This window comes from Rhinolophus sinicus, chromosome X, assembly GCF_036562045.2.
Source record: "Rhinolophus sinicus isolate RSC01 chromosome X, ASM3656204v1, whole genome shotgun sequence".
Taxonomy (NCBI): domain Eukaryota; kingdom Metazoa; phylum Chordata; class Mammalia; order Chiroptera; family Rhinolophidae; genus Rhinolophus; species Rhinolophus sinicus.
This window is the reverse complement of record NC_133768.1, coordinates 67,313,726-67,602,083: the sequence shown is the minus strand read 5'-3', so window position 1 is coordinate 67,602,083 and position 288,358 is coordinate 67,313,726. Positions and strand designations below refer to the sequence as shown.

At 36.8% G+C, this 288,358-nt stretch overlaps 1 pseudogene; it reads right to left on the bottom strand.

Moving 5' to 3' along the window:
* Positions 1-93,298: 93,298 nt before the first annotated feature.
* Positions 93,299-95,484, bottom strand: LOC109437414 (SAFB-like transcription modulator; annotated as a pseudogene).
* Between the last annotated feature and the right edge of the window lie 192,874 nt (positions 95,485-288,358).

Here is a 288,358-nt window from a genome sequence, read left to right as displayed (position 1 = left end):
TGCCCCACCCTCTCTCACTTGTACTGCAATTTTTGAGCAGAAGAAAAATAAATTAAGAAAAATTTATAAGGGGAGGGACTGCTGCTGGCAGATGGTGAAAATAACTGTGTCAGGAGAGGGGATAAGTAGATTTAAGAGCAGTTCAATAGAAAAATCTTAGCACTTGGCATTTAACATTGCAAAAACATGTTGGCATCTTTTATTTCATTTTATTGTTAAAGCTCCTTTTAAAATAAGGATTCATATAATGTACGTATTTACTCTTCCTTTGATATCCTACAGAACAACTAGAATGTCTACAAATATAGTCTATTCATGCTCCATAAATTCTATGTACTAAATTTTCATTGTTTTCCTGACACATTTATTTAACTGTCCTCTTTCCCATAATTCACAGATCTTGTCACCTCTATTTCTTAAAATGCTTGAATCCAACCCCCCTTTCTCCTTTCATACTTCTAGTCCTAAATATATCTCGCTAGCTCAGGTTCCTCTACTGAGCTCTGAGCATATACATCCAGCTCTTTCTATGTTTCCACCTAATGTTTCAGAGGTCCTTTAAACGCATCCTATCCCTGCCAAAACTCACAGTGTTCTCCAAAGCTGAACCTCTTCCAGTGTTTCCAATCTCATCCATTTAGTGTAAGCCAGAAACTTTGACATCATCTCTGAATCCTTCCACTCTCACATTTCATAGCCAATCAATTACTGAGTCTTGCTAATTCTACTTTTACTATGCCTCAAATCTAATAATTTCTATCCATTTTTGGTGTCAGTTTTCTAATCCATATCTTCATAATCTTGTTTTTATTAGTTTCAGGTGTACAAAGCAATGTAATAGTTAGACATTTACACCCCTCTCAAAGTGATAAATCCCCCAATCTGTTACCCCTTTGACATCATATATAGCTGTTACTATACCATTGACTATATTCCTTATGCTGTACTCCACATCCTGTGGGGGGAATATATATATATATATATATATATATATATATATATATATATATATGTAAAATTATAGAATTATAGTTGATATTTAATATTATTTAACTTCAGCTTCAGGTGTACAGCACAGTAGTCAGGCATCTATACCATCCATGACGTGATCTCCCTGATAAGTCCAGTCTGGCACCTTACATAATCTTTACAGCATTATTGATTATATTTCTCATGCTGTACTTCATATCCCCGTGACTATATTGTGACTACTAATTTGTACTTTCTAATCCTTTCACTTTCTCCCCCATCCTTGCTCCTCTCCCATCTAGCAACCCTCAGTTTTCTTTTCCCTATATTTCTGAGTCTATTTCTGTTTTGTTTGTTCATTTACTCATAATCTTTTTTTTTGGACTACTGCCAAAGCTTTCTTACTGTAATTCCTGACTTCCCATCTTTCCTCCTTCCAATTGAAACCAGCATGGCTTTTCCAAAAGACAAATCTGATCATTTCACTCTCCTGCTTATATATCTTTGATGGCTCCCCATTGTCTTTGGCATGGGTTAAAGACCTGATTTCTGTCTCTTTTTCTGGTCGTTTTCTATTAAATCCTTCTACATATACTATGATCCAGTCACAGTTAATTGCTTTTTGCACTCCAAGTACACTATACATCTTCTCACTTTCATGCCTTCTTTCTTTCCTGGACTAGCTGAGCAACTTCTAAACCTTCAAGATTCAGCTCAATGGTCAGCTGCTCTGTGAAAGGGTCTGTGATTATCTTCTCCTCCTGAATGTCTTCCTAACCCCCACTCCCAACTTTAGGCATTTGTTCTTTCTTCTATAGCGGATTGTGCGTAATTGAATATAGTAATATCCCACAGCATTGGAATGTTTTATATACTATTTTGTTTACATTAGTGGGACACCTTTGAAAAGCAGAGATTAGTGTTTATTTTATATCCCCCCACTACTTAATAGGGTAGGTTTGTTGAATGAATGAAGAATGGATTAGTAACATGCTTTATCCTTTTAGCTACCTTTTCTCCTGATTTTCTAATTAATTTTTAGGCATTGGAATTTCTATTTTTCTTCTCCCAGAGGGTGTTAATCCCCAAGACCCTGATTATTTTAACTCTTTAATTCCCCTTCCTGTTAATAGGACTCTATGAAATATTTTACAATTATAACTTAACTACTTTTTATATATAAAGCTTAGCCAATAATCTCTAAGAATACCCCATGATGACAATTTAGCACATTCAAAGATCAAGTATTGCCATTTCCTCACCTATATGCTTTCTTTTAGATAGAGATTTTTCCTGCTATCCCAGAATTTGAACTCCCCGTTTGTTACTAGAACATTCCACAAAACTCTTCCTCAGACATTTCCTAAATTATGTGCTGCTGCTTTTTAATTTTTTTAATGTCCTCATGAATTCATCAGTTTTTGCTTTATGACTATGGGCCCTTTTTGATTATTCTTTTTTTTTTTAATTTATGGGGGTGACAATAGTCAACAAAACTACATGGGTTTCAAGTGTACAATTCTATAATACATCATCTATATATTGCATTATGTGTTCACCACCCAGAGTCAGTTCTCCTTCTATCACCATATATTTGATCCCTTTGACCCTCATCTACTAGCCCCCTCCCCTCTTACCCTCCGGTAACTACTAAACTGTTGTCTGTGTCTATGAGTTTTTGTTTCTTTATTTGTTTGTCTTGTTCCTTTGTTGCCTTCAGTTTTATATCACACATATGAGTGAAGTCATATGGTTCTTGACTTTTTCTGTCTGACTTATTTCACTTAGCATAATAATCTCAATATCATTCCATATTGTTGCAAATGGCAGTATTTGATCTTTTCTTATGGCGGAGTAGTATTCCATTGTGTACATATACAACATCTTCTTTATCCAATCATCTATCGAAGGACGCTTTGGTTGTTTACATGTCTTGAGCACCGAAAATAATGCTGCAATGGACATTGGAGTATGTATATATTTATAGATAAATGTTTTCTGATTTTTTGTGTATATACGCAGGAGAGGGATTGCTGGGTCATATGGTAATTCTATTCTTAATTTTTTGAGGAACTTCCATATTGTTTTTCATCGTGGCTGTACCCATTTACATTCCCACTAGCAGTGTATGAGGGTTCGTTTTTCTCCACAGCCTCCGCAACACTTGGTATTATTTGCCTTGTTGATGATAGCCATTCTACCATGAGGGAGGTGATATTTCATTGTGGTTTTGATTTGCATTTCCCTAATAGCTAGTGCAGTTGAACATTTTTTCATATATCTGTTGGCTGTTTGTATGTCTTGTTGGGAGAAGTTTCTGTTCATGTCCTTGGCCCACTTTTTAATTGGATTGTTTGTCTTTTTGTTGTTGAATTGTATCTGTTCCTTACGTATTTTGGATATCAGCCCCTTTTTGGAGGTGTTTGTAAATATCTTCTCCCATTTTGTTGGTTGCCTCTTTGTTTTGCTGATGGTTTCTTTTGCTGACCAGCTTTTTAGTTTACTTTTTGATTATTCTTTGTGTAAAACTTTCCTGATTTTACTTTTTTTATTTGTTTGTTTTAGATCTTGACTTTAGCTTCGATCTGTCACTTTCTTTATCGCATTCTTTTTTGCCTTCTCATGCCTCCCTAATTGGCCTTGACCTGCTTCAAAATCTGTTACTTCCCTTTTTCTGAGAGCTATTTTCCTTCCTGCCTATTGTTTTGCAGACCTGTGGGCTGGGTTCCATATACAGTGATGTTTATTTTTCCCTTTCACTTTGGTCTTCTGTTGTGCCACCCCCCCCAACACACACACACATAAATTTCTTCATGTGCTTTCCTCCTTTTCTCCTCTGTGTAACTTTATACAGTTTCTTATAATGCAATGAAAACCCATCACATTCCTCAACTGTCCGGATTGCTCATCTCTACTAATTGTGTCTGTTTGCCTTTGCTTTCTCCACTCCCCTTATTCCTCTCTCCATTTTTTATAAAAATGCCCTTCTTTATCCTGCACTTAGTGTCTGTTCGGTGTCAGGTTACCTTTCATTCCAAATCCTTTAAATAGACCTTATTTATTAAAACACTAGACATATGAGGTGTGATACGAGGTGTGTCTTTACTTCATCCTCCATTATGACAATGCTCCATGTCACACGTCACTTCTAGTACAGCAATTTCTGTCAAATAAAAACATCTTTTTAACTGACTCTGGGTGATGAACACACAATGGGATTTATAGATGATGTAATACAGAATTGTACACCTGAAATCTATGTAATTTTACTAACAATTGTCACCCCAATAAATTTAATTAAAAAACAAAACAAAACAAAAAAAAAAAAACAAACATCACAGTGTGTCTTCATCCACCTTATTCACTGGATCTGGCACCATGTGACTTCTGGCTCTTCCCCAAAGTCAGAATGACCATGAAAGAAAAACGTTTTGAATCAGTACAGGACATCGAGGCAACCATGACAGTGCAATTAAAGACACTCATGAAAGAGGACTTCCAGAACTGCTTAAGAAAATGGCAAGAATGATGGGATAAGTGTGTTTGAAGCAAGGAGGAGTATTTTGAGGGGGATTAATGGCAATGTGTCTTTTACTGTGATAATTTTTTAATTTAAATATTCACCATATCTTTCAATTATATCTCATATGATATAAGATTACAACAAATCAAAGGGATAAGAAATAGATTGTTTTGCAATGTTGAGAAAACTGGCTAAATAGTTGAAAAAAGTCTCACCTCACATGCACTAAAGTAAACTCTAATTAATTCATTAGCTAAATGTAAAAATTAGATCATAAATGGCTAGAATAAAATGTAAGTGAAGATTTAACTGATGACTAGTTAGAGAAGAACTTTCAAGGCATAAAAGCCATAAAGAAATCACCAAGTAAAAGTTTAATATATCTATGCATATGTTATACTTTCTGCACAACATAAAGCATGAAAGCAATACTATAATCAGAAAACAAGTTACAAAAATATTTATAATGAATATGACAAAATTAATTTTCATAATATATAATTGATGAATAATAATGTAACAACACTGATTGGCAAAACACATAAACAAGACAGTTCACAAAAAATCAATGTCAAATATAGTAATTAAAGAAATGTAACTTTTTAATATTTTGCATGAAATACAGGTGTAAATAAAGTGAGATAAATATTTTTATATGTTGTTAGTAGGAGTGCAAGCCACCTTTATGGAAAGCATTCCTTATCTATGTGTGTGTGTATACACATATGCACATATAACACGCAACATGAAGCGATAAAATGTTCACATCACAACATTTTGAGAAGGTGTGCTAAGAAAATACTGAACTATGTAGACAAAAAGACCACAGTGGTATTATTTATAATCATATGAAGTTGGATAATTAAATATCCCACAATAGGGAGACATTTATATACATCCAAAAATGGAATGCAGTGCAGTTATTAGTAGTCATAGTTTCAAAGAACATTCACTTCTTGGGAAGAAATTAATAATATAATGATAAGTAATAAACATGCAGATACATAGCTGCCTGTACAAAATTATACTAATCAAAAAATATATATTGTGCAAAAAAGTCAAGTACATACATCAAAGTGTTGATGACGATGAGATTATAGCTAATTTTAATTATAAAATATTTCCCAATAATTTTCAAAGTTTCTTATGGCCACATTTTACTTCTAAAATCAGATAAATAACAAGCATTATTTTATGAGAGGAAACACATGAAACTACCTACCTTCCTTTTGTGGACATGCTCTTGGATAGTTTGCATTGCTTTGAAATTTATAAATTAAATTAAAAAAAATATTAAAAGTGTTTTCTTCTATTCTCTTAGTTGTGATTTTGCCCTCAAATTTCTTATAAGGTCCTGATCCCTTTTTTCTAACATGTACTCTAAAATAAATTTATTTGCTGGTCTGAAGATCATACTCAACTAAGGATCTGAATTACAGCAAATATATCCCTTGGAAACATTCAAATTAAAATATTAATTGGAACACCCACCACTAATTTTCTGTATAACTCCTTTGGGAACTAAATTCAAAAGACAAACTCCTTTTGAACATATTCTGTTGTTCTTCATTCTTTTCAAAAGTCTTGCCTCCTTTCCTCATTCTCCCCATTCCTCTCCCCTCTCCATTCCCTTTCTTGGACATCTGCCGCCCCTTCCCTCCTTCACCCTTTCCTGCTTATCTATTTCCCTGGCTTCTGCTCTGCCCAATTATATTACTTTACTTCCTTCACTTACTCTTCTCCATTTATCTTTGTTTTATGCCTGTCTTATTTTCTCCTGCATGAATTCTTTTGATTTTCCAGTCACTTCCAGTTGACACCCTGGACATACTGTAGTGCTTATAGCCTGGCATAACCTTTCCTCTTTTTCCCCTATTAAGAAAAAAATCATTTTTGTAACTTGATCAGCATTGGCCTTTGGTTTGACAGTCATGTTGCTGATACATGTTCATTTCACTTTCTACTGTAACCTTTAGACCCTCTTGTGATTCCATTTTACATTGGTGCATTTGATTATTCTTTCCTTTGTGAGTCACATTACTTTCATGAATGCTTTATTGAGTCTTATTTTATTGATTTCTGTCCATTTAAAATTTTATCCTGCTTGTACTCTATTTTTATGCATATCCTGCAACGTGCAGGGGCACCTGCAGATTGTATGACTGTCGTTTTCCTTCTATTCTCTAAGTAGTAAATAAAAATATTGAATTGTATTGAACTCAAACTGGACCCCTAAGGAACCTCCCTGACACCTCCACCAAATGCAGTATCGAACTGTTAGCAACAACTCTGTACTCAATTTGTCTTAACTAGTTCTGTATCTAAACTATCCATCTTATTGCACTTTTACCTAATTTATCCTTTAAAAAAATTTGCTAGCCCAAGTCTCCACCAACTTTTTCTTTTATAATATACTAAAATTATCCTGGTGAAGGAAGGACTTAATTGCAATTTCACATAATTTGTTTTTTTTATTTTTATTTATTTTTATTTTATTAAATTTATTTGGGTGACAATTGTTAGTAACATTACATAGATTTCAGGTGTACAATTCTGTATTACCTCATCTATAAATCCCATTGTGTGTTCATCACCCAGAGTCAGTTCTCCTTCCATCACCATATATTCGATCCCCCTTACCCTCATCTCCCACCCCCACCCCCCCCCCTTACCCTCTGGCAACCACTAAACTATTGTCTGTGTCTATGAGTTTCTGTTTCTCATTTGTTTGTCTTGTTCTTTTGTTGTTTTTGGTTTATATACCACATATCAGTGAAATCACATGGTTCTCTGCTTTTCTGTCTGACTTGTTTCACTCAGCATTACTCTCTCAAGATCCATCCATGTTGTCACAAATGTTCCTATATCATCTTTTCTTACTGCGAATAGTATTCCATTGTGTATATATACCACAACTTCTTTATCCATTCATCTATCGAAGGACATTTTGGTTGTTTCCATGTCTTGGCCACCGTAAACAAAGCTGCAATGAACATTGGAGCACACGTGTCTTTATCTCTAAATGTTTTCAGATTTTTGGGTAGATACCCAGGAGAGGGATTGCTGGGTCATATGGCAATTCTATTTGTAATTTTTGAGGAACCTCCACACTGCCTTCCATAACGGCTGCACCAGTCTGCATTCCCACCAACAGTGTATGAGGGTTCCTTTTCTCCACAGCCTCTCCAACATTTGTTACTATTTGTCTTGTTGATGATAGCCATTCTGACTGGGGTGAGGTGATATCTCATTGTGGTTTTGATTTGCATTTCTCTGATGATTAGTGATGTTGAGCATTTTTCATATGTCTATTTGCCATTTGTATGTCCTCTTTGGAGAAATGTCTCTTCAAGTCCTCTGCCCATTTTTCAATTGGGTTGTTTGTTGTTGTTGTTGAGTTGCATGAGTTCCTTGTATATTCTGGATACTAGCCCCTTATCGGAGGCACTGTTTGCAAAAATCTTCTCCCATTCAGTTGGTGGCCTCTTTATTTTGTCAATGGTTTCTTTTGCTGTGCAGAAGCTTTTAAGTTTCATATAGTCCCATTCGTTTATTTTAGCTTTTACTTCCATTGCCTTTGGAGTCAAATTCATAAAATGCTCTTTGAACCCAAGGTCCATAAGTTTAGTACCTATGTTTTCTTCTATGCAGTTTATTGTGTCAGGTCTTATGCTTAAGTCTTTGATCCATTTTGAATTAACTTTGGTACATGGTGACAAATAGCAGTCCAGTTTCATTCTTTTGCACGTGGCTATCCAATTCTCCCAGCACCATTTATTGAAGAGGCTGTCTTTGCTCCATTGTATGTTTTTAGCTTCTTTGTCAAAAATTATCTGTCCATATTTATGTGGTTTTATTTCTGGGTTCTCAATTCTATTCCATTGGTCTATGTGTCTGTTTTTCTGCCAATACCATGCTGTTTTGATTATTGTAGCCCTGTAGTACAAGCCAAAGTCAGGAAGTGTGATACCTCCATTATTGTTCTTTTTCTTAAGATTGCTTTGGCTATTCGGGGTCTTTTGTGGTTCCAAACAAATCTGATGATTTTTGTTCTATTTCTTTAAAATATGCCTTTGGGATTTTGATGGGGATTGCATTGAATCTGTATATTGCTTTGGGTAATATGGCCATTTTAACTATGTTGATTCTTCCAATCCATGAGCACGGAATGTCTTTCCATTTCTTTGTGTCTTCTTCAATTTCTTTCAAAAATGTCTTATAGTTTTCAGCATATAGGTCTTTCACATCCTTGGTTAAGTTTATTCCTAGGTATTTTATTCTTTTTGCTGCAATTGCAAAAGGAATTGTTTTTTGTATTTCTTTTCTGAGATTTCATTGTTAGTATATAGGAAGGCAATGGACTTTTGTGCGTTGATTTTGTAGCCAGCAACTTTACTGTATTCGTTGATTGTTTCTAATAGCTTTTTGGTGGAGTCTTTAGGGTTTTCTATATATAGCATCATGTCATCTGCAAAGAGTGATAATTTAACTTCTTCATTCCCAATTTGGATGCCTTTTATTTCTTTCTCTTGCCTGATTGCTCTGGCAAGGACTTCCAACACTATGTTGAAAAGCAGAGGTGATAGGGGACATCCCTGTCGTGTTCCTGAACGTAGAGCAAAGGGCTTCAGTTTTCTCCATTAATTATGAGATTAGCAGAGGGCTTGTCATATATGGCCTTTATTATGTTAAGGTATTTTCCTTCTATACCCATTTTATTAAGTGTTTTAATCATAAATGGATGTTGTATCTTGTCAAATGCTTTTCTGCATCAATTGATATAATCATATGATTTTTGTCCTTTATTTTGTTTATGTGATGTATCACATTGATGGATTTCCGTATGTTGAACCATCCTTGTGCCCCAGGGATGAACCCCACTTGGTCGTGATGAATAATCTTTTTAATGCATTGTTGTATTCGATTTGCTAGAATTTTATTTAGGATTTTTACATCTGTATTCATCAGAGATATTGGTCTGTAGTTTTCTTTTTTGTGCTGTCCTTACCAGGTTTTGGTATCAGGGTAATGTTGGCCTCATAAAATGAGTTAGGGAGTACTGTCTCTTCTTCAATTTTTTGGAAGAGTTTGTGCAGGATTGGTATTAGATCCTCTTTGAAGGTTTGGTAGAATTCACTAGTGAAGCCATCTGGTCCCGGACTTTTGCTTTTGGGAAGGTTTTGGATGACTGATTCAATTTCGTTACTGGTGATCGGTCTGTTTAGATTTTCCAGTTCTTCATGGTTCAGCCTTGGAAGGCTATATGTTTCTAAGAACTTGTCCATTTCTTCTAGGTTGTTGAATTTGGTGGCATATAGTCCTTCATAGTATTCTTGGATGATCCTTTGTATTTCTGTGGTGTCCGTGATAACTTCCCCTTTTACGTTTCTGATTTTGTTAATCAGTGTCTTCTCTCTTTTTATCTTAGTAAGTCTAGCCAAGGGTTTGTCAATTTTGTTAATCTTTTCAAAGAACCAGCTCTTTGTCACATTACTTTTTCTATTGTCTTTTTGTTCTCCATTTCATTTCGTTCTGCTCTGAGTTTTATTATTTCCTTTCTGCTGCTGCCCTTGGGTTTCATTTATTCTTCTTTTTCTAGTTCCTTAAGGTATAACGTGAGGTTATTTATTTGGGATTTTTCTTGTTTCTTGAGATAGGCCTGTAATGAGATAAATTTCACTCTTAAAACTGCTTTTGTTGCATCCCCAAAATTTTGGTAGGATGTATTTTCATTGTCATTTGTTTCTATGTATCTTTTGATCTCTCCTCTAATTTCTTCTTTGACCCGGTCCTTTAAAATTATGTTGTTTAATCTCCATGTGTTTGGGTTTTTTCCAGCTTTCTTTTTGCGGTGATATCTAATTTCAAAGCCTTGTGATCAGAGAATATGCTTGGTATGATTTGAATCTTCTTAAATTTGCTGAGGTTAGTTTATGTCCCAATATATTGTCTATCCTTGAGAATGTTCCATGTACACTAGAAAAGAATGTATAGTCTGATGTTTTAGGATGAAGTGCTCTATAAATGTCAATTATGTCCATTTCATCTAATGTGTCATTTAGGGCTGCTATTTCATTATTTATTTTCTGTTTGGATGATCTATCCATAGCTGTCAATGATGTATTTAAGTCCCCTAGTATAATTGTGTTTTGGTCAATTTCTCCCTTTAGTTCTTTTAGTAGTTGCTTGGTATATTTTGGTGCTCCCTGATTGGGGGCATAAATATTGATGACTGTTATGTCTTCTTGTTTTATAGCCCCTTTACAATTAGGAAATGTACATCTTTGTCTCCTGTTACCTTTTTCACCCTGAAGTCTGTTTCATCTGATATCATTATGGCTACACGTGATTTTCTCTGGGTACAATTTGCTTGGAGTGTCAATTTCCACCCTTTCACTGTGACTCTATGCTTGTCCATGTGGCTGAGATGTGTCTCTTGGAGACAGCATATGGTTGGATTTAGTTTTTTGATCCAGTCTGCTACTCTGTGACTTTTTATAGGTGAGTTCAGTACACTTACATTTACAGTGATTATTGAAATGTGAGAATTTCCTGTCTTTCTATCTTTAGTTTTCTGGTAAGGCTGTGTCTCCATTGTTTCTTTGAATTTTTTTGTTGTCTATTATTTCTGTGTGGTGGTATTCTATGATGTTTCCCTCTGTTTCTTCTTTTATTACAGTATATATTTCAGTTCTAGATTTTTTTTCAGTGGTTACCCTTAAGTTTATGTAAAAGAAAGTTTGATATTTAGAGTATTCCATTTTCTTCAGCATGCCTACTTTCTCCATTCCCATATTCCGGTTCAGGCCTTTACTCTCCCCTTTTTATGTTTTGGTTGCCACAAATTGTCCCTGTTGATGGTGGTCGAATAGCCTCCTTTAGTATTTCTTGTAGTGCAGGTCGTGTATTAGAAAATTCCCTCAGCTTCTGTATGTCTGGAAAGGTCTTTATTCCTCCTTCATATCTAAAGGATATCTTTGCTGGATATATTATTCTTGGCTCATAATTTCTCTCTTTCAATAGTTTGAATATTTGGTTCCACTCCCTCCTGGCTTGTAGAGTTTCTGCTGAAAAATCTGATGATAATCTAATGGGCTTTCCTTTGTAGGTTACCCTCTTCTTTTCCGTGGCTGCCTTGAGGATTCTTTCTTTGTCATTGATTTTAGACAGCTTCAATACAATGTGCCTTGGAGAAGGCCTGTTGGGATTGAGGTAATTAGGTGTTCTATTTGCTTCTTGGATTCGAGGATCCAGTTCTGTCCACAAGTTTGGGAAGTTCTCATCGACAATTTGTTTGAATATATTCTCTGTTCCTTCTCTCTTTCTTCTCCTTCTGGTATGCCCATTATTCTTATATTGCTCTTTCTGATGGAGTCAGAAAGTTCTTGTAGAGTTCTTTCATTTCTTTTAAGTCTCAAGTCTCTTTCTTCTTCCATCTGTGTCATTTCCAGGTTTCTATCTTCGATGTCACTGATTCTTTCCTCCATCTGGTCAACTCTACTACCTAAGCTGGTTATTTCATTCTTAATTTCTTCTATTGAGTTCTTAATCTCCAGAAATTCTATTTGGTTCTTTTTTAAAATTTCAATCTCTTTGTTAAAATGTTCATGATGTTCTTTGATTGTGTTTCTGAGTTCATTAAACTGCCTTTCTGTGTTTTCTTGCATCTCATTGAGTTTTTTCAGAACAGCAATCTTGAATTCTCTGTCATTTAAGTCACATATTTCCATATCTTTAAGTTCCTTTTCTGGAGACTTTTCACTTTCTGTTTGTGCTGTCTTGTTGCCTTGGTTATTTATGGCAATTACTGATTTATTATTTCTCTTCCTAGATATCTACAGGTGTGGGTTCTGCAAAAGGTTGATAGAAAGATGTCTTTCTTTTGTTTTCCAGTACTTGTTGGTAGAATGTTTTATTTTCTCTCCGACTGCAGCGTTTTTTTCTCTCTCACACTGTTGTGCTGTTTTCTCTGCACTATTCCAGCTTCTCACAGAACGGGGGGAGGGGGGATTCCCTGGGAGACGAGCTTCTCCTCTTAATAATTCACCTGGGTCACAGGGTGCAGTGTCCGTGTGGGGATTCAGAGAGCTTTTGAATTTCCAAAGCTCTTCCTGCACCAGATTCAGAGCCCGTGTGTTTCAGCAGCTCTGTTTACTCTTGCAGGGATCCTCCCAGATAGGTGGGGACAGGGGTGGGGTCAATTGTGAGTGGTGGTTCAGAGCAATGGCAGGCACCACCACCACAGCAAGTCCTGCTTCCATGGCTACCTCACCTTTGCCAGAGCTAGTTGGGCTACAATTCCATGTTGTGGACCACATTTCTCAGAACTGCAGATATTCTGTTCTTTTGATCTGACACTGCTACTGTTCCGCTTCTATCACTGGGTTGGTGGGGCCTGGGCAAACTCTGGGAAGGTAGGGAGGGTGTGGCTAGTCTCAGTGCCTATGACTTGAGTTCTCTGCTTGGCCGTGAGTGTTTAAAGCACCGTTTTCAGCTTTCTTCCCTCAGTCTTTGCCTCAAGGTTTCTTCCGTGAGCTTGGGTTCTGTTGTGTTATATGCTGTCCCCTCAGCCCTGTGGGTCATAAACAGAGCCCTAGCAGTCCGAGTTCTTCCCTCTCCCACAGCTGCAGTTGTTCCGGGATGTAGCAAGGTGGGAGCACTGAGCTAGGTCTGCATCCTTAGCTTGCGCTTCCTCTGCACTTCTCCCTTCCCTCTTCTTCTGCTCGTGCAATTTGCCCACCTTTAGTTGAATTCAGTAGTGAGACTCTTCGTCTTGCCTGTCTGCTGTGCAGGGAGTCTTTTCTGGAGTTATAGTTTTTCAATGTGTTGTAAATTCCAGGGGAGATTTCCAGAGGTTCACCTCACGCTGCCATTTTGATGATGTCTCCCTATTAATTTTGATGAAGCTGTAAAATGCATTATTTTTTAACTTTCACTTTCTGATAATTTGTTGTTAGTATAGAGAAACACAACAGATTTTTGTGTATTGATTTTGTATCTTGCAGCACTACTGAATTTGTTTACCAGTTTTTTTATGGAGTAATTAGGGTTTCTATAGATATTATGTCATCTGCAAATAGTGATGGTTTTAATTCATCCTTTCTGATTTGGATGCCTGTTATTTATTTTTCTTGCCTAATTTCTTTGTCTAGGATTTCCAATACTATATTGAATGAAAGTGGCAAGAGTGGATATCCTTGTCTTGTTCCTCATCTTAGAGGAAAACCTTTTAGTTTTTCAACATTCTTCTTTTTTAATTTTTTATAGCAACATTTATTGCTATAAACTTGCTTCTTAGAACTGACCTTGTTGTATAATATAGGTTTGGGCATGTTTTGTTTTAATTTTTATTTGTTTCAAGATATTTCTTGATTTCTTTTTGATTTCTTCTTTGATGCAATGATTCTTCAAAAGTTTGTTATTTACTTTCATGTATTTGTAAAATTTTCTGTTTTCCTTTATTTATTGACTTCTAGTTTCATTCAATTGTGATTGGAAAAGGTACTTGGATTAATTTTACTAATTTAAAATTCGTTAAGACTTTTTTTATGACCTATTATGTGATCTATCCTGTAAAATGATCTGTGTGTGGTTGAGAAAAATATGTATTCTTCTTCTGTTGGGTGGAATGTTCCATATATGTCTGTTAGGGCTATTTGATTTATAGTGTTGTTTGAGCTCACTGTTTCCTTATTGATTTTCTGTCCATATGATCTATCCATTATTGGAAATGGGTATTGAAGTCTCTTACAATTATATTGCTGCCTTTTTCTCTCTTTAATTCTTTCAATGCTTGCTTTATATTTTTAGGTGTTCTGATGTTAGGTGTATATGTATTTACAATTGACATATCTTCATGATGAATTGAACATTTTATTATTATGTAATATTCTATGTATCTTGTGACAATTTTTGATTTAAAATCTATTTTGTCTGATATAAGTATAGCTACTCCTGTTCTCTTTTGATTTTCATTTGCATAGTGTATCTTTTTCTATCCCTTCACTTTCAGCTATGTGTGTTTTTAAATCTCAAGTGAATCCTTAGTAAGCAGCATATAGTTGGATATCACATTTAAAATTTATTCAGCCACTGTGTATGTTTTGAGTGGTCTATTTAATCATTTATATTCAAAGTAAATATTGATAGGTAAGGATTTACTATTGTCATTTTTTTAAATTGTGTTTTTTGGTTTTTTTTTGTAGTTCTTTTGTTCCTCTCTTCTTGTTTTACTGTCTTCTCTTGTTATTTGATGGTTTTTGTTGCTGTTGCTGTTGTGGTGTACTTTTGTTCTTTTCTCTTTATCTTTTATGTATTTACTATAATTTTTTCTTTGTGGTTACCATGGCACTTACATAATACTTTTTATAATCATAACAGTATTTTAAACTGATAACCTCAATCTTATACAAAAAAACTTTTCATATTTACTTTCTCCCCCATCCACCTTAAGTTAGTGACACCAGATTGTGAACTATGAAGTGGTCTCCCTAATAAGACAAGTGTATATCGGATACTTTATAAAGTCTTTACAACATTATTGATGATATTCCCCAAATTGTCTTTCATATCCCCATGGCAACCTTGAGGTTACCAATTGTGCTTTCTAATCCCCTTACCTTCTCCCTCTTCCCCTCCTCCCTCCCATCTAGCAACCCTCAGTTTTATTTCTATATCTCTAAGACTATTTCTGATTAGTTTGTTCATTTATTCTCTTTCGATTATACATATAAGAGATCATATAGTCTTTCTCCATCTGACTTATTTCACTTAGCATAATGTTCTCTAGGTCCATCCATATTGTTGCAAATGGTAAGATTTCATTCTTCTTTATGGCTAAGTAATAGTCCATTGTATAAATGTTGATTAAGTTTCTTAACCAGGGCATCTTCTCATGGACATTTCAGTTGTTTCTATGTCCTGGCTATTGTGAATAGCACTGCAATAAACATAGGGGTGCATAATTTTTTTTCAAATTAGTGTTTTGGTTTTCTCTGGGTTGATACCTAAGAGTGGAATTGCTGGGTCACAAGGTAGTTCCATTTTCAGTTTTTTGAGATACCTCCATATTGATTACCATAGTGGGCACACTGATCTGCTATCCCACCAGCAGTGCATGAGGAATCTATTTTCTCCACATCCTTGTCAGCACTTGTTGTTTGCTGATTTATTGATGCTAGCCATTCTGACTGGAGTGAGGTGGTATCTCATTGTGGTTTTATTTTCATTTCTCTAATGATTAGTGAGGTTGAGTATTTTTTCATATGTCTGCTTGCCACCTGTATGTCCTCTTAGGAAAAATGTCTCTTATTGTACTCTGCCCATTTTTTTTAATGGGGTTATTTTGTTTTTCAATGTTGAGTTTTTCACAAATTTTGGATATTAACCCCTTATCAGATGTATCATTGAAAAATATCTTCTCCATTTCAGTAGGATGCCTTTTTGTACTGTTGATGGTTTCCTTTGCAGTGGAAAACTTTTTAGTTTGATGTAATCCCATATGTTTATTTTTTTCTCTTACTTCCATTGCCTGACGGGAAAAAGCAGTAAAAATATTACTAAGGGTAATGTCTGCAAATTTACTTCCCATATTTTCTTCTAGGAGTTTTATGGTTTCAGATCTTATATTTAAGTTTTTAACCCATTTTGAATTTATTGTATATAGTGTAAGGAGGTGGTCCAACTTCATTTCTTTGCATGTGTCTGTCCATGTTTCCCAGTACCATTTATTGAACAGACTGTCTTTACCCCAATGTAAATTTTTGTTTCCATTGTCGTAGATTAAATGACCATATAGGCATGGACTTATTTTTGGGCTATCTGTTCTGTTCCATTGATCTATGTGCCTGTTTTTATGCCATTACCATGCTGTTTTCATTGCTATAGGCTTGTAGTATGATTTGATGTCAGGTATCATGATACCTCCCACTTTGTTCTTATTTCTCAAGATTCCCGTGGCTATTTGGGGTCTTTTATGGTTCCATATAAATTTTAAGATTATATCTTCTATTTCTGTGAAAAAAGTCCTTGATAGTTTGATAGGAATTGCATAGAATGTATATCTTGCCTTGGGCACTCTGGACATTTAAACTATATTAATTCTTCCTATCCATGAGCATGGTATGTGTTTCCATTGATTTGTATCTTTTTTAATTTCTCTTTTCAGTGTCTTATAGTTTTCCAAGTACAGGTCTTTTACTTCTTTTGTTAAATTTAGTCCTAATTATTTTATAGTTTTTGAAGCAATTGTAAATGGTACTGTTTTCTTAATTTCTCCTTCTGATAGTTTATTATTGGTGTAAATAAATGCAACTGATTTCTGAATATTAATTTTGTATCCTGCTACTTTACTAAATTCATTTATTAGTACTATTAGTTTTTTTGTGGAGTCTTTGGGGTTCTCTCTATATAGTATCATGTCATCTACATATAATCACAATTTTACTCCCTCCTTGCCAATTTGAATGCCTTTTATTTCTTTTTCTTGTCTGTTTGCTGTGCTTAGAACTTCCAGAACTATGTTGAATAAAAGTGGAGAAAGTGGGCAACCTTGTCTTTTTACTGATCTTAAGGGGAATGGTTTTAGCTTTTCCCCATTGAGTATGATGTTAGCTGTGGGTTTATCATATATGGCCTTTATTAGGTTGAGATATGGTCCCTCTATTCCCACTTTCTTAAGAGTTTTCATCATAAATGGATGCTGGATTTTGTCAAATGCTTCTTCTGCATCTATTGATACGACCATATAATTTTATTTTTCATTTTGCTTATGTGTTGTATCACATTACTTGATTTGTGGATATTGAACCTTGCATACCAGGAATGAATCCCACTTGATCATGGTGTATGATCTTTTTCATGTATTGTTGAATTCTGTTTGCTAATATTTTGTCGAGGATTTTTGCATCTATGTTCATTAGGGATATTGGCCTGTAGTTTTCTTTTTTTGTAATGTCTTTGTCTGATTTTGGGATCAGGGTGATAGTGGCCTTGTAAAAAGTGTTTGGGAGCCTTCCCTCCTTCTGGATTTTTTGGAATAGTTTGAGGAGAATAGGTGATAATTCTTTTTTGAATGTTTTGTAAAATTCACCTGTAAAGCCATCTGGTCCAGGGCTTTTGTTTGTTGGGAGCTTGTTGATTACTGATTCAATTTTCCTGCTAGCAATCAGTCGATTCAGATTTTCCATTTCTACTTGAGTTATCCTTAGATGTTTGTGTTCTTTTAGAAAACTTATTCATTTCTTCCAGATTGTCTAATTTGTTGGCGTACAGTTGCTCATAGTATTTTCTTAATTTTTTTTGTATTTCTGTGATGTCTGTTGTCACTTCTCCCTCTTTCATTTCTGCTTTTATTAATTTGGGTGCTCTCCTCTTTTTTTTTTTTTGACTAGTTTGGGTATAGGTTTGTCAATTTTGTTTCAAAAAACAAAGTTCTTGGTTTGTCGACTTTGTTTCAAAAAACAAAGCTCTTCTCAAAAACACCAGCTCTTGGTTTCAGTGATTTTTGTATTGTTTTTTGGTCTCTACTTCATTTATTTCTGCTCTGATCTTTATTATCTCCTTCCCTGCACTCCCTTTGGGGTGATTTTGCTGTTCTTTTCCCAGTTCCCTTAGGTTTAAGGATAAAGTGTTGATTTGAGATTTTTTTTTTTTTTTTTTTTTTTTTTTTTTTTTTTTTTTTTAGGTAGGCATGCATTGGTATGAATTTTCCCCTTAGGACTGCTTTTGCTGCATCCCATACATTTTGAGTTGTGTTTTCATTTTCATTTCTCTCGAGGTGTCTTTTGATTTCTTCCTAGTTCTCATTGTTGACCCATTCATTACTTAGTAACATATTATTCATCCTCCATGTATTTGTGTGTTTTCCAGTGTTTTTCTTGTAATTGATTTATAATTTCATAGCACTGTGGTCAGAGAAGATATTTGATATGATTTCAGTTTTATTAAATCTATTAAGACTTGTTTTGTGGCGTAACATATTGTCTATCTCAGAAAATGTTCCATGTGCATTTGAGAAGAATGTGTGTTCTGCAGCTCTGGGGTGAAGTGCTCTAAAAATATAAATTAAGTCCAACTGGTCCAACGTGTCATTTAAGGCGGCTGTTTCCATATTGATTTTCCATCTGGAGGACCTGGTCCTTGTTGTCAGTGGTGTGTTGAAGTCCCCTACTATGATAGTGTTACTGTTGATCTCTGCCTTTATGTCAGTCAATATCTGTTTTATACATTTACGTGCTCCTAATGTTGGGTGAATAGATGTTTACTAGGGTTATGTCTTCCTGCTGGATCGAATCCTTTTTTATTATGTAGTGCCCATCTTTGTCTTTTAATATATTCTTCATTTTAAAGTCTATTTTGTCAGGTATAAGTATTACTACTGCAGTTTTTTCTCATTTCCATTTGCATGAAATATCTTACTCCATCCCTTTACTTTCAGCCTGTGTGTTTCTTTTGATCTGAGGTGAGTCTCTTGTATACAGCATATGCAAGGGTCTTGTTTTCTTATCCACTCAGCCACCCTATGTCTTTTGATTGGAGCATTTAATCCATTTACAGTTAAAGTGATTATTGATAAGTACATAGTTATTGCCATTTTGTTATTTGTGTTTCTGATCTTAATTAGTTAGATTGTTTTCATCTTTCTTTTGCTTAAAGAAGCCCTTTTAACATCTCCTGCAATGCTGGCTTGGTGGTAATGGATTCCTTTAGCTTATTCTTTTCTGGGAAGCTCTTTATCGCTCCTTCAATTGTGAATGATAGCCTTGCTGGATAAAGCAATCTAGGTTGTAGGCCTTTGTTTTCCATCACTTTGAATACCTCCTGCCACTCCCTTCTGGCCTGCAAAGTTTCTGTAGAAAAGCCAACTGATTGTCTTATAGGAGCACCCTTGTAAGTAACTCGCTGTCTGTCTCTTGCTTCTTTTAGGATTCTCTCTTTTTGTTTGACCTTTGCCATTTTAACTATAATGTGTTTTCGTGTGGAACTTTTTGGGTTCATCTTGGTTGGAACTCTCTGCACTTCCTGAGCTTCTATGTCGGTTTCCTTCACCAGGTTAGGGAAATTTTCAGTCATTGTTGCTTCAAATATGTTCTTGATCCCTTGCTCCCTCTCTTCTCCTTCTGGTATTCCTATGATGCGCATGTTGTTCTGCTTGATGTCATTCCACAGGTCTCTTAAACTATTTTCATTGTTTTTTATTCTTTTTTCTTTTTGTTGTTCTGCTTGGGTGGTCTCTGCTATCTTGTCTTCTAAATCACTGATTTGATCCTGTGCTTCATCTAACCTGTTGGTAATTCCTTTGAGTGTGTTCTTTTTTCAGTTATTGTATTCTTTAGTTCTAACTGGTTGGTTTTTTTTTTTATGATTTCTCTATCCTTCTTTATGTTCCCACTAAATTCCTTAAACATATTCTTATTATCAGTGTTGTGAACTCTGTCTCTGATAGGTTGGTTACCTCTACTTCATTTGTTTCCAATTCTGGAGGTTTCTTCTGTTCTTTTATTTGGGACATGTTTCTTTCATTCCTCATTCTGGCTGACTCTCTGTGTTTACTTTGATGTATTAGGTAGATCCCCTAAGTCTTTCAGTCTTTGCAGGGTGGATTTATGTAATATGCGTCCTTTATATTTGAATTGCATGGTCTCGCCATTCTCCTGTGCATGTATTCCAGAGGTGTCCCTTGTGTTGTGTGTATTCTCCTGTTGAAGTTGAGCTTTAATTGCTTGTGGCTTGTCAGTAGGTGGGATGGACTTTAGGCTGACTAGCTGTGAGACTTGGCACACAGTGTATGAGCTGCTGTGTGAGGGTTGACCCCTCAGATGAGGGTTGGCACCTATGGGCTCTTGTGCCTATAGAGATTTCCCTCTGGGTGTGTCACTTGTAGGTCAAACCCAGTAATGCTCTAGTTTGGTCTGGAGTTGGCCTCTGGATGTGTTGATTCTTGTGCCTCTTGGGCTGGGCCCTGGTGCAGAATGATATCAGAACAAAACAAATAAACAATCACGACAACAACAACAAACAGATACCCTCACATGTAAAAACAACTGACATCCAACACTCAACACAAACAAAAATATCAAAAGTAAAAAACAAAACAAAATAAAACAAAACAAAAACAGCAACACCCCTGAAAATAATCAATACAGAAAAATGGAAAGAAGGAAGAATAATAGAGCAAGGAAAAGAGAAAAGAAAAAAAGAAAAGAAGAGAGAGAAAGGGGAATATATACATATACATACATACATACATATATATATATATATATATATATATATATATATATATTGAAAACAATAATAAAACAAAAAACAAAAACAAAACAACAAACAAACAAACAAAATAAAGTGCCAGTCTTTGCTTATGTCCACCAAACTATCTCTAGGTTGTCCTCTGCTGTACCAAAACTCCTCTGCATCTTCTGGAGGCAGAGCCAGCCACCTGGCACCCAGCTTGACCCTGTCAATGCAGTTCTAGATGGGTGGGGCTATTGGGTGTGTTTGGTAGTTTTTACAAAGTCAGTGCAGTTTCTGCTTTTGCCTGCACAAACTTGTGCTGAGAGCACCACAGCCAGTCATCGGGAGGTGGGCTTCTTGCCTGTGTGCAGGTCTACTGGGTCGTAGGGCACTTCTTCCATCACAGGGTATAGAAGGCGTGAGATTTCTGAGCTGCTGAAAGCCCAGAGCTGCCTCTGCCACCCACTGCTGACTCCTACATGTGTCTCAGCAGCTGTAATTGCCCTGCCAGTAGCCACCCAGAAAAGGTGGGGGCTGGGTAGGCAGGTACCTTGCCCACTTAGGAGGGTCACACTCTTCCTAGCCTCTTCCCTAGGTCACTGCTGCAAACCAGCTTTTTCTAATTCTTGAGGACTACAGCTCTTCTGTAATCTGACACTACTCCTCTGTTCAGGGACTAGCTTAAGACTTCAGAAGGGCGGGGTGTGGAAAAGCTGTGGGAGAGTGGGGGAAGGGCTTGGGTATGGAGTTTGCTTTCTTTCTGACCAAGAGAACCCAGCTACAGAGCTGAGGTTTCTGCCTTGAACGCTGGGCACCACCGTCCTCTATGCTGATCTCTCAGCAGGACTGTGGGGTGCAGGGAGAGAGCCTACAGCCTGGCTGTTGCCATCTCTGGTCTGCATCCTGGGGCTCTGCGTCTCTGCAGCCACATATGCAGGCTGGTCTCCACACCTCTCCCTTCCTTCTTCCCCTGCTCACCCAGTTTGCAAACCTTCAGGTAAGCCTTGTGTGAGTCTCTTAGCTGTTCTCTGTGATGAGCAGAAAATCCTTTGATGAGTTACAGATGTTCAATTTGTGGTAACTTCCAGGGGAGAACTCAAGAGGCCCACCTCCCTGCTGCTATTTCTATATCGAAAAATCTCTCCTTCATTTTTAAAGGACAGTTTTTTTGCTCGGTATAAAAGTCTTGGTTTGCAGTTCTTTTTTTCTATCAGCACTTTGAATATATCATACCCTTCTCCTCAGGCATGCAAGATTTCTGCTGAGAAATTCACTGATAGTCTTATGGATGGTTTATCCTTTGTATATCACAAGACACCTTTCTCTTTCTGCTCTAAAAATTCTCTTTTTATCTTTGAGTTGTGCCTGTTTAAATATAACGTTTCTCAATGTAGAACCCATAAGATTTAACCTTTTTTGGGTCTTATGCGCTTCGTAAATCTGGATATTCATCTCCCTCCCTAGATTTAGAAAATTTTCAGCCATTATTTTCTGAAATAAACTCTATGCTCCCTTTTCTTTCTCTCCTTCTTCTGAGACTCCCATCGTGTGTAATTTGGTTTTCCTGATGATTTGTCATATGTCTCACAGGCTTCCTTTACTCTTTTTCATTCCTTTTACTTTTTGTTCCTCTGACTGGATAGTTTCAAATGAATTGCCTTTGAGTTTGCTGATTCTTTCTTTGCGTGATTGAGTCTGATGTCAAAGCTCTCTACTGAATTTTCATTTCATTCTTTGTATTCCTCAGCTCTAAAATTTCTGTTTGGTTCTTTTTATGATTTCTATCTTTTTGTTGAACTATCATTTTGTTCATGTATTCTTTTCTTGATTCCTTTTAGTTGTCTCTCCGTGTTGTATTGTAGCTCACTTAGCTTTTTATGATAATTATCTTGAATTCCTTGTCCAGCAGTTCATAGATCTACATTCCTTATGGTTCATTGCCAAAACTTTATTTTGTTTCTTTGGTGGTATCATGCTTCCCTGATTTTTCATGATCCCTGAAGCCCAGAGTTGATGTTCATGCATTTGAAGAATAAGTCACCTTCCCAGACTTTACACACTGGCTTTAGCAGGGAAAACCTTTCACCAGTTAGCCAAGTGAGAGAGTGGGTGTTTTGGCTGCCATGATCTGTGGGATGATGGGACCACTTTTAAGCTCTGTGGGTTGGTTTTTGAAATCTGTACACTGACTTTTGTGGGACCCTCTCCACTTTTTTTGTTTTCAGTTACCTACAGGTGATCTAATCATGCCAATTCCCTTCAGTGTTATAGGTGTGGCATGATAGAAACAGTCCTCTCATATAGTAACCTGAAAAGCTGGGGATATTAGTTGCTCACTTTGCTCTCTCTTTCCACCATGGGAAAACTTCTAGGCTGAGGGGATCTCTCTTGCTGCACTGCTGTGCCAGCTTGAAGTAATGGGTGACTTTGGTAAAGTGCAAATACTCTTCTTACCCTTTCCAATATGTATTTTCTTGTTTCTGTGCTCCACTCCAGTGCTATAATCCTCACATGGATTCCAGAATGCCCAGGAAGGTATTTTTCATCCATGGATGATTGTTACATTGCTTTCTCTGTGGGGAAGTGCTGGAAACTTCTATTCTGCTATCTTGCTGACATCCTACTGTAACATTTTTTTTAAAGGATAAGAAACTTTTTAGGTACTGCTATGAAAAGATTTCCAAGATATGTTACTAATTAAAAAGTCAAAGTACAGAACAATAATTTACCATAAGGGTACAGGAGTGAGAGAGAAAAAAATATAAGGATTTTCTATTGGCCTGTGAATATATAACAAACTCTGGGGAAAAATGATAATACTGACTCACATTTAGGGGCATGTAAACTGGAAAGAGGAGCGACAGGGTTAGGAGGAAGACATTTATTTTTTTACTTTTTTATCGGTTGAATAATGTGTATCTAATAACAAACACTTTAACCAATCAAATAATTTTACAATCACACCATTTATGAATTAATACTTCAAAATGCCTTGTTTATATAGATATAAATGAATGAGGATTAAATGTGTTACGATTTAAGAATAAGTTATGTACTTATAATTTGAATGATTTACCATAGATCAATTTTGTTGCTTCCAACACTAATTCCCAAGCAAGTCTAGTTCTTTGGGACTTAGTTTTCTTGACAATAAAATAGAGAAAAGCTTGATAGGTACCTTAACTTATTAAAAATATTTTGAAATAATTATTTCAGAACCAACAAACTTTTTAATGTTACTAAATTATAGAAGATGCACCAAATTAAATGCTATATTATTTTAAATACAGATCATAGAGAAAAATTCCAGTTACATTTTTTGTATTTCTAAACTAAAAAAGAAAAGAAAGTTGAAACATTAAATAGAAACGAAATATAATAGGATTTACCTACCACAAGCTCAAACTGAAACAGAAACCAGATTTGATATTTTTTTAATGCAAAATATTTGCCTGGTATATGGTGGTAGATAGCAGTCTAGACTGATTCTTCTTCTTCTTCTTCTTTTTTTTTTTAGTCTGACTCTTCTTCACATGACTTTCCAATTCTCCCAGCACCATATTTTTGCCATTGTATGACTTTGGCTCTTTTGTCGAAAATTATCTGCCTATATGTGTGTGGGTTTATATCTGGGTTCTCAATTCTATTCCATTGGTCTTTGTGTCTGTTTTTCTGTGAATACCATGCTGTTTTGACTATTGTTACTTTGAAGCATAAATTGAAGTCAGGGATTGTGATACCTCTAGCCTTGTTCTTTTTCTTAGGATTGCTTTGAATACTCAGGGTTTTCTGTGATTCCATATAAATATGATGACTTTATGTTCTATTTCTTGAAAAACATGCCATTGAGATTTTGATGGGGACTGCATTAAATCTGTATATTGCTTTGGATAATGTGGCCACTTTAACTATGCTGATTCTTCCAATCCATGAACATGGAATAACTTTCCATTTCTTTAGGTCTTCTTCAGTTTCTTTTAATAATATCTTACAGTTTTCAGTGTAAAGGTCCTTCATATCCTTTGTTAAGTTTATTCCTAGGTATTTTATTATTATTGTTGCAATTGCAAAAGGAATTTTTTTCATTTCTTTTTCCTGAAATTTCATTGTTAGTATATAGGAATGCAACAGAATTTTTGTACATTGATTTTGTATCCTGTAAGTTTACTGTATTTGTTTACTGTTTCTAATATTTTTTTGGTGGAGTCTATAGGGTTTTTTATATAAAGAATCATGTAATCTGCAAAAAGCAAGAATTTAACTTCTCCATTCCCAATTTAGATGCCTTTTATTTCTTTCTCTTGCCTGATTGCTCTGGATAGCACCTCAAATACTATGATGAATAACATTAATGACTGGGAGTATGCCTGTTTTTTTCTTGATTTGAGAAGCAAAGCTTTTGGTTTTTCACCATTAAGTTTGATGTTAGCTGAGGGTTTGTCATATATGGCCTTTGTTATGTTGAAGTACATTCCTTCTATGCCCATTTTATTAAGTGTTTTAATCACAAGTGCATGTTGTATCTTGTCAAATGCTTTTTCTGCATTTATTGATATGATCATATGATTTTTATCTTTTATTTTGTTTCTGTGATGTATAATATTGATTGATTTGTGTATGCTGAATCATCCTTGAGCCCCTGGGATGAACTCCACTTGATCGTGATGTATAATCTTTTTAATGTAGTGTTGTATTCAATTTGCTAGTATTTTGTTTAGGATTTTTGCGTCTGTATTCATTAGAGATATTGGTCTGTAGTTTTCTTTTTTTGTGTTATCCTTACTAGGTTTTGGTATCAGAGTAATGTTGGCTTCATAAAATGAGTTAGGAAGTATTGCCACTTCTTCAATGTTTTTGGAAGAGTTCGAGGAGGATAGATATTAATTCCTCTTTGAATGTTTGGTAGAATTCACTAGTGAAGCTATCTGGTCTTGGACTTTAGCTTTTGGGGTGATTTTGAATGATTGTTTCAATTTCCTTACTGTTCACTGGTCTATTTAGATAGTTCAGTTCTTTGTGATTCAGTCTAGGAAGGTTATATATTTTGTAAGAGTTGTATATTTCTTCTAGGTTATTGAATTTGGTGGCATAGAGTCCTTCATAGTATTCTTGTATGATTCTTTGTACCTGTGGTAGCTGGCATAACTTCTCTTTTTTTCTGATTTTGTTTATTTGAGTCTTTTGTCTTTTTTCCATAGTAAGTATAGCCAAGGGGTTGATAAAAAAGAATCTTAAAAGCAGCAAGACAAAAATAATTACTTACCTACAAGCATGCTCCCGTAAGACTATCAGATGATTTCTCAACAGAATCTTTGTAGCCCAGAAGGAATTGGTATGAAATATTCAAACTAATGGCAAGAAAGGACCTACAACCAAGATTACTGTACCCAGCAAAGGTATCATTTAGAATCCAAGGAGAGATAAAAATCTTCCCAGATAAGTAAAAGCTAAAGAAGTTCATCAGCACCAAGCCAGTATTGCAAGGCATGTTAGGGAGACATCTTTTTATCACACACTAAAACAAATTTAAAAAAATATGACTAGGGAGACAACCAAGATGGTGTAGTAGGTAAACACTATGTTCACCTTCTCTCACTACCACATCAAAATTACAACTAATCTACAGAACAACCATAATTGATATTCACCTAAAATCAAGCTGAACTGAAGCCTTTCAACTAAGGACATGCAGAAGAAGCCACCTCAAACTGGAAGGAAGGTCAGAGATGCAGAACAGGCTGATCCCACACCTATGTGTGACCACGAAAGACTGGGATGGCGATTTCAGCTGTGGGGGTCACCCCCTCATTCCCTAGAGGAGCAAGAGATCTCAGCCCCACACCAGCTCTGTTCCAGTGTTAAGGAGAGAATTTCCCATAATTTTTGGTTGTGAAAGCCAGCAGAGATTGTGACTGAACAAGACTGAGTGAGGTTGCACTCATAGGCACTCCTCTTAAAGGGACTGTGAACAGACTTACCCTCCAATGGAATCACTCACTCTAAGCTCCAGCACTGGGGCAGCAGCTGGAGAGACGGCAGGGACATATGGTTGGGGAACTGTGTTGTCTGGCTTGGGACAGGGGCTGGAGAGGCGGCTTTCTCCTGAATGGTAGAGGCCATTGTTTCTTTGTTTAGCCCTCCTCCTTCCTGGTGTGTAAACACAGGCAGCTGCCATATCTGAGTCTCTGCTGTCCATATACCATGCCCTGGCAATTTGAGACCTGGCTCCGCCCAACTTTCAGGCACACCTAGGCTGCTTTCAGAGGCTTTTTCATGCAGACTTCCTGATTCGGCTCAAACTTCAGACTTTCCTAGGGTCTCTCAAATGTTCGTGGGACCCATACAAGCAGCATGAAGACTGGAACGTGCTGCTCCCACACAGGCTGGAGCATGTCCTGTACCTCTGGCTGAGCAGTCCTGAGTTTGCACTAGTGACAGCCAGCCTTGGTTCTTGGCTTAGCCTCTCCAGGCACTTCCAAGCACAGCACAGGTGACTGTGATCTGTGGATTTCTTTCTGACTCCCACTAGGTGGCCCCAGGTGGGGCATAGGCTGTTCCTGAAGTAGACCTATAGTAGGTCCCGCCAAGGTGGTCCTGGGGCAGTTGCCCCCAGTGGCTAGCTTCAAAACGAATTGGAGCATCACCCAGTTGTCTCCAAGTATGACACACCCAAGGGGTGGATTAGGCAGACACCAGAGTCCTGTTGAAGCAGATCCTGCTCTGTAGGGCCAGCCCCTGCACAACTACTCTTCCACTGTAGTCCAGGCCAGTCCTCACAAGCAGTGAGCCCAAGAGTCAGTCCCTCCCATTGATGTGTAATTATCAATGAATGCTCAATTACAAGAGGACACACACAACCTACACAAGGGACGCACCTGGAACATGTCGCTCAGGTGACCAGAAAGACTGTAGCACACCTACTACATAAGGCCACTCTCCTAAGACCAGAAGACACAGCAACCCTACCTAATACATAGAAACCAACACACGGAGGCAGCCAAAAGGGGGAGACAACAAAACATGTCCCAAATGAAAGAACAGAACAAAGCTCCAGAAAAAGAACTAAATTAAACAGACATAAGCAATCTATCAGATGCAGAGTTCCAAACAATGGTTATAAGAATGCTCGATGATCTCATAAAAATGGAGATGGTAACCATAAAAAAGAACCAGTCAGAAATAAAGGATACAATAATGGAAACGAAGGATATATTACAGGGAATTAACAGTAGATTAGATGAAGCGGAGGATCAAATCAATGATTTAGAAGATAAGGTAGCAGAAAACACCCAATCAGAACAGCAAAAAGTAAAAAGAATCCAAAAAATTGAGAGTTTAAGGGGCCTCTGGGATAACCACAAGCATACCAACATTCACATTATAGGGGTACCAGAAAGAGAACGGAGAGAGCAAGGAGTTGAAAACCTATTTGAAGAAACAATGACAGAAAACTTCCCTAACATGGTGAAGGAAATGGACATACAAGCCCAGGAAGCACAGAGTCCCAAACAAGATAAACCCAAAGAGGCCAACACTAAGATGCATCATAATTAAAATGTCAAAGGTTAAATACAAAGAGAGAATCTTAAAAGCAGCAAGAGAAAAGCAGTTAGGTACCTACAAGGGAGCCCCCATAAGATTGTCAGCTGATTTCTCAACAGAAACTTTTCAGGCAAGAAGGGAGTGGCAGGAAGTATTCCAAGAGATAAAAAGCAATGACATATAACCAAGATTACCAAGCAAAGCTATCATTTAGAATTGAAGAACAGATAAGGAGCTTTCCAGACAAGAAAAAGCTGAAGGAGTTCATCACCACCAAACCAGTATTACAAAGAATCTTAGAGGGACTTCTTTAAGACGGGAGGGGGGTTAAAGATGGGTGAAAGGGAAAGGGATTAAGAAGTGTAAATTGGTTGTTACACAGTAGTCATGGGGATGTAGGGTATAGCATAAGGAATATAGTCAATAATATTGTAATAACTAGGTATGGTGCCAGATAGGTAATACCATGTTTCCCTGAAAATAAGACCTAGCCAGGCAATCAGCTCTAATGCATCTTTTGGAGCAAAAATTAATATAAGACCCAGTATTGTATTATATTATATTATATTATATTATATTATATTATATTATATTATATTATATATTATATTATATTAAATTATATTGAGACCCAGTCTTATTTTACTATAATATAATACTGGGTCTTACATTAATTTTTACTCCAAAGGATGCATTAGAGCCGATTGTCTTGCTAGGTCTTATTTTTGGGGAAATACGCTAGATCTAGCAGCGTGATAGATGGGAACGGGGTTGGGGACAGTGTGAAAAGGTGAAGGCATTAAGGAATACAAATTCATACTTAATACAGTATGGGGAATATAATCAACAGTGTTGTAAACATCATGTAAGGTGCCAGATGGGCACTGCACTTATCAGGAGGACCGTGTCATAGACTGTAGATGCCTGACCAATGCACTATACACCAGAAGCTGAAGTAGAATAATATTGAATGTCAACTATAACTCAATACATAGGTATATATAGTCACAGGATGTGGAGTACAACATAGGGAAGATAATTGATGGCATTTTTACAGCTATATAAGATGTTGTAGGGGTAGTAGCTTGGGGGGTAGGTTATCACTTTATGAGGTGTTTCAATGTCTAACTATTATGTTGCTTTATACACCCAAAACTAATAAAAGATAAATTAAAAAAAAAGAAATAAAAGACATTTAAAAATTGTACTGGGAATTTAAATAATATGACTAATAAAATGGCAATAACTACATATCTATCAATAATTACTTTCAATGGAAATGGATTAAATGCTCCAATCAAAAGACATAGGAGGGCTGAATGGATAAGAAAACAAAACCCTTACATATGCTGCCTACAAGAGAGTCACTTCAGATTGAAAGATACCCAAAGAAAGTAAAGTGAAGGGAAAAAAAAAATTTCATGAAAATGGAAACAAACAAACAAACAAAAGCTTGGGTAGCAATCCTTATATCAGACAAAATAGACTTTAAAATAAAGGCTATAACAAGAGACAAAGAAGGATCCAGTAATCCCACTTCTGTGTATTTATGCAGAGAAATCCAAAATGCTACTTTGAGGGGACATGTGCACCCACATGTTCATTGCAGCATTGTTTACAATGGCCAAGATGTGGAGGCAGCCTGGGTGTGCATTGGTAGATGAATGGATAAAAAGGAGGTAACCATATATATATATATATATATATATATATATATATATATATATATATATATATATACACACACACACACACACACATACATACATATACATACATAAGGGACTATTGCTCAGCCCTGGAAAGGAATGGGTTCTTGCCATCTGCATCAGCATGTATGGACCTGGAGAGTATTTTGCTGAGTATAGTATATTAGACAGAGAAAGACAGATGCAATGTGATTTTGCTTGTATGTGGAATCTAAAAAACAAAATAAACAAACAAAAAAGAAACAAATTCATAGATACAGAGAACATTTTGATGGTTGCCAGATGGAATGGGGTTTGGGGTGTGGGTGAAAAAGGGGAAAGGATTAAGAAGTACAAATTGGTTGTTACAAAGTAGTCATGGAGATATAGGGTATAGCATAAGAAATATAGTCAGTAATATTGTAATAACTATGTGTGGTGTCAGATGGGTACTAGATTTATTGGAGTGATAGATGGGAGTGAGGTTGGGGGTCAGGATGGAAAAGATGAAGGGATTAAGAAGTACAAATTGGAAGTTACAAAATAGTCATGAAGATGTAAAACATAGGGAATATAGTCAATAATATGGTAATAATTATGTATACGGCCAAGACTAGTCAAGACTAGTCAGGGGGATCACTTCTTAAATTATATAAATGTCTAACCACTGTGCTGTACACCTGACATTAATATAAAATAATATTGAATGTAAAATGTAATTGAAAAATTAAAAGGGGGGGAAGGTGAATAAAAGGTCCAAATTTCCAGGTATAAAACAAATAATTCAGGGGGTGTAATGTACAGCATGGGGAATATAGTTGATAATAATATGCAAGTATGGTATGGTGTCATATGGTTGCTGGAATTATCATGGTAATCACTTCTTTGGGTATATAAATGATGAATAACTGTGTACACCTGAAACTAATATAATATTGTGTTAGCTATAGTTTAATAAAAATCTTAAAAATAATAATTTATGACTCTGCTCCTAACTATGACAAAGGTGCATGTAGTAAAGTAAATATTCCATTAAAAAAAAAAACCCTAGAAAAGCTAGATAAAATATAAACATGAATCTGTCTGAAAGCTTCAAAGTGCTTCCAAGTTAGGCAGGACTTGAGGGGACCAAGATCCCCTAGAGAAGAGAAACTTACTCTTATGCTACACAGAGCTTTAAATTAAGCTGATCAGAAAGCAGTTGAAGGGCTCAGTGAAGTTGTCATCTATATAGTAGTGGATACGGGTAGACAAAGTCACATTTCAATACCTTCAAAACAGGAGGACCTCTGGGAAATTCACAAGGCTCAATTGGGACCCCTTGAGAGAAGGACCCTAAGAATGACAGCAAAGCAGAAGTTTATAATGTCTGAAATGCAGCCTTGATTCAGCTCAGCTCATGTTTGGATTAAGATAATCATCTACTCTGGCTACTTCTCAGAACATAAAGTTTATCCCCTCTGGAAGAATATTACATTATACAAAACCTCTACAGTTGTTCATACATAATGTCTAGCATTCAATCAAATATGGATTTAACACAAGAATGGAAGCAGCTGAATGAAGGATTTGTGCACCAGGAGACAAAAATCATAAGAAACATCCAGGCTGAATCTTGGTGAGTAAAAAGAATGGAAAATACAGAAATTTGTAAGAAACATATAGTATATGACGAAAAGGTCTAATCTATATCTAATTGTCATCTCAGAGAAGGAAGAGAAAAAGAATTAGGCAGAAGCAATACTTAAAGAGGTAATGATCAAGAATTAAAAAAAAAAAATTATTGAAGGCATCAAACCAAAGCATTAAGAAGTGCTTCAAATTCTAAGCAGAAAACACAAAGGAATGTACATTTAGACATACCATAGTAAAACTATTGAAAATCTAAGAAAAATAAAATCTTAAAAGCAGCTAGAGAAAAAGAAAGGACCATTACTTTCAAATGAAAAATAAATCTGATAGTCAACTTCTCAATAGAATGATGGAAGCTAGAAGACAATGTATTACCTTAAAAGAACTGAATGAAAAACAAACAAACAAACAAACAAACAAAAACCCCAGAAAAATTAGCCTTCAAAATTGAAGGCAATGTGAAGACATTTCTAGAAAAAACAGATTTCGTAATCAGTATACTCACACCAAAAAAAAAAAGAAAAAAGAAAAGAAAAGAAAAGAAAAATCCCAAAGAGGTCATTCAGGTAAAAGGAAATGATCCTAGATCAGTACACAGTAATTTAAGAAAGAATAAAAAGCAACTGAATGATTCAACATATGGATAAATCTAAATTAATATTGGCTACATGAAACAATAATAGTACTTAATTTTGGAGTTTACATCTACATAGAATCAAAATAAATTATGGCAATAATATAAATGTGGTAGAAGTAATTGGAATTATATTATTATAAATATTAAAAGTATTATAAGGGCCCATCATTGTCTGAGAAGTGCCCAAATACTACATTATGTTAGAGTCTATATGATGTATGATATAATCTCTAGTGGAACTACTAAAAGAATAGTAAAAGTATATACAAATAGCAAACAATTAGAAGGTGAAATGGAACAATAAAAATATTTGATTGATTCAAAATAAGGCAAAGTGTAAGGGAGAACATCATAGTAAAGTTTGAACGAGTATAAGACAAATAGCAAGATTATAATTTAAATCCAAATATATTAATAATTACATTAATTGTTAAAGAACTAGACACTCTAATAAAAGAATAGTTGAGAAATCCCCATGCTTAATATGGGAAACTGTTAGCATTTATAATAATGGTCCACTGTAGCTGTAGGTGACCTCAGAGATGTGTCTAGGGTACATGAAGCAGAGCATCAACATTTGATATATTAGCAAGAGCACTTTTTGTTATACATACTCACATGTGCATCAAAAAAATGCATATGTGCAGCAAGGACATGAATAAGAATGTTTACAGCAGCAATATTCATGAGACAAAATTCTGCAAACCATGCCAATATCCATAAATAGTAGAGTGGATAAGTGAATTGTGGCATAGTCAAAGAATGAAATACTATATAACGATGAGCGTAAACTGCAGCTATACCTAACAATATAGTTAAATCTCTCAGCTATAGAAGAGTATATATGATTCATTTATATAAATTTGCGCAAAACTAATAAATTGGATTATAAGTCAGAATAGCAATTTGGGGAGGAGTAGTGTCTGGAGAGGGGACATCAGTCGGGGGATGCTGATAATGATCTATTTTTATCTCTGTAGTGGCTTTGCAAATGTGTTCATTTTGCTAAGAATTCAACCTTCTAGCTGTACTTTAATAATTTGTGAACTTTTCAGTATGTATATTACATTTTCATATGAAGTTATTAAAATAAGAATCATTCACATAGGAAGGGTAATATATGTAGGGAATTTCAACCATTCCTTTATGCTTTCAATAATTATTTATGGAGGAGCTGCTATAAACCAATCAGCACTATAGTATTAAGAAATAAGTGTAAATACTGATTTAGGCAGTTTTTATTTTAGTGACTTTTGCAAATAAATTCTCTGACCTTTATCTTCTATAAAAACAAGCAGGTTGCTTTTAAGTTTCATATAGTCCTATTCGTTTATTTTAGCTTTTACTTCCATTGCCTTTGGAGTCAAGTTCATAAAATGCTCTTTGAACCCAAGGTCCATAAGTTTAGTACCTATGTTTTCTTCTATGCAGTTTATTGTGTCAGGTCTTATGCTTAAGTCTTTGATCCATTTTGAATTAACTTTGGTACATGGTGACAAATAGCAGTCCAGTTTCATTCTTTTGCACGTGGCTATCCAATTCTCCCAGCACCATTTATTGAAGAGGCTGTCTTTGCTCCATTGTATGTTTTTAGCTTCTTTGTCAAAAATTATCTGTCCATATTTATGTGGTTTTATTTCTGGGTTCTCAATTCTATTCCATTGGTCTATGTGTCTGTTTTTCTGCCAATACCATGCTGTTTTGATTATTGTAGCCCTGTAGTACAAGCTGGAATACTATTCGGCAGTAAGAAAAGATGATATAGGAACATTTGTGACAACATGGATGGATCTTGAGAGAGTAATGCTGAGCGAAACAAGTCAGACAGAAAAAGCAGAGAACCATGTGATTTCACTGATATGTGGTATATAAACCAAGAACAACAAAAGAACAAGACAAACAAATGAGAAACAGAAACTCATAGACACAGACAATAGTTTAGTGGTTGCCAGAGGGTAACGGGGGCGGGGGGTGGGGGGTGGGAGATGAGGGTAAGGGGGATCGAATATATGGTGATGGAAAGAGAACTGACTCTGGGTGGTGAACACACAATGGGATTTATAGATGATGTAATACAGAATTGTACACCTGAAATCTATGTAATTTTACTAACAATTGTCACCCCAATAAATTTAATTAAAAAAACAACAACAACAAAAAAAAACAAACAAGCAGGTTGTTCTAGGGTCTGTTTCTGTTTTCAGATATTATGAGTAAGTAATATAATCAAGAATCTCTAATGGTAGTTTTGTTATACCATTAGCAACAGGTAAAAGTTATCTGCGTCCTCCACTACACAGACATTCTGGTCTTCACCCATTTTTCAAGGAAATAGGAAAAAAAGTCATCTGCAGTATCTTTACTCTTATTTCTGAAAAATTGACCAAATATCCTGAGCATCATTGACTCAAGGCTTGTCACTATTTTCATACTGCAGACACTATGTCTTCAAAGATATGCTCACTGAAAGGAATGCACTCAAAACATTTTATTCTTTTCACTTTGTGTAACTAAGAAACAAGTAAATGGATTTAATTCTACCTTTCAATGGGATTTAGCCTCTGGCCTAAGACCAAGAGCTATTAAATTTAATCCAAAATAGAAATTTATTATTTGGCTGTGAATTAAAAAGGTGAGAAAAATGGAACTGCCTTTAAAAATGACAGCTCTAGCATTTTCACGCATGATCCCGTACCTCATGATACTCATCTGTAGCCAGATCAAGCACAACAGCATGTGTTTTATACATTCAAAGTGGTGGTTCAATTAAGGAGGAGATATCTATAGGTCTGTGGTACCAGATGTCCACACAGGGAAAATAGTTGACTGCTTTCATAGGCCAGCCCCCTAGTAGAGTATGTAGGAGTAGAAGGTAATGTCATTGACATTGTAGTTCATGAGGAGGAGATGCCTGGTGTGCCTGGCCCCTAGGCTGGCCCTCCCTAGGGTGGAAGAGTGCCACTGATTCATCAGGGTAAAGTTAAAGAACTAGTTCTGAACTTGGACTTTTCTGCCCTGGGTCAACACTGAAAGGAAACCTTCCATCAGCAGCTCCCAGGCCTTCCACAGACAGCCCACACACAGGATGGGGAAGCCAATTCTCCCCTTGCAAAAAGACCAGGTCAATCTCAGGCCATATATGATTTGTGGTACCCTAAAACCTGTACCCCAACCCCAAAATACAACAGTTAGAAAAGAAACCCTTTAATCAATCTAGAGAAGAAATCTGAGGTCAAATTCAAGACATTAGCTCACAGTGGAAAAAGCAAGCCAATTACAGAAGCCAGGTTTTGAAACCAGGGTAGGAGTCCATGGAGCTAGACTGGGCATGAGGGCCCAAGAAGGAACTAAGTCTCAGCATACAGGCAAGATTCAGAGCAGTACTAAGAACACAGGTGTTCCTGTTCTGGAATATATTCCAGAGTGAGAGGTCAGACTATCATTTTAAGAATCTGGTGAGATCACTTAAGTAGGTTTTAAAGACAAATAAGAGGAGAGAATAATGAATTAGGAAATGCTTGCCTTTGTGGCGTTTTACTTATTTAAACTGTTTTTCTTGTTGGAGCAGATAAGATAGGGCACATGTACACTACTTCCTGCTGTGACACAAATCTTCATAGATACTGTCTTGTTTCTCTACACTAGTAAGTAGAGGCACTAACCTCTTTTGTTCTAGACTATCTTTACAAAGATGTTTGTATAGTTAAAAGCCTTAAAAATAGAGCTAGTGTATCCCTCTGGAACAAAGGTAAGATATACTTACCGCTAATTTTAAAAGATTTGGGTTCCCTAAGCTCAGGATTCCTCTCCTGTAACCAACCCACTGCATGTGCAAATATCACGTAGCCCTCCCTATATTGCCCCATGGTAATTGGGGCACAGGAAACTGGTGCAAGGAAATGTTGGTACTCTGATCACTACTACTGATGTGAGTAATAAAATCCTTTGTCTCTGACCCAGGAATTCTGTGTCTTTTAACAGCATACATGAAATGGTACCACCTTGTAAGTATGGTAAAATCTCAGACACTCACAGTTCTTGACAATTTCTAAGGGAAGGCTCTGTAGATGCCTGTAGTTGGGATCCATTTCACCCTGCTAGGCAAAAATAATAGCATGAACAACAATATTAAAAACAAAGGAAGCTACTGCTGTTTACCTGAAAATAAGACCTAGCTGGACAATTAGCTCTAATGCGTCTTTTGGAGAAAAAATTAATATAAGACCCAGTATTATACTATATTATATTGTATTATATTATATTATATTATATTATATTATATTATATTAATTATATTATATTATATTATATCATACCCAGTCTTATATCATAGTAAAATAAAACTGGGTTTTACATTAATTTTTGCTCCAAAGATGCATTAGAGATGATTGTCTGGCTAGGTCTTATTTTTGGGGAAACACAGTATATTTTTAACATTTATTATATGACTGATTGGTGGCTGTGATTTTTGCAGTGGTGGTTATTGCACAGATGTTCTCAACTGGTAAGTTGATTTATCTGATTATTGATTGTGTTATGTGAATAAGACAAGATAGAATCTTACAAATAATAGAAGAGACATTCAAATAACTACTTTGGAGGGCTTTGATAAAAATAACAACCAATAATTGAATAATTACTAATTGCCAGATTCTGCACTGATCATATTATATGTCACATCTCATTTGATCTTCACAGAAACTTCATGAGGTAGGTTCTATTATTGTTCCCATTTTCAAATTGTGGAAAATGGAACTTAGAGAGTTAAATGGCTAGTCCAATGTCATACAGTTGCTAAGTGGCAAATATCTAACAAATCTCAACTTTCTCAAAGTTGATATAACTCACTTATTAGCATTTAATACTCATGTTCAAATAATAGACTATTCTCATTTAAATTAGCACTTGTTTATTGCTGTACTTAAATTTTGCATTCAAAGCAAGTTCCTCAGTTTCCTTGCTCTAGTCCCATCCTTGGACATAATTACCATTTAATAAATATTTTTTTTACTGAAAAGATAAATGTATAAACAGCCTTGGCATATTGGTTGTGTTGGCTAATTCAATAAATAATTGCTACTGAATGAATGAATGAATGAATGGACATTGACTGAGTGTCAGACATTGAGATAGGCACTTTTTGTACTTTATCCAATCAGTTAGGCACTCACCTAAGCAACACACTATACAGGTACATTTTTTTAATGAAGGGGACATGATCAGGAATAACATGATTTATAAGTCAAGTTGATATCATGTACACCCTGATATGATGTAAATGAAAAACAGCACATCAGTTTTGTAGTATTCTTCCCCAAAATCCATAACTCCTGTCTAATCATGAGAAATTATCAGGCTGTAAAACTGACTATTTTACAACCTACCCTTCTTAGTACGCTTCAAAAGTGCCCATCATGAAACACAAGGAAAGACCCCCAAAATGCCACACACTGAAGGAAACTAAGGAGACATGATGACAAAATGAAATGTTAAATTCTGGATTGCATCCCAAACAGAAAAAGAACATTGGTTGGCAAATTGGTGAAATCCAAATAAAATCTACAGTTTAGTTAATATTAGTGTACCACTGTTAATATCCTAGTTTTGCTAAATTCACCACAGTTATGCAAGGTGTTAACATGAAGGGAAGCTGGGTGAAGGGTATATAAGAACTCTACTGTTTTTACCACTCTTCTGTAAATGTAAAATTATTTCAAAATAAAAAGTTAAAATAAGGAAGGGGAAGAGCAAAAGAGAATCATTTTGCTAGCAGTGAGGGATTCAGGAGAGAAACACAACGAGAGAGATGGAAGAGAGTATGAAACAACACACACACACACACACACACACACATATCACAGGTCTGTCTGGAGTTACTGTTTCTGGTTTACAAATTTCTTTCAAAACAGTCTTTTGGAGGCTAGGCCTGCTAAAGTTTCTTTTCCAAGCTTTATAACTACCTACATCATGTTTCTTCCTGTACTGTTTTAGTCAAAGACAAAATCAAATGAAAAAACAGACAACTAGATACAGTCCCAACAATCTCCCACTCCTGATGATTATCAAGATGCTCCACAATCTCTAGTTTTCGAATGTGCATACTGGCTTTCTGAGTTCTGAGAGGCATTAGATCTTCCTGAGAATCCTAAAGGTAATTGTCAGAAAAAGAGGCATAATAGAGACTCCCCCAATGAATTATATTTTGCTGTGTTTAAGACATTTTGGAAATTAAAGTTGTAAGAGGTAATGTTCTGAAGAAAACTAAAAGGTTGGCCTGTAGCTGACATTCCACAGTAGCTGTGTGGCCATCTGGTTTGGTTTTGAATCACCCATATTGATTTGCAGGAAAATGAAATACTGAAATCACCGCATAACTTTAAATTCCAAGTCCATGTCAGCTTTGCCAAGGGCTGCCCCATCTGTAGAAGGGAACAGCATGCAGGCAGCCTGGCACCAGCCAGACTCCAGCTGTAACATATTTGCCTATGCCTGTTATTGACGGTTCCCTTACCAAGCTTGTTTTGTTAAGTTAGCTTGCCTATAATGTCTCCTACGTCTTCCATGGCACAGGTCCTTCTTGAACAGGAATTTTTTACGTAAGTAACAGTCAAGACCACATCAATTCTTTCTGTCTCGCAATTTATTAACTAGTAACCAAAACTTCTAAAAGTCATTTCCAAAGCCTCAGCTTGCCTGCAGCTGTATGGGTGGCAGAATTATTTCCCACTGGCTTCCTCTTCACCTCTCATCTCCTTAGCATGTGTCATGCAGGGTCTCAGCTCCCATTCCCCGCACAAGAGCACAGGATATGGTGAAGCCAAAAAGGAACACCCACGGAGCCATGGATAGGGGGTTTGTACCACTACATTCTCGATGGCGGCTGGTCGAGCCACAAGAAGTAGGATCAAGATGATCCACAATCCACAGTCCGCTTGCTAATTGCACTTGCTAGCCATAGTCTGCCATCTGCTTCTCTGCCAACCAACCAACCAACCAACCAACCAACCAACCAACCAACCAACCTGCCCCCTAGAGTAGCCACGGCAGTTATACTGGTGGCCAGTGGCTAACTGGTGACAGCTGACGGCCAACTAATCGCAGCTGATGGCCATCTACTACCTGAGCCAACACCTTTCCATGTGAGGCCAAGAGCCTGGAAACTGCTCTCTGGGACTCTGTCCCCACAGCATGAATACCAAATATCAACTCAATTTCCAAAGTGATGGATTTTCAGTCTCCTCAGTTTTTGAAACGGTAGAGAGTGTCCCAACTTTCAGAGGCTCTGCATTTTGCATGGAGAGGCACTACTGTGCTTATTTAAAGTAAAGTGATTTGAATTGCCGCATGGAATGGAAACCTTTAAATTTTGTTATGAAAGACAGCAAGAAACTTTGTTCCTTTTATTGAGAGTCTTTTTCTTTTTCCCAGTAATTATAATAAATTTGTGACAAACTCTTCTTGCTGCTTTGTCCTACTTTAGAGCCCCTTCTTAATTTTTCCCACTTTTCACTGGAGACTTATAAAATACAAAAAGAAATCACCATGACCAAGCTCCCATCTCAACTCACTTTCTGGAAATACCAGTCTAGTGCTCACACAAACAGTAAATAGGCATCAAATGACTCAGATATGTAATAGATCAAGCTCAGTGCTGGGGATACTGGAACTTTAAAGGAATGAGGTATCCTTAAGAACTAACAAAGAAAAAGAACTACCAACTTGGCTTACAGTGCTTTGTTATGTATCCCCAAACAGGACAATTTACAGGCTGAGGCATCATTTGTCATTCTGACAGTGTACAGGTTAAAAGCCCTCAGAGAATACAATGCTGCATAGAAATACTTGAAGCCCAGACTTTAACTTAGTATGGAATTAACTCAAAAATATTTTGGAAGAGCCGGAAGACGTAGTAGCAAAGAACTTGGGTTTTATAGTCAGGCAGACCTGAGTTTTTGTCCTGGCTTTGACACTCACTAACTGTGTGATTATAGATATGTCAGTTAACATTTCTGAGCTTGTTTCCTCAATAGGGATAATCACTGTTCTCTACATCATGATGTTTGCTATAAAGCACAAGTGAAATAATCCATGTAAAGTATTTGGCATGCTGTCTGTCATCTGGTACAGCTCACAAATTGATTTTATTATTATTAACTTTTTAATTATTATTAACATTAGGATCATTTTTGTTATTTAACCAGTCTCAAAAATATACTTTAGCTATCGTGGCACAAATTTAGTAAAATAGATGATTTACACATGAGTTGTACTTTTCAGTTGGGACTATATCATAGAGAAGAAGAATGAACAAAGAAAAGTAATGTGAAGAACCATTATAACGTTACACATGCCAATTAATAGATCTCAATACACGTCCTGGCGTGACCACTTATTTACCAGCAGTATGACCTTGCACAAATTATTGAACCTCTCTGAGCCTCAGTTTTCTCACCTATAATATGAGAATAATAATATTCCTTCATGCAGTTTGTAAGATAATACTATATATGGAAGCCATCTGGCATTAAGCCCTATATATAATAGGCATGCAGTAATGTTAGTTCTACACCTTTCCCTACACTGTATCACCAGCCCAATCAAGTCTTTTCAACTCCCCTTTCGCCCTCTGATCCCCAGATGTAACAGTGACATTAGAATTTCATAGTTCAAGATTTCAATTTGTTATTTCATTGAGAACTATGCATAGATTATATATCTATAGTCTTGCATAGAATACACACACACAGACACACACATACACATACATATGTCCTTCAATCCAGGTGATTGACTATGTACAAGGTTCAAACTGGTTAGTTTTATTTCAGGAAGATCCTACCAACCTAGCCTGATCATCAAGAGTGCTAGAAATGAAAAGGTAAGTTATGTATATATAAAATTTTCCAGGTAAATTTGGGTTTTGATCTTACCTGGCCTCATTAACTAAAGAGAATTAGGATTAGTCAGTACTTGGATTGAAGATCACAGTAAACAGTAAAGATTTATTGAGTTGGAAGGCGATGACTTTCTCTTTGAGTCTCTTTGAAAATGTGAGTTAAGCTAACATTGTAGAATGATCCTATGAATGTTATTAAAGCCTAGAGCTTGCCTACAAGTCATAGAACCATCTTGACTCAATGAAGGTGGTGACACAGGAAGACCATAGAATAACAAATACTAATCACAGTAGGCTAGTAGAAGGTGGTTATTGCTCCTATTCTGCTTCTGTGCTTTTTTCTTTCCTTAGTATCTCATAGCTGAATTCATTGGTGACACATGTTGTAAATAAAAGCTCGTCCCAGTCCCTGAGACAACTCAGACTGAAGGGAGTATCAGTAGATTCAGTCTCACTATTTCAGTTTAGTTTGGGTTTAGATTACCCTCCTGGAGAGCTAGTGGCTCAGTAAAGATAGTCAAGGTTTCTGAATTTTCTCCTAAGTTGTTCTGCTATCAACCAACAATAAAAATCAGTAGTAGATATTAGTTATTTGTATGGATTCTAGAGCTAGACTGTCTGAGTTCAAATCCTAGCTCTGTCAAGTACTGGCCATGTAGCTTTGGGCAAAATATTTCACTTGTATGGTCTTCAGTTTCATCATCTATAAAATGGGGATAATGATAGTATCTAACTCATAAACTTCTTCAGAGGATTAAAGGTGAGAAGGCTTGTAAAGTTCTTGGTACTTAGCACATAATAAGCAGTTCAAGTTGATATTCATGTTTTCAAACAGCCTGAGACCCATTTCCTCAGGGAAATGTTTCTTCTTCTTTATTGATTTGTAGCTCTTCTTTACACCTTTTCCACAGACCCCTATGTTTATTTGATTCACTAAACTTTTGCCTAAGCTTCTACTTCAGCCATTACTCTGAATCCCTACTCAATAACCCAACCCAGTACCTCAGTCTTTTTCCAGGTTTGGGCAGACCTGGAGAGAAATATGAGATGATGGCCAATGAGCTACCTAACATTGGACCCTCCCATAACTATGCTTTACCAGACTAACCAGGTCCCCCAATGCCTACAGGTTTTCCAAATTGTGACTAAAATAAAATGTCTATCTCTGGAACATCTTGTCTAATCCACCTAGCTAGACCTCTGTAGCCACTACTTCTTCCCCTAGCTGCCCCTTAATGCTAGAAACTGACAAGTTGCCAAGTCTGGAGATACAAAGCAGTGTCTAAAAAAAATTCTTTCAGTTTTATATCTCACATATAAGTGAAATCATATGCTTCTCGACTTTTTCTGTCTGACTATTTCAATTAGCGTGATAATCTCAAGAAACAAACAAGGCAAAAAAACAAGCAAAAACTCAAAGATACAGACAATAGTTTAGTAGTGACCAGAAGGTAAGAGGAGGTGGTAGAAGTGGATCTAGGGGTCAAATATATGGTGATGGAAGTAGAACTGACTCTGGGTGGTGAACACACAATGCAATATATTGATGATGTATTATCGAATTGTACACTTGAAACCTAAATACTTTTACTAACCAATGCCACCCCAATAAATTTAATAAAAAAATTAAAAAAAATCTGTCCTCCCTATGGTAGCATTTCTACAAACAAACAGGCAAAAATCTGTTTCCCAAATGGATAATCCTATCTTATTTAGGTAGGGCTCCTGGATGATTGAACAACATCAAAAAGCAAATGGTGATCTTATTCCAGACAGACTACAAAAGTAAAAAGCACCACAGAAGGATTTGAAAAGATATTACAAATATGAAAAATAAAAAAAAATTATCTAATTTGATGAAGAATGAGAATAGGAAACAAAGGGCTTTCTTGGCTGAGTCTCCAATTTGAATAAGCCTATTGCAATAAATTTAAATGTCTTATGTAAATTGTGCATTTTTATTTGTAGAACTTTTTCTTTCCCAGGATCTCAAAGCACTTTGCAACTATTATTTACCCATCAGTATCTACCTGTGGTTTGACTATTATCGTTACCTCCTAGATGATGAAACAAGAACAGAGGAAGATTAAGAAACTTGCCCAAAGCCACATGGGAAAATCTGTGTTGTTGTTTTTGTGTTTGTAATAACGAGCAAATTAAAAGTGCAATATTTTTCTTTGTAATTCAGGGAAAAAAATCATTTTGTTAACAGTAGTCCCTAACCATAAGAAAAAAAAGTCTTTTTAACTTCCCTTAATGGAGATTTTTTTTTTTCAGATAGTACCTAATTATGGTAAATTGCTTTGTTCCCTGATTGTTACTGCAAGGCAGCTATAAACATTGTTATGTTGACTACTCAAGAGTGTATTGTTAATGGCCTTTATCATCAGATAATCTGGTAGTATAATCAATGTAACTAGGAGATACCTTGTGGAAACAACAGGCAAATCAACTATGAAACACAGACTTATAAGGGAGTGTTCAATGCTATTGTTTTATGTTTAGTATGAGAAGTAAAAATCCTCATTTCACAAAGAAGCAGAAAGAGATGTTAATGCTGTTTTAAAAGCCTAATTGCCAGAACCCCACATACCTTGCTGTATAATGTTGGACTGTCATCACATCAGCTTTGAAAATCCTCTCCACAGGATATGCAACACCGACATTTTTCCAGCATATATTTCACCAAAGGAGATCTTTATGCCTGCATCTTCTTGCAACCTGAATACCTTTAAAAGAGGGACAATTTTTTCACACCTTATCAGATGATAAACTAAAACATTGAAAGCAAAAGTGACTATTAGTTGTTCTTGACATTCCTGGTGCTTCTGTGGAGAATGAAATAATTAATTCACATTAATAGACTCTGGGAAAACAATAACTGGAGCAAAGACCTTCAAGCTTTTCTTGAAAATACTAGGATACAAGTCAAGGCTCTCAGTAGTTCTTGCTGGGAAGTAATTCCACTATAATTAATTGATTAAAGACAAACATCTACTTGATACATTAAAAACAAAGCAAGAACTGATGTGTGTGCATTCACACACACACACACACACACACACACAGACACACACATTCAAACACAAAAAAACAGGTATGTGCTTCATTAAAAAAAAAAAAAAAAAAAAAAAAAAAAAAAAGATTCTTCGTTATGTTACTTCTAGTATCGGCAAACTAGGTAAGAACCAGGCAAATCTTTTCTTCCTTTTTAAAAATAATTTTTATTAAATTTATTGGGGTGACACTGGTTAGTAAAAGTATAGGTTTCAAGTGTACAGTTCTGTAGTACATCATCTATATATTGTTTTGTGTGTTCACCACCCAGAATCAGTTCTTCTTCCGTCACCACATATTTGATCCCCTTTAACCTTTTCTACTACCCTCTCCCCACTTACCCACTGGTAACCATTAAACTATTGTCTGTGTCTATGAGGTTTCATTTATTTGTTTGTGTTGTTCGTTTATTGCTTTCTATTTTATACCCTAATACTGTGTTTCCCCAAAAAAAAGACCTAGCCAGACCATCCACTCTAATGTGTCTTTTGGAGTAAAAATTAATATAAGACCCGGTGTTATATTATGTTGTATGATATTATATTATATTATATTATATTATATTATATTATAGACCCAGTCTTATACTATATTAAAATAAGACTGCGTCTTATATTAATTTTTGCTCCAAAAGACATTTTAGACCTGATCGTCTGGCTAGGTCTTATTTTGGGGGAAACATAGTATGAGTGAAGTCATACGGTTCTTGACCTTTTCTGTCTGACTTATTTCACTTAGCCCCTTACAGAATGTGTTGTTTGCAAATATATTCTCATGTTTGATTGGTTACCTCTTTGTTTTGTTGATGATTTATTTTGCTGTGCAGAAGTTTTTTAGTTTGATATAGTCCCCTTAATTTATTTTTGCTTTTACTTCCCTTTCCTTTAAGGTCAAATTCAGAAAATTCTCTCTGAACCCAAGGTCCATAAGTTTAGTACCTATGCTTTCTTCTATACAATGTATTGTTTCAGGTTTTATGTTCATATACTAACAATAAAATTTCAGAAAAAGAAATAAAAAAAGCAATTCCTTTTGCAATTTCAACATAAATAATAAAACACTTAGGAATAAACAAAGGATGTGAAGGACATATACACTGAAAACTACAAGACATTATTAAAAGAAATTGAAGAAGACACAAAGAAATGATAACATATTCTATGCTCATGGATTGGAAGAATTAGTATATTTAAAATGGCCATATTATCCAAAACAATATACATATTTAATGGAAACTCCTTCAAAATCCTAATGGCATTTTTTCAAGAAATAAAAAAATCAAACTCACAAAAGACCCTGAATAGCCAAAGCATTCCTAAGAAAAAAGAACAAGGCTGGAAGTATCACACTCCCTGACTTCAATTTATACTACAAAGCAATATATATATATATGATGAAATATTACTTGGCCATAAGAAAAGATGAAATACTGCCATTTGTGACAACATGGATGGATCTTGAGATAACGCTAAGCAAAACAATTCAGACAGAAAAGATCAAGAACAATATGACTTCATTCATATGTGGGATATAAAACTGAAAACTGAAAGCACCAAACAAACAAGCACCAAACAAACAAGAAAACAAATAGAGAAACAATTCATTGACACAGACTAAAGTTTAGTGATTACCAGAAAGGTAAGGTGGAAGGTGGTGTTAGTAGAAGAGGGAAAAGAGGGTCAAATATATGCTGTTGAAGGGAGAACTGATTCTTGGTGGAGAACACACAATGGCCACTTATTTCTTTATAAATGTAAATATATAGATGATGTATTATAGAATTGTAAACTTGAAACCTATATAATTTTACTGTCCAATGTCACCTCAATACAATTAATAATAAACAAAAATTCTTCATCTTTAAAATTTGTCATTTTAATTATGATGTACCTTGGTGTGGGCCTCTTTTAGTTCATCATATTTGGGACTAACTGTGCTACCTGGGCTTGTATATCTATTTCTTTCACTATGTTAAGGAGTTTTTCCATCACATTTCTTCAAATATGCTTTCAATTCCTTGCTCTCTCTCTTCTCCTTCTGGTACCCTTATGATGCAAATGTTGGTATGCTTGATGTTGTCCCAGAGTCCCCTTAAACTATCCTTATTTCATTATTATTATTTTATCTTTTTGCTGTTCCAATTGGGTGTTTTCTAGTACATTATCTTCCAAATTGCTGATTCCATCCTGTGCTTCATGTAATCTGCTGATTCCCTCTAATGTACTCTTCATTTCAGTTACTGTATTCTTCATTTATGACTGTTTTTTTTTATGTTTTCTATCTCCATTTTTATGTTTCATATCTCTTTGTTGAAGTTCTCCCTGAGATCACTGAGCATTCTTATAACCAGTGTTTTGAACTTTGCATCTGGTAGATTGCTTGTCTCCATTTTGTTTAGTTCTTTTTCTGGAACTTTGTTCTGTTATTTCATCTTGAACATGTTTCTTTGTTTCCCCATTTTGCCTGCCTCTCTGTGTTTGTTTCTATGTTTTAGGTAGGGCTGCTATGTTTCCCAGTCTTAGTAGAGTGGCCTTACATAGTAGATATTGTGTGGGGCCCAGTGGCACAGTCTCCCTGATCACCTGATCTGGGTGCTCCAGGTATGTTCCTTGTGTGGGTTGTGTGTGCCCTCCTGTTGGAGTTGAGCCTTGATTCCTGTTTGAATATCAATGGGAGGGAATGACCCTCCAGCGTATTAGTTGTGAGGACTAGCTGTGACTATAGTGGAGGAGCTGTTATGCAGGGGCTGACTCTGTGGAGTAGGATTCACATTAGAAAAGCTCTGTTGCCTGTCCAGTCTGACCTTTGGGTTTGTCACCCTTGGAGGCAGCTGGGTGATGCTACAGTTCTGTCCAAAGCTGGTCACTAGGTGTGCCATCCCCAGGGCCTCCTGGAAGAGGACCTGCAGTAGGCCAAGTTCATTGGCAACATGTGCCCTACCCAGGGCCACCTGGCATGAATCACAAAGCAATCCGCAGGTGGCCATCACCCACAATGGGCTTAGAGGTGCCTCAAGAGACCAAGCCATGAATCAAGGCTGTCTGCTGCTAGTATGGGGCTTGGGGCTGCTCAGCAAAAGATACAGGAGATGCTGAAGCTAGATGCTGCTTGTTTGGGTTTTCTGAACCTTTGAAAGATTTTAGGATTGTCTGCAGCATACCATTTGTATGGAAAAGCCACTGGAAGTGGCTTGGGTGTGTCCACAAATTGGGGGGAGGGCAGGGTCTCATGGAATCACCAGGACAAGGCAGAAGAATGGTGCTAACTAGGCTCATGGAGACTTAGATATGGCATCTGCCTGTGTCTGCATGCTGAGATGAGGTAGGGCTCAACAAAGAAATCATGGGTGAAAGCTGCCCCTCCAGCCCCTTTCCTGAAGCCAGACAATTCAGTTCCTCCCCATATGTCCCTGGAGCCTTTTGAGCTTTTGCCCCAGTACTGGAGCTCCAAGTGAATGAGCCCAATAGCAGAAATTCTGTGCATGATCCATTTAAGATGATCACCTGGGACTCTAGCTGTACTCTGTCTCACCTATCACAGTCTCAGCTGATTTTCACAGCCAGAAGTTATGGGGACTTCTCTCTCTAGCACAGTAACCCTAAGCTGGAGAGTCTGGTGTGGGGCTGGGATCCCTTGCTCTTCTGGGGGTTCCTCCACAGCCAAGATATCCTTCCTAATTTTTAAAGGTCACAGGCAGGTGTGGGACCAGCGCATTCCAAGTCTCTGCTCCTCCTACCAGTCTAGAGGTGTCTTGTTCCCTATGTCCTTTGTTGTAGGACTTTGGTTCAGCTAGACTTCAGTCAATTCTTAATGATGGTTATTCTGTAGTTTAGTTGAAATTCTGATGTGGTAATGAGAGGAGGCAAACATAGCATTTACCTACTCCACCATCTTGAATGGAAATAACTTATTCTTTCTTAAAAAATTATTTTAATTAGTATATCAGAAGTCCACTGGGCTTTTGGAGGAGGTATATACACATATTTCTGTCATAACTGGACAATTTTATTACAATACTATTATTACTAACACTTTTTCATTCTTAGATTGTTGGGATAATGTCTTACCATCTCTAAATTATGACTTTTTAATTATTAGTTTTAGGTGTACAAAACAACATAGTGATTAGACATTTACACACATCACAAAGTGATAACCCACAAAATTCTGCTACCCATCTGATACCATACATAGCTATTACAATCCCCTTCACTATATTCCCTATGCTGTACTTTACATCATATATATATATATATATATATATATATATATATATATATATATATATATAATAGTTGACATTCAATATTATTTTATATTAGTTTCAGGTGTACAACATAGTGGTTAGGCATTTATACATTTTATGAAGTGATCCTGCCGATAAGTGTAGTACACATCTGACACTATATATAGTTTTTACAATATTATTGACTATATTCCCTGTACTGTATTTCACATCCCTGTGAGTATTTTGTAACTACCAATTTGTACTTACTAATCCCTTCACTTTACCTACCCACCCTCCTAACCCCCCTCCCATTTAGCGACCATCAGTTTGTTTTTTGTATCTATGAGTCTATTTCTGTTTTGTTTGGGAAATAACTTATTCTTAAATGACCACATTATTAATACTTAAATATGCAACATTACTATATCCTGTGATAAATATCTATTGAATAAGTATATAGAGAGGATTTGAGAGTGATATGACTTATTACAGATTTGTTATTTATGATGGAATTTTACCAAATATATGTTATGCAAAAGACAGGTATGTCTTTATGCTGAATAATGTACCCTAAGAGTCACAATTAGTCAATTAAAATATACATAATATATAAAAACCCCAAATTCTCTAACATTATCTCACTTGATTTACAAAATCTCTGATTAAATAATTCTGTGAATAGCGTTACATTATATACTTATTTTGATGCATGTCTAATAATTATTTTTGTTGAACACTGAGCAGTCTATAGATTTGTAATCATCACTTTTATTTTACTTCTTAAGATTTAAAATTTTTACATTTTGGCATATTTAGTATGTGCAAATGCTTTTATTAAAAAACGTAAGCAAGTAGGTAGAAGCAGCTGCTATGATTCAAAATTATAATCTTGCAAGTGTCTTTATTCTCTCTTAAAAACAAGGTCTTACTATCATAGGGGAGGGAGTTGAAGAAATTTAGTGAGTAATCTTTTGGTTGTAGGTAATACAAAGTCAACAAAAACCTAGCTTAAGCCAAAAAGATTTTATTGACTCATAACATTGGTGTTCAAAAGTGGATTCCAGCTTGAGATCCATCTGGAGCAAGGGGTTCATAAGATGTTGTCAAGGCTTGGCCTTTCTTTCCATTTAAAAAAATAAGTTTATCTTTGCATATTGTTTTTTGTTTTGTTTTGTGTTTGTTTGTTTGTTGTTGTTGTTGTTTTGCCAGGCCTTTTTTGTACAGTGGGAAATGGGGCTCCAAGGCTGCTCTGTCATATTTGATAATCCAAACAGAAGAGAACCCTTTTTATCTTGTCTCCATATCATACACAGGCATATCTTGGCGATATTGTGGGTTCAGTTCCAGACCACCACAATAAAGTATCACAATAATGTGAGTCATAATCTTTTTGCTGATGGATGGTTTTGCCTTAAATTTGTAAAAAAAACAACAACAATATTTGTGAAACACAATACAGTGAAGTGCAAGAAAACAAGGTATGCCTGTATCATAGAAAAACTGATTGACACAGTATGAGTCATATTCCCAACCACAGACTGATTATCTGTGAAGATATGGTATTATAAATGGGCTGAATTTTGTTCACATGAACATCTTTGTGGTCAGGGATGCAAATCGCTCTGATTGACAGTCCCAGCATGACTACATAAGGAAAGGAGGCTGCTTGGTACACTTTCATCCTCTAAAGTTGTCTGAAGACTGCTTCTTGAAGAACCTGGGAATATCTATGGGTCATATATCATCATGATAAGTCCGGAAAAGGAATTCGGAATGCTCTAGTGTCTTCTTTGTCCCTGTGCCTCTGTACATGGCTGCAGTTTGGTGGTTCTTAATGTGCTCAAGCTTTTGGGTTCAGTTCCCCCGCATTACCTGGCTCTGACATAAAAGCTTTTGCCTTAATATATTTTATAAATAAAGAAAACTTACTCAGTGAAAGAAGTCTCTCTCTCAGCTCATCCAGACACACTTGATATCAAAATTTCGTTTTGGTGTAATTGCCTATTATCAGCTTCCACTATTCTTTTCTCTTAGCATTTCATTCCAAGCATGTGCTCCCACTTATGTTTATTTACACTATCCAGATGATCATTCATGCTAGGGGACTGACTACTATTCAAATGGACAATGTGTAAAAACTTATTACTTTTGTTGTCAATGTTTTTTTGTTCTGTGTAGTTTTGTTCTGAATGTTTTTCCTTGATCATTTAGTTTCTACAAAATTCCTGGTTCCTGATGGTGTTAGAATTACACTCTGTCAACTATAGGTGGAATGGAGGGGGCGTGCTTCATATATAAAGAAGATATATATGACATCTTCTTTATCCTTTCATCCATTGATGGACTTTTTAGTTGTTTCCATATCTTGGATAGTAAATAGTGCTGCAATGGACATAGGGCTACATATATCTTTGTGAATGCGTGTTATCAAAATTTTCAAGTAAGTACTCAGAAGAGGGATTGCCCAGTCATATTGTAGCTCTATCCTTAATGTTTTGAGGACCCTCCATATTGTTTTCATTAGTGGCAGTACCAATTTACATTCCTGGCAACAGTGTATGAGGGTTCTCTTTTCTCCACATCCTCTCCAACACTTGTTTCCTGTCATTTTTATAATAGCCATTCTAACAGGTGTGAGGTCATATCTCATTTTGGCTTTGGTTTGCACTTCCCTAATAATTAATGATGTTGAACATCTTTTCATGTGCCTATTGGTCATCTGTATGTCTTCTCTGAAAATGTATATTTGGATACTCTGACCATTTTTGATCGAGTTGTTGGTTTTTCATTGTTGAGTTGTATCAGCAGAAGGCTGAATCTTAAAGACTACATGCACTCCAGAGATGGATCAGATACTAGGGTGTTAACTCAGAGAACTAACATTTATTGATTGCCTACAATCTAGTAGATGCCTTGCAATATTTCAAACTGTCATATGATTATGATAAGACATAATCACCCCCTCATTTTACAGAATGTGAGGCTCACACATGTGAAATCACCTATGTAAGACCATGAAATTATTCAAAGGTCAAACTAGTTTTCAATCTTTCTGGTAACTTTGACTCCAAAACCTGAGTTCTTTTCAAGGAAGCAAGGGATGAAGTAGAAGTTCAGACATGGAGGCAGGAGAATATGGTAACTTCTACCTTTCAGAGGAACTGAACTCCCCGAGGAACTGAGGATTATGGTGTTAATCAAAAGATGAGAATTAGTTTCAGGATTTCTATGATTAAATCTGTAGCAGAGGCATCAACTGAAGATAGCACTGGCACCAGGAACTGAAGGGACAGTCCACCAGGAAAAACTGAAGTTATAATGCCAAAGTGTCACACAGGGTGTCAGGCGGGGTCTCATCTCCCGCTCCCCACATAAGAACGCAGGACATGGTGAGGCCAAAAAGGAACACTCAAAGAGCCATAGATAGGGGAGTCATACCACTATAGTCTCGCTGGTGGCTGGGTTGGAGACACAGGAAGCAGGAGCCACACTATCGGCAACCTGCTGTCTGCTACTCTGCCAACCAACCAGCCCACAGGCGTAGCCACGACAGTTATATTAGTGGCTAATGGCTAACTGGTAACAGCGGATGGCCATCGAATAACCAAGCCAGTACCTTTCCACATGAGGTCGAGAGCCTGGAAACTGCACTCCTGGCTTTGGTCCCACACAAAGCTTTCAAACCTAAATGCCAAATTTAGAGACCAAAGGCGGGTTAAGGCCATGTTCAAAGCTTGTGTGGGGACAGAGCCCCAAAGAACAGTTTCCAGGCTCTCGGCCTCACATAGAAGAGTGCTGGCTCAGGTAGTAAATGGCCATCAACTGTGATTGCACGGCCATCAGCTGTGGCTAGTTGGCCATCAGCTGTAACCAGTGAGCCATTGGCCACTAATATAACTGCTCTGGCTACGGTAGCGGAAAAATGGGGGCTAGCAAGAAGATGGTGGCTGAGCCTGCAAGCGGCGCAGTGAGGCTTGAGAATTGTGTGGCTCTTGCTTCCTGTGTCTCCAACCCAGCTGCCAGCGAGAGTATAATGGTATGACTCCCCCATCTATGGCTCCGTGGGTGTTCCTTTTTGGCCTCACCATTGTCCTGCGTTCTTATGTGGGGAGCAGGAGCAGAGACCCCACCTGGAACCCTGCACGACAGCTTGACATAAGCAGGATGAATGGGAAGAGGTTCATAATGAGTATTGGCAATGGGGGCCAGGGGGAGAAGATGATTTCCAAAATTATTGCTATCAATTAAGTAGGTATTTGTGACTCATCATTAAGGAACAGCGTACTGTAAGTTTAAATACCCCAAATTAGATACCACAACAGCTAAAAGAGGCAAGAGTTCCTAGTGTATTCACCAAGGGAAAGGTAAAAAAAAAAGAAAAAAAGAAAAGAACAGGTGAATGTCTTGGAAAGTGGTGATTAAGGCTGTGTGGCACTAAGACTTGCAGAGCACTAATTAAAACCTGCCAAGTATTCTGTCCCCCAGGTCAAACCCTTTGAATGGGAGATGGGAAAGTGCTCAGCCAAGGCTTTGAAGTGGCTAGGAATCCAAGACAAAGAGTGACAAATAAGTCTAGTTCTCAAAATAGAAGTTGCTGCCACTAGTGGATGAACAGTTTTCCAGCTCGCACAATGTAAAAGGGATGGTTAATCCCCCTATTGTCTTTTTACCACACTCACAGATCAGAACTGCCATCAATCTCCTTACACCAAGCTCTGGCAACTCTTAAAAGGAATTTTCCCAGTGTTTTAGATCAGTGCTCTAATGGTCACAGCTCACAAGTCATGCCCTGATTCCTTCTGCACCTGGAAACTAAGGGTGAGGGCTGGTTTTCTGCTAGATCTAAAATGACTAATGCACACCTGCACGTTCTTTTGTTCTCACTGGAGAGATACATTTCACAAAACTGCTTGAACAAAATGTTGTCAAGAAATTTGGGCAACACTTCCTACCTACATGGGCCTTGTTTTCTTTAAGAGTGAAATTAGGTGACATTTTGCAGGGTCTTAGAATTAGTGTCTTTTTTATATCATGTTTCTTTCTTGCACTTAATTTAGTAGCTTTTACTGGGAAGACTAAATTAAGAATTACAGCTCCTTTTTGTCTGAATGAATCCAAGGAAGTATATCTGCTTTCTTTAGCTGTCATGCTAATTTTGGGAATTTGGACATGACTTGCTGATTATAATGCTATTTCTAGGAGGTGATTTTGAGGAAGTACCACTTTAATCCATGTACCTGCTAATCTGCTCAAACTAACACTCACCAATTGCTACGTCTTCACACACACAAAAAAAAAAAAAAAAAGAAAGAAAGAAAAGAAAGAAAAGAAAGAAAGAAAGAAAGAAAGAAAGAAAGGACCAGCTATAGCTAAAAGGTAAGTTAAAGTTCAGAGGAATGCCAGGTCTTTGGAGTGGAGTGAGTGGGAGAAGAAATGTAGGCTTTGGAAGAGAGTGAGTTCACAGTTTACATTCAAACACCTAATTCAGACTGTTAAGTATCAATCTTGGCACACAGTAGGTATCTAACAAATGTTCTCTCATGTTGCTGCAGCAGATTATGGATGCCAGTCAAGGAAGTAGAACTGGAGAAATTTAGTTTTAAGCCAAATGATAGGAGATAGATTATAATAAGGGATCAAAAAAAGAAAGAAAAAAAGACCGAGTCAGAATCAAAGCAGCAATGTAGGCTCCAAATATATAGAAAACAAACGGTCAGAATGAAAGTCTGGTTAGACGCCAGGTGAACAAGAAAGAACCAGGATATAATTAACTGAGAAATGATGCAGAATGTCCAAAGCTTATGTGGTTTCCAAAGCAATGGGTGATACAAGAAGTCTAGAAGCATGTGGCCCAAATATAGTCTCTGGAGATTACGGGGCAACTAAACTGAAAATGAAAAATAAAATAGGGCAGAAAGATCAGGCTTGAGATACCAAACCAGTAGTTGTAAACTGGTAGTAGTATTCTAGTTATGGACAGGTTTGGCTTGGTCTGTACAGTATTTTGAAAGGCAATGTAAGTAGGCAGTTGTTATACTTGGTTGCAGCATAAGATTGTTAGCACATATTGCCCTATATCAGGCCAGTTTCATGCATTTATTATTTTTGCCTGCTTTGTGTTAGACATTTCAGTTTACTATTCCTGATAGAAGCCATGTGCTTGTCACTTTACCTCCACATCCCTTCAGTTCAGCTATGGCCACTTTACTTCTACATCCCTTCAGCTATGGCCCTTTAGTCCCAACCTTCAGGAATGGATTTGCCCTAGTCTAGGACCAATGAGCCTATTTTTAATCAGAAGGGAATAGGGAGGTCTGGTCTAGTTCTGCCACACTTCAGTGGCACATAGACTGTGCTTCTTATCGAGTGCCAATTTTATTCCAACTGGGCTCTTTACTTATTCCTTGTAACTAAGCTCACTCCTTGTACTTCAGTTTCAGTACCTGGATCCTTGATTTGTTCACTGGTGTTGAAATCCTATATTGGCATCCTGTCTAGTATCCCATTTCTGTTCATTGATATGTGGCAGCAGCCCTTACTTTTGGAGTGAATTTATTTGTGAGTCTTTATCTAGGACTTCTAGTCTTTTTAAAGCCTTTGCTCTGCCACCTATCAATCATACATTCAAATGATCAAACCTAAGGAAATATAGAGCATGGCAGTTTATAATAAGTGTTATTCATAAAGTTATTAATGAACAACAGTAATATTTGTTGAAATACTGGATTATCAAATAAGCAGCTTTAAAAGGATGAAGAAAAATTTGAAAAATAAAATTAAGGATAGAGGAGAATGAAAATTACGTGTATGTGTGTATAAAGCATCCACCTGCACACACATCTGCACACCCAAAAAACAATTTTGACAAACTGAAAATGAAATGATTGAAAACTGGTACGGTAGTCATTGGTGTTTTTCTGCAAATAATTCTTGCTCCCCTCCCTGTCTGGACCCACTGTAGGATTATACTTCCTGGCTCCCTTGTGGTTTGGTGGAATCATATAATTAGCTTTGGCCAGTGGGTTGTGAGCAGAAATGACATACCTCATTTCAGGGCCAGAGGGCCAGAACATTTAATTTTCTGAGTGAAATGCTTCCTAGGTTTCTTTCCCTCTGCCTCTGTGACAGGAGATGTTCAAGATGGTGGCTGCTCTGTCAGTCTGAATCACTGAGAGATCCCTGAGTAACCACAATGAGAAGAGAACACTTCTACCACTACCTCCACCTCCAGCAACACATGATATAAATGTAGCATGAGCATGAAATACATATTTGTTGCTTTAAGCCACTGACATTTTAGCTTTTTTTTTTTACCACTACCACAGCATAACCTAACCTATTTTGACTGATATACCTAGCTTAGAGATCAGGCTCCTTCCTTTAAGTTCCTCAAAGAATAAGTCATATATTTATTGGTGATTAATAGCAGTCTGGTTTCGAAAGGAAAACTTATTTTTAATCAAAGTGAAGATTGCTGATTCAGAAGGATGCGCTCCACTAGCTTATCCTCAAATGCATGTGCCTGGCTTAGAAATTTCCAAGCCAGATACTGACCAAGATGATATAGCTCAGCTTGAAATCTCTATAAGAGCAAGGGTGTCAATAAGAAGGCTGCTTGCTGACCAAGTCTGCAGATTCCAGCAGCAACTTGATAGTTTGATTTATTCTGCAAAAATGGCCTTTAGGATTCAGTTTTAGGTCAAAATGAAAAATGCCAGGGGACAGTAGAAAAATTTATGATGATGTATTATTTGACTGTGAATAAGAAATATTTGAGATTAGATAAGAAGCCTAGCCCAAGAATATAGGGAAGAAAGCTTTCATGTCATTCTGCTCTCATCCTTTGCCCAAATTCTAATTAATATCTTTCTTTGATTTTATACTTTTATTTGTTTCATTTAAACTCAACCAGTGTTTTCATATAATCCATATATTATTAATTTTACTGACGTTTTCATCATTAAGTACTGTCATCTTAGAATAATCTCAAATTACTAAAAATTGAAATACTTTGTGGCTGTGATTTATTGTTTGATTGAAAATGTGTGTGCAGAATTCTGCTGAACTTATGATTAGGCATTTCATCTTGCTAAAATGTATGGGAAACCAACAGGGAGTCTGTTTAAAAGTACTTTTATTTTCTCCCTGTGAGTCAGACCCTGAACAAAAATTGAGATCTCATTTTTAAAAAATTATTTTTTGTTCTCATTTTAAAATAATAAATGATAATTATAAAAAATACAGACAAGAAAAAAATGAATAAAAATCCTTTTTGAGTTCATCACCAAGTGGAACTAGTGCTAATATTTTTATATACTTTTATAACTGCAGGATCATATTCTTTAGAAATTTGCCTTTCTAAATTTCATATATCATAGAAATTTTTCATATCTTTAGATAAACATTTACAATGTATTTTGTGGCCTTATTTCATCATATGGCTTCACAATAATTTATATTTCTGATCCCCCTATAATTGCACAAGTGAGTTGTTTCTAAATTTTCTGTATTATCAAATAAAGTAATTAGCAATTTTGCAGTTAATCTTTTTCCATTTTTGCACGTCTATAATATTTATTTAAGATATATTTCTAGAAGAGAAATTTCTGGAACAAAGAGTATATACATTGTTAAGGGTTTTGATACGTTTAGTAAGATTATAAAATTCCCTCTCTGTAATTTCCATTTTCTTCCAGCTTTGAATGAGTGCCTATTTCTCAGCAGCTTTACAGATACTAGATGTTGCCATTTAAAAATAGTTGCCAATTTGAAAGTCAAAATCCACCTATTTTACATTTTAAAGGTAACACTTTTTGAAATAGACTAAGACTCATTGTGTAGTGTGTTCCTAAATAGAGTTATACTATAAGGTCTGGACATGGTTAATTTCTTTCCTAACTCTCCATTTAAAATTTCCCACAGAGCTTTGTTTTATGCAATGTCATCCATCATAACTAGAGATGTGCTGCATACAATAACTCACCAATTATTCAAGTCCTGGTAAACTTGTAATATTTGCAATTTGTGTCTATTACACATATTTATCTATTTACTACACTTTCATCACCTGTAGGAAAACACCTATATTTGTCTAGGTGGCATCATTAGGGAGAGAAATAAGTTAGCTTTCACCTATTTGTATTCCTTTATCTTATTTATTGTGGCATGTGATTATTTGATTTGTGAAGTAACGATACCGAATGAGAAATCAGAATAGTGGCAAAGAAAATATTTTTAAACGAAAAACCTTATTTTTTTTTTTTTTTTAATTGTTTCACCAGTTAGAAAGGTAAAGTATTCAGAAGGGAAGAGTATGTCATCATAAAACTGAGTTAGATAATAGGCAATAAGGTATACAAAAGCATTTCCTAACCTCTTGGATAGAACTTTTAAAAATCTTCAAGAACCAATTACATAGAACAATATATCACTAGGTGTGCATTCTCTTTACTTGATTTGTGACTTTCCATAAATGGTAAATACATTGCTTGGTGGAAGTAGACATACACAGGGAACTCTCTAGCTTGGCATTTTCCGGCTTGCATTGGCTCAGCTGAGGTTCTTGGCTTCAGTTTTTCTACAGATCATTTCACTGGAAGAGGAAAAGGAAAAAGAAAGTCAACTTGTTTTCATGTCCCACCTCTAATAACATCTGGTGGGAAAACGCTGAAGCGCGAAGCTTCTTTCTCTATTTCTGCAGTGAAGAGAGGTCACAGGTTTCTGAAGAATGACTAATATATTAATATTGGGGATTTTATTCTCTCAGGCTGTCACATGGGACAGATAACTTTTTGGATGTTGATTTTACCCACCTACTATTTAGTACACCCATCCTTATCCGCACTTGTAGTTTAATAATTATTTACTAAGAGAAACAAAACTACTTTTCAAAGATAACATGGATCAAAAAAGGTATGATCCACTGTGCCAGCTCACTGAAATAAGATCAGGAATCATGCTCCTAGTAACAGCTCTAGTCACCTTTGATTTAGGATTTAATTCACATTTCAAAGACTGTCGCATATGTAATAAGAGAACCATAAACTGTTGAAATAATCAATTACTTTTCTTAGTGATTTCATTTTCTTCTTTTTTTGATTGTTCCATAATTTAGTTGTGATTTTTTCATTTTCTTCTTTAAGTAATGTTTTATGTAATTTTTGTAACAATCAATACAAAAAATTATTAGGATTGTCCAACTCTTGACTTCCAGCTGTGAATCATATTTTGTTCTTTTATTAGTGTGATGATTAAATTTATGAGTCAACTTGACTGGGCCATAGGGTTGCCAGATATTTGGTCATACATTATCCTGAGTATATCTGTGATGGTGGTTTTTTAGATGAGATTAACATTTGAATCAGTAGACTAAGTAAAGCAGATTACTCTTCCTAATGTGGGTGGGCCTCATCCAATCAGTTGAAGACCTGAATAAAACAAAAATGTTGCATAAGAGGTAACTCCCCCCGACCCCAACTGTTTAACCAGGAATATTGGTCTTTTCCTGTTGTTGGACGTGCACCAAAACATCAGCTTTTCTTGGATATCAAGCCTGCTAGATTTTGGACTGGAACTTATACCAATTGATCTTCTGTATCTCCAGCTTACTGACCCCCTTAGCCCCAGGAATCCCTGCAAACACCCAAATCCAAGGATGTTCAAGTTCTTCCCTATAAAAATGGTGTAGATCACTGCATATAATCAGCCCTCCACTTCTGCAAACTCCCAACCACAGATGTCAGTGGGAGAAATTTTAAATCATATACAAGTTTTTATTTTTATTTTTTTTCAGTGACAGCAGGTTCTTATGCTTAAGACAAACTGACTGAGCTTGCAAACCCTTTATTCAAAAAAAATTCCTTTCTCTTATCTAAACACTCGTGCTAAACATGTTACAAAAATAAATATGTGACATTGCATATCTGAAACCCTGGTGAAAAAAAAGGAAACGATACAGATATTTACTGAAAAAAAATTTCATATAAGTAGAACCACACAGTTTGAACTTGTGTTTTCCAAGGGTCAGCTATATATGGATATCTTAAGGATAAGATTATCTATCTATCTATCTATCTATCTATCTATCAATCATCTACTTTCTATTTATCTATCTATCTCAAAACCTTGGGTACATCATCAGTATCTTCATACATAACATTGTGCTGTTACCATCAGTAGTATATAAATGTTGTGATAAGGCTGACTTGCAGAGTGATGATTACAATAAAAGTCTTCCTATACCTTTTTTTGTAGAGACTAGGAAAATTATAGAAAAATTTATAGTTTTAGAGGAGTTTGAACATAGACTCACTTACTTTTTTCTTGTATTTTAATATCCCTAGGACATAGTTTACATATTATGCATTTTACATATTTATTCCATGCCTTGCACATATTAGATAATGAAGTGTTTGTTAACGGAATAGGTAATCTCAATTATATATTGTTACAAGCCTTGAGTCACAGTGGGTAGCGATTAGGGACTGTGTTAGTTGGGAGACACAATATGGCCTTATGAGTACAGGTCTTTTTTTGCTTGGGCCACCTGCTGGGAGTGAAGAAGTGCTGGTAGTTTGCATGTGATCCTACAGGAAACACTCTCTCAGAGGGTTATGCATCTGTTAAGAAGGTATGAGACTCTTATTGTAATTTTTAATAATCTCTGCTTCTCAGTACTAATTTCACAGAAGATCATGTCAGCACCTTTGTGTCTCTAAAATTGTATTATAAAATATAGGAATTGAGAAAATTACCAATATAGGAAATTTATTGGTTTGGGGGTGAGTTGAGGTAGGGTAAGGACTCAAACGGTAAGAATGTAAAGTATAAAATGTATTTATTATCTTCCTTTCGTTTGAATATCCTATCTTCTTAACCCTTTCGGATCCCTGAACCAAAATTCTGTAAGGAAAGAAATGAAGTCCCTTACAGAATGATGGCAACAAGGAATGAACTGGAACAGGGGACTTTAGCTCTAGCCTGATAATTTCAATCTGACCCAAGTCAGTAATGAAAGTTGCTTGATGCACTATGAGAAATTTGATTGTAGTCTAGGGCTAAACATAACGGGCAAATACATCTATCAGCACAACACATCAACACTAAGCAATCATATTTATGATCTCAAAAGAATTAAGGAGGCCACGAAGGCAAAATGCTTTCTCAAGGAAAACAGGTAGGTTTTTCTCTGTCCAGGCTGAGATTAAAATCCTCTGAGCCAAGGTTCTATTTTGACACGTTTAGTGCTAGTGCTGCAGAAGTCAAGTCATGGATTTTTAATTTGATTAAAAACTTAAGTGCCCTAAATTCTACTGCTTTAGGTTTGCATCATGCATCATTGAGTCATAAGAGGGGAACCATCTGTTTGAATTTGCAAGAAAGTATCAAACGTAGACTTCTTAACACAGCTCATCAAGACCCAGCAAAATCAGAGACACCAGCAGGTCAAATGGGTAATATTATGACCATCTCCAGATTCAGAAGGTGCCAAGAATGTCTTGTTATGAGGAAAGTCACCAGGTTGCTAATTATTATAGTGCATGTACTAAGGTCATAGGAGGGAAACTGAAGCATATATCGAACAAAGGTCTCCAGTTTAGATGTGATTAGGATTGGATACCAATTATAAATAAGCCATAATACAGATGGTGGGCCAAAGATAATGGTGAAGATATCACAGGACTTTTTTTCTCAAATCAATATGTAAACAAATATTGCAGCGTTTTCAGTGTGGAATGCAATGCAGCTGGCAAGGAGGAATTGATTAGTCTTTGCAAGAATTCTAATGAAGGAAACTCTAAGTTTCCCATATTCACTGATTAACCAGGGAGAGTGTGTGAGGGAGTATCTGCTTGCCCAAACTCTCAAATGCTCTATAGCACTGATTCTCAACCTTGACTGCATATTAAAATCATCTTGGGAGCTTTGAAAACAGAATTCCCTGCCTTGGCTAGCCCCACCCCAGCAATTTTGATTTAATGGTTCTAGGGTAAGGTCAAGGTACCTGTGGGGACAGAGTCCCAGAGAGCAGTTTCCAGGCTGTTGGCCTCACGTGGAAAGGTGCTGGCTCAGGTAGTAGATGGCCATCAACTGTGAGTAGTTGGCCAACAGCTGTTACCAGTTAGCCATTAGCCCCTGATATAACTGCCGTGGCTACACTGGGAGGTGGGTTGGTTGGCAGAGAAGCTGACGGCGGATTGCGCATCATGTGGAGCCTGCTTCCTGTATCTCCAACCCAGCCACCAGCGAGACTATAGTGGTATGAACCCCCCTATCCATGGCTGTGGGGACAGAGCCAGGAGTGCAGTTTCCAGGCTCTTGGCCTCACAAGGAAAGGTGCTGGCTCAGGTAGTAAATGGCTGTCGTGCGGGAGACCCCGCTCGCTGCGCCATGTGTCGTGCAGGGAGGCCTGCAGGGTCTCTGCTCCCGCTCCCCACTCAAGAACGCAGGATATGGTGAGGCCAAAAAGGAACACCCACGGAGCCATAGGTAGGGGAGTCATACTACTATATTCTCGCTGGCGGCTGGGTTGGAGAAACAGGAAACAGGAGCCACACAATTCTCAACCCTCATTGTGCCGCTTGCAGGCTCAGCCACCATCTTCTTGCTAGCCCCCATTTTTTTGCTAGCGCAGCCACAGCCAATGGCTCTCTGGTTACAGCTGACGGCCAACTAGCCACAGCTGATGGCCATCCAATCACAGTTGATGGCCATTTACTACCTGAGCCAGCACCTTTCCACGTGAGGCTGAGAGCCTGGAAACTGCTTTCTGGGGCTCTGTCCCCACAATGGCCATCAACTGTGATTGGATTGCCATCAGCTGTGGCTAGTTGGCCGTCAGCTGTAACCAGTGAGCAGTTGGCCTCTAATATAACTGCCGTGGCTACGCTAGCAGAAAAATGGGGGCTAGCAAGATGGTGGTGGCTGAGCTAGCAAGCAGCGGAGTGTGGATGGCAGATTGCAGAGAAGCGGATTGCTAGCAAGTGAGATTGTTTGGCAGAGATAAGTGGATGGCGGGTTACGGATAGTGTGGCTCCTGCCTCCCGTATCTCCACCCAGCCGCCAGCGAGAATACAGTGGTACGACTCCCCTATCTATGGCTCCGTGGGTGTTCCTTTTTGGCCTCACCATGTGCTGCGTTATTATGTGGGGAGCAGTACTAGAGACCCCGCAGGCCGCCCCACATGACACATGGCGCAGCGAGCAGGGTACGGTGCCGGCCAAAGCCCTCCTAAGAGCAGTGAAGCAGTTTGTGCTTATGAACACTCAGTCTCAGGAAGACCAGGAGGAGCAGCTCCCGGAGAGCTGGACCCCCGTGGAGGGGTGGGAAGACATGGATGGTTCTCCAACCAGCACAGGCCAGAGAAAGCGAAGGTTGTTGCGGCCCTTTGGGCTGGGAAGTGCTTGCTGAGGCCCTCACCCCCAGGTTGGGGAAGACTTGGAGCCCTCGCCCTGCAGAGAGGGCACACATTGTGAGGCTAATGCACAGCCCTGGTGAAGGACTGTGGACTATGGGGAATGGGCTCCATCCCTAATTTAATGGACCACTTAACTGTTTGCTTGGGAACATACCACCATGTAGTGGAACTGGCAGATGTTTGCTTTTGTGTCTTGACCAGCCGCCGTGGAGAATATGTGAGGAAGTCTGGTGGTCCCCAGAAAGTCTGGCTGTGCCCAGAAATACTCGTGGCACCCTGAGAAACCCTGGCTGTGCCGAGGAAGACTGGCTGTGCCCAGAGAGACTGGCGGTGCCCTGAGAGCCCTGGCTGTGTCCAGGAAGTCGGGCTGTATCCTGAGAGATTGGCAATGCCCTGAGAGGCTCTGGCTGTGCCCGGGGAGACTGGTGGTACCCTAAGAAGCCCAGGAAGTCTAGCTATGCCCAGAAAGACTGGTGGTGCCCCGAGAAACCCTGGCTATGCCCAGAGAGCCTGGCTGTGTCCAGGATATTGCATTCACCTCCAGGCTCCTCGCACAGGGCCCCTCATGGAAGATGCTTGTTGCGTAGATTGTGAGGTGAGACCCTGAAGGGGTGGAGTGTGGGGACAGAGCCAGGAGTGCAATTTCCAGGCTCTCGGCCTCATGTGGAAAGGTGCTGACTCAGGTAGTAAATGGCCATTAACTGTGATTGGATGGCCATCAGCTGTGGCTAGTTGGCCGTCAGCTGTAACCAGTGAGCCACTGGCCATTAATATAACTGCTGTGGCTACCCTAGCAGAAAATGGGGCCTAGCAAGAAGATGGTGGCTTAGCTAGCCAGCAGCAGAGTGAGGGTGGCAGATCATGTGGCTCCTGTTTCCTGTGTCTCCTACCCAGCCACCAGTGAGACTATAGTGGTATGACTCCCCTATCTATGGCTCCGTGGGTTTTCCTTTTTGGCCTCACCATATCCTGCATTCTTATGTGGGGAATAGGACCAGAGACCCTGCCTGCCACGCTGCATGACAATGGCTCTGTTGGTGTTCCTTTTTGGCCTCACTATATCCTGCATCCTTGTGCGGGGAGCGGGAGCTGAGAACTTGCATGACAGTATCCATGTGTGGGGACAGAGCCAGGCGTGCCATTTCCAGGCTCTCAGCCTCACATGGAAAGGTGCTGGCTCAGGTAGTAAATGGCCATCAACTGTGATTGGATGGCCACCAGCTGTGGCTAGTTGGCCGTCAGCTGTAACCAGTGAGCCATTGGCCACTAATATAACTGCTGTGGCTACACTAGCAGAAAATGGGGGCTACACTAGCAGAAAATGAGCTAGCAAGAGCGGATTGCAGTGAGCACAGCGGATTGCAGCTAGCAAGTGAGGTTGTTTGGCAGAGAGAAGTAGACGGCAGGTTGCGGATAGTTTGGCTCCTGTTTCCTGTGTCTCCAACCCACCTGCCAGCGAGACTATAGTGGTATGACTCCCCTATCTGTGGCTCCGTGTGTGTTCCTTTTTGGCCTCACCATATCCTGCGTTCTTATGTGGGGAGTGGGACCAGAGACCCCGCATGACACCATGTTAAAAAAAAATCCTCAGATGTTTTGTTTAAGCCAGATGTTTGAGAGTGAGACATACCATCTGTGTTACGTGTTAGTTCTCATAGGCCAAGTAGGTGGCACTCAAATGGTGAGATTTAAGTGCCCTAAAACTTTCCTCAGTCCCTTGGTATATTTCTGGCATCATCCCGGTGACACTGCCAAAAATTACTATGTTAGGATTTGTATATCTTAGCTAAAATGTAGATGTTTTCTGGGAGAGTTGATACATGTATACCTTATTTTGAATTCATTTAAAAGATTAATTAGCAAAGGGAGCATGCATTTTAACAGGGAAGCAGACATTCTAGAGCTTGGAGTGCTATCTAAGGATGGAATTTATGCCTAGTGTGACTAACCTTTCTTGTTTGTTAGGAATGAGGAGTTTCCTGGGATGTAGAACTTTCAGTTTTAAAACCAGAATTGTCCTGGGCAAACCAATATGAGTTGGTAACAATAGTCATGTTTGGAGCATCAAGACCTATGAGGGCTTTGGGCACCTGGTAGGAGTAAGGGACTCTAAGGAAGGGAGAAGAAAGCTGAATGAAGGGCCTATTTCACTTACTTTACCTTTATGCCTAGAAATGATATAACAACAGTGCAGAAGGATCATTTATTAGAACATTAAGTAGTGTGGATTGTTCATTTTTCTTATTTGCTAGAAGAAACATAATCAGTTATATGTTTTGTTCTCTGTGTTTTCTTCTTTCCTGTTTTTAGAAGGTAGTTAGACCGTTTTGTGTCTGGGTGTGGGGTGTAGTTTACATAGCCAAAGTTACCACAAACAAACCAGCAAACAAACAATAAAACTTCTTCAGACTTTTGGAAAGACTCAACTCATTGAAGAGCTTAATTGAAATAAGAAGTCCTGAGGTGAGATCTTTGAAAGTAGGTAGGAGGCAGCAGCAAGATAGTGAAAGAATAGACCTTGACACTAGGGAGGGGATGGTAGATTGAGGTATCAAGAAAACTGGAGAACTGACTCTGGGTGGTGAACACACAATGGGATTTATAGATGATGTAATACAGAATTGTACACCTGAAATCTATGTAACTTTACTAATAATTGTCACCACAATAAATTTTAATTAAAAAAAAGAAAAAAGAAAACTGGGGTGCTTGGGCTGTGTGTAGTGTGTGTGGAAGGCTGTGTGGTATACCTAGGAATGCCAAATATGAGGCCCATTATTTGATAACATATTTTTGTGGCCAGTAGTGTATAGAAGCTACTGAATTTCCTAACTTCAAAGAACCAGTGTGAACTTACCAGTGGTGACTGGTGTAAACCTACAGTCACACCCCTTCTCCAATGCTCTGCTCTATGTAAGAGTCTTGGGATACCCAATAATGGAGGATATTTAATTTACTTCTTGCCCAATAGGTTGGGGGCTCAGAGTATAATAAAAAAGTGACATTTCTAATATGTACAAAAGTGTCGAGAAAAATTAATACCCACTGCAATATTTGCTTTTGAAAATTTACTATGTGGCAGGTACTTTATTATATATATATATATATATATATATATATATATATATATATATATATATATAATTTTTACAATCTTTGAGGCATGTATATACACACATGCCTCATAGATTGTACATAACATGCATAAGCATATATACATAAACATATGTAATACATATTCACGTATAACATGCACATTTTACAGATGAGGATCAGAGAGGTAAAGTTGACTTATCACACAATTTGTAAAAAGTGGCAGAGCTGGGAATTTTAATCCATGGTTTTCCGAGTCCAAACCCTGTTCTCTTACCACTCATCATGTTACTTCTGTATTGGTTAGACAGAATAAAGGAAAAATAAAATACTGAAATACTTCTCTGGCTGTTTATTTCCTTTCTCTGAAGGAAAATATGTTAAGTACAGAATTAAGGAGCAAATGTGTTGACATGTTCTATGGGTTTGGCTTCACTTCCATAGATGACATTGTGAGTACTTTTAAAACCTAAGGCTTGAATTTAGTCTCTGGGATAGGCAGTTCTGTGACGGAGTTGGAGTTGTTTGCCACAGCTGTTCTGGGGTGTGTCAGTATATCTACCTAGAACAAGCTCAACTTTATTTCTACACACTTGTAAATGTGTTACTTATGGTTTCTGACCAGAATTCATCACCAAGTGATTTTTCTCTTGGCCAGTTTCCATTTATCATTCAACTGCAGCAAGAGAAAGGAGAGCAACTGTAGAAAGTGGCATATAGCCTGGTAATTACTTTGCTTTCATATCCTGAGAGCAATTTTTAGATAAGAAGCGCCTCTTTTGGCTTCCTAAGGTTACTGCATATACAGACAGTTCTTGACTTATGATTTTTTCTACTTCACGAAGGGGCAAAAGCCATACACATTCAATAGAAGCTGTACTTTGAATTTTGATCTTTTCCCATGCTAGTGATACTCTCGTGATGCTGGACACTGGCAGCAAGCTGCAGCTCCCAGTGAGCCATGCAACCATGAAGGGAAACAAGTGATACTCTACAGTGTACTGTGTTGCCAGCATTTTTTGAATATTGTGTGGAGTGTTTTTGCATCCTGTCATGTCTACAAAATGCCGAGCTGTGTCTCCTGCTTCTGATAATAATAAGGGAAAGGCAATTACTCTTAAAATGAAAGTCAAGATAATCGCCCAACTGTAAGCTAAAGCAAGTGTTCTGAGCACATTTAAGGTAGGTGAGGCTAGGCTATGATGTTTGGTAGATTAGGTATATTAAATACATTTTTGGCTTACGATATTTTCAACTTATGATGGACTTATCTGGATGTAACCCCATCATAAGTCGAGGAGCATCTCTAATTCTGACAGGGTTTAAGCAGAGAAAAAAAATAATGGAGACAATCCAGCATTAAGGCAAAAAAGCATTACGGATTTGAAAACAAGAACAAGGATGAAAGTGGATCTGGTAATGTACTTGCTATGGTATCATGTTTAATTTGAAGGAAAATTTGTTGACAATAATGTCATCAAAGGTATTATTAAGGATTAGATTTATCTTTAGTGGCCCCACAAAGGAAAATTAGGAGTCAGATAGACCCCAGTTTAATTCTGGCTCCAATACTTGATCTGAGACTTTAGGTAAGTTGCATGAACTCTTTAAGCTGTATTTTCCTCATCTTTAAATGAATATAACAATACATAACTCATGAGGCATAAATGAAACAATGTATGTAAAACAATTAGCACATTATCTGGCATGTAAAAATGGTGAATCAATGTTATCTGTCATCGTCATAATCATCATCACCATCATCATTTTTCTTCTGTACTAAGCACTTCACATTTGTTTTTTTAAAGAATCATACTATTTCCCCTTAGGTTTAAAAAAAATGCTTAAAAGCTGTGTTTACACAGCTGTACAATTCAATAAAACAGTTTAGTCAAACTAGTTTTTAGGCACAGCGTAAACATATTTCTATATGTTTACAGCATGTGAGAGCCTGATATTATTACAATTAAAATATTTCTCCTAATAACTTGTGAATAGGTTGGAAACAACAAGACAACCTTTCTTCTAGGCCCTTGGTTTAGCTTACCTTGCATTCTTGTCAAAACATGTTTTTGACTTTTAATTCTACCTTTTTTGTTTTGGTCTGTTGAAACCATGTATTACCACAACCAAAACATTTGTTCCTCATTTAATGTGTGCCAGGGATATAATAATGATATAGACATACTCATAGACTTTGCCTGAAGGCAGTTTTAGTCTAATAATCATGTCACTACAGTAGCAGAAGGTGACTTTCATGTGTACTTGACTATGTTTATCATCCACACAATGTGTCAAGGTAGGATTTGATCTCTCTCGCTCTCTTGCTCTCTCTCCCACCTTCCTTCTATCCCTCCCTCCCTCCCTCTCTCTCTCTCTCCCTCCATTTTATTTTCTTTCTCTATGTGAATTGAATGTATGCCAGCTTTGTTTTACCAGCTAAAAAGACAATGTCAGTTTTATATCCTACATATGAGTGAAGTCACATGGTTCTCGACTTTCTCTGTCTGACTTATTTCACTTAGCATGATAATCTCAAGATCCATCCATGTTGTCACAAATGTTCCTATATAATCTTTTCTTATGATCAAGGAAAATTCCATGTCACCCCAACAAATTTAATAAACATTTTTTAAAAAGGCAATGTCAGTGACCCATTCAGACCTTTTTTTTTTAAATCATGAAGGACTGTTAGATAGAGGATTAGATTTCTCTTTAGTGGCTCCAAAGAACCAAACTAGTATAGATGAGTGGGTATCAGCTGTAATTTAAAAACCAAAACCATTTGAAAGTTGAATGGGCTTCTCAGCTCTGGAAATGTTTAAATAAATGCTGAATAACCAGTGGTCTGGGTGCTTGTAGAGTTCATTCCTATAGTTATCAAGAGATCAACTTGGATGGTTGGTCTTTCTGATTTCTCTTAGCTCTGGGGTTCTATAATACATGGAAAATCTCTGATGGGTTAGATTTCTAGGCTGCTAACAAAATTTGTTTTTTCAATATTTCTCTCTTGGCATTCCAAAACATATATAGCTTGTTTGGCAGTTTAATCCCTTAAACTTATTCCAATATTTAAGTATAACTTGAATAGTTTCTTTTTTATTAAATTTATTAGGGTGACATTGGTTAATAAAACTATATAGGTTTCAAGTGTACAATTCTATCATACATCATGTATATATTGCATTATGTGTTCATCACTCAAAGTCAAATCTCCTTCTGTCACCATATATTTGACCCCCTTTACCCTCTTCTACTTTACATGAAGGGTACACATGAGTCTTTGATAATCTAATATTCTTTTGTTGTAAAAAAGAAATGTGTACAATGGACCTTAGCTCACAGTAAAAAGCAAAATAAGAAGTGTCTGCTTATATGTGCAAAGGACTTTCTTTTACCAAGGAACATATATTCATCTTTGTTCTTGCCAAGAAAAGGTATCAGCTCCCATCTCATTTCTCATGCTTCTACTTTCTTGAATTCTCCCAGTTTGAACTAGTGAATTATCCACCTGCAGGCTCAACTTTGTCCCAGTTTCCAGACAATCCCATTTGAAGCTGACAATCTTGAGGCTCTCTGTCCTGGTCTGACTCAGGACATAACATCCTAGCATTAATCTCTGGGCTCTTACGTTGTTCTTAAGTCACTCTGTATTAGTCTGTACTGTGTAGAGCAGTGGCCTATGTGACCTATAATTTGCTGTTATAGTGCTGACAACTGGGCTCTTGCATTGACTTGTGAGTTGTAGCTCTTCCTTCCTGTGTATACCAGTTTATAAATTTAAGCTTTGCTTTGGATTATGATCTAATGTTATGTTATAAGAAGTGGGTAGTATAACTTTTGTTTCTTCTGATATACTACTACTACTACTACTACTACTACTACTACTAATAATAATAATAGTGGTTATCATATCTTGGTGATTAATATGAAATAGCTTCACCATACTTTTAAAATCAAGATGAAAAATTGTGCAAAATTCAGAGCAGAGCAGTAAAAAACGTTTAGAGTGGGTTTTTGTTTCCATATGAGAACAAAAACTACTGGGATGGAAATTTTTGCTTTAAAGACAAGAAATAATTGAAATCTTATCTTCAATGATCATTATAGAAATATTTAATAATTTCTTTTATCATTCAGAGATTAAAAATGGAAAGGTAGTTAATATAAAAGCAGTAGAAATTTCTCTTGAACATAATTAAAACTTTTATGGTTATCAAAGTAGGGAAAACCCACTATGGTCAACCAAAGACTGTTGATTAGTCTCACTGGTTTAAAAATTGATTTAAGTTGGCTATAGACATTTGTCCAATTCAAAAAAAATAACCTTGTACAACTGGTTTTTAGCTACTGTGTAGACATAGCGAAAAAGAAAAGTGTGTGAAAAATTGCTATTAGAACTGAAATGATTTGCTGATTGACTCCAAAAAGAGACTAGATAACTGGTCCTGGAATGTTTTGTGCTCCAGATGCCTGTAGGGTGTAGAATATACCCTCTCAAGTTCATTGTGATTCTTAGATTCTCATCATTTTCTGAAATTTCAATTGAGAATGAAACTGTTTTGGATCAAGTAGATTTTTCCCCCTTTTTCCACCAGAATTGAAAATATGCATTGTTCATGATCTTTTTGATGAACAGGCTATTGTATGTTTTTATTTATCTCTTTTAATTAACATAGTTAAATATGAGTTATTGTAGTTTCATCAATAAATTAAAGTAGATCATAATGCAAAATCATCTATTCTATACAACCACTCATGTATTGTTTATAATGAGGGGGTAAAAAGGTTATCCAAGGAAGAAGGAAAAGGCTCAGTTTAGATTCTGGGTTCACAACACCTTATTCTCCAGGACTATATAGTAGCCATTTTCTCAGTACCCACCCTATATTAAATGGACATGACTTCAGACAGGCCAACCATCTCAGAGGAAATACTTTCTGAGATACTTTCTGTTAAAACTATAAATTTAATGTTCTGGAGAGAGATCAAAGATGGTGTAGTAGATAAACACTGTGCCTGCGTCCTTCTGTGAACACATTAAAATTACAAGTAAATTATAGAACAGTCAACCTGGAGAACCATCTGAAATCTAGCTGAACAGAAGACCTATAACTAAAATGAAAAGAAGAATTCACTTTGAGACTGGTAGGAGTGACAGAGATGCAGAACAAGCCCCAAAACTCCATGTGGTGGTTGAAAATCAGGAGGGATATCTTAGCCAAGGAGGTTTCCCCTGGAGGAGCAAGGGACCCCAGTGCCACACCAGGCTGCCCAGCCTAGAGGACTGGTGCTGGGAAAAGGAGCACCCACAACATCTGGCTGTGAAAAACAGTGGGAATTTGGACAATCCTGGTGGGAGGAAAGGATGCAAGAAACCCAGATAGCCTATTAAATGTCCTACATATAGACTCACTCACAGGCAGTAACCCAGGGCTCTGGCAAAGGTACAGTGATGGGTCTTCCTTCCTGTGCAGCTGGCAGGCAGGCACCATATTTCCTGTGTTGAGCTTTTCCAATGCCCATGGCCAAAATTGAATCTAAATTAGTCTGATGAGCTCCACTGGGACATCATCCCACCCAACTCCCCCAACACCAGAGGCACTTTCTTGGCAAGCAGCCAACCCTGCCTGCATTGCACTCTCTCTTGGAAAATTATCAGAGCCCAGCATGCCCCAAGCCGGTGGTGACTGGCCTCAGTGCTCTGAGATTTTTGCTGAGTAGCTCCAAGCTCAGTACTGGCACCAAACCAGAATTTAAATTAACCTGGTGATCATAATCCTTCCTGCTCTAGTGACTTCCTGAGACTGTGCTTCACCCAACTTGCATACTGCACAAGGAACTATAGTGGCTGAACCTTAAGGGAGCCAGCAGGTTGCAGCAGGCCTCCGGCTGTCCTGACTTTTTGGAGGGCTACCCCAGGGCTGGTACTGGTGGCAGCTATCTTTGGTTCAGAATGTGGCCTCTGCCACGCACCTCCAGGTTTAGCACAGGCAGCAAACAAACAGATGGCTTTGTACCTCCTACCAGGTAGCTCATGGCTAGTCACAGGCAGTGAGTGAACTGGGCCTGTAATGGAGCCTCTTCCAAGAGGCCCCAGAACCAACATATTTGGAAGTTGCCTTCATGGCACAGCAGAACACCACCAAATTAGCCCCACAAGTGGCAAAAAAGCATAGTCTCAACAGGCACCAGAGCTTACTGGGGCGAATCCCACTCAGGGCAGTAAGACCCCACACAGCAGCCCATAACCTGTGGATGAGGTCAAACTCCACAGTCAATCAGCCTTGGGGTCAATCCCATCCACTGACATGCCAAAGCAATCAAGGCAAAACTATAACAGGAGGACACACACAACCCACACAAGGGACACACCTGGACTACCCAGAGCAGGTGACAAGGGAAACTGCACCGCTTGGCCCCACAGGGCCCCTACTACATAAGGCCACCTGGCCAAGACTGGAATGCATAGCAGATCTACCTAATTAATAGAAACAAGCACACAGAGTCAGCCAAAATGAAGAAACAGAGAAATGCATCCCAAATGAAAGCATAGGAGAAAACTCCAGAAAAACAACTAAATGAAATGGAAGCAAGAAACCCAGTGTTCAAAACAGTGGTTATAAGGATGCACAAGGAACTTAGTGAGAGCTTCATCAAAGAGATAGCAAGCATAAAAAAGGACATAGAAACCTTTAAAAAAAGAACCAGTCAGAAGTGAAGAATACAATAACTGAAATGAAGAATAAATTAGAAGGAATGACTAGCATACTAGATGAAACAGAGGATTGAATCAATGATTTGGAAGACATGATAGCAGAAAACACCAAATTGCAACAACAACAACAAAAGAATCCAGAAAACTGAGGATAGTTTAACAGATGTCTGGGACAACATCAAGACTAATACTATTTGCATCATAGCGGGTACCAGAAGGAGAAGAGAGAAAGCAAGTGATGGAGAACCAATTTGTAAAAGAAAAAAAGTTTGAAAACTTTCTTAACCTGGTGAAGGAACTAGGCCTACAAGTCCAGGAAGGGCAGCGCCCCAAACAGGATGAACTGAATCAGGCCCACACCAAGACACATCATAATTAAAATGGCAAAGATTAAAGACAAAGAGAGAATGTTAAAAGCAATGAGAAAGGCAACTAGTAACTTATAAGGGAGCTCCCATAAGACTGTCAACTGATTTCTCAATAGACACTTTACAGGCCAGAAGGAATTGGCACAAAATATTCAATGTGATGAAAATCAAGGACCTACAACCAAGATTACTCTACCCAGCAAGGATATCATTTAAAATTGAATGGCAAAGAGCTTCCCAGACAAGAAAAGCTAAAGGAGTGCATCACCACCAAACTAGTATTACGAGCAATGTTAGAGGTACTTCTTTAAGATGGAAAAAATATGAATAATAAAATGGCAATACCTAGATATCTATCAACAATTACTTTCTATGGAAATGGATTAAACGCTCCAATCAAAAGATATAGGAGGGTGGAATGGAATGGAAAACAAAACCCTTACATGTGCTGCCTACAAGAGACTCACTTGAAATTGAAAGACACTCACAGACAGAAAGTAAAGCAATGGGAAAAAGATATTTAATGAAAATGGAAACAAACAAACAAACAAAAATCTGGGGTAGCAATATTATGAGACAAAATAAACTTTAAAACAAAGCCTATAAGAAGACGCAGACAATGAAGGACCCAGTAATCTCACTTCAGTATATTTATCTGAAGAAACCAAAATGTTATTTTGAGGGGACATGTGCATTCATATGTTCATTACAGCATCGTTTACAATGACCAAGATGTGGAGGCAACCTGGGTTTCTGTCTAAGGAAGAATAGATAAAGAGGAGGAGGTATATATATATATATATATATATATATATATATACAATGGAATACTGCTTGGACATGGAAGGGAATGGATACTTGCCATCTGTGGAAGCATGGGTTGACCTGGAGGGTATTGTGCTGAGTGGAGTGTTAGAGAGAGATGCAATGTGATTTCACTTACATTTGAGATCTAAAGAACAAAATTAACAAATAAAACAAACAAATTCATAGATACAGAAGACATTTTGATGGTTGAGAGATGGGGTGGGGGTTGGGAGTTGGGAGAAAAAAGGGGAAGGCACTAAGAAGTATAAATTGGTTGTTACGAAGTAGTTGTGGGGATGTAGGGTACAGCCTAAAGAATACAGTCAATAATATTGTAATAACTATGTATGGTGTCAGACTAATATGAGATTTGTTGGGGTGGTAGATGGGAGGAGGTTGGGGAGGCAGGGTGGAAAAGGTGAAGGGATTAAAAAGTACAAGTTGGTAGTTAAAAAATAATTGTGGGGATGTAAAGTAAAGCACAAGGAATATAGTCAATGATATGGTAATAATTATGTATAGTGCTGGGTGGGTACTAGACTACTCAGGGGATCACTTCTTAAATTATATAAATGTCTAACCACTATACTATACACTTGAAATTAACATAAAATAATATTGAATGTAAACTTTAATTGAAAAAATATAAATGAGGGAAGAAGGTGAAGGGGAATAAGAGGTACAAATTTCCAGGTATAAAACAAATAAGTCATGGGAATGTAATATACAGCATAGGGAATGTGGTCAATAAGATTGTCATAGCATAGTACTGTGCCAGATGGCTGCTGGGCTTATCATGGTGATCACTTCTTTAGTTATATAAATGTTGAATAACTATGGTGTACCCCTGAAACTAACATAATGTTGTATGTTACCTATATTTTTAATTAAAATCTTTTCACTGAGTATGATAATCTCAAGATCCATCCATGTTGTTGCAAATGGCACTATTTCAACTTTTCTTATCGCAGCATTGTCCATTGTGTAGATACACCAGTTCTTTATTAATCAATCATCTATCAAAGGACATTTTGTTTCCATGTCATGGCCACCATAAATAAAAAGAGTAACGGGGCAGAGACGGGGTAGATTAGGTTAACAGGGATCAAATATATGGTGGTACACGACCTGCAGTACAAGAAATACTAAAGGAGGCTATTCGACCACCATCAACAGGGACAATTTGTGGAAACCAAAACATAAAAACGGGGAGAGTAAAGGCCTGAACCGGAATATGGGAACGGAGAAAGTAAGCGTGCTGAAGAAAATGGAATACTCTAAATATCAAACTTTCTTTTACATAAACTTAAGGGTAACAACTCAAAAAAAAATCCGGAACTGAAATATATACTGTAATAATAGAAGAAACAGAGGGATACATCATAGAATTCCACCACACGGAAATAATAGACAACAACAAAAAGGGGAAGAAACAATGGAGACACAGCATTACTAGAAAACTAAAGATAGAATGACAGGAAATCCTCACATATCAATAATCACCCTAAATGTAAATGGACTGAACTCACCAATAAAAAGGCACAGAGTAGCAGATTGGATCAAAAACTAAACCCAACCATATGCTGTCTCCAAGAGACACATCTCAGCTACAAGGACAAGCATAGACTCAAAGTGAAAGGGTGGAAATTGACACTCCAAGCAAATGGTACCCAGAGAAAATCAGGTGTAGCCATAATGATATCAGATGAAACAGACTTCAAGGTGAAAAAGATAACAAGAGACAAAGATGGACATTTCATAATGGTGAAGGGACTGTACAACAAGAAGACATAACAGTCATCAATATTTATGCCCCCAATCAGGGAGCACGAAATACACCAAGCAACTACTAACAGAACTAAAGGGAGAAATTGACCAAAACACAATTATACTAGGGGACTTAAATACATCATTGACAGCTATGGATAGATCATCCAAACAGAAAATAAATAACGAAATAGCAGCCCTAAATGACACATTAGATGAAATGGACATAATTGACATTTATAGAGCACTTCATCCTAAAACATCAGACTATACATTCTTTTCTAGTGTACATGGAACATTCTCAAGGATAGACCATATATTGGGACATAAAATCAGTCTCAACAAATTTAAGAAGATTGAAATCATACCAAGCATATTCTCTGATCACAAGGCTTTGAAATTGGATATCAACTGCAAAAAGAAAGCAGGGGAAAAACACAAATACATGGAAATTAAACAACATACTTTTAAAGAACGACTGGGTCAAAGAAAAAGTTAGAGGAGAGATCAAAAGATACATAGAAACAAATGACAATGAAAATACGTCCTACCAAAATTTTTGGGATGCAGCGAAAGCAGTTTTAAGAGGGAAATTTATCTCATTACAGGCCTATCTCAAGAAACAAGAAATATCCCAAATAAATAACCTCATGTTACACCTTAAAGAACTAGAAAAAGAAGAACAAGTAAAACCCAAGGTCAGCAGAAGAAAGGAAATAACAAAAATTAGAGCAGAACTAAATGCAATAGAGAACAAAAAACAATAGAAAAAATTAATGTGACAAAGAGCTGATTCTTTGAAAAGATTAACAAAATTGACAAACCCTTGGCTAGACTTACTAAGATAAAAAGAGAGAAGACACTAATTAACAAAATCAGAAACGAAAAAGGGGAAGTTATCACGAACACCACAGAAATACAAATGATCATCGAAGAATACTATGAAGGACTGACTATATGCCACTGAATTCAATAACCTAGAAAAAATGGACAAGTTCTTAGAAACATGTAGCCTTCAAGGCTGAACCATGGAGAACTGGAAAATCTAAACAGACCGATCACCAGTAATGAAATTGAATCAGTCATCCAAAACCTTCCCAAAAGCAAAAGTCCGGGACCAGATGGCTTCACTAGTGAATTCTACCAAACCTTCAAAGAGGATCTAATACCAATTCTGCACAAACTCTTCCAAAAAATTGAAGAAGAGACAGTACTCCCTAACTCATTTTATGAGGCCAACATTACCCTGATACCAAAACCTGGTAAGGACAACACAAAAAAGAAAACTACAGACCAATATCTCTGATGAATACCGATGCAAAAATCCTAAACAAAATTCTAGCAAATCGAATACAACAATGCATTAAAAGATTATTCATCACGACCAAGTGGGGTTCATCCCGGGGCACAAGGATGGTTCAACATCCAAATCCATCAATGTGATACATCACATAAACAAAATAAAGGACAAAAATCATATGATTATATCAATTGATGCAGAAAAAGCATTTGACAAGATACAACATCCATTTATGATTAAAACACTTAATAAAATAGGTATAGAAGGAAAATACCTTAACATAATAAAGGCCATATATGACAAGCCCTCAGCTAATCTCATAATTAATGGTGAAAAACTGAAGCCCTTTGCTCTACGTTCAGGAACACGACAGGGCTGTCCCCTATCACCTCTGCTTTTCAACATAGTGTTGGAAGTCCTTGCCAGAGCAATCAGGCAAGAGAAAGAAATAAAAGGCATCCAAATTGGGAATGAAGAAGTTAAATTATCACTCTTTGCAGATGACATGATGCTATATATAGAAAACCCTAAAGACTCCACCAAAAAGCTATTAGAAACAATCAACGAATACAGTAAAGTTGCTGGCTACAAAATCAATGTACAAAAGTCCATTGCATTCCTATATACTAACAATGAAATCACAGAAAAAGAAATACAAAAAACAATTCCTTTTGCAATTGCAGCAAAAAGAATAAAATACCTAGGAATAAACTTAACCAAGGATGTGAAGGACCTATATGCTGAAAACTATAAGACATTTTTGAAAGAAATTGAAGAAGACACAAAGAAATGGAAAGACATTCCGTGCTCATGGATTGGAAGAATCAACATAGTTAAAATGGCCATATTACCCAAAGCAATATACAGATTCAATGCAATCCCCATCAAAATCCCAATGGCATATTTTAAAGAAATAGAACAGAAAATCATCAGATTTGTTTGGAACCACAAAAGACCCCGAATAGCCAAAGCAATCTTAAGAAAAAAGAACAATACTGGAGGTATCACACTTCCTGACTTTGGCTTGTACTACAGGGCTACAATAATCAAAACAGCATGGTATTGGCAGAAAAACAGACACATAGACCAATGGAATAGAATTGAGAACCCAGAAATAAAACCACATAAATATGGACAGATAATTTTTGACAAAGAAGCAGAAAACATACAATGGAGGAAAGACAGCCTCTTCAATAAATGGTGCTGGGAGAATTGGATAGCCACGTGCAAAAGAATGCAACTGGACTGCTGTATGTCACCATGTACCAAAATTAATTCAAAATGGATCAAAGACTTAAGCATAAGACCTGACAAAATAAAGTGCATAGAAGAAAACATAGGTACTAAACTTATGGCCTTGGGTTCAAAGAGCATTTTATGAATTTGACTCCAAAGGCAATGGAAGTAAAAGCTAAAATAAATGAATTGCACTATATCAAACTTAAAAGCTTCTGCTCAGCAAAAGAAACCATCGACAAAATAAAGAGGCCACCAACCGAATGGGAGAAGATTTTTGCAAACAGTGCCTCCGATAAGGGGCTAATATCCAAAATATACAAGGAACTCATGCAACTCAACAACAAAAAACAAACAACCCAATTGAAAAATGGGCAGAGGACCTGAAGAGACATTTCTCCAAAGAGGACATACAAATGGCAAATACACTTATGAAAAAATGCTCAACATCACTAATCATCAGAGAAATGCAAATAAAATCCACAATGAGATATCACCTCACCCCAGTCAGAATGGCTATCATCAACAAGACAAATAGTAACAAGTGTTGGACTGGCTGTGGAGAAAAAGAACTGTCATACACTGTTGGTGGGAAAGCAGATTGGTGCAGCTGTTATGGAATGCTGTGTGGAGGTTCCTCAAAAAATTACGAATAGAATTACCATATGAACCATCAATCCCTCTCCTGGGTACCTACCCAAAAAATCTGAAAACAGTTATCCATAAAGACACGTGTGCTCCAATGTTCATTGCAGCTTTGTTTATGGTGGCCAAGACATGGAAACAACCAAAATGTCCTTCGATAGATGAATGGATGAAGAAGTTGTGGTATATATACACAATGGAATACTATGCGGCAGTAAGAAAAGATGGTATATAAACATTTGTGACAACATGGATGGATCTTGAGAGTATGATGCTAAGCAAAATAAGTCAGACAGAAAAAGCAGAGAACCATATGATTTTACTGATATGTGGTATATAAACCAAAAACAACAAGAGAACAAGACAAACAAATGAGAAACAAAAACTCATAGACACAGACAATAGTTTAGTGGTTACTAGAGGGTAAGGGGGGTGGGGGTTGGAGATAAGGGTAAGGGAGATCAAATATATGGTGATGGGAGGAGAACTGACTCTGGGTGGTGAACACACAATGGGTTTTATAGATGATGTAATACAGAATTGTACACCTGAAATCTATGTAATTTTACTAACAACTGTCACCCCAATAAATTTTAAGAAAAAAGGTTTTAAAAAAAATGACAGACGGTAGTTGAATGGATAGGAAACCCTGACCTTATCTGCAAAAGACCCACCTCAGATCGAGAGGCACACAGAGACTGAAAGTAAAGGGTTGGAGAAAGATATTTCACCGATATGGAAATGACAAAGAAAGCTGGGGTAGCAATATATATATCAGACAAAATAGACTTTAAAATGAAGACTATAATAATAGACAAAGCAGGACATTATGTAATAATAAAGCGATCAATTGAACAAGAGGATATTACCCTAGTAAACATTTATGCATCCACAATAGGAGCATCTAAATACAGAGATTGCCAAAAAAATGTAGACACATTTTAAAAAAGGAAAACAAACGGTATTAAATTGTAATATTCAATATACACTCATAACAAAAGGTGAATACAAGTCACATTTGACTTCTGCAGTTACAAGAGGTGCTTAAAGTGGTTACCATCAGCATAATTTAATGCAGTTTTTTCATTTCCTAAAATATGTATACATTGTTTTGGTACCCTCTGTATGTATAATCAAATATTGACCAACAGAAAGTGGAGATCAACAGTAACGCAATCACAATAGGGGAACTTTAACACCCCAGTGACACTAATGAATATATCTTTCACAAAGAAAATGAACATGGAAACAGCAGCCTTAAATGATATACTAGAGCAGATGGATTTAATTGATAGTTTTAGAGCATTTTACCCCAAAGGAGCAGTATGTACATTCTTTTCAATTATATATGGCACATTTTCCAAGATAGACCACATGTTAGGCCACAGAACAATGGTTAGTAAAATTATATGTTTCAAGTGTACATTTCTGTAATATATCATCTGTATATTTCATTGTGTGTTTACCACCCAGAATCATTTCTCCTTCCATCACCACATAATTGATCCCATTTTCCCTCTTCTACCACCCCCTTTCCCCTTTGCTAACCACTAAACTGTTGTCTATATGTATGAGTTTTTGTTTCTTTGTTTATTTGTCTTGTTCCTTTGTTGCTTTCAGTTTTATATTCCACATATGAGTGAAGTCATGATTCTCAACTTTTTTTGTCTGACTTATATCGCTTAACATTATAATCTCAAGATCCATCCACATTGTTGCAAATGGCAGTACTTTGTCTTTTCGTACGGCCGAGTAATATTCCATTATATATATATATATATATATATATATGTATATATATATATATACACACACACACACACACACAGATATATATATATATATATATATATACATACATACATATATATGTGTGTGTATATATATGTATATATATACATATATATATACATATATATACATGTATACACACATATATATACCACATCTTCTTTATCCAATCATCTATGGAAGGATACTTTGGTTGTTTCCATGTCTTTGTCACCATAAATAATACTGCAATCAAAACAGCACAGTTTTGGCAAAAAACAGACACACAGACCAATGGAATAGAATTGAAACCACAGAAATAAACCCACGTATATGTGGGCAGATAATTTTCGACAAAGGAGCCAAAGACGTAAAATAGAGGAAAGAAACCCTCTTCAATAAATAGTCCTGAGAGAATTGGAAAGCCATGTGCAAAAGAATGAAATTAGACTGCTGTTTGTCACCATGTGCTAAAATTAACTCAAAAATGGATCACAGGCCTAAACATATGAGTAAGACCAGAAACAAACTGAATAGAAGAAAGCATGCGTACTAAATTTATGGACCTTGAGTTCAAAGAGGATTTTATGAATTTGACCTCAGAGGCAAGGGAAGTAAAAGCAAAAATAAATGAATGAATGAAATATTTTTAATTATCTAGCCCAAATAAATGGAAAAATAAGATACAGAAAAAAAATGTTAAAGTTTAAATTTCCAGTATTCTAAATCTCTTTCACTGTAGAATACACATATGTACCTATATATACAGGGTGCCAAAAGAGTATACACATTTTAAGAAAGGAAAAAACTATTAACATTTTAATATTCAATATATACCAATAACAAAAAATGAATATAAGTCACGTTTGATTTCTGCAATTACAAGAGATGCTCAAAGTGGTTACCATTAGCATCCAGATACTTCTGATTAGGTGAACTACTGCTTGAGCAACGTTGACCAAAATGTCCACTTGTATACATTTTTTTGGTATCTTGGTTATGATGATTATATATAAAGTTTTTTCAAGTAGACTTGCTTTTCCATATAGATCACTATATTGCTTACTGAATTTGTCATTGGGAGTGCATTGTAAAATATTGAATATAAGTCCATCTTGAACTCCCCAAGAACTTTGACTCTACTTCATAGAGCAGCCAGTTGATTTCTCCCTCAGCACACCAGGAAGGTTCTAGTGTTGCCCTCACGATAGTATCCCTTCTTCCCCTTTTCTCTCCATAATGTAGATTTGATGTCCTTGTAGATGTTTCAAGCAGTTATACTCCTTTGTGATTTCCATCTCGAGAATAAATGAAAATTTCAGCCATTCTCCAGGATCCTCATAGAGCATTCCAAGAAATGGGAATGAGTTGCACTTGACGCATAAGTCTAAATTTGTTTACATTTTGTTTAGTCTGATGACTCATAGCTTTGTGTCTAGATGTGCTGAAAGAGAGAGGAACATAAGTGAAAGACTTTTATATATTGCAGTAAAGATTCAATTCATCAAGATCCCTAACAGATTTTTTTTAAAACTTGATTTCATTGAAAAAGAAGCAAATAAGACAACAAGGTCTTATCAGTGATTTATTCTAATAACTTCCTTGGTGTGTCTTGAAGTCAGTATAAATTTGCTTTAGAGCCGTACACTTTTACTCACACTCCTGAACAATCATAATTAATAACCAGGATGCTGCTTTTGAGGCTCTGTAGATTGTCAATAAATAGATACTTTTTTAGTTTACTGTGTAAACCACTAAGATTCAATTATATTCCTATATTCTTTATTTAGTATGCCGTAAAAATGGTTGAATACACATTATAATTATGGTCAACAATAAAGGTTGAGATGAAAAAGGATTTCAATAATGAGAAGACCCCATCTCCTGAGCATTTAGTTAAGCTTCTATTAATTTAGATCCCTCACTGGTCTACTTATCCAGCTTGCTCCTCCATAGTGAATTCAATGAATAATTAGTTTTTCTGAACAAAATTGATAATCAACATGGTAACTGAGGTATAGGAACTGAGCCTGTCAACCCAGGACCCAAGTTCAAATCCAAATTTTGCTATTAGTCAGTTATGTGAGCTAGTTAATGAATTTCCCCAGGCCTCAGTTTTCTCATCTGTAAGTAAGAATGACAGTACTCAAGGTAAAAAGCCGTTGTAAAAGTTAAATGAGATAATCTAAAAGAAAATGCTTTGCAACTGTAAATCATCACATGCCATTTTGTTATTCACACAAGTGGTGTTTTAAAGTCTGGAGAATTGTGTTGATCTCATACTCTTCAGAGTATCCAAATTACCTTGGTGCCTGAACCTTTATTTTTCTGAATTGTTTTAAACCTTTATTTTTTAAAGCACGTGAATGCTCTGTGTCTACTCAAACTTCCGTTGAATATTGGTACCAATTTCCATAGGATTTGTATAGATAAGGAATAAATGAAAGTACAAGAATACTTTGGCATTTGGTAATGATTAACAAAAAGCCTAAATGATAATGTGTTTGTATGTGGCAAATCCTCACACTTCGTAAAACTGTCCTCTTGGCTAGGTATCCAGATACTACATATGATGGTTTAGTTCCAAAAAATCAAATTCCCTACATAGTTTATTTTATTATTTGTATTTATTTTTTGCTTTCTTTTGAGTACTAGGCCAGTCTGCCTGTTTTTAATTTATATTCTGTTCCTTTTTATAGTAAGTTCAATGGGTGTTTCACAGGGAAATTGGTTAATTTTTTGAGGAGCATAGAAACTCCCATTGTTCCCACCTACCAGTCCGTCTGCAAGAGAGCAAAACATTTTCATCTGAACACTATTAGCCCATTGGACAAAATTCAAAAAGAAGTAGCAAAGACATTTATTGCCCAAATAATTTTAAGCTAAGCAGGGCCAGACTATAGAGAATGTCCTGGATGGAATAATGCTATAATATTGCTTGCACACCAAGAAGTAAAATTGATCTTTAAGTGAGCTTTTATTTTGCTTTCTGTCTGCTATGATTTAAAGTTTACTTTCACATCATTTGTTTTCATTCTTTGCAAGTAATTTATGATATTAAACTGCCAGTTTTCTGCCATCATAGGGCTAACCTGTATAATTGAAATGTACTGATAATCCTGAAGCCTTTTTTTTTAGTTTATATCTTTAATCTTTTTCCTCTTAAATCCACTTGAAATAAAAAAGACAGAGTTTCTAGTAAGCAGCAAAATGTGGTGCTTATGCTTCCCTCCTTCCCTTTTCACCCTACATTGGAGATGTTAATGAACAAAGACATACCTAAAAGCCAGACAGTCAGGAGGAGGAGATGTGGAGGTCACAGATAATCTGGAAAATGAATAATCAGCACCTTGATAATGAGAAGTGACTACTCTCATTCTATGATTCTTCTTAAGTGACACAAAGATCTTCCATCCTGCCTGCTACTCCAGGGGTTTGATTTCCTCTCCTCCTTAGGTAAGGGAGTTACCTAAGAAACTAGGGAGTTACCTAAATTAGGAACTGCCTGCCGCCTTGTCTACAAATCACCCATAGAGGCATAGAATGATAGAGATGGAAGAAATGTCACAAGTTATCAAGCAACTTCTTACGTTTTGAAGATGAGCAATTGAAATCCAGAGAGATAGAGAGAAATGACTCCTCCAAGGTAACATAACTGGTTAATAGCAGAACTGGGACTAAAATCCAAGTTTTCTAACTCATCAATCTAGAGTTCATTCCATCAATCTCAATACTTAATTGTTCTAAAGTAGTCACAGATAAATTAGTTCTGTTGATTTCATCTCTTCATTTTCCATCTGGGATGGAAGATGCTGGACATTCTCTCCTAACTTTCTTCTACTATATTCAGTTCCCTTTTTTCTATCCTCAATGCCAATGATTCTGTCCAGGCTGTCATTTCTTGTGCAAACTCTTGTGTTTGTCTCACAGTGTACCTCCCTACCTTAAATCCCCTTATATTCCATTAACCACTTCACTATTATAGTGGGTGTTTTAAATAAAATCTAATGATGATCTTCTTCTGATTAAAATCATTCAGACTCACCATCACTTATTTCACTTACTACAGCATGAAGTACAAACAATCTTCATCGTGGTCTCATCCTTAAATATTTCTCTAGCTTCATCTTTCATTGCTCTTCTTAACCTCCCACCAACTCTTCAGTGTATGATAGTTGTTGTTTTTTTCTCATCCCAGGAAGTTTATTTATTTATTTATTTATTTATTTAAATTAAATTTATTGGGGTGACAATTGTTAGTAAAATTACATACATTTCAGGTGTACAATTCTGTATTACATCATCTATAAATCCCAGGGGATGGTGTATGATAGTTTTAAAATAGTACTCACAGTGTTCCTAAGGTGCTGCGTTGGTTCTTATTTCTGAAATTTTGCATATATTATTCCCTGAGTAACCTCTTCCTTTCTTCATCCACCTAGTAAAATGCTCGTGCTTCAGGATCCAGCTAAAGTGTTTCCTTTTAACAAATTCTTCTCCATCACTCCAGCAGAGTTAATTGCACCCTTTTTGTGACATCACTGTACTATTTACATACATTCATTATTGCACGTATGATACATAATTTTTTGTATTTCCTGTATTGTATTGTATTGTAAATGTCTTGAAAGAAAGAAACGTGTCTAATTCCCACTCCCTTCCTACTGTACACAGTGCCTGAATGTGGGGCTCAATAAATAAGTACTTGATGTGGCCATGCTCAATATACTTTGCAGGTCACAAAATGGCCAAACATTATCTCTCTCTCTTTTTCTTATTTTCTTTCTTTCTCTCCCTTTCTTTCTTTCTACTTATTTACTTATTTATGTTTATTAGTTTCAGGTGTACAAAAAACATAGTGATTAGACATTTATATACCTCCCAAAGTGATAACCCCAACAAGCTTATTACCCATCTGACACGTACTTAGTTCTTAGAATATTATCGACTATAGTTCCCATGCAGTGCTATATATCCACGTGACTATTTTTTACTTTAATAAATATTGAGGATCCATTTTTTATAAAGTTGGGCTCTGTAGTTCTGGTTAATATGACTATCATGTTCATTTTTAAAAATATCAATCAATCATACTTTTGAAAATCTTGCATAGGAGGCAGAAGATAATCTATTTGATTAGAAAGCACATTTTCAAGGTAAACCCACAACAGAAAACTGTCTGTGCAACATGTTGCTTTTTAATAAGGTAAATATATAAACATTAGAGCTGCCTTTTCAATTCTGAATACCTAAACTTTACATCACCATCAGGAGCAAATATAATTAGATATCTGAAATGTGAAAAATTCTAGTACATTAACACTGAAAACCTCAATACATAGTTTTTCTTGGCACATAATTGGCAAACACTAAGGGAATACAGTGTTGTTTATTTATACCATGAACCTAATGCAACCGGATGATATTCTGTGTTAACAGCTAAACAGATTATTTAAGAACTGATGCTTGGGTATTTTTGTTTGCTTGTTTGTTTTGATTTTTTTTTTTTGTCTGAAAGCTTACATGTTTGAAAAGTTACTAAGTATTGCCAATGTGGGGCCATTGCATATGGGCATAAATTTTTGTATGCACCACTGCTGCCTCTGCTTCTCTACTTCCTCTCCACCTCCTTCATCTTCTTTCAACATCGTTTGCCTTGTGAGTTCCATCAATTGCTGAAAGAACTGTGTGGCTCATGGTTATTTTAATGCTAATCTTGTGTATACAGCTGAGGTTCAGATTTGGGCATCACTCATCATGAATCTAGGAACTTACCTCTTTATGTTACAGAGGTTGCTGCATCTCTGGAGGTTTTTTTGCAGGGAAATTTAGAAATGAGTCAATATACCCATTTTGTCAGTGTCATAGCTTAAAGTACATCAATGAGGAATCAGTACCACCAAGTTTGTCCTCTATAGTTTAAAATGAATATGTAATCCAAAAATGACTCCTACCCACTTCATTAACTACTTGATGCAATCTTTATTTTTGGAGTGGTTCTAGCTACCGACGTTTAATGCTATCTTAGTGATAATTTCCTAGGCATTCATATATATCCTCAAGAGGTTAAAAATCCCAAGCATTATTTATTGGAAAAATGTAATAAAATTTTACCACATTACAGTGCCATGCCTAACGGATTTGTGACTCTCATACTAAGGGTTATGATATCTGTATATAAAATGAGAGGCTTATTTCACTTAGCATAATACCCTCTAGGTCCATCCATGTTGTCACAAATGGTAAATATGGCCGAGTATACACAATTCCATTGTGTGTATGGACCACATTTTCTTTATCCAGTCATCTGTTGATGGGCACTTAGGTTGCTCCCATATCTTGGCTATTATAAATAACACTGCAATAAGCATGACTTCACTTACACCAGGGGTGCCAAAAAAAAAAATATATATATATATATATATATACATGTGACTTGTATTCATCTCTTTTATCAGTATATATTGAGTAGTACAATTTTAACACAGCTTTTTCCTTTCTTAAAATGTGTATACATTATTTTGCCCCCTCTGTATGTGGAATCTGAGGAACAAAATAAATGAGCAAACAAAACTAAACAGACTCATAGATACAGAGAACATTTTGATGGTTGCCAGATGGGAGGGGGTTGGGGGGCTCGGTGAAAGAGGTTAAATGATTAAGAAGTACAAATTGGTAGTTACAAATATTAATGGGGATATAAAGTACAACTTAGGGAATATAGTCAATAATATTGTAATAACTATGTATGGTGCCAGATGGATACTAGACTTATCGAAGGGATCACTTTGCAAATTATGTAATTGTCTAACCACTATTGAATGTGAATTGTAATTAAAAAATAAAAAAATAAATTAAAAAATTGAAAACAATATAATATATATGTTAATGGTACATATCTGTATGAATGGTAGTGCTATTAAGTGAAATTCATTTTTATGTTCAGAATATATATATATATATATATATATATATATATATATATATATTCAATTAAGATGCTTATATATTCATTTTACTCATAAAGTTATGAATTTTAGATGCCCAAGGGGTAGATGCAATCACTCAGCATTGGGCCTTTGGTATTTTATCAGTCAAATCACAGCTTGGAGCAATTCAAGAACAGGTTAGAGAATAGTTCTAAGCTATAGTGCAAATGAGAAGTTCTTATTCCTCTAATTCCACAAGCCTAGTTCTGGTTGTTTAAGTGAACAGAGGGAATTTTTTTTTTTTTTTAAATTTACTTAGTTTTTTCTTCTTCTTAGAAATAAATGACCTTAGAAGTGAAGTAATGAATGGATGAATAAATGAATGAATGAATGATGATGATGATGATGATGATGACAAATCTTTTATCCAGTACCAGGGTGATAGAATAGCACAGAATGTGGGGCCATTTAGCATTAAAGGGGGTGAGAAATAAAGGTAATTAGATCCTTTTGGGGAAAAGGAAAGTAGCACCTAGCTATATTCAAGGCATGTTCTGAGCATAGTGAGGAAGTTGGTATAGTTTGACTTAAATTCTTCTTTGAACATTTTAATGTATTATTTCCATATTTTCCCTATTTCTTGTGTACCTGTCCTTGGGAAGACTTTTGGCTCCCTGAGAACTATATGTAGTGATCTTCTCTAGCACATATCATTGCAATACTATAGACTTTTCCAGATCATTTTCATCACCTATATGTCTTGGAATCCAACTTTTAGGGGTCTTGCTCTCTGATGGGTCTATTGTGATGCTTTAACCAATTAATAGCTGAATGGATAAATTCCTCTTTAAAAGTAATGTTTGCATTTCAATTAAGAACTTCCAAGCCTTAAACTTAAGGAAAAATTATAATGGTAAATATTTCAATAAATATGAGTAGCAGACAAATTCTGTGTCTTGGCACAACTGTGTGTATAAATATATGAAGAAAACATAGTTTCTACACTCCAAGTTTAATGGAGAAATAGATATGGAAGTAGATTTATAACAGTGTGGTTTGTAAATTGCTATAATAGAGAGATGGACACAGAGGAAAGAGAAAGCTAACTCTGATTGAAGAATTGGGGTAAACTTCATAGGGGAAGTGAAATCTAATCTACTCTAAAAAGTTGTTAGTCATTTCAGCTTAATTTTAAAAAAGTGATTCTGGCAACAGAGGAGCAATTGGAAGAGGCAAACATTAGAAACTATTTTAGTGCTCCAGAGGAGAGGTGATAATCAGGTTAACTAAGAAAATAGAAGGGAAGCAAAGGAGAGTTGACAACTTTCATTTTAAATTTTGTAACTAAAATCAACAGGACTTGATTAGTGATTTTTTTTTTGTATATTAAATATGATGAAGAAGGCAGTGAGTATGACAAGTTTTAGGTTTCTGGTTTAGGGGGTCTGTGTGAATGTAAGAGCTACTAAGTTAGAGTAAAATTATACTAGAAGAAAGGGCAGGTTTGAGGTGTAGGGCAGTAAGACATTAGCTTTTCCCTTCCTGTCAAAAGGATGAATAATTCAGGATGGCAATAGTTGGTGGGCACATGTATGTCAATTCTCCAGCTCTTTTCCAGTTAGGAGTTCGGGACAAACATCTCAATTTGGATAGCATTATCCATATTGTTCAGATCCCTGCATTTGCATTTTTCACTGTTATAATCAAGCTATATATTATAAAATTTTATTTTGTTAAAGTATAATTAACATACAATATTATATTAGTTTCAGGTATACAACATATTAATTCAACATTTACAGACCTTACAATGTAATCACCATGGTAAGTTTAGTAACTACCTGTCATCATACAGGGTTATTATGCTATTACTAGTTATTTCCTTGATGCTGTACATTAATCCTTGTGACTTACTAATTTTATAACTGGAAGTTTGTACCTCTTATTTCTGCTAACCTTTTTCACCCATCATTTACACCCCTCCTCTCTGGAAACCATAATTTTGTTCTCTGTATCTATGACTCTGGTTCTGTTTTGTTTGTTTATCTTGTTTTGTTTAGGTGCCACATATAAGTGAAATTATACAACATTTGTCTTTCTTATTCACTTAACAAGATACCCTCTAGGTCCATACATGTTGTTGCAAATGGCAAGATTTCATTATTTTTATGGCTGAGAAATATTCCATTATATATATATATATATATATATATATATATATATATATATATATATATATCTATATATATCTATCTATCTCACTTCTTTGTACATTCATCTGTTGATGAATACCTAAGTTGTTTCCATATGTTGGCTATTGTAAACAATGCTGCAATGGACATAGAGGCACATATATCTTTTCTAGTAAGTCTTTTTGCTTTCTTTGGATAAATGCTTGGAAGTGGAATTGCTGAGTTTTATGGTAGTTCTAGTTTAAATTTTTTTGAGGAATCTCCATACTGGTTTCTATAGTGGCTGCACTAATATACAATCCTGCCAACAGTGCACAAGCGTTCACTTTTCTCCACATTCTGGCCAACACTTTTATTTGTTGTCTTCTTGATAGGAGTCATTCTGACAGATGTGATGTGATATCTCATTGTGGTTTTAATTTGAATTTCCCTGATAAGTAATAATGTTGAGCATCTTTCACATGTTTGTTGGTCATGGGTATGTCTTCTTTGGAGAAATGTCTATTCTAGTCCTCTGACCCTTTTTAAAATTGGATTTTTTTTATTATGTGGTGTTGTATGAGTCTTTTATTTACTGGGCGTGCCAAAAAATTTATGCAAGTGGGCACATTGATTAATGTTGCTCAAGCACTAGTTTGCCATAATCAGAAGTGTCTGGACGCTGATGGTAACTACTTTGAGCACCTCTTATAAGTGCACAAGTCAAACATGACTTGTATTCATCTTTTGTTATTGGTATATATTGAGCATTAAAATTTAATATAGTTTTCTTTTCTTAAAATGTGAATACTTTTTTTGGCACTGTCTGTATTTTAGACATTCACCCTTTATCAGATATATCATTTACAAATAATTTCTCCAATTCAGTAGATTGCTTTTTCATCTTCTTGATGGTTTCCTTCACTGTGAAAAAAGCTTGTTAGTTTGATATAGTTCCAGTTTTTAATTTTTTCTTTTGTTTCCTTTGCCAAAGGAGATATACCAAATATATATATATTTATATATATAAATATATATATATATATATATATATATATATATATATATATATATATATATATATATATGAGCAATGTCAAAGAGTTTACTGGCTATGTTTTCTTCTAGGACTTTTATGGATTAAGGTCTTACATTTAAGTCTCTCATCCATTTTGAGTTTATTTTGTATATGGTGTGAGAAAGTGGTCTAATTTCTTTTTTGTGTACATCTGTCCACTTTTCTCAACATTACTTATTGAAGAAACTGTCACTTTCCTATTTTGTGTTATTGCTTCCTTTGTCATAGATTATTTGTACATATAAGCATGGGTTTTCTTTTGTGCTCTCCATTCTACACCACTGATCTATGTATCTATTTTTGTGCCAATACCATACTGTTTTGATTGTAACTTTGTAATGAATTTTGAAGTCAGGGAGCACGATACTTCCAGTTTTGTTCTTGTTTTTCAGATTGCTTTGGCTATTTGGGTTTCTTTTTTTTTGGTTCTATAAGAATTTTACAATTATTTGTGCTAGTGCTGTGAAAAACATCGTTGGTATTTTTATAGGGATTACATTGAATCTGTAAATCTCTTTGAATAATATGGACATTGAAACAATATTAATTCTTCCAATCTATGAACCTGGTATATCCTTCCGTTTTTTGTCTTATCTTCAGTTTCTATCATCAGTGTCTTATAGTTTTCAAAGGATAGGTCTTTTACTTCCTTGGTTACATTTATTCCAGTTATTTTATTTTATTTTTGATGCAATTGTAAATGGAAATATTTTCTTAATTTCTCTTTCTGATAGTTCATTGTTAGTATATAGAAACACCACTGTTTTCTGTATATTAATTTTGAATGCTACAACTTTACCAAATTAATTTATTACTTGTAATTGTTGTTTAGTGGAGACTTAAGGGTTTTTGATATATAGGATCATACCATCAGCAAACAGTGACAGTTTTACTTCTTCCTTTACAATTTGGATTCCTTTTCTATTTCTTTTTTTTTTTCTTCTAAATATTTGTGGTGGCTACAACTTCGAATGCTATATTGAATAAAAGTGGTGAAAGTGGGCATCCTTGTTTGTTTTCCCCAGATTTTAGGAAAAGGCTTTTAGCTTTTTACCGTTTAGTATGTTGTAACTTGTGGGTTTGTTTTATATATATATCCTCTATTTTGGTGAGATATGTTTCCTCTATTTCCACTTTTTTGAGAGTTTTTTTTTAAATCATAAATTGATGTTGTATTTTCTCAAACACCTTTTCTGCATCCATTGAAATGATTATATGGTTTTTATCTTTTGTTTTGTTAATGTGTATTCCATTGATTGATTTGTGGGTATTGAACCATCCTTGCCTCCCTAAAATAAATTACATTTGATCAGGGGGTATGATCCTTTTAATGTAATGTTTAATTTTGTTTGTTAATGTTTTATTGAGAATTTTTGCATCCATGTTCATCAGGAATATTGTGTAATTTTTTTTTTTGTAATGTCTTTGTCTGGTTTTTATATCAGAGTAATACTGGATTCATAAAATGAATTCGGAAGTATTTGATTTTCTTCCATTTTTTGGAATAGTTTGAGAAGGATAAGTATTAGTTCCTTCCTTGAATGTTTGGCAGAATATCCCTGTAAATCCATCTGGTCCTGGACTTTTGTTTGTTGGGAGTTTTTTTATTATTGATTCAATTTTGTTACTAGTAATCAGTCTGTTCAGATTTTCTGTTTGTTTCCTGGTTCAGTCTTGGAAGATTGTACATTTTAAAAATGTATTTGTTTCTTTCAGATTGTCAATTTGTTGATGTATAGTTGTTCGTAGTATTCACTTATAATCGTTCGTATTTCTGTGGTGTTGATTGTAACTTCTCCTCTTTCATTTCTGATTTTATTTGTTTTAGCCATGTCCCTTTTTTCCTAGATGAGTTTGGATAAAGTTTTGTCAATTTTGTTTATCTTTTCAGAGAACTAGCTCTTAGTTCCATTGATCTTCTCTATTATATTTTAGTTTTTATTTCATAAATTTCCACTCTGATCTTTATTATTTTCTTCCTTTTACTAACTTTTGCACTTTTTGTAGTTTCTTTTTCTTAATAGACTAGGAAGGTTTATTTAAAAAAATATTATATTTTTAAAACCAGGATACATGGGTGTACTTAATGTAACAGTGCCTTCTGAACCATAGGTTACATAATTTTCAGAAATGCAAGGATAAATCTCATTCTCTAAAAATTATACAGCAGACCTTTTAAGCTTAGATAGCCTTCAAAGTGGAGGCTGAAAGTGCTTGATGACAAGAAGTAACTCTAGAGTCTGATACCACAGAGCTAGTGCTGCAAAGTACACTACTACCACACAGCTTCAAACTACTGTTTATATTCACACAGCATTAAACAAAATGGTTTTGATTTCAATCTTTTCTAATGTCTTGGTGCTGCAAGAAAAAAGTTGAATGATATACAAAACTATTAAAAGTTACAACAGAATTATTTAAACATCTCCAAAATTGAGAAAAACAACCATGTTAAATTTTTAAAAAGGAGAAAAAAAGTCCAACAGAACACTCAAGCAAGTCAGAGGTCCTCTTCATAAGTAGTCAAGTAAAATTTACAGGAAATTTCAATACATTATCTTGAAACTATGGCAGATAACTAATTTTCAGACTCATCATGGAGGTCTACCCTTAAATGGCTTAAATCCAGAGCATGGCATTGCCACTGATTTGTCCGATATTATTAATTGGGGATGCATTAATTGCATGTTGGCTTATCATGCCTGCCCCTGTCTGGCTATCACCCATTCGCCTTGCATCATGATAGCCAGGCCCTTGAGAAGGTGGACCATGACACTCTTTCCTTGGTCCACTTGTGTTCAGTCCATGGCATTCAACCACATGTTGTTCTTCAGGATAGTGCTGTGCTTCACTTCCTCAATCTGTGATGAGTCTGTCTCCCTCTCTGTTTCCATAGCCTGAAGCATTGCTGTGACTCCCAGGGGAAGCCTTTCTTACACTGTGTCCTGACACATCTCTCCCAGATTGTTCTGGCCTTTCAATTCTTGTTTCCCACTTGTTGTTGGACATGCCTCCTTCATTTTCCAGGTGATTGGTCTAGATGGATTGAGCCCTGCTTCTTTTAGATGTCTAGGGTGAATGATATTGGGTCTGTCATGAATGATTATAGTTCTCCTCTCATCTCATTCCCCTAGTACTTGGCCTGTCTGTTTCTCTAAGTTCGTTTATTGGTGGTGGAGGCTCATTTGTTCTGGAATCTCTGAAATGTTTGGGATACATTTCAAAACCTGGATCTTTTTTCTTCATGTAGTAGGATGTGTTTTTTTCTCTTCACTTTGACCAATAAAATATTCTTACCTTTCAAAAGATGAAGATTGTGCTTTTGAACTCTCAGGAAACCTGTCCTCTCTCAGTGATCAAGGTCATTAAAACTGTTCTGTAGGTGAGAGTAGTCAGATCCATGACTGAATCATGCATCTGTATCTAGATAGAACTTTTTATTTTTGCTCCAGTAAGGATCATCTCACCTGTGATCTACATCACATGCATATATCAAACAATTCCTTTTTTCTTGTTCCTAATGAAGCTGCTGCTGTTGTCTTCTCAGTTCCTCTCATTCTCGAGCAAAGCAACACATTCAGCTTTCTTATGACATTTCTATTCAATATGAATGCATTCCCTTTCCAAGTGTTCGTGTTCTATTGTCTCTCCCTCTCTAGTTTTTGCCTTTCAATTTCTAGAATCTCTCTCTTTCTCTCTCTGTAAGTGGTCTCATTCTTCCTGTTCATGAATTATTCTAATGTGTTCTCACTTTTGATGCTCTTTCTGCAATCTCTCTTTGTTTATGAAGTTCAACTGCTTGTCGCAGTCTTTCAAAACGAACTAAATGTTCTCTCAGTCTTTGTTCTTTAATCTTTTCAAAAGGTAAAATGTCTTTCCTTCAGTGGTCTTTGTCCCTTTTTTAAAAATCTAAGCTAGCTCTCTCCTTTTCCTTGATTCTTCCATGATTTTTCTCATATCTTCCTCTTCTTTATGGCTTACAGTTATCTTCTTTAGTTTGGTCTAGTACTACCAATTGTCCGGGACTCTGAACCTTCTATTTTCTTGGTATCCTTGCTTTCCTTTTCTTTTTTTCCCAGATTTCTCAGATGACATTTTCTCTTCTTCTTTGAGAAAGTCTGTGTCTTGCTATTTCTATCACTCATATATTTTCTTTTTTGTCTCCAGTCCTTCTTGAACTACTCTGTTCATCATTTTCTTTCTTCAATTCTTTCTTAGAAGGATCACCTTTAACTTTGTCAACAGAAATCAGTTGTCCATGCAGTTGAAGATGTGAGATGAAGATGTGCAATACATTTGCACACCTCTGTGCTTGAAGACATAGTAACTATGCCATAGCACATTGCCCCAGGACTTTGAGCATTTGTAACTACCTTTGGACTCAGAACCTTTCCATATTTGCCAAACAGGTTCTTTAAATGAGCAGCTTTGGTATTAAAAGAAAGTCCACTAATTCAGATATTTTTAGTAGAGCTTCCACTGATACCAGTAGTACTACTTGTACTTCCTTTGTTATCTTTAGGTGATGTCTTGCTGTCTTTAGATTCCTTTGAAGAGATTTCTGATTTTCTTTGTCCTCACCACCCTTGACAAAAGCATCATCTTCCACAGAAGCATCTCCACTTAACTCACCTTCTTCCTGATTTTTACCTTTGACTTTGGTTGATTTCTTGTTTGGAGCATTAGTTGAAACAGTTAATTCAACATTATGTGGATTGCCATCTTCCTCTTCAATAACCATCACTATAGGCTGGGGAGCAAGTGACTCCTGAGTTTCCATGATTGCCCTTGGGAGGCCGCACTGGCATTTGCAGCCCTTGCAGCCTTGGGGGGACATTGCAGAAGAGGGAGGGGTCCCACTGGGTTGTGGCAGCCAGTTGCAGACCTGGCCTGGCCTGTATTGCAGGGCCAGAGGCTCTGCAGAAGGTTCCTTGCTGACCCCTCATGTGCAGGCTCTGACTGTGGCTTCCCAATCTGCCTTGTCCCATCTGCTTTTTGTAGTTTCTTTAGGTGTATGCTTAGATTGTTTGTTTGAGATTTATCTTGTTTCTAGGGTAGGTTTGATCTCTATGAACTTACCTCTTAGAACTGCTTTTGATATGTCCCATAGATTTTAGAATATTGTTCTACTAGTCTTATTTATCTCAAGATATTTTTTGAGCTACTCTTTGATATCTTTGTCAAACAATTGATGATTTAGTAGCATATTGTTTAACCACCACGTTTGCATTTTTCATATTTTTCTTCTTTTTTGGGATTAAAATATCTTTATTGGTCAAAAATTAGTACAGTGTATTTGAAATAAACACCTCAACTTCTGCACCTTTTTTTCTTCAAGTTTATTGGGGTGACAGTGGTTCATAAAGTTAGTTACAGAGATTTCAGGTGTATAATTCTGTAATACATCATCTATACATCACATTGTGTGTTCACTACCCAGAGTCAGTTCTCTGTCCGTCATTTGATCCCCTTTAGCCTCATCAGTCATGCCCCTCCCCCTTTACACTTGGTAACCACTAAACTATAGTCTGTGGCTATGAGTTTTTGTTTCTTTATTTTTGTTGTTGTTGTTGTTGTTGTTGTTGTTGTTTTCAGTTTTATATGCCAGTTATATCATATGGTCTCGACATTTTCTGTCTGAGTTATTTCGTTGAGCACTATAATCTCAAGATCCATCCATGTTGTCGCAAATGTTACTATTTCAACTTTTCTTATGGCAGAATAGTATTCCATTGTGTATATATACCACAGCTTCTTTATCCATTCATCTATCAAAGGAAATTTTGGTTGTTTCCATGTCTTGGCCACAGTAAAATAAGCTGCAATGAACATTGGAGCACACATGTCGTTATGGATAAATGTTTTTAGATTTTCTGGGGAGATACACAGGAGAGGGATTGCTGGGTCATATGGTAATTCTATTCTTAATTTTTTGAGTAACATCCACACTGTTTTCCATAGTGGCTGCACCAACCTGCATTCCCACCAGCAGTGTATGAGGTTTCCTTTTTCTCCACAGTCCCTCTAACACTTGTTACTATTTGTATAGTTGATGATACCCATTCTAACAGGTGTGAGGTGATATCTGATTGTGGCTTTTATTGGCATTTCTCTGCTAATTAGTGATGTTGAGCATTTTTTCATATGTCTATTTGCAATTTGTATGTCCTCTTTGGAGAAATGTCTCTTCAGGTCCTCTGCCCATTTTTTAATTGGATTTTTTGTTGTTGTTGTTGAGTTGTATGATTTCCTTATATATTTTGGATATTAGCCCCTTATTGGAGGCATTGCTTGCAAAAATCTTCTTCCATTTGGTTGTTAGGCTCTTTATTTTGTTGATGGTTTCTGTTGCTGTGCAGAAGCTTCTTAATTTGGTATAGTCCCATTCATTTATTTTAACTTTTACTTCCCTTGCCTTTGGAGTCAAATTCATAAAATGCTCTTTGAACCCAAGGTCCATAAGTTTAGGACCTATGTTTTCTTCTATACAGTTTATTGTTTCAGGTCTTATGTTTATGTCTTCGATCCATTTTGAGTTAATTTTGTTACATGGTGCCAGACAGCAGTCTAGTTTCATTCTTTTACACGTGGCTTTCCAATTCTCCCAGCAACATTTGTTGAATAGGCTGTATTTTCTCCATGTATGTTTTTGGGTTCCTGTCGAAAATTATTTGTTCAGATTTATGTGTTTTCCTTTCTGCGTTCTCAATTCTATTCCATTGGTCTGTGTGTCTGTTTTTCTGTCAATACCATACTGTTTTGATTATTGTTGCCCTGCAGTACAAGCTGAAGTCAGGGAGTGTGATACCTCTAGCATTGCTCTTTTCTCTTAGGATAGTTTTGGCTATTCGGGGTCTTTTGTGGTTCCATACAAATCTAATGATTTTAAAAATCTATTTCTTTAAAAAATGCCATTGGGATTTTGGTGGGTATTGCATAAAATCTGTATATTACTTTGGGTAATACGGCCTTTTAACTATGCTCATTCTTCCAATCCACGAACATGGAATGTCTTTCCATTTTTTGTGTGTGTCTTCTTCAGTTTCTTTTAAAAATGTCTTATAGTTTGCAACATATAGGTCTTTCACATCTTTGGTTAAATTTATTCCTAGGTATTTTATTCTTTTTGTTGCAATTGCAAAATAATTTTATTTTAATTTCTGTTTCTGAGATTTAATTGTTAGTATATCAGAATGCAATGGGCTTTTGTACATTGATTTTGTAGCCAGCAATTTTACTGCATTCATTTATTGTTTCTAATAGTTTTCTGGGGGAGTCTCTAGGTTTTTATATATAGCATCATGTCATCTGCAAAAAGTGACACTTTAACTTCTTCATTCCCAATTTGGATACCTTTTATTTCTTTCTCTTGCCTGATTGCTCTGGCTAGGACTTTCAATACTCTGTTGAAAAGCAGAGGTTATAGGGGATAGCCTTGTCGTGTTCCTGGACATAGAGCAAAGGGTTTCAGTTTTTCACCATTAATTATGAGACTAGCTGAGGGTATGTCATGTATGGCCTTTATTATGTTAAGATATTTTCCTCCTATACCTATTTTGTTAAGTGTTTTAATCATAAATGGATGTTGTGTCTTGTCAAACGCTTTTTCTGCATCAATTGATAAAATTGTAAGATTTCTGTCCTTTATTTGTTTTTTTTATGTGGTGTATAACATTGATGGGTTTGCGTATGTTGAACCATCCTTGTGCCCCGGGGATGAACCCGTCTTGGTTGTGATGAGTAATCTTTTTAATGCATTGTTGCATTCGATTTGCTAGAATTTTGTTCAGGATTTTTGTGTCTGTATTCATTAGACATATTGGTCCGTAATTTTCTTTTTTTGTGTTATCCTTACCAGGTTTTGGTAATGTTGGCCTCATAAAATGAGTTAGGGAGTACTGTCTCTTCAATATTTTGGAAGAGTTTGAGCTGCACTCGTATTAGATCCTCTTTGAAGATTTGGTAGAATTCACTAGTGAAGCCATCCGGTCCCAGATTTTTGCTTTTGCGAAGGTGTCTAATGAAAGATTCAATTTCGTTACTGTTGATTGGTCTATTTAGATTTTCCAGTTCTTCCTTATTCAGCCTAGGAAGGCTTTATCTTTCTAAGAATTTGTCCATTTCTTCTAAGTTATTGAATTTGGTAGCATGGGGTCCTTCATTGTGTTCTTGGATGATCCTTTGTATTTCTGTTGCATCCGTGATAACTTCCTCTCTTTCAATTTCTGATTTTGTTTATTTGTATCTTTTCTCTTTTTATCTTAGTAAGTCTAACCAATGGTTTGTCAATATTATTAGTCTTTTCCAAGAACCAGCTCTTTGTTGCATTAATTTTTTCTGTTGTCTTTTTGTTCTCTATTTCATTTAGTTCTGCTCTGATTTTTATTATTTCTTTCCTAATGCTGACTTTGGATTGCTTTTGTTCTTCTTTTTCTAGTTCTTTAAGGTATAACATGAGGTTATTTATCTGGGATTTTTCTTCTTTCTTGAGATAGGCCTGTAATGATATAAATTTCCCTTTTAAAACTGCTTTCTATGCATCCCCCAAATTTTGATAGGATGTATTTTCATTCTCATTTGTTTCTATGTATCTTTTGATCTGTCCTCTAATTTCTTCTTTGACCCAGTCGTTCTTTAAAAGTATGTTGTTTAATCTCCATGTATTTGTGGTTTTTCCTGCTTTCTTTTTGCAGTTGATATCCAATTTCCAAGCCTTGTGATCAGAGAATATGCTTGGTATGATTTCAATCTTCTTAAATTTACTGAGGCTAGTTTTATGTCCCAATATATGATTTATCCTTGTGAATGTTTCATGTACACTAGAAAAGAATATAGTCTAATGTCGTAGCATGAAGTGCTCTATAAATGTCAATTATGTTCATTTCATCGAATGTCTCATTTCTTTATTTATTTTCTGTTTGGGTGATCTTTCCATAACTGTCAATGATGTATTTAGGTCTGCAACTATAACTGTGTTGGGGTCAATTTCTCCCTTTACTTCATGTAGTAGTTGCTTGCTATATTTCAGATTGGGGCCGTAAATATTGATGACTGTTGTGTCTTCTTGTTATGTAGTCCCCTTTATTATTATGAAATGTCCATCTTTGTCTCTAGTTACCTTTTTTATCCTAAAGTCTGTTTCATCTGATATCAGTATTGCTACACCTGATTTTCTCTGGATACCATTTGCTTGGAGTGTCAATTTCCACCCTTTCACTTTGAGTCTATGCTTGTCCTTGTAGCTGAGATGTGTCTCTTGGAGACAGCATAGGGTTGGGTCAGTTTTTTGATCCAATCTGCTACTCTGTTACTTTTTATTGGTGAGTTCAGTCCATTTACATTTAGGGTGATTATTGATATGTGAGGATTCCCTGTCATGCTATCTTTGGTTTACTGCTAGGACTGTGTCTCCATTGTTTCTTTGCCTTTTTGTTGCTGTTTATTATTTCAGTGCAGTGGTATTCTATGATTTTTTCCCCACTGTTTCTTCTTTTATTATATTATATATTTCAGTTCTGGATTTTTTTTTTTTGAGTTGTTACCCTTAAGTTTATGTAAAAGAAAGTTTGATATTTAGAGTATTCCATTTTCTTCAGCATGCTTACTTTCTCCATTCCCTTATGACTGTTCAGACCTTTACTCTCCCCCCTTTTATGTTTTTGTTGTCACAAATTATTCATATTTTTGCTGGTTGAATATCCTCCTTCAGTATTTCTTGTAGTGCTGGTCTTGTGTTAGAAAATTCCCTCAGCTTCTGTATGTCTGGAAAGATCTTTATTCCTCCTTCATATACAAAGGATTTCTCTGCTGGATATATTATTCTTGGCTCATAATTTTTCTCTTTCAATAGTTTGAATATTTGATTCTACTCCCTCCTGGCTTGTAGAGTTTCTGCTGAGAAATCTGATGATAATCTAATGGGATTTCCATTGTAGGTTACTGTCTTCTTTTCCCTGGCTGCCTTGAGGATTCTTTCTTTGTCATTAATTTTTGACAGGTTCAATACAATGTGCCTTGGAGACAGCCTGTTGGGGTTGAGGTAATTAGGTCTTCTATTTGCTTCTTGGATTCAAGGATCCAGTTCTTTCCACATGTTTGGGAAGTTCTCATCAACTATTTGTTTGAATATATTCTCTGTTCCCTTGTCCCTTTCTTCTCCTTCTGGTATGCCCATTATTCTTATATTGCTCTTTCTGATGGAGTTAGAAAGTTCTTGTAGAGTTTTCATTTATTTTAACTCTCAAGTCTCTCTCTTCTTCCATCTGTGTCATTTCCATATTTCTGTGTTCGATATCATTGATTCTTTCCTCCATCTGTTCAGCTCTATTATCTAAGCTGGCTATTTCATTCTTCATTTCTTTTATTGAGTTCTTAATCACCAGAAATTCTATTTCGTTCTTTTTAAAAATTTCAGTCTCTTTGGTAAAATGTTCACTTTGTTCTTTGATTGTGTTTCTGAGTCCATTGTACTGCTTGATGTGTTTTCTTGCTTCTCATTGAGTTTTTTTCAGAAGTGCAGTCTTGAACTCTCCGTCATTTAAGTCACATATTTCCATGTCTTTAAGTTCATTTTCTGGAGACTTTTCATTTTCTTTCTGAGCTGTCTTGTTACCTTGGTTACTAATAGCAATTAGTGAGTTTATTTCTCATCCTTTGCAGCTACAGGAGTGCGTTCTGCAACAGGTTCATAAGAAGAGGTCTTTCCTTTGCTTTCTAGTAGACATTGGTAGAATGTTTTATTTTCTCTCCAACTGCAGCCTTTCATTTGCTCTCACACTCTAGTGTTATATTTTGTCTGCACTGTTCTGGCTTCTCAAGCAATGGAGGTATTCCCTGAAAGGTGGGCTTCTCCTCTGTAAGCAGGTTGCCTGGGTCTCAGGGCACCACCTCTGTGGGGAGATGAATAAAGCTTCTGAAGTTCCAAAGGTCTTCCATGCCCCAGATTCAGAGCCTGTGTGTTTCAGTGGCTCTTTTTTCCCCTGTAGGCATGGGTCCAGATAGGTGGAGGCGGGGATTGTTGTGGCCTTTGAGAGGTGGCCGTTAGCAATGCTAGTGGCCACCAGCACAGCCCCCAGGACTCCCTTCACTTCACCAGAACTAGTTGGGCTGTGAGACCATGGCTGTGGGCTGCAGTCTCAGAACTGCAAATTCTGGTCTTTTGATCTGACACTGCTACCGTTCCACTTCTAGCACATGGCAGGTGGGGATAGGACGATCTCTGGGAGGATGGGAGGGGTCGGCTAGGCTCTGTGCCTAAGCCTTGCTTGCATCCTCTGCTTGGCAGTGAGGGCTTAAACCTCTGTTTTCACCCTTTTTCCTCAGTCTTTGCTCAGAGGTCTCTTCCGTGAGCGTTGGGTTCAGCTGCATTATATGCTGATCTCTCAGGAGGGACTGTGGGCCATAAGAGGAGAACTAGCAATCAGAATTATTCCCTCTCCTGGAGCTTTGGTAGCTCCAGAATGCAGGGAGTTCAGAGCTCTGAGCTAGATCTGCGTCCTACGCCTGTGCGACTGGTATCTCTGCACTTCCCACTTTCCCTCTCCCCAACTCACCCAATTGCCCACCTTTAGATGTTTTCAGTTACATGTCTCTTAGTCTTGCCTCTCTGCTGTGTAGGAAGTCCTTTGTGGAATTACAGTTGTTCTGTTTGTTGTAAATTCCAGGGAAGATTCCAAGAGTCTCACCTCATGCCGCCATTTCTATATAATTTTCTTCTTGTAATTGATTTCTAGTTTCATAATTTTGTGGTCGGAAAACATGCTTGATATGATTTCAATCTTCCTAATTTTATTAAGGCTCGTTTTGTGGCTTAGCATGTGATATATCTTGAAGAATATTCCACATGCACTTGAAAAAAATGTGTGTTCTGCTCTTGTGGTTGGAACGTTCTCTAAATATCTGTTAAGTTGACCTCAACTAATGTGTCATTTAAGGTCTCTGTTTCCTTGATTTTTCTGTCTGGATGATCTATATCCATTGATGTAAGTGGGCTGTTAACAGCCCCTACTATTATTGTATTTTTTTTTCACTATCTTCCTTTATGTCTGTTAATATTTTCTTTATGTATTTAGAGGCTGCCATGTTGGATGCATAGATGTTTACAAGTGTTATACTGTCTTGCTGGATTGTTCCCTCTATCATTATATAATGTTCTTCTCTGTCTCTTGTTACAGACTTTGTTTTAAAGTCTTTTTTGTCTGAAAAAAAGGGAACAAATATGTCTACATGTAAGTATATAGAATAAAATTGGCCATATCACACAGATTTTAAAGACAAATTCCAATTTATAGTGTTTAAAATTTATATATATATATATATATATATATATATATATATATATATATATATATTAATTCAGGCTTCTTTTTGTGTCCATTTGCTTGAAATATCTTTTTCCATCACTGCACTTTCAATTTGTGTGTCTTTAGATTTGAAGTGAGTCTCCTATAAGCAGCATCTGTATGGGTCTTGCATATTTTTGTTTGTTTGTTTGTTTGTTTGTTTTATCCATTCAGCCATCCTACTCATGTGCCTTTTGATTGGAGCATTTAGTCAATTTACATTTATCATTGATAAGCATGTACTTATTGCCACTTTGTTAATAGATTTTGATTGTTGTAATAGTTCTCTGCTCCTTTTTTCCTCTCTTTCCCTCCTTCTATTGTGAATTGATGAGCTACTTTAGTGGTCTGTTTGGATTCATTTCTCTTTATTTTTTGTATCTATGATAGTTTTTAGTTTGTGGTTACCATGAGATTTACATATAACAAACTGTGTTTAAAGCAGTCTATTTTAAGTTGTAGTTGCTTAATTTGGAACACATTCTAAAAGTAATATTTACTTAACCCCCAGACACACACATATTTTATTTTTTTGATGTCATATTTTTCACTTTTTTTTGGTGTGTGTCCCTCCCTTAATTCATTATTATAAATACACATAATTTTATTACTTTTGTCTTTTATATTTCACAGTAGTTTTATAATTGGTTGATTTGCTGCGTTTAATAAATGTTTTCCTTTATTAGTGAGATTTTTTTTCTTTCTATGTTTTCTTATTTTCAGTTTTGGCATTTTCTTTTCCAGTTAAAGAAGTCCTTTTAGCATTTCTTGTAGTGTCATTTTAGTGATGATGAACTCCTCTAACTTTTGCTTGTCTGAGAAGTTCTTTATCTCTCCTTCAGTTTGGAATGTTAAGCTGGCTGGGGATAGTTTTCTTGGTTGTAGTTTGTTTTTTCTTTCTCTCTTTCTTCCATCACTGAATATTTTTTGCCAATCCCTTCTAGCCTGCAATATTTCTGCTGAAAAAATCAGCTGATAGTCTTATCGGGGTCCTCTTGTATGTAACTAGCTGATTTTCTCTTGGTGCTTTTAAGATTCTGTCTTTATCTTTAACTCTTGGCATCTTAATTTGATGAGTCTGGTGTGGGTCTCTTTGGATTCATTTTCTTTGAGGTTCTCTGTGCTTCCTGGACTTGGATGTCATTTTCCTTCACCAAGTTAGGGAATTTTTCAGTGATTATTTCTTCACATTGGTTTTCTGTCCCTTTCTCGCTTCTCGTTCTGGGACCCCTATGATATGAATGTTGTTAGTATGCTTGATGTTGTCCCAGAGATGCCTTAAGCTATACTTATTTTTTAAATTATTTTTTTCTTTTTGCTGTTGAAATCATATGATTTCTGTTTTTTTTTCCAGATTACTGATTTATTTTTATGTATCATCTAATCAGCTCTTGATTCTCTCTAGTGTATTTTTCATTTTGGTTTTTGTATTCTTCAGTTCTTATTGTTCTTTTTTTTATATATATTTTCTTTTTCTTTATTGAAGTTCTCACTGAGCTTATCCATTCTTCTCCTGAGTTCATTGAGCATCTTTTAACCATTGCTTTATCTGGTATATTGCTTGTCTGTTTCACTTTGTTCCTTTTCAGAGATATTGTCCTTTTTTCATTTCTTTTTTCTGTTTGTTTGGACCATATTCCTCTGTCTTTTCATTTTGCCTATCTTTCTGTTTACTTCTATATATTAGGTAGATTAGCACATCTTCTGGTCTTAAAAGAGTGGCCCTATGTAGAAGGTGTGTTGTGCATTCCAGTGGCGTAACCCCCCCCCCCCCCCCGCCCACACACACACATACACACCAGTCACCAGAATTAGGTGCTTTGCAGGTATCACCTGTGTGACTTCTGTGACCTTCTGTTGTAGTTGAGCTGCAATTTCTGCTTCCATGCTGGTGGGTGGGGTTCACCCTCATGTCAACTGCCTGCAAGTACTGGCTCTGACTGATGCAGATGATCTGGTATGTGGGGCTCACCCCAGAGACTGGGAGCTGCTTTGGAGGGGATCCAGTGCCAGCAGAGGATCCCTACTAAGTGTGTCAGTTGTGGAGCTATTTGGGTTGGGTGCTGGTGCAGGCCAAGGCAAGCTGCTGCATATATGGGGTCTGGAACTACTTGGGAAGAATTAAAATGCAAGCCAGGGCTGGCTGTCATGTGTGCTAGCATTGGTGCCACTTGACAGGGGCAACATGTAAGCTGAGGCCAATTGCTGTGTATGCCAGGACTGGAGCTGCTTAAGATGGGTTGTGGCCTGGGTGGACAGGTTGGACAAGGTGAAACCTCAGTGAAATGCCAGGTGAGGCTGAATAGTATTAGCCAGGTTAGTGGAGCGTGTCAGAATTGGCACCTGCCTGTGCCAGGCCAACCAGGTGGAAGGAGAGCACATCAAAAGAAACAAAGAAACAGCGGTGCCTGTGAGAACTTCCATCCATGGAGAGAGCTCCTCACTGATCCCTGCCTCTCCAGGATTCACCTTATAGTTAGTCAACATACTTTTTTGTTTTTCATGTATGACCCAGGTACTTTTCAAAATGCTGCCTCTGACCTGGATCTTGTAGTGAGTGAGATGTGCATGGGTCCTTTAAGACTAAAGGCTCATTTTCTTATAACTCTTTTGACCCTCTTGGATGTAAGCCCCCCCAATTATCAAAGCCAGATGTGGGCTCTCCTCTTCCTAGTGTATGTCCCTGGACTGGGGGGAGACATTGTGATGCTCAGACTTCTTGCTTCTCAGGGGAGACCATCACAGTCGTGATATACCTCCTACTTGTGAATTGCCACATCGGAGTTAGTGTCCCACCCAGATTGTGTCTCTGCCCCTCTTACGCATCACTAGTTGTAGTTTTAGTGTGTCTATGGGAGGAGGTGAGCTCAGTACCTACCTACTCTGCCATCTTGACCCCATTGCCATGCTATGTATTTGAAGCAAGTATACCCAAGACTAATTTTCAATAGTGTGGACTTGGAGAAAAACAAAACAACGAAAAAGAAAGCAAACTCATTTACTAAAAAAAAAATAAAATAATAATCTTGTCCACTGTTCTGTCACAGTGCATGAAATCCCCTGCTATTTATTATAACACTTTAGGCTTAAGATACTATAGTACCTGGTAACAAGTTAGACAGAATTTGTTTATTTTTGTAAATGAATACTACTACCTTGAGGGATTAGATTTTGAGAAGTAAGAAAATGAATTTGAGAACACAGATGGTCACATTATAGGTCCAAGAAGGGCCTTTGTGTTAGGAAAACAAGGGCTGTATGGGAGTAGCTTGTAGGCTCTTGTAGGCTTGTAGTGCCCGGCAGAGGAGGGACACATTGAAGACAATCTTTGTCCAATTTTCAGTTTTGCTTGAGGCTCTATGAATATTTCTTTTTATTAGAAAGCTATCTGTAAGAGTGCTATAAGATTTTATTAATAGTTATCAAATGATTTGCTAAGATAATGTCATGTATAAATTATTTACATTTGCAGCGGAAAGCAACTAAGACTCTGTTAGGGAATATACCCTGAATTGTTATTTTGTGCTGTAGAACATGGGAGCAGATATGAAATAAATCTGAGGATCAGAGATATAGGAATGGTTTGAAAAAAAGCTTATATATCTCAGGTCAGAGGGTAAATTCCCTGTCAAGGAAAATTGAGGAATAGTGGAGAAGAGCTTGGTCTGATTTCCTAAATGCACAACATTGATCTTCCAGGAGTTGGCTGGCTAGTTTGACATTTGAAATAAACTGGGTCCTCAAATATTGGGTCCATTCAAATTGGCTACAAAACGCCAGATCAGAACCAGCAGATTTCTGGCTCATTCTCTCAGACAAATTGAAAGCATTTTCTTTTCTTTCTTTTTTTAATGTCTTCATTCTCTACAATCAATTCCTTTAAGTCCATATGTTCAACCTCGAGATTATCTCTCTTATCTGTCCTTGTTTTCCAGTTCCTCTCCATCTTTCCTCGGGACCTCAGAAAGTTTTAATTGACATATTATGATAATCTCCTAACTTGTTTCTCCACTACTCATTTTTCATATTAATTATCAATTTTTGGAGAACTCTATTAAGTATTACTTTTTGGAGAAACCTATTAAGTATTACAGAACCCTATTAAGTATTTCTCTGTACAAATTTGTACAGAGAAATAGGCTATGGGTTAAAATCATGAGCTCAATATGAACTTTTAAATATTGTTATTTACACAAAACCTTACCTTAATGCTACTTTGGGAGTTGATAGGGATGGTATTTTTTATCATTAACATAATAATACCTAGTAGGGATACAATAAGACTGCATGAAATGATTTAATATTGCTTTGTACTATTCTTCCCCTATAGAGAACAGAAATAGAAAAATGATCTAATATGAAGATGGCATAGCTTTGAATGGCTGTCCTGGTTATACTCCTCTTCTCCCTGCAGATCCGTTATCTTCCCACATCCACCCTCTTTTGTGCCTTGGATGATGGGCCTCTTTGGACTGTACTAACAGTCTCTCTTCTGCTCTGCTTTGGCTTCTTGTTGCATACAGCGAATGAGATGCACTTACAGAAGATCAGAAGGCTGTAGAAAACACAGATCAGGCCAAAAGTTGCCTGTGATTTTATTTTTTTCCCCCAAGGGATAGAGCTCCTGCTTTACCTGGATTATGGAAACCATGTTATCTCCTTTACCCCTTTAGCTCTAGGAGGCTGATGGATCTACACTCTTGCTAGCCTGGGATGTTAACGAGAACTTGTTGGTTTTCCTTACCCTATTATTATTTTTTAACCCTGTGAACACTTTTATAAAGTCTCTTCATAAATCTTTTTCAATTAGCCCGTTTGAATATATGCTATCTGTTTCCTGCCAGGACCCTTAATGATACAATGGCTTTACTCAACTTTGGACTATTTAGTGTCAGAAAGAAGGAATTCACAGAATATTCAAAAATCAAAACTTTTTTTAATAGTACATGTTACCCTACACTTACTGGCATGGAAAGTATCCTATATGGTACATCAACTCCTTCAGTGATTTAGAACTACATGTTGTAACCAGTTTATCATGGAGCTCATAAGGGAAATAAACTTTATATGGATGCTGTATTTGTCATGATAGGTTAAATTTATGTAGCAGTAATATATCTCATTGGATTAACCCAACAAAAGTTTATTTTTCACTCAGTTGAAGTCTGCTGGGGGTTTGGGTAATTTCTCAATGTATTCCATGCAATAACTCAACAATCTAGCAATCTTATGATTTCATGATCCCAACCTAAGGTCTTTTCCCTGGTATCGTAACAGGAGAAGAGAGAGATTATAGAATTGTCCAGAGATTTTTTGCTACTTCAGCCTATAAGTGACACAATGACATTTCATTGATGAATGCCAACCATATAGCCCTGCCAAATTTCAAGAGGGCTGGGAAGAGGTTTTTGTATATTCAGGAAGGAGGGTTGTATGCCCAGAAAATGAGATTTTGTGAACACATCTATTGCAGTTGCTATAATAAGACTGGTTTTATAGTTGAGGTGTGTATTTGGTTACACATACTTACATTTTTTCCAGGTTAAAATTATTATAGCTTTGATCTTCCATTTGTCTCTTAGGGTAAAGCCATTTTTTTTTAATTAAAGTTTATGGGGGTGACAATGGTTAGTAAATTTACACAGGTTTCAAGTATACACTTCTGTAATACATCATCTATGTGTCACATCATGTATTCACCACTGAGAGTCAGTTCTCCTTCCATCACCATATATTTGATCCCTTTTACCTTCATATACCACTCTCCTCCTCCTTTACCCTTTGGTAACCACTAAACTGTTGTCTATGTCTATGAGATTTTGTTTGTTTGTTTAATGGATCAGAAACTTTAACTTTCCCTTGGTACCCTCTTGGCATGCTCCCAGATGGAGTTAGGGTTGTCTTTTTTTATTAGGTGGATATCCTTGTAGGATATTTAGCATGCACCTCTGAAATTAAAATAAGAGACCAGAACAGCTCCATAGCTCCATTCCAGGAAATCATAAAAAAGTATAGCCTTAAAGTCTGCACATGGGATCTTATAAGAAATTACTCTTTGAAACTAGCTGTTGTATTTCATGTAAGGTTATTTAGATAATTGTTTACCACATTTCATACCACCCTCCTTATGAGGAACCACAGATAAATTATTCTCTTGATAAGAGGAAAAGTGGAGCTTTATTGAATGGCTTAAGATAGTTTCAAAGACAATGCAAATTGTATGCATGGCTATGTTTCCCTTTCATGTTGGCTGCTAATTTACTTGAAACCAAATTTATTATTTCCTTCCAGCAAGTATACCTTTCTTCACAATATACATTTGGCTTTACCTCTCGTTTCATCTTATTTTTTCTACAATTATTTTTTTGTCCTGATTTTATCACAATTTTATTTCCATTTTGTATTGCTATACTGTTTACATGTTTATATGCTGTCTTACACAATAGCATATAACTACATATAAAGCCAAATTCTGCTACCTGTATTAGTCCCTAAATGCCAAAATTTGCCACTAGCTAGTTTGGTTTCAGGTTCTGGAAAATTTCTTTTTGCAGTGGAAATTTGTTATTTTGTGATAAGAGCACAAAATACTAGAGTGTATTTTTAAGCCTAAGTAAGCGGACTCACTATAAACATCAGGTTAGTATTTCATGCAAGGGTGTCAGGAATAAGATCCAAATTTGCCCTATTATCTAACATAATATGATTAAATAAGCCCATCATTAACTAAGATGAAAATGTTGCTAAATACGTGAAAGGATGCTCTCGTTTACTTTGGGCTTTGTAATGATCTCAAAAGTGAATGATTTCACTCAGGTGTTAAAACTTGAGTTATAAACAACAATAAGCAATTTGAGGGCTGGCTCCTAATGTATCTGGCTCCTAAATTTCTGATTCAAAGCCTGGGACATATATTTGTAGGGGTTTTGGACATTGCTTCATTGATAGAAGCCTGATCTTCCTTGCTGCTATTACTGAGGAAAATAAAATAAAGCTGTATAAACATCTCTATGTATCTAAATATCATCTATCTATCTATCTATCTATCTATCTATCTATCTATCTATCAATCATCTATCTATTTATCTATCTCTCTATCTGTAGCTTTGTTTTGTTTTTGTTATTCCCTTCCTGTTCTCTTAGCTTGATGTTTTTCTCCCCTATTCTGTCTCATTTACTGATATAATTTTCTTCCCTGTGTTCAGAATCTCTTTTACTTTCAGTCTTGTTTCTCTCTGTTTGATATGTATTTCATTATTTTCCCTTTCAGTTCATTGGCCTTTCTTCCATATTATCTCCCAAACTTCAGATAATGGGCAGCATGTAGCTTGGTTTCTACCCTTTTCCCCTTTCTCTCTGCCTTCTCACTATGTTTGCTGCCCAGCTGAATTGGTTACTGCAACAGTGTTTTCAAAGGCAGAGCCATTTGATGTACAGAACTAGTGGATTGTGTGAAAGGAAGGGAAATGGTATCACTGTCTGACTTCATTTTTTAAGGGACTGTCCTATTTGCTGTTAGATTTCCTATATTGGGGAAAAATTTAACCTAATGTATTTTTCTTCCCAGAACAACTTGAAAGAAGTTGTTAACATTTTTTTCTTCTTACCATGGAAACAGGCAAATTAGGAGAATTCATGCTCCCCATTCCCCATGTAGCAGTTGACTTTTAAAAATAATCTGACCTCCTCCTTCTACCCTCTGGTAGTCTCTTTATGTAAAAGGATACACATTCACAATAGTTTTCTAATTCAGGGGTTTGAGAGAAATGCTATGCCCATCATAAATGAAAAATGTATTCTTTTGTTGGATTTAGTACCCTGGGGAATTAGCCAAACTTCAGCGTGCTACCTAAAAATGACTAAGTCAGTTGTGTTCTTTCTCACCTCTTGTTAAATCTACTGAGCTGTGTGGAAGCTTGGTGGTCTGCCTGTTACATTTCTTTTTTAATGTGGCTGCATCCCTGAAGAGGATGAAGGTAGGGAAAGTTGATTCATGAAGCTTAGGAATTTTTAAAGTTACAAAACACTGAGTTACCCAGTTGAGTCGAATAGTGGATTGCCCCATCAAAGTTCTATCCATAATTTTACTTACCTGAAAACGTATTAATTCATCCACGAATCATTTACTTTAGCTCTTACAATATTTACAATATGCTAGGCACTTGCCTAAGTCTAAGACAGAGAGCCTACCCTCTCAGAGCTTAAGGTCAAGAGTTCTCAGTCTAGACCACATATTGGAATCACCTGGGGAAATAAAAAAAGTACATAAATCTGAGTCTCACCCTTAGTGATTCTAATTTAATTGGTCTAGGTGAGGGATGGGCACATCAATTTGTAAAAATTCTGTAGATGATTCTAATGTTTAACCAAGGTTGATATTCGTTGGCCTCGGGCCGTGATTTTCAGTGTGTTGTTCCGTACTAGAATCATCATCGTTATCACCGGGGATCTTGTTAGAAATTCACATTAGGCCCAACTCTTAGCCTACTAAATCAGAATCTCTAGACATGAAGCAGAGCAATCTCTTTTAAGAAGCACTCTAGGTCAGCTGTCTGAAAACATTTTCTATTAAAGGACATATATATTTAAGGCTTTGTGGACAATAGGTCCCTGTTGCAACAACTAATCTCTGCTGCTATAGCATTAAAGCAGCCATAAACAATATATAAAAAGAGAACTGTGTCTGAGCTCTAATAAAACTTTATTTAAAGACAGGGATCTGGGCTGGTTTTGGTCCTTGAACAGCCATTTGTTGATCCCTGCTCTAGGTGATTTTGATACATGCTAAAGTTTGAGAACTATTGGTACAGAAGAAGTGACAAATGAATAATCAGAAAAATACTATCAGGTATAAATATTTGCTAGGGAAGTACAGGGTGCCAACACTGTATTAGAAGACACCAAACACAGATTTTCTGGGTAGGAAAAGGATTCTAAGAGAATGTATCAACTAGTTAGAGTTAAATGAAAAGGCAAGGAGAGAACATTCTTGGCAGGGTTGGCGGAGGTTTCATTCAACTTTTCTTGGATATGTACTCTACTCTGTTCAGATCTGCCTCCTTACTGTCTTATTCAACTGTCATGGATATACATTCATCTATGATTTTGTTTATACTACTTCCCCTTCTTGGAATATCCTTTTTCTTCTTACCCATCCCTTTCAGTTCTCCTTTTTCTCCAAGGTCCAGTTCAAATTGCAAAGGGAGTTTACAATGTCCTTTCTGTCACCATACATACGAGACATCGATATGTCAGAGAGGCTCCAGCTGCTCATGAGAAGTTAGATACACAGCCTTTAGGTTAAAGAGCTGGAGAGCTTCCAAAATCAACTGTATATTTGCAGAGCATATTGGAAGGAGGCAACGACTTGGGATGAAATTGATGGGCAAATATTGAGTATTCAAAGGTCTTAAGAAAATGACAAGACACTTCTATGGTTTGTAATTAGAAATTGCAGCAAGAAGGATCTATTCCAGAGAACAAATTATAACGTATGAGATTAATGTTGGACCCACAAAAGAGAAATCAGGCTAGACTAAACTAGTCCAATAACCACTTTAAACAATTGTAAGAATTATTAGTGCTTCTTTAGTGAGGAAACATGAAGGCTGGTATCTAAATTCATTCTGAGTCTTTTATGGATTTAGTTTTTGTCTATTCAGGATAAATTGTTTTTACTTTTCATTATAGACAGTGAATGGGCATTTTCAGTAAGTACTTTGGTATCAAAATAAAATTCTATGTTGAAATACCTTTCTAGATACTTTTAAATGAATATGCCTATGTTGGGCAGACACTTCCTGACTATTAAGGACTTGGTTGCTTGGATTGAATAAAACCAGATAAGCAGCCCAATTTATAGGATTCTGTCTTAATGAGGCTTATTGCACTTGGGTCTGCTACAAGTTACACAAAAACATGGAGAAGACAGAGATAGAATGAGAGTGAGAAAGAAAGAGGGAGTGTGTTTAGAAGATTAATTTAACACACTGTTAATATAGGGCATAAGAAAGTGAAGCATTATATTATGGTGGGAGAAGAAGGCAGGGACTAGAAAATATTGAACTTCATATATTATGCAAAGTTGTTTGGACTTTATCCTGACAGACATGGTGAGTCATTTATATTTTAACATTTCAGTGTAGTGATATGATTCATCTTGTAATTTACAATGATTCTCTAAAATTATGTAATGTAATAAACTTGATAAAGGTGATCCTGGGCAGGGAGAAGATAGTAAATTCCATTTTGGATATGTTGTATTGAGGTGTACCTCTGGAAATTACCTAACTCTTCCCTCACCATCCCACAATTTCCTATATCAGTTTATCAACTGGAGCTCTGTAGTCAAACTAAATCTTTCCTGGCTTCAACAACTCACTTAATGAACTGAAAATCAACTATTCATAATCACATATGCATATAGAGAAATTTAAAAAAGCATTAAACAAAATATAATTTAGAGAAATCAGCTAGTCCATACTCCTCATTTTACAAGTAACAGTTATAATTATAAGAAGCTTTACATAAGTCTCATGGTAATCACAGAGAAATAACCTGTAGTAGATACACAAAAGTTAAATATAAAGGAATCAAAACATTCCACTAAAAAAAAAAAATCACAAAGAAAGACAGCAAGAGAGGAAGAAAAGAGCAAAGGAACTATAAAACAGTCAGAAAACAACAGAGTGACAATAGGAAATCCTTACCTATCACTAATTACTTTAAATGTAAATTGATTAAATTCTCCAATCAAAAGACATAGAGTGTCTGAATAGATAAAAACAAGAATCAATTAAATGTTGCCTACAAAAGACTTACATTATCATTAAGGATGCACATAGGCTGAAAGTGAATGGAGGGAAAAAGATATTCCATGCAATGGTAATCAAATGACAGCAGGGGTAGCTATGCTTAAATCAGACAAAATAGACATTAAGTCAAAAATTGTCACAAGAGGCAAAGAAGGTCATATATAATAGTAAAAGTGTCAATTAATCAACAAAATATAAGAATTATAATTATATAGCACCTAATTTAAAAAAACTTTAATGTATAAAGTATGTATTAACAGAATTGAAGAAAAAAATAGATAATAATAGTTGGGGATTTAAATGCACCACTTTTATCAATGGATATATCATCCAGACAGAAAATCGATGATGAAACTGCACTGTATACCAAATAAATGTAACAAACATATGCAGACCATTGTACCCAACAGCAGCAGAATACACATTTTTCTCCAGTGCACAAGTAACATTCTCCAGGATAGATCAGATGTTAGGCCCCAACAAATGTCTTGAAAATTTAAGAAGATTGGAATTATATCAAATATTTTTGTCCAACCTCAATGGAATGAAACTAGCAAGTAACAACAGGAGGAAGACTGAAAAATTCACAAATGTGTGGAAATTAAACAACATACTTCTGATCAATCAATAGTCAAAGAAAATAAATCAAAAGGGATATCATCAGCATTCTGAGACAACTGCAAATGTAAACACAACATAAAAAAAAACTTATGAGATTTAGCAAAATCAGTTCTAAGCAGAAATTTTGTAGTGATAAACACCTGTATTAAGAAAATGAAAGATCTCAAACAAACAACCTAACTTTTTACTTCAAGGAAATAGATAAAGAAGAATCACATAAGAACAAAGATCAGAGAAGGAAGGAAATAATAAACATCAGAGCAGAAATAAATGATGTAGAGACTAGAAAAACAATAGAAAGAGCAAAAAACTAAGAGTTGGTTTTTTGAAAAGACTAACAAAATTGACAAACCACTAGGTGGAGTAACTAAGAAGAAAAGAGAGAAGGCTCAAATAAATAAAAGAATATAAACGAAAGAGGAAACATTACCACAAAAATAAAAAGGATTATAAAGGACTACTATGAACAATTACATGCCACCAAATTGGACAACCCAGGAAAAAAATGGATAAATTCCTAGAAATACAACCTACCAAGACTGAATCATGGGGAAATAGGGGCTCTGAATAGACCAATAATGAGAGAAGTGATTGAATGGGTAATCAAAAACCTCCCATCAAAGAAAAGCACAGGAATAGATAGTTTTACTGGTAAAGTCTACCAAACCTTTAAAGAAAAATTAATACCAAAGCTTTCCAAAATCTTCTAAAAGTTGGAAAGTAGATAAAACTTCCTAACTTATTTTATGAAGCTAGCATTACCCTGATACCAAACCCAGGAAAGCACACTACAAAAAAAGAAAATTACAGGCAAGCATCCCTGATGAACATGGATGCAAAAAATCCTCAACAAAATACTAGCAAACAAAATTCAATAGCAAATTAAAAAGATGATAGACTATGATCAAATAGGATTCATCCTTGGGATGCAAGGATGGCTCAATGTATACAAAGAGTAAATGTGACACACTTTATTAAAAGTGTAAAGGTTAAAAATCACATAATCATTTCAGTAGATGCACAAAAAGCATCTGACAAAATTCAATGTCCATTCAACAAATTAGAGAAGGAATATATCTGAACATAATAAACATCATAGATGATAAGTCCATATCTTATATCATATTCAACAGTGAATAAAATGAAAGGTTTTTCTTTAAGATCAGGTACAAGACAAAGATGCCTACTCTCACCACTTCTATTCAAGATAGTAGTGGGAGTCCTAGTGTGAGCAATTAAGCAAGATATATAAACAAAATGCAACCCTATCAGAAAGGAAGAAGTAAAATTGTCTTTGTTTGCAGAAGACATGATCTTATACATAGAAAACTCTAGACTCCACCAAAAATGTGTTTTAACTAATAAACAACTAAATCCTTTGCAGGATAAAAGCAACATACAAAATTAATTTGCATATTGATACACTACAACAAACTATCCGAAAAAGAAATGAAGAAAACATTCCAATTTATAATAACATTAAAAAAGAATAAAATACTTAGGAACAAATTTAACCAAGGAGGTGAAAAATCTGTACTGTACACTGAAAACTATAAACCATTGATGAAAGAAATTGAAGAAGGCACAGATAAATGGGACAGTATCCTATATTCATGGATTGGTAGAGTTAGTATTGTTAAAATGTCTATACCTAAAGTGATCTACAGACCCCAAATAGCCAAAGCAAACCTGGAGACACCACATTTCCTGATTTAAAATTTTGTTATAAAGCTATAGCAATCAAACAGTGTGGTACTGTCATAAAAATAGACATGGAGACCTCAAGAATAAAGCCACATATATACTGTCAACTAATCTTCCACAGTGACAAGAATACAAAATGAGGAAAGGATAAACTCTTTAATAAATGAAGCTGAGAAAACTGGACATGCATACGCAAAAGAGTAAAATTCAGCTCATATTTTACACCACACACTAAAATCAACTCAAAATAGATTACAGACTTAAATGTAAAATTTGCAACTTTGAAACTCCCATAACAATACATAGGGAAAAATCTCCTTGACATTGGTCTTGGCAATGATTCTTTTGGATATGACACACACACACACACACAAAATGATACAGGCAAAAATAAATAACTAGAATTACATCAAACTATAAACTTCCACACAGCAAAGGAACAATCAGCGAATGAAAAGATAACCTATTAAAATAAAATATTTGTTAGCGATATATCTGATAAGGAACTCCTATAACTCAATAGCAAAAACCAAATAACGCAGTAGAAAATAGACAGAGAGTCTGAATAGCCATTTCTCCGAAGAAGGCAAACAAATGGCCAAGAGATACATGAAAAGGTACTGAACATCACAAACCATCAGGAAAATGCAAATTTAAATAACAATGAAATATAACATACTTGTTAGGATTGCTATCATCAAGAAGACAAAAGATAACAATGTTGGCAAGGATATAGAAAAGGGAATCTTTTTGCACTGTTGGTGGGAGCCTAAATTGGTGCAACCATTATGGAAAACAGCATGGAGTTTCTTCCAAAAATTAAAAATATAGCTGCCGTATAACCATCAATCTTACTTCTAGATATTTATTCAAATGAATTGAAATCAGAACTTCAAAGAGATACCTGCAATCTCATGTTTGTTGTGGCATTATTCACAACAGCCAAGATATGGGAACAAAATAAATGTCCATCAATGGATGAATGAGTGAATAAAATATGATATCTCTATATCCATATCATCTATATCTATACACACAATGGAATATTATTCAGCCTTAATAAAGAAGAAATTCTGCCTTGTGCAATAACCTGGATGGACCTAGAGGACATTTTACTAAGTGAAATAAGCCAGACACAGAAAGAGAAATTAGATCCCTCCATGATTTATATGTGTAATCCAAAATAGTCAGTCATAGAAGTAGAGTGTAGAATGATGGCTGCCAGAAGCTGGTGGGAGGAGGAAATGTTCAGTGTTGGTCAAAGGGTAAAAGCTTTAATTATGCAAGATTAATAAGTTAGGATATGCAGCATAGTGTATATAGCTAACAATAATATATACTTAAATATTGATGAGATTGTAGATCTCATGTTAAAAATTCTTAGGAGAAAATAGTAGTAGAAATAATAATTTTGGGAGGTGATGGATATGTCTATGGCCTTGATGGCAGTGATGATTTCACAGATGTATATACTTACCCCAAACTCACTGAGTTGTGTACATTAAGTATGTACAACTTTTTACATGTCAATTATATATATCTCAATAAAGTCGTTTTCAAAAAAAAAAAAAAAAAGAATTTGAGTCTCAGGGAGATTAAATAGCTTGTCCAAGGCCACACATCTAATAGTCATATATGAGTAGAGAAACAGTATTTTTCCTTCTATTTGAGTTTATTTTTTTATTATATCACCCTACTTTCTGTATGTGTGTATATAGCTGTGTGTGTTTGTGTAGCAAGAAATATGCAGATAGACATAAATATACACTATTTTATATAGAAAACATCATAGGTACTATTCAGCCAAGGTTAAATTCTAACAACACCTGGATGGCTCTGTTACATTTAATAGAATTTCAACCAACAGAAAAAATTCTTCCTAGTGTATTATTATGGTTGTACTTTTCATGATTGATTCAATAAATTGGATAATTTTTTCATCAAAGGGAAAGATTTATTTCTTTTCCTTAAATTAAAGTTTATTGGGGTGACAATTGTTAGTAAAATTACATAGAGTTAAGGTGTACAATTCTGTATTACATCATCTATAAATCACATTGTGTGCTCACCACCTAGAGTCAGTTCTCTTTCCATCATCATACACTTGATCCCCTTTACCCTCATCTACCACCCCCGTACCCCTTTACCCTCTGGTAACCACTAAACTATTGTCTGTGTCTATGAGTTTTGTTTCTTCATTTGTTTTTCTTGTTCTTTTGTTGTTTCCAGTCTTATATACCACATATCAGTTAAATTATATAGTTCTCCACTTTTTCTGTATGACTTATTTTGCTTAGCATTATACTCTCAAGATCCATCCATGTTGTCTCAAATAACACTATTTTATCTTTTCTTATGGCAGAATAATATTCCAGGAAAGATTTATTTCGTGAATTTCAGATTACACTGAATATTATCCAGTCTCTGGCTAACATTAGCCGTTAATCAATCATTGAACATTGGCTCTAATATATGTACACATCACACATATTCATTACATAGATAAGTTTATAAACATTATGGAGCACTTGAGAAGTTCTGATTATACAATTTAAAATAAAAATTTTACAAATTTTGTCAAAATAAAGACCTAAGAAAATAATCTTACCTTATATAGAAAATAATTCTATAGAATTAGAAGTTAGTTGGATTTGTTCAAATTATTGTGAGATGGGTGTATTTTTGCAAATGAACACATCTTTGTAATCTGACATAATATACAACGTCTGCAAATTAAGTCCGTGAACTCATCCTAGAAAAAGTCCTGCATACCTCATTGCTGAATATCACTATGGTCACCTTTGAAGTACTCCCCTTGGGAAGCTATGCACCAACACCAGTGCCCAGTCCACCCTTCAAAGCAATTTTGGAACTCTTTACTGGAATGGCCATCAGAGATGTCTTTGTATTGTACTTGATGTCCTGAATGTTATCAAAATGTCTTCCTTTCAATATTTCCTATATCTTTGGGCAAAGAAAGAAGTCATTGGGGGCCAGATCAGGTAAGTGGGGGGGGGGTGTTCCAATACAGTTATTTGTTTACTGGCTAAAAACTCCTTCACAGACAGTGCCGTGGGAGCTGGTACATTGTCGTGATGCAAGAGCCATGAATTGTTGGTGAAAAGTTCAGGTCATCTAACTTTTTCACACACTATTTTCAGCACTTCCAAATAGTAAACTTGGTTAACTGTCAGTTGGTACAAATTCATAATGAATAATCCCTCTGGTATTAAAAAAAAAAGGTTAACACCATTGTTTCAACAAAGTCGTGAATTTAATTGTCAGACCTCGTATATGATTTGTATATTCAAAATCAGCATTTAAAGATAGAATCTTTGGATTCAAGATGGAAAGAATGACCTCCCAAACACTTGTTCAGTGTATAAGGGAGGGAATTGAGAAAAGCAATAGAAGAAAACTAAGGCATTTATGTAGAAGTTCCTGAAATGAATAAATATTGCCCAGGCTGACAAATCCTGAGTACAATGTGTTATTTAACTGATAGTTTTCTGTTCTTATCAGGAGGACTCAAATTATCTGAACTATGTGGATGTTAATTTTGGGGAAGTGACATATTCTGTCTACACTTATTCTTTTGCCTCTAAGGTTTTCTTTTTTTTAAAGCACACTTTTGGGGCTAAATGACACCAACAAAATAAAAAAAAGTATAAAATTGGAATTTATAATGTGTAACACATTATTTATTTGGACATGTAAAATGTGTGCAGTTATGTATAGAGGAGAATTTCATCCTCGAAGCTGAGATTTTTTTTCCCATTTTTATACCTTTAACAAAGATGCCCACCTCATTATCAAGGTACCAAAATTAAAGATAAACCATATTATTATCTCTTGGATCCTCTTCCACGTTTATCTAGCAGTATGTGCCCAGTAGCAAGTGGGCACATTTCAGTCATTTCCCCTAGCCATAAGTTTTTGGGTTTATTCTTCATCTGTGGCAGAAAATATTCTTTTTGAGACTCAGTTTGTTCTTCCCTCTCTGCTTGATTTTCTGCTTCTCTAGGCTCATTTCTTCTTCCCCTCCAACATGGCTGTTTTCTTCATGTAACACCTTCCTTTGCAATTTCAGTTAGTCACTATTAGTACCAAAGCATGCAAATTGCTTTTACCCCAGGAAAACAACAACAACACTATTTATAATTTTGGTCAGCCTTCTAGTAAGAAGGTTTCAATGAAAGCATGATTATTCTTTTTGTTTCAATTTTTCTGGCTTGGATTAGCTTACAGCATATCATTTCAAACACATGCTGTGTTTTATGCATTTCTTCTTCATCATGTAGTTTCAAAGAGGAAATGAGAAACCCATCTTAAGCATAACCTCATATAGTTTAAGAAAAGGACATAACAAAGACAGATAAGAATTTTTAAAAGTTTTCTTCCCTTTGTCCTTTTGAAATGTCTCTAGTTTCCTTTCTGGTTCCTAGCAGGGGATACCTTGTCAGCTTTATTTCTTGGCCTCGAACACATGGATTCAAATAAAATCCCTTTTTGATTCAAGTCTGTTTCATCTACAGGAAGACTAAACGGAAAAAAGTCTATTTTCTCTTAAATAACTTTAAAATGTGCATTCATGGCTTCTTTAACCAACAAATACTGGTTGTGCCCATCTGGAACTGAGCTAAGAACAGGAATGACTTCCTTTTCATTTCTGCTTTTCAAGGTTAAGAAATTAAGTTTTTAGGATGTGTCAAGATGCTTGACATAAATCAAAAATCATTTTGGCTTTTATATAATGTGAAAATTGTCAATATTTATTAACATGTTCAGCAACTGTCTAAGAAAAGTATTTTCAAAGAAGAGAACATTTCCTTCCCTAACAAAATCTTCCTTTGTTTCAAAACCAAGGATGTTGAAATGCACAGAGAAACTGAAATTTTCCATAAAGGGATATAAATTTCACAATCAAAATTGTCTTTTTAAAGAAAGTATTCTGATGAGTTTTTGGTTCTCTTTTATTAAATCTATATGGATTATACCTTCAAAGCTTGTTTGATAGGCAGTCCACTTGAAGTAGTTCAAGATAACCATTAATTCATGAATCAGTATCCGTGGCAGTGACACCTGCGTTATCCCTTCCCCTTTTTTTAAACAATGAAGTACTGACCATCTGGTCTTTACAAACTATCCATACATTTAGGAGGAAAATAAATTGCAAAGACATTCTAAAAATATTTCTGCCAATATGTGAATATCTAAAAATATTCTGCTTATTGGTTTTCATATCTATATTATCTAAATTATTTGGCTGATATGAGTCTGTGTTAGTTGACTCCTCAGGGTTAACTTGTGTTCATTTCATTTGTCTGGTCAGAGATGGTGCCTTAAGAAGTATTCAAAATTCGTCCATAAAAGGTGTTTGTTTAATTTACTTCTGATCTTACCTCTGATTCTTTTTTTTTTTTTGGTTATAAATTATGTTTCAGTCCAGTAATTTGTTATTTTCTATTCCCAGTCTTTCTTGCTGTCCCTTCAAGGACTTTTATTATGATTTTTAAGCAAAGAAGTGCTCCAATTAATTATAAGAATGTTAAGATTAAGGCTGGGCATGGTGCACTTTTCCAACAGAGTTGACAAAGATGGGGCTAAGGTGGAAACAACATGAAAGTACCGGGTTTATGAGGAGTTGAATAGGCCTAGGACAGGGGGTATCTAAAGAAAGGGGCAAAATAATGATAGGCAAGATCTTGGTTTTCAATATTATTCTCTAATAAAAGGAGATAGGGCTCTGTGAAGAAATGGCTCACACTAGGACTGGGGCATGGGACATATAAATGAGACTGGCACATCTTGTAGTACCATAAATTAAGAAAGTGCTCAAAAAATGATGGGGGTATGTCAAAGGGACACAGTCACCAATCTGAAAGGGCTCTCAGTAACCAAAGTCAGGATAATTTGAACGAAATAAATAATATAGTATTGGATTATGACCCTAAATATAAATAAATATACATGAATCCAAACTGATATAAATAAATTTTTAAATAAATAAGTAAATAGATGAATAAATAAAGAATAGACAAATTGCCCATGCATAACTTATGTAGATAAATTTCCTTCCGAGTGGTGAAACTTAATTCTACCCCCTTGAGTGAGGGCTTGATTTAGTGACTCAGTTCCAAAAAATAGAGTATGGAATGAAGAGGAGAAGTAATTTTATAATGATGGAACCTGGAACATACTGTCTAAGTCAGGTGATCAAGGCTAACGTCACCAGTGATAAGACATGTTGATCACATGTACCCTGTGTATGATGGGATGAATATGGCATTTCACCTCTATGATCTTACTTCCCTAAACCCATAACCTCAATCTAACTATGAAAAAAAACCACAAAAAAAACATCAGGCAAAACCAAATTGATGGACATACTGTAAAACACCAGACAAGTACTTCCCAAAACTGTCAAACTCATGAAGAAATGTAAGCAAAGATTGAAAAATTGTCACAGAACAGTGGAAAATAAAGAGGCATGATTACAATATGTGCTGGTGTTGTGGGAACCTCAAATGGAAAAAGGACATTAATGAAAAATTAGTGAAATCTGGATAAAGTCTCAAATTTGGCTAGAGTAATGTACCAATATTATTTCCTTAGTTGTGACAAATGAAGCATGATTATATAAGATGCTAGCAACAGGAGAAACTGAGTAGATGGGGACATCTGTACTATCTTTGCAACATTTCTGTAAATCTAAAATTATTTCAAAATTAAGTTTGTTTTAAAAAGTAAATGGTAAAGAGACCTTCCAAAAGGAATAGACCATAGTCATAAATTTTGCATGTCATAATTATCACTTTGAGCCACATCTGTTTGTTTATATGTAATAGAAGATTAATTAATGGTAAGTATTCTCAAGCAAGATTTTAGAGAGTATGATAAAATTCCTAGATAATAGATGTTGAGATTGTGGTGTGTATTTCTAGTACTTGTAGCACGTGTGGGGAGAAAAGAGAGTCTCAAATGAAATGAGGCTCTGGATAAACTAGATAACTACTTGAAGGCTCAAAATCAAGGATAGGTAGGATCTGCTAGAGAAAAAGAAAGAGGAAGGGGAAAAAGAGGGAACGAGCAAAAGAGGGAGAGGGGGAAAAGGGGAAATAAGAAGTAGAGGGAGACGGAGAGACAGGGAGATTGGGGGATCAGAGAGAGAGGGAGAGAATGGGGGAGAATCAGAATTGTCTCCCCTAGGAATAATCTTGGCATTGTGATATGTTTATAATTGAATAGGAGACCAAAAAAGCTAGAGCAGAAGTCAATTGTTGCAGGGAGTAGATTAGGGAAATGGAACACAATTTTGAAAAGTACATGTGCAGGTGAGATATGGGAAAAATTATGATACTTTAATTTCTTTCCAGATTGAAAGAAGGATAAAGGGGATGATGTAGGTGCATAAAAGGGGGGAAATATTGTTTAATAAAGCTACAGTGAAAATCCAATCAAGCAAAGATTCTGTCTGCTATGTCAGACATTTAGGCAAATGATCCCATATTTGCCAAGATTTAAATGATTGATATCTTGGGAATGACCCCAAGGTTTATATAGTCATCCAGTTACCAGGTCTAGAGGAGACTGAGACAAATTTAGATCTGTAGTGATTTAAGAGAGTCAAAATCGTTAAAACATTGTTGTGGTAAAGTCTCTGAATAAATCTGTTGGTTTTATTGAGCAATGGAACAATGGCATTAGGAAAACTCATGATTGAAATTGTACTGAAAGATATTAGCAGAACAGTTGGATTAAGGAGTAAAAGTAAAAGAAAGAGTTGAAGTCAGGGGAGGACAGATTTTTTTTTCTCTGGGAGTGGGGATTATGAAAATAATGGACAGTATTACATATTTTAGCATGAGTCAAAAAAATAAAAAGCATGCATTATAGTCAGCTTCAGATATGGGACGGTCTTAGTACACAAATTTGTTCAAAAGTTCCAGAAAAAGGATCAGAAAGGTAGTAGAACGTCTGCCAAAACACTATTTTATCTAATAGTTATCAAAGAGGAGAGCAATCTGCTTCAACTTTTGATGCTCTATGGGCTAGTTTTACCAGAACCATGATTAAATCCTAACAAGAACTAACTCCAAATTCACACATTTGGTGTAATATTTTTTAAATTATGCAGTGGCTGAAAATAATTTTAAATCGGTGAGTTCAGTAACTTATTCTGAATTTTCTATCATCTTTTAAAGAGTACTTTGAAAACAGTTTATATTTGTGCTAGGCTAATTCTATGAAAATTTGTATTTTTGCCTTTTGGAAAAGGAGAATTGAGTAGCAAAGCATATTATATTCTCCTTTTTTCATCTATGGAGGTTGTTCAGAACAAACTCCCAGTCAAGGTCCTACAGTTGGTGACAACATGTCTGAATTGATGGCAATAAACTCATGTGGAAATAGCTCCCAGAGTATTGGTCTTGCAAACTGTCAAATCAGAGAAAATACAGGAACCTTGCTAAGAGTGTATTGAGTACTCAGAATATGAGCAGAAGAAGGAAGTGCTTTAAGAGACTTAACAAGTGGTGATAATAAAAAGAGCTTAAAGTAAGAATGGAAGAGAAAAGAAAGACAAAGATGCAAACTAGGGTTTTCAGGCAGGAATTCCCTCCCGTTCTCAGGAATGTTTTTCTCTTTCCTGTTCCCGAATCCCAAGGTATAAACTGTTTTCTGTTCTCTATGGTGAATCATTTCCACAAAGTGACAGCCCATAATACCAACCACCTGGGTTCAAGGAGCCGGATTTTCCAATTTTCTCACCAACTTTTCTTGGGATTCAGGAATGGAAAAGCGAAAAAAATTCCAGAGAACAGGCGGGAATTCCCGCCCAGAAACCGTAGTGATAAATAGGAAAAATGTCTAGAGAGACATTGTAAGTAGTACGTTTATTTCCCACTGTGGGTATTACTGAGTTCAAGGCGCCTATTTTTCCGATTTCCTGACCAACTTTTCTTGGAATTGGGGAATGGGAAAGCGAAAAAAATTCCTGAGAACAGGAGGGAATTCCCACCTGGAAACCCTAATGCAAACAGAGGCAAAAGAGAGAATGCTGCAGGAACTCACTGTGAAATCTTTCCCTGTAAAAGCAGGATAACATATAGGAGGAAAGAGGTCACCTGTCATTTGTGGTAGGAGGATGAAGACGGAGGTGAGTAAGAAAAGGCCCAGGTAAAGAAAGGCTGGCCACAATGTTCAAGGGCTGTCTGAGCCATTTCAGAGATGTTTCCTCTTAAAATTGCAACCGTTTTCATTTGAATGGGCCTTTAGGGCTAGTTTTAAGGGAAATCCTTCAGATGTACAATTGAGAAGAATTGCAAAACCTCCATTTTGGAGGTTTCATCTTATGCTCCACCTGGTTTGCACTGGCTGAATCTCACAATGCCTACCTTTCCGTACTGCTTGTCTTAGATTCACAAATTGCAAGACTGTTTCATGAATACGAGAGAGCAAGGTAAAGGCATTGCAGCAGCTTGAGATTTATGTAGAGACTGTCATCAAGGCTATTGTTCCCTCTTCCCCTTTTATAAAGTGTATAGATAACAGGACACAATTCTGTGGGGATTTGTAAATCAGCTAAAACATAATAGTTATGTTTGGATCATTTACTGAGTTTACTGGACTTTTAAATAAAATATTTTTATTTATTGTTTAAATTTATTGGGGTGACAATGGTTAGTAAAATTACATAGGTTTCAAGTCTAGAATTCTGTAATACATAATCTATATAACACAAAAGACGCATTACAGCTGATGGTCTGGCTAGGTCTTATTTTGGGGCAAACACAGTATTTCTTTTACACCTGGAAATTTGGGCCTCTTATTCCCCTCTTGCCCCCCCACTTTTAAAAATTTTCAATTAAAGTTGACATTCAATATTATTTTGTATTAATTTCAGGTGTATATCATAGTGGTTAGACATTTGTATAATTTTAAAAATGATCCCCCTGACTAGCCTAGTACTCCCCTGGCACTATACATGGTTATTGCATTATTATTGACTATATTCCCTGCATTTTAATTTACATCCCCATGATTATTTTGCAACTACCAACTTGTACTTCTTAATCCCTTCACCTTTTTCACTCTGCCCCCCAACTCCCTCTCATCTGTCACCCCAACACATCTAGTACCCATTTGACCCCATACATAGTTATGTGTATTACTGTGTAACAACCAGTTTGTATTTCTTAATCCCTTCCCCTTTTTCACTCACCCTCAACCCTGTCCTATCTGGCAGCCATCAATAGTTCTCTGTATCCATGAATTTGTTTCTGTTTTGTTTGTTTATTTTGTTCTTTAGATTCCACATACAAAGTGAAATCACATTGCATCTGTGTTTCTCTGTCTTATACTCCACTTAGCACAGTACCCTCCAGGTCCATTTATGCCGATGGCAAGAACTCATTCCCTTTCATGGCCAAGTAATATTCCACTGTATAGATGTACCACCTGCTCTTTATCCATTCTTCCATCAACAGACACCCAGGCTGCCTCAACATCTTGGCCATTGTAAATAATGCTGCAATGAACATAAGGATGCACATGTTCCCTCGAAGTAGCTTCTCGGTTTCTTCAGATAAATACCCTGAAGTGGGATTAATGGGTCCTTCTTTGTCTCTTGTTACAGCCTTTGTTTTAAAGTTTATTTTGTCTGGTATAAGTATTACTATGACAGCTATTTTATTTTTTCATTTCCATTTTCATGAAATAACTTTTTCTATCCCTTTACTTTCCATCTGTGTATGTCTTTTAATCTGAAGTAATTCTCTTGGAGTTTTTAATCCATTTATATTGAAAGTAATTGTTGCTAAATACAGAGTTATTGCCATTTTATTATTCATAATTTTGATCTTTTTTTCCATATTAAAGAAGTCCCTCTGATATTCCTTGTGTACTGGTTTGGTGGTGATGAACTCCTTTAGCTTTTGCTTGTCTGGGAAGCTTGTTATCTGTCCTTTTATTCTAACTAATAGCTTTGCTGGGTAGCGTAATCTTGGTTGTAGGTCCTTACTTTTCATCACTTTGAATATTTTGTGCCAATCGCTTCTGGCCTACAAACTTTATGTTAAGAAATCAGCTGACAATCTTATAGGAGCTCCCTTATAAGTTATTAGTTGCCTTTCTCTTGCTGCTTTTAAATTTCTCTCTTCGTCTTTAACTTTGCCATTCTGATTATAATGTGTCTTGGTATGGGTCTGTTGGGTTTATCTTGTCTGGGACTCTTTGCACTTCCTGAACTTCTGCATCTATTTCCTTCACCAGGTAATGAAAGTTTTCAGTCATTATTTCTTCAAGTACGTTCTCAATCCCTTGCTTTCTCTCTTCTCCTTCTGGTACCCCTATGATATGGATGTTACTCCTGCTGTTCTCCCAGAGGACTCTTAAACTCTCCTCATTTTTTTTTTTATTCTTTTTTTCTTTTTGTTGTTCTGATTTGGTGTTTTCTGTTACCTTAACTTCTAAATTGCTAATTTGATCCTCTGCTTCATCTGCTAGTGATTCCTTCTAGTGAATTCTTCATTTCAGTTACTGTATTCTTTACTTCTGATTGGTTCTTTTTTATGGTTTCTATGTTCTTTTTTATGCTTGATACCTATTTGTTGAAGTTCTCACTAACTTCCGTGAGCATCCTTACAATCATTGTTTGAACTCTGTATCTGGTACATTGCTTGCCTCTACATTGTTTAGTTCTGTTTCTGGAGTTTTCTTCTGTTCTTTCATGTAGGACATATGTATTTGTTTTCTCTTTTGGCTGCCTCTCTCTTTGTTTCTATGCATTAGGTAGATCTTCCATGTCTTCCAGTCTTGGCCAGGTGGACTTATGTAGTAGGTGCCCTGTGGGGTCCTGGCACAGTCTCCCTGGTCACCTGAGTTTGGTGCTCTGCAGTGTCCCTTGTGTGGGTTGTGTGTGCCTTTTTGTTGTAGTTGAGCCTTGATTGCTATTGGCATGTCAGTGGGTGGGATTGACCCTCAGGTTGATTGGTTGTGGAGTTTGGCCACATCCACAGCTTGTGGGCTGCTGTGCAGGGAGTTTACCCCACTGAGTGGGATTCACTCCAGTGTGCTCTGGTGTCTATTGAGACAGCCCTTTAGTTGTGCCATTTGTGGGGCAAACTGAGTGGTGATTTGCTGTGATCTGAAGCCAACCTTCAAATATGTTGGTTCTCGGTCCTCTTGCAAGGCGCTCTGGTGCATGCCCAGGTCACCCACTGCATGTTACCAGCTTTGGTCTACCCGGTAGGACCTACAAAGCAATGCATGGTTGTTCACTCCCTCTGGTAACGCTGGAGGCATGTGGGAGAAGCCACACTGCAAACTGAGGATGGATGCTACCAGTATCAGGCCTGGGATATCTGCACAAAAAATCCAGACACCCAGAAGCCTGCTGCTACCTGCCAGCTCTCTTAAGGTTCAGGCCCTGATAAAGCCTTGTGCAGTACATGAATTGGGTGAGGCAGGGTCTCAGGGAGTCAGTAGAGTGGGAAGAGTTGTGGTCACCAGGTTAATGTAGACTCTGGTTTGGTGCCAGTGATGAGCCTGGAGCTACTCACCAAAAGTCTCAGAGCACACTGAGGCCAGCTGCCACCCACCTGGTTCCTGCAGACTCTCATAGTTTTTCAAGAAAGAGTGCAATGCAGGTAGGGCTAGCTGCTCATGGAGAAAGTTCCTTAGGTGTTGGGGGAGTTCGGTGGGGTAGGTTCCCAACAGAGCTCACCTGGCCAATCAGGTTCAGATTTGGCCATGTGAGGGAGGGCTCAATACAGGAAAGATGGTGTCCATATGCCAGCAGCATTATAGGAGGACCACTACCCATCGAACTTGGTGACTGTCTTCCTCACTCCTAAGCCTCATATCTCAGTCGGTCCCCCATATGCTTCCAATGCCCCCCAAGTTACTGTCCCTCTGCTGGAGCACAAAGTTAGTGCCTGCAAGTGAGAGAGTCTCTGTGTGTGTGCCATTTAAGAGGATGTCTGGATTTCTCACAACCTCCCATCTCACCCGGATGGTCGAAATCCCCATGGTTTTTAACAGCCAGATGTTGTGGGGTATCCTTTTCCTGGCACCAGAACTTTAGGCTGGGGATGCCAGTGTGGGGCTGATGTCTCTCACTCCTTCAGGGTAATCTTTGTGGCCAAGATATTCTTCCTGGTTCTCAACTGCCGCACAGTGGTTTGGGGCCAGCCTGTTTCATGTCTCCACCCATTCTACCAGTCTTGACGTGACTTCTTCTTTATATCCTTAGTTATAAAACTTATGTTCAGCCAGTCTTCAGATGATTCTCCAGGTTGATTGCTCTACAATTTAGTTGTGATTTTAATGTGTTAATGGGAAAAAGCAGGCACAGTGTTTATCTACTCTGCCATCTTGGATCTCCTCCGTCTGGAGCTACTTTTTTCAATCTTAGAGCTTTACATAACCCTTTCTTGCATGCACTGTGAATGACTTTGTAGATAGATTCATAAATTGCTTCTGGTATGCAGAATATATGGAAGGCTGAGAGCACAGTCTTGGACCAATACCTGCACGTTCAAATATGTGAAGACAGCTGGAACATAATCTGTGCAAAGGCAATCAGAACCTTCAGTTCCATTCAATACTAAGGACATCTAATGAGAATTGCAAAAATCTCATTGAGTTAAACATTTATAAATTCAGTAATTTGTCATCCTCCTCTCTATTTTCCTCTCTTTCATATATTTTGATCTATAACATTAAGATTACTAGAGCAACTTGTCTTTGATATGTTGGGCTGCCTTTCCAGAATATGGTAAGCTACATTTGTCTTCGTAAAAATTGTATGCATGTGTCTCTTTTATGATGAGGAGGAGATCTTGGAGAAATCTTGGTTTTGATTTTGGTTTCTTTCGTGCCAAAAAGGATAGCAGCAACTGAATGCTGCAGTATCTAAATTAAATCAACCTTGTGTCTCTCTTTGTTTAAAATGAACTCTCCAAAAGTGTAGATGAGACAGATCCATAAGTTACATTGTTGGCTTTAATATTATTAATGGTTTCTCTTAGCATATTAATTACTCTATTTGTGGAAGATAATTGATGTTGGAAACTGTATTAATTCCTTTGTGCCATCTATCAAAGGACTATATAAACTAAGATAAGAGCTTCACAGGGCTTCTAGTTATCCCTTTGGAAGGTCCCAGAATTTTAGGTTGTCAAAGACCTGCCTTAGGATTGTTCTAGTGAAGTGTGGTCACAGGTCTACTCCTATTCTTCAGTGGCCCTTTGACTTAAGTCTAGTTGGCTACAGGTAGAACTTCTGAAGGGATCCAGGTTGTTGGGACCTCAGATACAAATTCTTAATGAAGTTTCAGAAGTTCTTGTTAAATAGTAAATCACCAGATTAAGAAGTCAGGGATATGGGGGAGTGAGTGTTTCATTTTCACTTGCAAGTCTATCTGACCTCTTTGGCCTCATCAAGATGAGATATTTCAGAGTCAAATGACCAAAATGACCAAAGGTAAATAAATGGAAAGTTTCCAAACATGAGATTTTTGTGTGATTCTCTGAATAAAGTTATGAGTGGGGGAATACCCTAAAATTAAAGGTGATTAGCTCTATGGTTCCCCCAGAGTGGATGCTTTTAGTTTGCTAACAGTCCATGAGTCCCTTAGGTTGGTTCATTCAATTTTTTTCTCTGCTTGATTATACATATTGTTCACTTACTGTGTATAAAACTATGAAAGACTGATTAATGAAATATATATACATATGTATATATGTATATACATATATATATATATATATACATATATATATATATACACACACATATGTATATATATTTCATTATATATATGAAAGACTTGTATTCATCTTTTGTTATTGGTATATATTGAGTATTATAATTTTAATACAGTTTTTCCTTTCGTAAAATGCGTATACATTTTTGTCACCCTCTGTATATATACATACACACACATATTTTTTTCGTGCTCCAATAATAAATTTAATTTTGCAATTTAACTCAGAACTGTAGGTTTTTATATAGTGTAGTTAATATAATGTGACATTTCTGCTATAAATACTAAAGGCTATATGTTGTCTACAGTCCACATGGACAGAACCTCAGTATATACTGAATCAAGTTAGGCATATACATCATGAGTCACATGAAAAAACCATCACTGCTACATTAAGGAGACAATTTGGATTCTTTTTTTCTTTTCTTTAGTGATGGTTTGTGTAAGCAGCTATCTAGTCTCTGTTGAATCTCAGTGTTGTACAGCAGTCCTATGGCTATTTACTTTTTATTCTGAGACATATCGGTCCAGTTATCTCATTTTGTTGAATGTGATATATTTGGCAGATATAATATTACATATTATTTTTCATGTTTGTACCATGCCTAGAATGTGGAAATGGCCCACACATCTTAGGCTCAACCTGTTGAGCTCATGTTCAGTATTATCCCTTTAATGCTTGACTATAATACCTTCACACTTCATATAAATCTATAGGTAAATGTGACTTCTATCAGGATACAATAAATATTTGCTTCTATGGACTGCTGTTGGGAAGTAATATCTAGGCATTTCATAAAATCAGCATGATGGTTTTGTCTGGAGAGCTGCATGTGTTAAGCATTTTAACGTGCTTTGGTTAACTTTTCATTATTTATAGATATCCAGGGCTGGAAAGGACTTGAGAGGTCACACAGTCCACACTACAGACATATCAGCCCTGTTTCTGCCTTGAAGTAGCACCACAAAGGCTTCCAACTTATGAGGAGCTGATCTGTTTTCTTAAAGATCCTTGGTAAAGGAGATTTCTGGCTTCCATTAATCATTCATTTCTATAACTAATAATCTTTACTGTCAGGGAATTCTTTGTGTTAAACAGGCTTGGCAAGTTTCTGTTAAAAACAGCTCCTTTTAATCTGACATAGTTGATATGGGGAATGGTTACTTTTGGGTGAAAAACAAAATAAAAGCCATGAAAACAATTACAAAACAATGCTTAGCCCTCTCTTCTCTGGTACAAAGAATTTTAATTCTTCTCTACATCTTATTTGAATACATTTTAGTTACATTTGTCCTTATTTTCTAGATGCTATTCAACTTCTTTATAGCTATTTAAAAATGTGTATTCCAACATTGGACACAGTTCTCTGAGATTAATATATGGGTGGGAAGGAATCCCATCTCAAAATCTCAATTCCCCAGAGCATTTTCCCACTTCGGCCAACCCCAACCTGCTGAAATCCAATTAAATGGAGAAAAAAACAGTGCTGCCAATACTTTTTCTTGCTTCAGTCTTCCTCAATTCCAAGTCTGTATATACGCCTTTTTTTCCATTTCAATTTTTAAAAACTGCTTCAGAAAAGAAAAAAATGCTGACACGTTTTCTTAATTTATCCCATTTTGCACAATATTCAAATAACTCCTCACTGTCTGCCAAGTCAGTGATTCAACAAGGACCTTTCAACTCCAAACTATGTATGTGGCACTGTGCTCAGTGTATCCCTATGCTAGCTTAAATTGTGTGGTTACCTCAAGAGTTGAATTTGGCTTCGAGTCTTGGCAAATTTTGAAGTAAATTTGCTGTTGTGATCAGATGCCATTTTGGAGATGTAGCGTGTTTATACAGAGGTGGTACTGTTTCTCTGAATCTTTGTATATGAGAAATATAGGGTCATTGATTCATTGATGTATTCAACGTTTATTCAGCAAATGCTATATTCTAAACATGATTTAGGTGCTGTTATTCAATGGAGAACAAAAATACACATGCAACTTTCCCTCATGGATCTTTTAATTTAGTGGAGGAGATAGACATTAATCAGATAATCACATAAATGAATGAATTTCAGAAGAATGAAAATATTGTAAAGGAGATTTGTAAGATGTTATGAGAACATGATAGTGGTACTTGACCTGTCAAAGAGGGGAGGGGAATCTTCACTGAGGAAGGAGTTCTTGAGCTGAGACCTGAAAGACGAGCATGGGGGCACTAGATCTTCTCTGACCTCCATAATATCACTGTACGTGCTCCAAAAGTCATTAGAGTTTGGGGGAGGAAGGTAGAGGTCAAATATGGAAGGTTAGAGCCAGGATGGTATTTGCATGTTATAACTGAAAGTACAGTAGCACTGGAGGGCCAGAAAACAAGTAGCAAATATGTAGACAAATAGCTACTTATACATATATATTTTTAAATAGAGGACAAAAAGGAAAATTTATCTGCCTGAGATGTTCAACCTGGAAAGAAGATGAAGCAATTAAACATGGGTCCATAGGTGTGAAGACCAGAAAGCAAGTATGCTTGATGGTGGATTTTGTGATGACTATTTTTTCTTCTTAATTGGTAGAGTTGAAAGTTGATATCACCTATCAATTTTTTAAATTTAGTTTCAGGTGTACAAAACAATGTAATAGTTAGACATTTACACCCCTCACAAAGTGGTAACCCGCCGACCCCAATCTACTACCCCTGTAACATCGGATATAGCTGTTACAATTCCATTGACTCTATTCCCTATGCTGTACTCCACATCCTGTAACCTATCAATTTTGAGGAATGTGATTTTTGATAATGAAGTGCTCCCATGATTTCTATTAGCTAGACTCTAACAGGATGATGGATTTATAGGTGAAAGTTAAAGCTAAATGTTTCAGAATGAATAAAATAATTGTTTAGTGTTCTTTAGAGCATTACAACAGAGGGTTGAAGAAACAACTAATCAAATACGACTCTTTTCTCTTAATATGTTAAATTTGAAAGTTGAATCACCAGTTGTGCAAGAAGAGTTACATTTGGTAAACTGAATATCTAAAGTCAAATGGTACAAGAAGACAAAAGCAAGTTGTCACAAAAGGTTTATAAAATACTCTCCTGAAACAGCAAAGCCTGAGAGGGGACATGACAAATCTAAATAAGGTAGAAAAGTGAGAACAGATTCATTTGTCAACCTTAGGAATGACTTTAAAGTGTGAATAAGGAACTCTGAGGACAAGAAGGAATGCTTCTTCAGTCTGGGCAACATACAGATACAATTCATTACCTAAAAATGTGCTATAGAAAAGTATTGCAGATGTTTTTCTAAGGATTGGGAAAAATTTTGGTTTTAGTTTAGTTTAGTTTTCAGGTTTTTTTTCTTATTTTTACTTCAGGATTAAAGCATATTTTTTCAGTTTTAAAATTTTGCTTTTTAATTTCAAGCTATATCTTTTAAATAAGCTTTTTCTTTAATTTAAACAATATTGAAACAACATTTAAATCTCTCTTGTTTTAATTTTGCTATGTTAAAAAATAATATAGTTTTCAAGCTCTCATTTGTGTGACCTATAATCTAGCATAATGTTTAAGAATCTTGAGTCAGGCTTGCCTGAGTTTGATTTCTGCACGTACTACTTACTGATTATGTGACTAGCAAGTTGCTTAATGTCTCGGTTCCTCAGTTTCCTTACAAAAAAAAAAAAAAAAAAAAAAAAAAAAAAAAAAATGAAGCTAAGAATAATATATACCTCATAGGGTTGTTTTAAGGCACAAACCTGTTAATATATATAATACCCATAGAACATGCCTAGCCAACAGTACGCACGCTATGGTTATTAGTAAGTTCCAGATATTGTTCTAAATCTTTTAAAATGCACTTTTTCATTAAATTCTCAAACTACCTGATTTAATAAGTATAATCCTTATTTTATAGATTAGGAACTTGATCACAAAGAGGTTAAGTGACTTGTCGAAAGTTACAAAACTGGCTAAGGTGAGTGTGAAACCCAGGATGTTTGACTCAAGAATCCATACTTTGACTATACTTTATGCCTTCTAAGTTTCATCCATGTACGTTTGTACTCTATATAGTCTTAGGGTACATATGTGAAACTTATTTTTCCTATTATTAATAAAAGTTATATTGTGAATAATATTGATAATGCTACATTGTGGTTGCAGTTGTTACTTTTAATTTATGAAAAAAATAGTCTATCATGTTTATGTGCCTCCAATTTATCTCACCATTGCATTATTATTTATTAGCCTTTTAAGTTGTTCATAGAATTTTGCTTTTAAAAATAGCATCATTATGGTTATCTTTGTAATATAGCTTTTTATTATTTTGAATTATTTTATTAAGAAAAGTTCTGAGAGACTTCCGGAAAAATGGCGGAGTGAGGTGAGCCTCTGTAAAGCTCCCCTGGAATTTACAACGAATCGAACAACAAAAACTCCACAAAGGACTCCCTGCACAGCAGACAGGCAAGACGAAGAGGCCCACTACCGACTGAAATCACCTACAGGTGGGAGATTCGCGCGAGTGGAGGGAGGAGGAAAGGGAGAAGTGAGCGGAGACGGAGCCACGCGGGCGCAGGACGCAGACCTCGCTCAGTGCGCGGAGCTCGCTGCTTCCCGGAACTACCGCAGCTGCGGGAGAGGGAAGAACTCGGACTGCTAGGGCTCCGCTTGTGGCCCACGGGGCTGAGGGGACAGCATATAACACGGCTGAACCCAACGCTCACGGCAGAGACCTCGGAGAAAAGACTGAGGGAAAAAGGCTGAAAACGGTAGTTTAAGCCGCACTGCCAAGCAGAGAACGGAGCCTTAGGCACTGAGACTAGCCGCTCCGTCCCATCCCTCCCAGAGCTCGCCCCGCCCCCACCTGCCCGGTGCTAGAAGCGAAACAGTAGCAGTGTCAGATCAAAACAACAGAAAATTTGCTATTTTGAGAACTGTGTACCGCAGACACAAATTCACAGCCCAACTAGTTCCGGCAAAGCAGAGGGAGCTGTGGAAGCAGGATCGGCTGTGGTGGTGGTCGCCGCCATTGCTCTGGGCCACCTCTCACAACTCACCCCGCCCCTGACCCCACCTATCTGGGTGGATCCCTGCAGGAGTAAACAGAACTGCTGAAACATACGGGCTCTGAATCAGGAGCTGGAAGAGCTTTGGAACATCAAAAGCTCTCCGCATACCCACCGGGACACTGCGCCCTGTGACCTAGACGAACTATTAACAGAGGTGAAGCCCGTCTCCCAGGGAATCCCCCCATTGTGTGAGAAGTTGGAATAGTGCAGAGAAAACATAGCACTACCGTGTGGGAGAAGAAAAATAAGTTGCAGTTGGAGAAATAATAAAACATTCTACCAACAAGTACTGGCAAACAAAAGAAAGACCGCTTCCTATCAACCTGTTGCAGAAGTCACTCCTGTAGATGTCTAGGAAGAGAAATAGTAAACCAGTAATCGCCATGAATAACCAAGGCAACAAGATAGCTCAGAAAGAAAGTGAAAAATCTCCAGAGAAGGCACTTAAAGATACAGAAATATGTGACTTAAATGACAGAGAATTCAAGATTGCAGTTCTGAAAAACTCAACGAGATACAAGAAAACACAGATAGGCAGTTAAATGAACTCAGAAACTCAATCAAAGAACAGCATGAGCATTTTACGAAAGAGATTGAAATCTTAAAAAGAACCAAATAGAATTTCTGGAGATTAAGAACTCAATAGAAGAAATTAAGAATGAAATAACCAGCTTAGGTAGTAGAGTTGACCAGATGGAGGAAAGAATCAGTGACATCGAAGATAGAAACCTGGAAATGACACAGATAGAAGAAGAAAGAGACTTGAGACTTAAAAGAAATGAAAGAACTTACAAGAACTTTCTGACTCCATCAGAAAGAGCAATATAAGAATAATGGGCATACCAGAAGGAGAAGAAAGAGAGAAGGAACAGAGAATATATTCAAACAAATTGTCGATGAGAACTTCCCAAATTTGTGGACAGAACTGGACCCTCGAATCCAAGAAGCAAATAGAACACCTAGTTACCTCAATCCCAACAGGCCTTCTCCAAGGCACATTGTATTGAAGCTGTCTAAAATCAACGACAAAGAAAGAATCCTCAAGGCAGCCAGGAAAAGAAGACGGTAACTTACAAAGGAAAGCCCATTAGATTATCATCAGATTTTTCAGCAGAAACTCTACAAGCCAGGAGGGAGTGGAACCAAATATTCAAACTATTGAAAGAGAGAAATCATGAGCCAAGAATAATATATCCAGCAAAGATATCCTTTAGATATGAAGGAGGCATAAAGACCTTTCCAGACATACAGAAGCTGAGGGAATTTTCTAATACACGACCTGCACTACAAGAAATACTAAAGGAGGCTATTCGACCACCATCAACAGGGACAATTTGTGGCAACCAAAACTCAAAAAGGAGAGAGTAAAGGCCTGAAACGGAATACGGGAATGGAGAAAGTAAGCGTGCTGAAGAAAATGGAATACTCTAAATATCAAACTTTCTTTTACATAAACTTAAGGGTAACCACTCAAAATAAATCCAGAATTGAAATATATACTGAAATAAAAGAAGAAACAGAGGGAAACATCATAGAATACCACCACACAGAAATAATAGACAACAACAAAAGGCAAAGAAACAATGGAGACACAGCCTTACCAGAAAACTAAAGATAGAATGACAGGAAATCCTCACATATCAATAATCACCCTAAATGTAAATGGACTGAACTCACCAATAAAAAGGCACAGAGTAGCAGATTGGATCAAAAACTAAACCCAACCATATGCTGTCTCCAAGAGACACATCTCAGCTACAAGGACAAGCATAGACTCAAAGTGAAAGGGTGGAAATTGACACTCCAAGCAAATGGTACCCAGAGAAAATCAGGTGTAGCCATAATGATATCAGATGAAACAGACTTCAAGGTGAAAAAGATAACAAGAGACAAAGATGGACATTTCATAATGGTGAAGGGACTGTACAACAAGAAGACATAACAGTCATCAATATTTATGCCCCCAATCAGGGAGCACCAAAATACACCAAGCAACTACTAACAGAACTAAAGGGAGAAATTGACCAAAACACAATTATACTAGGGGACTTAAATACATCATTGACAGCTATGGATAGATCATCCAAACAGAAAATAAATAACGAAATAGTAGCCCTAAATGACACATTAGATGAAATGGACATAATTGACATTTATAGAGCACTTCATCCTAAAACATCAGACTATACATTCTTTTCTAGTGTACATGGAACATTCTCAAGGATAGACCATATATTGGGACATAAAATCAGTCTCAACAAATTTAAGAAGATTGAAATCATACCATGCATATTCTCTGATCGCAAGGCTGTGAAATTGGATATCAACTGTAAAAAGAAAGCGGGAAAAAACACAAATACATGGAGATTAAACAACATACTTTTAAAGAAGGACTGGGTCAAAGAAGAAATTAGAGGAGAGATCAAAAGATACATAGAAACAAATGACAATGAAAATACATCCTACCAAAATTTTGGGATGCAGCGAAAGCAGTTTTAAGAGGGCAATTTATCTCATTACAGGCCTATCTCAAGAAACAAGAAAACTCCCAAATAAATAACCTCATGTTACACCTTAAAGAACTAGAAAAAGAAGAACAAGTAAAACCCAAGGTCAGCAGAAGAAAGGAAATAATAAAAATTAGAGCAGAACTAAATGAAATAGAGAACAAAAAGACAATAGAAAAATTAATGTGACAAAGAGCTGGTTCTTTGAAAAGATTAACAAAATTGACAAACCCTTGGCTAGACTTACTAAGATAAAAAGAGAGAAGACACTGATTAACAAAATCAGAAACGTAAAAGGGGAAGTTATCACGGACACCACAGAAATACAAAGGATCATCCAAGAATACTATGAAGGACTATATGCCACCAAAGTCAACAACCTAGAAGAAATGGAGAAGTTCTTAGAAACATATAGGCTTCCAAGGCTGAACCATGAAGAACTGGAAAATCTAAACAGACAGACCACCAGTAATGGAATTGAATCAATTATTCAAAACATTCCCAAAAGCAAAAGTCCGGGACCAGATGGCTTCACTAGTGAATTCTACCAAACCTTCAAAGAGGATCTAATACCAATTCTGCACAAACTCTTCCAAAAATTGAAGAAGAGACAGTACTCCCTAACTCATTTTATGAGGCCAACATTACCCTGATACCAAAACCTGGTAAGGACAGCACAAAAAAGAAAACTACAGACCAATATCTCTAATGAATACCGATGCAAAAATCCTAAATAAAATTCTAGCAAATCGAATACAACAATGCATTAAAAAGATTATTCATCACGACCAAGTGGGGTTCATCCTCGGGCACAAGGATGGTTCAACATAAGAATCCATCAATGTGATACATCACATAAACAAAATAAAGGACAAAAATCATATGATTATATCAATTGATGCAGAAAAGCATTTGACAAGATACAACATCCATTTATGATTAAAACACTTAATAAAATGGGTATAGAAGGAAAATACCTTAACATAATAAAGGCCATATATGACAAGCCCTCTGCTAATCTCATAATTAATGGAGAAAAACTGAAGCCCTTTGCTCTACGTTCAGGAACACGACAGGGATCCCTATCACCTCTGCTTTTCAACATAGTGTTAAAGTCCTTGCCAGAGCAATCAGGCAAGAGAAAGAAATAAAAGGCATCCAAATTGGGAATGAAGAAGTTAAATTATCACTCTTTGCAGATGACATGATGCTATATATAGAAAACCCTAAAGACTCCACCAAAAAGCTATTAGAAACAATCAACTAATACAGTAAAGTTGCTGGCTACAAAATCAACGCACAAAAGTCCATTGCCTTCCTATATACTAACAATGAAATCTCAGAAAAAAAATACAAAAAACAATTCCTTTTGCAATTGCAGCAAAAAGAATAAAATACCTAGGAATAAACTTAGCCAAGGATGTGAAAGACCTATATGCTGAAAACTATAAGACATTTTTGAAAGAAATTGAAGAAGACACAAAGAAATGGAAAGACATTCCGTGCTCATGGATTGTAAGAATCAATATAGTTAAAATGGCCATATTACCCAAAGCAATATACAGATACAATGCAATCCCCATCAAAATCCCAATGGCATATTTTAAAGAAATAGAACAAAAAATCATCAGATTTGTTTGGAACCACAAAAGACCCCGAATAGCCAAAGCAATCTTAAGTAAAAAGAACAATAATGGAGGTATCACACTTCCTGACTTTGGCTTGTACTACAGGGCTACAATAATCAAAACAGCATGGTATTGGCAGAAAAACAGACACATAGACCAATGGAATAGAATTGAGAACCCAGAAATAAAACCACATAAATATGGACAGATAATTTTTGACAAAGAAGCTAAAACATACAATGGAGCAAAGACAGCCTCTTCAATAAATGGTGCTGGGAGAATTGGATAGCCACGTGCAAAAGAATGAAACTGGACTGCTATTTGTCACCATGTACCAAAGTTAATTCAAAATGGATCAAAGACTTAAGCATAAGACCTGACACAATAAACTGCATAGAAGAAAACATAGGTACTAAACTTATGGACCTTGGGTTCAAAGAGCATTTTATGAACTTGACTCCAAAGGCAATGGAAGTAAAAGCTAAAATAAACGAATGGGACTATATGAAACTTAAAAGCTTCTGCACAGCAAAAGAAACCATTGACAAAATAAAGAGGCCACCAACTGAATGGGAGAAGATTTTTGCAAACAGTGCCTCCGATAAGGGGCTAGTATCCAGAATATACAAGGAACTCATGCAACTCAACAACAAAAAAACAAACAACCCAATTGAAAAATGGGCAGAGGACTTGAAGAGACATTTCTCCAAAGAGGACATACAAATGGCAAATAGACATATGAAAAATGCTCAACATCACTAATCATCAGAGAAATGCAAATCAAAACCACAATGAGATATCACCTCACCCCAGTCAGAATGGCTATCATCAACAAGACAAATAGTAACAAATGTTGGAGAGGCTGTGGAGAAAAAGGAACCCTCATACACTGTTGGTGGGAATGCAGACTGGTGCAGCCGTTATGGAAGGCAGTGTGGAGGTTCCTCAAAGAATTACGAATAGAATTGCCATATGACCCAGCAATCCCTCTCCTGGGTATCTACCCAAAAATCTGAAAACATTTAGAGATAAAGACACGTGTGCTCCAATGTTCATTGCAGCTTTGTTTACGGTGGCCAAGACATGGAAACAACCAAAATGTCCTTCGATAGATGAATGGATAAAGAAGTTGTGGTATATATACACAATGGAATACTATTCGCAGTGAGAAAAGATGATATAGGAACATTTGTGACAACATGGATGGATCTTGAGAGAGTAATGCTGAGCGAAACAAGTCAGACAGAAAAAGCAGAGAACCATGTGATTTCACTGATATGTGGTATATAAACCAAAAACAACAAAAGAACAAGACAAACAAATGAGAAACAGAAACTCATAGACACAGACAATAGTTTAGTGGTTGCCAGAGGGTAAGGGGGGTGGGGGGGGAGGTGAGGGTAAGGGGGATCGAATATATGGTGATGGAAGAACTGACTCTGGGTGATGAACACACAATGGGATTTATAGATGATATAATACAGAATTGTACACCTGAAATCTATGTAATTTTACTAACAATTGTCACCCCAATAAATTTAATTAAAAAAAAAAAAAAAAAAGAAAAGTTCTGAGAGACTGGAATACTGAATCATATAGTACAAATATTGTAAAATACTTAGGAAATTGAAAGACACAAAACACACACAAAAGTAAAAATCACCTATAATTCATCCTTATTTATTTTTATTGTATATGAATTTAAAAAAATTCTCTTTTCCTCACCTAGCAACCCATAGCACACAGGAAATCACTGTTAACAGTTTAGTGTACATCAGGACTAAACTTTTCAGGACACATATGCGTTCACACACACACACACACACAAACTCACATACCCATATATACAAACACAAACAAGCTTTATGTTTTTAAACGAAAATGTGATCTTGCTAAATGGTAAAATATTTGTATATGAATAATTAGTGTTTGTTAAAATATATGAGGCCAAATTTCCTACCAAAATGAGTTTATCAATTGATGTATCACTGGCAGCATATAATCATATTTGCTTTACCAGTGTCAGATTTTCATCTTTGATTTTTTTTTAATTTAAAATTTTGTGCAGTTAATTTTATGAACCTAAGACTGCATCGTACTCCTATTGAATTATTTCCATTCACATCATTTGATTCTTTTAGTGCTTTTTTTTTTAATCTTGGCTTTGTCCTTTGTTTTGGGTATGTAAGGCTTGGTTTCTGACAGGTCTGGATTTGACTCTTGCCTCTATTATTTAATGTGTGCCATGGGTAAATAACTTAATTCCTCTTAAACTCAGTCTCCTCATCTGTAAAATGGGATTCTGAGGGTCAAGTGAGACAGTTGATATTTATGTAAATCCCACAATGCCTTGCATGAAATAAGTTCTCAATAAAAGTTTATTAACAGACCTCCTTTCATTTTGATTATCTGCAAATTGAGTAACTATACCACTCTGATCTCATCCAAATCATTGAAGAAAATGTTATATGAGATAGGGCAAAGAAAAAAATCCCTTCACTATCCTAAAAAGAGATTTCATCTGGGTTGACATCAATTATTAAAGAGTATTTGTGAGTATATTTATGACTCTATATCAGAGATATTCAAACCTGGTTGTGCATCCGATTTACACATGGCATTTTAAACATACAAATGCCTGGGGTCTAGACTGGATTTATTAAATAAGAATCTGGATAACAGGACTACATTGTGCCTCTTTAAAACTCCATACATAACTTTGAGTAGCCAAGGTTGAGAACCAATCATTTACCTAATAATATTATTCAGGTTGCCTTTCATTACCTGTCCTCAAATACATCACTCATTCAATAAACATTTATTGAACCACATTATATAGGTAAGGTTTTAGGCACTGGGACTGTGAGGATGAAAATAGCATATACCCTACACATTAGGAGCCCACGTTCAGTCAGAGAAGACAGAAATTTAATCATATGAATGAAAGTACATTGTGGTGACAAATAAGGGTAAAGTGCTCTGGGAATATAGAGACTAGAATAATCGTGTCTGACAAAAGTGGAGAAGACATAATTGAGGAACTGGCATTTGAGCTGTATCTTGAACATATGAGTAGGGGTTTGTGAAAAGTAAGATGCCCCAGGCAAGAACAGTCATTCAAAGTATGGTGTTAAGAACAGATTAGGTTTAGCAAATGTTGAACATGAAATGTGAGAGAGATGTAAGGTCTGTAAGTTCTGAAAGGTGGACTGAGTAACAGATAAAAGGTAATAATTATGGAAAGAAAACTTGATGTCAGGGTGTGAAAGGCCATTCACCCAGTTTTCTAAGTAGGACAATCAGATGGATGTCCAAAAGACACTTTCATATAAAGATATAGAGCTCAGGGGAGAAATTTGAACTTTAGACATCAATTTGGGTATCATCGGTATATGGATGAGAGTTGAAGGTATGGTAGTTAGTAGATGGAATGCTCCAGACAGGTTGCAGAAACAACTGACAGAGTTTAGGAAAACACCAGTATTAAGGGGTGTTCAAAAGAAGGGTCATATACAAAGAGGAAAGGAGTGGTTAAAAGAGAAATGAGGAAATCCAGAGATGATAGTGTTACCATGGAAGACAAAAAAGGAGAGCATTTTAAGAAAGTTCCTTTTTTAAAAAAAAAAAAAAATTGTGTTTGCAGAATAAGGATGAATTGAACATAATTGCAGGCGCAGGGGGAAAGAATCCAGTGAGGTGGCAGATACTGAGAACCTTCAAAAATGCCTTTCAGAAATCCAGATACACTGTGTCTAAAGTATGTTTATGAGCTACCAGCATAATAACTATTTAAAAAGGAAATGAAATATAAAAAAAATGAAGTAGCAAAAGGACAAAAATAGAGGACCCTCACCAAACTTTGAATGAAGAACTTTTAAAGCAGAAAGACACTGGAAAATAAATAAAAAGACCAATGAATTTGACTACACATTTTTAAAGCTATCACATGTCGACAATATAGAAACAGAATAAAAATACTAATTGAGGAAACATTTATAACAAGTATGACTGGAAAAGTATTATTTTCATGTTTATTTTATGAACTTATCCAAATCAATAAGAAAATATCAAGACCCAATAAAAATGGTCAAAGGTCATGATCAGACAGATCAAAAAAGAAGAGTTATATATAATGATTAAATATAAAAATGATGTACAATTTCACTGCTGTACAAAGAGTTGAAAATTTGGAAATGGTATTATTTGTTTAAACCAATCAATTTGTCCAAGAAATAAACAGTATTGACAACTGTTCAGTGAGATGGACATCCACTTACAATGGTGAGAATAGGAATTGATGGTACTATTATGGGGAAACAATTTGGCAATATATATCTAAGGTATTAAAATACACATATTCCTTGACTTTATTTTTAACAGCATTATTGAGTTATAATTGATTTACAAAGAACTGCATATATTTAATGTGTACAACTTGATGAATTTGAACATATGCAGAACATGTGGCAGCATTATCACAATTAAGGTAATAGACATATCCAACACCTCTCAAAGTCTCCTTTTGTCCCCCCTTTCTTTGTGGTAAGAAAAGTTAACATGAGACCTACTTGTCTCAAATTTTAAAGTTCACAATGCCATATTATTAGTTATAGGCACCACATTGAACAACTGATCTCTAAAACTCATTCATCAAGCATAACTAAAACTTTATGCTCATTGAACAATTCCCCATTTCCTCTACCCCACCCCAGCCCCTGTTAACCACGACTGTATTCTCTGCTTCTATCAGTTTGACTGTTTTATATGTCTCATACAAGTGAAATCATGCATTATTTGTCATTTTATGATTGGTTTATTTCACTTAGCATCCATTCATGGTTTATTTGTGTTGTCACAAATGACAGGATTCCTTTCTTTTTAAAAGCTAAATAATATTCCCTTATTATACTAAAAATACCACATTTTATTTTTTAAAGGTTTTTATTAAAAATATAGTTAGCATACAATATTATATTAGTTTCAGGTGTACACAATAGTTATTCAACATTTATATACCTAAAGAAGTGACCACCATGATAAGTCCAGCAATGATATGACACCCTACCACGCTATCACAATATTACTGAATATTTTCCTAATGCTGTACATTACATCCCATGACTTATTTGTCTTACACCTGGAAATTTGGACCTCTTATTCCCCTTCACCTTTTCCCCCCTTTTTACATTTTTCAGTTACAGTTGACATTCAGTATTATTTTAAATTAATTTCAGGTGTACAGCATATGGTTAGATATTTACATAATTTAAGAAGTGATCCCCCTGACTAGTTTAGTACCCGCTTGGCACTATACATAGTTATTACCATATTATTGACTATATTTCCTATACGTTACAGACTCATGATTATTTTGTAACTACCAATTTGTACTACTTAATCCCTTCACCTTTTCACCCTGTTCCCCAAACCCCCTCCCATCTATCACCCTGATAAATCTAGTACCCATCTAACACCATATGTAGTTATTACAATATTATATAATCCTTATACTACACCCTACATATCCATGACTACTTTATAACAACCAATTTGTACTTAATCCCTTCCCGGTTTTCACCCATTACCACATACCCTCGCCTGTCTCCAACAATCAAAATGTTTTCTGTATCTATAAGTCTGTTTCTGTTTTGTTTGTTTATTTTTTCTTTAGATTCTACATATAAGCAAAATCACATTGCATCTGTCCTTCACTGTCTCACATACTCCGCTCAGCACAATACCCTTCAGGTCCATCCATGCTGCTGCAGATGACAAGAACCCATTCCCCGGCTGAGCAATATTCCACTGTATATATGTATCACCTCCTCTTTATCCATTCTTCTATTGATGAACATCCAGACTGCCTCCACATCTTGGCCATTATAAACAATGCTACAATGAACATACGAATGTACACGTTTTCTCAAAGTAGGGTTTGGGGTTTCTTCAGATAAATACCCAGAAGTGGGATTACTGGATCTTTCTTTTGTCTCTCATTATAGCTTTGTTTTAATGTCTATTTTGTCTGGTACAAGTATTGTTATCTCAGATTTGTTTGTTTCCATTTTAATGAAATATCTTTTTCCATCCCTTTATTTTCAGTCTGTGTGTGTCTGTCAATCTGAAGTGAGTCTCTTGTAGGCAGCATATCTAAGGTTCTTGTTTTCTTATCCATTCAACCACCCTATGTTTTTGATTGGAGCATTTAATCCACTTACATTGACAGCAATTTTTGATAGTTGTTGCCATTTTATTATTAATAATTTTGATTTTCTTCCATGTTAAAAATGGGCCTCTAACATTCCTTGTATACTGGTTTGGTGATGAACTCCTTTAGCTTTTTCTTGTCTGGGAAGATCTTGATCTGTCCTTTGATTTTAAATGATAGTCTTGCTGGGTAAAGTACCCTTGGTTGCAGGTCCTTGTTTTTCATCACTGACTTTTGTGATAATCACTTTTGGCCTGCAAAATTTCTGTTGATAAATCAGCTGACAGTCTTACGGTAGCTCCCTTGTAGATAACTAACTGCTTTTCTCTTGCTGCTTTAAAATACTCTCTGTCGTTAACCTTTACCATTTTAATTATAATGAGTTTTGGTGTAGACTTGTTTGGGTTCATCTTGTTTTAGACTTTCTGTGTTTCCTAGGTTTATATGTCTATTTCCTTTAGCAAGATAGAAAAACTTTCATTCATTATTTCTTCAAATAGGTTCTCAATCCCTTGCTTTCTCTCTTCTCCTTCTGGTAACCCTGTGATGTGAATGTTGTTATGCTTGATATTGTCCCAGAGGTCTCTTAAACTATCCTCATTTGGGGGTATTCTTTTGTCTTTGTGCTGTTCCAATTGGGTATTTTCTGCTACCTTATCTTCCTAATCACTGATTCAATCCTCTGCTTCATGTTGGTGATTCCTTCTAGTTATTCTTCATTTCAGTTACTCTATTCTTCACTTCTGACTGGTTCTTTTTCATGATTTCTATGTCCTTTTTTATACTTGCTGTCTCTTGTTGTGATTAAGTTCCTTGAGCATCATTATAACCATTGTTTTGAACTGTCTCTGGTAGGTTGGTTGCCTCCATTTCATTTAGTTCTATTTCTGGAGTTTTCTCCTGTTCTTTAATTTAGGACGTATTTCTTTGTTTCCTCAGTTTGGCTGCCTCTGTTTGTTTCTATGTATTAGGTAAAGCTGCTATGTCTCCCAATTTTGCCAGGTGGCCTTATGTTGGGGGTCCTGTGGGGCCCAGTGGCACAGTCTCCCTGATCACCTGAGCTGGGTGCTCTGGAGTGTCCCTTGTGTGGGTTGTGTGTGCCCTCCTGTTATAGCAGAGCCTTGATTGCTGTTGGCATGTCAGTGGGTTATATTGACCCTCAAGCTAACTGGCTGTGGGGTTTGGCCACATCCACAGATTATGGATTGCTGTGCAGAGCCTTAGCCCATGGGATCGAAATTTGTCCCAGTGAGCTCTGGTGCCTGTTGAGACTGCACTTTTTGTGTGTCTCTTATGGGGCTATTTGAGTGGTGCTCTGCTGTGGTCCGAAACTAACCTCCAAGTATGTTGGTTCTGGGGCCTCTTGGAAGGTGTTATGGGGTAGGCCCAGATCAGCCACTCCTTGTGACTACAAGTACCTGGTAGGAGCTATAAAGACATACATAGTTGGTCACTGCTGCACTGTACCTAGAGCACATGAGAGAGACCACACTGTGAAGCCAGTGTGGCTGCCACTAGTACTGAGTCTGGGGTAGTTCCACAAAAAGTCAGGACACTCTGAGGCCTGCTGCCACCTGCGAACTCTTGTAAGGTTCAGCAGCTGATAGTCTCTTGTGGTTTGCAAGCTGAGTGAAGCAGGGTCTCAGTGAGTTAGCAGGGTGGAGTAGTGGAGCTCATCAGGCCAGTCAGATTCAGGTTTGGCCTGTGTGGGGTGGGTTCAACACAGGAAAAATGTCACCCTTCTGCCAGCTACATAGGAGGAGACCCCACACACTCGGAAAATGGAGACTGCCCCTTCCATCCTCACCCCGAAGTTACATAACTCAGTCTCTCCCCATATGTCACTGACACCCCCAAAGTCACTGTCTCTCCACTGGAGCCCAGGGTGAGTGCTTGTGAAGGCCCTTTAAGAGGATGTCTGGGTTTCCAGCCACCTCTGTCTCATCCAAATGTTGGGAATCCCCACTGTTTTTGTTTGTTTGTTTGTTTGTTTTTCCCAACAAGAACTTCCCAAACTTGTGGCCCACTGTTTTTCAAAGTAAGATGTTGTGGAGGCTCCTCTTGCCAGCACCAGTACTCCAGGCTGGGGAGGCTTGTGTGGGGCTGCGGTTCCTTGCTCCTCTGTGGGGAACCTCTGTGGCCAAGATATTCCTCCCAATTTGCATCCTCCACACGGTGGTTTGGGGCTGGCCTATTTTGCGTCTCTGCCTCTCCTACCAGTTTCAACGTGGCTTCTCCTTTGTATCCTTAATTATAAAACTTCTGTTCAGCATGACTTCAGATGGTTGTCCTGGTTGATTGTTATATAATTTAGTTGCTATTTTTATTTATTCATGGGAGGAGGCAAGCATAGTGATTTTCTACTCCACCATCTTGGATCTTCCACATTTTCTTTATATGTTCACCTGCCAATAGACAATTGGGTTGTTTCCATATCTTCGCTATTGTGAATAATGCTGCAATGAACAATGAACATCAGAGTGCAGGTAGGTATCTCTTCAAGATCCTGATTTTAATTATTTTGGATATATAACCAGAAGTGGTTAATATGGTAGTTATATTTTTACTTTTTGAGAATCTTCTGTACTGTTTTCCATAGCTGACATACCATTTTACATTCCCACCAACAGTGTACAATAGTTATAGTTTCTCCAAATCATTGTGAACAATTATTTTTTTTAATAGCCATCCTACCAGGTGTGAGGTGATAACTCATTGTGGTTTTGATTTGCATTTCCCTCATAATTAATGACTGAGCATATTTTCATTTGCCTGTTGTGCATGTATGTCTTCTTTGGAGAAATGCTTAAGTCTTCTGTCCATTTTTCATTTAGATTTGTTGTTTGTTTGTTTGTTTTTGTTTTACTATTGAGTTATAGGAGTTCTTCATATATTTTGGATATTAACCTCTTATCAAATATATGGTTTGCAAATATTACTCCTATTTGTAGATTGCCTTTTCATTCCTTTTGCTTTGCACTTGTCTATTTTTGCTTCTGTTGCCTGTGTTTTTGGTGTTATATCCTAAAACTCAATTCCAAAACGAATCTCAAGAATATTTTCCCCTATTTGTTATTTTTTCTAGGAGTTTTGTAATTCCAGGTGTGAAGTTTAAGTGTTTAATCCATTTGAGTTGATTTTGTGTACAGTGAAAGGTAAGGATCCAATATCAATATTTTGCTGGCGGATATCCAGTTTTCCAAATACCATTTGTTAGAGACTAACCTTTGCCCATTGTGTATTCTTGGCATATAGAGTCAAAAATCAGTTGATTATATATTTGTGGGTTTATTTCTTATCTCTCTATTCTGTTCCATTTGTCTATATGTCTGTCTTTATGCCAGTATCATACTGTTTTAATTACTTTAGCTTTAATAAATTTTAAAATCTGAAAGTTTGATTTCTCTAGCATTGTTCTTTTTTCTTCAGATCACTTTGGCTATCGTGGTTCCATATGAATTTTGGATTTTGTTTTTTAAATTTTTGTATAGTATGCCATTGGGATTTTGGTGGAGATAGCAGTGTATCTGTAGATTGCTTTGGGTATTATGAACATTTTAACAATATTAATTGTTCCAATCCATAAGTGCAGATGTTTCCATTTATTTGTGTTAATCTTAATTTCTTTTATAAATGGTTTGTAGTTTTCAGTGTACAGATATTTTACTTCCTTGGTTAAGTTTATTCCTAAGTATTTTGTGATTTTTAGTGCCATTGCAAATAGGATTATCTACTTAATTTTCTTTCTTCATAGTTCAATCTTGGTGTATAGAATTGCAGTTGATTTTTTGTATGTTGATTTTGTATCCTGCAAATTTACCAAATTTGTTTAGCTCTAACAGTTTTTTTTGGTGGAGTCTTTACAGTTTCCTACATATAGGACATGTTATCTATAAACAGAGACAATTTTACTTCTCCAAGTTTCATGTCTTTTATTTATTTTTCTTGTCTAATTGCTCTGGCTAGGACTTCTAGGACTATGTGGAATAAAAGTGACAGAAGTGAGCATTGTTGTCTTATTTCTCATCTTAAAGTATCCCTTGACTTTATAATCACACTTCTTAGAAACTGTCCCAATGATATATTCAAAAGTCAGAAAAAAGCCTTGTTACCAGCATATTTATTATAAATAACATTGCTTATGACAGCAAACAATAGGAAATGATTTTTAAAGATCAATGAGGGAAGGGTTGATTAAAAAATGATACACATACATAATAGAATATCATTCAGTTATTAATTTATGATTTTTGATAAATTATAATAAGTGGGAGGATAGCTTATAATGAAACATTTTGTGCTCAGAGTAAGCACATTACCTGGTATATAATAGGAATTAACTATGTATTTATTAGATGAATACTGAGGTAAATGATAATAAGTAAAAAAGCAGGGCACAAAATTGTAAATTTATAATATATCAACTATATAAAATATGTAATTTTTTTTTTTTTTGATATATTCTTTTTTTTTTTTTTTTTTTATTAATCAGTTTCAGGTGCACAAGACAAAGCAAAACTTAGACATTTATCATTTATAAAAGTCTTAATTACACCAAGATATTAATAAATAGTTATCTCTAGTTGAGTGTAAGGGTAAATTATGAGTTATTTATTGCTCTTATTTATAGTTTTGTATTTCCTAAAATGTATATGTGTGATTTTTATAATCAGAAAAATGTTTGTAAAAAGTAAATGAGGTTGTGTATAGTTGGCATGACCTGTTCTTGATGAATCCATGTTAACTCTGAATAATCACTGCTTCCTTTATTAAATGCCCACAGATGTTCACTTAATACATTTTATAGTCATGCCATGAATAAACTCCAAGCTCACAGTTTGTCATATTTGACATATGCCTTATTGTACATCCTGAAAGTTAGGGATAAAAGTGAACTGTCATCTTAAGATAATTAACCATAGAGCTGGGAGGACTATGGGTGTAGCTGGGACCCATGTTAATTTTCTAGTCCTGACTTCCTGTTAAAATTTATGGTAACTTCCGGGGCAGGGATGCTAATAAATAGAGAAACCATCTTGGAATCGGGATATTTGCATGTGGGCAGCCTGTTGGAATACCGGCCAGCAAGTGTGTGTTCACACACTCCTGGGGTGAACTCAGTTTCATTTTCTTTTCCCAAATAAATAATTATTTTGGTGGATTTTCTGGAGAGTTATTTTTGGCCAGTCGACATTTTAGGGGTTCCTGTCTGGGATACAGAGAGGAACAGAATTGATGGCTTCTGACTGGTGAGCAAACTATGGCGCCTAACTGAGCTGTTTCAGCTCAATTCTTTGCTTCCTGGCTTAGAAGCCTCAGGTGAGTTTCTCTCCTGGATCTGAGCCAATGGGCTTTTGTGTCTGGTGCTCTCCAGGCTTTATTCAGGAATTGTTTTTAAAATTTTTGTTTGTTTTGTTTGTTGCTGTGTGTGCATGTGTGAATGCTTTAAGGCCTGTTTTTTTGTGTTGTCTGAGTACTTGTAGCACGTCAGCTTGAATTCTTCAGAAAGCAGGCTGTCGTGCAGGAGACCCTGCTCGCTGCACCATTTGTCGTGTGGAGCGGCCTGCGGGGTCTCAGCTCCCACTCTCCACACAAGAACACAGGACATGGTGAGGCCAAAAAGGAACACCCACGGAGCCATAGGTAGGGGAGTCATACCACTATGGTCTCACTGGAGGCTGGGTTCATTGGACGTGCGACCTGCTATCCGTTTTTCTGCCAACCGACCGACAACTCTCCTCCATTCTCCTCGGCTCTCTTCCGTAGCCACAGCAGTTATATTAGCGGCCAACTGGCTAACTGGCCACAGCTGATGGCCATCTATTACCCAAGCCAGCACCTTTCCACGTGAGGCTGAGAGCCTGTAAACTACTTTCTGGGGCTCTGTCCCCACACAGGCTGTCCTTTGAGACAAAAAACTGGCCATCACCTAATGCCCCTTTGGAGATAAGAGGTTATTTGTACTGAAATTGGTCAGTTTTAGCCAGGATTAGATCGTGTTGTCTCATTGAGAAAGTTAACGGAGTGCCCCCCAGCTCAGCTTGTAACAGAACTCCCTCAGAGTTGGTTATTTGCCTGGAACTGTCTCTAGCTTTGGTCTGATACATAGTGATCAGACTGTTCCAGAGTGAGAGTGAGGTGAGCTAAAGAACTGCAGGTTATTCAAGTAGTAAATTGTTTGGACCCAGTGTTAAAAATGAGATCTCTGATGTCTAAGACTTCTAAAACTGTCCCTCCTCCAGGGACACCAGCCAAGTATATGTTTAAAACCTATGGGGAATTTTCGTGTGTATATTTAACTAAATGGACAAATCTGAGTAAGAGTAATTTTAAAAATCAGTGGCCACTTTGGGGAACTTTTTAGATTCCCAAACTTAATTTTCTTAAAACTAAATTGGATAGTAGAGTGTTGTAACTGAGAAAAAGGAATGGAATTCCTATTTGGAGTGGTATATTGAGGCTTCCAAACAAGACTGTAAATCTAAAGTTGTCTTTTTACGAAATAAAGTCTCAAAGCTAATGAAGACTGTTAAAAATTCTGAAAGAGACAGAATGGCACCTGAAACCTGGTACTTTTTGTCTACAGCGCTGCCTTGCCCTTCCCCCACTGCTCCTTTGTCTTAAACTCCACCTCTGACGCCATCTTGTCCCTCATTGCCGCCTCCTCCACTTTCAACTCAACCCCCAGGGTCACTTCTCAAATCTACTACTCTCTCTTCTTCCTCGGAACTTATCAGTACTTTTTCATTTAAGATTAAACCCTCTGGAGATCCTAATAAACCTCACATTTTCTACATCCCCTGGACTAAAATTGAGTTATGAGCCATTGTAAAGGAATTTCCTAAGGTAACTGAGGATTCTAATAAGTTTAGTGAGGAATTTGATATTACTATTCAAGCCTATCAGTCAGGGTTTTCTGATTTGTACCAGCTAATCCATATGTTAGTTGGTGAAGGCCAAGCTAGACATTGGATGAGGATTGACGGATGAGAGCATCCTGATAGGGATTTAGAAAAGCAAACCTCCAATTACTGGGAGGAAGCCAGGGAACTTGCACAAAAACTACAGTGAGCAATTCCTGAGGTTTTTCCAAGGTCTATCAATTGGAGCAAAATTCATACTTGCTCACAAAGGCCTGACAAATCTGTTCTGACTATTATAATAGGTTGCAAGTAGTTTTTTTTTTTTTAATTAAAGTTTATTGGGGTGAGAATTGTTAGTAAAGTTCCATAGATTTCAGGTGTACAATTCTGTATTACATCATCTATAAATCCCCTTGTGTATTCACCACCCAGAGTCAGTTCTCCTTCCATCACCATATATTTGATCCCCTTTACCCTCATCTACCACCCCCCATCCCCCTTTACCCTCTGGTAACCACTAAACTATTGTCTGTGTCTATAAGTTTCTCTTTCTCATTTGTTTTACTTCAGGTAGTTTTTAACAAAAATTCTGGTCTTCCTTCAGATGTTGACACCACACATGTAACTTTTAATTCTTTGTTTGTCAACAGGCTAAATGAAAACCTTTCCCTCCTGTTTATGAGATCCAGAGTGGGATGGGGAACTATGCTTATCCTAGACTTGGTAAACTTGGCTAATGAGCTTGCTAGTATTCTAGATGAGCCACCTAAAGGCAAGATTGCAAAGACTTTTGAGTTTCAGCTGTGGCAAATGGGAGACCCTATGGGAAATCAGAGAATTCCAACTTTTTGCCTACAACTGCAAGGAGCAAGGACATTGAAAAGGGATTGCCATAAGTTGAAACATACAAGACACTCTCTGCTAAATAACCAGTCTCTTTCAGGCCTTCCTAATTCCCTGTGATGGGCTCTGAGGAATTAGAGGGGCTTTTTCCAGTCCTTCCCCTTAATCATCTTGGAGAAACAGTTTTATGTATCTGAACCTATTCCCTTTTGTCTAGGTCCCTTAAGAGGTGAACATTAACGTAATTTTCTCCTTAGTTCTTCTGCCCTTACCCATTTATTAGGCAGAGACTTCTTAGAGAAGTATCACGCTGGATTTTGTTCATTTTGAGACAGAGGAAGCCCCTCATGACTGCCTGACATTAACAGATCACCTTCTGACTCCTCGTGATGATTTGCAGAAGAGTCCTCTGGGTAAAGCTGATTTGTCATGGTTTACCGATGGTTTGTACTTAAAAAAAGACAATGGTGAGTACTGTGCTCATTATGCTATTGTAACTTTCTGAAATCATTGAGGCAGCACCCTTGTCTCTGTCCACTTTAGCACAGCAGGCTGAGTTATATGCCCTCACTTGAGCTTGCATTTTAGCAAAGGGTAAAGCTGTCAACATTTATACTGACAGTAAATATGCCCTTGGGGTGGCCCATGACTTTGGAATGTTATGGAAACATACCTCCATTTGAGGTCTGGCAACTAGACTTCATATAGCTTCCACCATCTCATGGATACAAGTATGTTCTAGTCATGATATGTATGTTTTCTCACTGGACTGAAGCTTTCCTTTGCAGACAAGCTACTGTTACAAAAGATTATTCCTACATGGGGAACTCACCTTGAACTCCACAGTTATCAAGGAACCCATTTCACTGGTCAGGTGCTAAAGCAAGTCTGCACTGTTTGGCCAGTCCTACAACAATTTCACTGGGTTTACATCCTCAATCTTCATGATTGGTTGAACGCACTAATAGTATTATTAAGACTCAGTTGGCATGATTTACAGAAACTCTTCAAATACCTTGGCCAAAAAGCATTGTTGTTAGTCCTTTGAAATCTCAGATATACCCCTTTTGGGACCCATAAGCTAACATCCTTTGAGATAATTATAGGACGTCCTATGCATTTAGCCCCTGCCACATAAGCTAGGTTGCTATGTTGTTCTAATTATACCTTTAACTTTGATCTATCTAAGCTCTGCTCCTGATGCTGGTTGACACTGGATACCAGCTGTTTCCCGATCCATGCACTCTTCCCCATGATGTAAGAGATGACACCCAGAGGAGGCCCTTCCAACATTGAGGGACGAAAGGCTGAACAGACATCGGGGGACAAAAGGCTGAACACTGGAAAACCCAAGACTAGAAGACCTGACTGTTGATCAATAATCTTTCAGAGAAATGATCTTGATCAAGAGGAAGTAATGATAAAAGTGAACTGGCATCTTAAGATAATTAACCATAGAACTGGGAGGACTATGCATGAAGCTGGGTCCCTTGTTAACTCTCTAGTCCTGACTTCCTGTGGTAACTTCCAGAGGAGGGATGCTAATAAATAGAGAGGACATCTTAGAATCTGGGCTTTATGCATGTGGACAGCTGGTTGGAACACCGGCTGGCAAGTGTGCATTCACACACTCTGAGGGTGACCTTGTTTCTTTTTCTTTTCCTGAATAAACCATTCTTTTGGTGGATTTTCTGAAGAGTTATTTTTGTCCAGTCGGCATTAGGATAGTTGCCTATCTCCATATTTCTAACATATACCTATCCAGGTCTCCATGATTTCTCAAAATTAACAGCAGTAATTTTTTTTTTTTTATTACATTGAAGTTACATGGTCACTTAAGACCCTCAGATGTAACTCTCCTGGGCCAGGAGATTTAAATTCTTTTACAGCAACTAGGTGTTTTCTTCTGACATATTATAAACTTCAGTTTTCTCTTAGAGAATTTTATTCTGTTTCTGTTTAAAATCATTACCCTTGATGGGTAAGACAGAAGTGGCGCAGTTCTTTCTCGTTTTATCTGGGCAGAGGGTCTATTCTGTTTCTTTATCTTGTTTTGAAAAACCACAAAAAGAACCAAAAAGTCCTTTATCTCAGCCTAAATGTCTTACCTTTACCTTTCTGATTCTGTGCTTTATAGGTCCATACAACTTTTTTTTGTTTACTTTTTCCTATTGAAGAAGTGGAAAGAAAACCTGGCCTGAGACTTGATTTTGCCATTTGTAAGGAAGTTGCTTTCTCTCCTAACCTGAACATTGGTTTCCCTGGCTGTAAAATTCGGATCATAATAATTGTCTTACTTGTTTCTCAGGCCAACGATGAGACTGAACTTGGGCAATAGGTGTGCAAACGTCTTTTAAATCTTGTGTTAAGAGCACATGGAGTACAAATCCATGTAATGATTTGTAAATGTTTTGCTGAATTGCTCCCTTTTGTTAGTTTCATTGGTTCCTAATTATCATTCAAGAAAGCATCCTCTCTTTCAAACTTTTCCAGTCATTTGCATGTGTCTCATTCCTTAGCTTCCTTCAAGGAATAGTTATTTTTCTTCTGTACTCTTACTGATTACTTATATAGCTAAAACATATAAATCACATTATTTTATTGTGTTGTAATTGTTTCTTTGAATGCCTGCCATCCCTCTCCAAACCCAAACTCCTAGCTTAGGCTTTGAGTTCCTTGAGACAAATTCTGATTCATTTTTGTAACTGTCCCATTGCTTACATAACCAACATTTACTGAGTGAATAAATCAATCAATGAACTAATTAATGAATGATAATAGCAGCTATAAAATGCTTTACACATATCAGAAATTTTTCTTGGTTGTTTCTTTTTCCTATTATTTTTATATACTTTCTTTAAAATTAAATAAGCCACATAGTAGAACTAGATTTGGAGTAACAAATCCTCCCTCTTGCCTAGATCAACTTCTGAGTTTTACTCATTCCTTTTAGTAACCAAGTAGTATTGTATTGTAGGACTACGACACATTTTGTTTATCCATACATCAGTTGATGGACATTTAAGTTGTTTTCATCTTTTGGCTATCATAAATAATGCTGCTATTAAACATTTGCATACAGGTTTTTTAAGGACATGTTTTCAATTCTTTTGGGCATATACCTAGTGTTGGAATTCCTAGGTCATGTGGGAATTCTTTTTTTTCTTAATTAACATTTATTGGGGTGACAATTGTTAGTAAACTTACATAGATTTCAGGTGTACAATTCTGTATTACATCATATATAAATCCCATTGTGTGTTCACCACCCAGAGTCAGCTCTCAGTTCTCCATCACCATATATTTGATCCCTTTTACCCTCATCTACCACCCACTCCCCCCTTACCCTCTGGTAACCACTAAACTATTGTCTGTGTCTAGGAGTTTTTGTTTCTCGTTTGTTTGTCTTGTTCTTTTGTTGTTTTTGGTTTATATACCACATGTCAGTGAAATCATATGGTTCTCTGCTTTTTCTGTCTGACTTACTTTGCTTAGCATTATAATCTCAAGATCCATCCATGTTGTCACAAAGTGTCATATTTCATCTTTTCTTACAGTTGAATAGTATTCCATTGTTTATATATACCACAACTTCTTTATCTATTCATCTATGGAAGGACATTTTGGTTGTTTCCATGTCTTGGCCATCGTGAATAAAGCTGCAATGAACATTGGAGCTCACGTGTCTTTATGGATAAATGTTTTCAGATTTTTTGGGTAGATCCCCAGGAGAGGGATTGCTGGGTCATATGGTAATTCTATTCGTAATTTTCATGTGGTAATTCTATGTTTAACTTTCTGAGGAACTGCTAAACTGTTTTCCATAGCAGATGTACATCTTTACATGTCCATCAGGAGTGTATAATGGTTCCAATTTTTCCACATCCCCTCCAACAGTTTTTATTGTATTTTTAAAAATTATTATAGGTATAGTAGTGGTTGTAAAGTTGTATCTCATTATGGTTTTGATTTGCATTTCTCTAGTGGCTCCTGATGTGGAGAATCTTTTCATATAGTTATTAGATATTTGTGTATCTTTGGTGAAAGATCTTTCCATATTCTCTGCCTGTTTTTCAATTGGTCTATTTTTATTTTTATAATTGACTTTTAAGTGTGCTTAATATATTCTGGATACTCGTCTGTTACTAGATATATGATGTGCAAATGTTTTCCCCTGTTCTGTTGAATGTCATTTCATTTTCAACATAGCATCTTTTCAAGCACAAAATTTAAAATTTTTGAATTAAATTCATTTCATCCATTTTTCCTTTTGTTTCTTGTGTTGTGGTGTTATATCTGAAAATCATTGTCTATTGCAATGTCATGAAAACTTACTCCTCTGTTTTACTGTAAGATTTTTAGCTTTTACATTTAGATCTTTGATTTATTTTGAGTTAATTTTTGTATATGGTGTGTGGTAGGGATCCACTTTCATTCTTTTGAATGTTTCCCATGTTTTGTTAAAAATAAAACAACAAAAAACAAACAAAAATAATTTTTCTTTCTTCCATTGAACTGTCTTTGTGCATTTGTCCAAAACAATTGACAAAAATAAATGTAAGGGCTTATTTTTAGACTCTTGGTTTTATTCTATTTATCTATGTTCCTAGCCTGAATACCACACTGTCTTGATTACTATTGTAGTTTGGTAAGTTTTGAAATTCTAAAGTGTGACTCATTAAAATTTGTTTTTCTTTTTCAAGATTGTTTTGACTATTTGGGCACCCTTGCATCTCCATACTAATTTTAGGATCAGCTTGTAAGTTTCCTCAAAAAAACTACCTGAGATTTTCATGACTCTGTAGATCAATTTGTGGAATACTGACTGCCATCTTAACAATGTTAAAGCTTCCAATCAATAATGATGGGATACATGTTTATTTACTTAGATCTATAATATCTTTCAATGATGTCTTGTAGTTTTCAGTGTATCAGTCTTGCACTACTTTTGTTAAATTTATCCCTAAATATTTTATTTTTGTTGCTATTGTAAGTAGAATTGTTTCTTAATTTATTTTTTTATTGTTCTTTGGTAGCGTATATAAATATAATTAATTTTTAAATTCATATCCTTCTTCTTTGCTCAACCAGTTTCTTCATTCTAATAGAGTTCTCTTTTTAATGGATTCATTAGGAATTTCTAAATATGAGATCATGCCATCCTCAAATAGAGATCATTTTACTTCTTACCTTCTCTTATGAATATCTTTTATTGCTTTTAGTTGCCTAGTTGCTCTGACTAGGACCTCCATTACAATGTTGAATAGAAATGGCAAGAGTAAACATCTTTATATTGTTTTTAATCTTAGGGGAAAAGCATTTAGTCCTTCACCATTAAGCATTATGTTAGCTGTGTGCTTTTTCTAGATGATTTTTATCAGGTTGAAGGACAATCTCTTGCATTCCTATTTTGTTGACTTTTGTTTTATCATGAAAGTATATTGGATTTTGTCAAATTATTTTTCTGTTTAGGTTATCATGTGGCTTTTGTCTTTCATTCTATTATTATGGTGTGTTACATTGATAGATTGTCATGCATTAAACCTATGTTGCATTCTTGAGATTAATCCTACTTGATTATCATTTACAATCCTTTTTACATGTTGCTGGGGTTTATTTGCTAATATTTTGTTGAAAATTTTTGTGTCTATATTCCTAAGGCATGTTGTTCTATAGATTTTATTATAAATTCTTGTGATGTTTTTTCTCTGGTTTTCGTATCAGGGTAGTATTGGTCTCATAGAATGAGGTGGAAATTGGCTCCTCTTCTTCTAATTTCTGGAAGTGTTTGTTAAATGTTGGTGTTAAATATTCCTTAAGTATCTGGTAGAATTCACTAGTGAAATCAGTTGGGCCTGGACTTTTCTTTGTGGGAAGTTTTTTGTTTTTTTTTAATTATCATTATCATTATTATTAAAGTACTTTATCTCTTATATGGTTATTTGATGTTCTATTTCTTCTTTAGTAAGTTTTGGTAACTTGTGTCTTTCTAGGAATTTTGTCCATTTCATTTAGGCTATCTAGTTCATTAGCATACAGTTGGTCACATTATTCTCTTATAATCCTTAAAGTCAATAGTAATGCCTCCTCTTACATTTCTGTTTTTCATAATCCCAGTCTCTTCCATGTTTTTTGGGTTAATCTAGTGAAAGGTTTTTCACTGTTACTGTTCTTTGTACAGAACCAATTTTGGTTTTATTAATTTTCTCTGATGTTTTACTATTCTCTGTTTCTTTTATTTCTTGTCTAATCTTTATTATTTACTTTTTTCTGTTGGCTTTGGGTTTCGTTTTATCTTAGTTTTCAGTTTCTTAAGGTGAAAATTTGTTATTTATTTGAAATTTTCATATTTTATTTACTTATTTATTTATTTATTTTTAAAGATTTTATTGGGGAAGGAGAACAGGACTTTGTTGGGGAACATTGTGTACTTCCAGGACTTTTTCCAAGTCAAGTTGTTGTCCTTTCAGTCTTAGTTGTGGAGGACACAGCTCAGCTCCATTATTAGTTGCAGGGAGCACAACCCACCATTCCTTGTGGGAGTTGAGGAGTTGAATCGGCAACCTTGTGATTGAGAGCCTGTGCTCCAACCAACTGAGCCATCTGGCCACCCGGGAGCTGAGTGGCAGCTCATTGACTTCATTCTAGTTGCGGAGAGCACAGCTCGCTGGCTCATGTGGGAATCGAACCAGCAGCCCTGTTGCCCAGAACTCACGCTCTAACCAACTGAGTCACTTGTCCGCCCGGTATATTCTTTTTAAATACAAGCATTTATAACCATAATTTTTTTCTAAGCACTGCTTAGCTGCATCCCATAAGTATCAGTATGTTGTATTTTTGTTTTCATTCATCTCAAAGCCTTTACTGATTTCCCTGTGATTTGTTCTTTGACCCATTGTCTAGTTAGGATTGTATAGTTTAATTTCCATATATTTGTAAGTTTCCCCAATTTTTCTTCCATTGTAGTTTAAGAGCATACTTTTTTATTATTTCAGTTTTGTTAAATTTATTTAGAATTACTTTATGACCTTACATATGGTTTATTCTAGAGAATGTTACATGTACACATGAGGAGAATGTATATTTTTCTGTTGTTGGATGAATTGTTCTATTGACTTCAAATCTGCTGTCGAGTGCGCTAAGTGAAATTTTCATTTTAGTTACAGTACTTTTCAATTGTAAAATTTCTGTTTGATTCTCCTTTATAATTTCTATCTCTTATTAATATTCTTTATTGGTAAACATTGTTCTCACTCTATTCTTTAATGCTTTGTTCATGATTTCCTTTAGCTCTTTGAGCATACTTAAGATAGTTGTTTTAAAGTCTTAGTCTAGTAATTTCAATGTTTTGGTTCGTCAGAGGCAGATTTTTTTAAACCTGTGTGTGCATCATACTCTCCTGTTTCTTTGCATGTGTCATAACTTTTTGTTAAAAAGTAGGCACTTAAAATATATAATATGGGAACTCTGGAAATGTGATTTATCCGTGGTCTAGGAATATTGTTGTTTCTGTTTGATGTTGATGTTGTTTGATAGTTTAGTTTTCCTAAATTTATTCTGTAAAGTGAGCATTCTTGTCATGTATGACCACTAATGTTTCTCCTTGGTTATCTTAGGGGTCAGCTAATGACTGAACAGAGATTTCCTTAAGCACCTTGAACCAATATTTCTCCCTGCTTTCGCCAAAGAGTTCTATATGTGTTTTGGGGGCATGTTCCCTGCTTGCACAGAATATCAATGTCAAACATATATGAGAGTTTTAGGGCTTACTTATGTCTTTCCTGGGCTTACACAAAGCCCTGAACATGCATATGGTTTTCTAGTTTCATAAGAGTATACTGAAGTTTTATTAAAGTCACAAGTGACATTTAATTGCCAATTTTTTTTGTCATACTTTTGTTACCCCCAACTGATATTGCTACCTCAGGCAGCTGCCATATTAAACAAGTGCTGCTAATTGTTTTTGATAGGAATAGGGCTGTTTGCATAGAGTGAGCTCTGAGTCAGATCAAAGAAAGAAAATCCTTGAGAATGGAGCTTTTCAGGGAGTCTCCAGACAGGTGGAATGATGACAATTAATTTGAAAAATGGGCTTTTAGGAGCTATAAACCCATTTCCCCCTCCAGTGTCTGCTGGGGTGTTGGTTTCCACAGCTTCAGTCATTGTGAGGCTGTCAGTTTTCAAGGTTACTGCAGAGCTGGAGAGAACGAGGATAGAGTAAATTGAAATACCATAAAACTCACTGATCTTAGTAACATTCAGCCACTTTTTTTGAACAAACACTCCTTGGATTGTTGCAAACCTTTGGTTAATTTTTATTGTTCTGAAAAAATTGACAATTTTTTTTTGCCAGTGTTACGGTGCTTTTATGGAAAAGCAGATTTTCAGGAGTTTTTACTTCACCATCTTCAGGAAGGGCAACTTTAGTTCCGAGAATTCAAGTAAAGTAGTCTTAAGTTGTCATGATAGGGTAAAAATACCATAGGCTTTTGATTTAGACTGATTCCTGACTTGGTTACTTGCTTATTTTGTGATCTTAAGAAAGTGACTAAGCATGATGTAATACAGAATTGTGCACCTGAAATCTACGTAATTTTACTAACAATTGTCACCCCAATAAATTAACAAAAAAAAGAACTACTTTAAAGTTAAAAAAAAGAAGAAGAAGAAGAAGAAGAAGAAGAAGAAGAAGAAGAAGAAGAAGAAGAAGAAGAAGAAGAAGAAAGTGACTTATCCTCCCTGCATTTCAATTTTATTAATTCAGTGAGGATGATAATACCTACCGCATAGCATTGTTGTGATAATTAAATAAAATAATTGATACAAACCTTCTGCTACATAAAAAGTAGTCAATGCATGTTAAGTTTGCCACTTACCTTTCTGATTAACTATAAACTCAGTGATTTCAATTTCAGCAAGTTCTGTGTTGGAGTTGACCAATTTATTTGGTACAAAAATATGTAATAATTGTACTAGGATGCTTAGCCAGTGGATACCACCCCATTAGCTGTCACCTTTTAGCTACATAGTCATTTGCAAAGTGCGTTTAGGGCTTAGTTGTTGCACGACAACTCCATTTTCATTTGTGCCTCCCAGCACTGGGTTGGCCTTACTAACAGTGATACTACATTGTTCACTTATTTTCAGCCTCTATTTATCACCATGCCCCGTAGATCTTTTTTAGCCCCACTTACACATGGCCAGTTATTTCCTTTATTTATTATTTATTTATTGTTAGATTTATACAGTGCTTTCTTCCCTAAAAGCTTAAGGCACTGTACAGAGAACTTAAAAACATGGCCCATTGAAAATTACACATCTAAAATAAAATAGAAATGGGGAAAGTAGATAAACAAACAGGAATGGAAAATCTGAGGGATAATGGATGATCAGAAAAAAGGGAAGAAGGATGTATTGTGCAGTTCATTTTTCTTCTTTTGGTATGCCACTCTGAAAATCTAGCCTTGGTGAGATCTTTTTGTTTTGTGTTTTTTGAGGTCTCTAATCCAGTCTCAAGATGCCTGAGGTCATTTACAGTTCAAAAGATATAGGCATGTTTACCTGCACAGATTTGAGTAAAATAAAGCACAACTCAATGTGTATTCTCTTCTATTGCCCAAGTCATACATTTAAATGGCAAATAACATTAGTCTCCAAATCGTTTCTTTCTTGACAGGGGACAAGCTAATGAATTATGAACTGTAGGTAGGAAAACTGTCTTGTATGGATAGGTTTGTTGTATTCCATGTTTAATGATGGCAGACAATGCTAAAAGGAACATGGTACTTCATACTCTGTGGGTCACTAAGAGCTTTACTCTGACCTAAGGTATAGTGAATTATGAATATTACTGGGGATAATTGTAAGGAAGAATGATAATAGTGCCTTTACTTGCTGTCCCTCAAACTCTGGCATCCTACAGTAAATATACACTTTCAGTTTACAAGCATAAGTCAAATGGGTTTGTAGTTTAGAATACAGATATGGTATGATAGAGTGTATTGAGAGGCATGCATGAATTGATATTGGGCTACTGCCTTTCACATTGACTTGCAGAGAAATCATCATTTGAGATCACCCACTAGACATTCTTTGTTTAATATCAGTGTTTGATATACATACACACACACTCTTGCCTCTAGAGCATTAAAGTGTGGCTTATATGATCAGAGTTTATTATTCATTTTTGAAATTTTCACTATCATTAGTTTTATCCTAGAGGGGCTAAATCAACTCAGGTAAGTCACTGTCTCATTTAGCAGACAAATAGGAGAAGCATTTGGAATTAATTTTTCCTTTCTCTTGTTACCATGAATGAGAGCAAGTTGAGTTTTTTCCACAATTCCCAATGGGTTGGGGGATCCAGAGTTTTGATGATTATTTCATTAAATTGCAACTTGAGAGAGATTTTTTTGTGAATTTTACTTAACAGAGATGTGTCACAACAATGTTAAAAAAATACAGACTAATAAAGGAAAAAAATACAGTCCAAATTTATTTTCAAAAACTAAACAGATTTTTCACAAGGCTTCTACTGTGACTAAAGCCCTGGATAAGGATCTTTATCTGGATAGTCTTGGATCCAGGCCTATTTCCATTTTTCTCTCTGTTGGATCCCAATACACCATTATTGCTCTCTGTAGCATCCTGTTCCTTCAGGAAAAATCATTGAGTTCCTTAGAATCTGGTTATAATCCCAAAGGGCATCCTGCTCTGAAACAATCATGGCAGCTATAGTTGCATCTCAAAGGCTTGGCTATTATCCTGAATTTTGGTTTTGATTCTTCAAGGAAGTTAAACAATGTCTTGTATAATACTTTAGTATTATTGTGAAATGCCTAGGATATTTAATATAATCATCTTATCAAACATTGTAGTTAAGCCAAAAAAAATTATTCCTTTTCCTTTCTCCAATGCCATGCAACCAAATAACTTTATTTTGAGAGATACAGGGTCCTAATACAGGGTAAAAATGGATTGCTTTAGTATTTGTGATGAACAACTGTACTAATGAATTCATGCTGTCATATATCTTTAAAATCCACGCTGATATGGCCTCAGTTCTAGTATAAGACAAAATTGGTGAGCTCTTTAAGTTTCATTAGTAAACAATAAGTATATAATAAGCCAATATTACAGACCATTGTAGAAAATATTTTCACCTGACATTTTTTGCTGCTCAAAAGAACTTTTATCCTTTACACTCTCTCTTTATTTCTCCTCATTGGTTTGGAAGGGACTAAAAATACATCTTTTCTCCATCAGCCAAATTAAAAAAAAAGTAATTATATTCCTATCTTTCTATCAACATATTCAAAATTATACTCTTCTCTGGTTCATAGAAAAAGTAAAATAGTGCTCGCTTCGGCAGCACATATACTGAACAAAAGTAAAATAATTGCCATGGAATTTGTTATTTATTTAAAAATATTTTTCTCAGTTATAGTTGACATTCAATATTATTTTATATTAGTTTCAAGTGTACAACATAGTGATGAGACATTGATATAATTTATGCAGTGATCCCCCCAATTGTTCTAGTACTCACTGACACTATACATAGTTATTGCAACATTATTGATTATATTATCGATGCTGTACTTCACATCCCTGTGACTATTTTGTAACTACCAATTTGCATTTCTTAATCCCTTCATGTCATTCATCCAGCTCCCCAAACTCCCTCCTGTTTGGTAACCATCAGTTTGTTCTCTGCATCTATGAGTCTGTTTCTGGTTGTTGTTGTTTTTTTGTTTGTTTGTTTGTTTATTTTGTTTTCTTTTGTTGCTGTTATTCTTTCATTTTGTTCTTTAGATCCCACATATAAGTGAGTGAGATCATATGGTATTTGTCTTTCTCACTCTGACTTATTTCACTTTTCATAATACCCTCTATGTCCATCCAAGTTTTTGCAAATGGTAAAATTTCATTTTTTTGTATGGCACAGTAATATTCCATTGCATATATGTACTACCTATTCTTTATCCAATTATCTATTGATGGGCATGTTGGTTGCTTCCATATCTTGATTCTTATAAATAGTGCTACAGTGAACACAGGGATGCATACATATTTTTGAATTTGTGTTTTGGATTTCTTTGGATAAATACCCAGAAGTAGGATTGCTGGGTCATAAAGTAGTTTTATTTTTAATTATTTGAGGAACCTCCAAACTGTTTTCTATAGTGGCTGCATCAATTTGCAGTCTCACCAAACATGCACAGGGGTTTCCTTTTCTCCATGTCCTTGCCAATACTTGTTTTTTGACTTATTGATGATAAACATTCTGACAGGTGTAAGGTGGTTTCTTATTGTGGTTTTAATTTGCATTTCTATGATGCTTTGTGATGTTGAGCATTTTTTGATATGTCTATTGGCCATGTGTATGTCCTTTTTGGAGAAATGTCTACTCAGGTCCTCTGCCCATTTTTTGATTGGATTGTTTGGGGGTTTGATTTTGTGTTGATTGTGTGAGTTCTTTATAAATTTTGGATATTAACCCCTTATCAGATGCATCATTGGTAAATATCTTCTCCCATTCAGTAGGCTGTCTCTTCATTTTGTTGGTAGTGTCCTCTGCTGTGCAAAAGTTTTTAGTTTGGTGTAGTCCCACTTATGTATTTTTTCTTCTGTTTCTCTTGCCCAAGGAGATGGATCAGTAAAAGGTATCACTAAGAGCAATGTCAGAGAGTTTACTGCCTATATTTTCTTCTACCGTATTTCCCTGAAAATAAGACCTAACCAGAAAATAAGCCCTAGCATGAATTTTTTCAGGATGCTCATACTATAAGCCCTACCCCAAAAATAAGCCCCAATTAAGATCGTCAGCCAGATGGACACATTTAGTACATCCGTTGCAACACACGATGGATGCATTGAATTATAAAATAATATTAATATATAATTAAATACAAATAAATAATATTATTGACATTAATACTTAAAATAAATGTAACATAAGTTATAATTAAGTGTTTGTAAATATCCAAGCAGGCGCCTCTGGATGAGAGGTAAATGCCTATGTAAACAGATGAACTCAAGACTTGTTGCCTAATGACCAATCGGAGTACAGACACAACGTATGAATAACATGTGCATTTGATAACGAACAGACGTCGTTGTGTCTAATATGAATCTTCATAATTCAGTACGTTGTGTGTGGTAATGGATGTACTTAATGCACTCATGTGAAATAAAGAAACGTTTTCTGAATTTTGGTGCCTGCAATTTTTCGTCGCTTTTGTGTGGACCATCATTCTTAACTGTCATCATTTTTGTTGCCACTCCTGTCTCATAAATCTTCAATTAACACTTGATTTGATGGTAGATTTAAAGGGAATAATATTTTGGCCCCCAGACAAGATGAGTGCAAAAAGAAAGGGCTATTCCGTCAAATACAAGAAAAGAATTGTGGAGGACTCCCAGGGCAAGCATCTTATGGCTTTCTGCAAAGAGAAGAAGTAGGATCTCCGAATGGTCTGAAAGTGGCGAGCAGAGTACAATAACCTCAGTCAACAGGTGGACGAGGGAAATGCTAAGAAGCGCAAGTGTGGATCAGGTTAGCAACCATTATTTCCTGAGCTGGAAGACATCATCTGTGAATGGATTGCTGACAGGAGAGCAAAGTCTTTGGTTGGGCGCAGGGCTGTTATTCAAGCATTTGCCCTTGCAATGGCAAGGCACAGTTAGAAATGTCCCCAAAAGAATGCAAAGCATCACAACACTGGCTGAATGGCTTCCTTCAGTGATGTGAACTGTCTCTAAGAAGACTGACAACACTGTTCAAGCTGGAAGATACTGAAGTTATTAAACATGCACTTGCATTCAAGTCCTTTGTTGATGGCATCAACTTTTCTAAATACCAACTCTCAATGTGATTGCTATGGATGAAACTGCAGTGTTTATGGGCCAAGGATCTCAAATGACAATTTATCAGAGGGGTGCCTCATCAATATACTACATTCCCTCCACTTGCTACAAAAGTGCACGTGTTACCTGTATTTTGGCAATTCATCTGGATGGGAAGAAAGCCCCACCTCTAATCATCACTAAGGGCAAGAAAGATAAGGTTGAATATGTTTCAGGCTTTATGTTCTTGAAACCGAAAAAGCCTGGTACACACAAGCAGTTATAAAGAAGTGGGTCAATTTAATGCTTCCACTTGTTTTGCGAGGTGGCCAGAGAGGTCTGCTAGTCTGGGATTCAGCCATCACTCACTGTGCTAAATACATGAAGAACTTCCTTGCAGAGAGAAGAATAGATCAAATAATGATTCCCGTGGGAATGACTGCCTATCTCCAGACTCATGATATTGCAATAAACAAGCCATTCAAGGACCATTTGCACATGGAAATCAATGACTACATTGAAAATAGAATTGAGAGAAATCAGCATGGAAACTTTGTAAAGCCTAGCCTGCAAGAGGTCATGACTTGGATGAAGAATCCATGGGATAAAATCACTGACAGCTGTGTTGTCAATGCACTATGAGCAGGCTAAACTGACAAGAAGAGCTCATTTAAGGAGAGCTCTATTGCTGGACATGAGAGACTGGGGCTGATGGTTCTACAGGAAATGGAGTTGCAAGAAATTCAAGCAAAAATTTGGGGTTTGGAGAGTTATGATGATGTGCCAGAAGATGACATGATTGTATTTTAATAAATGTAGATTTTTTTACATGAATAAATGAATAAATGTAGATTGTTGTACATGAAAAAAATCAGACATCCCTTGAAAATAGCCCTAATGCATCTTTTGGAGCAAAAATTAATATAAGATCCCATTTATTTTTGGGGAAATACGGTAGGTGTTTTATAGTTTCAGGTATTACATTTAAGTCTTTAGTCCATTTTGAGTTTATTATTGTATATGGTATAAGAAAGTGGCCTAGTTTCGTTTTTTGCATGTATCTGTCCAGTTTTTCCAACACCATTTATTCAATAGCCCATCTTTACTCCACTGTATATTCTTCCCTCCTTTGTGATAGATTAAATGACCATATAGGCATGGGTTTATTTCTGGGCTTGCTATTCTGTTCTATTGATCTATGTGCCTGTTTTTATGCCAGTATCATGCTGTTTTGATTACTATAACCTTGTAGTATTTGTTTGTGATACCTCCAATTTTGTTCTTTCTAGAGATTGCTGTGGCTATTCAGGATCTTTTGTGGTTCCATGTAAATTTTAGGATTATTTGTTCTAGTTCTGTGAAAAATGCCACTGGTATTTTCATAGGCATTTCATTGAATCTATAGATTGCTTGGGTAGTATGGACATTTTAACTATGGTGATTCTTCCTAACCATAAGCACAGTATATGCTTCCATTTGTTTATATCTTCTTCAGTTTCTTTCTTCAGTGTCTTACAGTTTTCCAAGTACAGATCTTTTACTGCCTTGGTTAAATTTACTCCTAGGTATTTTTTGATGCAATTATAACTTAGATTGCTTTCTTAATTTCTCTTTCTGACCATTCATTATTAGTGTTTAGAGGTGCAACCAATGTCTGAATACTGATTTTGTGTCCTGCTACTATACTGGATTTATTTATCAGTTATAATAGTTCTTCAGTGGAAGCTTTAGGATTCTCTATATACAGTATCATGTCATCTGCAAATAATGACAGTTTTACTTTTTCCTTACCAATTTGGATGCCTTTTATTTCTTTTTCTTATCTGATTGCTGTGGCTAGAACTTCCAGTACTGTGTTGAATAAAAGTAGTGAAAGTTGGCATACTTGTCTTGTTCTCGATTTTAAGGGGAATGATTTTAGGTTGTCCCCATTGAGTGTGATGTTAGCTGTGGGTTTCTCATGTATGGCCCTTATTATGGTGAGATATGTTCCCTCTATTCCCACTTTATTGAGAGGTGTTTTTTTTTATCATAAACCGATGCTGGATTTTGTCAAATCCCTTTTCTTCATCTATTGATATAATCATGATTTTTGTCTTTCATTTCATTTATGTGGTATATCACATTAATTGGTTTGTGGATATTGAATCACCTTGCATCCCAGGAATAAATCCAACTTGAATATGGTATATAATCTTTGTAATGTATTGCTGAATTTGGTTTGTTAGTATTTTGTTGAGGATGTTGGCATCTATGTTCATCAGTGATATCAACCTATAATTTTGTTTGTTCGTGCTATCTTTGCAGGTTTTGGAATCAGGGTAATAGTGGCCTTGTAAAATGAGCTTGGGAGCTCTCATTCATCTTGAATTATTTTGAATAGTTTGAGAAGGATAGATGTTAATTCTTATTTGAATGTTTGGTAAAATTCACCTGTGAATATTTATAGTTGACATACAATATTATTCTACTTTAGCTTCAGGTGTACAGAACATTGGGCATGCATCTACACAGTCTATGGAGTGACCCCCTTGATAATTCCAGTGCCCATCTGGCACCTTACATAATCTTTACAATATTATTGATTATATTCCCCATACTGTATTTCATATCCCTATGACTATATTGTGTCTACTAATTTGCACTTTCTAAACCCTTCACCTTCTCCCCCATTCCCTCTTCTCTACCATCTAGCAACCAACAGTTTTTTTCTATATTTCTGAGTCTATTTCTGTTTTGCTTGCTCATTTAGTCTGTTCTTTAGTTTCCACATATAAGTGAGATCATATGGTATGTGTCTTTCTCAGTCTCACTTATTTCACTTAGTATAATATTCTCAAGGTCCATCCATGTTGTTGCAAATGGTAAGATTTCATTCTTTTTTATGGCCAAGTAATACTCCACTGAATAAATGTACCACTGTTTCTTTATCCAATTGTCTACTGATGGGCATTTCTGTTGTTTCCATATCTTATCTATTATGAATAGTGCTGCAATAAACATAGGGGTGCATATGTTTTTTTGAATCAGTGTTTTGGATTTCTTTGGATAGATACCCAGAAGTGGAATTGCTGGGTCTAAGGTAGTTTCATTTTCAATTTTTTTGAGGTACTGCCTTACTGTTTTCCATAGTGGCTGCATCAATCTGCAATCCCACCAACAGTGCATGAGGATTCCCTTTTCTCCACATCCTCGCCAACACTTATTATTTGTTTATTTATTGATGATTACCATTCTGACAGGAGTGAGGTGGTATGTCTTGTAGGTTTTTTATTTATTTCTCTAATTTTTAGTGATGTGACCATTTTTTCATATGTCTGTTGGCCATCTGTATGTCCTCTTTAGAGAAATGTCTCCCCACGTCCTCAGCCCATTTTTTAATAGGGTTGTTCATTTTTTTGGTATTGAGTTGTATTAGTTTTTTATAAATTTTGGATATTAATCCCTTATCAGATGTATCATTGGAAAACATCTTCTCCCAGTCGATAGGATGCATTTTTGTTTTATTGATGGTTTCCTTCATTGTGAAAAAAAATTTAGTTTAATGTAGTCCCACGTGTTTATTTTTTCCTTTGCTTTCCTTGCTTGAGGAGATATATCAGTAAAAATATTATTATGGGTAACGTCTGTGAATTTACTTCTGATATTTTCTTCGAGGAGTTTTATGGTTTGGGGTCTTACATTTAAGTCTTTACTCCTTTTTAAATTTATTCTTGTGCAAGGTATAACAACGGTCCATTTTCATTTCTTTTTGGATGTATGTGTCCAGTTTTCTCAGTACCATTTATTGAATAAACTGTCTTTACCCCAGTGTAAATTCTTGCTTCCATTGTCATAGATTTAAAAAAAAAAAAATGTAGGCATGGATTTATTTCTGGGCTCTCCATTCTTTTCCATTGATCTATGTGTCTGTTTTAATACCAATACCATGCTGTTTTGATTACTAGAGACTTGTAGGATGATTTGATGTAAAGTAGAGTGATACCTCCAACTTTGTTCTTATTTCCCAAGACTGCTATGGCTACTGAGATTCTTTTATTTTTCCATATAAATTTTAAAATTATTTGTTGTAGTTCTGTGAAAAATGTCATTGGTAATTTGGTAGGGATTGTGTTGAATTTATATATTACCTTAGGTAGTATGGACATTTTAACTATATTAATTCTTCCTATCCATGAGCATGGTGTATGTTTCCATTTATTTGTGTCTTCTTTGATTTATCTCTTCAATGTCTTATAATTTTCTGGGTACAGATCTTCTGCTTCCTCAGTTAAATTTATTCCTAAGTATTTCATTGTTTTTGAGGCTATTGTAAATAGGATTGTTTTCTCAATTTCTCCTTCTGATAGTTTGTTATTGGTGTATACAAATGCAAGTGATTTCTGAATATTAATTTTGTGTCCTGCTATTTTACTAATTTCATTTATCAGTTCTAATCATTTTTTGGTGGGATCTTTGGGTTTCTCTCTTTATAGATAGTATTATGTCATCTGCATATAATGACAATTTTATTCCTCCTTTCTAATTTGGATACCTTTCGTTTCTTTTTCTTGCCTGATTACTGTGGCTAGAACTTTTAGTACTATGTTGAATAAAGGTGATGAAAGTGGGCAACCTTGTCTTATTCCTGATCTTAAGGGGAATGCTTTCAGCTTTTCCCCTTTGAGTATGATGTTAGCTGTGGGATTATCATGTATGGCCTTTATTATGTTAAGATAGATCCCTTTATTCCCACTTAGCTAAGAGTTTTTATCATAAATAGTTGTTGTTAAATGCCTTTTCTGCATCTATTGATAAAATCACATGATTTTTATTTTTCATTTGGTTAATGTGGTGTATCACATTAATTGATTTGCCGATGTTGAAGCCACCTTGTGTACCAAGAATGAATCCCACTTGATTATGATGTATGATCTTTTTAATATATTGCTGAATACTTTTTACTAATATTTTGTTGAGGATTTTTGCGTCTGTGTTCATTAAGGATATCAACCTATAGTTTTCTTTTTTGGTAATATCTTTGTCTGGTTTTGGAATCAGAGTAGTAGTGGCCTCATAAAATGTGTTTGGGAGACTTCTCTCCTTCTGTATTTTTTATAATAGTTTGAGGAGAATAGGTGATAATTCTTTTTTTGCATATTGGTGAAAGTTCACCTGTGGAGCCATCTTGTCGATGGTGTTTGTTTGTTGGGAGCTTGTTGATTACTGATTCAATTTCGATGTTAATAATAGGTCTGTTCAAATTTTCTGTTTCTTCTTAATTCAGTCTTGGAAGATTGTATGTTTCTAGAAATTTATCTGTTTATTTCAGATTGTCTAACCTGTTGACGTATAGTTGTTCTTAGTATTTTCTTAATTTGTTTTTTGTATTTCTGTGGTGTCTGTTGTCACTTCTCTTTCATTTCTGATTTTATTAATTTGGGTCCTCTCTTTTTCTTGGTGAGTCTGGCTAAAGGTTTGTTGATTTTGTTTATCTTTTCAAAAAACCAGCTCTTGGTTTCATTGATTTTGTTGTTGTTATTTTTGTTTTTGGTCTCTTTTCTTCTCTGATCTTTATTATTTCCTTTCTTGTACTCCCTGTGGGTTTATTTTGCTGTTCTTTTTCCAGTTCCCTTAGGTGTAAAGATAGACTGTTGATTTGAGATTTTTCTTGTTTCTTTTGGTAGGCCTGCTTTGTTATGAATTTCCCTCTTAGGACTGCTTTCACTGCATCCCATACATTTTGGGTCAGTGTGTTTTCTTTTTCATTTGTCTTGGGGTATCTAATGATTTCTTCCTTACTCTCATTGTTGACCCACTCACTACTTAGTAACATGTTATTTAGCCTCCTTGTATTTGTGTGTTTTCCAGATCTCTTATTACAATTGATTTCCAGTTTCATAGCACTGTGATCAGAGAAGATGCTTTATATGATTTCAATCTTTTTAAATTTATTGAGACTTGTTTTGTGGCCTAGCGTGTGGTCTATCTTGGAGAATGTTCCATGTACACTTGAGAAGAATGTATATTCTGCTGCTTTGGAGTGAAATGCTCTAAAAATATTGATTAAATCCAACTGATCTAATGTATCATTTAAGGCCACTATTTTTGTGTTTATTTTCTGTCTGGAGGATCTGTCCATTGGTGTCAATGGAGTGTTGAAATCCCCTACTATGATAGAGTTACTATTGATCTCTGTCTTTATGTTGGCCAAAATCTGTTTCATACATTTAGGAGCTCCTATGTTGAGTGCATAGATGTTTACTAGGGTTATGTCCTCTGGTTGGATCAATCCCTTTATTATTATGTAGTGCCCTTCTTTGTCTTTTATTACAGTCTTCATTTTAAAGTCTATTTTGTCTGATATAAGTATTGGTACCCCAGCTTTTATCTTATTTCCATTTGGGTGAAATGTCTTATTCCATCCCTTTACTTTCAGTCTCTGTGTGTCTTTCGATCTGAGGTGAGTCCATTATAAACAGCATATGCATGGGTCTTGTTTGCTTATCCACTCAGCCACCCTATGTCTTTTGATTAGAGCATTTAGTCCATTCAAATTGAAAGTGATTATTTATTGCCATTTTGTTATTCATATTTCTAATCTTCCTTTGTTAGTTTGTTTTCACCTTTCTTCTGCTTAGAGAAGCCCTTTTAACGTTTTCTGCAATGCTGGCTTCGTGGTAATGAATTCCTTTAGCTTATTCTTTTTTTGGGAAGCTCTTTATCTGTGCTTCAATTTTAAATGATAGTTTTGCTGGGTAGAGCAATCTTGGTTGTAGGACTTTATTTTTCATCACTTTGAATATTTCCTGTCACTCCCTTCTGGCCTGCAAAGTTTCTGTAGAATAGTCAGCTGATAGTCTTATGGGAGTTCCCTTGTATGTAATCTGTTGTCTTTCTCTTGCTGCTTTTAGGATTCTCACTTTGTCTTTAACCTTTGCCATTTTAACTATGATGTGTCTTGGTGTGGGCCAGTTTGGATTCATCTTTTTTTTTTTAATTAAAGATTATTGGGGTGACAATTATTAGTAAAGTTATCTATGTTTCAAGTGTACAATTCTGTAATACATCTTCTGTATATCATGTTGTGTGTTTTTCTTGTATGGGATTCTCTGTGCTTCCTGGGTTTGTATATAATTTTCCATCACCAGGTTAGGAAAGTTTTCTGTCATTATTTCTTCAAATAGTTTCTCGATCCCTTGTTCCCCTCTCTTCTCCTTCTGGTATTCCTATGATGTGAATGTTCTTGCACTTGATGTTATCCCATAGGTCTCTTAAACTATTTTCATTGCTTTTCTTTTTTTTTCTTTTTGTTGTTCCAATTGAATGATTTCTACTATCTTGTCTTGTAAATCACTGATTCAGTCCTCTGCTTCATCTAATCTGCTGGTGATTCCTTCAAGTGTGTTCTTCATTTCACTTATTGTATTCTTTATTTCTGATTGGTTATTTTTTTATGATTTCTGTATCCTTCTTTGTGTTTGCTATCTCTTTGTTGAGAATCTCACTAAGTTCCTCAAACATTCTTATAATTAGTGTTCTAAACTCTGTCTCTGAAAGGTAATTGCCTCTCATTCATTTAGTTCCATTTCTGTAGGATTCTTCTGTTCTTTTATTTGGGACATGTTTCTGTTTCCTAATTCTGGCTGTTGCTCTGTGTTTGCTTGTATGTAGTAGCAGGTAGATCTCCTATGTCTCTCAGTCTTTGCTGTGTGGCATTATGTAGTGTGTGTCCTTTATATTCCAACTGCACAGTCTCCCTATTCTCCTGTGCGTGTGTTCTAGAGGTGTCCCTTGTGTTGTGTGCATTTTCCTGTTGAAGGTGAGATTAAATTGTGTTTGTCTTGTCAGTGGGTGTGATTGACTCCCAGGCTGACAAGCTGTGATAACTGGCTATGCCCACAGTGTATGAGCTTCTGTGTGAAGGTTGACCCCCTCAGAGGAGGCTTGGTCCCTGTGGGCTCTTCTGCCTATAGAGAATTTCCTTTGGTGTTCCACTTGTAGGATGAATCAGGTAGCGCTCTGGTTTGGTCTGAGGCTCACCTCTGTGTGTATTGTCTTGGTGTACCTTTTTTTTTTTAAACATTTTATTGGGGAAGGGGAACAGGAGTTTATTGGGGAACAGTGTGTACCTCCAGGCCTTTTTTCCAAGTCAAGTTGTTCTCCTTTCAATCTTAGTTGTGGAGGGTGCTGTTCAGCTTCAAGTTGTTGTCCTTTCAGTCTTAGTTGTGAAGGGCGCAGCTCAACTCCAGGTCCAGTTGCCGTTTTCTAGTTGCAGGGGGCACAGCCCACCATCCCTTGCGGGAGTTGAACCGGCAACCTTGTGGTTGAGAGGACACACTCCAACCAACTGAGCCATCCGGGAGCTCAGCAGCAGCTCAGCTCAAAGTGCCATGTTCAATCTTAGTTGCAGGGGGTGGAGCCCACCATCCCTTGCGGGACTCGAGGAGTTGAACCGACAACCTTGTGGTTGAGAGCCCACTGACTCCTGTGGGAATCGAACCGGCAGCCTTTGGAGTTAGGAGCATGGAGCTCTAACCGCCTGAGCCACCAGGCTGGCCCTGTTTTGGTGTACCTTAAATGGGGCTCCTGATCATGGTAGTTTCAGTCCTGTCTGTTAATGGCCCATGGCTACCTGGTAGGAGCCTCAAAGCTACATGTGGTTGGCTGCTGCCTGTGCTGGGCCTAGAGACATGTAAGGGTGACCTGTCTGTGAACTGAGGCTGGCTGCCACCAATATTGGTCCTGAGGCAGTTTAACAAAAGGCCCAGGGTCCCTAGGCCTGTTGCTACCTGTTAGTTGTCTGTAAGGCCCAACTGTTGAAAGAGGATCCTTAGGAGTGTGCGTCTGGCAGGTTGACACCATTTTGAGGGTGCCCTCAGTGATGCAGCACTAGCTGGGCAGGATGGAGTTCAGGACAATCACGAAATGAGACCATTGGTTTTTACAATGTTAATGCAGATTCAGAACTTATGCCAGTACCTGGCCTGTGACCCCTTGTACAAAGCCCCAAGGGCACTGCAGCCAGCCTCCACCTCAGGCTCACAAATTCCAGAGAGCAGCTCCTGAGTAGCTCTGGTGCAGGTTTTGAGTCACTATTCACCAACAAAATCTCTCCAAGTTGCTGCGGACCATCCACTGCTGTAAAAAACGTCCGTGGTTTGTGGGGGTGAGGCTGGTCACCCAGGCGCCCAGAGTGTCCCTGACAATGCAGCTGTAGGTGGCTGGAGTGGTATTACAGGGAGCCAAAAGGTGTGGTCAGTGGTTTCTACAAATTCAGTGTAGTCTTGGCTCCTGAACCAGTGCTGGGCCTGTGACCACCTCACAAAACAAAACAAAACAAAGCAAAACAAAACAAAACAACAAAAAACAAATACAGTCACACAAAAAATACAACAGACAAGACAAACAAAAATACCAAAAAAAAGTAACCAACAGAACAAAACAAAACAAAACAAAAGTAACCAAAAGCAGTAACAAAACAAACAAGAGAAACAACAACAGAAAAGAAAACAGAAAAAAGAAAAGAGACCGAAAAAGAAAAAGGAAAAGAAGAAAGAAAAAGAAAAAAAGGGAAAGAAAAAGAAAAAAAAAGCTCTCCACTTACTCTAGTCTGCAGATAGCCTGTGGGGCAATGCCAGCCACCCAGCAGTAAAGAGTGTCCAGGCTACTAAACAGCAGCTGTTTGGAGTGCAGGGATCCAGCCCACCACAAGGCAGTGCCTGTATGTCAGTTCCACCAGACCAATGAGGTCCCAGATATGGCCCGCCAGTGGATGGCCCAACCTGGAAATAATGGCACATCCCTGTGAGCCACACGTGCACTGGCCACTACCTTAGGCTTGCAGGCTCTGGGATACTGCTCACTACCAAAATATCCCCAGGATGCTATGGGCTGTCTACGCTGGGCTGTCTGCTGTTGCAGAAACCTCCATGGCCTGTGGAGGTGGGGCTGGCCACCAGGCACCCAGGGTGCCCCTGGAAACACAGCTCTAGGTGGGTGGGGCAGGCCCCCAGGGCACCCTGGGGTTTGGTCGGTGGCCCCCACAAAGTCAGAGCAGCCTCTGTCCCTGCACCAGCAACCAGCCTGCAAAAATGCACCAAGAATGCCTTGGCCAGCCATGGGTCCCAAGGAGCAACACAGCTCCTGGACCAATGCCCTCCAGCAAATGCTCTCCCCTCCTGCTACACAGTCTCTCTGCCTGTCTCAGTCTGCAGACTATGGGATGGGGCCAGTGGCCCTGCAATCAGGTATTTCCCAGGCAGCACCACAAAAGCAGTGTGGAGGGCAGGGACCCAGGGCATCACCAAGGCACCATGCGTGCATGCACGGATTCCACCAGACCAGATTCCACCAGATGAAAGCAATCCCAAATCTGGCCCTTTGGGGGAGGGATTAACACTGAAAAATTAGAGCCTTCCTGTAATCCACACATGTGCAGGCTCCGCCCAGGGGGAACAACGGCCCCAGTCCCTCCAACTCTTGTGCCAAAGGCACTCAGTTTAGTCCTTCGCCGCAGGCTCCTGGGACCCCAGAGCTGCTACTAGATCCACCAGAGACCAGGTGAATGCTTGCCAGTGAGCAAGTCCATGTGCTGGCTCCACAGGAGGGTGTCTGGGCCTCTAGTTGCCCTCCACCCCACCAGGATGGGCAGAGAGAGTCCTCACTGATTTCTACTATCAGCTGTCATGGGACTCCCTTTCCCGGCACAGGACCCCTGGGCTGGGGAGCCCAGTGTAACGCTGGGGGACCCCTCCCTCTTCAGTGGGACCTCTGCCACTGAGCCCTTTCTTTGGGCCTGGAGTCAGCCTGCCTCGCATCTCCACCCCTTCTACCACTCTTGATGTGGTCTCTCCTTTAAAACTTTAATTTTAGTGGTTCTGTTTATCTAGTGCTCAGATGAATCCTGAGGTTGACTGTTGTATAATTTATTTTTAATTTTGGTGTGATCCTGGGAGGCAGTTGGTGCAGCACCCACCTATTCTGCCATCTTAGCTCCCCCATTTCATTCATTTTTCTGTAGTGCATTCTTTATTTCAGTTGTTGTATTCTTCACTTTTGACTGGTTCTTTTTGTTTGTTTATTTCTTTGTCCTTTTTAATACTTGCTACCCCTTGTTGAAGTTTTAATTTAAGTTCCTCGAGCATCCTTATAACCATTGTTTTGAACTATTTATCTGGTAGGTTGTTTGACTTCATTTCACTCAGTTGCTTTTCTGGAGTTTTTTCCTATTCTTTAATTTGGAACGTATTTCTTTCTTTATTTTTTCATTTTAACTACTTCTCTCCTCTCTGTTTCTATATTTTAGATAGATCTGCTACATCTTGCCAACTTGGCCTGATGGACTTATATCATAGGAGTCCCGTGGGGCCCAGTGGCACAGTCTCCCTAGTCTCCAGCATTGGGTGCTCCAGGAGTGTCCCACATATGTGTTGTGTGTGCACTCCTGTTACAATTGTGCCTTCATTGTTATTGGCATGTCAGTGGGTAGTATGGACCTTCAAGCTGACTGGCTGTGCGGTTTAGCCATGTCCACAGCTTATGACCTGCTGTATGAGGTGCTTACCCCATGGAGGAGGATTTGCCCCAGTGGGCTCTGGTACCTGCTGATATCTCCCCATGTGTGTGCTTCTTGTGGGCTCATTAGGTGGTGCTCCACTGTCGTCTGAAGCCAACATCTGGTTATGTTGGTTCTAGAGCCTCTTGGGAGGGGATCTGGTGCAGACCCAGGTCAGCCCCTACCTGTGACAGGTTGAGTACTACCTGGTAAGAGCTACAAAGCCATACATAGTTGGTCTCTGCCTGTGCTGGACCTGGAGGTGCATGGGAGAGGCCACACTTCCAACTAAGGCTGGCTGCCACCAGTACCAGGCCTGGCTTAGCTCCAAAAAAAGCTCTGGGAACTGTGAGGTCTGTTGTCACCTTTTGGCTCTGGTGTGGCTCAGCCACTGATAGAGCCTCCACAATTATGTGAGTTGGTTGAGGTGAGGTGTCACCCATGATGGGATGAGTGGTTTTCATTAAGTTAATGTTTATTCTGATTTGATGCCAGTGCTGAGCCTGGAACGATTCAGCAAAAGGTTCAGAGTACACTAAGAACAGCTGCTGCCCACCTGGGGCCTGCAGACTATTGCCATGAATGTACCTCCTGAATTGTGTATGTTGGGTAGGGTCAGGTATCAGGGAATCACCAGGTGGAGCAAGTAGAGCTCACCATGACAATGCAGATTCACATTTGGCCATGTGAGGAAGGGATCAACACAGGAAAGATGGTGCCCATCTTCTGGCTGCTCAGGAGAAGGATTCTACACTAGGAAAATGGTGACTGTCCCACTCATCCTTGCCCTGAAGCCACACAACTCAGTCTCTCTCTGTATGTCTCTGATGCCTCTTGAGTTGCTGTCCCTCTGCCAGAGCCCAGAGTGGGTGACTGAGAGTGAGACTGTGTGTGAACTCTTTAAGAAGACAAGTGGGTTACCCACAGCCCTCTGTGTCACCCAGATACTCTGAATCTCCACTGTCTTTCACAGCCAGATGTTGTGGGGGCTCCTCCTCTCAGCACTGGTACTCCAGTCTGGAGAGTCCATTGTGGCACTGGGGTTCCTCTCTCCTCTGGGGGGATGTCTTTCCCAATTTTCAACTGCCACATGCAGGTGTGCGGCCTACCTGTTCCACATCTCCACTCCTCCTACCAGTCTCGATGTGACATTTTCTTTTTAGGACTGTTCAGCTGGACTTCAGATGGTTCTCCAGGTTTATTATTCTGTAGTTTAGTTGCAATTTTAATGTTGTCACAGGAGGAGGCAAGCATAGCATTTATCTACTCCTCCATCTTGGATCCCCTTGCCATGGAGTTTAAAATGACATGTCTCCCAATTCCTACTAAAATGCTAATAAGAAAACAAACTAATAGGAGCTCAAGAAAACTTAGAAAACTAAGACTGAAAAATGACTGCTGGAACTAAAATGACATTCTAGTAACTTTAAGGACAATGAAGCTGGTTGGCAACCTGAACATTCCTGAACAAGCAGTCTTTGGAAGTCTTAGGAAAGCAGGGAGATATTTTTCTCCACTTTTATTATCTGACACAGTCATCCAGGTATTGTACCAACCAGAGAATTAGACAGTTGCCCTGCTGTCTTTAAAAAGTAAGTGAACTGATTTGTAAAATTTATACCTGCTTACTATAATAATCAAATAATGTCGTACAAATAAGAAAGTCCAAATAACCCCAAATATCAACTCTAAATGTAAAACTAGCAATCCGTGAACAACTTTCCAGACATTTTCTATGCCAACATATGTATAGACATTAATACAAATTTTTATTTAAGTGATATGCATGTTGTGCTATTACATACTGCTGTAACTTCTTTTTATCACTTAGTACTATGTTACAGAGTAGATGTAATTCTGTGGAAATAAATAAAATTACTTTAATTATTAAATAGAGTTGGATAAGCCATATTTGAGCAATTGATTCCTCTTCCCCTCTTGTCCTCCTCCTATGCCCAAGTTTTTTCCCTTTTTTCTCTCTTTCCCTTCTTTTTTCCTTCCTCTCTCCCACTCTGCCTCTTTCTGTCTTTCCTCCTCCTCCTCCTTTTCTTCTCCCATCTCCTCCTCCTCTTCTCTCTCCTTTTCCTCCTCTTCCTCCTTCTTTTCCTCCTTCTCCTCCTCCTTCTCCTCTTTCCCCCCTCCTCCTCTTTCTTCTTCTTCTTCTTCTTCTTCTTCTTCTTCTTCTTCTTCTTCTTCTTCTTCTTCTTCTTCTTCTCCTCCTCCTCTTCCTCCTCCTCCTCCTCCTCCTCCTGCTCCTCCTCTCCTCTCCTCTCCTCTCCTCTCCTCTCCTCTCCTCTTCTCTCTCTCTCTCTCTCTCTCTCTCTCTCTCTCTCTCTCTCTCCAATAAGATGTATCTCTCTGGGCTAAGCCACTCTTGCTATGGTCAATATTGTTTTAATCCTTCACCTACACTAAATGAGGGACACTGGATTAAACTGAATTCTGGTATTAAGTAATGTGGACCCCCATAGAAGAAGGATAATTCAATTTATTCATCAGTAAAACTATAAGAGCTTTAGTTCAACAAACATTAGAGACTACTTTTAGCTGTTAAAAGCACATTAGAGCTTCTAAATAGGGAAGACAATTCAGTTAATATTGTGGTGTTTATATTGGCTTGCAAATAAATTTTAGTTAAATATTCTAATATATTCCTATTGGATTAGTAATAAATAAAGTAAAACATGAATATGAATGGTCCTAAGCCTAAAAATTTCACTTTAATTTCTGAGTATAGTGGAAATAATTTTTTGTCCTTAGTTGGTTTTAGCTTAATGAATTAAACTGAGAGAAGGGTTATAAACACATGCAGAGACCAAGTAGGTAATGCACATGAGTATGAGGACTGACAATTAAGTTCGCAAACTTGCCACTAATCACTTACATTGGCAGCACTGTACAAACAGCTACGTAAGTTTTCATAAACTTGGTATATCAGTGTCTCACAGCTGTGTATGTGTCGATGTGTAGTGGTGTCTCACTGAGCAGCGTTCATTACTCTTGCATATTTTTGTGTGCTGTCGTGAGAATGTCTGAGCTTAAATTAGAACAACAAATAAACATTAGATTTCTTGTTAAACTTGGCAAGAGTGGAAGTGAAATCAGGGACATGTTAATTCAAGTTTATGGGGATAAGGCCATGAAGAAAATGTTAGTGTACAAATGGATTAAATGTTTTTCTGAGGGGAGAGAATGTATCACTGATGAAGAGAGCTCAGGGGAGCCAGTAACAAGAAGGACTGATGAAAGCATTGCAAAAATTCATTGACTTATGTGTCAAAATTGGTGGCTGACGGTAAGAAGCATGACAGACCAAGTAAACATCAATAGAGTAATAGGAAAATCTTAACTGAAAATCTTAGCATGAAAAAGGTGTGTGCAAAAATGGTCCCGAAGGATCTCACCAATTAACAAAAGCAAAGGAGAGTCAAAGTTTGCCAAGACCTTTTGGAGAGGCAAGATGATGTTTTGGGCCATGTTTTACCACTGGTGATGAAACATGGTGTACCAATATGACCTTGAAGCAAAGCATCAAAGTGCACAATGGAAATCAGCCAATTCTCCACAACCAAAAAAGTTCTGTCAGTCCAAATCAAGACTCAAAACGATGTTGTTAACATTTTTTTATATAAGAGGGATTATTCACTATGAATTTGTACCAACTAGACAAACAGTTAACCAAGTTTATTCTTTGGAAGTACTGAAAAGGCTACGTGAAAAAGTTAGACAAAAATGACCTGAATTTTTTCCCAAAAATTCATGACTCTTGTATCATGACAATTCACCAGCTCACCTGGCACTGTGAGGGAGGTTTTAGCCAGTAAACAAATAATTTTATTGGAACACCCTCCCTACTCACCTGATCTGGCCCCCAATGACTTCTTTCTTTACCTGAAGATACAGGAAATATTGGAAGGAAGACATTTTGATGGCATTCAGGACATCAAGGGTAATACGATAACAACTCTGATGGCCATTGCAGAAAAAGAGTTCCAAAATTGCTTTGAAGGGTGGACTAGGCACTGGCGTCAGTGCATAGCTTCCCAAGGGGAGTACTTCGAAGGTGACCATAGTGATATTCAACAATGAGGTATGTAGCACTTTTTCTGGGATGAGTTAGCGAACTCAATTGTCGTACTTTGTACAGTAGACCCTGTCTTGAGTAGGTTCATAATAGAGAGTACTAGATACTGCAGCAAGTCCCCAAACATATGTCTATCTAAAGAGAGTCACTGTTTCTCAGCTCCAGTGATCGCTAAGTGAGTATTTGCATCCATTGTTGCCAGATTTTCTGATATTCAAGAACCTGGAAATCCAGATTCTTCTGTTTACTCTTTTGAGTTGTAAATGTTGGCAAACAAAATGTAACAACAAAACATATGTGTTGAGGGGCAGTGTCCATGTGATTTTTGCTACCTATATGCTTTATATGTGTGACTTCTGATGTAGGCATTCCATTCACAGTGAGTGATCTGTTATTTTTATATAACTTTTTTCTTTACCCTTGTAAAATTATTTTTATTTTGCAAGGATCATAGATTGAGTGTCCTAGGTGTTGTGGGGGAATACAGAGGAAGAAGAGACAGAAGGAAAGTAAAAACTATGGATAATACATACTGTTAATGTTATCTCATTCATCTGCAACCAATTATGAGAGTTAGATAATATTAATTCCATTTTACAGATTCAGAAAACTGAAGCTTGGAGGCTTTAAGTAATTTACCAATTTAAGTGTTTAATATGTGTTAGAGATGTAAATAATTGGGTAAATGTGTGATTATAAGGAGCTTGTAATCCATTTAGAAGAATAACACGTTCATGAAAGAATAAATAAAAATACCAAGTGGCATATGCTAAGCACAAAATAGGCTGAATAAGTGTGACCTCATACATGGACTTCAAAGGGATTATCTAATACACATGGAATGAGTGTGTGTGTTTGGAGTGAGGATTTGTAGTGAAGAAGACATTCCATTCCTGACAGGGAAATCAGTATGTATAAAAGGGCAGAGGTGAAATGTGTATGATCTATTTGGGGAAAAAAATAATATGAAAAGACTAGATGGCATAGCACTCATAATTAGAATCAGGCAGATAGATGTTGGTTAAAATCCTGGATTAGCCATGTAGGTACTGTTTGACCTTCACCTATCTGATTTTCAATGTCTTCTTCATAAGCTTCATAAGTATTCCCTTCATAAGTTTGGTGTGAGGATTACATGAAGTATGCTCACATAATATTTGGTACACATAGGCACTAATTAAAGGAAAATTCCTTTCTTGTTTTAGCTGGAGTCGAGGCAGGTATAGGAGAATAGAGGGAGGTAAAGTTGTGGTGGCCCTAACTCAGTTTAATAATTGTTTCCTTTAGATACATGGTGAGCCATTGAAAGTTTACAAAGAGGGTAATAACATGTACATGGTGCAATTTTAAGTCAATTAAACTTTTAATAATCTAGAATGTGGTCTGGAGAGGAGAGCAACTAGAGGCAGTATGACTGTAACTGTAGTCTAGGGAGGAAGAGAAAGGGGTCTTTTCTACAGTGGTGGTTGAATTGGAAAGGAAGCCATAGGCAAGGAGATATCACAATGAAAGAATTGCTGCAAGTTGGAGAATGATTATAGAAAGAAGAAAAGGAAAAATAAAGGAAGGCTTTAGAAGTTTCAAGACTGAGTTACTGGGGAAAATAAAAGCATAAGGGGAAATGATTTGGGGGAAAATACAATTAAATTATTTTGACGCATATTAACTAAGCAGTGATATTAAAATAGAGAAGCAAGAATATTTGTAATATAACTAAAGACTTGGCTTGGCCAAGGAGATATTTGAACTGTCAGTGTACAAAGAGACTGTGCTGATCTGAGGCATTTGTTCACACCTGTATGTGTGTATGTACAAAAGGTGCCAAACATGTATACACACTTTAAGAAAGAAAAAGACGGTATTAAAATTGTAATACTCAATGTATACTGATAACAAAATGTGAATACAAGTCACGTTTGACTTCCGCAATTGTAAGAGGTGTTCAAAGTGGTTACCATCAGCAAAATTTTAATACAGTTTTTTCCTTTCTTAAAATGTGTATACATTTTTTTGGTTGGATTGGGTCTTTAGGGCATAGTTATCCAAGTTAACCTTATGGGAATTCTCTAATTCATGGGGAATACATCTACCTGCTAGCCTTAACAGAAGAAAATACTGATTTTTTTCCTATCAACCTATTTCTCCATATTAGGAAAAATTTGTATCTGAAGAGGAATTTAGTCATTTCAAATAATAACAAGTTCAATGTATCATCTTGGGTAAAGAAAGCTACAGTGACAGTTTGTCCACCAGAGGTAGAAAAACAATTATGGTGAAAAGGGACACATCTTTGAGAAGTGTTTTACTTGTCCTGACTAGACAATGGCAATATAACTTGCTAGATGAGTTTGAATATTGTACTTTCATGCATTCACTTGGGGAATGCAGTACCTTTCTTAGAATCTAGAAGCCTAAATGCCATTCCTAGGCATTGGGAAGTGTTGAGTTGTTGAGAAGGCGGCCCCTGTGAATTGTTTTAGACAATAAAAGCCTTAGTGTGATGTTTTGGGCTTCAACAATATTCTAAATACCCCAATTAAATTCTGTTTGCATGATTTTTCTTCTGTAGGAGACCACAAAATTGGACAAAGCAAGCAGTACATGAAGTGATTTTGCTCAGGGAAGTCAGATGTCAGTGGCACTGTATGTGTGTGTGGTGATGTTTAATGAAAACCTCCCACACCTTCAGCATGTTTAATGGCTTTGCTCTGCATTGGCTTTCAAATCTGTAGCTCTTGTGTTAATTGCACAGAGGTTTTCAAATTATTCTTTTCCAACAATTTGTATCCAATTAAATTTATCTCCTTTTTATTTCAGCTGGTTGGGGGCAGCAGTGGAGTAAACTTTTTTCTGGGAGGGAACACCTAGCATCTCCAGAAGAGAAGCAGGCATTCAGGGCCAGCTGGTTTGAAAAGCAATATTTTTTTTCCTCTAGATTTATATGCGTGACAGTCAGTTTGGGACCCATATTGTATGAGATTGAAAAGAGACTGATTTTACCCTACCGAATTATGTGTGTCCCCTATTGATTGATCAAAAGGAAATGGAAGGGAGGAAGGTCACTTCCCAGAAGGCCAAGGACCTTAGCAGATTTTCAGGCCTTAAGAAGGGAAAAATTTGTCCCAATTTAGTGATACTGTAGGCGAAATCTGGTGGAAAGACTTTCTTGGGCTTAGGCCCCGAGCCATGGAATAGGGGAGCAAATAACAGAGGCTTTTAAAAGTCTGAGATTCCTGATAGGAATGGTGGCAGCGGGGAGCACTTTTTGAGTTCTCCTCCGGATCTTATCAGAAACGGGACATTTATAACCTATCAAAGGACTCTCTGCTCATCACGCAGAACAGCTAAGAGACTCATGCAAGGATTACCTGCAGGTGGGAAAATTGGGCGAGCAGGGGAAGAGGGAAGGGAGCGGAGTGGAGATGTGGCATCTGTGGCTGTGGAAACATGGCCTGCAGCTGTGGCAGTGGAAACGGAGCCAGCATCTGCCACGGTGGAAAACCGGCCGACATCCGCAGCTGCAGAGATGCAGGGGATCCCAGGATGGAACAGAGAACATAAAAGCCAGGAAGTAGGCTCTGTCCCTGTGTCCCACAGCTGACCTCTCCCGCCGAGGGGGTAACATATCCAGCATTTGAGGCAATAACCTCAGCTGAGACCTCCAGCTGGGCCCTAGGTCAGACAAAGGACACAAACTCCATACCTGGGACCCCCCCTTCCAATCCTACCCCAGCCCTTCCAGAGACTTGAACTGGTTCCTGAACTGAGGAGTGCTGTCAGATTTCAGAGGAGTCTTGGTGCTTGGGCTCTGGGAAGACTGGCAGGCGGCTCTGGCCCAGGGAGGAGGCTGGGAGTAGTGTGGTTTTTGCTGGGCTAGGAGAGAGGGGACTCTGCCCCCAGCCACCACCTTTTCTGGACTGCAGGAAGAGTGTGACACGGCTGGCCTAGGAAAGAGAAGACCCCTCCATCCCCAGCCCCCACCCTTTCTGGCCTGCCTAGGGCGGTGCAATTACATCGGCAGAGACACTCCCAGGGATTAGCAGTAAGCGGCAGATGCAGCTCCCAGCTTTCAGCAGCTGAGCAATCTCCCCCCCGCCAAACACACACACACACGGAAGAAGTGCACTAAGACTCAGGAGAACTGGACACAGGGCTGGTGGTGCTACTCTCAGTGTGCATATGTGCAGGCAAGGGCAGAAACTGCACTGGCTTTGTAAAAACTACCGTCCAGACCCCTCAGCCCCACGCATCTAAATCTGCAGTCCCAACGTCACTCTGGACACCAGGTGACCAGCTCTGCCTGCACAATATGCAGGGGACTCTTTGGTATAGCAGAAGACAACCTGCAGTTTACTTGGTGGGCTTAAGCCAAGACTGGCACTGCTTTTCGTTTTGTTTTGTTTTGTCTTTATATCTTTGATATCTTTGCCTTTGTTGAGTGGGGGTTGTTGGTTGTTTTTACATGTGAATGTATTTAATTTTTTCTTTGTTGTTGTTGTTGTTGTTGTGCTTGGTGATTTGCTTTGTTCTGAAATTGCCCTACCAGGGCCCAGCGTAAGAGGCACAAGATTCAACATACCCAGAGACCAACTCCAGACCAAACCAGAGTAATACCGGATTTGGCCTACAAGTTACACACCAGAGGGAATTCTCTATAGGCACAAGAGCCAAACCATAGAGGCCAAACCATTTTTAAGTGGTCAACCCTCACTCAGCAGAACACCCTGCGGTGAGCAGAGCCAAGTCTCACAACTAGTCAGCCTAAGAGTTAACGCCACCTACTCACAAGCGAAAAGCAATTAAAGATCCCCTTTAACAGGACAATATACACAACACAAGAGTCACCTTTGGAGCACACGCAAAGGAAAAGAATGAAGTAGTGCAAGTCAAATATAAAGGACACATACTACATAAGATAACCCAGCAAGAACTAAGAACTCTAGGGGCTCTACCTAATGCATCAAATCAAACACAGAGAGTCAGCCAGAATGGGGAAACAAAGAAACATGTACCAAATAAAAGAACAGAAGAAACCTCCAGAAATGGAACCAAATGAAACAGAGGTAACCAACCTATCAGAGACGGAGTTCAGAACACTGATGATCAGAATGTTTAAGGAGCTTAGAGATGACATAAAAAAGGATGTAGAAATCATAATGAACAACCAGTTAGAACTAAAGAGCACAATTACCGAAATAGAACACTCACTTGAAGGAATTAACAGCATGATAGATGAAACAGAGGATCGAATCAGCGACTTAGAAGACAAGTTAGCAGAGATCACCCAAATAGAACAACAGAAAGAAAAAAGAATTAAAAACAATGAAGGTGGTTTAAGAGACCTCTGGGATAACATCAAGTGTAACAACATGCGCATCATAGGAATACCAGAAGGTGAAGAGAGGAAGCAAAGGATTGAGAGCATATTTGAAGTAATAATGTCCAAAAACTTCCCTAACATGATGAAGGAAACCAACATAGAAGTCCAGGAAGTGAATAGAGTTCCAACCAGGATAAACCCAAACAGGTCCACACCAAGACACATTATAGTTAAAATGGCAAAGGTTAAAGACAAAGAGACAATCCTAAAAGCAGCAAGAGAAAGACAGAGGGTTACATACAAGGGAACTCCCATAAGACTATCAAATGACTTTTCTACAGAAACATTGAAGGCCAGGAGGGAGTGGCAGGAGATACTCAAAGTGATGGAAAACAAAGGCCTACAACCTAGATTGCTTTATCCAGCAAGGCTATCATTTAAAGTTGATGGAGAGATAAAGAGCTTCCCAGAAAAAAATAAGCTAAAGGAATTTATTACCACCAAGCCAGCATTGCAAGAAATACTAAAAGGACTTCTGTAAATAGAAGAAAGATGAAAACAATCTAACTACAAATTTAAAAATGGCAATAACTATGTACCTATCAATAATCACTTTAAATGTAAACAGATTAAATGCTCCAATCAAGAGACATAGAGTGGCTGAGTGGATAAGAAAGCAAGACCCTTGTATATGCTGTATACAAGAGACTCACTTCAGAGCAAAAGACACACACAGGCTGAAAGTGAAGGGTTGGAGTAAGATATTTCATGCAAATGGAAATGAGAAAAAACTGGACTTGCAATACTTATTTCTGACAAAATAGACTTTAAAATGAAGAAAATATTAAAAGACAAAGATGGGCACTATATAATAATAAAGGGATTGATCCGACAAGAGGACATAACCCTAGTAAACATCTATGCACCCAACATAGGAGCACCTAAATATATAAAACAGATATTGACTGACATAAAGACAGAGATCAACAGTAACACTATCATAGTAGGGGACTTCAACACACCTCTGACAACAAGGGACAGGTCTTCCAGACAGAAAATCAATATGGAAACAACAGCCTTAAATGATACATTGGACCACTTGGATTTAATTGATATTTTCAGAGCATTTCACCCCAAAGCTGCAGAATACACATTCTTCTCAAGCGCACATGGAACATTTTCCAAGATAGACCATATGTTAGGCCACAAAACAAGTCTTGATAAATTTAAGAAAATTGAAATCATACCAATTGTCTTCTCTGACCACAGTGCTATGAAATTAGAAATGAACTACAGGAAAAAAACTGGAAGACACACCAATTCATGGAGGCTGAATAACATGTTACTAAATAATGAATGGGTCAAGCAGGAGATCAAGGAAGAAATCAAAAGATATCTCGAGACAAACGAAAATGAAAACACGACGACCCAAAATCTATGGGATGCTGCGAAAGCAGTCCTAAGAGGGAAATTCATAGCATTGCAGGCCTACCTAAAGAAACAAGAAACATCACTAATCAACAGTTTATCTTCACACTTAAGGGATCTGGAAAAAGAACAGCAAAATAAGCCCAAAGGGAGTACAAGGAAGGAGATAATAAAGATCAGAGTGGAAATAAATGAAATAGAAACCAGAAAAACAATACAAAAGATCAATGAATCCAAGAGTTGGTTCTTAGAGAAGATAAACAAAATTGACAAACCTTTAGCCAGACTCATTAAAAAAAAAAGAGAGGACCCAAATTAATAAAATCTGAAATGAAAGAGGAGAAGTGACAACAGACACCACAGAAATACAAAATTTTAAGGAATTGCTATGAGCAACTATGTGCCAACAAATTTGACAATATGGAATAAATGGACAATTTTCTAGAAGCATAAAACCTTCCAAGGCTAACTCAAGAAGAAACAGAAAACCTGAATAGACTGATCACCACCAGGGAAATTGAATCAGTAATCAACAATCTCCCAACAAACAAAAGCCCTGGACCAGATGGCTTTACAGGTGAATTTTACAAAACGTTCAAAAAAGACTTATCACCGATTTTCCTCAAGCTCTTCCAAAAAATCTAGAAGGGCGGAAGACTCCCAAACACTTTTTATGAAGCCACTATCACCCTGATCCCAAAATCAGACAAAGACACCACTAAAAAAGAAAACTACAGGCCAATATCTCTAATGAACATAGATGCAAAAATCCTCAACAAAATATTAGCAAACAGAATTCAGCAATACATTAAAAAGATCATACACCATGATCAAGTGGGATTCATCCCTGGTATGCAAGGGTGGTTCAACATCCGCAAATCAATTAATGTGATACACCACATTAACAAAATGAAAAATAAAAATCACATGATCATATCAATAGATGCAGAAAAAGCATTTGATAAAATCCAGCAGCCATTTATGATAAAAACCCTTAAGAAAGTGGGAATAGAGGATCATATCTCAACATAATAAAGGCCATATATGATAAACCCACAGCTAACATCATACTCAATGGGGAAAAGCTAAAACCATTCCCTTAAGATCAGGAACAAGGCAAGGTTGCCCACTTTCTCCACTTCTATTCAACATAGTGCTGGAAGTTCTAGCCACAGCAATCAGACAAGAAAAGAAATAAAAGGCATCCAAATCGGTAAGGAGGAAGTAAAATTGTCATTATATGCAGATGATATGATACTATATATAGAGAACCCTAAAGACTCCACCAAGAAACTATTAGAGCTGATAGATGAATTTAGTAAAGTAGCAGGATACAAAATTAATATTCAGAAATCAGTTGCATTTGTATATACCAATAATAAAACATCAGAAGGAGAAATTAGAAAAGCAATCCCATTTACAATTGCTCCAAAGACTATAAAATACCTGGGAATAAATTTAACCAAAGAAGTAAAAGATCTGTACTCAGAAAATTATAAGACACTGAAGAAAGAAATGAAAGAAGATACAAATAGATGGAAACACATACCATGTTCATGGATAGGAAGAATTAATATAGTTAAAATGTCCATACTGCCTAAGGCAATATACATATTCAACGCAATTCCTATCAAACTACCAATGACGTTTTTCACAGAAATAGAACATATAATCCTAAAATTTATATGGGACCATAAAAGACCCCGGATAGCCTCAGCAATCTTGAGAAATAAGAACAAAGTGGGAGATACAACAATACCTGACATCAAATTATACTACAAGGCTACAGTAATCAAAACAGCATGGTACTGGCATAAACACACACTCACACACACACACATATCAATGGAACAGAATAGAGAGTCCAGAAATAAATCCATGCCTATATGGCCATTTAATCTACGACAATGGAAGCAAGAATGTACGGTGGGTAAAGACAGTCTATTCAATAAATGGTGCTGGGAGACCTGGACAGACACATGCAAAAAATGAAGCTGGACCACCTCCTTACACCATATACAAAAATAAATTCAAAATGGCTAAAGACTTAAATGTAAGATCTGAAACCATAACATTCCTAGAAGAAAATATAGGAAGAAACTTTACAGACATTACCCGGAGTAAGATTTTTACTGATATATCCCCTCGCGAGAGAAGTAAGAGAAAAAATAAACATGTGGGATTACATCAAACTAAAAAGTTTTTTTCACAGCAAAGGAAACCATCAATAAAACGAAAAGGGATCCTACTGAACGGGAAAAGATATTTGCCAATGATATATCTGATAAGGGGTTAATATCACAAATTTATAAAAAACTCACTCAACTCAACGTCAAAAAAACAAATAACCCAATTAAAAAATGGGCAGAGGACATGAAGAGACATTTTTCTAAAAAGGACATACAGATGGCAAACAGACATATGAAGAAATGCTCAACCTCACTAACCACCAGAGAAATGCAAATAAAAACCACAATGAGATACCACCTCACCCTAGTCAAGATGGCTATCATCAATAAATCAACAAACAACAAGTGCTGGCGTGGATGTGGGAAAAAGGGAATGCTTGTGCACTGTTGGTGGGAATGCAGATTGTTGCAGCCACTATGGAAAACAGTATGGAGGTATCTCAAAAATCTGAAAATGGAACTACCTTATGATCCAGCAATTCCACTCCTAGGTATCGATCAGGAAAAATCCGAAACTCCAATTCAAAAGTCTTTATGTACTCGTATGTTTATTGCAGCACTATACACAATAGCCAAGACATGGAAACAACCGAAATGCCCATCGGTAGATGACTGGATTAAGAAACTGTGGTACATTTATACAATGGAGTATTATGCAGCCATACATAAAGAAGAAACAAATCTTGCCATTTGCAACAAGATGGATGGACCTAGAGAACATTATGTTAAGTGAAATAAGTCAGACAGAGAAAGACAAATACCATATGATCTCACTTATATGCGGAATCTAAAGAAAAGAATAAGTGAATGAACTAATCAGAAACAGTTTTGGAAACATGGAGGAAAAACCTGAGGGTTGCTAGAGGGACGGGGGGGTGGGGATAAGGGGGAAGGTGAGGGGTTTAGAAAATAGTCAGTAACCACAAGATGACCACGGAGTTTTGAAAATTAATTTTGGGAATGTAATCAATAATGTAAAGATTCTGCAGGGTATCCGATGGACTTGTGTCTTATTTGGGAGACCAACTTAGGGATGATGTAGATGCCTGATCTCTGCACTGTACACCTGAAGCTGAAGCTGAACAATAATGAATGCCAACTACAATTATATATATATATATATATATATATATATATATATATATATATATATATATGTTTATATATATACATATATGTATAGATTTACACACACACACACACACACACACATATATATATATATATATATATATATATATATATATATATGTATATGGTTACAGGAAGCGGAGTACAGCATTAGGAATAGAGATAGTGGAAATGTAATGGCTGTGTGCGATGTCAGAGGGATAGTGAATGGGGGGAGGGGGGTTCACACAGTGTGAGGGATATAAATGATAAATGTCTAAGTATTGCTTTTTCTTGTGCACCTGAAACTAAAAAAACAACAACAAAACAAAAAACAGGAAATGGGGTTGTGGCATTGCTACATATACTCAATCTGCCTCAGCCAGGGAAGTGACTACGTGCCTAGCAAAGGCTGCAAAATACCTTCTGCCTATTTTGATTTACTTAAAGAAATTGCTTTGTGTTGCTAGAGAATAGCTGCCCCCCTCATCCTAGTCACATTTTATCCTTGAATAATGAGGAGAAAATCTCCCTGCAGTAAATGTTCAGTTTATGCTGTTTTTTCTCATATCAAAAAGAAAAAAAATGAAGCTTTGTGAAATAATGATGCTATCCTCAGCTGAACATAAGGGTTTGTCTTAATATCTTAATCAATAGTTAGAGTTACGAAGGTCAGCTCATCTCTAAACTAAAGCTGGAATCAGCTGTCCACTATAGAAATGAAATATGGCAAAGAAGGCTGCAGGCTCATCTAGCAACTCCAGGTCTGCCTCTCGAACACATGGGTTTAATAGTTGATTTTCAGTATTTATCTTTGATACCTTGACTAAGGGTCCTCAGAAGTTCTATAGCCTAACTATAGACTCCTCTAAATCCTCATTAATGTTTCTATTTCAATTATTCTGCTCAAACTTTTGAGCAAGAATTTGAAGTATGTCCCTGCAATAACCCAGGTATCAGATTTTAAAAATCACCATGGTGTTTATTAATTTATTCATACAATCAGGCATTCCTTTAATGAATATTTTTTGAGCATCTGTTATGTTCCAGGCACTAGGATAGACACTGGGGACAAAAGTGGACTGACAGTCAATGTTAATAAATGCTCCATGGTCCAAGTTCCATGCAAAGATCAATCTCAATTTTTTCATCATTTTATATTGACCTAACAGTGCTACACTCAGGTGCTTTTCTAATTCTACATATATTTGTTCCTCTTTCTTTTATTTTGAGATGTTTGGGTTTGATTTCAAATGCTTGTTCTGATATTTATCAGCTGTGTGATCTTGGGGACATCACTTAACCTTTTCTATTTTCCTTATCTTCTTTATTTTTCTTATCTGTAAAACATGGATAATAATAGTACCTAACAGGGTTGTTGTGAAGAATAAATGAGGTGATGTATCTGATAAGGGGTTAATATCACAAATTTATAAAAAACTCACTCAACTCAACTCCAAAAAAACAAACAACCCAATTAAAAAATGGGCAGAGGACATGAAGAGACATTTTTCTAAAAAGGACATACAGATGGCAAACAGACATATGAAGAAATGCTCAACCTCACTAACCATCAGAGAAATGCAAATAAAAACCACAATGAGATACCACCTCACCCCAGTCAAGATGGCTATCATCAATAAATCAACAAACAACAAGTGCTGGCGTGGATGTGGAGAAAAGGGAACACTGGTGCACTGTTGGTGGGAATGCAGATTGTTGCAGCCATTATGGAAAACAGTATGGAGGTATCTCAAAAATCTGAAAATGGAACTACCTTATGATCCAGCAATTCCACTCCTAGGTATCTATCTGGAGAAATCCAAAACTTCAATTCAAAAATCTTTATGCACTCCTATGTTTATTGCAGCACTATACACAATAGCCAAGACATGGAAACAACCGAAATGCCCATCGGTAGATGACTGGATTAAGAAACTGTGGTACATTTATACAATGGAGTATTATGCAGCCATAAAGAAGAAAGAAATCTTACCATTTGCAACAACATGGATGGACCTAGAGAACATTATGTTAAGTGAAATAAGTCAGACAGAGAAAGACAAATACCATATGATCTCACTTATATGCGGAATCTAAAGAAAAGAATAAGTGAATGAACTAATCAGAGACAGTTTTGGAAACATGGAGGAAAAACTGAGGGTTGCTAGAGGGGCAGGGGGTGGGGATAAGGGGAAGGTGAGAGGTTTAGAAAACAGTCGGTAACCACAAGATGGCCATGGGGTTTTGAAAATTAATTTGGGGAACGTGCAGAGGGATAATGGATGGGGGGAGGGGGGTTCACACAGTGTGAGGGATATAAATGATAAACGTCTAAGTTTTGCTTTGTCTTGTGCACCTGAAACTAATGAAAAAAAAACAAACTGGAAAAAAAAGAATTAAAAAAAAGAATAAATGAGGGAGCCTCTGACATACAATTGCCACTCAATAAATATTAGATTATATTAGTTATTTTGCTTTGAAAGGCAATCTTTTTACTTCTCCTGTATTGTCTATGGGAAGTGGGGGGACACAGCCAGGAGAGCAGTTTCCAGGCTCTCGGCCTCAAGTGGAAAGGTGCTGGCTCGGGTTGTAGATGGCCATCAGCTGTGACTCATTGGCCATCAGCTGTTACTGGTTTAGCCATTAGCCACTGATATAACTGCCGTGACTAAGCTAGCAAACAGGGATTGCCATTAGCAAGTGTGGTTGGTTGACAGTGAAGCGGAGGGCAGGTTGTGGATCGTGTGGCTCCTGCTTCCTGTGTCTCCAACCCAGCTGCCAGCGAGAATATAGTGGTATGACTCCCCTACCTATGGCTCCGTGGGTGTTCCTTTTTGGCCTCACCATATCCTGCGTTCTTGTGCAGGGAGCAGGAACTGAGACCCCGCATGACACTCTGCATGACAGGAAGTGTGAGCACACAGGCAAATGGTGAATTTTCATCTCCTCTCCCTTTTAGAAAGTCAAGTAATATACAAGAATATTGAGGCCATTTAAAAATTCTGTTTAACTTAAAATAAGTAAACCTATGTCATCTAGCAAACCACTCAGGTTTGATTAGTGGTTCAACGCTTGTGTGTTTATTCTTGGTATATTGAAGCAAATTTCATCATGATTTCTGTTTCAAAATCAGGTGGTTTAACCAATTTATCTAACTTCCATCACTGCACAACTAAATATACCCTTTAAGCCCCTGAGAAGTTCATTGAGTTACATGTTTTGGGTATGCGATAGCTACTAGAACTTTGAAAATAATTTCTTTTCCCTTTCCTTTCCCCTCAAAATAGGATTTTCCTTAACAAGATACTTTTGTGACCCACGATATCTAGTGATAAAAAAGGAGACTATTATTGGCTCATTCTAAAAGGAAATATAAGACATTTGCCATTATTTCATACAGAAGCAATGACTTTTGGCTGAAGACAACATAAGTATCAAGGTAGCCATCTTCCCACTCCTTGTAAACTGTATCACCTCAAGCCATAGTCAAGTACTGGATATTTGTCTCAAAGGAAGTTGGTGGTTTTATGTGAATGAATATCATTTAAAAAGTAATTTCCCTAAAAATTAACACATCCTCAGAGTTGATGTATGACCTTTCTGTCTTATGGTATTAATGAGCTCCCTAAAGGTAACATCAGTAACAAAAATTATGGATCTTTTTCTTTCTGCAAATTTTATCATAAGTTTTAACAATTATTCATACACAATGTTTGGTGTAATACTCTTTGCTTCAGTCTATATAATTATTCTTACATAGCTGGCTTTAGGTACATGTTAACACCTTCTATTGACTATATTCAGAAACTGGCCTAGTTGAACATAGGCATTTCTTATCTGCAAATGAAGCAAGGGCCTTATCCTAATATGATGAAATATCAGGGGCTGTTTAAAACTTTCAGCACAGTTGGTTCAACTTCAGATAAGCAGACCAAATAAGCCCTTATTAAAGAGAAAATCATCTGCTGTTCTCCACATCCCTAGTTAACTTGGGTAAAGTTCTCAGATCTTAGTTATCTCAGGTACCATTGAATGTGTTTCATTGTGTTCACCATTCCTGATAACCTCAACTTTGCATCATTAGTAGGCCACTTTAACAAATGTCAACATTCAAGTTGTTATTGGGTTAATAATTTTCTATATGTCAGCAGGACTCCGTAAAAATCAGCTGGTTTCCACACAGGGGCTGTGGGTATTGACTGCAGACTTGAATCTCACTTTCGCAATTGACGGCTCTGACATATTTCTTTCCTGCTCCTCACATATTTATCTTCCTTTTTGATGGGAACATTCAAGTTCTACTCTTTTAGCAAATTTCGATTATATAATACAGTGTTATCAACTATCATCACCATGTTTTACATTAGATCCTCAGACCTTATTCATCTTATAGGTAAAAGTTTGCACCCTTGTTCCAAACTCTCCCAATTTCCCTCACTCCCTAGCCCCTGGCAGCCGATATTTGAAAAAGAAATATAATCTCTTTCAGCCTACCTACGTCATAGAGCTATGTTGGTGATTAACATGGAATGTCCACATAAAGGACATAGAATGGTGCCTGGCATATAATGGGTACTTATTAATGGGTAGGAATTATTATTATTATTATTATTATTATTATTATTATACCTTCAAACTGGCTTCAGACAAAATACTTATTATTAATTCTATCATGTGAAAGATGAAAGCAGGCATTTTTCATTCCTGGAAAATTGGAAAGGCTGTGGTGCTCAGCATGCAGGATTGATAAAAATCTGTACCAGTGAATATATTATGGAAGGGATACTAGGGCTCCTTATTAAGACAGACACCCATCTCCTGGGCCCACCAACACAAAACAATGAGGTACACAATTCCAGAGACCACCTTCAAATACTATGAAAAGCATTAGTCTCCAGAAACACTTTGGGGAGCTCAATTCCTTATTGGAATTTATTGTCACTAGTAAACAGCTGGGTACCGTAAACTTGACTGTCCTGTGATAAGCAGAGTTAAAAATTCCAGAAGCAGTGTTGTATAGAATAAATTAGTTTTATAGGACTGTGTGACCATAGGTTGAGCACATCAACTAAATCATGTTTTTTACTCATTATTAATTTCAAGCCCTTGAAGCATTTTCTTTTGTTGGTTGTAAAGTTGTGGCTTAGAAAGAAAAAAATAAATAAAAGAAAAACGAAAGCAAACTTCTACCAAGGCATCAAAATGCTGCAAGCAGTGGCGATGGCTAGCAGTGTCTAGGAATCCACCATGGCACCATACCTATCAGCCCACAAACTGTCATCTTTAAAGGTTATTATTAGAGCTCAGATATGGTTGATTCTTCGCACTGGTGTGTTAAGGTGCTCTTGGGGCTGGAGTATTTGGGAAGAACACACAAATGGGAGTTCCTTTTCATGCTAAGGTGACAAGGCATTTTCAGTAGGGCTTTTAATGAGGCTATGACTGTTGAGAAAAGCAAAAGAAATGTGTGTGTATGTGTGTGTGTGTGTGTGTGAGAGAGAGAGAGAGAGAGAGAGAGAGAGAGAGAGAGAGAGAGAGAGATTTTCAATGAGAAAATATCAAAAGATGAGTATCGATCATGTAAGAGAACTCTAAGGGCTAGGACAGTGCTTTATTAACTGCTTTGTTTTCCAATATATTCCTAGAAACAAGCACAGTGCCTAGTACATAGTATATAGTTGACCAATATGGGTCAAGCTGAATTTTATACTTGACTGATATACTCAGTGTTTTCTTTTGTCCAGGCTGTAGGGCAGAGGGATGGAAAGTAGAGCTCTTCCTACTGATATCTTTGGAATAAGCATTTTCTTACTAGTCTTCTGCCCCATGGGAGGGTCAACACTGCAGTGGTTTTCCATGTCATGTCCTCTGCCAGCTTCTTGGAGGTCTTAAAATTCACAACTTTTAAATATCAGGAAAAGAAAAAGAAGCTGAAATCTCAGATATGAGCTCTTACATTCACATTTTATAGATTAAATATTTAGTGTTTTAAATTATACATGCCTTAAAAATCTTATTCCAGAGAGGCTTTTGCAACCATCACACTTACAGAGCTCTAACCTTAGAACAGAATCTGCATATGAATCAAGGTCATCCTGTTGGAGTTTCTCTAAGGAAAGTCAAAATCTAAAATCTCAACCAGGGGAAACAGCAGGGGCTTGGGTAGAGGGTGGGAGTAGGGAATACCAGGGGAATGACATTTAGGGGACTAGTGCAAAATCTATATGCTATTAGGGTTTGATAAATGATTTCTCCTTCTACCCTGCTTTTTTTTTTTTTATTGTTGTTCAAATCTGACCATTGGAAATGAAAGAAACATCATTTTTAGAGGCTGCGGAACAAAGCAAACCAAAACTTAGCCTGTGTTTATAGACATATAGTGTCTATTTTAAAGAAATTCATGTCCCACTCCGCAGTTGGTTAGCTTACAGTTTTAGTGTAGTATTCTGTTCAAGGTATCACATTTTATATGGAGTATTGATCAACCAGGATGTTTTCAGGTGAGGGGGACTAGGATGAAGATGAGTATGGAAATCAGACATTAGAGGAATTGTTGGGCATAACAAGAATCATTCACTATGTTAAAACTCTTAACAGTTTCTTACTGTATTTAGATAAAGATCAAGATCAACTACTCACTACAGCCTAAGTTGCCTTAAAGGTGAGGAAGGAAGAAAACAGTATAACAAGTTTTATTTCTAGCAAGGAATTCTGTTCTACTATCCTACCTACTTTTACATCTGACATTCCCCACCCCGCTACACCCTACATGCAATCTGCACAACTTACTTAGAATACAATACAACACAATACAATGTACAATATACTACAATACAATACAGACCTACATTTGAGTGATCTATTCCCTGCCTACTTTTCCAGGCTCATTGCTTATCTCTTTCCAGTCACTATCTCTTATGTTTTAGTCACATTATTTCTGTATTTTGCATGTGCTGAGCTTTTACTTGACTCAGGAACAAGCTTTGTATCCTTGAATGTTAATTGAGATGTCAGCTGTCTGGACCAATATTTGCTCTTGTGAAGGTAATATGTTCTTTATCCCCTCTTCCCACCTCTGGCTGCTTTTTAATGCTTTCTGTTTGTCAATTTATTTTAGCCAATTTTACTGTGTAATGCCTAGGTGTGGTTTTCGTCGTATTTCTAATATGTACTTTGGATTCAACGAGCTTCTTGAATTAGTGGGTCTTTTATCAGCTTTAGAAACATTTCAGCCAAATGTTTCTGTCTATTCTTCCTTTCTTCCCCGTCCTCGTCTATAGTCACATATTGTAGAATGTTATAGAATTTTCTCTGGAAAAATTCAGACTCCATTTTTTTCTTCCCAGAAGATGAGATCACCAAAAGTCTCTGTTGGCATCTTTGACTCTAGCTATTGTCTTCTGCTCAGCTTCTCACTCACTCTTGGCTTTATGAAAAATTGGCAAATGCCATTATGAGGACAGCAGTGCACAGAGATTTGGTCTCATCTTGGCGAATTTTCTCTTTGGGATCTTAACCCTTAGTCACAGCAACTTTGACTTCAAATAATTTTGGTTTTGGTAGTTTATCCTGTGGGTATAGTTTCTCTTGGCAGTTGTGTTGGTTGACAAAATGTTTCTCCTGAAATTGATAGCTAGAAATATAATTATATTGTTTGTTGTAATTAGTTTAAATTTAATTTTTGCTAGCATAATGGATTAGTCTATGTGCATTTTGAGTAGGTAGCCACCTTCATGCCACCAGATTGAAGGATTCCCAAAGTTTTACTCCTTTAATGTATTTTCTCTGCAGCATAGTTGTCATAATATTGTAGAGTGCTTGAAATCTTCCATTTGAGGGCATTCCATTAGGCTAAGGCACTATCTCTTCAGTTTCTGACAATATTATCTGATTGTGTTTTAATTTTCCCTATTTTCAAATAACTTTTTCCTCAAGAGGTTCAATAGCAAGGATACCTGTGGTTTCAGGCTTGTTCATTTGTTGGAAGTGGCTGGGTAACCAAAATGGAGAAAGTAACTTAAAATCTATTGAAACCCAGACTCAGAATTCTTAAAACATTATTTCTGCTATACTTATTTGGCCAGAGCAAGTCAAAAGGCTAGCTCAGGTCCAAGTAGTAAAGAAGTAGACTCCATCTGTTGATGGGAAGAGCAACAACAAAAAAATGGTGTCTTTTTTTTTTTTTTTTTTTTTTTTTTGCCATTTTGTGGCAACAGTTTAGCCACAAGCCAGTTCTGTAGTTCTGTGATGTCTTTGAGAAAACAACAAAAAAAGTCCTTCAGAAACAGATATTAAGGGAGGATAAGATGTGCAAAAATTTATTAGCAGTAATGCTTGAAGATAAAGAAAAGGGAGCTAGAGATGGCAGGACGAACCTTTCAACCATGTTGCAGACCTAACACCTCTGAAGGGAAGGGGAAAGGAAGGCAGATTAAGTAGGAATAGACTTAGACTACAGCAAAATTCCAAGAGTATGTGGAAACTGAGCAAAAGATCTTGTCTTTTTATTGGTGCAACCTCCCTTAGCCTCCTGCTTGCCCACATTTGTCTTTTTCAATCTTATAAATATTGATCAGAACCCTTGTTGGCTGTTCATCTATATTGCTCCTAGGGACTCCGTGTTCCATTAACCATCTCCATAGTTCCCTGTGGGTAAATCCCCCATGGCTGCCCCTCTATATTACTGGTTGTTACTGTAATTGTGGCCTCCTGACTTCTGGCAGTTAAGCCTTGTCTCTTGTCCTTTGTTACTTCAGGGGCCTGTTATCCCCATGGATATTAATGAGCCCAGCTCCATGAATGCCTTTCCTAACATCATCTTTGGTCTGCAGAGGACAGCCAACATTGAAATTCTTAGTGATGCTGTTGCCCCTTTCACCAGTGCATTACTTGGTGAATGCTGTGTGCTCTGGGCCCTCCAGTGAAATACTATCCTTGGCTAGTCATTCCAGCTTGCCCACCTCCCTGAAACTGTATCTCTTCCTCTATTTCATGCTAGTGTACCTCAGGAATTTCCATTTAATTCAACATAGGTCATTGCTTTCTCCAGGCTTCTAAGAACCACACTGGCAGTTAGTTTGCCCCACTTTCTGGGGTCCTTGCAAGAGAATTAAATCCCATGCCTCCATAAAGTGCCACTAAATCAGTGAATTCTTGCTTATCCAGTATTCCATTCTGGTAGCCTTAATCAAGCACCTTCAATGTCCAATCCTAGAAGAATTTCCCTGACTCCTGCTGGTACAACCTAGCTGATTATTGCAGTTCTTTCAGGGTATAATCTTTTCGTTCCCCTTATCAGGCCCAATATGTTCCCAGACAGGTTATCCTGGAATTCATACCTAGTTAAATACCTCATAGAAGGCAGAGGAAGTAGAAACAACTCCTGGGGGATAGGAGAGTGGGAGAACAGATGCCATAATCTTGCAGAGAGCAGTCTCTATAATATTTTCCAATGAGATGATGTCATAGAAATGGGGGTGTGGATTATGCCATAAAAATGGTGGCGTGAGGTGAGCCTCTTGAAATGTCCCCTGGAATTTCCAAAAAAATGAACAACTGTAATTCCACAAAGGACTCCCTGCGCAGCAGACAGGTAAGACTAAGGGGCACACAACTGAAAACATCTAAAGGTGAGCAAATTGGGTGACTGGGGGAGGAGGGAAGCGGGAAGTGCAGAAATGGGGGCCAAGTGGGCACAGGGTGCAAACCTCCATGATCCTTGCATTCTGGAGGTACCGCAGTCACAGGAGAGGGAAGAACTAGAACTGCTGGTGATCCACTTATGGCCCACCATCCCGCCTGAGAGATTAGCATATAACATGGCTGAACACAATGCTCACGCCAGAGACCTTGGAGAAAAGACTGAGGGAAGAAGGGTGAAAACAGAGGTATAAGCCCTCACTGCCAAGCAGAAGACAGAAGGCTTAGGCACTGAAACTAGCCGCCCCCTCCCCACCCTCCCAGAGCTTGCTCCACCCCCACCCTCCCAGTGCTAGAAGCAGAAATGTGGCAGAGTCAGATCAAAGAACAGAATATTTGCAGTTACGAGAACTGTGGTCTATAGCCATGGACACACAGGCCAACTAGTTCCAGTGAATAGGATGGAGACTTGGTTGCAGGATTGGCTGTGGTGGTGGTCACCGCCATTGCTCTGGGTCACCTCTCATAACCCACCTCACCCATCTCCACAACTATCTGGGCAGATCCCTGGAGGAGTAAAGAGAGCTGCTGAAACAAACAGTCTCTTAATCTGGTGCAGGAAGAGCATTGGAAATTCAGAAGGTCTCCACATCACCCCACGGAGGCAGTGCCCTGAGAAATGGGGGAACTGTTCAGAGAGGAGAAGCTCGCCTTCCAGGGAATCCCCCATTTTGTGAGAAGCTGGAACAGTGCAAAGATAATATAACACTACAGCATGAGAGGGAATAAAAGGCTGCAGTTGGAGAGAAAATGAAACACTCTGTCAACACCTACTGAAAAGCAAAAGAAAGACCTCTTCTTATCAACCTGTTGCATAAGTCACTCCTGTAGATGCCTAGGAAGAGAAATAATAATTCATTAATTGCCATGTATAACGAACGTAACAAGACAGCTCAAAAAGAAAATGAAAAGTCTCCAGAAAATGAACTTAAAGACATGGAAATATGTGACTTAATTTACAGAGAATACAAGATTGTAATTCTTAAAACACTCAAGGCAAGAGAACACAGACAGGCAGCTTAATAAACTCAAAAACACAATCAAAGAACAAAAAGAACAATTTACCAAAGAGATTGAAATTTTAAAAAAGAACCAAATAGAATTTCTGACGATTGTGAACTCAATGAAAGAAATGAAAAATGAAATAACCAGCCTAGGTAATAGAGTTGACGAGATGTTAGGAAAGAATCAGTAACATCGAAAATGGAAATATGGAAATGACACAGATGGAAGAAGAGAGAGACTTCAGACTTAAAAGAAATGAAAGAACTCTACAAGAACTTTCTGACTCCATCAGAAAGAGCAATATAAGAATCATGGGCAAACCAGAAGGCGAAGAAAGGGAGAAGGGAACAGAGAGTATGTTCAAACAAAGGGTCAACAAGAACTTCCCAAACTTGTGGAAAGAAATGGATCCTCAAATCCAAGAAGCAAATAGACACCCAATTACCTCAATCCCAAAAGGCCTTCCCCTAGGCACATTGTATTGAAGCTGTCAAATATTAACGACAAAGAAAGAATCCTCAAGGCAACAAGGGACAAAAAAAAAAGTAACTTATAAAGGAAAGCCCATTAGGTTATCATTAGATTTGTCAGGAGAAACTCTACAAGCCAGGAGGGAGTGGACTCAAACATTCCCTTTGAGTCCACTCAAAGGGAATGTTTTATGGGAGGAGAAAGAGAGAAATTATGAGCCAAGAATAATATATCCAGCAAAGAAATACTTTAGATATGAAGGAGGAATAAAGACCTTTCCAGATATACAAAAGCTGAGGAAATTTTCTAACACATGACCTTCACTACAAGAAATACTGAAGGAGGCTTTTCGACCAGCATAAATGGGAATAATTTGTGACAACAAAAACATAAAAGGGGGAGAGTAAAGATATGAACTGGTATAAGGGAATGGAGAAAGTGAGCGTGCTGAGGAAAATGGAATACTCTAAATATCAAAATTTCTTTTACATAAACTTAATGGTAACCACTCAAAAAAAATCAGTACAGAAATATATAACATAATAAAAGAAGAAACAGCAGGAAAAAATCATAGAATATCGTAACCCTGAAATAATAGACAGCAACAAAAAGGAAAAGAAACAATGGAGACACAGACTTACCAGAAAACTAAAGATAGAATGACAGGAAATCCTCACATATCAATAATCACCCTAAATGTAAATGGACTGAACTCACCAATAAAAAGGCACACAGTAGCTGATTGGATAAAAAACTCAACCCAATCATACGCTGCCTCCAAGAAGCACATCTCAGCTACAAGGATAAATAAAGACTCAAAGTGAAAGGGTGGAAATTGACACTCCAAGCAAATGCTATCCAGAGAAAAGCAGGTGTACCCATACTGATATCAGATGAAACAGACTTCAGGATAAAACAGGTAACAAGAGACAAAATGGACATTTCATAATGATAAAGTGGACTATACAACAAAAAGACGTAACAGTCAATATTTAGGCCCCCGATCAGGGAGCACCAAATATACCAAGCAACTGTTAACAGAGATAAAGGGAGAAATTGACCAAAACACAATTATACTAGGGGACCTAAATTGTGGGGAGCCATGGTTTCTTGCAACCCTGAACCTTGCAGACTGGCTCGGTTTCTGCCCCCATAACATTGTCTCTGCCTTATCTGAGAGGCGCCTAACGGCTGCTGAGGAATGTGGTGGAAACGGCCAGTTCCCGGACACAGAAGACTAAGGGCTTTCTGGACAATTGGTAGGTTCTGTCTCCTTGAGATATTTACTTTTGTGAGTTTCAGTGACCTTGTATCTTCTATGTCAAAGTAAAAGATTTACTTTCGCTGAGATAATGCATATCTTCTTCGTTTAACTGCACGTACTCAAACTGTATATATTGGTTAGAGATAATAAACTCAGGGCTTCAGCATGACTGAAGACCGGCCGCATTACCATTTGTGTGTGTCTTTTATTCATTCCCACTCCCCCATTCAGGTACTGATCGACTCGTGGCGGCTGGCCCGTCACACTAAATACATCATTGACAGCTATGGATCATCCAAACAGAAAATTAATAAGGAAATATCAGCCCTAAATGACACATGAGATGAAACGGACATATTGACTTTTATAGAACACTTCATCCTAGAACATCAGACTGCACATTCTTTTCTAGTGTACATGGAACATTCTCAAGGATAGACCATATATTGGGACATAAAACTAGCCTCAGCAACTTTAAGAATATTTAAATCATACCAAGCATATTCTCTGATTACAAGGCTTTGAAATTGGATCTCAACTGCAAAAAGAAAGCAGGCAAAACCACAATATGTGGAGATTAAGCAACATACTTTTAATGAACGACTAGGTCAAAGAAGAAATAAGAGGAGAGATAAAAAGATAATAGAAACAAATGAGAATGAAAATAAATCCTACCAAAATTTGTGGATGCAGAGAAAGCAGTTTTAAGAGAGAGATTTATATCATTACAGGACTATCTCAAGAAAGAAGAAAAATCCCAGATAAATAACCTCACTGTACACTTTAAGGAACTAGAAAAAGAAGAACGAATGAAAACCAAAGTCAGCAGAAGCAAGGAAATAATAAAAGTCAGAGCAGAACTAAATGAAATAGAGAAAAAAAAAGACAATAGAAAAAATTAATGCAACAAAAAGCTGGTTCTTTGGAAAGATTGACAAAACTGCCAAAAGCTTGGTTAGACTTACTATGATAAAAAGAGAAAAGACACAAATAAACAAAATCGGAAATGAAACAGGGGAAGTTACCATGGATGCCACAGAAATACAAAGGATCATCCAAGAATACTATAAAGGACTATACTGCACAAAATTCAATGACCTAGAGAAAATGGATATGTTCTTAGAAACATATAGCTTTCCTAGGCTGAATCATGAAGAATTGGAAAATCTAAATAGACCTATCAACGGAAAGTGAATTGAGTCAGTGAACTGAAACCTTCCCAAAAGCAAAAGACCTGGACCAGATGGCTTCACCAGTGAATTCTACCCAACATTCAAAGAGGATCTAGTACCTGTCTTAGTCAAACTATTCCAGAAAATTGAAGAAGAGACAATACACCCTAACTCATTTTATGAAGCCAACATTACCCTGATACGAAAACCTGTTAAGGATAACACATACAAAAAAGAAAATTACAGACCAATATCTCTGATGCATACAGATGCAAAAATCCTAAGCAAAATTCTAGCAAATGGAATGCAACAATGCGTTAAAAAGATTATACACCACAAACAAATGGGGTTTATCCCAGGAGCACAAGGATGGTTCAACATATGCAAATCGATCAATGTAATACACCACATGAACAAAATAAAGGACAAAAATCATATGATTATATAGATTGATGCAGAAAAGCATTTGACAAGATACAACATCCATTTATAATTAAAAACTTAATAAAATAGTTATAGAAGGAAAATACCTTAACATAATACAGGGCATATACAAGAAACCCTCAGCTACTATCATAATTAATGGAGAAAAACTGTAACCTTTTACTCTATGTTCAGGAACAGGACAGGGCTGTCCCCTATCACCTCTGCTTTTCAGCATAGTATTGGAAGTTTTAGCCAAAGCAATCAGGTAAGAGAAAGAAACAAAAGGCATCCAAATGGGAAATGAAGAAGCTAAAGTGTTACTTTTTGCAGATGACATGATGCTATATATAGAAAACCATAAAGACTCCACCAAAAAGCTATTAGAAGCAATAAGTGAATACAGTAAAGTTGCCGGCTGTAAAATCAATGTATAAAACTCGATTGCATTCCTATATGTTAACAATGAAATCTCAGAAAAAGAAATAAAAAAAAACACACCACAATTCCTTTTGTAATTGCAACAAAAAAATAAATAAATAAAATACCTAGGAATAAACTCAACCAAGGTGTGAAAGATTTATATACTGAAAACTATAAGACATTTTTAAAAGAAATTGAAGAAGACACAAAGAAATGGAAATATGTTCTGTGTTCATGGATTGGGAGATTCAACATAGTTAAAATGGCCATATTGCCCAAAGCAATATACAGGTTTAATGCAATCCCCATCAAAATCCAAATGGCATTTTTTAAAGAAATAGAACATAAAAGTCTGATTTGTATGGAACCACAAAAGACCCCGAATAGCCGAAGCAATTCTAAGAAAAAAAGAACAATGCTGGAGGTATCACATTCCCTGACTTCAGCTTGTACTACCGGGCAACAATAATCAAAACAGTGTGGTATTGGCAAAAAACAGACACACAGACCAATGGAATAGAATTGAGAACCCAGAGATAAACCCCATAAAAATGGATACATAATTTTTGAAAAGAAGCCAAAAACACACAATGGAGAAAGGACAGCCTCTTCAATAAATGGTGCTGGGAGAATTGGAAAGCCGTGTGCAAAAGAGGGAAACTAGACTGCTATCTGTCACCATGTTCCAAAATTAACTCAAAATGGATCAAAGACCTAAACATAAGACCTGAAACAATAAGCGGCATAGAAGAAAACGTAAGTACTAAACTTATGGACCGTGGGTTCAAAGAGAATTTTATGAAATTGACTCCAAAGGCAAGGGAAGTAAAAGCTAAAATAAACGAATGGGACTATATGAAACTTAAAAGCTTCTGCACAGCAAAAGAAACCATTGACAAAATAAAGAGGCATCCAACTGTACGGGAGAAGATTTTTGCAAACAGTGCCTTTGATAAGGGGCTGATATCCAAAATATACACGGAACTCATGAAACTCAACAACCAAAAAACAAACAACCCAATTGAAAAATGGGCAGATGACCTGAAGAGACATTTCTCCAAAGGGGACATACAAATGGCAAATAGACATATGAAAAAATGCTCAACATCACTAATCATCAGAGAAATGCAAATAAAAACGACAAGGAGATACCACCTCACCCCAGTCAGAATGGCTATCATCAACAAGACAATTAGTAACAAGTGTTGGAGAGGCTGTGGAGAAAAAGGAACCCTCATACACTGTTGGTGGGAATGCAGACTGGTGCAGCCGTTATGGAAGGCAGTGTGGAGTTTCCTCAAAAAATTACGAATAGAATTACCATATGACCCAACAATCCCTCTCCTGGGTATCTACCCAAAAAATCTGAAAACATTTAGAGATAAAGACACGTGTGCTCCAATGTTCATTGCAGCTTTGTTTACAGTGTCCAAGACACGGAAACCACCAAAATGTCCTTTGATAGATGAATGGATAAAGAAGTTGTGGTATATATACACAATGGAATACTATTCGGCGGTAAGAAAAGATGATATAGGAACATTTGTGACAACATGGATGGATCTTGAGAGTATAATGCTGAGCGAAATAAGTCAGACAGAAAAAGCAGAGAACCATGTGATTTCACTGATATGTGGTATACAAACCAAAATCAACAAAAGAACAAGACAAACAAATGAGAAACAGAAACTCATAGACACAGACAATAGTTTAGTGGTTACCAGAGGATAAGGGGGATGAGGTTTGGGAGATGAGGGTAAGGGGGATCAAATATATGGTGATGGAAAGAGAACTGACTCTGGGTGGTGAACACACAATGGGAGTTATAGATGACGTAATACAGAATTGTACACCTGTAATTTTACTAACAATCGTCACCCCAATAAATTTAAAAAATAAATTAAAAAAAATATTAAAAATAAAAAAAAATAAAAAAATAAGATAAACTGGACTTAGATTTAAAAAAAAAAAAGGAACCCACATACCTTGTTGGTAGGAATGAAGATTGGTGCAGCTTCTATGGAAGGCAGTGTGGAGGTTCCTCAAAAAATTATGAATAGAATTACCGTATGACCCAGCAATCCCTCTCCTGGGTATCTACCAAAAAGATCTGAAAACATTTATCCTTAAAGACACGTGCACTCCAATGTTCATTGATACTTCATTTACGGTGGCCAAGACATGGAAACAACCAAAGTATCCTTCGATAGATGAATGGATAAAGAAGTTCTAATATATTTATACAATAGACAGTATTCTGCCATAAGAAAAGATCAAATAGTACCATTTGGGACAACATGAATGGATCTTGAGATTATAATGCTAAGCAAAATAAGTCAGACAGAAAAGGTAGAGACCCATATGATTTCACTGATATGTGGTATATAAAACAACAAAAGAACAAGACAAACAAATGAAGAGAAAAATAACTCATAGACACAGAAAATAGTTTAGTGGTTACCAGAGGGTTCAGGGGGTGGGGGGTGGTAGATGACGGTAAAGGGGATCCAATATATGGTGATGGAAGGAGAACTGACTCTGGGTGGTGAACACACAATGTGATATATAGATAATGTATTACAGAATTGTGTACCTGAAATGTATGTAAGTTTCCTAACAATTGTTACCCAATAAACTTTAATTAAAAAAAAAAATTCCTGCACAGCAGAAGTGCTAGCTCTTATAGGAAAAGGTTGGATATCTGTGCAATTTCTGAGGATTTAAGTATCTGCAGAGCAATCATTCTCAGGGGAATCCATCTATATATCCCCCTGCATTTTAAGGTCCCTGGTTTTTCCACCCAAGGCCCTAATCTAAGCATAATAGTCCTGTCTTATCTGAGCCTTCAAATGTTTCTGGAGCTCTGTGCCTCTGTAAGATCCAGTGTCTGCTCCTCAGCAGTATTTGCTCTTCCACTGCAGGAGATAAACACCTCTGTTAATCTATCAGCAAGGTTCTGTGGTTTCAACCCTTAGCCTTTAACTGTTTGCTAATAGCTCTCAGTTTCTCATTAACCTTCATCAGGTTATCCATACAATTTACCAATAACCACTATATTCCATTGTTCTTGTAGACATATTCATCCCATATCTTTAAAATGCCTGAAACATTGTGTCTACAAGAGCATTCCCCTCCAGTGGAATTTTCCTCCAGGTCATCATTAGTGAAATGTATCAATTGGGCTGCCACTTTGTGCCAGGGGCTATTTGTACCCCACACAACACTCAAGAGGGCATCCTTTTCCCACTAGGTGGTGAGTGAACCAGTCTCCAAACTCTATATTACTGCCTATTTTATTCGACCTCTCCTTGTGCCGTTGTGTTCCAGTCCTCTGAGAAGACACCAAGATGGGAATAGAGGTACAGTAGATTCATTGAGAAAAATTCCTCTGAAGGGTCAAAGGAAAAGAACTGATTAAGATGGAGAGTGCCTTCAGATCTTGGTGTAAACCGGACACCTGCTAAGGATAGAGGAAAAGAAAGAGGACAGGGTAGGCAGACTGCAATATATTCAAGGGAGTTTGGCCAGACCTTTGGGAGTTCTCGAGCTAAAGTTACCCAATGAAGGAATCCTATATCTCTCAGTAATGTCTTGCTGTTTGTAGCTCTGCCATGGTGTCATTGGCTGGGACAAGCCCATGGGAAGAGTGACCACCATGCGAACATGATGGTGGACCCAGAGAGGCAGCTGCTGGGGCCATCAGTCAGTTCTGCTGTGTGAAGCAGGGTGTCTGTGGTGGAAATAAAAGCCAAGCCATTTGGAGTAACATAAGCTACACAAGTCTTCTAAATGTTTTAGATGTTATTGCTTTGTAAAATAATTCCTGCTTGGTGGCGTTTTTGTTTCTTTGCCTTAACCAAACCTGAAACTTTAGAGTTTCCCCCCTCTACTTTCATTTGGATTGACATCTGTCTTTTTCCAGTGCTAGGGTGTAAATACAGAATTGCCCTAGATTGAAATTTTTATTTTGTGTTTTTTGAGGTAAGATTTAGGCAATACAATGTTTGGAGGACTCAGCCAACTTCTGCCCTTAACCTGACTAGTCTCCTTATAAAAATGATAGATTCCTTGGTACCTAGACAGCCTAAGTGACTGACAGAGTAGAGATGAGTGAATTTATCTTCTCTCTACAACTGAAAAAATGAACACGGTTGATGTCCAGTTGCTGGTGGGTTAGTTTTTTCATTTTCAAATCACGTTGGTATCCACCTACATTTACTTGGATGACTAGCTAAGTGCTGATGATGCAACTCTGATGGCATTTTACTTTATGAAAGGGAGGAAATATTAGCATATGGTTCCCATGGGAACCTCACCTCTGTCCCTTTGTGCTAGTCTAATGGTTAGAAAATAGCAGGCAAATCAGCAATAATTGCAACTTTAGTTTGATAATACTGAAGGCTATAGGCACAATGGATGGCACAAATATGTTAGATCCATATTTGGAAGTTGTTTTTAAGTCTTGGTTCTGATACATTTATAACTTGAACAGAGCTCTGAGGGTGTATATACACTGTAGGCTAATTTGTAGACTTTGGGGTTTGATGGTTTACATGCTGTTATGGTACAATGGAGCACATGCTGGGTAACCTGATTGTTCAAATAATTCTCAGATATTACATCAGTACCTCCTCAACCCTAGGCACCACATTGCATTATTCTCATATCTGTCAGTGGCTTCTGTTACAACTTGGTTAAATAGAACATAGACCAGATGAAACAGAGTGAATTGTTCAGGAGTTGATGTTTCTAGCCAAGTTGTCTGTCATTCCAACTCTACATCCTGATTTTAGATGTTGGGTTGTTAATCTCAGTTTTGATATGGAGTGCTAATCCAATGCACAAATTGGTAATCTCTGGTATGGTGAATAAACCCAACTCATGACCAGATCTATATGTGAATGTGCAGTACACAATTACCAAATGCTGTTATTTGAGGGGTACTGAAGTAACGTTTCCTGCAGTTAAATATCTGCCTACCTTTTTACTGCAAGCCAGAATTCTTCTACATTAGAGTTATTTCTCTGGCTTCAATAACAATGGCATGGTGTTGAAGGACACTGGGAAAATGAGTACGTAATTTGAAAGAGTTAGATATACCTTCACATTGGGTGAATTTTCTTGGGAGAGTTACATAGTATCTGAAAGCTTACCCACCTTGAAATCATATGAAAGTATTATGTACAATCTGCTCATTGTTTAAAGTTGGCATGGAAGGGGCTTGAATGTGTAGATCTTTGAATCCTTAGCTCTGGGAGAAGAGATCTGGCAGCCCCGGAGAAGTTTAATGACACTTCCATTGTGGAGATATTATTAAGGTTTTGTCATTACCATGTACTAAATGGGCACTTATTGGTTACAAAATGCCATTATTATTGTCATCATAACTAAATTAAGAAATTCAGCCCGAACAGCTAATGTGTCTTCAAGTTATTACTAGGGGAGAATACTCCAATAGGAAGAAAGCAATTTATCACATAATAAGTGTGGGGTGATACTATAGTCGTGAATGTGTGTGTGTGTGTGTGTGTATGTTTGTGCGTGGGTATTTAAGTATGTTGTATATGTACCATACATTCTACCGAACTCATCCTGTCTGACTCTGCAATGCACAATCAAACATCTCAGACACTACAGGCAACAGCCTTCACTAAACTAACCCAGTACTGGGTGGTAGATGAGAGTAAAGTGGATCAAATGTATGGTGATGGAAAGAGAACTGACTCTGGGTGGTGAACACACAATGTGATATATATATATATATATATATATATATATATATATATATATATATATATATATATATATGATGTAATACAGAATTGTACACCTGAAATCTATGTAACTTTACTAACAATTGTCACCCCAATAAACTTTAATAAAAAAGATAAGAAAAAAATAAAATAACCTAGTACCTTCTGTTCTGCATAGTACCTCAGGGTTTTCAAAATGCATTCATACTGGTTATCTCATTTAATGCTGTGCACAAAACTGTGATGTTGGCAAGAATGTTAACTTTGTAAAATTGAAAATACTGGGGCTCACATAGGGTAAGTACATAGTCTAAGGTCACATAGTTTGTAAAATGTAGACTTTGGACTACAAACCTTATCTTGTGATCCATCTGATATCCTTCTGGGTAGAAGTCAAATGATCAAATGAAGTCTTAAAGGGGAAAATACCTCTGGATACATGTATGTGTGTCTGAATGCACACCAGAAGTTGTGGAGTTAGGTTGTGGTAGAACAAACTGATCCTTACTTGAGACTAAAACTTGATGAAAATTATGCTTGTTGTATGTCATTGTTCAATAAGATTTTATAAAGTTCTCTTTTCTTTGTATTTAATTTTTTTTCTTTTAATGTCTCAATACCTGTTTTGTGGCTTAATTTCACTTTGATCAAAATAATATGGTAATGATTATATTTAGCTCCAAAATTCTTTAATTTTTGCCATCAACCCTACTTATGATTAAAGGTTTATGTTCAAACACTCACAGAGAAATTATTGTGGGTGAAAGCCATAAACCTAGTCTGAATATACAATACACCTTTATTGAGCCTCATAGAAATCTTACCAGCACTGGGTGAAACAAATTTAATGACCAAACTAAGAGGGATTTAAGAAAAATGTTTGACTTCTTTCACTTAGCATGATATTCTCAAGATCCATCCACGTTGTTGCAAATCATAATCAATATTTCATTCCTTTTTTATGGATGAATAGTATATATATATATATATATATATATATATATATATATATATATGAATATAATCATATATGAATATAATCATATATGAATATAATCATATATGAATATAATCATATATATAAAATCACATCATCTTTTTCCAATCATCCATCAAAGGACAGTTAGGTTGTTTTCCTGTTTTGGCCACCATGAATAAAACTGCAATGAACATAGGATACCCATATCTTTATGGGTAAATATTTTCAGACTTGTTGGGTAGATAATCAGAAGAGGGACTATTGGGTCATATGGTAGGTCTATTCTTAATTTTTCTGAGGAACCTCCACACTGTTTTCCATAGTGTCTGTACCAATCTGCATTCCCACCAGCAGTGTTCAAGGGTTTCTTTTTCTCCACAGCCTCTCCAACACTTGTTATTATTTGTCTTATTGATAATAGCCATTCTAGCATGTATGAGGTAGCATCCCATTGTGGTTCTGATTTGCATTTCCATATAGATCATGAAGTTGAACATTTTTCATGTATCTGTTGGCCATTTGTGTGTCTTCTTGGAAAAAGTGACTGTTCGGGTCCTCTGCCCATTTTTAATTGTCTTGTTTATTTTTGTTGTTGAGTTGTATGAGTTCTTTATGTATTTTGGGTATTAACCCCTAATTGGAGGTTATCATTTGCAAAAATCTTCTCCCATTCATTCGATTGCCTCTTTATTTTGTCAATGGTTTCTTTTACTGTGCAGAAGCTTTTAAGTTTGATACAGTTCCATTCATTTATTTTAGTTTTTACTTCCTTTGCCTTTGGAGTCAAATGCATAAAATGCTCTTTGAACTCAAGGTCCATAAGTTTAGTACCTATATTTCCTTCTATACATTTTATTGTTTTAGGTCTTATATTTAAGTCTTTAATGCATTTTGAGTTATTTTTTTGTGTGTATGGTGTCATATAGCAGTCTAGTTTCATTCTTTTGTGTGTGGCTTTCCAATGATCCCGACACCATTTATTGAAGAGACTTTCTTTTCTCCATTGTATGCTTTTGACTCCTTTATCAAAATTTGTTGCCCATATATGTGTACGTTTGTTTCTGGGCTCTCAGTTCTGTTCCATTGGTATGTGTTCCTTTTTCTGCCAACAAAGAACCATGTGATTTCACTCATACATAGGATATACAACAGAAAGTAACAAATGCACAAAGGAAATACAAATAAACAAACAAACTCATAGACACAGACAACAGTACAGTAGTTACCAGACAGGAAGGGGACATGGAAGGATGAAGAGGGTAAAGGGGGTTGAATATATGGTGACTAAAGCAGACTAGACTTTGGGTGGTGAGCACATAACACAGTATACAGACAATGTATTATAGAAGTGTACACTTGAAACTTATATAATGTTATTAACCAATGCTATCCCAATACATTTAATTTTAAAAAAGAAAAAATTTAAAAAATAATTTAAAAAATTAAGCAGTAATATACAGTTTTACTATCTCTCATTTAACATTTGTTTTTTGGTTTTCTTAGAGCTCAAAATGCTTGAAAGTTGTTAAATTATCAATTTGCTAACATTTCTTGGTGACAGATAGTACGATAATTGCCAGACAATAAAAGGGGTGAAGCATGTAACAGGTGAATATCTCATGTACAATTATCTGCAATCTAAACCTCTAACCCTCCCAACCCCACCACAAAATCTTTACTCTATGCAACTCCTTTTAATTTAGTACTCTTCAAGGCACCAAGGATTTATGTGATTACCTAATTTGGGCCTAGCATTACAATGAATTTGGAACATTCCCAAGTGTGTTTTCTTTACAACTCTTATTAGTAGACCAAGTCTTTCATGAGTCCTTCCACAAAGCTGCCCCTCCTCTGTGCTTTCTGAAATAAACTGTATTATTCTCTTCCCATTTTGTGACATGATTATTGTTGCAACTGTCATTTGTCTCACAGTCTTACTCAACTGTGAGCTTCATGAAAATAGAGGCTGAATTTTACTCCCGTTTGTGTCATATAACCTAGAACTGTACTGGCTTCATGATAATAAGGACTTAATAAATATTTTTGAATGAATAAGTTGAAGGTGGGAAGATTTGTATTAGGTATTCATAAATTGAATTGAAAGCACTTAGTGTTTCTTTGTTCAAATCCTTTGTAACTATTAACTTATGCTAGGACAGACATTATCCTTTCAGAACAGATTCTTATGGATTTTTGTTTTCAATGTGTTTTAAGTCTAATTGTTTATATTTAAGGGTCTTGTGTCTATTCTTTGTTTCTATTACAGTTTTAATATATTAATATATTTTATAGGACATCACAGGTACTCATTTTTTAAATCTTTAAGTTATTGAAATTCCATCTGTGGTGAATCATGTGTAAAGGTTAATCTGGGAATGCCTGAGTGAAAACCTGGCCTTATTTATCTTCCCTAAACTTAAAATAAAAACTGTTTATATTCATAATTTATATGTGTAACACTTTTAAGCAAAATGTTTAATAAAAATTACATTTTCTGGGAGCCCTGTTCTTTTATTTTTTTCTCCATCCTTTTTTATTTGTCTTTTTCATATCTTCTTTGTGTTCAGTGCAAGTCAGCAATGGTTTTATCTGCATTGAATAATATTTATTTTGTTACATTAGGAAAGACCTACATTTTGGGGAAAAAATCAAAGAATTTTATATTTTATTTTTTGAACTGAATCGTGCCAAATGAATCTAATGACAAACTTGTCACTCGCCTCATTTTTTCATTGCTGAACATATGATAAGTGCATAATAAGAGATTTGATGCCATAGGTATAATTTGTACTCCTAATATGTCTCTTCGGCCATTAGGTTCCAGGGAAACAGTTTTTGATTTTCCTAAGCAAATTTGCTTTATTAACATGTGCAGAATACTAGAATATCCAGAGAAATGAAAAAAGTCAGTTGCTAGATGTTTCATTTACAAAATAACAATAATAAAGAAGTTCTGGTATCCAAATGTTTAGTGCAATGGAGAAGAACTTCATTGGTTCTGGACAAAACTTTGAAATGGAGATCATTTGGTGACCTCTCATCTCTTTTTCCTATACTGCTTTCCCTCATTATCCCCTCTTCATTTAATCTATTAAAGCTTCAGCCCTTCAATTTATAAATATCTACCACATAGAATCAAGAATTTAAGATGACATAAATTTATTATATACTATTATATTGTACACAAATATAAGGGATTATTTATTAATATTAATGATGCCCCATGTTCTCAATATATTACTTAAAACTAGTTTTTATAAAGGAAAGCAATCAGATAAATAAAGGTACACTAAGGCATAATAACTAATAATACAGTGTAGCTGAATTGACCATATAAGTTGCATATGCATTACAAAACCAGAAGAGTAAATCCCCAGTGATGGAGATTCAGGTACCCAAACAACAGGCAGAGGGGGGCATGGTTTAAGATATTTTAAGGTAGAGTTCTTCCGGAACTTTTGAAATCACATGTCAATAGTGGGCATCTAGTTTTCCTATGAATGAGGCCTTTTGGGAGGTATCTGCAACATTTAGACGCATCTGCAGGTACTTCTATGCTGTTGAAACACAGATTGCAGGTGATGAAGTGGGAAACTATGTGGCTGGAAAGGCAGGTAGGATCTTTTGTCATGGATGCCTTCTTTGATGCTAAGGAATTTGAATTTTTATCCTCAAAATAAATGATGAGGTCTTAAAGAAAATTAACTAAGATTTAGGCATAATCAAATTTGTGGAGCTTTTTTTTTTTTTTAGAATGTTTTTAAAAACTAACAATGGGGTGGCTGGTTAGTTCAGTTGGTTACAGCACGGTGCTTTTAACAATGAGGTTGCTGATTCCAGCCCCACATGGGCCACTGTGGGCTGCGTCCTCCACAACTAGATTGAAACAACTACTTGACTTGGAGCTGATGGGTCCTGGAAAAACACACTTAAAATAAAAGTTTTTAAAAAATAAAAATAAAAGCGTAACAGTAAGCAATTAGGATGGGAGTGACTATGGCTGTGATCTGGAGAATGAATCACAGTGGGGAAAAGCAGAAGTAAAGATCAATTGGAAGGTCATTGAACAAATCCAGGGCAGAGACAATGTGGGCTTAAACTAGGGTATTTACTAGAGAGAAGCAGATACATCTGAGAGGTCAGGATAAGAAAGAATATAGCAATTTAGGGAACTGAAAGAAGTCCAGTGGAACTGGATAGTTGACTGCCAACTAGGTTTGTGTTGAGAGATAGGGCAGAGAGGTACTTAGAGACAAGATCCTGCAAGGCTGTGCGAATTACATGCTATAGACTGAATGTTTTTTATCCTCTCAGAATTTCTATGTTGAAACCTAATTTCCAATGTGATCATATTTGGAGGTGGAGCCTTTCGGAGGTGATTAGGTAATGGGGGTGGATCCCTCATAAATGGGATTAGTACCCTTCTAGAAGAGACGTTACATATCCCTCCACCATATAAAGACACAGCAAAAAGATGGCCATCTATGATCTACAAAGTGATCCCTCTCCAGACACTGAATCTGCAGACACATTGATCCTGGACTTCCCAGCCTCCAGGACTGTGAGAAATAAATTTATGTTATTTATAAGTCACTCAGTCTGTGATATTTTGTTGTAGCAGCCTGAATAAACTAAGACATCATTTAATGGAGTTTGGATTTAACTCAATGTCCATGGCAATCCACTGAAAGTTTTTAAGCAAAGGTGTAAAGTGACAGCAGAATTAGGAATGAGCTGGGTAAATGGATGGTAGGAAAAAAACAGAATCAGAAGTGTCAAAAAAGTTATTTATTTTAAAGAATCACTTTGTTGTGAACCCTGAACTTTCTAGTGAGTTTTTTTTTTCACATGGCATGTCTAAATTGGTGAGGTCCAACAGTCCAATCATATTAATATTCTTACAAAATGGAAAGGTAAGTACACATTTAATTGATTTTTACTCATTGCAGAGAAAACAAGAGGTGATAGGCAGGTTTGTCTAATCTTTTTTCCTCTTTTATCTCAAATAACAGTAAAATGGGCTGCTTGCATTATTATATGGTTGGTGCAAAGTTATTGCAGTTTAAAAGGTTAAAAATAATTGCAAAAACCGCAATGACTTATGCACCAATCTAAAACTATACAGGGGATAATATCCATAGAGAATAACGTTTCATGGGTTAAATCCCTATTGTCTTTTTAACCTTCATTCATTTTCATTGTTCTTACTTTTTGCTTCCAAAGGAACTAGAGTTGATACAAACCAAGGGAAGACAACTGGTCTATTCAACCTATCCTTTTCTAATAACGAAAACAGTCTTTAGACAGATATCCCTCATGTAAATGGAGCTGTTGTAGCCAGATTTTCTTCAACATGGAGGGCCCCTTTCTCCTTTGTGCTGAGGAGTAAATTGCTAATCAATGTTTCCTTGGGGTTAACTTCATCCATGCCCCAGCTAGGGCTAATGAGACACCTGTTATAGTGAACTAGTCTCTCTGCCACCATGCAGCACCAGATTGTCTTTACATGCTATCAAAGCTTGCAGTTTCTTACATGATGTGATTCAAATGGCTTGTGGGCAGTGGTCCTTGCTCAGAGTATCTACGCCACAAGCTCTACCTAGTGCTTGTAATCTTAGCATCAATAACTTATTGAGGTTCAAATGCCAATGTGATCTGAAAGTGGTAAGCCCTTAAATTATTATCAATTCTTAATCTCAAAATCAGTTGAATCATTTAATTTCTGGGTTCTAAGGGAAGGGGTCAGAATGCAGATAAGTTTCAATAGAAAGAGGAAGTCAGAAAGAATTTAGAAAAGGTATTGCTGCCATTAAAAGCAAACAGATGGGACATGGCAGTAAAGAACCAGAGGCAACAGAAGAGACTGCATTTGTTGGTTGACTCCAAAGGGGGGAGAATTAATGTAGATAGGGATTGCAAAGGCATAACAAATAGGTTTCCACTTTTTAAACAGTTTCATAGATCATGGTTATGCTACAGAAGTAATTTTCACTACAGAAAGAAATGTATCAATTGAAAAAAATTTCCTCCTGTTTAACTATTCTGTAATCAGATGTTTCCTGGGGCTGCTTGGGGACTCTCATTTACCATATATGTCAGTGACACAGTCCAGTGCCACCTAGCTTAGTTTATTTCTACCATGAACATGTTTTTCTTTGGCAAATTTGGCCAAGGAAGTAAAGGAAAGGATTATTTCATTAATCTCCAGCCAAATGCGTTTTGTTTGGTTTTCTTACTCCTCTCAGAGCTCCATACAACCCCAGTGTCACTCACTTGCAGGTTTGCAGTCAGACTAGAATGCATTTACAGTTATATAATCAGTGCTGCCAGAACCCCTTTTAGTCTCTCAGACAAAGAAGCAATGTGGTATAGGGAATGATATTAGGTTGGTGCAAAAGTAATTGTGGTTTAAAAAGTTAAAAATAGTTGCAAAAACTGCAATTACTTTTGTGCCAACCTAATAGTAAGGGATTTCTAGTCAGACAGGCCTGGGTTAGCATCTTGGAAGTGCAGCTTAGTAGCTTTGTAATCTTGGCAAGTTATTTAACCTTTCTGAATCGCTATTTCCCCACTATGGCATGAGAATATTAATAGTACCTACCTTGTAAAGTTACTGTGAGGATTAAATGAGATTATGTATGTAAATTTTTTCACAATGGTTGGTGCATTGTAATCACTCAATAAGTTTTAGTTATAACCATGTTTACATTACTTATAATTTTAATATCCCCATTGTAAACCAGACAGCTATCCTTCTTGCCCTCCTCTCTTTCCACAATGATAGTTTGAAAAGGAAGAGCTTGAGTATGTTTAGAAAGAGGTAGTCTAGGCTTCTGCATCATCATCCTCCACTCCCTCCCTAAGCCTGGGTCTTTAATGGGAAGCAAGAACTGTCTTAATCATTATTATAAACAAATAAATTTGATTCCTTTTTTTTTTTTCATTTGTTCTAATCCTACCACCTCAGTCTTGACTGTTCTTCACTGACCTACACAGATATTCACACTCCTGACACTATCTTCAGATACCTTATGGAAGGGACTTGCCAATTGCAGAAATTGATCAATTTCCATAACCCTATTCTTCTTCAAGGTCATCTTCTCTATCTTCCCCTGTCCAGGGAAAAGTTGCCACTGACAATCACATCTAAGCTTTTAAAACCTTATCACCTCTGTGAAGCTATCTGCTGTAGTTCTTGTCCCCAGAGATTTTCTTTGAGAGAGAAATACAAAGTAATTTATTTATAACTTCTGAGTGCCCACACTTATTTCTGATTCTGGTGGGGGACATTGCTTCCAGGTTGCGTTTTCAAGGCTTGGTCCTTTAAGCTGAAGAGTTCCAATACTGGATCTTTTTCTACTGTATTGGACAGAGAAACTTTTTCTTTTGAATACTGTATGCCTGGATTTTCCTTCTATCCCTTTGCTTTTCTTACTTCAAGGGGTGCTGTGAGGATTAGTTTATATTTTGAAAAACTCTCTGAGCTCCTTGGGTGAAAGACATCACAGTGAATGAAAATGTACAGGAAATAAATAAGTCATGCTAATTGGTTGCAATGGATCTCTAAAGATGCCCCAAGACTCTGTTTTTCCAGTCTAGCATAGTGCAGTGTTTATCATATATACAAATTCAGGAAACCTCTTTAGAGGGTAGCAAGCAAAATTGAGAGTTCTACAAAGCAATATACGAAGTCAGGGAGAAACATCAAGGGAGCCAACCAATAGCCAAGCAGATAGCCATCCTGAGACACAAAGAAAAAATTGAATTGTAGTGCAGGATGAGGAAAACGAGTTTTTTAAAATGGGTATTTTTTGAACACACAAGGAAATACAAGTTTGTATTATTCCTAAACACAATGTGCCAAATACAGGCTAAGTGCTGTAGTTTTATGGATCTCTATTTGAATAATAGTGTAGTTAGTAGGTGACATGTGAAAGACATAGACTAGATGTGAGAGAAAATAAAGAGTTTCAAGTGGATTTTAGTCACATTGAATAAGAAGTTGAAAGTTTTATTTATGAGCTAGTTTCTTGGCATTTGAGCTTAAGGACAGGACACATGTCTTTTACCCTGTGCCCAAAGCTCAAACTCTTGTAATAATGGTTTCTTTCAGCTGTGGTGTTTATACTGGAAGAAAATTGCAGATATGTGAGAAAAGTTTGTGTTCAACACCTGTCTATATTTGGTTTTCCCCATTCCCTTTCCCAGGCACTCACTGACCTTATTCCATCCTTTAGTTACCTTCACCATCTTGGGTAGCCTCCCAAAACTCCAAAACTTCCTTGCCTGCCCTATCCCCCTCTCCCCATTAGAACTTAGCTATCTACTGTCATATTCACTTAAGACAATTATCTTTATTAAGTAGACCAATTTCTTTTTCCCTTGCCAGTGTATACATTTACATTTGCCATGTGCCTTTCAGTTACTAAAGCCAATGGAGAAAGAGTTAATTGAAATTCTAGAAATTGTATTGGGGTCAGAAGAGAAGAGATGTTTTTGGGGGGTGGGGAGGAGATAGAGGGTATTTTTAGTACCTGTTGCCCAATATCCTGAAGTTGTCTGGTGACTACATATTATTTACAGTTAGTGAAGCCTTAACTATAAATAAAACATGCACAGACATTACTGAACTAGCCTGATATTGCAGTGAGAAAAATCTTAGGTGGTGGCTATGACCATAGCTCTACACTGCTTCCGAGCTATTCCAACCCTTGAGAAGAAAGGTTTTTATAAAATCTTTTCTTTGAAATTTGAGAAATAATAATGGGCTTAATGTCAGCTAGAAAAGACACAGGGAAGAGGGAGAAATGCCTGTTAGGGAAGGAATCTAGTGAAAAAAATATTTTCCTTACATCGCATAATAGTCAGCATTCTTTTGGTTGTGGTAACAAAAATAACTTGGGCTAGATTAGTAGGCCTTTGTTGTAACTGGAATTGAGGCAAGTGTGTGCAGTTGCTGAATGAAAGAATCCAAGACTGGCTTTATGATTTGTGTTGGAAAATACAAAGAACTAGTTATAGAACAAAAGCTGATAGATTAGGAATGGGAGAAGGTAGGGGAGAAAAAATAGTAGTTAACATGGGTTGGATGTAACTTGGAGTATTGGGAAGTAACACGAGAGAAAGGAAAGATACTGGGATTAGCTACTAAGTTATAATAACTGAGATTTTGAAGAGATAAGTGGATGAGAAAAATTTAAAAGGAATTTTATGTAAAATTTAGAACCTCTTCATGATATTTTCCAATATCTCTGTAAATATTTTAATGGTTTTCAATTATTTTTGTATGTTGAGTTTTGCATTTCTTGGTATGCTTCATTAAATTGAAATTGATCCACCTGGTACCTTAGCTGTATATGAGTTATGCAAAGATACAAATTTATTTCATGGAAACCAAGGACAGTGGCATGGGATGAATTGTGCCCGCCCCCATTCATATGTTGAAGTTCTAACACCCAGTACATCAGAATGTGGCTGTATTTGGAGACAGAGTTTTTAAAGTAGTTTTGAAGGTTAAATGATGTCATGGTGTGGGCCCTAATCCAATAGAACTGGTGTCCTTGTAAAAAGAGGAAATTAGAACATAAACATGAACAAAGGGGAGACCATGTGAAGATACAGGGAGGAAACGATCATCTACAAGCCAAGGAGAGAGGCCTCAGAAGAAACCAACCAGTCAACACCTTGATCTTGGACTTCTAGTCTCCAGAACTGTGAGAAAATGAATTCCTGCTGTTTAAGTCACCCAGTCTGAGGTACTTTATAGCAGCCCTAGTACACTAATACAGGCAGAAAAACATCTGGGCCACAGAAAGGATCTAAAATCAGGAAATAAAAAAGCTGCCATAAACCCAGAGAGTACTGTCTATTGCTTGACTCTCCTTCTCTGTCTCATTTTTCTCTTATACTGAAGACTAACTTTGTTTCTGTGCCCATGCGGCAAAGTATGGTTGCCCTACAAATCTCAAATTTAGAACCACATAAAAAGACTGACTTGCAAGTTTTGAATCTCAGATTTAAATCTCCAGAGGAGAAAACTTGATCAGCTAAGCTTAGTTCATGTGTCTGCCTCTTGCCAAACAGCTGTAACTCAGTGTGGGAAAGTTAGTAGCACATGGTACATGCATGATTGCCAGAAGCCCATCCTTGTGGACCTCTAAATGACATTGCTTGTCATTTCTGGCTCCTTCATCAATTGTCTTATTTTATTACAAGTGCTTTAAAAGGGACGTATAAAGGTGCTTTATCTAGCACTGTAAGGTATTCTGTATGAGGAGGTATTTTTCTGCACCCTCTATTGCCAGAGACGTATCTTATAGAGTATATGTCTGTAACATGCTAGACCATCTCAGTGTTCTCTACCAGGAGGCATTTCTATGCATATTTGGTTTACCATATTGCCAAAACATATAATATAGAGTATAAGGTTGTAACATATTAAGATAGATCAGTTCCTGGATATGTAACACATACAGTAAAGGTGGCACAAATCCTTAGGTTTATGGTTGATAGACTGAAGGAAACAATAGGAGGAGGACAGAAATTTAAGAATGTTATCAATAAAGAAAAAAAGGGCAGAATGATTCCATTGTAAAAATATATCTACACCATTCATACAGTCTAGGATAAAACATAGACAGGTAAACCATTTAACCACGTAGGAGGTGGTTAAACAGATAGCACTCTGCATATGAGGGAAGGAATGGTATTTTTTCTGTAAATGAAAAGCAAAGTAAACATTGATTTTTAAGAATTTCGATTTCAAGTGAGACATTTGCATAGCACCACCAGCATCTTAATCTTTTGAAAGGCTTTTCATAAGTCATTTCAAGGACTCTAAAATAATGCTTCCTTTTATAGTTTGACTGCTTGACCTTAAAAACAGAGCTGATTGTTGCCCTTCATGTTGAAGTATGAAAAAAGGAACATGGATTCTCTCTTTCTCTGCTCTCAACAGCTCTGTAACTCTTCAAGTAGGAGCCGTTTGAAGCTCAGACTGTGTAGTGTTTGGCCATCCTCCTGTTTAAAAAGCATCTTCCCCCTTTTCATTATTTTAATTTCAAAGCACATGGGAATTAGATTTTTCAGACCTTCCTCTCTGTGTGAAGAACAAAACTGAATGTTTAACCGGGTCTTTTTTTCTAAGGGAGGCTAGTCCAGAGTTTTAAATCAAACCGAGCCAAACAAAAACATCACACAAGCACATTAACTAACTATTCTTATTTTTTTTTTAAATTAAAGTTTATTGGGGTGACAATGGTTAGTAAAGATACATAGGTTTCAGGTGTACAATTCTGTAATATATCATCCATATATCACATTGTATGTTTACCACCCAGAGTCAGTTCTCCTTCCATCACCATATATTTGACCTCATTTACCATTCCCCTGTGGTAACCACTAAACTATTGTCTGTGTCTATGAGTTTTTGTTTCTTTATTTGTTTGTCCCTTTGTTTTCAGTTTTATATACCACATATCACTGAAATCATATGGTTTCTACTTTTTCTATCTGACTTATTTAGCTTAGCATGATAATCTCACGATCAATCCATGTTGTTGCAAATGATACTATTTCATCTTTTCTTAGTATTAGTATTATACTAAGAGTATAATCCCATTGTATATATCTATGTATATACAATGCAATACTATATGTCTATATATACCACATCTTCTTTATCCAATCATCTATTGATGGATACTTTGGTTGTGTCCATGTCTTGGCCACTATAAATAAAGCTGCAATGAACATCGGAGCACATATATCTTTACGGATAAATGTTTTCAGATTTTGGGGGTATATACCCAGGAGAGGGATTCCTGGGTCATATGGTAATTCCATTCTTAATTTTTTGAGGAACCTTCACACTGTGTTCCATAGGAGCTACACCAATCTGCATTCCCACCAACAATGTATGAGGGTTCCTTTTCCCCCCACAGCCTCTCCAACACTTGTTATTATTTGTCTTGATGATAGCCATTCTAAGTAGTGTTCAGTGAATCACAAAGAACTAGACAATCTAAATAGACCTACCAACAGTAAGGAAATTGAATCAGTCATCCGAAACCTTCCCAAAAGCAAAAGTCCACGACCACATGGCTTCCCTAGTGAATTCTTTTTTTTTTTTTAAATGCTATTTATTTATATAGATGACACTCCATATTTACATAACTTTAAATCTTGTATTAAAGTTTTTTTTTGTTGTTGTTTTTTTTTTAATTTTTATTTATTTATTTATTTTTTTAATTAGTTTCAGGTGCACAAGACAAAGCAAAACTTAGACGTTTATCATTTATATCCCTCACACTGTGTGAACCCACCTCCCCCCATCCACTATCCCTCTGTACGTTCCCAAAACCTCTCACCTTCCCTTTATCCCCACCCCCGCCCTCTAGCAACCCTCTGTTTTTCCTCCATGTTTCCAAAACTGTTTCTGATTAGTTCATTCACTTATTCTTTTCTTTAGATTCCGCATATAAGTGAGATCATATGGTATTTGTCTTTCTCTTTCTGACTTATTTCACTTAACATAATGTTCTCTAGGTCCATCCATGTTGTTGCAAATGGTAAGATTTCTTTCTTCTTTATGGCTGCGTAATACTCCATTGTATAAATGTACCACAGTTTCTTAATCCAGTCATCTACTGATGGGCATTTCGGTTGTTTCCAGGTCTTGGCTATTGTATATAGTGCTGCAATAAACATAGGAGTGCATAAAGATTTTTGAATTGGAGTTTTGGATTTCTCCGGATAGATACCTAGGAGTGGGATTGCTGGATCATAAGGTAGTTCCATTTTCAGATTTTTGAGATATCTCCAAACTGTTTTCCATAGTGGCTGCACCAATCTGCATTCCCACCAACAGTGCACCAGCGTTCCCTTTTCTCCACATCCACGCCAGCACTTGTTGTTTGTTGATTTATTGATGATAGCCATCCTGACTGGGGTGAGGTGGTATCTCATTGTGGTTTTTATTTGCATTTCTCTAATGGTTAGTGAGGTTGAACATTTCTTCATATGTCTGTTTGCCATCTGTGTGTCCTTTTTAGAAAAATGTCTCTTCATGTCCTCTGCCCATTTTTTAATTGGGTTGTTTGTTTTTTTGGAGTTGAGTTGAGTGAGTTTTTTATAAATTTGTGATATTAACCCCTTATCAGATATATCATTGGCAAATATCTTTTCCCAATCAGTAGGATCCCTTTTTGTTTTATTGATGGTTTCCTTTGCTGTGAAAAAGCTTTTTAGTTTGATGTAATCCCACATGTTTATTTTTTCTCTTACTTCCCTCGCGCGAGGGGATATATCAGTAAAAATCTTACTCCGGGTAATGTCTGTGAAGTTTCTTCCTATATTTTCTTCTAGGAATTTTATGGTTACAGATCTTACATTTAAATCTTTAAGCCATTTTGAATTTATTTTTGTATGTGGTGTAAGGAGGTGATCCAGCTTCATCTTTTGTCATGTGTCTGTCCAAGTTTACCAGCACCATTTATTGAATAGACTGTCTTTACCCCACCGTACATTCTTGCTTCCATTGTCATAGATTAAATGGCCATATAGGCATGGATTTATTTCTGGACTCTCTATTCTGTTCCATTGATCTATGGGTCTGTTTTTATGCCAGTACCATGCTGTTTTGATTACTGTAGCCTTGTAGTATAATTTGAAGTCAGGTATTGTTATACCTCCCACTTTGTTCTTATTTCTCAAGATTGTTGAAGATATCCGGGGTCTTTTGTTATCCCATATAAATTTTAGGATTATATGTTCTATTTCTGTGAAAAATGTCGTTGGTAGTTTGATAGGAATTGCGTTGAATATATATATTGCCTTAGGCAGTATGGACATTTTAACTATATTAATTCTTCCTATCCATGAACATGGTATGTGTTTCCATCTATTTGTATCTTCTTTCATTTCTTTCTTCAGTGTCTTATAATTTTCTGAGTACAGATCTTTTACTTCTTTGGTTAAATTTATTCCCAGGTATTTTATAGTCTTTGGAGCAATTGTAAATGGAATTGCTTTTTAATTTCTCCTTCTGATGTTTTATTATTGGTATATACAAATGCAACTGATTTCTGAATATTAATTTTGTATCCTGCTACTTTACTAAATTCATCTATCAGCTCTAATAGTTTCTTGGTGGAGTCTTTAGGGTTCTCTAAATATAGTATCATATCATCTGCATATAATGACAGTTTTACTTCCTCCTTACCGATTTGGATGCCTTTTATTTCTTTTTCTTGTCTGATTGCTGTGGCTAGAACTTCCAGCACTATGTTGAATAGAAGTGGAGAAAGTGGGCAGCCTTGCCTTGTTCCTGATTTTAAGGGAATGGTTTTAGTTTTTCCCCATTGAGTATGATGTTAGCTGTGGGTCTATCATATATGGCCTTTATTATGTTGAGATATGATCCTCTATTCCCACTTTCTTAAGGGTTTTTATCATGAATGGCTGCTGAATTTTATCAAATGCTTTTTCGTCAATTGATATGATCATATGATTTTTATTTTTCATTTTGTTAATGTGGTGTATCACATTAATTGATTTATGGATGTTGAACCACCCTTGCATACCAGGGATGAATCCCACTTGATCATGGTGTATAATCTTTTTAATATATTGCTGAATTCTGTTTGCTAGTATTTTGTTGAGGATTTTTGCATCTATGTTCATTAGCGATATCGGCCTGTAGTTTTCTTTTTTGTGGTGTCTTTGTCTGATTTTGGGATCAGGGTGATAGTGGCTTCGTAAAAGTGTTTGGGAGTCTTCCTCCTCTGGATTTTTGGAAGAGTTTGAGGAGAATAGGTGACAATTCTTTTTGAACGTTCTGTAAAATTCACCTGTAAAGCCATCTGGTCCAGGGCTTTTGTTTGTTGGGAGATTGTTGATTACTGATTCAATTTCCTTGGTGGTAATCAGTCTATTCAGGTTTTCTGTCTCCTCTTGAGTTAGCCTTGGGAGGTTGTATGCATCTAGGAAATTGTCCATTTCTTCCAGGTTGTCAAATTTGTTGGCATACAGTTGCTCATAGTAATTTCTTAGGATTTTTGTATCTCTGCGGTGTCTGTTGTCACTTCTCCTCTTTCATTACTGATTTTATTAATTTGGGTCCTCTCTCTTTTTTTAATGAGTCTGGCTAAAGGTTTGTCAATTTTGTTTATCTTCTCTAAGAACCAACTCTTGGATTCATTGATCTTTTGTATTGTTTTTCTGGTTTCTATTTCATTTATTTCCGCTCTGATCTTTATTATCTCCTTCCTTGTACTCCCTTTGGGCTTATTTTGTTGTTCTTTTTCCAGATCCCTTAAGTGTGAAGATAAACTGTTGATTAGTGATGTTTCTTGTTTCTTTAGGTAGGCCTGCAGTGCTATGAACTTCCCTCTTAGGACTGCTTTCATGCATCCCATAGATTTTGGGTCGTTGTATTTTCATTTTCGTTTGTCTCGAGATATCTTTTGATTTCTTCCTTGATCTCCTGTTTGACCCATTCATTATTTAGTAACATATTATTCAGCCTCCATGAATTTGTGTGTCTTCCAGTCTTTTTCCTGTAGTTCATTTCTAATTTCATAGCACTGTGGTCAGAGAAGACAATTGGTATGATTTCAATTTTCTTAAATTTATCCAGACTTGCTTTGTGGCCTAACATATGGTCTATCTTGGAGAATGTTCCATGTGCGCTTGAGAAGAACGTGTATTCTGCAGCATTGGGGTGGAATGCTCTGAAAATATCGGTTAAATCCAAGTGGTCCAATGTGTCATTTAAGGCTGTTGTTTCCGTATTGATTTTCTGTCTGGAAGACCTGTCCCTTGTTGTCAGAGGTGTGTTGAAGTCCCCTACTATGATAGTGTTACTGTTGATCTCCATCTTTATGTCAGTCAATATCTGTTTTATATATTTAGGTGCTCCTATGTTGGGTGCATAGATGTTTACTAGGGTTATATCCTCTTGTCGAATTGATCCCTTTATTATTATATAGTGTCCATCTTTGTCTTTTAATATTTTCTTCATTTTAAAGTCTATTTTGTCAGAGATAAGTATTGCAACTCCAGCTTTTTCTCATTTCCATTTGCATGGAATATCTTACTCCAACCCTTCACTTTTAGCCTGTGTGTGTCTTTTGATCTGAGGTGAGTCTCTTGTATACAGCATATACAAGGGTCTTGCTTTCTTATCCATTCAGCCACCCTATGTCTCTTGATTGGAGCATTTAAACCATTTACATTTAAAGTGATTATTGATAAGTACATAGTTATTGCCATTTTTAAATTTGTGGATTAGATTGTTTTCATCTTTCTTCTATTTACAGAAGTCCTTTTAGTATTTCTTGCAATGCTGGCCTGGTGGTAATGAATTCCTTTAGCTTATTCTTTTCTGGGAAGCTCTTTATCTCCCGTCAATTTTAAATGATAGCCTTGCTGGATAAAGCAACCTAGGTTGTAGGCCTTTGTTTTCCATCACTTTGAGTATCTCCTGCCACTCCCTCCTGGCCTTCAATGTTTCTGCAGAAAAGTCATTTGATAGTCTTATGGGAGTTCCCTTGTATGTAACCCTCTGTCTTTCTCTTGCTGCTTTTAGGATTCTCTCTTTGTCTTTAATCTTTGCCATTTTAACTATAATGTGTCTTGGAGTGGACCTGTTTGGGTTTATCCTGGTTGGAACTCTCTGCACTTCTTGGACTTGTATGTTGGTTTCCTTCATCAGGTTAGGGAAATTTTCAGACATTATTACTTCAAATATGTTCTCAATCCCTTGTTTCTTCTCTTCACCTTCTGGTATTCCTATGATGCGCATGTTGTTGCGCTTGATGTTATCCCAGAGGTCTCTTAAACCATCTTCATTGTTTTTTATTCTTTTCTCTTTCTGTTGTTCTGTTTGGGTGATCTCTGCTAACTTGTCTTCTAAGTCGCTGATTCGATCCTCTGCTTCATCTAACCTGCTGTTAATTCCTTCAAGTGAGTTCTTTATTTCGGTAACTGTGTTCTTTAGTTCTAACTGGTTGTTCGTTATGATTTCTACATCCTTCTTGATGTCCTCTCTAAGTTCCTTAAACATTCTTATCATCAGTATTCTGAACTCTGTCTCTGACAGTTTGGTTACCTCTGCTTCATTTAGTTCCATTTCTGAAGGTTTCTTCTGTTCTTTTATTTGGGATATGTTTCTTTGTTTCCTCATTCTGGCTGACTCTCTGTGTTTGCTTCGATGTATTAGGTAGATGCCCTGGAGTTCTTAGTTCTTGCTGGATTAGTATATAATAAATGTCCTTTATATTTGACTTGCACTACTTCGTTCTTCTCCCCTGCGTGTGCTCTAAAAGTGACTCTTGTGTTGTGTATATTGTCCTGTAAAAGAAGATCCTTAATTGCTTTTCGCTTGTGAGTAGGTGGAGTTAACTCCTAGGCTGACTAGTTGTGAGACTTGGCTTTGCCACGCAGGGTATTCTGCTGCGTGAGGGTTGACCGCTTAGATGTGGTTTGCCCTTTGGCCTCTATGTGCCTGTAAAGAATCCCCTCTGAGTGTGTCACTTGTAGGTCAAACCCGGTAGTACCCTGGCTTGGTCTGGTGTTGGCCGCTGGGTATGTTGAATCTTGTGCCTCTTAAGCTGGGCACTGCAAGAAATCCCTGCGCGAGTCTCTTCGCTGTTCTGCGTGATGAGCAGAGAGTCCTTTGATGGGTTATAAGCTTCCCGTTTCTGATAAGATCCCACGGAGAACTCAAAAAGTGTGCCCCGCTGCCGCCATTCCTATGACGTCACTCTTCCCTAGTGAATTCTACCAAACATTCAAAGAGGATCTAATACCTGTCCTACTCAAACTCTTCCAAAAAATTGAAGAAGAGACAATGCTCCCTAACTCATTTTATGAGGCCAGCATTACCTTGATACCAAAACCTAAAGATCCAGCAGAGAGATAGTGACTCAGGAGCCTTGGAGACATACGGGGGTGCAGACTGAGGTGTGTAACTTTGCGAGGAGGATTGGAGGACCTAACTATTCTTATTTTTAATATTGTATTTTCTTTCATTCCTTTCCAAGTAGAAGAGTGGCCCTAACCACACATTTACATGATATATATGCTTATGTATATCATGTAAATATACACACATATGTATATTATATATGTACAAATTACTTGTCAATACATATTATAACTTATGGTAGCATAGACTGTGATATATGGCAGCAAACTTAAACAATACTTTGGATCTTTATTTTTTATTTAATGGAGAAAACACTGAGCAATAGTGGTTTCAATTACAATCAGCTGCATGAGGGTAAAATTAAATTTCTGACCTTCTCTCCAACTACACTAATTATGGATATATTTTTCAAGTCATTCTCTTCTGGACTAATCAAAACAAGCTAAAGGTACTACCGTGTCTCCCCGAAAATAAGACCTAGCCAGACAATTAGTTCTAACGAGTATTTTGGAGGAAAAATTAATATAAGACCCAGTATTACATTATATTACATTATATTATTATACTATACTATATTACATTATATTATACTATACTATACTATACTATACTATACTATACTATACTATACTATATTATATTATATTATATTATATTATATTATATTAAAGACCCGGTCTTACATTATAGTAAAATAAGACTGGGTCTTATATTAATTATTGCTCCAAAAGACACATTAGAGCTGATTGTCCAGCTAGGTCTTATTTTTGAGGAAACACGGCATGAGAATCTTTTAGATTTATATTCTACCTCAATTGTTAGTTGCTAGGTCAGCAACATAGAGTCCGGAAATGTTAATAGGCATGGCTTACTGGTGGGTGGTATGACCCTTTGGGGGCCAAAGAAGAAGTAAGTGCAGATACACTTTAAAATGGAATTTGAAGGTTAACTAAAATTTGGCACTAATTTTCACTGACATTCATTGGCCTTAGCTACATGTATTCCTGAAGGAAACTTTTGACCTCATGTATAGAAATATCTGGAGATAACTGATACTGAAGCACATTTACACCTTGAGCACATTGTAAAGAAGGCTGAAAGCAAGAATTAACCCTCTGAATTGGAATAAGTGGTTTCTGATGACTAGTAATGAATTTGTCTAGTGCTTCTAGTTTCATTTGCCACTGCTACTCTGTTCATTCATTTGTTTTTTTCATTTATTCATGTCATTTATTCCTACAACAAATACTTAATGAGAACCTGTTGCATGCTAGGCATTGTGTTCGACACAAAGAATCCAGTGGTCACCAAGCCATATATAGATACTGCCTTAGTTATGGTTTCTTCCTGACACAATAGCTTCTTGCTATAAATCTTAGTCAATATCTTTTTGTAGTGGAAGCTAAATCTCATGTAAGGAAAATGTAGCAAGTTTTACATTTAAAATCTGTTCTCCCTTGCTCTCACTCTATCTCTCTAATAATATGGTCCAGGTATCTTTTACTTTCTCCTATAACAGTATGAGCTGATCAGTGGTCATCTCTGAAGCTATGGATTTCCAGGGTTAATTCAACAACCCTAAAAGTCCCTACTAGAATGTGACAATTAATTAACAAGCACAAGAGGGAAGAAGGCTATAGATGTATGGGCTCAAGGAAAAGGATTTTAGGGTCATTAACAGAGACTAATTTCTTTCCATTACAAAATGTAGCCACAAACTCTTAGGAAACAAATATTGTTTTTAACCAGAGATAGGAAGGCATTAGTACATCTCTCATCTACAGCTTTCTGGAGTTGTTACTCTAACCACAACCTATACAGTGTTATACTAATCTATACTCAGTTTGGAATAGTACTAGTCTCATGAAATTTATTCACAGATATGATCTATATATAGAACTTTTAAAAATGAATCATTGTATCTTGTCTATGACTATACCTTATTTGGCTGTTAGAAACAACCCTATGCTATAGATATTATTACTTTCATTTTAAAGATGAGAGGATTGAAGCACGGGGAGGTTATAGTCTTTGAAAAATCAAGGAGAACGTAGCAAAATAGATACTAACTAGGACCATAACTCAGGCCATGACTCAAGAACTCATTATGTGGTAGGCACTACGTTAGCTGCTGGGGATGCAGTAGTGAGCAACAAAAGTAAGTTACTTATCCTATTCAAGCTAATTGACTAGTGTGGAAGACATACATTTATCAAATACCCGAACAAATAGATGTGATATTACAAATGTGGAAAGTGTTATAAAGGAGAGGCATATAGTCAGTGAGATTCTATAACATGATTTGACTTATTCTAGATAGTTAGAGAAGGCTTCCCTGAGCAAGTGATGCTTAAGATGGATTCACAAGTTGAATTGGTATTAACTGGATGTGAGAGAAGAGACAGATATCCCATTGAGTCAGAACAGTATGTGCAAGGATACTAAATTGGAAGAATGGTGAGTATGAAGCACCCAGATAACACCAGTGTGGCTAGAGTATAGTAGGTGGCAAGGGAGCAGTGGATGTGTTGATGGAGAGAAGGTGGTCCTAGAATAAGAGGTAGTAGAATAAGTAGAATAATAAGAGGTCCTAGAATGGAGAAGTAGTTCCAGACTAGGTAATAAAGGGCTTAGACTGGCTACATTAATGAATTAGTTTGTATCCTAATGACAATAGAAAACCAATGGAAAGTTATAAACATGGATGGGTTGAGACAACATGATTACATTTGCATTTAAAAAAATTGTCCTGGCTGTAATATTGAAAATATATGGGATGCTTATAGACTCATGTATATTATTGAGGAAGCAGTTGTACTTGTCTAGACAAAAGATGATGGTGGTTTGGACCAGGATAGAGGAAAGAAGTGCACATATTGGGAAGATATTTAAGAAGTAAAACTGTCAAGTCTTAGGGTTGGATTGTATATGAACAGTAAAGAAGATGAATGTATTAAGGGTCAGGAGATATGATCAGATTTATATCTTAAAAGGTGATTTCTGAGCTAGTGATCTTTCTTTTTCATCATGGTAACTATTATACTTTCAAAAGTCTTAAAACTGGAGAGCTGAGAGAAACCTTAGAGAGTCATAAATCTTGTTTCTATTTCATCCCCTTATAAGAAGACAGACAGGTATGGTTTTCAAGTCAGACAGCTAATAAGTGGCAGAACCAAGATTGCGTCCAGATTCCATAACATCCATATACAATGATAGCTCACTACAGAATGAGAGGTCCTCATATTCATAGTTTATACCAATTAGTGTGAGAAGTCTGGGAATGGGAGGGGAGGCTGGCCTTGGGGATAGTAGGTGAGATGGTTATGAGAGAATCTGAGGCACAAGAGACAAGTGGTGGAAATTCCACCAAACATTAAGGTTGATAGGTCTGGGTAAAATGAATATGTTTGGAATATATCCTATTGTTGAAGTGGCTGATGATTGCACTGTAACCACCCCCTACAGGTGGCTACTTTTATTTAACAGAAAAAAAATGAGGATCAAATTGTTTCTAGACCTGGTGTATCAACGCGCACTACTCTGTTGTGACTGCCACAATGGATCTGAAGTCAATGGGAAAGGAACTTATTTCTTATCAAAACCATTTCAAAACTTTTGAACTGCAGAGAGTATATTCTGATACTGTGTTTCCCTGAAAATAAGACCAGGTCTTATATTAAGCTTTGTTCCAAAGGATGCATTAGGGCTTATGTTCAGGGGACGTCATCCTGAAAAATCATGCTAAGGCTTATTTTCCAGTTAGGTCTTATTTTGGGGAAAACATGGTACACGTACTGTGACTATTTTATAACTTTAACACTTATCATTTCATGCTCCAAGGAGGAACTTGGAGACAAGCAATCAACCATTTTGTGCATTGCCACAGTGGCCAGGCTTTTGGTGATCTACACAGAAGTCTTGACCTCTATATGGATGATTCTAATGGAAAAATCAAGATGTGGTCATGTGTAACATTGTGGTGGGGGGTGGTGTTTAGAGAGGTGAGGGAATGGAGAGTTTTAAAAAAAGATTGTCTTTGTGTTTAGAAAAATGTCCCATAATGAAGCACTATGTTTGTAATGTGCAAGAAAGTGGTGATGAAGGCATATGTGCTTACTCATATGCTGGTTGAAAATGAATTTCATAATTTTGTTGTGATATATTTAATAAAATATCTGTCTTCATTTTCCTTTTCCCTTCCCTTTCTCTACCTACCCCTTGCATTCCCTTCCATTTCCTTTTCTTCCCTTTCCTTTTTCCTGAACAATTCAGTCCTAAATCCACTAGGTGGGGCACAGCAATTTAGGTGTGTGAGCTATTGGATGGGGGCTGTAGTGGTGCAAAGGAAAGCTTGGGAGCCTAGACCGGTGAGACAGACATCTGCATAGGAGGGATCTGTGGGATGTTAGAACCTGAGCAGGGTTAAGAGGGTATTCCCATCAAGGAGTGGTTCAGTGTTAGTGTCAGAGATAGAATGGGGTGAGGAAAGAATCCACCCAGCGGAACAACCGAGTGGGATAGCATAGGATGATTCACATAGGCTGAAGTCCACACAGGACTGTTGGCTTAGTGCCCCGTGTCAAAGCATGGCTGGAATGAGGAAGTTGTTTACATATGGGACAGTAGTGGCAACCCAAACCAGAGTCCAAATGGGGTGAGATTGGAATTAATTTTGGGTGAGGAGAGCAACTGAAAGGGGGAAGGTATAGCAATGGTGACGTGGGATTGGTCACATATAGGGGGACTTATGAAATAAGTTATTATGTTAAGGATAACAGGTACCAAGTTATTCCTCTTGGAGAAGGGTGTTGCAAATATGGAAAGGGAGAAACAAGAACAAATGCTATATGATTGGCTTGGAATTGGAATTTTCAGTGTGAACTCATGGTTTTAATATACATACAGATTTGTATGTGTGTTCTCTAGTGCACATGAATGTGTGAACACTCATATTCTGTCCACGGAAGGGTGTGGGAGCAGTGACAGTCTGACATTAATGAGTTCAACCATTGCCCTGAATATCACTTCTAAACATAGTTCATTATTAAGAAGAACCAGGAGTTTTTTGGAGAAATGACTGATTCCAGGACTGGGGCAAGGAAAGTACAATATAAAAGTGGAATACCTTGTTTGACAGAAAGCAACGAAATTCTCAAATAATGATGGAGACTTGTCAAAAGAATGATGGAGGTAGTTTCAGTGGTATTCCCACTGGTTAAATCAGGAACAATAAGAATAAATAATAACAATGGATTATAATCCATTGAATAAACCAGGTAACTATAAATCTATACTAATAAATATTGAAGAATGAATAAATTGGAAGTGTTATGAGAACCCTAATATTTACATGGATTCAAAGTGTCTCCCTAAAAATAATTACTAATTACAAAAGATAAAAGTACCTTTACAGTTGGAGAAGCCCCACAGGCTCCACCATAACTGAATGATCAATGTGAACACCATCTCTAATGGGGCAGATTGAAATTGTGTGCCATCTGATTGGATGCAACACGACTTCTGTGATAATCTTATCAATGATGTATAACTTGAATTCATCATGAGACCACATCACACCAACCCAAATTAAGGTGCAGCCTACAAAATAACTGGTCTATAATATTTAAAGTTATAAAGGTCATGAAAGTAAAGGAAAATTTTGAGGGACTGTTCCAGTGAAGGAAATTTAAACGGTATGACAAGAAAATGCAGTGCATGATTGTGAATAGGATCCTTTTGCTCTAAAGGACATTATTGTGACAAATGGGGAGACTTGACTGAGGGTCTGAAAAATAGATGGTAGTGATGTAGTAATGCTAATCTCCTGATTTTGATGGTTATATTGTGATTATATAAAAGAGTGTCTTTAATGATAAAAAATACACAATGAAGTTTTCAGGGTTGATGGGACATCCTATTGGCAACTTACTCTACAGTGGTTTAGGAAGGAAAAAGTTTTTTGACCTGTACCTCCATACTTTCAGATGTTCTATAAGTTTGGCATCATACTCATATGTGTATGTGTGTGCATAAAGGCAATATACTGGTAGTGGTTAAGAAAATGGGATTTAAAAACCAGACAGACATAGGTATGATTCTTGGCTTTATCACTTAATATTTCAGTGACACTGGACAAGTTATTTAACTTCTGTGAATTTGAGCTTCTTTATCTGAAATACGTTCTCACTGGACCGCTGCTACAGTTAAAGGAGAGATGCTATGATCATCATCAACGTTTTTCCTATTACTGAAAATGTGCTATATGCATTGAATTTTGGGGAGCACTTGTCAAACTCTCTGATGAAGGATCAGATATTTGAAAATAATTCATCATTTACTAATAATTTTAGAAAATACTATAAGAATGAATTAGTCAAAATGAATTAAATAGAAAATACAGGTTAGTATTTTATTAGATTCAACAAATTTGACATTACATTTTAATATATATAATGACAGCAGACATTGTAAGACAAATAAATTATAAAACTATTATTCATTGAAAGAATAAGTATAGGCAATTAATGATTACATGTGTGAAATAGTGATTTCCCCATATTAGATGCCTATATACACACTTTGAAAGACACTGTGTATATTAGTATCTAGACAAATGAGGTTGTTTCTGGCTAATTAATTTACATAATTTAGGCAGGATTGATGACAATGCTACTTACAAGGAATAATGTATATATAACTCTATGTTTTGTTTAAACAACAAAGTAGAGAAATACATCTCACGTTAAGTATGTTGACAGGAATAAAAGAGATTTTAAAGCAACTTCAGCAAGCTCGGTATTTATTTTTAACTTTCACTCAAAATGAAGTGAATGATGACATTTATTTATTTTATTATTTATTATTTTTTTAATTTATTGGGGTGACAATTGTTAGTAAAATTACATAGATTTCAGGTGTGCCATTCTGTATTACATCATCTATAAATCCCATTGTGTGTTCACCACACAGAGTCAGTTCTCCTTCCATCACCATATATTTGATCCCCTATACCCTCATCTCCCACCCCCACCCCCCTTATCCTCTGGTAACCACTAAACTATTGTCTGTGTACACGAGATTTTGTTTCTCATTTGTTTGTCTTGTTCTTTTGTTGTTTTTGGTTTATATACCACATATCAGTGAAATCATGTGGTTCTCTGCTTTTTCTGTCTGACTTATTTTGCTCAGCATTATACTCTCAAGATCCATCCATGTTGTCACAAATGTTCCTATATCATCTTTTCTTACCACCGAAGAGTATTCCATTGTGTATACATACCACAACTTCTTTATCCATTCATCTATCGAAGGACATTTTGGTTGTTTCCATGTCTTGGCCACAGTAAACAAAGCTGCAATGAACATTGGAGCTCACGTGTCTTTATGAATAAATGTTTTCAGATTTTTTGTGTAGATACCCAGGAGAGGGATTGCTGGGTCATATGATATTTCTATTCGTAATTTTTTGAGGAACCTCCACACTGCCTTCCATAACGGCTGTACCAGTCTGCATTCCCACCAACAGTGTATGAGGGTTCCTTTTTCTCTACAGCCTCTCCAACACTTGTTAATATTTGTCTTGCTGATGATAGCCATTCTGACTGGGGTGAGGTGATATCTCATTGTGGTTTTGATTTGCATTTCTCTGATGATTAGTGATGTTGAACATATTTTCATATGTCTATTTGCCATTTGTATGTCCTCTTTGGAGAAATGTCTCTTCAGGTCCTCTGCCCATTTTTCAATTGGGTTGTTTGTATTATTTAATTTTTATTTTTTTATGTCAGCATGAGGAAACTTTCTGATTATTTTATTACCATTAAAACTAGTTCTTAATTTTTTAAGTTTTAAAAAATTTTTCATTACAGTTGACATATAATATTATATTAGTCTCAGGTGTACAATACAGTGAATAGACATTTGTATAACTAATGAGGTGATCACCTCGATAAATCTAGTACCCATCTGACACTGTACATAGTTATTAAAATATTATTGGCTATATTCTCTATGCTATATTTTACATCCCAATGACTATTTTGTAACTACCAATTTGTACTTCTTAATCCCTTCACCTTTTTTGCCCATCACTTCAACCAGCCACACCTCTGGCAACTATAAAAATCTTCACTGTATCTATGAGTTTTCTTCTGTTTGTTCATGTATTTTGTTCTCTAGATTCCACATATAAGTGAAATCATATGGCATCTGTTTTTCTCTGAGTTATCTCACTTAGCACAATACTCTCTAGGTCCATCCTGTTTTTGCAAATGGCAAGATTTCATTCTGTTTTATGGCTGCGTAATATTCCATTGCATATTTGTACCACTTCTTTATGCATTCATCTATTGCTTCCATAACTTGGTTATTGTCAATAATGCTGTAATTGACATATGGATGCATACGTCTTTCCAAATTAATGTTTTGGGTTTCTTTGGATAAATACCCAGAAGTGGAATTAATGGACACTTCTTTGTCTCCTGTTATAGTCTTTGATTTCAAATCTATTTTGTCTGGTATAAGTATGGCTATGCCAGTTTTTTTGTTTCCATTTTCATGAAATATCTTTGCCCATCTCTACTTTTAGACAGTGTGTGTCTTTTGATCTGAAGTGAGTTTCTTGTAGGCAGCATACGTAAGGGTCTTGTTTTCTTATCCATTCAGCCACCCCTTCTATTGATTGGAACATTTAATCCATACACATTGAAAGTAATTGTTGATAGATATGTAGTTATTGCCATTTTATTATTCACTCACATATATTTTTATCTTTTTGTTCTTTTTCTTAATGAAGTCCCTTTAACTTTTCTTGTAATTCCGGTTTGGTGGTGATGTACTCCTTTAGGTTTTTCTTGTCTGAGAAGCTCTTTCTCTCTCCAATTCTAAATGATATCTTTGCTGGGTAGAGTTATCTTGGTTGTAGGTCCTTGGTTTTCATCACATTGAATATTTTGTGCCAATCCCTTCTGTACAGCAAAATTTCTGTTGAGAAATCAGCTGACAACCTTATGGTAGCTCCTTCATAGGTAACTAACTGCTTTTCTCTTGCTGCTTTTATGATTCTCTCTTTGTCTTTAATCTTTGACATTTTAATTATGATGTATCTTGGTGTGGGATTCTTTGTGTTCATCTTGTTTGGGACTCTCTACACTTTCTGGACTTGTATCTCTTTTTCCTTTACCAGGTTAGGAAAATTTTCCATCATTATTTATTCACATAGGTTTTCAATTTCTTTTCTTTTCCTTTTTTTAGGAGGGCACAGCTCACAGTGGCCCACGCAGGGATCAAACCGGCAATCTTGATGTTATCAGCACCATGTTCTAACTGACTGAGCTGAACAGCCACCCTGGGTTTTAAATTTCTTGCTCTTTCTCTTCTCCTTCTGGTACCCCTGATGCGAATGTTGGTATGTTTGATTTGGGTGGGGCAGGGTTTCTTCTCCTTCTGGTACCCCTGATGCGAATGTTGGTATGTTTGATTTGGGTGGGGCAGGGTTTCAGGGAATCACCAGGATGGGGTGAATGGTGTTGGTTAGGTTGATGGAGACTCAGAATTGGCACCTGCTTGTGCATTTAGGCTGCGTGAGAGGAGGCCTCAACAAAGGAATAATGGCTTCTGCTACCACTTCTGTCTGGGAGAAAGCTGCCCTTCTAGCTATTGCCCTGAAGCCAGACAATTCAGTTTCTCCCCTTGTGTGTCTCTGTTGCCCTTTGAGCTGCTGCCCCAGAGATGAACCTCAGAGTGAGTGAGTCCATGAGCAAGTAGTTTGTGTGTGGGCCCTCTGAGACGAATGCCTGGGACTCCAACAGCCCTTTGTCTCACTGAGCCATAATCTCTGCTTATTTTCATGGCCAAAAGTTATGGGGATTTCTCTTCCCTACACTTGAACCCTGGGTTGGGGAGCCTGGTTTGGGGCTGGGACTGCTCTCTCTTCACCTGGGAATTCTGCAGCCGAGATATACCTTCCAATATTTAACCTACACATGAGGGTTGAATGGTATTTTCAAATTCATCTTCAACTACTTCTTATTGATAATTATTCCAAAATTTTAATCTGTAAAATTATAGTAAAATTATCTTTCGAAGGAGGAAATAGATGTATTTTATACACACTTGGGTTTTAGTGGAAAAGTTGATATTAAGGTATTACATAATATAATGTAGTCCTAATGAGCGTGATTACGACACAGCTCACATCAAATGTGACTCAACATATGAGCTCAACAACACCTGTGTTTGTCAATACCATATTCAATGAGACAAGTACTTGCTTAGATATCATGACAATGCCCATGTGGTTATAGAAGTTTCTAAACTCAGTTTCTACACTTATCTCATGGACTGGTAACAAAAAGTTCACTTACCATCACTGGTTCAAAGACTATATTTTCAGTAGCCCTGCTTTGTGCTTTGGATATATTAACTCTAGAAACAATGTGGGACTTCTGATCAAGATTGCAGAGTAGGTAAATGCTGCGTTCGCCTTTTTCCATGACCACATCAAAATTACAACTAAATTATAAAATAACTCCCTTTGGTAACCACTTGAAGACTAGCTGAACATAGCTTCTATAACTAAGGTTATAAAAAAGGAGCCATATCGAGACCAGTAGGAGGGGTGGAGTTTTGAAATGGGGTGGTCTCACACCCACATGTAGCAGTTAAGAACTGGGAGGGATATTTTGGCTGAGACGGTTCCCCCTGAGGAGGAAGTACAAAGTGTCCTAAATAAGATGAACCCAAAGAGGTCCACACCAAGACACATAATAACTTAAATGACAAAGGTTAAAGAAAAAGAGAATCTTCAAAGCAGCAAGAGAAAGGCATTTAGTTACCTGCAAGGGAGCTCCCTTAAGACTCTCAGCTGATTTCTCAACAGAACTTTTGCAGGCCAGAATGGATTGACACAAAGTATTCAAAGTGATGAAAAGCAAGGACCTAAAACCAAGATAACTCTATCCAACAAAGCTATCATTTAGAACAAAAGCACAGACAAAGTGCTTCCCAGAACAACAACAACAAAAAAGCTGAAGGAGTTCATTACCACCAAATCAGTACTGCAAGAAATGTTAAAGGGACTTCATTAAGAAGAAGAAAAAAATGAGAAGTATGAATTAGAAAATATCATAAAGAAAAACATTCTCACTGACAAAGGCAAATACATAATAAAATTAGTGGATAACCAACACTAAAGCTAGTACAAAGGTGTAAAGGCAAAAGTAGGAAGATCATGTGTAATTACAATAGTAAATTAAGAGATACACACTAACACACACACACAAAGTAAAATAATAATGACAATAACGTAAATTGGGAGAGGGTGAGTAAACATTGTAGTGATTTTAGAATGTGTTTAAGTGACCACCAACTTAAAATATCCTTTTGTAAACAGAGCTTGGTATATATTAAGCATGTGGTAACTACAAACCAAAAATCTACAAGGGATATACAGTAAAAAGAGAAAGGAATCTAAATACAATACTACAGAAATTCATGAACATTCAAGAGAGGAGAGCAAGAGAATAACAAAGGTAACAGAGAAGAGCTACAAAAACAATCAGAAAATAACTAATAAAATGGCAATAACTACAGACCTACTAATAATTACTTTAAATGTGAAGGGATAAAATGCTCAATCAAAAGACAAATGAATGGAAAAGAGGTGGTATATATATACAATGACATATTACTTGGTCTTAAAAAAGAATGAAATCTTACCATGTGAAATAACATGGGTCAACCTAGAGGTTTTTATGCTAAGTCAATTAAGTCAGACAGAGATAGACAAATACCATATGATTTCACTTATACAGTAGTACCTCGGTTTCCAAATGTCTCCATTGATGAAAATTTCGGTTTACAAACACTGTAAATTTTATGGATCTATGGTATCATGAGATAGTAAAATTCATGCTAAATTGCTGTTTTAGGAGTTGATTTTAAAGGTCTGGAATGGAGTAATCCATTTTGCATTACTTTCTATGTGGAAACCCTGCCTTGGTTTTTGAACGTTTCAGAACTCGAACAGTCTTCCGGAACAGAGTACACTAGAAAACCGAGGTACCACTGTATGTGGAATCTAAAAAAATAAACAAAAAAGACTTATATACAGAGAACAAACTGAATGGTTGTCAATAGGTAGGGTTTCCAGGCAAATTCCTGCCCATTCTCAGGAATATTTTTCTCTTTTCCATTCCCGAATCCTGAAATATAAACTGTTTTCTGTTCTCCACGATAAATTGTTTCCACAAAGCGACCGCTGATACTACCAACCCCCTGGGTGCAAGGAGCCGATTTTCCTGATTTCTCGACCAACTTTTCTTGGGATTTGGGAATGGGAAAGTGAAAAAGATCCCTGAGAACAGGCTGGAAATCCCGCCTGGAAACCCTAGAAGGGGGTTTGGAGGAATGGTTGTAAAAGGTGAAGGGATTAGGAAGTACAAATTGTAGTACAAAATACTCATGGGAATGTAAATTACAGCTTAGGAAATATAGTCAATAATATTATAATGACTACATATGGAGTCACATGGGTGCAAGACTTTTCAGGGGATTGCTTCATAAGTTATATGTCTAAGCACTATGCTGTACACCTAATATAATATTGAATGTCAACTGTAATTGAAATCATTGTTTTAATTTTTAAAAAGAAATAATGTATGTAAAGCACTCAGCACAGTGAGTGATACATAGTAGGTACTCAATAAATATAGCTTTCATTCATTTTGATGCTATTGATATTAACTAAAATGTTCTCTGCCAAGCCTGAATGTCTTTGCTCAATGGGAAAAGCAGGTTTCAGTAGTTAAGATGTATGCAATTTTAAGTTAAATGCTGCTTACAGGTCATACTAATTGCAGATATCCACTCTATCACTCAGTCAAAAGAAGGTGCTATCCATTCGAAAACACAACTTTGCTTCATTAATAACACCTGTCTGGCCATATAATCTTTACCGAAATACCCAACACACGCCCTATCACAAACCATTGTGATTCTAGCTGAAGCACCAGCAAAGAAGAACATGAGGTTTAAGCAGTCTATTCAGGACATTGACTACTAAGTCTCTTCATTTCAAGGAAGCATGCCAAATTGCAGCTAAGTCAGGAAGTTCTAATGCTCATCCTTATGTTTTCTTCCTTTACTGGGGAAATTTGAACCCAGGAGTTGATATTTAAAAATGACTAATGGCTGCATGGAGATCACATGAGATTATAAAATTAACTCAGATCACTTTCCAGATAGCGAATTGGGCAATTGCACGTGATTCTAGGTCATTAGCCAGATTTTTGAGGACCTCTGGCAACTGCTTCTCTCATATCCTTTGGCATATTTTGCTCTCAAAAAGGGGCTTTAATAAATCAGATCACCTTATTGGTCATAGAAAAAATGTGTACTGTTTCCTTATGAATATTGCACCTTGGCTATGAGCCACCAAATGTGGTTCCATAATCATAAAAAAAAACATGTAAGTCGGGTAGAATAACTAAGTAGCAAAAAACAACAAAAAACAAAACAAAACAAAAAACAAACAAACAAACAAAAAAACAGCATAGTAGAAATGCATTAGTAACCAGAAGACCATTAGTGAATTCCTCTTCCTGTCATATTAGAAAATGTACTCTCATATTAAAAAATGTACTCAGACTGTACTTATGAGCCTCAAATAACTAGAGGGCATCTATTCTTCATTTATCTGGTATGTTTATTATTTTTTTTGGAGTTGTTTATGGCATTGTTCTATTAATATTTGGAATGTACATTTTCAGTATACAGATGTATATTTTTGTGTTTCAGTTGTTTTAATTGGGCATTTTAAGTGCATTGTTTTGTCATGGCTTTTATTAATTGTTCAATTTTTATTATTATTATTACTTAATTAAAGCTTATTGGGGTGACAATTGTTAGAAAAGTTACATAGGATTCAGATGTACAATTCTGTAATACATCATCTATATATATCACATTGTGTGTTCACCATCCAGAGTCAGTTCACCTTCCATCACCATATATTTGATCCCTTTTACCCTCATCTACCACCCACTCCTCCCAACCTCTGGTAACCACTAAACTATTGTCTCTGTCTATGGGTTTTTATTTCTTTATTTGTTTGTCTTTTTCCTTTGTTGTTTTCAGTTTTATATAGCACATATCAGTGAAATGATATGGTTCTCTACTTTTTCTGTGTGACTTATTTCGCTTAGCATAATAATCTCAAGATCCATCATGCTGTCATCATCCATCATGGCACAATTTCATCTTTTCTTACTGCACAATAGTATTCCATTGTGTATATATACCACAACTTCTTTATCCATTCATCTATCGAAGGACATTTTGGTTGTTTCCATGTCTTGGCCACCATAAACAAAGCTTCAATGAACATGGGAGAACACGTGTCATTATGTATAAATGTTTTCAGATTTTTTGGGTAGATACCCAGGAGAGGGATTGCTGGGTCGTATGGTAATTCTATTCTTAATTTTCTGAGGAGCCTCCATACTGTTTTCCATAGTGGCTATATAAATTTACATTCCCACCAACAATGCATGAGAGTTCTTTTTTTTTCTCCACAACACTTGTTATTGCTAGCTATTGATATTGATAGCATCAACACCTTGTTGATGCTAGCCATTCTAACAGGTGTGAGGTGATATCTCATTGTAGTTGGTTTTGATTTGCATTTCTCTAATAGCTAGTTAAATTGAGAATTTTTTCCTGTATCTGTTGACCATTTGTATGTCTTCTTGGGAGAAGTGTGTGTTCAGGTCCTCTGCCCATTTTTTAATTGGATTGTTCTTTTGTTGTTGAGTTGTGTGATTCTTTACATAGGAAACCCTAAAGACTCCAGCAAAAAGCTATTAGAAAAATAAACAAATACAGTAAAGTTGCAGGATACAAAATATACAAAAATTCATTACATTCCTATGTACTGAAAATAAAATTTCAGAAAAAGAAATGAAAAAACAAAACAATTCCTTTTGCAATTGCAAGAAAAACAATAAAATACCTAGGAACAAACTTAACAAAGGATGTGAAGGATTTATATAGTGAGAACTATAAGACAGTTTAGAAAGAAATTGAAGAAGACACGAAGAAATGGATAGCCATTCTGTGTTCATGGATTGGAAGAATCAACATAGTTTAAATGCCGTATTACCCAAAACAATATACAGATTTGATGCAATCCCCATCAAAATCCCAATGGAATTTTAAAAAGGAAATAGAACAAAATATCATCAAATTTATATGGAATCACAAATGACCTGAATAGCCAATCTTAAAAAAAAAAAAAAAAAAAAAAAAAAAAAAAACAGAACCAGACTCTAACTTCAACTTGCACTAAAGCAAAAATAATCAAAACAGCATGGTATTGGCAGAAAAACAGACACACAGACCAATGGAGTAGAATTGAGAACCCAGAAATAAACCCATGTATATGGATATGTGCAGATAATTTTCAGCAAAGGAGTTGAAAACGTACAATGGAGAAAAGAAATTCTCTTCAATAAATGGTGCTGGGATAATTGGAAAGCCACACGCAAAAAAAAATGAAACTAGACTGCTGTCAGTCACCATATACCAAAATTAACTCAAAATGGATCACAGTCCTAAGCATAAGACCTGATATAATAAATTGCATAGAAGAAAACATAGGTACTAAACTTATGGACTTTGGGTTTAAAAAGGATTTTATGAATTTGATCTCAAAGGCATGGGAAGTAAAAGCTAAAATAAATGAATGGGACTATATCAAACTAAAAAGCTTCTGCACAGCAAAAGAAACCATCAACCAAAAAAGGAAAACAAATGAATGGGAGAAGATATTTGAAAACAATGCCTCTGATAATGGGTTAATATCCAGAATATATAAAGACATTGTAGTTTTGATTTTTTTTGTTTTTGTTTGTCATCTTAAACAAGTCCCTCTAACATTCCTTATAATACTGGTTTGATGGTGATGAATGACATAAAATATATTAGTTTCAGGTGTACAACATAGTGATTAGACATTTATAGCTTTTGATGTAATCACCCCCAACAAATCTAGTACCCATCTGACACCATGCATATTTATTACAATATAACTGACTATATTCCTCATGCCACACCCCACATCCCAGTGATGTAGGGTATAGCATAAGAAATACAGTCAACAATATATTATATTTTCACTAATCCCCAACCACCCTCTCATCTGGCAACCATAACTACTTTTTCTGTATCTATGCATTTGTTTCTGTTTTGTTTATTTTGTTCTTTAGATTCCACATATAAGTAAAATCACTTTGAATGTGTCCTTCTCTCTTATACTCCACTCAGCACTGTACACTCCAGGTCCATTCATACTGCCGCAGATGGCAAGAACCTATTCCCTTCCATCACCAAGCAATATTTCATTGTATATATATATATACTACCTCCTCTTTATTCATTCTTCTGTTGACAGAAACTCAGGCTGCCTCCACATCTTGGCCATTGTAAACAATGCTACAATGAACACATGGATGCCCTTGTTCTCTCAAAGTAGCGTTTGGAATTTTTCAGGTAAATATTCTAAAGTGTGGTTACTGGGTTCTTCTTTTTCTCTTGTTATAGCCTCTGTTTTAAAGTCTATTATGTCTGGTGTAAGAATTACTACCCAAGCTCTTGTTGCATTTTTCATTTCCATTTTCATGAAATATCTTTTTCCATCACTTTATTTTCCATCTCTACGAGGCTTCCAATCTGAAGTGATTCTCTTGTAGGCAACTTATGTAACGGTTTTGTTTCCTTATCCATTCAGCCCTCCTCTGTCTTTTCAGTGGAACATTTAATTCATTTACATTGAAAGTAATTGTTGATAGATATGTAGCTGTTGCCATTTAATTATTCATAGTTTTGATTTTTTTTTCCATATTAAAGAAGTCCCTCTAACATTCCTTGTAATGCTGGTTTGGTGGTAATGAATTCCTATAGCTTTTTCTTGTCTGGGAAGCTCTTTATCTGTCCTTTGATTCTAAATGATAGCCGTGATGAGTAGAGTAATTTGGGTTGTAGGTCCTTGATTTTCATCACTTTGAGTATTTTGTGTGGCAATCCTTTCTGGCCTTCAAAGTTTCTGTTGAGAAATCAGCTGACAATCTTATGGGAGCTCCTTTATAGGTTACTAGTGTACTTTCTCTTGCTGCTTTTAAAATTCTCTTTGTCCTTAACGTTTGCCATGCTAATTATAATGTGTTTTGGTGTGAGCCTGTTTTGGTTCATCATGTTTGGGACTCTCTGCCCTTCCTGGACTTGTATGTCTAATTCCTTCACCAGGTTAGGATAGTTTTCAGTCATTATTTCTTCAAATAGGTTCTCAATTCCTTGATTTCTCTCTTCTTCTTGTACCCTTATGATGCAAATGTTGTTACTCTGGATGTTGTACCAGCGGTGTCTTAAACGATCCTCATGTTTCTGGATTTTTTTTTTCTTTTTTGCTGTTCTGTTTGGGTGTTTTCTGCTACATTGTCTTTCAAATCACTGATTCAGTCCTCTGTTTTATCTGATCTGCTGGTGATTCCTTGTTGTTCATTCTTCATTTCAGTCACTGTATTTTTCACTTCTGACAGGTTATTTTTTATGGTTTCTATGTACATTTTTATGCTTGCTATCTCTTTGTTGAAGTTCTCACTAAGTTCGTTGAGCACCCTTATAACCATCGTTTTGAGCTCTATCTAGTAGGTTGCCTGCCTTCATTTTGTTATTTTTCTGGCGTTTTCTCCTGTTCTTTCATTTGGGACATATCTCTTTGTTTCATCATTTTGGCTGCTTCTCTGTATTTGTTTCTATGTATTAGGTAGACCTGCTCTGTCTCCCAGTCTTGGCAGAGTGGCCTCATAGAAGATGCCCTATGGCACCCTGGCACACTCTCCCTAGTCACCTGCTCCAGGTGCTCCAGGAGCCTCCCTTGTGTGGGTTGTCTGTGCCTTCCTGTTGTAGTTGAACCTTGGTTGCTATTGGCACATCAGTGGGTTGGATTGACCTTCATGCTGATTGGCTGTGGGGTTTCGTCACATCCACAGCTTACATGCTGCTGTTCAGGGGCCTTACCTCACTGAATGGGATTTGCTTCAGCAGGCCCTGGTGCCCTTTGGGTGTACCTCTTGTGAGACTAAATGGGTGGTGCTCTGCTGTCGTCTGAAGCCAACTTCCAAGTATGTTGGTTCTGGGCCCTCTTATGAGGGACCCCTGTGTAGGTCAACCTTTGCCTGTGACTGTCAGGGGACTACCTGGTAGGAGTTATAGAGTGATCCATACTTGTTCACTGCCTGTGCTAAGCCTGGAGGTGTGTGGGAGAGGCCACAGTATGAACTGTGGATGGTTGCCACAATCCCAGTACTGAGACTGGGATAGTTCTACAAAAGCCAGGGCACCCTGAGGCCTGCAGCCACTTGCTGGCTCCCTTAACATTCAGCCCCTGATAAAGCCTCACGTAGTACATGAGTTGGGCTAGGAAGGGTTTCATTGAGTCACTAAAGTGGGAAGAATTGTGGTCACCAGGTTAATGTAGACTGTGATTGTTACCAGTGCTGAGCCTAGAGCTACACAGCAAAAGTCACAGAGCACACTGAGGGTAGCTGCCACTTGCCTGGCTCCTGTAGACTCCGATAGTTTTAAAAGAAAGAGTGCAATGCAGGTGGGGCTGGCTGCTTATGGAGAAAGTGCTCTGGTTTTGGGCAAGTTGGGTCAGGTGGGGGTCTCTGGGAGTCAGCAGGGTGGAGCAGCAGAGCTTATCAGGCCAAACAGATTCAGATTTGGCCTGTGGAGGAGGGCTCAATACAGGAAAGATGGAGCCCGCCTTCTGGCTGCATGGATGGGGAGCTCTTCACAGGAAAATGGTGACTCTCCACCAGCCCTCGCTCCAAAGCCACACACCTCAGTCTTCACCCATATTCTTCCAACACCACCCAAGTTACTGTCCTTCTGCTGGAGCCCCAGGTGAGTTCCTGCAAGTGAGATAGTCTATGTGTGGGCCATTTAAGAGGATGTATGGGTTTCCTGAAGCCTTCCATCTCACTGGGATGGTTGGAATTGCCACTAGTTTTCACAGCCAGATATTGTGGGGGCTCTTCTTCCCAGCAACAGTAGTCTACGCTGGGAAGGTCAGTGTGGGGCTGTGTTCTCTTCCTCCTCTGGGGGGAACCTCCATGGCTGAGATATCCCTCCTGGATTTCAACCATCGCAGGAAGTTTGGGGCCAGCCCATTTCACATCTTCACCTCTCCTACCAGTCTCAATGTGGCTTCTTCTTTGCACCCTAGTTATAAACTTATGATCAGCTAAACTTCAGATGGTTCTCCAGGATGATTGTTTTATAATGCAGTTGTAAGTTTACTGTGCTCATGGAAGGAAGCAGGAACAGTGTTTATCTACTCCACCATCTTGGATCTCTCCCTAGATAATTTTAAATGTAACTTAAAAAAAAATTAAAGTCCATTAGGCTTTGCCACTTACTTTGGTAACTATTTAACTTTTGTGGGCCTCAGTTTCCTCATCTGAAAAATCAGCATATTTGTATATACCTAAGTGAATCTTCTGGAAAATTACCTTGTGGCAATACAGTGAATGGTGCATCAATACATAGTAGGTATTTAATACATTGAAAGTGCTGTTATTATTATGGCTAATGATTAACCCTATTTCTCTAAAAACCTCCCTTTCTGTGTGCATGTGTAGGAATGATGGCAAGAACTTATATTACAAGACTTTGTATCATAGAGACACACAGAAAGTATAAAAGGGCACTAATAGCCAACAAAGAACAATTTAGAAGTTTCATGAGCCACTATAAGCTCCAAGATTAGAGCACGAGTTAAAGAAAACTTGTACTTTCCAGAGACTGATCCTCTAAAATAGCATGGTAATACCACTCACACACACACACACCCTAAATTATTGTAAAAAATAACCACAACAGTGGTTTGGGGACACTTTGCAAGTATAAACATATTACAGAACTTCTTAATGAGAAAATAAAAAGGAATGCACTTCATTTTGTTCAAAATGAATGTTGGATAGATAATACTATAAAGGTCAATAATAATCATAAAAGTTGATATATTTTCCACCCTAAGAGTCAAAGAAAATAGACCAGGCAAATTTTCAGAATAAGAGGGTTATTTTCTGGGATAGAACATCTGGAGACAGATTTGAGGGAGCAGAGTTTCAAAATCATATAATGAGATTCAATGAAAATCAATTTAAGCACCTTCTGCTGAGCTTGTTCTGGGAGGGAAGGCTGAGGTTTAGAAAAGCCATGTTCTTCTGAATCACCCGTCTTCTTACCATTCTCATTGATCTCTCTCCCATAATGGGTATGCCTCACAACTGTTCGCTATATGAGGAGGCTTTGCTATTAATGAATTTATCTGGCTATGGCCAGTGGTGTGCTGGTAAATGTTTGAAATGAACTCACCCCCACAAAACTCTGATTTGTAGTATTTGCTGATTTCCACAGCTAATTTAAAGCTACCAGTGTTTTATCAACCAGCTTGAGTAATGATGGAAAATATAGCAATCAGCTCTTGTGGTCTGGAAGTAGCCAGTCCTAATACACCATTAATTGTGGCTGCAATATGCATGGTTTCTAGGATAGGTTATGTAATTTTATGTGGAATGGTTGAAGCAGAGATTGATAGTTTCATAGACAGCCCAGCTGAGATGAACTCAACTAATTTTACCATGGTAACAATACTTTATATTGAATATTTCCATCATAATCTCTCTAGTAAATACTATGTACATTTCAAGTCTCTGGAAATGTTTAATTATTAATGTCTTCCTAAGGTTTAGCTTCTTTCATTGTTGCCTTTTCTTGTTTTATCCTGGTTTAGATATTCTGAAATAGCCAAATCTATTTATTTAGGAAAAAAATTTTAAGGCTGTATTTTTGTCTGTAGTATTGCGGTCATTTAACTAAATTGGCCAGTCATTTCATTCTAAACATTCAGGAAAACTAATTTAATCATCATAAGCAGTCACCATTTAGTGAGTGCTTCTTCTCTGCCTGGAAGTGTGCTAACCATTTTCCAACATAAAAGTGAGAAAGATACATCTTCTGTCTTCACAGAACTCACCATTTTGCAGACAAATCAGTTTCTGTTATGGATTGAATTGTGTCCCCTCAAAATTCATATACCTCAGAATGTGACTATATTTGGAGATAGGGCCTTTAAAGAGGTGATTAAGTTAAAATGATGCTGTTATAAGTGGGTCTTAATCCAATTTGACTGGTGTCCTTATAAGAAGAGGAGATTTGATGTGGACACATACAAAAAAGACTACATGAGGAAAAAGCAAGAAGGTAACTATCTGCAAACAAAGGAGAGAAGCCTCAGGAGAAATCACACCTGCCGACACCTTGATCTTTCACTTCCAACCTCCAAAACTGTAAGAAATAAATTTATGTTGTTTAAGCCACCCAGTCTGTGGTATATTTTGTTATGACATCCCTAGCAAATTAATATGGTTACCATAACTATATTTAATTTACAATATCTATCAACAAGATTTAGATTCAATTGTAAGGATCATAAAATCCAAAATAACCGTGGTTTTATGGAGCTAGATTAATTCTCTCTCAGCTTATAAGCAACACAGAGCTGTCATGGTGTTTTTGGTCCATGATATGCATTTGTGACCCCAGTTCCTTCTAGTGTATCACTCTGGCCATATTGAGTATGTGGCCCTTAACTTCATGTTTCGTGATTGTGGAATCTGTATTGAAGACAGAAGGATGAAGGATAATTTGAAATAGAGAAGTCAAAGTTGTCAATGGAGCAAGACTCCTAGAAGCTGCCATATGATTTATCTGCTCATGTAGCATTGCACATAACTATGACCCACAGCTATATCTAGCTGTAAGTAAGCTGGGAGTGTAATATTTAGCTCAGCTAAAAAGTTTATTACTATATAGTTTTGAAAAGTTTGCTACTACAAAAAATAATTTTTTTGTCTATATTTTTTGTCTATATAAATAAATATTTTTTTTCTTTTTTGATTGGGTGTTTTGTAGTATCTTGTTTTCTAAATCACTAATTCAATCTTCTGCTTCATCTAATCTACTGTTGACTCCTAGCGTATTCTTCATTTTAGTTATTATATTCTTCATTTCTGACTGATTCTTTTTTATGGTTTTTGTGTCCTTTTTTTTATGTTTACTATCTTTTGAAGTTCTCACTAAGTTTCTTAAGCATCCTTGTAACCATGGTTTTGAACTCTGGTAGATTGCTTGTCTCAATTTCATTTATTTCTTTTTCTGAAGTTGTCTTCTGTTCTTTCCTTTGGGACTTTCTTTTTGTTTCCTCAATTTGGTTACTTCTCTGTGTTTGTTTCTATGTATTAGGTAGATATGCTATGTCTCCCAGTCTTAGTAGAGTGTCCTTATATAGTAGGTGTCCTGTGTTGTCCAGTGGTGCAGTCTCCCTGATTACTTGAGCTGGATGCTTCATGAGTGTTCCTCGTGTGGGTTGTGTGTACCCTCACTTTATAGTTGAGTCTTGATTGTTGTTGGTACATCAGTGGGTGGGATTGACTCTCAGACTTACTGGCTGCAAGGATTCATAACAACCACAACATATAAACTGCTGTGTGGTGGCTGACCCTGCAGAATAGGATTTGCCCCAGTCGGTTCTTGTGCCTGCCGAGACCACACATTTGGTGTGCCACTTGTGAAGCTAATCACTTTGTGTTGTGTTCAGGTCAGAAGCTGGACATCAGGTTTGCTGCTTGTAGGGCCTCTTGGGAGTAGATGCTCTATTGGCCACGGTCTGCTGCTGCCTGTGACTTGTCCAGGGCTACCTGGTTGGAGCTACAAAGCAATCCGTGGTTGGTCACTGCTTCTGCTAGACCTGGTGGTGCGTGGGAGAGGCCACAATGTGAATGTAGGCAGCAAAAGGCCTAGGGCACACCAAGGCCTTCAACCACCTGCTGCCTGTCTATAAGTCTCAACCACTGAAAGAGGCTTGGATGTTACTGGAGTTTTTTTGGGCAGGGTCTCAAGAAGTCACCAGCGTGGGGTGAATGGTGTTCAATGGGTTAATGTAGATTCAGATTTGACCCCAGTTCTGACCCTGGGTCCACTCTGCAAAAATCTCAGAGCACACAAGGTCAGCCACCACTGCCTGGGGTCTGGGGACCCCCAAGAGTTGTGCAAGAAAGACTACTGTGTGGGCCAACAGTGACTTCCTGCCAGTCAGAAAAAAAGCTGCTGGCATTGCACAAGTTGGGTGGGGCAGAATTTCAGTGAGTCACCAGTGTGGAGTGAGTGGAGTTCCCCAGACCAATGCAGATTTAGATTTGGCTATGTGGGGGGAGGGCTCAACACAGGAAACATAGCATCTGCCCACCCACTACACAGGAGAAGGACTCAACACAGGGACAATGGCAGCTTTCTCTTGAGCCCTCACCCTGAGGCCACTCATTCAGTCTCTCTCGTTTTGTCTCTGGCACCTCCCAAGCTGCAGTCCATCAGGGTGAGTGTCTGGGAGTGAGAGTCTTTGTGTGGATCCTTTAAGAGGATGCCTGGGTTTCCAGTCACCTTCCATCTCACCTGGGTAGATGGAGTACCCGCTGATTTTCCCAACTAGATGCCGTGGAGTCTTCCTTTCCTGACACTGGTGCTCTGGGCTAGGGAGCCCAATGTTGGGTTGGGACCCCTCACTCTTCAGGGGGGACCTCTGCAGCCAAGATATCCCTCCCAATTCTCGACTGCCACACATGTCTGTGGGTCCAGCCCATTTCATGCCTCCACCCTTTCTACCAGTCTCGAGGTGGCTTCTTCTTTATATATTTAGTTATAGGACTTTTGTTCAGCCATTTTTTGATAGTTCTCCAGGTTGATTGTTCTATAATTTAGTTGTAATTTTAATGTGGTCACAGAAGAAGGCAGACACAGCATCTTGACTGGAATTCTATAACCAGTGTTTTGAGCTCTGCATCTGATAGATTGCTTGTCTCCGTTTTGTTTATTCCTTTTTTTTTTTTTTTTTCCTCTCGGGAGCTTTGTTCTGTTCTTTCATTTGGGACAGGTTTTATTGTCTCTCTATTTTGGCTGCTTCCTTCTGTTTGTTTATATGTATTTGTTCAAGCTGTTATGTCTCTCAGTCTTAATAGAGTGGCCTTATGTAGTAGGTGTCCTGTGGGGCCCAGTAGTGCAGTCTTCTTGGTCACCTGAGCTGGGTGCTCCAGATGTGTCCCTTGTGTGTGTTGTCTGTGACCTCCTCTTGTAGTTCAGTCTTGATTTCAGTTTTCAGATCAATGGGAGTGATTGACCCTCCAGCTGATTAGTTGCTAGGACTGGCTGTCACTACAGTGGAGGAGCTGTTATGCAGGGGAATGACTCTTGGAGCAGGACTTACTTTGACGTGCTCTGGTGCCTGCCCAGTCTGCCCTGTGGGTGCGTTTTTTGTTTAGGTGGTTGGGTGGTGCTCTGGTGCGGTCTGAAGCTGGCCACCAGGCATGTTGGTTTTGGGGTTTCTTAGGAGGTTCTCTGTTGCAGGCCAAGTTCAGCTGCTACCTGTGCCCTGCCTAGGGCTACTTGATATGAGATACAAAGTGATCTGCAGCTGGTTTCCACTTGCGCTGGGCTTGGAGGTTCCTAGGAAAGGATAAGCTGTGACTTGAGACAGCTGCCACTAGCTTGAGGCTTGGGCCTACTTAGCAAGATATATGGGATATGCCTAGGCCAGATGCTGCTTTTTGGGGGGTTGTGAAAAATTTGAGAGATTTAAGGAAAGTCTGCAGCATGATCCAAGACAGGCTGTTTGTGTGGAAAAGCCATCAGAAATGGCTTAATGGGCCTGCTATTTGGGTGGGCTGTGTCTCAGGGAATCACAAGGGCAGGGTGAATGGTGTTAGCCAGGTTGATGGCGACTCAGATATGGTGGCCTCCTGCATATGCAGTCTGGGTGGGGGATTGGCTCATTAAAGGAACAATTTTTTTCTGCCAGCACTTCTATCTGGGAGGAAGCTGCCCCTCTAGCCATTTCTCCGAAGCCAGACAACTCAGTTCTTCTCCGTATGTCCCTGGCACCTGTCACACAACTTCCCAGAGCTGGAGCTCAGAGCAAGGGAGTCCATCACTGAGTAAATCCATACACAGTCCTCTAAGAGGAACGCCTGGGACTCCAGCAGCCTTCCGTCTCACTCAGCCACAATCTCCGCTGTTTTTCACTGCCAGAAGTTGTGGGGACTTCTCTTCTCACCACTGGAGCCTGATGCTGGGGATTCTGGTGTGGCACTGGGACCACTTGCTTCTCAGGGAACACCTCCTCAGCTGGGATATCCCTCCCAATTTTAACTAACACAAGTGCATGTGGGACCAGTGCAATCTATGTCTCTGCCCTTGATACAATTCTCAAAATGCCTTCCTTTGTATATCCTTAGTTTTAAGATTTCTGTTCAGCTAGATTTCAGGCAATTATCAATGATGGTTGTTCCGTAGTTTAGTTGTATTTTTGATGTAATCATGCAAGGAGGCAAGTCCAGTGTTTACCTACTCTGCCATCTTAACCAGAACTTGAGATTCCTTTCTTTTCCATTACTTAGTAATGTGTGTGTGTTTGTAGACAGACAGTTTAAATGCCTTCCTGCTTGATTCTCACAACAGTACTGTAAATTCAGTCTTATTATCTCTATTTTTCTGATATGAATTATACTCAGAGAGGTTAAGTGATGCATCCATGATCACAAAGCTAGTGAGAAACAAATGTGGTATTTGAACTCATACCTTATTCAATATCAAACCCATTCCTTTTTTTTATTATATTGTACTGCCTTTCTGGTTATCAATTTGTAGATCAGATAAGCATTGTTTTGTGGTCTAATTTGTTTCTCTAAAGGCTTAAAATATCTAGTAGTGCAGTGATAGGTTAGATAAAAGCAGTGCCCATCAGTTTCATTTCTGGTCCTTCCACACCACTGAAGTGCTCTCCATCTTTTGAGTCACTTTCTTTTATTTTCTATGACAGAAGCTGTATCACTTTGTTCTGTTTCAGGGAAACCTTTCCAAATTCATCTTTTACATTCTGAATTTCTTCACTGGTTCTCAATTTGTTGGTTGTGTCACAAATATTTCTCAAAGCTGGATCAGGCTAACAGTGGAATGGGAATCACACAGATGTAGATAGATATTCTTTGCAATAAAGTGCAAGCACCCTTGAAATCAGCCTCTGAGGCCCCAGTGATTCAGATTCAGGCAAAGAGGCCAAGGCCAATGTGGCAGGATGCTCTGTAGGAATGGACCCTTACACCACCCAGACCTTTGATGTGACACTTCCTCATCTCACCCAACAACCCCCACTGGTAGGAGAGATGGCTCTAAAGCAGAGAGGGATGAAGGAGATTTACTACAGGAGGGACATGATAGACAAAATAAGACTGAGTTACCAGTCCCATTGAGAGTGACCTATTGGGCAAAGAACCCCAGTTCAAAATGACTGGGACAGGGCAGGGGTACAGTGTGGGAGTGAACAAAAGCACTGATTGGGGGTTGTTACTTTAGGGTATAGCTGCACTTGTAAAGGCTCTATTTTTAGGTTGGTTGTTCTAATTTATTTTACGCTAACTGAGGCTGAGGGGTTTGGGACTATACTCTCCTCAGTGTCCATAACAAGGGGGAGCTCATTATTCACGTTGACATTTTTTCCTACTGTTTTCTTTTTACCTTCTGCTTGGGTATTTTTGTCATCCCCTCATTTGGTTCCCTGGATTGTCTTTCTTTGTCTCTTGATTCTAACTTGTAAATAAAGAAAATATTATTTTAAAAAAAGAAATCAGCTCCGAGGACTTTAGCTCAGTTGCCATTATAATATCTTAGACATTTATTTTAGTTTTTTTAAAGCAAATGTCTCAGTGATCACATTTTCAACACACACATTTTTCTCTGGGTATATATGTGCTACAGGAAGGAAACAATGTTGAATAACACCAACATCTTTAGTATAGACATTTCAATATACTTATGAGAAAATAAATGTGTGGGGCTTCTGACAGCTCTATTTGTTTCACGTGCAGTGTTACACATACCTTTGAAACTATTCTTTCAATCTACATAGTTAAATTCTTTGGAAGTAGAGAGATAAATCTAAAAATGTGCAAAATCAGCAATGGTCTCAGTAGACTACCACATTTTTATTTTTGCTTTCCAATGAGAGTGTTTGTGTAAGAATCATCATAACATTTATGTCAATTATCCACAGGTTTTGTAGTTTTAAAAAGGCAATTTAGAATTTTAACAGTACCGGTTTCAAAAGAATTTCCATTTCATAGGCAGAATTAAAAACGTATGAATATTATCGGGAATGGAGAAAGTAAGCGTGCTGAAGAAAATGGAACACTCTAAATGTCAAATTTTCTTTTACATAAACTTAAGGCTAACCACTCAAAAAAAAATCCAGAACTGAAATATATACTGTAATAAAAGAAGAAACAGAGGGAAACATCATAGAATACCACCACACAGAAATAATAGACAACAACAAAAAGGCAAAGAAACAATGGAGACACAGCCTTACCAGAAAACTAAAGATAGAATGACAGGAAATCCTCACATATCAATAATCACCCTAAATGTAAATGGACTGAACTCACCAATAAAAAGGCACAGAGTAGCAGATTGGATCAAAAAACTAAACCCAACCATATGCTGTCTCCAAGAGACACATCTCAGCTACAAGGACAAGCATAGACTCAAAGTGAAAGGGTGGAAATTGACACTCCAAGCAAATGGTACCCAGAGAAAATCAGGTGTAGCCATAATGATATCAGATGAAACAGACTTCAAGGTGAAAAAGATAACAAGAGACAAAGATGGACATTTCATAATGGTGAAGGGACTGTACAACAAGAAGACATAACAGTCATCAATATTTATGCCCCCAATCAGGGAGCACCGAAATATACCAAGCAACTACTAACAGAACTAAAGGGAGAAATTGACCAAAACACAATTATACTAGGGGACTTAAATACATCATTGACAGCTATGGATAGATCATCCAAACAGAAAATAAATAACGAAATAGTAGCCCTAAATGACACATTAGATGAAATGGACATAATTGACATTTATAGAGCACTTCATCCTAAAACATCAGACTATACATTCTTTTCTAGTGTACATGGAACATTCTCAAGGATAGACCATATATTGGGACATAAAATCAGTCTCAACAAATTTAAGAAGATTGAAATCATACCATGCATATTCTCTGATCACAAGGCTTTGAAATTGATATCAACTGCAAAAAGAAAGGGAAAAACACAAATACATGGAGATTAAACAACATACTTTTAAAGAAGGACTGGGTCAAAGAAGAAATTAGAGGAGAGATCAAAAGATACATAGAAACAAATGACAATGAAAATACATCCTACCAAAATTTTGGGATGCAGCGAAAGCAGTTTTAAGAGGGAAATTTATATCATTACAGGCCTATCTCAAGAAACAAGAAAACTCCCAAATAAATAACCTCATGTTACACCTTAAAGAACTAGAAAAAGAAGAACAAGTAAAACCCAAGGTCAGCAGAAGAAAGGAAATAACAAAAATTAGAGCAGAATTAAATGAAATAGAGAGCAAAAAGACAATAGAAAAAAATAATGTGACAAAGAGCTGGTTCTTTGAAAAGATTAACAAAATTGACAAAGCCTTGGCTAGACTTACTAAGATAAAAAGAGAGAAGACACTGATTAACAAAATCAGAGACGAAAAAGGGGGAGTTATCACGGACACCACAGAAATACAAAGGATCATCCAAGAATACTATGAAGGACTATATGCCACCAAATTCAACAACCTAGAAGAAATGGACAAGTTCTTAGAAACATATAGCCTTCCAAGGCTGAACCATGAAGAACTGGAAAATCTAAACAGACCGATCACCAGTAACAAAATTGAATCAGTCATCCAAAACCTTCCCAAAAGCAAAAGTCCGGGACCAGATGGCTTCACTAGTGAATTCTACCAAACCTTCAAAGAGGATCTAATACCAATCCTGCTCAAACTCTTCCAAAAATTGAAGAAGAGACAGTACTCCCTAACTCATTCTATGAGGCCAACATTACCCTGATACCAAAACCTGGTAAGGACAGCACAAAAAAAGAAAACTACAGACCAATATCTCTGATGAATACAGATGCAAAAATCCTAAATAAAATTCTAGCAAATCGAATACAACAATGCATTAAAAAGATTATTCATCACGACCAAGAGGGGTTCATCCCCGGGGCACAAGGATGATTCAACATCTGCAAATCCATCAATGTGTTACATCACGTAAACAAAATAAAGGACAAAAATCATATGATTATATCAATTGATGCAGAAAAAGCATTTGACAAGATACAACATCCATTTATGATTAAAACACTTAATAAAATGGGTATAGAAGGAAAATACCTTAACATAATAAAGGCCATATATGACAAGCCCTCTGCTAATCTCATAATTAATGGTGAAAACTGTAGCCTTTTGCTCTACGTTCAGGAACATGACAGGGCTGTCCCCTATCACCTCTGCTTTTCAACATAGTGTTGGAAGTCCTTGCCGGAGCAATTAAGCAAGAGAAAGAAATAAAAGGCATCCAAATTGGGAATGAAGAAGTTAAATTATCACTCTTTGCAGATGACATGATGCTATATATAGAAAACCCTAAAGACTCCACCAAAAAGCTATTAGAAACAATCAACGAATACAGTAAAGTTGCCGGCTACAAAATCAACGCACAAAAGTCCATTGCCTTCCTATATACTAACAATGAAATCTCACAAAGACAAATACAAAAACAATTCCTTTTGCAATTGCAGCAAAAAGAATAAAATACCTAGGAATAAACTTAACCAAGGATGTGAAAGACCTATATGCTGAAAACTATAAGACATTTTTGAAAGAAATTGAAGAAGACACAAAGAAATGGAAAGACATTCCATGCTCATGGATTGGAAGAATCAACATAGTTAAAATGGCCATATTACCCAAAGCAATATACAGATTCAATGCAATCCCCATCAAAGTCCCAATGGCATATTTTAAAGAAATAGAACAAAAAATCATCAGATTTGTTTGGAACCACAAAAGACCCCGAATAGCCAAAGCAATCTTAAGAAAAAGAACAATAATGGAGGTATCACACTTCCTGACTTTGGCTTGTACTACAGGGCTACAATAATCAAAACAGCATGGTATTGGCAGAAAACAGACACATAGACCAATGGAATAGAATTGAGAACCCAGAAATAAAACCACATAAATATGGACAGATAATTTTGACAAAGAAGCTAAAACATACAATGGAGCAAAGACAGCCTCTTCAATAAATGGTGCTGGGAGAATTGGATAGCCACGTGCAAAAGAATGAAACTGGACTGCTATTTGTCACCATGTACCAAAGTTAATTCAAAATGGATCAAAGACTTAAGCATAAGACCTGACACAATAAACTGCATAGAAGAAAACATAGGTACTAAACTTATGGACCTTGGGTTCAAAGAGCATTTTATGAACTTGACTCCAAAGGCAATGGAAGTAAAAGCTAAAATAAACGAATGGGACTATATGAAACTTAAAAGCTTCTGCACAGCAAAAGAAACCATTGACAAAATAAAGAGGCCACCAACTGAATGGGAGAAGATTTTTGCAAACAGTGCCTCCGATAAGGGGCTAGTATCCAGAATATACAAGGAACTCATGCAACTCAACAACAAAAAACAAACAACCCAATTGAAAAATGGGCAGAGGACTTGAAGAGACATTTCTCCAAAGAGGACATACAAATGGCAAATAGACATATGAAAAATGCTCAACATCACTAATCATCAGAGAAATGCAAATCAAAACCACAATGAGATATCACCTCACCCCAGTCAGAATGGCTATCATCAACAAGACAAATAGTAACAAATGTTGGAGAGGCTGTGGAGAAAAAGGAACCCTCATACACTGTTGGTGGGAATGCAGACTGGTGCAGCCGTTATGGAAGGCAGTGTGGAGGTTCCTCAAAGAATTAGGAATAGAATTGCCATATGACCCAGCAATCCCTCTCCTGGGTATCTACCCAAAAATCTGAAAACATTTAGAGATAAAGACACGTGTGCTCCAATGTTCATTGCAGCTTTGTTTACGGTGGCCAAGACATGGAAACAACCAAAATGTCCTTCGATAGATGAATGGATAAAGAAGTTGTGGTATATATACACAATGGAACACTATTCGGCAGTAAGAAAAGATGATATAGGAACATTTGTGACAACATGGATGGATCTTGAGAGAGTAATGCTGAGCGAAACAAGTCAGACAGAAAAAGCAGAGAACCATGTGATTTCACTGATATGTGGTATATAAACCAAAAACAACAAAAGAACAAGACAAACAAATGAAAAACAGAAACTCTTAGACACAATAGTTTAGTGGTTGCCAGAGGGTAAGGGGGGTGGGGAGGTGGGGGGTGGGAGATGAGGGTAAGGGGGATTGAATATATGGTGATGGAAGGAGAACTGACTCTGGGTGATGAACACACAATGAGATTTATAGATGATGTAATACAGAATTGTACACCTGAAATTTATGTAATTTTACTGCCAATTGTCACCCCAATAAATTTAATAAAATAAAATAAATAAATAAAAAAGAACTGAAAGCAAATCTTTCTACTGCATGGATCCTACTTTTTGAGTCTTCTTCCCACCATATTTGTTCTGTCTCTTTAGTACCTGACTTTCTAAATTCTGTTAGGAAGTGTAACTTTCATGATGACACAGTAATGATATAGGGAGGGACTTAGAGTGATACATTAATTCTAGGTTCTGTAACTCCCTGAAGTAATGCACTATAGGCCAGTATGGCAGACAACTACATATTTCCTGAATACCTGTGTGCTCTTTTCACACTGTACAGTTGTATTTGAAAAACAGCTGTTCATTTAGAAATTATATTCCTTGCCCTTCTCATATCTACATATAGCCATGTTTCTTGCAAAAAGAAGGTGAATTAAAAGTTATGTCTCACTTCCAGGCAAAAGTGCTTAAAAAATAGACATTCTTCTCCACTATGACTTTTCTATCTTCTAGCAGAAGGTGAAGGATTCTAATGCCCTAAAGGATGACAGAGCCATCAGATGAGAGGAAACTGAGTTTCTTAATCTCCACATAGAAGTTTTCCCATTGAACACCGATTGAGCAATTTCTTCAGCAAGACATAAAATGCTACAAGCCACTGAACTTTTAGAGTTTGTTTGATAGAGAAGTTAGCCTTGCTATAACTAATATAGCATGAGTGGACAGATTAAGATATCTGTGAGTAATGTCTGCTGGTATACTGGTTTTCATTCTTTATTATTTTATTTTTTAATTAAATATATTAAGGTTACATTGGTTAGAAAACTTATATGTTTCAAGTGTACATTTATATAATACATCATCTATATATTGCACTGTGTGTTCACCATATAGTTGATGCCCTTTACCCGCATCTATCACCCCCACCATTCATGTTGTTGCAAATGGCTGTATTTTATCTTTTCTTATGGCTGAGTAATATTCCGTTGTATATATGGACCACATCTTTAACCAATTATCTATTGAAGGACACTTCAGTTGTTTCCACGACTAGGCCACCATTAATAATACTGCAATAAACATTGGGGTACATAAATCTTTATGGATAAATGTTTTCTGAATTTTTGGGTAGATAACCAGGAGAGGGGTTGCTGTGTCATATTGTAATTCTATTCTCAAAATTTTGAGAGAGCCTCCATACTGTTTTCCTAGTGGCTGTACCAATTTACATTCCCACCAGCGTGTATTAGGGTTCCTTTTTTCTCTACAGCCTCTCCCACACTTATTGTCTTGTTGATGATAGCCATTCTAACAGGTGTGAGGTGATATCTCACTGTGGTTTTGACTTGCATTTCCCTAACAGCTAGAGAAATTGAGCATTTTTCATATATCTGCTGGCCATTTGTGTGTCTTTTTGGGAAAAGTGTCTGTTTTTTCATTGTATTGTTTGATTTTTGTTTTTGAGTTGTATGAGTTTTTTTTATATAGTTTGGATATTGACCCCTAATCAGAGGTATCATTTGCAAATGTCTTCTCCCATTTTTTTGGTTGCCTTTTTTTGTTGTTGATGGTTTCTTTTTCTGTGCATAGCTTTTTAGTTTTCTATAGTACTATTCATTTTTTTTTTTCTTTTATTTCCCTTGCCTTTGAGGTCACATTAGTAAAATCCTCTATGAACCCAAGATCTGTAAGTTTAGTACGTATGCTTTCTTTTCTGCAATTTATTGTTTCAGGTCTTATATTTACATATTTGATCCAATTTGAGTTAATTTTGGTATACGTTGACAAATAGCAGTCTGGTTTCATTCTTTTCCATGTGGTTTTCCAAATTTTCCAGCACCATTCATTCAAAAGGCATTCTTTTTCCACTGCATATTTCTGGCTCCTTTGTTTCTTATATATATATATATATATATATATATATATATATATATATATATATATATATATATATAGAGAGAGAGAGAGAGAGAGAGAGAGAGAGAGAGAGAGAGAATTTTTGAGTTTGTGGAGACAATGGAAGATCTCCTCTCAGTCTAGTAGAACATAATAAATAAATAAATATAAATATAAAAACCCCATTGGGCTTTTGGAATTGGGCTAGGAATTATGCAAACAACCTGTGTTCAGTATATAATACAAGATGACTCATTCATCCTTCTATATTCGTCACCTATCTTCACCTTCATAATTCTGTGAGTTAAGTAATAGCATCTTAGTTTCACAGATAAGGCAATGGTAATAACTCTGCAGGACACACGGCAAGTGGTGGAACCAGGATATGAAACCCAGCGTTTCTTATTTCAAAGTCACTTTTACTACTACTTTCTAACAGTTCCTGTAAAAGAGGTGAGAAAGATAATTGTCCAGCTGACAAATGGATAGAGAAGGAAGTCAAGGGAAATCTCCGTGCACTATCTGTTAGAATTTCTTTTTTAACTAAAATTTATTGGGGTGACGATTGTTAGTAGAGTTACATAGCTTTCAGGTGTACAATTCGATAATACATCATCTGTATATCACATTGTGTGTTCATCATGCAGAGTCAGTTCTCCTTCTATCACCATATATTTGATCCCCTTTACCCTCATCTCCCTCCCCCCACACCCCTTACCCTTTGATAGCCACTAAAGAAACCACTTGGTTTCTTTATTTGTTTGTCTTCTTGTGTTGTTTTCAGTTTTATATACCACATATCAGTGAAATCATATGGTTCTTGACTTTTTCTGTGTGACTTTTTTCGCATAGCATAATAATCGCAAGATCCATCCACATTCTTGCAAATGGCATTATTTCATGTTTTCTTTTGCTGTGAAGAAGTTTTTCTTAGTTTGATATAGTCCTATTCCTTTATTTTAGTTTTTACTTCACTTGACTTTGGAGTCAAATTCATAAAATGCTCTTTGAATCCAAGGTCCATAAGTTTAGTACCTACGTTTTCTTCTATGCAGTTTATTGTTTAAGGTATTACGATTAAGTCTACGATTCATTTTTGAGATAATTTTGGTACTCAATGACAGATAGCAGTCTAAATTCATTCTTTTGCACGTGACTTACCAATTCTGCCAGCACCATTTATTGAAGAGGCTGTCCTTTCTCCATTGTATGTTTTTGGCTTTTTTGTCAAACATGATCCATCCATATTAAGGTGGGTTTATTTCTGGGTCTCAGTTCTATTCCATTGGTCTATGTATCTGTTTTTCTGCCAATACCATACTGTTTTTGATTATTGTTGCCCTTTAGATTATTGTTGACAAGCTGAAATCAGGGAATGTGATACCTCCTACGTTGTTCTTTTTTCTTCGTATTGCTTTGGCTATTCAGGGTCTTTTATGTTTCCCTACAAATCCCATGGTTTTTTGTTCTGTTTCTTCAAAAAATGTCTTTGGGATATTGATGGGGATTGCCTTAAATCTGTATATTGCTTTGGGTAATATGGCCATTTTAACTAAGTTGTTTCTTCCAAACCATGAACATAGCATGTCTTTTCATTTCTTTGTGTCTTCTCCAATTTCTTTTAAAAATGTCTTATAGTTCTCACTGTATAAATCCTTCACATCCTTTGTTAAGTGTATTCCTAGGTAATTTATTCTTTTTTCTTGCAATTGCAAAAGGAATTGTTTTATTATTTCTTTTTCTGAAATTTCATACTTAGTACAGAGGAATGCAATAAATTTAATACATTGATTTTGTAGCTGGCAACTTTACTGTGTTTGTTTATTGTTTCTACTAGCTTTTTGGTGGAGTGTTTAGTGTTTTTTATATATATAGGATCTTGTCATCTACAAAACGTGACAATTTAACTTGTCATTCCCTATGTGGATGCCTTTTATTCCTTTCTCTTGCCTGATTGCTCTGGCTAGGACTTCCAATATACTATGTTTAAAGAAGAGGTGATAGGGGACAGCCCTGTCATTTTCCTGGACATAGAGCAAAGGGTTTCAGTTTTTCAACATTAATTATGATATTAGCTGAAGGTTTGTCATATATGGCCTTTATTATGTTAAGGTATTTTCTTTCTATACCCATTTTATTGTTTTAATCATAAATGGGTGTTGTATATGGTCAAATGTGTTTTATGCATCTATTGTTATAATCGCATTATATTTGTCCTTTCTTTTGTTTATGTGGTGTATCACATTGATTGATTTGTGTATGTTGAACCATCCTTGTGCCCCTGGGATGAACCCAACTTAGTTGTGATGTAAATTTTTTTAATGTATTGTTGCATTTGATTTGCTAGAATTTTGTCTATGATTTTTACATCTGTATTCATCAGATATAATGTTCCGTAATTTTATTTTATGTGTTATTCTTACCAGGTTTTGGTGCCAGGGTAATGATGGCCTCATAAAATGAGTTAGGGAGTATTGTCTCTTCTTCAATTTTTTGGAAGACTTTGAGTAGGACAGGTATTAGATTGTCTTTGAATATTTGGTGAAATTCACTAGTGAAGCCATCTGGTTCTGGACTTTTGCTTTTGGGAAGGTTTCGGATGACTGATTCAATTCCTTACTGGTGATCAGTCTATTTAGATTTTCCAATTCTTCATGATTCATCTTAGGAAGTCTATATGTTTCTAAGAACACGTCCATTTTTTTAGGTTATTGAATTTGGTGGCATATAGTCCTTCATAGTATTCTTGGAATATCCTTTGCATTTCTGTGGCATCTGTGGTAACTTCCCCTATTTCATTTTGGATAATGTTTATTTGTGTCTTTTCTCATTTGATCTTAGTGAATCTAGCCTAGAGTTTGTCAATTTTGTTAATCTTTTCAAAGAACTAGCTCTTTGTTGCATTATTTTTTGTATTGTCTTTTTGTTCTCTATTTCATTTGTTCTGCTCTGATTTTTATTATTTCCTTCCTAATGCTGACTTTGGGTTTCATTTGTTCTTCTGTTTCTAGTTCTTTAAAGTGTAACATGAGGTTATTTATCTGGGATTTTTCTTCTTTCTCGAGATAAGCCTAATGATATAAATTTTCCTCTTAAAACTGCTTTGGCTGCTTCCGAAAAATTTTGGTCGGATATATTTTCATTCTCTTTTGTTTCTATGTAGCTTTTGTTCTCTCCTCTAATTTCTTCTTTGACCCAGTCATTCTTTAAAATTATGTTGTTTAATCTCCACATATTTGTGGTTTTTCTTGCTTTCTTTTTGCTATTTATATCCAATTTCAAAGCCTTGTGATAAGAGAATATGCTTGGTATGATTTAAATCTTGTTACGTTTGCTGAGTCTTGTTTATATGCCAATATGGTGTATCCTTGAGAATGTTCTGTGTATGCAAGAAAATAATGTATAGTCTGATGTTCTAGAATGAAGTGCTCTATAAATGTCAATTGTGTTCATATCATCTAATGTGTCATTTAGGGCTGATATGTCTTTATTTATTTTCTGTTTGGATGATCTATCCATAGCTGTCAATGATGTATTTAGGTCCCCTACTATAATTTTGTTTCAATCAATTGCTCCCTTTAGTTCTTTTAGTAGTTGCTTGGTATATTTCGGTGCTCCCTGATTGAAGACATAAATATTGACGCCTGTTATGTCTTTTTCTTGTATAGTCCCCTTTATCATTATGAAATGGCCATCTTTGTGTCTTATTAACTTTTTATCCTGAAGTCTGTTTCATTTGATATTAGTATGGCTACATCTGCTAGTCTCTGGATAGCATTTGTTTGGAGTGTCAGTTTCCACCCTTTCACTTTGAGTTTATATTTGTCATTGTAGCTGAGATATGTCTTTTGGAGTCAGCATATGGTTGCTTGGGTTTAGTTTTTTGATCCAATCTGCTACTCTGTGACTTTTTATTGGTGAGTTCAGTCTATTAACATTTAGGGTGATGATAGATATGAGAATTTCCTATCATTCTATCTCTAGTTTTCTGGTAGGATATTGTCTCCATTGTTTCTTCGCCTTTTTCTTGCTGTCTATTATTTCAATGCTGTGGGATTCTATGATTTTTCCTCTATTTCTTCATTTTTTATGCTGCATATTTCAATTTTGGATTTCTTTGATTGGTTACCATTGAGTTTATGTAAAAGAATGTTTCATATTTAGAGTATTTCTTTTTTTTTTCATCATACTTACTTTCTCCATCCCTTGTGCCAGTTCCGACCTTTAGTCTCTCCCTTTTTATGTTGTTGTTGTAACAAATTGTCCCTATTTATGCTGTGAGTTGGTTTCTGCACTTCAGAAGCAAGTTGCCTTTTCCTCGTATTTTTTTCTTTAATTAAATTTATTGGGGTGATCCATCCATGTTGTTGCAAATGGTAAGATTTCTTTCTTCTTTATGGCTGCGTAATACTCCATTGTATAAATGTACCACAGTTTCCTAATCCAGTCATCTACTGATGGGCATTTCGGTTGTTATGTTAAGTGAAATAAGTCAGAAAGAGAAAGACAAATACCATATGATCTCACTTATATGCGGAATCTAAAGAAAAGAATAAGTGAATGAACTAATCAGAAACAGTTTTGGAAACATGGAGGAAAAACAGAGGGTTGCTAGAGGGGCGGGGGGGTGGGGATAAGGGGAAGGTGAGAGGTTTTGGGAACGTACAGAGGGATAGTGGATGGGGGGAGGGGGGTTCACACAGTGTGAGGGATATAAATGATAAATGTCTAAGTTTTGCTTTGTCTTGTGCACCTGAAACTAATTAAATAAAAAAAAAATTATTGGGGTGACAATTGTTAGTAAAATTACATGGATTTCAGGTGTACAATTCTGTATTACATCATCTATAAATCCCATTGTGTGTTCATCACCCAGAGTCAGTTCTCCTTCCATCACCATATATTCGATCCCCCTTACCCTCATCTCCCACTCCCCACCCCCCGCCCCCCTTATTTTTAAAGTTCTTTTATTTTTGTTTGTTTTTTGTTTTTGTCTTTACCTTGTAGTTATGGCTAAGTGTATAGTGTCTTATTTAGTGTCGGGGTTGCCATTTCCTGTTTCTGTCTATCTGTTCGTAATACTACTCATGGTTTTGTATTCTTTGCTTCTTTATTTCAGGTCGAATATCTTCTTTAAATATTTCTTGTATTGTAGGTCATGTGTTAGAAAATTCCCTCAGCTTCTGTATGCCTGGAAATGTCTTTATCCCTCTTTCATATCTAAATGATACCTTTACTGGATATATTATTCTTGGCTCATGATTTCTCTCTTTCAATAGTTTGAATATTTGGTTCCACTCCCTCCTGGCTTGTAGAGTTTCTGCTGAAACATCTGATGATAATCTAATGGGCTTTCCCTTGTAGGTTACCATCTTCTTTTCCCTGTCTGCCTTTAAGATTCTTTCTTTGTTTTAATTTTTGACATCTTCAGTAAAATGTACCTTGGAGAAGGTTTGTTAGTATTAAGGTAACTAGGTATTCTATTTGCTTTTGGATTCAAGGATTCAGTTCTTTCCACAAGTTTGGGAAGTTCTTGTCAACTATTTGTTTGAATATATTCTCTGTTCCGTTCTCCCTTTCTTCTCCTTCTGGTATGCCCATTAATCTTATGTTGTTCTTTCTCACGGAGTCAGAAAGTTTTTGTAGAGTTCCTTCATTTCTTTTAAATCTCAAGTCTCTTTCTTCTTCCATCTGTGTCACTTCCAGGTTTCTATCTTTGATGTCACTGATTCTTTTCCCCATTTGGTCAACTCTATTACCTAAGCTGGTTATTTCATTCTTAGTTTCTTTTATTGAGTTCTTAATCTCCAGAAACTGTTTTTGGTTCTTTTTTAAAATTTTAGTCTCTTTGGTAAAATGTTCATTTTGTTGTTTTTTGTGTTTCTGAGTTCATTAAACTGCCTGCCTATGTTTTCTTGCATCTCATTGAGTTTTTTAAGAACTGCAATCTTGAATTCTCCGTCATTTAATTAACACATTTCCATGTCTTTAAGTTCATTTTCTGGGGATTTTTCATTTTCTTCCTGAGTTGCCTTGTTGCATTGGTTATTCATGGCAATTAATGGATGTTTATTTCTCTTCCTAGGCATCTACAAGAGTGGGTTCTTCAACAGGTTGGTAGGAAGTGGTCTTTCTTTTCTTTCCAGTAGGTGTTGGTAGAATGCTTTATTTTCTCTTTAATTGTAGCCTTTTATTCTCTCTCATGCAGTAGTACTTTATTTTCTTTGCACTATTCCAGCTTCTAACAGAATGGGAGGATTTCCTGGAAGGTGGGCTTCTCCTCTGTGAACAGGTAACCTGGGTCTCAGAGCACCACCTCCATGGGAGGATGTCAAGAGCTTCTGAAGTTCTAAAGCTCTTCCTGCACCAGATTCAGGGCCTATGTGTTTCAGCAGTTCTGTTTACCCCTTCAGGGATCCACAGATATAAGTGAGGGCAGCAGCGGGGTGAGTTGTGACAGGTGGCTCTAAGCACAGCCAGTCCTGCACCCAAGGCTCTCGCCCCTTTGCTGCAACTAGTTGGGCTGTGAGTCCGTGGCTTCGGGCTGCAGTTCTCAGAACTGCAAATATTCTCTTATTTTGATGAGACACTCCTACTGTTCTGCTGCTAGCACTGGGCAGGTGGGGGTGGGTGAGCTCTCGCAAGGTAAGAAGTGGTAAGGGGGGTGGGGGTGGGGGGTGGGAGATGAAGGTAAGGGGGATCAAATAATTGGTGATGGAAGGAGAACTGACTCTGGGTGATGAACACACAATGGTATTTATAGATGATGTAATACAGAATTGTACACCTGAAATCTATGTAATTTTACTAACAATTGTCACCCCAATAAATTTAATTAAAAAAAAAAAGAGGGTAAGGTGGGAGAGGGGTGGTAGATGAAGGTAAAAGGGATCAAATACATAGTGATGGAAGGAGAACTGACTCTTGGTGGTGAACACACAACATGATGTATAGATCATGTATTACAGAATTGTGCGCTTTAAATCTATGTAACTTTACTAACAATTTTCACCCCAATAAACTTTAATTTAAAAAAAAAGAATAGGTAAGATGCATAATAGTAACTAGTGCATATATAAAACATGACTTGTGGGATATTAACAGAAATTAGCTTTGTTTTAATTTTGTATGATGTCTTCAGATCTATTCTGTGAGATAGCTTCTTCCCCTGCCCCAGATAAAAATCAAAGAAATGTCCATAACTTTTCTGTTTACTTTTAAGTAATCAAAGTGTCCCTCTAGTAATTAATATATCTTCAATAGTGTAAAAATAAATCTATAAACTTTCTTTAAAGTTTCACTCTTTCCCCATCTCTGCCCTGCTGCTAATAGCACTAATTTTAATGGGAAAGAAGAGATCTTTTCTCTACCTTTTATTTTCCTCCTCCTCTAGGTTGTTAACTTTTTTGACTTCTTCACGGTAAGAGAAAAGCAGAAGGAGAAGAGAAAATGGCTAGGAAAGTAGTCAATTTAATATACTGCCATGAGAAGAAACAGACACTCCCTGGGTTTGGTAGGTGTTTAAGATTGATTGTTTCTTTCATGAAATGCTTTCATTCACATTTTTCCTGATGGTTGTGAATGCCCCTCCTCTGGTTGTTTCTTTGTCATATAGGAATCTGATAACTCACCCCCTGATTGAGAGAATCTCTCCCATGACATCTGTTAGCTAGGTTCTAAGAACCTCATGCTGTCTCTTTCCTGCATGTGGCCTACATGTGCTCTATAAGATGCACTCATGTATCCTTTTTCCCAACAAACTCTGGGATTACAGGCATTGCTCAAATATAGCAACTTCCCTTTGCTCTGATTTAAGAACAATTATTCAACAAATCTTGCCCTTTAGATTGTCTTGTTGGTGTGGGCCATACGTGAATTATTTGAGCCATGCATCAATCCAACAAGCTCTAGGGAATGTATTTTAAGCTCTCCATGAGATTTTGTTGAAGACTTTCTCCTTCAATCTGTGATAATGGGCAAGCATCACTTACTACTCACACTTTGAGTAGGTACTACTCAGAGCACACTAACGAATCTTTTAAAAAATTCCCTCCTAAACTCCCAATCTTTTATCAAACTCTCCAACCACTTTTGTAGGCTGAAAATCAAATATTTAACTAGGATCTTGAAACTAGTATTCAGCTACCTTTGCAAATCCCATATGGTGAACTTACACCTGTTGGAATGTGGTATCTACCCTTTTAGGGCTTCAACCTACACTCTGACTTAAATGTTTTTTTCATTTTAACAGCATATTACAAACAAATAAGACAAAATTAAACAAAACAACAAAAACAATAATCAAATAATAACAACAACAGAACAATGGAAAGAGGATATTGAGAAGCACATAAAAATAATCTAAATATTTAGATTCTAAAAATAATCTAAAAAATCTGAAGTCTTTTACCAAAACATCAAAACATCATCACATCATAAAATATTTTAAAAAAGACATTGCTTCCAAACAAGGATCTAATTTTCATTCCAATTTTATAGACAGTGAAATATAAAAAGAACGATTTAAAGGGTACCAGCTGAATGTGTATCTCCTACCTTCTGAGGAAAATGTTGGACCAGATTTTGAGTATTAAATTACATCCATCAGAACATTAACATTTACAATTCTGAAAAAATGGAGAGAAAATTGCCATCTCTAATTTCTAGGAGTACTATCCAAAAACACTGAATTATTAATAAGGGTCTGTGGGTGGGAGAGAGATATTCCTTTGCGTGTGACAACAAGTGGTTCATTTAAATGGTCTTTGACCTAGTTCTGTTGAAGAAACAGAACTCATAAGAATAAGCTACTTTGGGGTTCCGAATTGCACTTACATTTTGGAGAGATGCCTTTCTCAACTTCAAGGTCCACTGTAATGCAGTTAATGACACTGAAAGTGGAGACAGTGTAGCCAGTGACTGGAGCAATAGCTGTGATGTGATGAGGATATCCATCAACAGTACTACTGCTCACATTTAGTTTGCTACCTTGGCAATGGCAGACAGTGTAGCACCAGAAAAGGTCACCTGGTAGAGCAACAGTGTGGCATAATAATAATAGGTAAATTGTAAAGCTTCAGAAAAGGTTCAGCAGCCATCAAGGTGATATCATCCACCCAGGACAGGAAGAAGACTTGAGGAATTTGGATAGAATAACCACATAATTTATTCTTTAAAGCAAGGTTCTTTTTAAGAGTTAGAGGGCCATATTAAGAATTATGTTAGTACAGCAGACCTAAACTAAGACTCCGTGGGCTAACTGGCCATATCATAGTCCTGAATTGGAGGACTACTTAAGATATGAGTGGATAAGGCATGCACAAGTCGAGTCACCACATGTACAGGGGGTGCAAAAAAATTTGTAGACATTTTAAGAAAGGAAAAAACTGTATTAAAATTGTAATACTCAATATATACCAATAACAAAAGATGAATACAAGTCATGTGTACACATTTTTTTTGGCACCCCCAGTACTTTCAAGGTGGGCACTTAGGAATCAATAAAGACAATTTCCTTCCTAATCCCTTTTGTTCAATTATTTTCCAAGACATCTAGCTTTATTTTGATACATGAGTTATCTATATCTATATACTCCTATCCACATGAATTTAGAATAATTTATAATCTCGGCCTTGAATTAAAGCATACAAAGAACTTTGCTTATCTTAACTTTCTGCCTTTGAAAAACCTTTAGCTTTTCAATGATTTTCAGAGAGTTGATTAAGTTGATTTAGGCAGTATGAGGGGAGATGCAGGTGACTGGGCAACTGGAAGAATAACAGCAAAGGCTAAGGAGCTTAATCTTGATATGGAGGATTATGAGAAGAATTTTCAGAAGTACAGAAGCATTCAGTTGAGTTTAGTAATATTTAGTGCCTATTTTGTGCTACATGTTACGTATCTGTTCTTGATGAATTTATAATCTGTTGAGATAGACAAGAAATCTGCACATGGGGCAGAGGACATGAAGATACATTTTTCTAAAAAGGACATACAGATGGCAAACAGATATATGAAAAAATGCTCAACCTCACTAACCATCAGAGAAATGTAAATAAAAACCACAATGAGATACTACCTCACCCCAGTCAAAATGGCTATCATCAATAAATCAACAAACAACAAGTGCTGGCTAGGATGTGGACAAAAGGGAACTCTTGTGCACTGTTGGTGGGATTGCAGATTGGTGCAGCCACTATGGAAAACAGTATGGAGGTATCTCAAAAATCTGAAAATGGAACTACCTATGATCCAGCAATTCCACTCATAGGCATCTACTGGAGAAATCCAAAACTCTAATTCAAAAAAAAAATATGTACTCCTATGTTTATTGCAGCACTATACACAATAGCCAAGACATGGAAACAACCGAAATGCCCATCGGTAGACGACTGGATTAAGAAACTGTGGTACATTTATACAATGGAGTATTACACAGCCATAAAGAAGAAAGAAATCTTACCATTTGCAACAACATGGATGGACCTAGAGAACATTATATTAAGTGAAATAAGTCAGAGAGAGAAAGACAAATACCATATGATCTCACTTATATGTGGAATCTAAAGAAAAGAATAAGTGAATGAACTAATCAGAAACAGTTTTGGAGACATAGAGGAAAACCTGAGGGTTGCTAGATGGGAGGTGGGGTGGGGATAAGGGGGAAGGTGAGGGGTTTAGAAAGTAGTCAGTAACCACAATATGGCCATGGGGTTATGAAAGTTAATTTGGAGAATGTAATCAATAATTTTGTAAAGATTTTATAGGGTATCTGATGGACACTTGTCTCATTAGGGAGACCACCTCAGGGAAGATGTAGATGCCTGATCACTGCACTGTATACCTGAAGCTGAAGCTGAACAATAATGAATGTCAACTACAAGTTTATCTATATATCTATATATCTATATATCTATATATCTATATATCTAGATATCTAGATATCTAGATATCTAGATATCTAGATATATAGATATATAGATATATAGATATATAGATATAGTTACAAGAAGTGGAGTACAGCATTAGGAATAGAGACAGTGGAAATGTGATGGCTGTGTGCGATGTCAGAGGGGTAGTGGATGGGGGTAGGGGGGTTGACACAGTGTGCGATATATAAATGATAAACGTCTAACTTACTTTTTTGTGCACCTAAAATTAATTAAAAAAAGAAATCTTCACATGAAACAATAGTGCACAAAACAAGATGATCAAATGTGAAAGTATGAATTTCAGATAATGAATATTACAATATGACATGGGCTAGAAGTTGGTGAGGGGCGAAAATAGGTCTTAACCATAACACTATACCCCAAACAGACATTTCCTCTCTTTGTAAACATGATTAAAGACACTGTGACAGGAATGGCTAAACTTTTATCAAGAATCTATGCTCCTCCATTTCTGTAGTGTAGAATTGTCATCTAAAGATACATGTCCAGCCAATTATGACGTCTTCCTACCATAAAGTTTGTGTTCTGTTGTGACCAAGTGCCTAGATTTTACTAATGAAATATTGGCAGAAATAATACAGGTTACTTTGCAGATAGTTTGTCCCAATGAACTTGGTGTGTTTTGCTGCACTTAGTTCCTCCATCTGCTAGTTGGATGCAAAGGATTCTAAGGCCCTAGAAAGGAAATGAGGTCCCTGAATCACCATGTGGAAAAAAGCTATACACAAACCAGGAACAACTGAATTTTACTGTTAAATAAATGAGAAACAATCCTTTATTTTGTTAAGCCACTGAAACTTTCAGGTGTTGTTGTTGTTGTTGTTACAGCTATTAGTATCACCATAAATAATATAGGCACTAAGTTTTATAGGAATCTTCACAAACAAGCCATCTCACAGTAGCCTGAGATTTAATTGCTTACTGACTCATGTTCTCCATTATTCAATATAATTAGGAAACACATTTGTTCCCCCTTGTGTTTGCGTAATAATAAGTGAGTCTAAAAGAAGAGAAAAATACTGATTTTCCACCTAACCCTTCAGTCTTCTCATTTATTTTAAATTATTTTGAAGGTGGCTGAATTCAACAGTTGACCTCTTTACACAGGTTTGCAGGATGAAACAGTGAAATAGACTAGAGAAAACCCCAAGAGTCTGGTTTCTTAATATATTCTGAGAAATTTGGAAGGGCAGTCCAAAATTTTTTACTTGAATATAGGATACTAGTATATGAATATCAAATCACTATGCTGTACACCTGAAACTAATATAATATTGCAATTAAATTATATTTTAATTAAAGAAACAAAAAAACAAAACAAAATCCTTAACACTGTGTATATATTTTCAAATAGCAATTCCATCCACTTCTAGGAAGATTCTCAAATAAGTGTAAAAGTTGCACGTACCTGTGTTGTTCTTTTAATATAAGGAAGATGGGGAAAAGTTATCTCTATCAGTATGTGATATAAATGATATTGGTGTACATTTATTGATACTCACCATATATTATTAAATGAAGAAAAACAGGTTACAGAACAACATGTTTAGCATAAATACCTTCCCATGTTTTGTTTTCTGACCTCAAGCCTTGAATATAAACCTTGAAAATGGACCTTTGTTGGGGGCCACTCTCACACTGGCGTTTTATTTATTTTTCCAAATCATTCATTCTGATACTTCAGGTCATAGGTTAAATGTCACCTCAAAGAGGTCTTTTTTGACAACCCCATCTATATTAGGTACCTGTACCTTGGTCATTCTTCTTACAACATGCTATTTGTATGTCTCATAGCACTAATCACAATCTGTAATACTTTTTTGTCCATTTCTTCCTGCAGAATGTAAGTTTGGTGAGAGTAAATTTGTGTTGTTCACAGGTATATCTCTAGCAATTTGCCCAGTGCCTGGTACATAAAAGGAGTTTCATTTTTTAAAAATGAGGAACAGAAGAAAGGAGGGAAAGAAGGAAGGAAAGAAGGAAGGAAGGAAGGAGAGAGGAGTGAAGAAGGGAGGGAAGGAGGGGGATAATTAATATAGAAGAAAGTCTAGAAGGATTTACACTAAAATATTGACAGTGGTCATTTCTGAAAAGTGAGAGAGCAGGTGATTTAATTTTTTTTCACTAGACTTCTTTGTGTTTTTGTGTGGTTTTGTTTTCTGATTTTTTTTTTTAATTAAATTTATTGGGGTGACAATTGTTAGTAAAATCACATAGATTTCAGGTGTACAATTCTGTATTACATCATCTATAAATCCCATTGTGTGTTCATCACCCAGAATCAGTTCTCCTTTCATCACCATATATTCGATCCCCCTTACCCTCATCTCCCACCCCCCACCCCCCGCCCCCCTTACCCTCTGGCAACCACTAAACTATTGTCTGTGTCTATGAGTTTCTGTTTCTCATTTGTTTGTCTTGTTCTTTTGTTGTTTTTGGTTTATATACCACATATCAGTGAAATCACATGGTTCTCTGCTTTTTCTGTCTGACTTGTTTCGCTCAGCATTACTCTCTCAAGATCCATCCATGTTGTCACAAATGTTCCTATATCATCTTTTCTTACTGCCGAATAGTATTCCATTGTGTATATATACCACAACTTCTTTATCCATTCATGTATCGAAGGACATTTTGGTTGTTTCCATGTCTTGGCCACCGTAAACAAAGCTGCAATGAACATTGGAGCACACGTGTCTTTATCTCTAAAATGTGAGTTCTGAAATCATTCTGCAAAATTGAAATGAAAGAAATAAGCCATCAGTTTAACTTAGAAAATAGTTTCTGGTCCACATGCATATGGTTAATAGCATATGACTTAGGTAGACTGGTAGACATATAGTAAGAAAGGTTGATTTCATTTTTTGTAACTCAAAAAAAGTTTGCTGGACTTCCGGAAAAATGGCGGCGTGAGGTGAGCCTCTGTAAAGCTCCCCTGGAATTTACAACGAATCAAACAACAAAAACTCCACAAAGGACTCCCTGAACAGCAGACAGGCAAGACGAAGAGGCCCACTACCGACTGAAATCACCTACAGGTGGGAGATTCGCGCGAGTGGAGGGAGGAGGAAAGGGAGAAGTGCGCGGAGACAGAGCCGCGCGGGCGCAGGTCACAGACCTAGCTCAGTGCTCCGAGCTCACTGCTTCTCGGAACTACCGCAGCTGAGAGTGAGGGAAGAACTCGGACTGCTAGGGCTCCGCTTGTGGCCCACAGGGCTGAGGGGACAGCATATAACACGGCTGAACCAAACACTCACGGCAGAGACCTCGGAGAAAAGATTGAGGGAAAAAGGCTGAAAACGGTGGTTTAAGCCCGCACTGCCGAGCAGAGAACGGAGCCTTAGGCACTGAGACTAGCCGCCCCCTCCCACCCCTCCCAGAGCTCGCCCCGCCCCCACCTGCCCGGTGCAAGAAGCGAAACAGTAGCAGTGTCAGATCAAAACAACAGAAAATTTGCTGTTTTGAGAACTGTGGGCCATAGACACAAATTCACAGCCCAACTAGCTCCGGCAAAGGGGAGGGAGCTGTGGAAGCAGGACTGGCTGTGGTGGTGGTCGCCACCATTGCTCTGGGCCACCTCTCACAACTTACCCACCCCTGACCCCACCTATCTGGGCGGATCCCTGCAGGAGTAAACAGAATTGCTGAAACATACGGGCTCTGAATCAGGAGCTGGAAGAGCTTTGGAACATCAAAAGCTCTCCACATACCCACCGGGACACTGCGCCCTGTGACCTAGACGAACTATTAACAGAGGAGAAGCCCATCTCCCAGGGAATCCCCCCATTGTGTGAGAAGCAGGAATAGTGCAGAGAAAACAGCACTACCGTGTGGGAGAAGAAAAACAAATTGCAGTTGGAGAAATAATAAGACATTCTACCAACAAGTACTGGAAAACAAAAGAAAGACCGCTTTCTATCAACCTGTTGCAGAAGTCACTCCTGTAGATGTCTAGGAAGAGAAATAGTAAACCAGTAATCGCCATGAATAACCAAGGCAACAAGATAGCTCAGAAAGAAAGTGAAAAATCTCCAGAGAAGGCACTTAAAGATACAGAAATATGTGACTTAAATGACAGAGAATTCAAGATTGCAGTTCTGAAAAACTCAACGAGATACAAGAAAACACAGATAGGCAGTTAAATGAACTCAGAAACTCAATCAAAGAACAGCATGAGCATTTTACGAAAGAGATTGAAATTTTAAAAAGAACCAAATAGAATTTCTGGAGATTAAGAACTCAATAGAAGAAATTAAGAATGAAATAACCAGCTTAGGTAGTAGAGTTGACCAGATGGAGGAAAGAATCAGTGACATCGAAGATAGAAACCTGGAAATGACACAGATAGAAGAAGAAAGAGACTTGAGACTTAAAAGAAATGAAAGAACTTACAAGAACTTTCTGACTCCATCAGAAAGAGCAATATAAGAATAATGGGCATACCAGAAGGAGAAGAAAGAGAGAAGGAACAGAGAATATATTCAAACAAATTGTCGATGAGAACTTCCCAAATTTGTGGACAGAACTGGACCCTCGAATCCAAGAAGCAAATAGAACACCTAGTTACCTCAATCCCAACAGGCCTTCTCCAAGGCACATTGTATTGAAGCTGTCTAAAATCAACGACAAAGAAAGAATCCTCAAGGCAGCCAGGGAAAAGAAGACGGTAACTTACAAAGGAAAGCCCATTAGATTATCATCAGATTTTTCAGCAGAAACTCTACAAGCCAGGAGGGAGTGGAACCAAATATTCAAACTATTGAAAGAGAGAAATCATGAGCCAAGAATAATATATCCAGCAAAGATATCCTTTAGATATGAAGGAGGAATAAAACCTTTCCAGACATACAGAAGCTGAGGGAATTTTCTAATACACGACCTGCACTAGAAGAAATACTAAAGGAGGCTAGTCGACCACCATCAACAGGGACAATTTGTGGCAACCAAAGCATAAAAAGGGGGAGAGTAAAGGCCTGAACCGGAATATGGGAATGGAGAAAGTAAGCGTGCTGAAGAAAATGGAATACTCTAAATATCAAACTTTCTTTTACATAAACTTAAGAGTAACCACTCAAAATAAATCCAGAATTGAAATATATACTGAAATAAAAGAAGAAACAGAGGGAAACATCATAGAATACCACCACACAGAAATAATAGACAACAACAAAAAGGCAAAGAAACAATGGAGACACAGCCTTACCAGAAAACTAAAGATAGAATGACAGGAAATCCTCACATATCAATAATCACCCTAAATGTAAATGGACTGAACTCACCAATAAAAAGGCACAGAGTAGCAGATTGGATCAAAAAAACTAAACCCAACCATATGCTGTCTCCAAGAGACACATCTCAGCTACAAGGACAAGCATAGACTCAAAGTGAAAGGGTGGAAATTGACACTCCAAGCAAATGGTACCCAGAGAAAATCAGGTGTAGCCATAATGATATCAGATGAAACAGACTTCAAGGTGAAAAAGATAACAAGAGACAAAGATGGACATTTCATAATGGTGAAGGGACTGTACAACAAGAAGACATAACAGTCATCAATATTTATGCCCCCAATCAGGGAGCACCAAAATACACCAAGCAACTACTAACAGAACTAAAGGGAGAAATTGACCAAAACACAATTATACTAGGGGACTTAAATACATCATTGACAGCTATGGATAGATCATCCAAACAGAAAATAAATAACGAAATAGTAGCCCTAAATGACACATTAGATGAAATGGACATAATTGACATTTATAGAGCACTTCATCCTAAAACATCAGACTATACATTCTTTTCTAGTGTACATGGAACATTCTCAAGGATAGACCATATATTGGGACATAAAATCAGTCTCAACAAATTTAAGAAGATTGAAATCATACCATGCATATTCTCTGATCACAAGGCTTTGAAATTGATATCAACTGTAAAAAGAAAGCGGGAAAAAACACAAATACATGGAGACTAAACAACATACTTTTAAAGAAGGACTGGGTCAAAGAAGAAATTAGAGGAGAGATCAAAAGATACATAGAAACAAATGACAATGAAAATACATCCTACCAAAATTTTTGGGATGCAGCGAAAGCAGTTTTAAGAGGGAAATTTATCTCATTACAGGCCTATGTCAAAAAGCAAGAAAACTCCTAAATAAATAACCTCATGTTACACCTGAAAGAACTGGGAGAAGAAGAAAAAGGGAAACCCAAGGTCAGCAGAAGAAAGGAAATAACAAAAATCACAGCAGAACTAAATGAAATAGAGAACAAAAGGACAATAGAAAAATGAATGTGACAAAGAGTTGATTCTTTGAAATGATTAACAAAATTGACAAACCGTTGGCTAGACTCACTAGTATACAAAGAGAGAAGACACTAATTAACAAAATCAGAAAGGAATAAGTGGAAGTTATCACGGACACCACGAAAATACAAAGGATCATCCAAGAATACTATGAAGGACTATATGCCACCAAATTCAATAACCTAGAAGAAATGGACAAGTTCTTAGAAACATATAGCCTTCCGAGGCTGAACCATGAAAGAACTGGAAAATCTAAACAGACCGATCACCAGTAACTAAATTGAATCAGTCATCCAAAACCTTCCCAAAAGCAAAAGTCCGGGACCAGATGGCTTCACTAGTGAATTCTACCAAACCTTCAAAGAGGATCTAATACCAATTCTGCACAAACTCTTCCAAAAATTGAAGAAGAGACAGTACTCCCTAACTCATTTTATGAGGCCAACATTACCCTGATACCAAAACCTGGTAAGGACAGCACAAAAAAGAAAACTACAGACCAATATCTCTAATGAATACCGATGCAAAAATCCTAAATAAAATTCTAGCAAATCGAATACAACAATGCATTAAAAAGATTATTCATCACGACCAAGTGGGGTTCATCCTCGGGCACAAGGATGGTTCAACATAAGAATCCATCAATGTGATACATCACATAAACAAAATAAAGGACAAAAATCATATGATTATATCAATTGATGCAGAAAAGCATTTGACAAGATACAACATCCATTTATGATTAAAACACTTAATAAAATGGGTATAGAAGGAAAATACCTTAACATAATAAAGGCCATATATGACAAGCCCTCTGCTAATCTCATAATTAATGGAGAAAACTGAAGCCCTTTGCTCTACGTTCAGGAACACGACAGGGATGTCCCCTATCACCTCTGCTTTTCAACATAGTGTTGAAAGTCCTTGCCAGAGCAATCAGGCAAGAGAAAGAAATAAAAGGCATCCAAATTGGGAATGAAGAAGTTAAATTATCACTCTTTGCAGATGACATGATGCTATATATAGAAAACCCTAAAGACTCCACCAAAAAGCTATTAGAAACAATCAACGAATACAGTAAAGTTGCTGGCTACAAAATCAACGCACAAAAGTCCATTGCCTTCCTATATATTAACAATGAAATCTCAGAAAAGAAATACAAAAAACAATTACTTTTGCAATTGCAGCAAAAAGAATAAAATACCTAGGAATAAACTTAACCAAGGATGTGAAAGACCTATATGCTGAAAACTGTAAGACATTTTTGAAAGAAAATGAAGAAGACACAAAGAAATGGAAAGACATTCCGTGCTCATGGATTGGAAGAATCAAAATAGTTAAAATGGCCATATTACCCAAAGCAATATACAGATTCAATGCAATCCCCATCAAAATCCCAATGGCATATTTTAAAGAAATAGAACAAAAATCATCAGATTTGTTTGGAACCACAAAAGACCCCGAATAGCCAAAGCAATCTTAAGAAAAAGAACAATAATGGAGGTATCACACTTCCTGACTTTGGCTTGTACTACAGGGCTACAATAATCAAAACAGCATGGTATTGGCAGAAAACAGACACATAGACCAATGGAATAGAATTGAGAACCCAGAAATAAAACCACATAAATATGGACAGATAATTTTTGACAAAGAAGCTAAAACATACAATGGAGCAAAGACAGCCTCTTCAATAAATGGTGCTGGGAGAATTGGATAGCCACGTGCAAAAGAATGAAACTGGACTGCTATTTGTCACCATGTACCAAAGTTAATTCAAAATGGATCAAAGACTTAAGCATAAGACCTGACACAATAAACTGCATAGAAGAAAACATAGGTACTAAACTTATGGACCTTGGGTTCAAAGAGCATTTTATGAACTTGACTCCAAAGGCAATGGAAGTAAAAGCTAAAATAAACGAATGGGACTATATGAAACTTAAAAGCTTCTGCACAGCAAAAGAAACCATTGACAAAATAAAGAGGCCACCAACTGAATGGGAGAAGATTTTGCAAACAGTGCCTCCGATAAGGGGCTAGTATCCAGAATATACAAGGAACTCATGCAACTCAACAACAAAAAACCAAACAACCCAATTGAAAAATGGGCAGAGGACTTGAAGAGACATTTCTCCAAAGAGGACATACAAATGGCAAATAGACATATGAAAAATGCTCAACATCACTAATCATCAGAGAAATGCAAATCAAAACCACAATGAGATATCACCTCACCCCAGTCAGAATGGCTATCATCAACAAGACAAATAGTAACAAATGTTGGAGAGGCTGTGGAGAAAAGGAACCCTCATACACTGTTGGTGGGAATGCAGACTGGTGCAGCCGTTATGGAAGGCAGTGTGGAGGTTCCTCAAAGAATTACGAATAGAATTGCCATATGACCCAGCAATCCCTCTCCTGGGTATCTACCCAAAAATCTGAAAACATTTAGAGATAAAGACACGTGTGCTCCAATGTTCATTGCAGCTTTGTTTACGGTGGCCAAGACATGGAAACAACCAAAATGTCCTTCGATAGATGAATGGATAAAGAAGTTGTGGTATATATACACAATGGAATACTATTCGCAGTAAGAAAAGATGATATAGGAACATTTGTGACAACATGGATGGATCTTGAGAGAGTAATGCTGAGCGAAATAAGTCAGACAGAATAAGCAGAGAACCATGTGATTTCACTGATATGTGGTATATAAACCAAAAACAACAAAAGAACAAGACAAACAAATGAGAAACAGAAACTCATAGACACAGACAATAGTTTAGTGGTTGCCAGAGGGCAATGTGGGAGGGGGGAGGGGGGCGGGAGATGAGGGTAAGGGGGATCGAATATATGGTGATGGAAGGAGAACTGACTCTGGGTGATGAACACACAATGGGATTTATAGATGATGTAATACAGAATTGTACACCTGAAATCTATGTGATTTTACTAACAATTGTCACCCCAATAAATTTAATAAAATAAAATTAAAAAAAGAAAAAGTTTGCTTAATGCTATAGTTATATTACTTACAACCCACTTCCTAGATTAGGACTCCAGTAGTGAGGACAAAAATTTCCCAGGGAATACAATAAACAAGAAGGAGTTAATATGGGATAGGTTTTCAGCAATGAAAAGCCTGTCGAGGAGTATAGATAATATTTTCCTTTCATTCAGCTTCCTGCTCCTTATCCAACCTGATGTTTATTAGAAGAAAAAAATATTCCATTCATTTCCTGAAAACACTAATTTAGTTTAATAACATTTTATTTTTTATTCATTGATTGTCAGGTAAAATATATTAGGAACAAATAGTTTTTACATTTCTCTAGCTGAAGAATGCTTGTATGGCCCCTCTAACTTTTTTTTTTTTTTGGGTGGTAATTGTCTTTGCTCAGTTCTTCAAGTGCAACCCTAAAGTTCAAAAGACTGCATTTAGCAAATGGAGCCCTCCACTCTCCACCTTCACCTGGACCTGAGAGCTTGTCAGAGTGGTTGGGAGGAGGCATTTAACCTAATACATAAGTTACATGGCCCATTTTCTGTGAGGCTTTTGAAGAACTAGCAGCCTAGTCCATATTTTCTGAAGGTGTAATTTTTAAATCATTATGTCTCAATGATTTGCCGTATATTGAGTATGCAAATTGGTTAAAAACAACTAGAAATTACTAAATCAAAATATTTGCTTGCTTAATTTTTCTTCTTTCATATTATTTTATTTCTCTTCTCATAATGTTATCACTGGATTTGGGGATCTTATTACAGTAAAATTTTGTTATCTGCAAAATTGAATATGACATTTATTAGACAAACATTCAACTGGTCCAAGAGATTCATGTTGTATCTGGCTGTTTTTCCCTTATACTTTTCCTTGTTCATTTTGCTAAGACCTCTTAAGTACTAAAACAATAGTGAGTACAATTTATTTTTTCTCCACCTTTAAGTCCCCAATCACTTGAACCAACATTGAATTAGATTAAAATCTTTCTTATAGTAAAGTTATAGACTCTAAACACTCGTGAATTCTTTTATTGTGCTAGAAACTTTTAGTGTTAAAAAATGATATAATAGAGTGCAGCGAGTTATGCAATTAAGAGAAATAGGTACTACATTATGTTTAAGTTCTTACAAAGCACCTCATTTTCTTTTTCTCTTATTAAATAAAATATTTTTTTGTCAGTGGGGTATTAAAGTCTCCTACTATGACAGTGCTACTCTTAATCTCTGTGTTTATGTTGGCCAATATCTGTTTTATATATTTAGGTGCTCTTTTGTTGAGTGCATCAGTGTTTGCTAGGGTAATGTCTTCTTGTTGGATTGATCCCCTTATTATTATGTAGTGCCGCTCTTTGTCTAATAAAAGAATTATTTAAGTCCTGCTTTCCCAGAGTAATGAAGGTGTGCTATTAAACACTTTAGAAATGCTTCCCATAAATAATTCTAATACAGCTCTTGGATCTTCCATGCTAGACTTTGTCATGAGATTCCTGATGAAGTCCTAATCACATCACTATGAGATACACAGAATCAATCTGAACATCATGCTTTCATTTGGAAAATGCTTAACATGAATAATAGGGTTGGCATTCATTTGTTTATATTCTTTGTTCATCCTATAAAGTTGACCCTTCTCATTAGATCATTATCTGTTACTAGAAAATACACCATACAGTCTAATCTATTTCTCCTTTCAAAGGTTCAGGATAAATGTCTTGCTCATTTGAGGGTCTCAGAATAGCTTCAAAAAATAGATTCATTCATTTGGTCATTAATGCATATTTTAAGTTTTACAACATGGGGCAAACAATCAAAGGAAAGTACAATAAAAATTAGATTCCTATTGTTAATGAGGCATATTGTCTATTGAAGACAATAATTTCACTATAGGGTACAGTTTTGGAGTCTTTCAGTCTAATT